At 41.6% G+C, this 221431-nt stretch overlaps 6 protein-coding genes across 20 annotated transcripts; 3 read left to right on the top strand and 3 right to left on the bottom strand.

The window, feature by feature from the left end:
* The first annotated feature begins 2105 nt into the window (after positions 1-2105).
* NDE1 (nudE neurodevelopment protein 1) lies at positions 2106-19418 on the top strand. Of its 2 annotated transcripts, none has more exons than XM_080383999.1 (9): positions 2106-2308; positions 7089-7218; positions 8250-8403; positions 12699-12847; positions 13196-13332; positions 14385-14564; positions 15653-15744; positions 16778-16914; positions 18000-19418. In XM_080383999.1, exons 2-9 carry the CDS (start codon positions 7133-7135, stop codon positions 18091-18093), a joined length of 1029 nt encoding a protein of 342 aa, XP_080240125.1. In that variant the 5' UTR covers positions 2106-2308; positions 7089-7132; the 3' UTR covers positions 18094-19418. The 2 variants fall into 2 exon arrangements, with proteins under 2 accessions (XP_080240125.1, XP_080240126.1); XM_080384000.1 differs by having other exon boundaries at positions 2166-2184.
* A 2010-nt stretch (positions 19419-21428) lies between these two features.
* MYH11 (myosin heavy chain 11) lies at positions 21429-83317 on the bottom strand. Of its 4 annotated transcripts, XM_080383983.1 has the most exons (43): positions 83204-83302; positions 76464-76825; positions 71595-71751; positions 63252-63279; positions 55317-55419; positions 53555-53575; positions 51059-51151; positions 50072-50135; positions 47875-47973; positions 46708-46851; positions 43938-44033; positions 43434-43552; positions 43111-43263; positions 42499-42672; positions 42125-42298; positions 41532-41646; positions 40417-40610; positions 40123-40244; positions 39938-40007; positions 39633-39793; positions 38684-38792; positions 37606-37737; positions 37108-37314; positions 36588-36725; positions 35807-35930; positions 35197-35368; positions 34431-34643; positions 34142-34286; positions 33847-34053; positions 32857-32961; positions 32602-32754; positions 31845-32093; positions 31379-31591; positions 30470-30682; positions 29664-29825; positions 28810-28938; positions 28191-28279; positions 27830-27953; positions 27480-27688; positions 26816-26924; positions 26163-26335; positions 25029-25060; positions 21992-22129 (listed from the first exon to the last, which is right to left on the bottom strand). In XM_080383983.1, the coding sequence occupies exons 2-42, from the start codon at positions 76803-76805 to the stop codon at positions 25033-25035; spliced, it is 5832 nt and encodes a 1943-aa protein (XP_080240109.1). In that variant the 5' UTR covers positions 76806-76825; positions 83204-83302; the 3' UTR covers positions 21992-22129; positions 25029-25032. The 4 variants fall into 4 exon arrangements, with proteins under 4 accessions (XP_080240106.1, XP_080240107.1, XP_080240108.1 ...); XM_080383980.1 differs by lacking the exon at positions 25029-25060 and having other exon boundaries at positions 21429-22129; positions 83204-83317; XM_080383981.1 differs by lacking the exon at positions 25029-25060 and having other exon boundaries at positions 21429-22129; positions 76464-76822.
* Positions 76891-154539, top strand: LOC308062458 (multidrug resistance-associated protein 1). 5 transcript variants are annotated; one of them, XM_080383987.1, is made up of 32 exons: positions 76891-81244; positions 87380-87488; positions 111400-111576; positions 112342-112464; positions 113848-113985; positions 115121-115246; positions 118259-118320; positions 119178-119309; positions 120345-120572; positions 121213-121390; positions 122117-122278; positions 123046-123138; positions 124527-124730; positions 127284-127430; positions 127803-127890; positions 129358-129427; positions 130295-130421; positions 131571-131747; positions 132817-132984; positions 133365-133542; positions 140735-140819; positions 142065-142203; positions 143127-143334; positions 144224-144534; positions 145367-145566; positions 146247-146373; positions 146757-146858; positions 147932-148078; positions 149291-149449; positions 150937-151103; positions 151758-151952; positions 153237-154539. In XM_080383987.1, the coding sequence occupies exons 1-32, from the start codon at positions 81219-81221 to the stop codon at positions 153343-153345; spliced, it is 4662 nt and encodes a 1553-aa protein (XP_080240113.1). In that variant the 5' UTR covers positions 76891-81218; the 3' UTR covers positions 153346-154539. The 5 variants fall into 5 exon arrangements, with proteins under 5 accessions (XP_080240113.1, XP_080240114.1, XP_080240117.1 ...); XM_080383988.1 differs by lacking the exons at positions 76891-81244; positions 153237-154539 and adding exons at positions 84922-85359; positions 152579-152737; XM_080383991.1 differs by lacking the exons at positions 76891-81244; positions 87380-87488; positions 153237-154539 and adding exons at positions 95323-97234; positions 152579-152737.
* On the bottom strand, positions 88641-94829 carry CEP20 (centrosomal protein 20). 3 transcript variants are annotated; one of them, XM_080384003.1, is made up of 5 exons: positions 94686-94829; positions 94038-94235; positions 92855-92939; positions 91815-91957; positions 88641-89567 (listed from the first exon to the last, which is right to left on the bottom strand). In XM_080384003.1, exons 1-5 carry the CDS (start codon positions 94711-94713, stop codon positions 89491-89493), a joined length of 531 nt encoding a protein of 176 aa, XP_080240129.1. In that variant the 5' UTR covers positions 94714-94829; the 3' UTR covers positions 88641-89490. The 3 variants fall into 3 exon arrangements, with proteins under 3 accessions (XP_080240129.1, XP_080240127.1, XP_080240128.1); XM_080384001.1 differs by lacking the exon at positions 94686-94829 and adding an exon at positions 94355-94660; XM_080384002.1 differs by lacking the exon at positions 94686-94829 and adding an exon at positions 94355-94657 and having other exon boundaries at positions 91815-91954.
* Positions 154540-159900: 5361 nt separating the features above from the next.
* ABCC6 (ATP binding cassette subfamily C member 6) lies at positions 159901-187136 on the bottom strand (the record flags this gene model as incomplete). Of its 4 annotated transcripts, none has more annotated exons than XM_080383992.1 (31): positions 159901-161333; positions 161868-162062; positions 162521-162687; positions 162927-163085; positions 163581-163727; positions 164915-165016; positions 165622-165748; positions 166436-166635; positions 167386-167696; positions 168770-168977; positions 170093-170213; positions 170731-170794; positions 171283-171466; positions 172963-173130; positions 173558-173734; positions 174217-174343; positions 175061-175130; positions 175427-175514; positions 176236-176382; positions 176999-177202; positions 177606-177698; positions 179279-179440; positions 179884-180061; positions 180942-181154; positions 181724-181855; positions 182654-182715; positions 183288-183413; positions 184480-184617; positions 185269-185394; positions 185744-185920; positions 187004-187136. In XM_080383992.1, the coding sequence occupies 31 exons, from the start codon at positions 187055-187057 to the stop codon at positions 161225-161227; spliced, it is 4536 nt and encodes a 1511-aa protein (XP_080240118.1). In that variant the 3' UTR covers positions 159901-161224. The 4 variants fall into 4 exon arrangements, with proteins under 4 accessions (XP_080240118.1, XP_080240119.1, XP_080240120.1 ...); XM_080383993.1 differs by having other exon boundaries at positions 168926-168977; XM_080383994.1 differs by lacking the exons at positions 161868-162062; positions 162521-162687.
* A 289-nt stretch (positions 187137-187425) lies between these two features.
* On the top strand, positions 187426-216037 carry LOC308062460 (BOS complex subunit NOMO1). 2 transcript variants are annotated; one of them, XM_080383996.1, is made up of 32 exons: positions 187426-187558; positions 187809-187898; positions 189126-189171; positions 189609-189709; positions 189834-189940; positions 190132-190204; positions 190736-190888; positions 191904-192041; positions 192802-192891; positions 193461-193566; positions 193963-194113; positions 195258-195435; positions 196197-196338; positions 197268-197399; positions 198139-198275; positions 198548-198635; positions 199514-199577; positions 200664-200759; positions 203181-203390; positions 203679-203761; positions 204758-204917; positions 205039-205165; positions 205778-205891; positions 206568-206695; positions 207297-207438; positions 208315-208398; positions 209854-209964; positions 211827-211928; positions 212149-212268; positions 213197-213289; positions 214222-214354; positions 214626-216037. In XM_080383996.1, exons 1-31 carry the CDS (start codon positions 187433-187435, stop codon positions 214351-214353), a joined length of 3624 nt encoding a protein of 1207 aa, XP_080240122.1. In that variant the 5' UTR covers positions 187426-187432; the 3' UTR covers position 214354; positions 214626-216037. The 2 variants fall into 2 exon arrangements, with proteins under 2 accessions (XP_080240122.1, XP_080240123.1); XM_080383997.1 differs by lacking the exons at positions 187426-187558; positions 187809-187898; positions 189126-189171; positions 189609-189709; positions 189834-189940 and having other exon boundaries at positions 190800-190888; positions 214222-216037.
* The last annotated feature ends 5394 nt before the right edge of the window (positions 216038-221431 follow it).

Here is a 221431-nt window from a genome sequence, read left to right as displayed (position 1 = left end):
TAAGCATTTCCTGTTCTGTTCATAGAGGGGGTGGTTCTGTGGCGAGTTATTTAATTCTTGCAGCAAAGCGAATCTTTTTTCACATAAGAAGCTTATTAAGATAAGGTGTTGCAATCTTAGCAGAACATGAAGTCTACACGTTTTTGGCCACTTAGCTTTCATGAAAGAATCAGTGTGGCATTCTCATTAAAGTAACCAGCACCACAAAATCTGCCGTTTATTAATTATTCATCAGCAAAGTAAAAATAAATACATAATATAATTTCTTATTCTCCTCTGCTAATTTTAAAACAGACAAGTATTCCCATTCTTGCAAACAAGGCAGTGATAGTAATTATAGTAAAGTTTTTTTTAGTATTTATTGTTTGTGTACAGTAGTGCTTCTGTTAGTGCCTCTGAGCCTCTGGCATTTGTTAGGGTGCTGTTACACTGTTTCAGAATCAGATGAGAAACTAAGAGCTTCCTCTGAGATCTGAGGATTTTTTGTATGTTTTACAAGTATTTTAAGAGAACTACTAAAAATACTCACGTGTACCTTTGATATCATCTGTGTAGTCACACTATCCTCAAAGATTTGTTTGAAGTGTGGAAATAATGTCCTTTGTCCAAAACTTGCAAACAATGTGTAATTTTTTTTAATTACTGGGGACATACTACAATAGTATGTGGTTTATTCTCTGTAACTTATCCGACAATTAAAACATTCCTGAGTAATGACAGAACTGCAAACTGCTATTAACCCAATTTTTTAAATACCTAATTTAGGTTTCTATTCATAAGTTGTTTAATAGCTTGTCTTCATTACTTCTGCTAAACATCTGACCTTAAAATAATATTTTGCAGAACAGCTGACCTGAAAGCATAATTGTTTTGCTTACCCTTTTCAGTTAAAGTTACCTTACCTATGGACAGATTTCATCTAGTGGAATATTTTTACAGAAAAGCATCCATCCTCTTTGTTACAGTCCCAGGCTCGTTCTCCCAAGACTTTGGGAGAGGCACATTCCCAATTTAGACAGTGAAGTCTTTTCAGGATCAGACTCTGCTCCAAGCAGGTATTGCATCACAGGAGTAAATGGAACTGGGATCGGGGGCCCTGCGTGTGGGTGCTTGTCATCCAGCAGTTTGTAAAATATAGTGCAGAGGTGTGAAGTGATACTTGGTGACATATGGCCATATGTATGTGGGCTGGAGTGTATCTCTACATATGTGATAATTTGCGTTTTTGTTTTGACTCAGGAAACAAATGCCAGACACGCCTAATGACCAAGTGTTTGTGTGCACTGTCGGTAGGAACACACCTAGGGCACTTGAGAAAGCCTCCGCATGCCTCAGTCGCCCTTCATATTGATCCTGCCTGGTGAGAGCATGGGAATTTGTTGGCTGCAGTGAGCTGCAGCTCTGTCCCGGGGAGCTCATTTCACCTGCGGATGCTTGCGGCTCCTTTTCTGGCATGATGACATCATGCCGAGAGGTAGATGACCGCAAGTGACTAATATTTCATGGACTGCTTTGTCCTTGCAACACGGGCCTCAGTGACATGGAAGCCTATTCCTTGGTTCTGAAAAGGGGACTCTAGTCTCAAAATGTTGCACTGACATTAAATAGAATCGTAGTTAGTCACTGCCTCACAGCTTGCTTTTTCAGAAGAGGCCTTTGAAATAATAATAAAAAAAATCATATTTGATTTAAAGATTTTCCTCTTTTGGAACATTTCAAGGGAAAACATGTATTTAAAATTATAGGATGGTGGCAAATACTGATTTATACCGTTAACATCTTGGAAGATGTGGGGGTTTTTTTGTTTGTTTTTTGCCCGCTGTAGCTCATAGAGCTGGTGGAAAGGTTTAGCGTGGCTGGCGCGTGCCAGCGCTGAGCGTGAGCACGCAGCCGAGGACGGGTCGTCGCTCCCCACTTTGGGGGCTGGAGCCGGAGCCGGGGCCGGCAGCGGAGTGACCGGGACAGGCCGGGGTCCCCCGGCCGCCAGCCCCGCCCCCAGGCGCCGTTTGAAAGTAACGAAAGTTTCCAAACCTTCCAGTAGGGTGTTCTGGCGGTGCTGATTGGTGGAGCCCCTCGCCGCACGTGACCGGCAGCCAATGGGGCGGTCGTGTCGGGCCGGGCCGAGCCGGGCCGAGCGGCGAGCGCCGGTGCGGCGCGATCCCGCGGCGGCCGTGAGGGAGCGGGGTGAGGGAGCGGGCAGCGCTCCGGGGCTTCCCCCGCTGGCGGAGCGCTCTTTGCCGCCTGTAGAGGAGGCAAGAGCGGTTTACGGCGCGGCGCACCCCCTCCTGGTGTCCCTCGCTCTGCGGTGGTAATTGGGGCAGAATCGGGGAGCAAGGGGAGGCGGAGTGGGGGCCCCGCCGGTCTGTGGCCCCCCGCGCTTTCCCGCAGCCTCACTGGCGGGCCCGGGTCTCTCCGTGCTGCCGGGGCTGCTCTGGCGGTGGCTGGCGGCGGGGGGAAGCGTGGGAGCCGTGCCCGCTGCCTCAGCTCGTCTCCCTCCTGGCTCCGTGCTCCGCATGGGAACGGGAAGCCCCGGCGCGCTGCCTGGCTGACCTGTGGGCGTGCAGCTGGGGGCGTCACGGTCGGGCCTTTCAGGAGAGAAAACTTGGCGGAGTCGCCTTAGGAATCACCGGGAACTCGGAAGCGTTGGGGCTGGAGCGGTGTCCGAAAAGCTGAGGGCTTTGCTGGAGTTAGAGAAGACCCTGAGAAGATGATGACTCAATTCAGTGCTGGCGGTGGGATTGTGCAGTCATGCTGGCACTCCCATGACCTTTTCCTTTTCTTTCCGTTTTGCGGTGATCTTCTTTTGTGTTGCTCAAACAAAAGAAAATAGGCACTTATGTTAGAGGAAGACCCTTGCACGGGGGGGACTATTTTAAGAAAATTAAATTTTCATAGGATGGGAAAGGCACTTTTCATGATCGAAGAGGGGTTTTGTTTTGGTTTATGGTTAGGAAAAATTATCTAATAGGAGATTTATCATCTCTGCCATGAATAATTAGCAGTATTTATGCTGTTTTACTTTTTTGTTATAATATGGATTTATCTTGATTCAGACCATCAGGCATTGCTACAAAGATAGGCCAACATTGTTCACTAAGCTAAAATGTTCTTTTGTTTTGGTTTGTTTGTTGTTGGTTGTTTGTTTTTTTTTTTAATTCGGTATGCAGGGTTGTTTCGAGCCCTTTATTCTACGACTGAAACAGAATCTAAGTTTAGGTATTCATGAATTTGGTGAACTCTGATTCTCAAATTGAAGTTCTTTCCATAATTTTGGCTTTTCTTATGTTTTCTTAATGTTTTTTCTCTTCAGAACTTTGCAGTTCTGCTCTCACTTGTATGAAATGGTTTCCTGCAACATTTATGCTGAGGTATTTTTCTCCTTGCAGAAGTCTGTTCCCCACCCATGAACACGTCCACTTCCTGTATGATGTAGAGGTTTTGTAATGTCTGTGACCAGCACTTGTGCTGCTTGCATGCAGGAAGTCTGGCCAGATGGCTCTTCTGGCTTCATGTGTGCAAAAACAAAGAAGGTGCAGCCAGTGTTTGCCTGCCACAGACTGACTGACTTTCTTGTTTTTCCACATTTGCCGGTGTCTAACAAAACATTGCTAAAACATCCTTCACCCTCCTTGACTGCCCCTTTTGTTGTGAGTCTATACAATGAGGAGTTCCAAATTGGTTTAATTAATTACTCTCCAGGCAGTTTGCATGCTGTCTCCAAGCTATTAAAATCAAGGTGAGAAGGCAGCAGGGGGAAAAATAAGAAGTCAAAGCCCTATCCTTTCTACAGGCAGTTGAGATTTTTGTGACTGTGGTGGGTTTTTGTTAAATTTCAGAAAGATAAAAAAAAGCATTAATACTTTGTCTAAAACTTGGAAGTTTTCTTTTAAGTTGGTATCTTGCATCTTTGGTTAGTTTGAAAATTCCTGTGAGCCAAGATGTAGTGCATATGTACAGGGAACCTAATAGGTCTTCTTTGTGTGTTGTGGACAAAAAATGTCTGGCATTGCACAGTAGTGAAACAATCTCTGCCATGTTGTGTCATCTCTGGGGAATAAGTATAGGTCCACGTCCTGCCATGTATTTGCAACTTAACAATAAATTTTTAATTGTAAGTACTATTTAGTAATGGTAACCGTGAAGCATAGTGTACTCTTAATGGATAACATCCTCAGTGGATCCATAATTTGTCATGTTTCACAGTTTACAAAGACATGCTTAGTAACTGAAGGGAAAAGCATCTTTATGCTTCTATGAAAGTTATCAAGGTCCTGTGGAACTTTCCCTAAACCAAGGCATAATATTTAGAAAAGTTCTTTTATATGTGACCATGCAATCTGAAAAAAATGCTAACTAGTATATTCTTTTAGTCCTTCCAAAGTGCAGTATAAAACCACAAGTGAGAGCCAGATAAGAGCATATTCAAGCTTTTGAGGCCAATGGGAGCTCTGTCTTTTGCTTCCAGGGTTTTTTTGAAAGCTTTCAGGAACAAGATGTCTTGCACTCCATCTTGTATCTTTTCTGACTTCTTTTTGTTTACTGTCTGAACACAGGTATGGGGTTTACTGTAACGCTTGTGTCAGAAGAATTCCTCTTTGGAGACTTCTGAAATATATTCAATTTGTGTAGCAAAACCAGGCATGCCCTGGGTGGAATCTGTTCTTGAAGAAATACGAAAACTTCCTGTTGTCTGAGTGGTGGGAAATAACCATTTAAAGGAAACTGGCTTGCTGTTCTCTTGAATGGTTTGACCACAGTAATGGATGCGCGGCCTTCTTGGTTTCTCATTGCACCTGCATCACTTCTTTGTGTCTGACCCTCCCTCCCTGTTCCTCATCTATGAAAGAAAATTTTTTTATTCACGAGTGTGCTGCAAGGATTGGTGTGTGTACATGCAGTGCCTTGAGCATAAGACCATGCTCATTAACATCAAAGGCACTTTCAGTTCGCTTAAAAATAATAGAGTGCATGTGTTGTAAACTGTCCTAAGTCAAGAATGCTAATTATGCTTGTTCGTGATTTTCTTTTTAATGGGCAAGCATACTATTTGGAAAATCACTCCTCCTTACTCACACTCCTTTTCTTCTCCTTTTTTTCCCCAGTGCATACTTCTATAAATACATACAAGATTTGCAGCCTTGAGACTTCTTGCTGGAAGTGTGTCAATACATCACACGGTGGTTTTATTTGTTAGAAGGAAAACTTAATTAACCTGTCTTAATCTAATTAACATTTTGTGTCAAGAAACTGAATTATAAACACTAATGCTTAGTAACTTTTCCCCTTACCTTCCAGCTCCCCTTCTAAGTAATAGTGTAATTTCTGTGAGTGTGCAGCTGATATTGTGCATTGAGATGTGTGGGCACAGCCCGCTTAGCTGTGACAGCTACTTTTTGTTCAGTAATCTGAAAATTGCCTGGGCTGTGAAAAGGATTTGTGCTTTGTAGATTGCTTCGGTATGTATGAATTGAGTGTTAAATCATCAGACTAGCTTTGAGTACTTGATACTGTTGACTGTGGTAGAGGTAAAAACTACTTTGTCTCAATAGCATTATTAGATAGATGGCTGTTAATCCTGTTTAAACCAGCTGGTTTTCTGAAGATGAAAGTCTCAACACAGGTGATGAGTAATTTTTTCCATTGGGTTTGATAGATGTTCAGTAGATGCACATTTTCTTTAGCTATGACATGCTGCTTGGAAGGTCTATTCCAGCATGTCCCAAGTATCATAATTAAGAAGAGTAGAAGGCAGGGATAATCTTTATATATTGATATATAGGTATATATCAATATATATCTCAATATAAATCTTTGGCTATTTTCCCCCCCTTTATTCCACCAAGATTACCTCTAGGAAATGTTTTGCTCAGTAGATCTGGAGCTGAAACTTGGTAGAACTGTGTTTCCTCAGTCATTAAATTTCAGCAATACAGTTTTCTGACAACTGCCATTGTCATGAATTGTTCAACTCCACCTTAGTTTACTGTTCGTGATCGATTTGGGTTTCTATTAAATTGATAATGTTTGTGTGGAATCTTTGCTTCGCCCAGGGTTGGACCATGGGCAGGTTGTCCAGAGCATTAGATTTGATATTTCTCCATTCTCAAGATTAATTAATATAAAATATTTGCTAGTGACCTGTTTATTAGAGGGCATCATGCACATCAGAGGGCATTTATTTAATTGTGGTGTCAAGATACTTAAGTCTTCAGGTGGGAGTGACCAACCTAAGGTTCTTGATTCCCCTGTGGCTTTCATGTGTCATTCCCATTTGGGACTGTGTCCTCTTCCTGGGTTTATGCTGGCACAGGGGAGCTGGATGGTGCGCATTGCTCACTGTGTTGCTGCAATCTGCATACCTAGTCCAACCAGGTGGTATCTTGCAACCTCTGTGGAGCTTTTATACCTCAATTCCCCGGGAATTTCTGGAGCTCTCTTCTCCCATGGCTCTCTGAGGTATCCAGATACGTTGTGGCTCTCAGCCATACATGGATTGTGATATTTCAGGTTTAAAGTTGGGTAGCTTTGTTTATGTTGACCTAGGGAGAAGTTTTTCTTGTGTCCAGCAGTTATGTCCATAAAAAAGCTTAGGTGTTTCTGGAAATGTTAACACAGGAAATTAGTATCTTGAGTACCTTATTGGTGTCTCCAAAGTTTCTCTTTAATTTCATAGCAAGTGTATTTGGGGTTGTTGGAATCAACTTCAATAGCACTGTCTTTGGAGCTGAAATTGTGCCTGAGTTGTCTTCTCTTTCACTTGTGTTCCGTGTGCATTGGCACAGCTGCAGTTAAAATTTGAGGTTTGGTGCTCAGTGCTTCGTAGTCAAAGGGTGGGGAAGGTGCTTACTGCTAGGGATGTGGAGTAAGCATGCAGCAGCCGTGGGAGGACTGAGGAAGAGGACCTGTTTACTCAGTAGTGATTCTTTCACATTTACAGTATCGCCAACAGAGCCCTGTCACGGCTGGTCTTTAGTTTGGTCTCCAGGTGTGCAGTAACTTCCTGGGAAGAGGCGTGCTCTGTTTTGCAGCAAAAAGTAGTGAGGTAGCTCACTGCATTAGTTCTTATGCTTGATCCTTTAATTTTCCAGAGGGGGGGAAATGAAACGGGAGTTTTAAACTTCAAGGACTCATCATGGAAGACTCAGAAGGACCTCACTTCAGCTCATTGGAAGAGGAAACCAGATACTGGAAGGAGCTGGCTACGAAATACAAGCAGTGGTAAGGCGGGGGCTTCATTCCTCTAAGTTGTTCGATAGGGTGCATATCACTGCATGCAAAAACATACATAGCACCACATAAGGCAGTAAATTCAGGGTGGTTCAGCTATCTTGAGTGGTAGCATTAGCAATGCTTCTGCATAAACTACAGCAGCCCAGAGTCCTTTAAGTCTGAGCAGTGAATCTGTGCTGCTGTGGCACTGCTGGTTTTAGTCCCTGCTCTGGTCTGAGTAGGACTGTGTGTGCTGAAGTTGTGCCTCTGCCTACAGTCTGTGGGCAGCATGGGTAAATGTAACTCACTTGCAGAGTCTTGTTGGGGGCAGATGATTTGGGTCATTGCAGAAAGAGGGATGCTGCTGTTCACTCTTTATATCTCAGTGTGGATCAAGAATGGTTTGACAGCATGTAGCTGAGGAGAATCCCTGGCTGAGAACGGACACGCTTTGCTCTTCCCTTGAGCTCAGTATATTGCTCTAAATGCAGTAAAGGGTAAAACAAAAATCCATCCAGACTTTTTATATGCTGATATTGATGGGTCCTTTCTTAGACCAGGTGTTCAGACCTTTCAGTGCTTCTTGTTTAGCTTGCTGGATAGTTATTTCAATATAATTGTTTAAGAATATAAGAACATCTTTCCTGCCATCTTTCTCTTTTTCTCACTTTTTTGCTAATCAAAAATGGCATTGTTCATATTTCCAAATAACTGAATTGAATAACAAATGAAATATGCAGATGGAAGTGGACAATGTATAAGCTAGAGATTCCACATGTCCCTAACACCTATAGTATGAAGACAGAATTTTAGATTTGGGCTTTTTTTTTTTTTGTTGGTTTACCAGTTTGCTATGGGGTGGCTTTTCATGCTTGATGGGAATACATTTGCATGTGGTCCTCTCTTCCTGTTGAGTATGTGTGTTGGAGAAGGGTATAGAGCTTTTTATTTTAAAGGACAGTTTTGTGGTTTTTTTTACTTTGAGAGATATTTTATCTTTGTTAGTTACGATGAGTTCTGTTACTGGAATTGCTCTCTAGTGCTGAGAATACACAGGAGGAATTGCGTGAATTCCAAGAAGGGAGTAGAGAGTATGAAGCTGAACTGGAGACTCAGCTGCAGCAAACAGAATCCAGAAACAGAGACCTTCTGTCAGAAAACAATCGTCTGCGGGTGGAGCTTGAGTCAGTTAAGGTAAGAGCCAGATGACGCATACAGTATATGTACATCCTAAGTGCAAAGGTGAATGTGACAGGCATGTGCAGATTCAGCTTGCCTTGTGGAGAGCAACCTTAAGCATTACAAAGAAATTGGACAGAAAACTGCAAAAAAGAAAGTCTTGAAAAATTATCATGTCTGCTTTGAGGGTGCTGGATATCTTGGTAATGTTCCTGAACCATTCTTTGCAGGTTGTGGCTATGTCAGCATAGATTTGAGATGGGAGAAAATTGTTTGCAGTAGAGACTAAACATAAACATGATAGAGCTGCTGTTCTGTTCCTCCTTCCATCTACTTAGTGCTTTTGTTCACAATGTTCTGGCTGTTTGCATTGTGCAGACACAGATAATATTCAGAACAATAAAAATACAAACATTCTAGCAGTGTTCTTGCATCACGTAAATACACAGCTCACTGGATTTTTTTATTATCTGGCATTCCACTTAAGCTGGGAAGCAGCAGAAAGCAGGTAATATATTGAACCGAAAGGCATAGAACAGTTTCAGTCCTGGTTTTGTTACTGAATCTGTCTGTACTTGGGGAGAAATAATTTATCCTCTCTATGGTTGGTTAGCCTTCTGTGAAACTAAGAACCAGCTGAAAAGTATTAACTTCTATAATTATAAAACATAAGGGATATGAACTTCTCACCAGAGTGACTTAAGAAGTAATGAAGTGATCTAGAATATAGAGAGTGATGAGTCTGCTTCATATCAGTCTCACTAAAGATGCTGCTAGTCCCCTGTGCTTGTTGACAGGTTTAGGAAATAATGTTAAGTTTTCTAAAAAAAGGAAAATAATTTTGCTGCAATTTGTGTGCCTTTTTCAAGTTTGATCTTGTTGGCCTTTTACTTAAAGTTGAGGTATAGTCACCCAAGAAACACTACACTGCGTTTTGTAGGATTAGGTCAATACCTGTGGAAGCAGAGATGAATGTAAATAACACTTACTCTACTCAATTGGATGCAATAATGAGCTAATGGGAGTGAAGTTATTTGTATAAGTGATTGATTAAAAGTGATTAATCACTGGATTAATCCAGGTGTGCATTGCCTTTTGTCTAAACTGTTGTTCAAATTACTGTCTTAAGGAAATAATTCTGTTCCAGGCAAATTTCCTGTCCCCCTAACAGCAATTTAGTAATCCCTCCCAGCTTTTTTATAGCAAAACCTCCAAGGCTTGTTTCATTGTATTTGTCATGTTTCACTGATCTTTGTTCTTGCTGTATTAGTGCCTTAGCAGTATTAAATGCTCTGCATGTTGTATGGAGTATTGGTCTACTGTTCCATGTAGTCACACAAATCTGTGGAAGCTGATGGATTTTGGGAGAAAAAAATAAAACCAGCAGTTCATTTCACTGAGGAGGGTGTGAACTATTTTCTTTCTCCAGAGGAGCTGGGGTGAGAGGAGTTGATAATTAATCAACCAAAGCAGTTATAAATGAAAACAGTAGGAAACAACATAACTTCAAAAAGTGGAAGGTAACTTAAGATTCTCTCAAATACGCTTATTTACTGTGAAGAATAATTTAATACATATTCTGCTTGAAGCAAAGCTTTTAACAATTGGCTATTCATGCAGCCTGAAAACTGCATCACTACACTGAAAGCCTGCAGTGAAGGAACAGAGACACCATTGATGGCCAGGTCAGCTGATAGTTTATTACAATTGGCTAAAAACAAAGACTCAAACCTTGCAGTTCTGGTCTTTTATGTGAATCAATTCAAGAGCAAAGCATTAAACTCGGGAGGCTATTGAACAGCAATGTTAACTGAGCCCATCAAGGGTTGATGTCTGCATGTAGGTCAACACTAGTGAACTTTGCACGGCCCACACAGCTTGTGGCTCTGAGCTTACCAGCCTAGTGTGTGCCTGCCTCAGAAACCAGAGTTCATGCTACCTATAAATAAAAGGAAATAATGGAAATGGAAATAATTGGGAGGATTTGTTTAGAGAGTCCTGAAAAGCTAGTTGAAAGTAATCTGCCCTTTTGGGCTTGAAAGCTCTTAAATTCAACATGTAACTATGCTCCAGAGATCTGGAATCAAATGAGAATGTCTTAATTCAGAATGAGTTATCTCTTTCCCTCCTCCTTGTCTACGCATTTCTTGTGCTAAAATAGTTGTCTTCAAATTATCAGTCAAGCTAGACTACACGCCATGGGTTTCAAATTCCAGTGCGTGGATTTGTTTTCAGTGACTTTGTGTGCTGTACTTAAATTCTGGATGGAGACAGCACTTCAGGAATGCTCCTTATACAGCAATCTTGGAGTTTCAAAAAAATCTCTGGCATGTTGAAGTGATCTTGTCACCGAAATCGGGAATCAAACCTCTTTAACACCAATGTGGTATTAAGAAGCAGGCACTCCTTTATTGTAGTGCTGGCTCTTCAGTGGCATCTCCACAAATCAAGCACACCTATGCAGATTTCACTGTTGCATTTATACACAAAAATCACAAGGTTGTACACTTCCAGTTACAATGTTTGGTTTGTAATTTACATGTAACAGTAACTGCTGTGTCATCCTCTTCTGTTACTACGCTTGTATAGGGGAAGGGTCTTCACCTGGGCAAGGCTTTTCTTCACCGGTGGGTGTGTTTTTTAGTGTTATAATGAAGGTAGTTCACTTCAGGACACCTTAAAAGTTAGTTTTGTTGCCAGGTTGGATGGCTAGATGTCTGCCTTGCCAAGTTGTCCAACAACTCATCCTATACACAATAGAACCCAGGTGCTCTGGTTATGGTCTAGAGAGTAAGGTTATTATGGTCTATAGCATAGGGACTTCAAGTAACAGTCTTGGATAACAAGCAGCACAGCAACTCATACATCATTGGTTAATAAGTGCTAACATAATGCTAACATGGAGGTTAACTCTTTAATATCAAGATGCTCTTATAGCTAACTGTTTCACAAACAAACACAAAATTCAGAAAGATTCAGTAAAACTTTAAGACAGTCTGCAACAATCTGATAACAAGGTGGTGCAATGTCAAGTGTTGCAGCAGACAGTGTGCTGTGAAGATTTTCCTGTCATATGGTGTGGAGCTAATTCTATATATAGCAGCAATAGCAGGAGAGAGAGATTTAATGGAGAAGCAAAGTGTTTCTCTCTGCCTATGCCCCTATTAAATGTACCCTTGTGCACTTGCTGTAAAGTGAGATGGTTTGTTTTAGGTTCACATCCAAAGTACGTTGCGTAACTGCACCAGAAATGTTTTATGATCTAGAACTCTGAACCTCCTTTGGGCTAATAAAACCACAGGGGCAATGGAGAATCCTGCCGGTTCCACAGCACTATGTAATTGCAATATCAAATGATTAATAAAATTGAACATATTGTTAGTAGCTTGGCTTTAAGAGAATTAGAACAAATGATTTTCTAAGGGTTAATTCAAGCTATAAGCATTTTGTATGTCCTGCTGAGTGTTAAGCCTTGGCAAATTCTTTTGTTTAGAAAAGGAACTTCACAAGCACCTCCACAAGGTAGATGAGCTGATAGGTAGCTTATCACTAGCAATGAGCTCAGCAAAAATATTGGGAAGGGAGTGCCCACAGGGGAAGATTGTGACCACTGACTCAAAGTTGAGATTGAGCATGCGGACTAATTAACATAAGTGAGAGAATTGCTTAACAAACAGGAAACTGAGTACTAGGTAATGAAAAAGTTGTGTAATTTTTAATCATTGAAGCCTGGTATCTTTGTTGATACACATAAATAGTACAAAGGTTTGACAACTGGGGAGCTAGGCCTTTGTGGGTTACAATCTAGCTCCCTACTTTGTGCAAACTAGAATAAAGAAATAAGGAATACCTTGACTCAGTGTGTAAATTGGTGCAGTACACCAGGTAACGAACCTGCCTACAGGACACTTGGATGGTGGTGGGTTTTTTTTTCTTATTTAGGCTCCTAAGTACTGCTTGACTTTTTATTTGAGTTGAAAACAAGGGCTTCTCTTGCATTCTGCTTTGTGTGTTGCTAAAGCTCTTGCAGCTCAGAAATTATGCTGAGTCTCTCTGGGAGAGCAAGGAATGGCCCTGTGCTGTGGAGGTCGGGAACCATTGCACCATTGTTTGATAAGGAGTATCAGGAAGAACTCTTGTCTGCTGCCCAGAAGTATGTGAGCAATTGGCTTTTTTGGCGTTTTACCATATGTAAGGTGATGTTTCTCAAAAAACTTCGCAGCATCTGCCTTAAAAGAAACTCAGGGTCACAGAAGAAAAAACCTGCATTGCTAAGTACCTGATAGGCTGTTTGATTTGCCTTTGATTAGGAAAAGATTGAAATGCAGCATTCGGAGGGATACAGGCAAATCTCTGCGCTGGAAGATGACTTGGCCCAGACAAAAGCTATTAAAGATCAACTTCAGAAATACATTCGAGAACTCGAGCAAGCAAATGATGACTTGGAAAGAGCAAAGAGGTGACCTACCTTCTGTGTTTTCTTTTTCCACATCTGTTCTGTCCTGTGAGTGTAGTGTCACTGAGCTGTTTGTGATGCTGTGCTTGTTAGCACTGCCATTCTAAACTAATCACTTGAGTGATGGTTTAAGACATTTGTGGCAGATGGGAAATGTGATAATTTTTTTTCCTTTCCACTTCCACCCTACCCTGCACTCTTTTCATATCTTACAAGCTAAAATATAAAATAGTAAGAATACAAAGCAAACCAAACAAAGAATGAATGTGATGTTATCCCTTTTCTTGTGAGAGAGAGTTCCTCTATGTGCTTGAAGGATCTGGTAGTGACATCTTGTGCACTCTTTTTCAGAGCTACTATAATATCTCTGGAAGATTTTGAACAGCGTTTAAACCAGGCTATCGAAAGGAATGCTTTTCTGGAAAGTGAACTGGATGAGAAAGAAAACCTTCTGGAGTCTGTGCAGCGCCTGAAAGATGAAGCTAGAGGTTAGATAGAAATTGTATCTTTCCCCCTCTCTCCCCTCCTGGCTTGTAGCTGTTCAGTCCTCTCCATATATCTTAGAGCTTGACTTTTAAGTCTGCATCTTTTAAATCTGCTCTCTGAAAAGCAGAAGCAAATGAGGAAGCTTTGAGACTGTTCCCCCTTACTCCTTCAACTGCTGACCTTATTCTAGAGCAGCTCGCAGAAGCAGCAGTGTGTTCCAGCCTCCTAATCTGTGGTGATGCTTCAGGGCCTTGAGGGGTTAAGAAGAGCCAGTCCAGCTGGGGCATGTGCTAGGCTGGCTTCCTGTAACCCATGAAGGTCAGCTTTAATAACCATTAACCTCATTGTTTCCTAGCCTGGGAAAAGTGGAGTCAATGAAATACTAATGGGGCAGTGAAACAGGAGGACTGTGACTGACTTCTGGTTACCTTTGAATAGTCTCATGTGCTAGGCTTTTGATATTTATTGATAAGGCTGGGTGAGAAGAGACCATGGAGCTGGAAGAACACCTTATTTTCAGATCTGCTCAGATTCTTTGCCCTCAAGTGGTTTTCATAAGCTACAGCCAGGCTGTGGGACTGAAGTGCTCTGTCCCTTGGTAAGATAATGATGTGGCTTCCACTTCACCTCAGCTCATGTGGAAACTAGGGTAGAAGAGAAAAGGGTACAATGGGTAGGTTCACAACCTGGCAGGGAGCTGGAATGTAGCCAAGGTGTGCCATGTTGCCTAGCCTTGATACGCCTCTGCCTAACCAGCCTGTAGTAACATTTGGAAAGGAGTTTTCCTGCCTCGAAGGGAGCCTTGTGGAAGGGAACAAAAATTAAAGCCTGGTAATAGCAACTGAACTAATGCTAGAAAAACATCTTGAGCCACAATCCTGGAAAAGCCTTTAGTGATGGTTCAGATTTTGGACATATGCCTGGAGTAATCTTTACAAGGATAAGTGACTTCACCTCCACAAGGGGAAAAATATTTTGAGCAAAACCTTCTCACCCGTTTTTATCTTGGTGGATACATACTCTAAAGGCTTGCTTTGTGTTGCTTCCTTCACAGATCTACGACAAGAGCTTGCAGTGCAGCAGAAACAGGAGAAACCCAAAACACCGATGCGAGCTACCCTGGAAACAGAAAGGACAGACACTGCAGTTCAAGCATCCTTATCTGTGCCTTCAACTCCCTTGCTGCACCGGGCACCCAACATCCACATACCCACCCCTGCAACATTTAGAAGAGGTGAGCAACAGGGAACCAGCAAAGAAATACTATTTGATGCTCTTGTTTTTACAATTTTCTGGCTAAAGGAGGAGTGAGAAGAAGGGAGCAGAGTTGAGTCTTTCAGTTAAATACACGTAAATCAAGGCACTGTGATCTCAGTATTCATAGACTGTGACTTTTGGGGTTTATTCATAGGCTGTTAATTTCCATTTGACTTGAACTGTCTAGTAATAATTGTGAGGACAAGGTGTACTATTGGGACTTTACTGTTAGTTTGCAACTGTCCCAGAGATGTTGGCCAACTTAGAGGAAAGATTTTTAAAAACTTCAGCGTGATCTTTAATGTCACACTCATGTTACTTGAATTGGCCTCTCTGTGTAAGTAGGTGCTCTTTGAGAGAGGCTTTCTTTTTATTCTGGAACAACAGGACACTGGCTAGTCATCCTAGCTGTACTAAACGACTGTATCTCTGCTTTCACGTCAGTAATATCTGTTGCCTATTTTTTGTGAGCACTGATTATTTCAATATTGCAAACCTCTAACACTGACTCTCCCATCTTGCTTAAAAAGCCATAAATTTGTGTAACTGTGTTGGTGTATGTGTAAATGCAGGGGATTGTACTGTCACATTCTGATGATTTGATATTATAGCTCTGAGCACTAACCAAGTTTGATTGTGGGCTTCACTATGCTTAACCTAAAATTATGTGGTTTGTGTGGAGGAATTAATGCTTCTGTGAAAGTGAGAGGATTTGGAGATTTGTAGTAAAATGAGATGATGATTCTCTCTGAGGACACATCCCTCTGGTCTCACTGCAGAAAGAGAGATGCAGAGTAATAGAGCAGATCTCTAGAAACCCAAGCCACAGCACATCTAGAGACTTTAGCTTAGGACAGTGTAACTTGAGGTATCTCAGGGAGACAGTGTTTCATATTCCTAATGGATATGAAAGAACTGGAGGTGAGATACAAGAAGGTGAAGATACTGATGTTTCATCTGCTCTGTATGTCAGGCTGTCTTCACACTAGTGTCAAAGCTTTTATTTTTAATATTATTTTTTTTTATTTTTTGGAGTAATGTATCATTATCTAACCTGCCCTGCAGGTCTTGAAGACAGTTTTGGTGCAACCCCTCTCACACCTGCTGCAAGAATATCTGCACTTAACATTGTGGGAGACTTGCTGCGAAAAGTGGGGGTGAGTGATTACCTGCTAGCCCATGCTCTTGGAAGGGTATTGGTGTCTGAAACTTCAGCCAACACTATTTGTGCTGCTGCTCAGGTGAGACTGGAAAGAGTGTCTTGTCCTGAGGTTCGCTGAGCGTGGCCTTAAAATTTGTTCTGGGCTCTTTACATTTCTGACCAACCCTCAAATAAAGATAGACCCTGCTTTGCTTTTCCAAGGGATAAGATCTTCCTCTACACATTTCTGAAAGTGCATGTGCAGAAAGAATAAATTGGCATAAGCAAATTAGGAAGGGATCTGCTCCTGTGAAAGGCAGAGAGGAAAGAAGCTGGTGCCTGTTGCCCAAAGGGCTCTGGTGAAATTTGCCTGAAGAGTCCAGCAGTCTTTTGAGCAAGGCCTAATGTCATGTTAAGCTGTAGTTTGACATTTTAAAGTAGTGCTTATGTTGGAAGAATTATCCCATGACTGACTTCTGTTTTTTCACTTATGCCCGAGTGCTGTGTTGGCACAAGCATTTGTATGACTTCTTGGTGGGCTGAGCTGCAGGACTGATAGAACTGAAGAGTAATCCAGCAACTAAGGTGGAGTGATCTAGGATGGGAGCATGTGGTGGAGAATAGGGTATCTGTGGCTCAGTTTCCTCAGGTGTACCACCTAGTACATACAACCTAATATGTGTCTAGGGAAGCAGTTAGCTCAAATGAACATTTAGTTATCTAAAAAGTGATGCCTCTAAGATAGATATCAGTCTCTCTTGAGGAAGCTGAAGATTTTGTATTCCTCCTGGTGAACAGCATCAACTCCTTCACATCCTCTACAGAAAGAGAGATTCAGCTTTAGAGAGACATCTGGCATTATCTCTTCAAAAATTCAGAATTCATGTGGCACAGGGTCTATCAGGTTCCTTTACTTATACAACTTACTGTAAAAGAAACAAAAAACCCCAACCCCCAAGCACTCCTAATGCTGTTTTGGTGTGCCACAATGCCATCTTGTAAATGAGAAGGGTGATATTTGACACTTGCCTCATCTGTGTTTACATTAGGCTTTGGAGTCCAAACTTGCATCTTGCCGAAACTTTGTGTATGACCAGTCTCCAAACAGAACCACGGTGTCCATGTGCATGAACACAGATGTCCTTGAAACACGCCTGAGTCCTCATCAGCCTCTGTGTGATACAGGGTGAGGGCTGTTCTCTGCTGTTGTGTCTTAGTAAGAACAAACACTTTGTGTTGGTGTTAGAACTTGGTGGCTGTACTGTTACATAGTGTTAAATCTTTGTTTTGGTAGAGACAGATTAATTTTCGAAAGATAGGGGATTTTGTTATTCAGGATTATGGTTTTCATGTTTCACATTGGTTTAAAATTTGGAATCACTAGCTGTTGAAATTCGAAGACTAGCTAGAATCAAGTTCTGAAAACCACAAATTCAAAGTGTGTGTTAATATATGTATTTTATTAGGAACCTGGTGTTTAACTGGGACAAAGTACGGCAGAGGAACTCTTGCTTATTGGCTTGATTTGTTTTATGCTTTATGTTCTTGTACAAGTGATGTTTCAGGAACATTATGGCATGTAGGGACTTCCCTTATCATAGTTAAGATTCTCACTTATGGGAGAACTGGAAAAAAGGAAAGTAATGGGTTTCTTCAGGCAGAATGCTTTATGGTTGCTAAGATGTGTTTCTATGAGGCAGCTGACAGGAAGTTACCTGAGATAAACTTACAAATTTGTCTGAATGCTTGAATTGGTTGTCTTACTTAAACTCTGCTAGTCCTGTACTGAATATTCTTTAGATTATCTGTCAATTAAGTGCCTATAGTACATTTTGTTTCAGACTTAATATTCAGCTAGACCCTTGTGCTGGGAATACTGGTTTGTCCAGTGCCCAAAGTTGTCATGTGGGAGTGCTCCATACTGTACTTTCTATCCCAGCCTGGAGAGTAACATCATGAAAGCTCCTACAAGAAAGCCTCAAGGGCTGTACATTTACATGTTCATGCAGGTGATTATACATCTACTGCTGTAATGCTAGAACTGAAATTCCAACACCTGTAAAAGATAGCCTGTCACTACTCAGGGGGATGAAGAGCTCAGTGTTACAGTAGAAACTCAGCCCAGTTAAGTAACAGGCTCACTTAGTCCTTGGAGTGATATTCCTTTATCTGTTGATTTGTTAAGCTGAGTGTTATACTCCAAGTGACCAGTTACTCTGAAGATGGTAACACTGAGCAAGAAACGCACTAACTTCTACTTTGTCTTTGCAGGTTAGTGAAACGCCTGGAATTTGGAACACGGCCTTCAAACATTCCAGGACCAATGAGCCATCCCTCACAAAGTGTTGTCAAGATGCTGCTATGAAAATACTGGCTGGCTTTGGAAAAGGAAAAAAATAAATATATATTTTAAATGTCAGTTTTAAAGAGAATATCAATGAGCAATCAGGCAGCAGTCTCAGGGTAGGTGAGAACTCAAGAATCTGCAACTGGCAACGGCCTCCCGTGGCCATGCCCAGTCTGGTGCTTCAGCCAAGTTCTGTGGTTAGTATGATAAAGCAGTGCTGCCTAGCAAAGCAGGACTTGAATTGCTTCCTACATCAGCTGCTGTAAATAACTCCTTGAAAGTTGCTTCTTCTGACACTACCAGTCAAAGCCATTTTCCCTCTACCTGCAACAGCAACAGCATTCCCTATGCAACTCCTCAGGGTTTGGCTTTCGGTGTTAATTATAGCACCATGGTGTTCTGGCTTAAAAGTTGGTTGTGGTGGTTGTCTATGATGGGTGCTGTACGCTGTAATCACCTGAATTACAGAAGTGGTTTTATGTGGAGAAAGGTGTATTTCTGCAGGGAAGCTGCTCAGGTCTTTGTGGAATGTTTGCTGGTCAGAATCTTCCTATACAAAACCCTGTCTCTATAGTGGTAATATAGTTTTGTAAGCAATGATTGGCCATTAAGAATGAACCATGCTTAAAGATGAGGAATGCTTAGTGCTTAGAGTACTCGGAAGGTCCCAGAGTTAACAGCAAGGTAGGAGACTTTGGACTGGCTTATCATGTAGACCTCTTTTTTTTTTTTTTTTTTTTTTCCTCTCCATATTGTCAGCCATACATCCTGGCTATTGTAGGAAGCAAGAGACCTGACTAAGTTCCTAGTTCTAACATCTTAATAGGTGGGCTTTACTGCTTTCCAAATCTTCCTTTATTAATGTGCCTTGGGTGTTACTGATTTTTGTCTTGTTTTATTTTCTATGAAAATATAGCTTTCAGCTGTTACTAATTTAGAAATTGTTTTTTAACCTGAAAAGTCCTTTATGCTAGACAAGTGTATATAAGTAGAAAAATATTTATAAATCCGTTTTTCCCTATAGCATACGACTGCATTTTGGTTTGTTTTTTAAACTGAGTAGGTTCACTCACAGTATTAATATACCTTATGGAAGCCTGTATTTGCAGAAATAATCATGACTGAACAATTTTTATGGTTTGTTTGTGGGGGTGGGGAGAGCTTACTTGAAAAAAGAATGCATTGTTGGGTTTGTTTTTTTGGTTTAGGAAAATGCTGTGAAAATGGCCACTGATGCATCTATTTCTCTGGAACAGGAAATAACCACAGATCATTCCCATTATTCAGGCCATATACAAAGTTGGCTTAACTGGGGAGCAGAATAAAGCTTATTTTGAATGCTGGTTGTTGAATGATTTTGATTTTTTTTGCAAGTTGTCACTGTGGTTTATGCACAGGTGTTTGCTACCAGTGTTTCATCTGTTTCTGATCGATGAAACTGGAAGAGACATTGTTTTGCTGAATCGTATGCAAAGATTTTCCTACATCTCTCTCTTCTCATGGTTTCCTGCCCTAAGGAATATAAATATTACTATAGCTAAAGATGCCTTTAGGATTTACAGTGGTTAGTATTGGCATTGCTCGATCTGAAAATCTTGAACTGTGACTGTTTTAACATGATTTTTGTCTGCTCACACAGGCAGTTGACACTTTTCTTACGGGTGAGGAGCAGAAGCACATGGGCTATGGTTCAGTGGACTGTGTAGTCTGGAGGGATCTGTCAAGAGACAAGTTTTGTATTCCTTATCTTGCTAGAATTTGCCTGCTGGGTGAGCAAGTTGGCTTGCAGTTAAGAGACACAGCGTTGAGATAAGGTAGAAAGTTGGAAAATCATGGCTGTGCTAGTATTATATATTTTACAGATATATTATTAATGTGACTACAGATATAATCAGACAGAGTAGGAGTGGATATGCTATTGAGAATTGTCAAAATTTAGTCCAGAACAGTCACCTCTTTAATGGTATAGAGAGGAAAGTTGTTTTGGGAGAGAAACTTTTGTTCAGCCACTATTGCAGAAGGATACTTTCTGCGGTGTTACTAAAGAAACTCTGGCTCCCTGTTTAGTCACAAGCTTTGCAGAACAGGGACTGGAGCCTGAGTTTGTCAAGTGATAGGGCAATGCTCTAACCATTGGACCAACCTCTACTATTATGTATGTGAATTTTCTAGATTAATTCCTTTTAGAAGGGCTTTGTGTTCAGTTTTCTGGTTCTGCTCCAAGCTTTGGTGTTTAAGACCATCCTATATGAGGTCTGACTTCCTTGGTTTTGTTCCCACACATGCAGGCTCACAAGCTGTGTAACAGCCAGCTGTTGAGCATGTTTGCAGAGCTAGGCTCCATGACTGATGAAAAGGTCTTAGCTGATAGCTCCTAATCCCCTTCTGCTGCAGCTTGTCTTGATCACTCCAAATGGATTCTTTCTTTTCCTTTACTTTTTCATGAGCAGAGAGAATTCGTTGGGCTCTGATTCTGCTGGCTATAAATCATGCCTGGTCTGAATCTCTAGTTCATAATCTCTGTGCCTTCTGGAACAATACTTAGATTTCGAAGGTGATTGCATTAGCTGTCAAGGTGGGTGTTTTTGCATGACTTGTTTGCCCTGTAGTCATGCTACTTAAGGTTCCCTTGCTGTACAGTCTTGGGACACCGAGTAAGTGCTCCGTACTCATTTGGTGCAATACTCCTAGCTTTGCTGTGCGTGGCTCTTTACTGCCCCAGTGTGACCACAAAGCTAGCTGCTCTTTGGAAGTGTTAGAGCTGAATGGATTTGTGGTAGGTCCTGATAGTTCCCAGAGGTGGGCTGCGGTCCCCTTGGAGTACTCCAAAACCAAATAGTAACTGCATGCTCATCCCTTAATGCAGAATAGCTTGGCCTCACTGCATGCAGTGTGGGCTGCTGTTTCTGTTTTCAGCCTGCTTTAGTTGGAAATACACCCTACACATACAGACTTCAAGGGTGGGTTCAGTTGCCTAAGACAGTTGCTTAGGGCCCTGCCTGCTTTCCAGGTGGGTGCTGCACCAGAATGCTGCAAGTCTCTTGCAGGTCCTGTGTCGTGTCTGTCAGCCCTTGGATACAGCCCAGGGCACCTCAGTCACCACCATGATTCCATGAGGTAATCAAACCTATCCCAAGTACTTCATGTCATTTTACATTCAGTTCAGTGTAATACTTTTTTTTTATTCCTTCAAAAGCAATTGCTTAGGAGAAAAATCAGGTTTTTGTTCTAATGATTACAGATTACCTCCTCTAAAAAGTGTTTGAGTTGTAAAGTTTTTCTACTGCATCCCCCATTCCCCTTGAACATGCTGTATTGCACCCAAGTGACACCTGTACACAAGAATACTGGAGTAGTTTTTATAGCCTTTTATTAGTGTGTAAGCACATCCATGGTGCATATGAAACTGTAACAGTTGACTTAATTTGAACAAATGATATTTTATTTTTCAGTAAGTGATTAAAAAGGCACTTCCACCTTGTGAATAGTGCATCAGGGATGGAGTAACCAGGAGAAAACCCTATATTGATCAAATACTCAAGACAAAATGAAAGTTTAAGAAAAGATTAACTGACCAATGTATTTCCACCCCCCACCCCCCACAACAGTCTCACAAATCCCAGCCTCACTATAGTTCACTGGGATTTAAATCCTCTGAGCTGCTAGAATTCACTTTTTGGAAGATTCTCGAAGTGAATTACTCTGTTTAAAAAAACCCCACCTTTTCAAATACACTTCATGGTAAAATAAGTTTTGGAGTACTTTTAATGTCAATCTATACATTGGGGACAAGGCAGTTGTGCTTTTATCATTGCCAGAGGAGTGGGTGTATGTGACCTTGACACTAAGAGTAGACTTATACAGTGCTAAATATCATCCTCCCTCCCCTTGCTGCAGTGCAATTTTTAAGCGTGTTTATTCACTGGCTTTTGTTCCATTGAAATCTCCATCTCTTGCATCCATTTCTTCATCACCTCCTTCTGTTGCGTTCTCAATTACTCTTCTGCCTCCAGATCTACGGGGTGGGGCAAAAGATGCTGGCTCATTTCCCCTCCTGCAATAAGAGGAAAAAAAACCCCAAACAATCAGGTGTTAAGTCATTTGCAGTTCTCACAATTAAGCACGGAGCTTTGTAACAGTATCTGTGGGGCTGGTGTTTTTAAGCTCAGAACAGCCAAGAGCTGTGGGCCTCTGATAAAACTTCCTGTTCTGTAGTGTGTAAGAGTGATTTATGGACAGGCTGAGACTCCCAGTTGCTTGGAACTGTGATGGGATTCTTGTTCTTGTGCTTAAAAGTTCTCATCTAAATAGTCTCATCTGTCGTGTTATGTATGTCCCCCACCTTCATTTCACTGTTTTCCCCTGTGTTGACTGTAACTGGTTGTGCTTGGAAGGAAGGGGTAGGGGGGCTGCCTGTGCCCACAACAGCAAGGGGGTGTCCTTCCTGTCTCTTTGTAAAAGTAAGGAGAGAGCTTGTGCTGAATTCCTGACCTGCAGACTGAATAAGCCCACCAGTTACTGAAGGCCCATGAGACCTGGGACTGAAGCGGTACTGTGGGTGTCAGCGGGCATTTTTGAGCCCACGGTCCCTCTCTGCAAAGGCTGTGTTCGTCCGAGCACCACAAGTGCCTGGACATGTGTGGAATCTCAGGTTGTCACTAGCTCTGATCTCTTCCCCAATGGAGAGAGAGGGAACACTTGCTGCTTTGGAACTGTGTTGTAATTCGGGTGCTGACACTTAACAGGGCAAGTGTCTTGCAGACGAGCTTAAAGAAAATGCTTTCTCCCATCTTACGCCCTTTTCCTCTCCCATCTCCCTCCCAACCCCATATAGCCACAGCCCAAGGCAGGGACACTTTGGTCCTCAGTGTTAATTTTTGGGGGAGGTGTGAGCAAGTGAGACAGAAGATGGGTTTGTCTCTTGGCCTCCGTTGCTACTGTGCTACAAAACACTTCAGTTTTGTAACATGGCCTCTTACTTGCCCCTCATTAAGCAAACCTTTGTAAAGGCTTGAGACCACAGACATAAGTAATAAAATAAATTCAGGATCACTGAATGTCGTGCCAAAATTACTAATTTGGTGTTAAATACATCTGACTGCACTTTGGGTACAGTAATCATGCATAAATATTTAAAGGCTTGTCTTGTCCTTGCAAAAGACTAAGCCAGTCTTGTCCTTTCTGAAGTGGCTATTTAAGTTCAAGTTCAGTCATGCAAGGGAAGGGGGTAGGAACTCTGGCTGGACTACTTGATTTCAGAGGCACAAGTCTGTGTTTTCAAGGTGGAAATGTGACATGTAGTCTGTTTTCCACGATTCTTCTCTTAAACTCCAGTGTAAGCAAGCAATTAGCTGGATGCTAAAGCTTCTTTTAAGCTCTGCTGTTAGTTAACCATAGTTGCCCTGGTGCTCATGGTGTGCATTGGACACAAGGGTATGTCATTTCTACTCTTGACATATGCTTGATGAAGTCTAACAGCACTGTCTACTGTTTTATGATAGCAGATATTTGTTGTCACTGTTTAATGAAGATCTAGTTAGGTCAGTAAATTCATTAATTCTTGTTAATAAAGGAAGAGCCCTTTATCCCCTTGGACTCCTGCTATCTGGACTTAATTACTCACAAGTCATTTGTAAGATAACTCTCTTCACGCTGCAGTAATTCACTGAAGTGCTATAAGAGAGCATGGGACTGGTGTGGAGTAACAGCAAGAGTCTAATCAAATTGTGCAGTACAGTTTTGGCTCCAAAGAAGTAAATTCAGTATCTCACAGTAACCACTTCTTAACATAAACTGTTGCAGTATGCATAAATGTTATACTACTTTAAACTGGTATTGGCTTTGTGGGTAAAATTTTGTTTATATCTGTTCCTCTTAAACAGGTTTATGGGTTTGATAATACTCGTGGTCATTTGCATTAGTACCTTTCAAATAATGTGTGTAGTTGAGAGAAGCCTTAAGCATTACTGTTTGCTTAGCATCTCTGTGTTTAATCTACCTTTGAACAAGTGGTACTGGAGTAGTGCTTGAATAGCTGTCTGACTGGAAATATTAGGCTAAAAGGCACATGCAAGGACAAGACATCATCTTTAAATATTTGTGTATTCAGACCAAAATCCAGCATATGTAAAATAGAAGATATACAAATATTACAAGGCAGTAGCTCTCTTAATTTTTGTGACAGCAGGTATTATTCCTAACTCCAGAGAATGTGATAAAGGGAAATCTAATACTGTGCTATGTTACAATGTCAAGGTTAATTTCTGTGTCTGTGCTTTTATGTTTTAGTAACAGTAGACAAGCACATAATGTCTGCAAAATGGTGCTAAATGCCTAAGTAATAGCTATTTGTAAGCAATGCAGGCACGGAGTGCTATGTAACGGAAGGCAAGACTTTCTCTTTTGTTTGTGATTGTGTGGTGTAAGTGTGATAAATCACATGCAAGTATGATATCTTCCCAAATCTCAGGTGAGTTAGATGGGATCTTACCTTAGAATCAGCATTACAATATGTATAAGAAATACCGTGAAATTCTAATGACATGCTGTGACACTTCATATCCATTAGTCCTTTTAATCCATTTTACTAATTGATGGTGTATTTGATTTGCAAAATTTTAATCTTTGTGATTATGCTCAAAGGTGAGGTGCAAATCAGACTGTTTTCATGCAGAAGTCAGAGTACTTTAATAGGTACCCTGTTGGTAGAGCTTGTGAGAATGCAACGTTGGTAAGTCTACATCAGTACGTAACCTACTTGTAAGAAAGATGTATCATTGATACAGCTGATGGTAGCTAGATTATTGTAATATTTGTCTTTTTTGATAAAACAGATTAATGCCAAGATATCCAAGCCTTCACAGTTTGCAGAAACCTCACATAATTTTTGCTTGGGCCAAAGAAAATGGAAATTTGTATAACACAAGCTAGCTGCAAAGTTGAAGGCATGGTACCTGCTTAGTCATGCGAAGGTTCCTGTGTCCCTCTGAAACAGAGATAAAGAGTCCTGGGCAGTTATACTAAGCACATGGTCATGATCAGAGGTAGGTATATTACTTTAAAATAATTAAACAGAGTACATAACAGCCAATTATATTACATTTAGATAAAACAAAGATGAGCCTTATGCCATTCTATGTAAAAAGGGCTGGATACAGCCACTGCTTTGTAAAGCAGCCAGGAGCATGTACCACCCAAGGCAGTGCTAACAGAAAAGGCTGCCATGTCCCAAATCTTCATTTTGAAGTAAATCCACATGAGAAGGTTCATGCATGCTACTAGTAAACACACTGGCAAACTGCTTCAAGAACACAACTAGGCAGGTGCTTTACTTTCATCTGAAATACTGTTGGGTTTAGGTAAACGCAAAGTTTTACAGTGGAATGATACAGATGGAGCAATTTTCTTAATAATTCCAGTCAGCCTTTTTACTTCATCAAGTTGGTGTTTTGAAATGCAGTGAGTGCAGAACTCAGGTAGGTAGCTGACTGGTCACAGTTTTATCTTTTTCCCCATCAGTTTTAACAAAAAAATGCAAAGGGACATTTTGATTTTTCCTTGGTTTGAATACACAATCCCTTTGTGATGAGGTCCAGAGAGATTTGGATAAGAGTTGTATAATGTGCTTTGCCTTTTGCCACCTGTGATGTTGTCTAAGACTGTTTATAGTCATTGTGTGTAAGTTGTGCCTGTGTGAAAAGCAAAAGCATTTCTACCCTTTTGTGGCGGCTGTTGTACAAATAGATACAGCAGTTATATAAGCCTTTTTTTTTTTTTCAAAAGCAACCAAGCCTAATTCTGTTCCTATTTAAGCCAACAGGATGTTTGATAAGATAGCACAGGCCTTACTCTTTCTAGTCATAGTTGTTCATCTCACAGCTGAAATCCTGAGACTGCTGTGGTGTCTATGAAAGGCACTTCATCTTCCGACTTTGGCCTTTTCTTGTATCAGCCAAGCTAATACAAGGAGTAAATAACTTTGCAGGATTATTGGTGCCTGTTCAGGGTTTTTTTCACTCTCTAGTTTAGTTCTAAATTTCAAGGCTGTCAGTGAGTGGGGACAGTTATCCCAAACAAGAGCACTCTACCTGAGCTTGCTCTTCAGTGCTGCAACCTCGCGGCCCAGGGCTTCATTACTCTCAGTAGCTTCATCCAGCTCTCTTTGCAGCTTCCTGCGGTTTGCGTTGATACGCTGAGACTCTTCCTCAGCCTCCTCCAGCTGCCTTTTCAGTTGCTTGAGTCGTGTGCTGCCCTTCTCAGCCTAAAGGGAAGTTTTAGAGTAATGCTTTAATTCAAAAACAGATCTAATAGCTTTATGTCCCTCATTTTAATTTCATACTTCTCCTGAGAGTTTTACTGAGAAATGGGCTGAATCAAAGGTAGAAGCTTAGAATCTAAAAATTATAAAAATAACTTTGCTTTGTGGGAGTTCTTTTTTTCAATGTGGTCATAATCTCCATTCATATACCAATAAGGATGTTGTGCACGGTCTTGTTTATCACCGTGCAGTCAGACTCTTGCAGCTAGCGGACTGCGAGGGACTTGTGCTTCGGTGCTTGACTCTGCATGGAAGAGGAAGTACATTGTCCTGTCTTTCAGCAAGGGGCTGTACAGCACAGAGAATCTAAACAGTCTGCTTTCTGGAGAGATTTCTTTGAGGCAGGACATGGAACCTTCCTTTCTTAGGGTAAAACCTGAAAGTCCCTGTGCCCAGATTAAAAGCCTCGTGGCAGTCTGATACCTGATCTTTGTACTGCTCTGCTTGCTTTCTCTCATCCTCCACCTGCAGCAATGCATCCTTCAGCTTTTTGTCCTTCTGGCGCAATGTCTTGGCTGCAGCCTGCTTCTCTCTGCAAATGACAGTGCAACATTTGGTGATGAGGAAGGTCTGGAGTCTTCAGCTGTGTCAGGCATGTTGCTCATGAAACTGGCACGAAGGACCCCTATGTTAAAAGCTTCACTGAATTTAACAGATCAATTCTAAACAAAACATTAGGGTCATGTTCTTCTGATCAAAACAAATATGTGTCTTTGTTGTATGCGAGAGGTGCTCCAGGAGATCTGTTCTAAAACACAAGGTGATTTTCTCAAAAAATAATCTTATAGATGGTACAATCTATTATGGCAATTAACCTGGCAGGGTCATAGAGCAGTTAGTCTAAAATGCAGAGGAGCAGATCCTTGCCTTTGATACCAGTAGAACTTTTCAGCAATAAAATGGTTCTTAATCAGAACCTGTAACAACTCGCGTTACTGGTCATATTCTAAGAAATGTTAAGCAGTAGAAAGACTTTACCAAGCCTTAGTGGTACTGAGAGACTGATGACACAAATCTTGTACACCTTTGTTTACTTTGTGTAACTGGAACAATAAATGGACAGTTGTGCCCTCTGGGAGACCAGTACCTGGCTTCCTGCTCCAGTTGCTCTTCAAGAGAAGCAATTTTGGCTTCCAGAGCAGCAATTGTAGCTTTGAATTTGGACTTCACAGCTCCCTCCATCTCCTGCAGCTTACTCTTCAGCTCTTTGTTCTGCCTCTCCAGTTGCTGCCGAGCATTTTCATTCTTCTGTGCAGCTGAGCGCTCTGTTGCCAGCTCATTGTTCAGCTGCTCTGCCTGAAGGGTGAGAATGAATGCTGTCAGAAGTGTTGCATGCTTTCAGAGAAATGACAGGTGGCAATTCTCCAAATAACTTATTCAGAAACACAAATAGCTTTTGCTGGAGTGCAGAGTGACACATGCTGAAAGGAGCTCTACCTGCTGCACTGCTTTCCTCATCCGATCACCCATTGCCTCTATGTTGCTTTGCTCCTCCTCTAGCTCTTCCTCCAGCTGGGCAATTCTTGCTTCCAGGCGCCGTTTCTCATCCTGAAGGCTTGTCCTGTAAGTTTAATAAGTGTGTAGTTGTGGTGCTGACAGGTTTCATGTGTCTGAAACTGTTATGAACTGCCAATAATTCATGAAGAAAGGAGAGCTAGGTATTTCAATGAACTAGTCATATGTGTGCATGTGCGTCAAAACCAGATGGCTGCTGGGAGAGGAACGTAACTTCTCTTAGCAGCCATGCAACATTCAGCAGCATGTTTACAGCCTTTTAAGTAATCCAATCTATTCCTACCTTGCAGAAGTAGCACTTGCGAGTTCCTCTGCCATCTCTTCTTTCTCCAGATCTGCTTGTTTGCGAGCTCGCTCTGCAGCAGCCAGATCCTAGGAGAAAAGGAAAAGGCAGCATAGTAAAGAAATGAACAAGTAAATGTTCAGACAAACAGTTATAGTGTGATACACAGGACTGTAAACTTTCTAAAACTGGTATAAGATGGGTTGTTTTGGTAACAGAATAAATTCTTGTCATATCATAAATCCTAGGGAAGTACAATGAAATACACTTCATCCAGCCTGTCAGCTGGTTTCTGTTTCATTGGTTTTAGTCACAAGATTGCCGTTTAATACATGTAGGAATAATAGCACTAATGAGACTTGAGAGATTTACAGCTATTGAAAGCAATTAGTTCATACAGTTCATTTCCTCCAAGGTGTTTTTTTTCAGCTTAACCTGGCTACGCTCAGATGTACATCCAACAACTTCAGTGGAGTGCACGGAGCATGTAGAACTTGTAACAAGTGCTGCTTATAGTTTTCCGTCCCCAGTAGCTATTATATTATTTCATTGCAGTTCTGTTTTGCTACTGAAGGTCATGTGTAGTCAGCTTCATGCAGCTCTAAGTTTCCCACTTTACCTCTTGAAGCTGGATGAGTTCTGCTTCCAGGCCCTTTGCTTTCTTCTCATTTTCTCTGGCTGTAGCAAATATTTCTTCTCTGGCAGCCCGTGCATCATCCAGCTCTCGTTGGTAGTCCTTCATCTGAGCCTTGTTGAAAAGAATAACAGAGATTTATTTTTGTCTGGCTTTATTACAATTTCAGTAGAAAGAAATTTGGACAGAGTAGAACACATACACATTTACATAGTCATAATGCCTGTTTTCTGGAGAGATCAGCTAGTACATGTTGGAAAAGTCTGAAATGCTATTCCAAGAAGAGTGATGCTACCACTTGCACACTGCAGCTTTTATAATGCCTTTTGTCCATATTTCCTCTGAATTTTTGAGTGCATGTGCAGTCAGTCTTTCTCATACACCCCTTGGTTGTTTCGCTGTCAGCAGATGACAAAAAGTTGAACTTGCAGTATAAATGGGAAGATGCTAAATCAGAGACAATGTGATTTCTGAACAGTTGTTTATGCTTTTGATTCAACTGTTAGAACCAGGATTGAAGCTCTGTAATATATTTTATACTGTTGCCCTTTCTCTACATGGGAATCTATGTTTTTCTTCATGTGGGTAAGTGAATGGCAGATGAATGTTGGACAGAGAATTTTGGAAGCTCTCTGTAGTGGTGAAATTTAAGATTTTTACTGTTTGCCATTCAGACTGAGTATTACAGTGTAGATACTTGAATCTGGGAGTCTAGTTAAAACTCCCCTTCTAATCAGTCATCTGTAATAGGCATCAAGTTCACAAATGTCACCAAACTTCCATGTTGTCACTGTACAAAAGACAGTGGTGGGAGAAACGATATTTGTGGGATCACATACCTGTAATTTGCGAAGTTGTTTGATGGCTTCTTCCCGAGCTTTATTAGCAGAATCAGCTTGACTTTCTAGATCTTTAACATCAATCTCTAGCTTCTTTTTGGCTGCAGCTGCCAGGGCACGTTGCTTTCGCTCATCTTCCAGTTCCGTTTCATATTCATGGAGCTGATAATTAAATAAAACAAGTTTAGGAAACTCCTTGAGCCCTCTTAAACACACTGTATGTCTAAGTAATGTATACAGCCCCTATCTTTCTATTTATTGTGATTTCCCTGGCAGTTAAAATAGATTTCCATTTTATCCAAAAATGAAAGATTCTTGAAAGGAGTCAGCAATTTGGGTTCTGTATTCATGGAAATATGCATATTACAAGATGATGATGACAGCAGTTGCCCTTGCTGTCACAACACTAGGCTGTGTCCTGTCTGTTTTAATTCCCAGTGCCTTTGTGTGTATTCAGCGTACCTTGGGAAGGCAGATACATTAGAAGCTGTCATTTTTCACTTGCACTGAGAATATAGGGAAGGTCCTTCTGACTGTGTCAGAAATAATTTATGTGCTTTATACTGTATTGGTTGTATTGTTGAATCACTACATCTGTCTGCTACTCAAACAGGAAAAAACTGTTATGTGGTTTTATGCCTTTTTCAGTACAGTAATTTATATTTTCATTTTTTCTATTTGCCAAGCACAAGGTGATACAATGTTTTTTTATAGTTACAGTAAGGTGCTTTTAATAATGGCATGAGGCTTAGGACTTTCACCTGGCTTGGTTAGATATTTACAAAGGCAGTAAAAGGTAATGGTACCTGTTTAAGGAGTTGTCGTCTTTTCTCCTCATTCTGTTCATCTCTGGCTTGTAAATCTCTTTCAAACTGGCCTTTCAGGGCCTGCATGTTGACCTCCAACCTGAGTTTGGCATCTTCAGCAGCCTGTAGCTCATCCTCTAGCTCTTCTAATTGTGTCTTCATCTCTTCTACTTGTTGTTCAAGGGTCCGTTTAGATTTCTCCAATTCATGGACCTTTCAAGCAATAAGAATTTAATAGACTAGTTAGAAGAAATAAAAATAATTCTGGTTAAGCAGTCTACCAGCAGTGTAAGCCACATTTTAAAGTATCTGCTGTGGACAATGCATGAACTAATTTGCACTGAAAATGGTAAATCAGCATTTTGTGTACACTTGCAAATCTAGCTTAAAATAACCTGAGATTCTCTTTATCCCAAACTTTCATTTTTGATCAAGTATCATAATTGAATTAATGGAGTATTAGAAGTAATATTATCATATCACTGTAATAGAAGAAGGGATTGGCAGTGCATTAGTAGAAATTTGCTGCAGCTACACAAGTATACATTAGGCTGGTGGCAATGTCAAATATAACTAATAAAATCAGGTTTGCAGAGTTTACCACTTCAAAGCTGCTTAATAAACTAGCTAATTATTTAGAATCCCTTTAATGTTTTTTCAGTCCTAGAAATCAATAAGAATCTTTTTCATGCTTGGAGTCACATTAAAAATAAAGAGTTACAGTTACTTCACAAGTCTCTTGAAAGTTTGGGCACAAATGGAATAACCTTTGAATTCTGTATGAAATATCTGATTTTGCTGAATGGATTTGTGTGCTATAGAGAATTTTCCACACTGAAAACAATGATCTGTTTGTTCGCTGCTATTTTGAGTTATTGTTGTGGAAACTGTTCTTAGCCCAAAACTTACATTCTTGCCAACATCATCTTTGGAGCTAACAAGATCTTCCATTTCAGCTTTCAACATTTTGTTCGTTCTCTCCAGTTCTTCTTTGGCTTCCAAAGCCTCTTCAAGTGCTCGGGCCAGTGACAAAGCCTTTGTTTCTTTTTCTCTAGCTTCAGCTTCTGCTCTGTCCCTTTCCTCTGCGTATTTTGAAGAGATGTTTTTCTCTTCAGCTAGCATCTGTAAAAAGGTAGTGTTAATACAGGAAGTCATTATGAATAGGGTTTTTCTCTTGCAACTGTCTTGTCAGTTGTTAGTGACAGAGAGAAAAATGTCTACTTTTTGATACAGGTATAGAAATACAGAATTAACCAGTGTATGTGTAATCAAATTTTAGTAGTCCCTGCTTTATCTTCCACTAAATCAGTGGAGTCTCTTTGAGTTCCAGAGAAGTTAGGTGATAACACAGCAAAGGAGAATCTTAAGTCCATACCTGATCAAACTTCTTCTGTTTCTTCTCCAGGTTGGACACCAGCTGACGCTGGTTGTCCAAGTCCACCACCAGGTCATCCAGCTCCTGCTGGAGTCTGTTCTTGGTTTTCTCCAGTTTGTCGTAAGAAGCAGCCTTTTCCTCAAACTGTTGTGTGAGACTTTCAATTTCCTTCTGAAATTTCTTTTTGCCTTCTTCCATGGTTTCTATTGTGCTGGAATATTCCTGCAGCTTCTTCTTGGAGTCAGAGAGCTGAAATTTTAATTCGGAGGACAAATCTTGTTAGCAGATTTTAACAAAGCTTGGCAGAGAAGATGGCCAGGAGACAACCAAGACCCAGAAATCTTACCTAATTTGACCCATGTGAAGCCAGTGACCAATTAGCCATCAGCCAGCCTTCATAAAACGAGGCAGGCCACATACCTAGTGTGTACATACAGACCTAGTGTGTACATACAGGCCTAGTGTGTACATACAGGCCTAGTGTGTACATACAGGCCTAGCGTGCACATACAGGCCTAGCGTGCACGACTGTCTTGGGAGCTATGCTGCATTCGTACCTGTCCTAGAGATCACACTTTAAAGAAGAGGGAGACTGCTAGCTCCACTGTAGAGCTTTACAGATGCCATCTGGACTAACAGCACTAGTTCCCTGAAGGTCTATGTGCTGTGCCAGGATAATTCTACAGATCTGAAACCTCTGGAGTTACTGGCAATACTCTGAGTGATGAAGCTAGTGATTTAGCTATGGCACTGATACCTGTATTGTCAGTGTTGAGATATGTCTCTCCAGATTTTGTTTTGCTTCTAGTTCTTCATCCAACTGCTCTTGCAAGCTGTTCTTCTCATCTTCCAACTGACGAAGCCTGGTAGACACATTTAGCTTCTGCCGTGTTTCTTCCTGAAGCAGCTCCTACAGTCATCACATCAATTGGCAACACGGTCGTTAGTTTAGGTTTTTTATAATGCATTTTATAAACATTGTAGGTGAGCTGTTAACTGGATGCAGATTTACCTGTGTGTCTTGTAGCTGAGATCCTAAGGTTGCAACATCTTTGGTCAATTTGATTGTCTTGCTTTCTGCTTCATTAAGCAAACCAGTAACATTTTCAACCTCAACCTGTGAGAAGTCAGGGTGAATAAATTCAGTTATTTTGCACAACTTAAATCTTCCTCCAAACTTTTGTTTGCTCTACATTGAAATCTTAACTTCAAAGAATGTCTGCATGTGTCATCTTTGTGACCTGTGTATTAAGTCCTGCAAGGTCTAATGCCACTTTTATCTGGTTTACCTTTGTATTTTATTACTATATCCTAGTCATATTCACAAGGCAATGCTAGTATGTTCCTTTCAATGAACGGCAAATGGGAATGGGAATTTTTGTGGATTTTCCTTCCTCTTCCCAAGTTTGACAGAAGTTTTGATTATATCTTATTTACACACTAATTTAATAAAGAAAAGCTTACTGCTGCTATGAATGAAGTTATAACTTAATTAGCATTGCTGGATGAACATCTACCAAAGAACCATTTAAAATTATCTTTAGTTATGTCTTATTAGACACTAAATTATAGATAAGCAAGCATTCTCCTTTCATTGTTGTCTTTTTTTTTTTTTTTAGCACATCTTACATCTTTAATAGCTGTCTAATCCATTTCCAGAAGCCACATTCTTGTCTGTGGTCCCCACCACCCAAAGTGAATGAACAGAATGAAACTCTGTAAAACATGCAGCACAGTCACTGAAGCAGTCAGTGGTGGCTTTACAGACTGCAACATGTACAGAGGGATGGTGAGACTAGAAGCTCTTGCTTCCATGAGATAGACTGGCTGTAATTGTTCAACTGCGTGATAACTGAGGTGGAGTTCAAGATAGGAACCCTACAGATGACAAAAAAATGCTCATTTTGGCTGAAGTCAACAGGACCAGGATTGCTCCAGACACAGTGTAGACTGGTCTTCTCAAGCCCAGGGTACTACAGCAAAAGGTCAGACTCCTTCCTACCTGTAACTTATGAACTTTTTCATTGAGTTCTGTCCGAACGCGCTCTCCATCAGTGTATTTGGACTGTAACTCTTGCAGCTGTACTTCCAGCTTCTTCTTTTTGTGTTCCACATCTTGTTTGGCCTGATTCAGGCTCCTGACTTCATTAGCCAGATCAGCATTGTCTTTCTCCAGTGTCTGTTTGGTCTTATCCAAGTTTGCTTTAGCCTACAAGCATGAAGTGAAGAAAGGTGATCTATAAAAGGAAGTCATGTTATCTAGTGGGTAGTTTTAAATAAGATGGATTTCTTTTTACCCGTTTAAATTGTTCCAGCTGCTCTGTTAGTTCTTCCACAGCTTGAGTGTGCTTTTGCCTCATCTCCTGGACCTGGGCTTCATGGGTTCGAGTCTCCTCCTCCAGAGCTCTCTTCAGCACTGTGACCTCCTGTTCACGTTTTGCTCTGGAAGTTAACACACATAAATGGAGCAGCAGTAGCAAAAAGTGTTCCAGTCACTGGGAAGATACTGCTGCTGCACAGTTAATAGACAGTGTTGCACTGAGCTTGCTGACATTTGTTTTTGGCCCATGTGCTACATCTCCATACCTGAGCTCTTGCTGGGTGGCTGTTGTATCCAAAGTATCCTCAAGCTCTGTCTTAAGAGCCTCCAGCTCTTCACCTAGGTCTCTCTTCTGTTTTTCTGCTTTGTTTCTTGCAGCTCTCTCAGACTCCAAGTCTTCCTGGAGATCAGAGATAAGAGACTCCAATTCACGGATCTTCTTGAGGGCATTGTTCTTCTGACTAGTTTCATCTTCAAGCCTGAAAAGAGTATTTCATTTTATATATTAGAAAACAATACAATTTTCACTTTGGGGAAATCAGTAGACAGAGATTAAAGGTTTATAGATTCAGTGCAAGAAAGTACCAAAGAAAGAGGGGGAACTAACACAAAAAGGATCTGGCACAACGCCTGGAGGTGCTTATCAGCCAAACTCAGCAAAAGTTTTAGTTTCATTGCCCCTCTTAAATTTATACAGAAAATCCACTGAGATGCTGGAAAGGAACAAAGTTTCTTAAGTAATTTCTGCCTCTTGCCTATGAAGTATGTTGTTGCATTTCATTTTTTACTTGACAGCACTGCCAGTGCCATTGGCAAGAGGAGTTTTCATTGATATCAGGGGGTAAGATTATGAGTCTGTGGGCAAACAATAGTATTTTTTGCAAAAGGAAATTTGGAAAATGGGGAAAGCATGCAGGGAGGATGTAACTGAGAGATGAGATTCATGACTGCAGCATCTTAGTGTCTGGGAAGGGGAGAGACATATGTTCCAGCCTGGGTTTTCAACCTGTATGGAGATTTGGGTGTGAATACCTGGCTAGAGCAGCCTGCAGTTCTTCCTCCTTCTTGGCTAGTTGTGCCTTCAGCTCAGCAATTTGTGCCTGGAGCTCTGCAATTTGCTCATGTAGATCACTTGACTCCCCTTCCAGCTTCCTCTTAACTTTCTCCAGTTCTTGTCTGCTCTTCTCTTCTTTCTTCAGTCGCACTGAAAAAGTAAGGATTTTGATCATGGGAATGCGTTAGTACAAGGAGTCCTTAATCCAGTCTTGAACTTGGGCAAAAAAATGTTCTGGCCTCTAATGAGGCTGTACATTTAACTACAAGTCACTGCGTTGCTGAAGCAATATGCAATACCTTACTGTCACCACTTATTTCTAGCCACCCCAAAGACTCATTTATTTTTCTCCAGAAGAACCATTATTTTTTTCTCAATTTTCTCTCCTTTACCCTTTTGTATGTAAAAAAAAAAAAAACAAAACAAAACCAAAAAAGGCACAAAATGGCTTCAGCATCAGAAATTTGGAAAACACACCACAGATTTTTTATAAGTTCTCTCCAGATTGTGTTTATGTTTTATTGGGGTTGTTTTTGTTGTGTGCCAGGGCAAAAAAAAACCCAAACAGAACACTTCCATTCATGTTACCTTCAAGTTCTGAAATCATAGACTCATGTTTGGTTTTGAGCTTTGTAAGATTTTTGGCTTTTTCTTCTTCTTCAGCAAGATTTGTTGTTAGATCGCTTATTCTTTCCTCAAGGAGTTTTCTTTCCTTAAGAAAAATAAAATACTTCTGTTAAAAGTGTCTGTCATTGGTGATCACGAAGCAGCTCTTTGCCAAGTATAAATATCCAAGATCCTGTCTTTTTATGCTGTATTACTTGAGATTGTAGTGATACATTTCAATTTCTCAATTACAGAGGAGCTGAGGAGTGGTGTCTATGACTTCCATATTCTCTAATCTGCTGCTGTTAGAATCCTATATTCACTCTAATGGCTGGTAGGTACCTACCCCAGTTCAGAGAATCATTCCCTTTCAAAAATTACTGGAATACATACTTACTTCCAGTTTTAATCATGAAGTTTGGTTGAAATTAGTTGAAAACAAAGAGAATTACTTAGTCTCCTTGGGGGCCAAGAAGCATGTTTTCCACTGATTGTGCTTGACTGCTGTGGGTATTTTGCATGGAGATATTATTACCATAGCAGACCTCAAAACCAGTAGTTCTGCACAATTTTGAATTGTTTAAACAAGTATGGAAAAATGACCAGAAACTTTCTCGATAGAGGCTGGATTGTTGGTCTGGTTAATCTGTACACCCATGAGACTATATAGTGGAGAGCATTCCTGTTGTTCTAGTGGAAGAGAAGGTTTTCTCTCATCTTGCACTATTTTCACAAAGTAAGAAAACGGACCCACAGTGCTTACCTTGGTTAGCTTGTTATTCTGATCTTCCATTATAAGAATATCATCTTCCATTTTCTTTATCTTGCCATCTGCTGTTACTTTTTCAAGTTGCAGTTTCTGTCTTGCAGCTTCTTCTTCTTCCAGCTGTTCCTCAAGGTCCTTTGATGGGAAAAAGAAACCCAACCAAATATGAATTCTGGAAATAAAATACGGCTTAGGTTATAGGAAATGCTTCTTGTTTGTCGCTGTATGTGGGATATGTTGTAGACTTTTTTGTTAAGAACTAGACAATCTGTAATGCTTGGTGATTTAGAATGATTTGTGAAAATTTTTTAGAGAAAATATTATTTAAAATTGGGACAGGCAAGAGAAGGGGTCCAGAGGAAAGAGCATGAATTAATTTTTCTTACTTCAGTGGCACAGGCACATACTCTACAGGGGGCTGCATAACAAGTGCTTTCATAGGATCTGATGTTTGCCAGTCTCCATTTTTCTCTCTGAGATACAAGTTATTGTCTGGTTGTCGCTTACAACTCCTTACCAGCATTTGTTGTTGCATCTTTTTCTTTTCTGCTTGCAACTGCTGACTGCGCTCTTCCTCTTCCTCAATTCTGGCTTCCATCTCATGCAGGATCTCTTCCAGCTCTTGCTTCTTAGCAGCTAAACGGACTCTCATCTCTTCAGCTTCGGCATACAGTTCAGTTTCTGCTTGAAGCTGCTCCTGAAGGAGGTTCTTCTCTTCACAAAGCTACGCAAATAAAATGGATAGGAAGTTAAGACTTTAATTGTGAATTACCCCACAGTGTCTATTTACTGGATAGCCCTAATTTACAGGCAGGCAGCTCTACCGCAGGTTCTTATGTGTTAGGTTCTTGGGATGTTAGATCTCTACTGAAGGAACTGGGAGTTTGTCTGCACTGACCTTTTGTTCTGGACCATCACTGTGAGCACAAAGAAAAAGGACACCTTTATTTTAATAGCTTCTAGAAATGGTGAAAGAACAACTAGCGTTTCCCAGAAGCAGAGCACTGTAAATCACCTGTGAGTGTTTCAGTTCCAGCTCCTTCAATTCACTCTCTGCTTTTTGTTGTCTTTCCTTAGTTTTTTGTAGTTCTTCATCCTTGGCTTGCATTTCTTCCTCTTGGCGGGTGACTTGCAGCAGTGGTTTCACCTGAAAATGAAAAGTTTTGTTAAGAATGTTTCCTGTCAGTATTTATGTTACTGAGCATGGTACTTAAAGGTGCCAGCCTGACTGGCACTACTGGTACGTAGCACTGTCTGTTGTTGCTCAAGTAGTGAACAAATTCTGTCCAGCCAAGCTTGATATAGGCATCTTTAAACCAGCAAGCCTCAGCAGTGTTGCTCTTTGTTGTCTCTGTGTTAATTCTTGGAGCCTTGTTGAGCACCTTTGCCTCCAATAGTGTCACTTTTTGAATGGCTCCAAGCCTGTTTTCATTCACTGATAATGTACAAAAGCTACATTTTCTGCATAAAAGGCAACATGTGCGTGCAGGTGTGTGTTATTGCCTATTTCTGGCTGTAGAGGAGGTTGCTATCAAGGCAAGTAGGAACAGTTTTCTGGATCCAAAGTGAAGACCAGTCTCAAAAAATCCCAAACAAACAAAACCCCAAAAAAACTCCAACAAAAACCAGAAACCCAGGCCACTTCAATAGCAAAATAGGCTTAATTTGCTTGAGTGTCAAGCAGGACAATGCTTAGTGTCCCAGTTAGGGAACTCCTGAGCTACTGAGTCCCCCATAGATACGTAACTGTGCATGTTCACAAAATCTTTTATTCTGTCTTCTCATCATCCACCCCTGTGAAACTATGTCATTTTTAGCAATTAGAAGTTAAGTCCCCAAACACACAAAATCTTTTCTGATTCTCTGCTGAACTAGTTTTTCTACTCAAACCAGAACTAATTTTAATATTAATGGCATTATATAGGTATTCAGAGCATCTCTAACCCAAAATTTTGTGAGGCTACTGAGGCTTTTGCCATCAGCTGCCATGGCCTTTGGAAGAAAGGGTGTGCCTGACATGATATACCTTGCTATCTTGTGCATTTAATTCCTTTTGGAAAGCTGAGAAGAGATAACCGATAGCAGTCACTCACTTTAGTGAACAGTCTCCACCATTGCCAATTCCTCAGCTTCAGGTAAGCAGCACAGTTTCTTTGGATAACCTTCATTGCAGTCAGCTGTTGCTGTCTCTTGGCAAAGGCTCTGTGATTAAAAACATAAAGCAAATTCATTCTGTCTGAGAATACAAGGTGCTTGCAAGATACATTAAGCAAAGAAATTCTAGCATCAGAGTCTGCTGGTTAGCCACATGGTTTGAGAAGTCTGGCACAAATTCTTTTGTCACTTAAAAAGAGTCCTTGTGCTTTCTTGAGGAGAGGTGATAACTCTGTTTAGCATTCTGGTATTCTATTTAGTCTTCTGGGTTTTGGCTGTTTGCGCTCCATAGATAGGCACAAACCACAAAGTATACATCTAGTTCTGGATGTGAACATCTTTCCAGAGTAAACGGGCACTCAGAACTTGCATTGATCATCATTCTTGCAATCTATTATATTTAGATTTCTTTGCATAGCAATTTGGTAGCGTGCAGGAAAAGGGCATTGTTTTTAATCGTTTTGTGATGTACATTAATTGAGATCATGCTAGATTAACAGTGCTTCATGCCCAAGCTATGTAAGAAATTGTTTTACAAATGCCAGTGGTGCTACTACTTGTAATAGTATATAAAACTCCAGTCATAGGCTAGGATGCTCCTCCTGCTTGTACAGACACATATTTAAATGATGGGTCATTGCCTCAGAGCTTACTGTGCAGAGGTTGTAAGGAGCCTCACAATGTAATTGCTTCCCTGTAATTATACTAATAAAATTCTTCTGGGCAGAAAGTGAAGCCTTCATTGGACACAAGTTGAGTTCTAATGCAATACAAGTAACACACCATAATAAAATGTCTTAACATCTTCAGTTTTTTATAGAGAGACCTAAAGGTCACCGTAGATACTCTGCTGCGGAAGACATTGTTTTTGTTAGTACATAGTCTTACTTTCTTGCTAGGTAGCCTCGGCACTGAGCCTGGAAGGCGATTATAACATCTGTAATCTTCAGGTCTCTCTCTTCTTCCAGGTGAGCCAGAACGCCAGTTCTGAAGAAGATTTTACTCTGACCAATCCTGTACAAGTTGGGATCAAGTTCTAGTGCTTTGATCTGGAGGAAAACAGGGATATTTTTTAACTCCAGTGTTGAGGTTTAGGGTATTAAAACTCAATTCTCATTTCTGTTCAATCTCAACAGCTTTTATATAAGAAGTATAGACCTGATTATCAACAGGATCAAAAATGCTTTCTTTACCATCAGTATACAAGCCTGCTTCCCATCCATGAATCCTTTAGGAATAGCATTTGCAGCAAGAATTTCATATCTGCCAAAAGATGTTGATGTTAGGGAGATTGACACATATCAGATTATTTTGTACAGACAAACATGTAATATACCACTATTAAACCCAGAGTTAGGACCAAGTGAGGGATTCCTACCGCTGACGGAACTCCTGGAAGACAATCCTGTTGGGGAATCCCTGCCGGCAAATACGAATACCTTCCAAGACACCATTGCAGCGCAACTGCTCCAGCACTAAATGGGCATCAAGTTTGCCAGCCTGAAAGGGGAACAGAAAGTACTCGTAGCACAGTAGAAAATTGCAGAAATGTTACTAGCTGTGTATCTATGTTTGAAGACATTATTCAGCTCTGAGATGTACTGGTACAGTGAGCAGCAGCTCAACATGAATAATGTACCAGGAGTCTGAAAACTAAACATTTGAAATTTACCCTTTTTTCATGATTTGGAATGATGCAGCGGACAAAGTTGGGATTGGTATTCCTTAAGGTGGTCATCAGTTTGGTCAGCTGCTCCTTATAGAGTTGCCCAACAGTACGGAACATGCCTTTCTTGGTTTTTGAAGCACTAGGGAGTGAGCTTTCGGTCATCTTGGCCATCTGGTCCAGCCCCACTATACGGTCCACTGAAATATAAAAGCAAGCATGAATGGAACTGCTTATATGAACTGTCCTCTCCTCACATTGCATCTGTCGCTGGCATTGGTAAACTGCAACTTCCCCAAGAGGTTTGATATATTTTTGATGCAGTAGAAGCGTACTAACAAAAGTACTAGAAGAACCTTCTAGGTAAACAGCCTACTTTTGTCAAGCATGAAAATGAGGATCTTTGTTAACTAGTGACAGAATGGAGCAGTTTAATATACAGAACTTATTTTATCTTTGCTCTAAAAAGAACATTCCTTCTGCAAAATAACCAGTTGGTAGGTTGGTGTCAGAACCAGGAACAACATCTCTTGACTCCCGTCTGTTGCCCAGTGGTTCTCAAAATTTAGCTAATGTCTCTCTGAGGTATTTGGTAACTCAGAGCCACCTTGCTGGTGTTTGAATGCACATTTATGTCCATGCATTAAATACACTGTAGCATATGTGTTACAGATCCATATAAATTTTTAAAAAACAAGTGTTTTACATGCATACAGATATTCTTCTGATTGAGTTTAGTTGAAATTGTACATCACTGGACAGAACAGTGCAGGACTGCTGGGAGAGGAGTGTGTAAGGGAAGTCATTTATAAAACCCAACAAAACCTGTATTAAATGAGATCTACAATAACATATATTCAGGAACATTATAACAGTGTAATGAATAATTTTTATTCTGTTGCTGAATGAGTAAGGAAATGTTTTGATAGTTCTTAAAACTATCTCATGATGTTTTTCATAAATGTGTCCTTAGAACACTTTATTCTTGCTTCTTAGTTCAGTCTCTTCTATGTTTATTATTTCCATACTTGTGTCCTGCCAGCAAGGAATAACTGTCAAAAAGTTCTGTTAGAAGTTTCTCCCTTTAAACCACATTACTGATTTAGAGTTGCGATTCATACCATCTTTCCAAAGATCTGCTACAAATTTGTCTGAAGACTGGTTAAGCAGAGAAGTCACATTGTCATTTAGTGGGTCCATGTTTTTTGTTAGCCAGGCAGTTGCATTGTAGGTAACCTGCCGGAAACAGTGATATGTCAAAAATCTGTTCTTGATAAAGAGATCTGGAATGTCTAAAACCACAAGGCACTGTATTAACACAAAATCATACAAATAATAATGTGAAAAGCTTTCTATGGTTGAAAGCTGAGCAGTTGTTCTTATATGTACTAGCATCTGAAAAGCATTTTGCAGTTGTACCCATGGCAGGACATCTGCTGTGGCTTTAAAAAATCTGCTTGCTGGAAAGGAGTCCGAGTTACTCAGCTTCACAGTAACCCTGGTGCTGGTTATTTTTGCTTTGATGTAAGCTTAGCACAACCATGAAAGTTTTGTAAATCTTACTTTATGTTATGTAATTAAAGCACTTAATGTATACATTATATAACTAAAGCCATCTTTTATCCCCACAGGTACTAGACTGTTTCTTTTTTACCATTTTGGGTAGCAAAGAATGAAAGTTCTCTAAGTGACGATAGCTTGATCTGTCCGGTACCTTTCCTGCGTAGTGCATTATACAGAACTCGGTTTTATCCTTAAGTTGCTTGGGCTTCTGGAATTTGGGATGGTTGCCTTGCTCTTGACATAGTTTCTCCACAAAGGATGTGTCAGTAGCTTTGGGGAACCAGCACTCTTCATCCAGCAGAGCAAGGACACCTGGAGGGTTGGTCTGTAATGTGAGCAATATCAGATCAGTATTATCACTGGCAGAGGCAATGAAAGAGTAGCACCTTCTTTATCCCTTATGTTACAAATCCTCCCAGGCAGCAAAGGATCTGGAACACCTTAACCGGCTCTCTTACTGCACTGACATATAACTGACCCTGATGCAACCTGTGTAGTATCCCACCTACAGAGATACAATCTTACTGGTCTTTCAATCAGCTCAATGCAAGGTTGCAGGTCAAGGCCAAAATCAATGAAATTCCATTCGATGCCCTCTCGCTGGTATTCTTCTTGCTCCAATATAAACATTGTGTGGTTGAAGAGCTGCTGAAGTTTCTCATTAGTGTAATTGATGCACAGCTGCTCAAAGGAATTGATCTGTGAAGAGGAAAAAAGTGAATTCCTAATGTTAGCAAATTTGTCTCTTTCTATCTGCTATTTTTTTCTACATACTACAATAATTCAAGTATAAGGATCTATATTTTCCTAATATAATGTCTTGGAAATTTACAGTAAGTTCTCAAGTGGTAAATCTTTGTACTGGGACCCGTTCGTAAGACGCAGACCCTGGCTCTATGCACTGAGTGCTGCAGAAGCCCAGCAGGAGGATGCTGCTAGCCCCCAGCCCTTCGTGCCCAAGGGAAAGACAAGCAGCCAGGTGTAGCAGGCCTGTAAGTCATGTTGGCCACAGGCTGCTAACCAGCTTGAAAGAAGCAAATTGGTTTTGGGACTCTGAACTTAGATTTTTGTTATCTTATACCCAAACCACTGCGTGACAATAAGGAGTTTAGTCAGCTTGTGTCCCACAGCGCATACCTCAAAAATCTCAAATCCAGCGATGTCAAGGATCCCCAAGAAGGAAGCGCCTTGTCTTTTTGTTTTATCGAGAGCTTTGTTTACACGAGCTAGAATCCAACGGAAAAGACGTTCAAATTGTGCCTTGGCCAAAGCCTCTATGGCAAAGTCCGCCTGAAAAAAAAAAGAAGAGCAAACTGCAAGTGAAAGAAGAAACCCAGTTAGCTGCTAATTTCTGTGGAGATGAGACAGAAAACTGATACTTCCTTTCAGACAAGATGTAAGAAAAAAAGGAGAAATTAGAATAGTTTCAGGAGAGCTGAGCAGACTGCAAGTAGGTATACCTGCTCTTTGGTCTGAGCTTTCTGAACAACATCTCGTCCTACTTTGATCCTTGGAGTTAGAATAGATCTTGTGAAATCTGTCACGTTAATCCCCATCAGGTGACACACTTTTTGTGCAGCTAGGATAAAAGAGTATGATTTTATTTCAGATTGAATTTTTTCTTAGCAGGTCAGTAAGTGTGAATACAAGCAGCTCTGCAAGTATGTGACGTTATTTATCTTCCTTAAAAGCTCCTCTGTTGTACGTGCAAGAGATGCCACTTGCTATAGAAGTATTATTCATGATCCAAGCAGCAAAATCATGGTTCATCAATTTATGGATTCAAGATTACCAGAAAAGGTAATGATAATTGAGCTGATTTTAAGTATAGGATCTTTTTTAAAGCCTGTGAAGTATGTATGTAATAACAATTAAATAAAAAATACTGATAGGAGTGCTCACTCAGCTGCTATTTTATTAATTTTTTTAATGTTAACTGATCTTTTTAAAATGGTAAATCATACCAGTATTGTCTGGCATAGAAGCTTGATCGGTGTTTCTCTCCTTCTTGAAGACAATATTACCCAACTGTAGGACAGATGAAACAACTCTCAGTATAGCTGCAAGAGAAACAGATAATATAAATGAGAACCAGAACAGACACATTTTGAAATGTGCCATCTATTGTCTGTGAAAACAAAGATTCATTCTATTGCCTATGGTAGTCTGAACCTCTATGGGAAGAGCTAGGTTTGTTTTAAAAGACTGTGCCATAAACTGCAGCAGTCTGAGAGCTGACTGAGCGACTATCTCAACAATCTGTGCGGTGGAGTGAACAGGCCAGTCTGGGAATACCAGCACCTCCAAGCTAAGTTGTGCTGGCTCCCCAGGTCGCAGGAATTCATCTCCCACTCACAGTGGCCTGTACCGTCTTCCTTATTCAGTCACTTGACAATCTATAGTTCTGTCTTCAAAATAAATTTTAAAAATCTATGAATTACCAGCAGCTTCAAAAACGTGGCACTTCTGAAGCTCCAGTTATGCAGGAACATGTGGCTATTTAGTTGTGCCACTGAAACCAAATGTATACAAATCTTTGAAGGATTAGTTTCCAAGTACAGAAAAGTAATTGGTTGATGTTTGATTACTAACATGTATAAATGTGATGTCACCTAACTTCAGTTAACTCAGTAAAGTCTACTGAGATTGTATGAATCTAGGGGGTTCTATTTGTTTATTTGGTAAACTGGAATACTGTCCTAATGGGCTTATATTTTAGAACATGAAATCAAAGGACTTCAGACAGTAACAGAATGACTCCTGTTGTTGTAATAGAGAATGCTGCTGTCAGTACCAACACACATGTCCTGGCAAGACAACGAACCAGTCTTCATCAGTAACATCATCTGAATTTACCAAGGCACCAAGGCTGGGATTTGCAATACTGTCCTGCAAGGCAAGGCAAGGCATTTTTTTCTCACCATCTGTCAGTCACTGCTGCAGGGATGGGATGTGACAGATCTCTGTTCCTTGCTGCCACAGCTGGTCCAAGAATCAAGTGATGAGGTGACCCTGTTTGTGCCACCAGGTGTCACGGGGCGTGGCAGTGTGCATCCATGGGCAATACACACTGGCATGCACCAGCTGAAGCCCTGCTTGCTCCCAGGAACAGTGAGAGGTAAAAGCTACACAGAGATGTCTCTGGCAGGCCCATGTTCTCAAGATAGTTTAGTTGTTTCACGCTCTTTGTTTTTATTTGTCTTTTTTCTGAGTCAGTGAATACAAATATGAGCTATTTAAGCCTGTTTAATTTCTTCCAAAATTAGAATATTTTGCAACTTTTTCATGCTAGTTGTTGGAAAGTTCTGAAAAAGTGGCTTCAAATGGTTGTTACTGTTGTTAGAGCTGACTTGAATTCAGTAGTCTGTTTTGGGTACATATGGAATTCTTGTGAGAAATCTTCCCTTTCACACAAACCACCTCTCGAAACCCTATGTGCTATAGTACTTTTGCATGCTGACAACCCCACTGATGCTGTGGAATTCAAATGAGTCAGGAGTGCATCTCACATTCCTCTTACAAGCAGGCCTCCAGAATTTATAAGACTTATAAGAAAAAGCCTTGCAGCTCTTTATTCAGATGGACAGCAAAATATTGTGACAATTATTTTCTTTGTTCCATGTTTAAATTACTGGGTAGAGCTGCCCTGTGCATTATCAGTTGTTCTGTTCATCACAGAGATAATTTCTTTTTGATGATATGAACTCTCTTTTCCAATATAGGTGGTGATTTTTCAATATTTCTTTCACTGTGCTTCCAGCAAGGGCTGCCAGTTTAAACCTTTGAGGTGGTTTGCAAGGAGTTTTCATTATTGGCTTCAGCTGCTCCCACCGGTACCCACTGGAGCAATGGGAGAAGGTAGGCCACTGTAGTAATTATTTAATTAGAACTTTTCTAACAGCAACCTAAAATGGTTAGATGGTAATTACATCTCTTTGCAAGGCAAGAACAGTCACCCTAATACAAGACTTCCTGAAGCATCACCCTGTTTGACACAAGGGTGGCAATGATTCCAAGGAGGCTGGTAGTGTTTTGTGTTGTGGATCTACAACAGCAGTTTCAGTGTCTTCACTGCCAGTGTATTCTCAGCCCCTGCTATCCTCCCCTCAGATCCCTGCTGCTGGTTTATGTTGTCCTCAGGCACTGTACCGCTACCAGTTCAGTTGCTTGTTATTACTGGCTCTGACGATGCTTGTGTGACATGACCTTCATCCTGTGTTTAGATCCTGCCTTGATCTTGTGTCTCTCCTGGTCACACAGAACTGAGTTCCCATATGATTCCCGACGTGAAGCAGAAACAAACCTGTGCCTGAGAAGTTTTACTTTATAAATAGAGAACCTTAATTCACTTTCCATGAGACATCTATGGTTTAATTAATCTAATACCTCCTGAGGAGGAGGGAAGTCTATGGGCACTAATTCACAGTGCACTTAGTAGCTAGGTAATGGTTGGTAATAGTTTTACACAGAGGCGATAAGAGGCAACCAGGTTAAGTAACATAGGTACATTTGGAATCCTCCAGTTGGTAGTTCATACAAGATCACACTTCTCCAGAGAAACACAGATGTAAAATCTGAATAATCTTAGTTTTCTTATGAATGTAGAATCTTACTTCATGTGCGTGTTTTGCAAAGCAATTATTCTGGACAGAATTAACCTCCGTACATTTGCATCTCTCTATAGCATCACTTGCAGATGTATACCTGGAATACAATCTTGCTAACGATTCTCACCTGTCTGTTCCTCCTCAGTAAAGCCCATAATTGTCATAGCTTCCAAGGTCTCCTGGAACATCTCATCATCTTGTTGAGCAGGAATAGGCACATGGCCATTGGATAGAAAGGTATAATTGCCAAAGCCTTCCAGCAAGAGATCATCTAAAAAGCAAGGAAGAAAAGCTTTACTTAAGTGCGTCAACTTAATGTTCTTTGTTCTTAAGTTTTCCTGGTGAACAACAGGAAAAAAAACCCAGTGTTTTCACCAAGGGAAGACTCTGCTTTTAGGAGTTTAGGGTTTTGTGGTGCACAAATATTTTCAGAATAACTCTTCATTTAGCAAGCTTCATTGTTTCCAGTTTTCATTAGTAACTGGGGATATCTCTGCCCCTCAGTGGAATTTTGCACCCTATGGACTCAAACCGAGCCATTCTGCCCAAATGTCTTTTATTTTATGCCATGTGTAACCTACTCAGAATTACACCTCTCCCTGTGGGGATTTATATCAGGTAATAAGAATGGTACCAGGTAGCAACCATAGTGGGCCAGACTGAAAGGCTCTTCAGCTCTATGCTGTGGCAAACAAAAGATTCTTAGGTAAGGAGCATAAAAAACAGGAAAAATACAGTTATCCATTGCTTTATATGTTCTTTGGCAACCAGTGATTATGACATCTTTCCCAAAATCACTGGAACCGTGATGTTCCTATACATATAATATCTTATCCTTCTTTTCGGATCCACTTACACTTTTCACCTTCTGAACATTCTGAAGCTATGGTTTTCACAGTGTAATAATGTGCTATCGGAAAAACATTATCTTAATTTATTTTAAAACCACAAACCAGTATTTTTATGGGGAACCCCAGTCTCCTGTGTAAGAAAATAATTAATATTTCTTCCCTAATCATCTTCTCAATATCATTCAAGATGGGATCTGAATGGGTTTACATTTCCTGTGAGTTGAAACGTTCTGTAAACTACAGGCAACCTGGCTTAAACAGGTTAATGTGAATTGAAGCTTTCTTATAATTCACTTGAGAGAGTTATTTTCTATTGCTAACAAGCTGTTTATTTATAGAAAGGATTGAATAAAATACAATTAAAGAAGTTAAGATAAATTACCATAAATAGCCATTGCTCAGACTTTCCAATGAGATTTAAGAGTTATTAGCAAGTAACTTACTTCTCATTTGCTCGGAAGCTCCAGCAATCAAATAGTAAAAGATATGAAATGTTCGCTCATCTTTAGCCTGACGAATAGCGCGGGATTTTTCAAGCAAATCTGTTTGTCAAGTGTGTTAAAAAAAATCAGTAACATATTTCAGTCCTTCCTTAATTGTGCCATCAGCCTCAGTAGCATCAATAGCATTGTTGAAATATTTGCCACAAGCTTGTCTAACATGAACATGCATCCAATTCTGTGTTCTGGTATTGCTATAACTCTCACCGCAATGATTAGATCATTTTCCTACCTCCTATTGTATGGTAAATGCTGGTAATCGTGGTAATAAGTACCACAATAGACATAAATGCTTCTAAAACCAGATATATAAGAATAGTAGTCACAATATGATTCACACCACTGTTAAAATGAAGTACCAATACGATTCTTTCAACATAAGGTGGGGCTGCTAGAAAAAAAAGCTCTTGAAGCCAGCATTGTAAGTATAAAAGCAACTTTATTTATGGTCTGTTTTTGTGACTATAAACTACTAAAAATAAAGTGGGCAATAGTGTTAAGTATTTCAACACCAGTCAGTGATTCACTCTTGAAAAGCTGTACTGCTACAGATAAAACTTCAGTTAAGACCAAAAAAATTAAACCCTTATTTTTGCTAAAGATTGCTTGTCAAAGTAAGAGCAGAAAGATGAACTGTTTGCTGTTTGATGCTACACCCTGTAGTTAAGGTCCTTCTTTATAGCTGCATCTTTATTTCTTATGTATTGGAGCAAACAGCTCCTTTTCTATGCAAAGATGAGCCATGCAGCACTGAGGAATCTAGGTACATACCAATTTGTTCATTAAAACACGCTACCTCATAAACATAACCAAGGGAAGAGGCAACAGTACTTGGCAAGCAAAGCCAGGCTAAGATGAATTTATCTGAAATGGCTGTATTTTTCTTGAAAAAATACGTTGAGGTTATTGCTACAGAGCTCACTGCTCTGGGTGTGCCATTTGAGACAGCAGGACAGTATTTAATGTCCAGAGCAGTCAAGTCCTTTGGACATTTCTAGCACTTGATGCTATCTGGGGCATCAGCACCAGCAAAATATTTGCTTCCCTTCAGTTGACTGACAGTTTCCAGAACATGTTATTTCTGACCATGGCAGTTTAACAAAATGTGCAGACATCAAGTCAGGTTCAGGATAAATTGTCCCTGGGTATGACAAAGGGAAAGGATCTGTAAGGGCTCTGAGACAGCTCTTCTGACTGCACCATGTTCTTTGGCTTTTCCTGTGTCTTCTGTTTTTATTAATACGAAGTCTTCAGAGGGGTGGAAGGGGAAGGTATATTACTTTTATTAAAATGATGCTTTGATCCTCCAGACATTAACTAGAAAGCTGCCATACTAGATACTGCATAGACATCTACCTTAACGGGTTACTCTCAGTGCTTTATCTTGGAACGCCTCTGTCCCAGTACAACATATATGGCCTTTGCTATACCTAAACAGCAGGGCACGTACAGCTTGATCAAGCCTGATCATTCAGTCTGCAAGGCTCAGAACCCTTCCCTTACAGAAGCCCGGGTGCACAGGGCTGAGGGTGAGATCATACTGAGCATCTGGTCTTCATCCCAGCACGCAGCCAGGACCGGGACAAAGTGCCAAAGCTGGACTTGAAAACTGGGAAGCACTCTCCAAATTCCTGGGCAAACTAGTGATAATACCGAGCATTCGGTGTTTTTTCAAAGTGCCTGTCACAGCACCAGTAAGAAACAGTAAAATGTGAAAACTTTTTATGCAGCTGGAAATGTAGCCCCCAGGGAACCAGAGTGACCCATGCAGGATCACATTGATACAAAACAAAATGACCACACGTAGCTCTCAAGATCACATGCAATCTCCACCACAGAACAATCTTTTCCCTTAAAGTGCCCTGCTGTTGCCTTAGGTACGATGCCTCCACTTTCTGCAGCTGTATATTGGGGAATAGCACACTTTCCTATAGCTGAGAAAACAGACCCAAAAATGTAAACATGAGAGTAAGACGAACTGAGAAGCTGATATCAGCATAAATGGAGCTACTTCCCTCCATCTTTGTTTATACCAGCCTCAGCAATATTTGCCTTTCTTAGACATGCAGTGGAGCTTGTTTATCCTACTTCCTTCTGCTCCCCTTGCTCAGCTCCCAGTGCAGCTCACTGAAAAGGATACAAGTCTCTATGTTTGCTCCGACAATGTAGCCTGTCACATCAAAGTTGATGCGGATGAATTTGCCCTGTAAATGAAAAGAAGATCTAGATTTAACTGTTCTTTCAGGTTAGGCCAGATTTCCCAGGATTAGTATTTAGCCTGTTTAATAAGACGTGTGCATCCTCTTAAGAATAACATGCTCGATGCCCTCCTGCCGGGACAACCCATGGAAAAGCCTGCAGGGAAGTGAACTTCTCTGATATTCCCTGTGCAGAGATTTGCTCCCACATTTGTTCAGGCACTTAGAGGTAAAGGAATCCTCTCTACTGGACCAGGCTTTGGAAGCTGGGGATATGACAACATCTATTTTTTACTTTGATTTCCATAAGGTCAATAAGGGAATAGTGTTGGATCTGCATAATTCCCACTGCTAAGGTTCATCTGCATAGATCTCTGAATTTTGCAGGGAGAGAACAGAGGTGGGAGGGTAGGGTCTGCAGGGAAGACAAGCATCTGCCAGCACCCCTAGAAAAAAGCATCATCAAATAGTGACAGCCCTCAGCTCACATCATTCTAACTTGAATCTGTATAACTGTTTTATCTTTTTCTCTTGTAAGTTTTTAATTTAATACATTAACCACTTATGCTAAGTGACAATCCCACCTTATGAGTTATATGCTCAACAGTGGTGCAAAGAACAAGAGAGTACAGATTTTGTTTGCAAATATTCTGAAGGTGGCTATATCCTGGACCAGGAATTCACTCTGGAAGGTCACACATAGACTGCTAAATTGTGAGATGACAATGGTACTGTCAAGTTGGAGCTTGATCTTTAATCTTCTATAAGGCCAAATTCCTATTTCAGAGAGGAGTTCTGAAATGATTTTAAGGGATTAGTTTTATGATACTCTTTAAAGTGAAGCACTCATGAGGGCCACTGTCTGTACATTGTGTTTTAAAAGATGTACCTCCCCCCCACATAGACCAAACTGGATTTCTCCTACTTACAAATCTGGAGGAGTTGTCATTCTTCACAGTTTTGGCATTTCCAAAAGCTTCAAGAATAGGGTTTGCCTGTAGAAGCTGTTTTTCCAGCTCACCCTAAAATTAATTCAGAAGCAGTTAACCCTAAACTTCATAATTACTTAATTAAAGCCAACACATGTACACTGGAGAAAAATGTGAAAGATAATTTAAGCGTCTAACTTTTTTTTTTCCTGAATACTGCACGTCATGTGGATTTGTTTTAATTCTCTGTTAATCTGTGTTTATATATTTGTGCATTGACTGCTGTGCTGTATACATGACCCTTTTCCAGCCCTGTTGCCTGTGACAGATCAAAGTCTATTAATCTGTCCAGCATCATAACTGGCCTTTCTTTTAAAAAAAGGGTCATTCAATGTCAAATAATTTTTTTCTCAGTTTAATATCATTTTTGGAAAGGATATTCCTAAGAAAACCTCTAGCATGTCTTTTTCAAGTTAGTTTATTGAGATCCTTTGCTAGCAAATGACGATGTAATTAGAATAACTTGCCAAGAATCATTTTAATGTAATGCAGCACAAAGCTACAAAGCAGATTTCATCAAGTCTATTAATAATGATCCATGCAAGGCTAAAGGTTAAATACGGAAATGCATTGGTTTGTTTCAAACTAGGATAATGGATTCTCATGCAAACACACAAACTTTGTATTATATTGTTAATTGTGATTGGTAATGCTAATGAAACAAATCATGCAATGAAATAAGCATGCATTTAATACTTCTATTTCTAAACAAAAGAATGAAGTTGAAAATCCTTTGCTTATGAATACAGCTTTTCTGAACTTTTCATTCAGCTCTGTCCTATGAAGTCACTCAGTTTCACATTTGCTTCTTGTCATCCTGTTCTTTGAGTACAGCTCTGCAGTAACATGCATTATTTGAAATAACTCACCCTGAAATGGAAAAAGTCCTTGGTAGAGAATGCGATATCATTTGAATCATTTTAATTAGAAAATAAGGCAATATTTAGGTTGAATCTAGGGAAAATAATTTGGAAAATGAAAGTCCTTCCCAATTAGTGTGTAAAACTGATAACCTTTTTTTAAATGCTGTTCCTGAATGTTTTGTAACTTCTGTGGCAATGATGAGAGCTGCCTCAAAAATATCGTTAAAAAGGAACAGATTGTTAACAAATGGCTAAAATAATCTGCATGGTCCCAAGACGGGAGAACGAATACTTTCCTGACAGCACAGATCTTTTGAGAGGTAAGGCATGTATCAAGACTGCGCTTCAAAAAAAAGAAAATAAAAACCCCACCAAAAATCTCCCAAAACTTACTACCTAAGAGTTGGAGGAACAGGGAAAGGAGATTTCCAAACAGGCTAATACAGGAGTCCTGGAATAAGTGATGAATTCCTAAAAGTACCTTAAGTTTCTCTGTACTGAGCAACTCTTCCCAATTACACTCTGTAGACTTCAAAACTCCACTCTAAGTGTAGGGCGTTGCTGAAATCAGATGGTGACGTCTGAGATAGAGCCTTGTCTGCTATACTGAAGCAGATACCACCTGCTTCTAGTGAGAACTGAGCTATGCCATAAACTTGGGATAGAAAACTGTGGCTCCAAATTAGCTGCACTGTATGCATCTTTAAGTTCACTGAGCCCCGCAGCTGCCTATGCCAACAACGAATGAGTTTTTTTGCAGAGAGCTTGTCAAATGGAGTACTAAATTAACTAAGGGGCAACACACTTTGTCATAGCCAAAGTCTGAGAGGCAGCAGTCAGAATGGGGAAAAAAAAAAGACCCCATTAAGAAAAATAATCCCATTTGCCTGGTACAGAAACAGAAAGAATATGCCAGCAAACCTCCTCTATTCCCAAAGCATTGGTGTGCTGGTGCCACAGTACAGGGGGGTCATGAGGTCCTGTAAGAAACTGCTGTAACACACCTGCAGACACACGCTGCGGTGGAAATGGCTCTGTTACACATCATAGCAGCAAGCTAAGAGCATGCTAACTTTTGTGGACGTGAACAATTTGCAACATTTACATGAAAATGTAAAATTGAAAGCAATATCAAATGGAAAGCATGCAGCTAAAGGAATCGATCAAACACTGTGAGGTTTAGAAATTATTTCACAACAGTCCTAAAAAGTTCAACCTGAAGCACGGGAAGCGTTTGGGTATTTTCATTCAGAAATCACATTGCTCAATTTCAGGCTGAGTGGCTCTTTCAGGATCGTGGGAAATTTCATTCAAACTATGGCAACTTGAACACACACATAGAGAAGAGAGTGATATTTGAAAGATGGCCCTGCCTGTGTCAGACCTCATTCTTTACCATGGAGCCTGACACAGTTAGGGTTGATTTGTGAGAGCATTTGGCGCTATTGTTGCTTTTTATCATATCATACAACATATTTCAACAAAATCTCTCTTAAATTTTCGAGGTGCAACAATAGCATGCAGATCTACACTCAGTGCCTTAAACACACATCAAACAGTCTAAGTTACTCACGTAAGAAAAAGATGGACCTTGCTGTATTGAATAACATGGTATAAAACAAGTGTCAGTATCATTTCCATTACAGACATTTTTACTGTTTTTCCTGTATTAAAATAACCAACACACAGTTTCCATGCAAATAAACCAGGGATACAAATACAAACAATCTATTGCAGACATACCAAGAGTACAAATAGCGTTAACATATATAGAGCATCTTAACTGAAGAAAAAAAACAAACCCTGAAGCAAAAGGATGGGATTTGGATTCAGTCCCAGATTAGTCTCCCAGGACCAGGCAAGGACAGATATTTTTATGGTAAATCCACAGTTCTACTCCTGTGCAACTGAGGCATTTTGCTATTCATTATTTTTTAATGACTGCAATTGTAGCGTCAGTAGTCTCAGTCACCGGATTACTATTTGTCAGCACGTTATAGTACAACTTAGACTTTCTCTCAGCTCCTATCTGGTGGAATTTGCCTTCAGGTCTGTCTTGGGGCCAATTTGATCCTGAGCCTCATGCAGTTTCCCAGAGGAGTCAGCAGCGACTGCAGTTACATGCCCATTTGGGATGGCCTTGAAACCACAAGTTCATTTCCCCTAGCCACTGAGCAGGGACCCAGTAGGAAGAAATAAGTTTTTTGGATAAACATTCAACAAAGGAAAATGATGCCTTTAGTCTTGGACCATTTCCACTACATTTAATCACAGATTTCTAGAAAAATACTACCCTAAGGGACATCTACTCCCTTCCCTGCCCCAAAGCAGAATCTGCTGTACATAAACAACAATTATTTATGGTGGAAGAGGCCAGGCTGCACAGCGTGTGCTCTGGAGTCCTCTATCCATCAGCATACAGGGTAGGCAAGGGCAGCTGCAAGACCCAGCATAGGTGTGGTCATAAGATTTTTATTTCCCACTGCACTACTAATTACTTATTTTGGACCCAGTCTTGCATTTGGGATGCGCTGAAATGTCTTCCTGAATTAAGCCTGTTTTGTCATGAAAGTGAATTGCTGCGTTTTTGGGTTGGGTTTTTTTTTTGGCAGAAGTTTGAGCAACATTCAAAAGGCTGGAAATTATGTGGGACCTGGAGTTGTGTCATTGGAAACAGCAAAGATAGTTGAGAGTCTCAGCTGCACTAATGATCACCAGGAACTGGGCAGATACAAGCTCATATTATGGTTCAGAGCAAGAAAACTAACTTTAGTCACTAAGGTAAGACTATTACAAATTTTGAAAGAACAAAGTACTTTAAAAAAAGTGTGCCTTTCAAAATTGTTCTCTCTGACAGAGGAGTAAAAAGAAAAGACAAGTTTTGCACTGACACTCTTTACTAGTTGGTGAGAAAACTCACTTGCTGATGTAGCCAGTCAAAACTTTGGAACTTTAAATGCTACTATACATTATTGTGATGCATTTGGACAGCGTATTAGTTAAAGGCTTTCCCAAACTTCTAAGTTGCCATGGGCCAAAGGTAAAATAAGGACCCGAGCCCTTGCAGACAGGCCTTCATGCTAGGATATAAATAGGTGCTATGCATATGGAAAGCTATGAATATTTCTCTTCCAGCAAAATACATTCTGATTTGATGCCTAAGCGGGTGTCAAACAAAAGGTTTTTTCCATAAACATGGAGCTGTGACATAACTGTGTACTCTTAATATGTCGACTGTTTGGCAAGCCACAGATGTCGACTTGCTGTTGGCGCAGCCAGCTCGGTACAGCCCTACCAGGCTCAAAGCAGGGTTGAATACGGAAGAGCTCACTTACAGTGATGGTGGTGTCCTTTTTGCCCTTATGTGATGAAGCAACAACAGCCAAGTACTGAATGACCTTTTTGGTATTTTCTGTCTTGCCAGCACCAGATTCACCTCTGAGGGGAAAGAAAATAACACAAAACAAGGTAGGTAACTAGTGGACTCCTTCTACTGTGTGGTGTATTTAGTGTATAAAAACAGGACTTGAAACTGTCCAGCTCAGTATTTACCCCAGAACACCATCTCTCCAAATCCACCTGACTTCAGCATGCAAAGAATGCGTTATCAGAGCTATATCTCTGTCCCATTAGTATTTTGACTGGACATTGGGCCATTTAAGGCAATTCTAAAACATGATGCATTTTTGAACAGCAGTTCATCTTGCTTTGGCAGCATCTGCGCATTTATGAGAAGTGGAGCTGGCAGGCAATCTGCTTGTATTTTAAGACCAAAAAATACAACATTAACTATGATGTGGTACAGCAGTGAGAAAAAACATCAGCAGTAATACAATAGTTTTCTTTTCTGAAACTGCAGCATTAAAGTAGACTAACAGCTTGTTAGTCTGGAGTGCTGAAGAATAAGCAACTGATGCTGCTCATCTGAACTCCGTGTTCAAACGCTCCTTGAATACAGTGGGACCAGAGCTGGGACGACTCGAGGTGTCCCTGCTAACTGGGTAGTAAGAGACATCTTGTGTGGAGACATGTCTGACCAGCAGAATGGCCATCCCAGCTGTACTCCATGCAGTGTCCCTTGGGAAGCAGGAGGGCAGTGGTAACTTTTCACGTCCTGGAGGACTTCCAGGATTAACTTTATTTACAACTCTTAAGACCTTTCTTAAAGTAAAGTATTGGTTTTCGAAGTACAGGAACAAGGGCCAGATTTACACAGTCTTTTCTAAGATTTCCAGCCTGCTTTTCCCTCTCTGTGTCATAATTACATTGTCTCATGTCTTCTAGATACCTTTGGCTCTGATATTTACATACACAAATATGGTTTTATACTCTCCTGTCTCAGCAATCAAAGAGCATTAAAGTGGGTGGAGATGTAATAAACTAATTCTTTCAACTCTACCAAGTTAGTGCTGTGAAGAGGGCAACAGTCTAAATGTAAGCTGGATCTCTTTTTCTTTGGTTTTAAACTAAAATGGATTTAAAAATAAAAAGAAAAATACATTCAAAAATCCCATGGATATTTGTCAACTATTTAGCTGGATCCATTGCAGTTCTGCTTCTTTTCCTAATTAGGAAATACAGGAGTTAATTTTCCCTACCAAGGAACCAGTGATAAATAGACATAAAAGATATGGGTAAGTGCTGGGCAGAACTTTCAAGACAGAATGATATTGATGTAAACCTTGGGAAACCAGAAACAATTCCTGCCTGAGGTACAACACGATGAAAAGTGTGTCTTCTGGTTTTAAGAGTTTTAACTAGAAATAATTGAGCTGAATATGTTCCTTTTCACAAGACCTGGGTTAATTTGCACAGTTTAGAGGTTGGATTCATCTCTGCCTGGGCTTCAGTGCTAAAACATTTCCATGTTTTATTGATAAAAATTAAGTGTCCTGGGAACAATTCCAAGCCAAGCACACCAATTTGAAGACATATGCATACAAGGTTTTCAAATAAATCTACCTTACAACTTTGTTTTTTTGGAAAAAACAAATTCAAACAAACCCTGGGCTTTGAACTATTCCATTTTATTAAAGGTTATTTGTAGTTCATCACTACATGAATTGCATTTCCTTTCTCCCAGGGCAACAGTGCCCATCATTTGGCTTTCCCCTGAATCCCTGTGAGTATTACCATATATGGCATCTTTTTACTTGTAATTATCCTACCATACTGTAATGCTTAAGTTACTTAACATTTTGTTCTGTGCTTTCATCCTTAACTCTTTGCCCCTGCACAGGCTGAGGGGTTTCCTATTTTCTGCAGACAGACTTTGAGTCTTTAACTTCCTTTTGAAATGGACAATAAAAAAGTTCAACGTGACATGGAAGTGCTTCAACATGAAATGAAAACCAGGCAGGATCTCAACAGCTACAAGTAGGAAAAAATCTTTAAGGTCCCTAAATAATGAAGAATAATGTCCATAGCTGATGAATACATCTAATTTTTCAACACATCAGATAATTTTTAAATGTCCATGACAATAGATGGGTCTGATTGATAAACAAATATCCATTAAACAACGTTAGTAGCTGTTATACTATGAAGGATGCATGACAGCTATATGACAACATCTAGATTTTATCTCAGCAGTAAAATACCATGTGTTTGAAAACTAACTAATGAGGAGGAATGGCTAGATCAGGCTCAATGCCTCTAAACATCAAGAAGCTTACAAGGGGAAGGACCCAGGAGGAGGAGAGCATGTGAATCTCTTAGTTCACTTCACAGGTGGATGAAATTCTTCCTGGAATGACTGAGCTGCAACAGAACTGGTCATGCTGGTTTTTTTCTCTGCATCTACCTTGAAATACTGTCATTTCTGGGGTGGCAGAAACAACTTTCATGTGAGGTGGTATGAGGAATCCCACCTGTTTTAAGATCTGCATGAGCTTAATGACCAAATTTTTGAAGATGGGTCTTTTTCTTGCAAGCATCTTTCAGGGATTTTGGCATGGACCATACACAACGGTGTTCCTCCTAGAAGCATCTGCTCTTCTCTTCTGAGTGCCCATTTTCCTTCTAAGTTATGTTCCAAAGTGGCTATTCACCATATAAATTCTGTTAGCGCTGTCCTAATCATGATCTTTTGGGAGTAGGCGGGTCCTTTGTTTAATTGAAGCATCTCTCCCATCATTCATGTTGCCTGCCACACATAGAGGCAGCACATTTACTGCCAGTGCTGTTCTTTGCACCCAGCTCAGGTGGGCAACACAAATAAACAGATCAAAAGCAGGTCCCATTGCACAGTTCCCACCAGCCCAACAGCAGTACTTTTATCTACTTCCCATACATGTTTTCCTCCTAAGAAACTCCTTAGCTTTCCCAGACAGAGTAAAAGGGTCCACTAAGCTTACAGGTTTGCTCTGTTAAAAACACCACTCTCCCATTGTGTGACATAATTTAAATTTTTAAAAATTTTCCTTATCTCCTGCAAGGCATTGTTTTAGGAACTCAAAAAAGGATTTAAAGCACACAAGCTCACATATATAGTACTCAGCTATAATAGAGTTTTTGTACCATGTGAGCTACTAAATCCTCCGTGACTGCATTACCTTCACCTTATACGAAAATTATCCCAGTTAGAATTGGTTTCTAAATTAGGGCAAGGTGACACTAGCAAGTTGCCCCCGCTGTTGTAGCATGAGCTGGTGGTGTAGCTGGGACACTTGTATGTTGGGGTATAATTGGGAAAAATCAGTTTTAAAAGTGTGGGTTTTTTGTTGAAAATTTGAAAGTTTTCTATATTATAATTATGATAGAAGACTTAGCTTAATTCCACTTTTGGCAACATCTAAAATGTAACAGCAGAATTTATTTTCAGCATTTGTTTCAGTGAGCAATGAACCACAAAAATTGCCTGTTGACACGTCTCTTGCTCTGGCTCTGCTGGCACTGCAGGAAGCCTCAGTGCACAGAGCAGTCAATGAGGTGCTCTAAATCACATTAGGGCTTGGCAGGCTTCATCCTGCAGTATCAGATGTGCAAAGATGATGAAAATCTTTGTCCTAGACCAGCTGTACCCTGCTAGAGACCCATCTCAGAAGCCAGCCCACTGATCCTACTAGTTGACTTTATAAAAAATTCCCAGAAGAGACCAAGCTGGTTCAGCACCAAGCTCCACCCCAGGTCTAAAGCTGCACAAGATATCTGTATGGGAGGAGAGCCAGGCAGCAATCCTTGCCAGCTCCAGCCTTTGAGATTTAGTGAGTTGGGAAAGAAAAGAGTTTAGCTCTCTCATGGGGGAGTCTTTTGACTAATGGGACTTTGCAGTTTGGAGGTTGTTCTGGATGACTCTGCTGCTTGACTCGTGTCAGGGGAGAAAGGGGGCTGAAGTCCCGTGGCTGGGTGAGGCTCTGGAGAGTTTGCCCAAAAAGAGAGAGGAGAGGAAGGGGAAAAGGGCAGGATGGTCACTGCCTCACCTAATGTTTTGTCTGTTACTGTATCAAATTAAGTGGAAATAGCACCCAGCTACAATATGTTTTTATAGGAGCTATTAAAACTAAATGCATATATAAAAAAAGTAAAAGGTAGTGAAAAAGTATTTGATTATATGTACAACACAAGTGTTCAACAAGCATTTGTTTTCACAGGCTTCACGTTAACCCAAACATTCAGAAATTTTGATCAGATTTTTTTCTCATTCATTTAAGGTGGGTTTTTGTTCAACTGAACCTTGTGCACAGTCCTTTTAACCACATCTGCTTTCTAGAAAATATTCTACCCACTCTTTTCAGGAAGTGGCTGAAATATGATGACCCCAAGACCAGACAGGTTTAACAGGAGAACTTTAAAACACTCGCGTGCTTAGCTATGCAGATAAGCACCTGTGGAATTTTTAGTCAACAACCTTTCGAAAGCTCCAGGAGAATCCACTTGTATCTTTAGAAATCAAACAACTTAAAGGCCAGAAGTCTCCTCTGAGGGCTGGTGCTTCTACTTACATGGCAAGAAGCTTGAAAAGTCACAGGCCTGTTCACTGGCCATTGCTTAGTCTGATTCACACTTGATTGCTGGTGCACTGAGGTTGCTCAGGTCTCTGAGTAACTGGACAGATTTCTCGGGATTTTTCCTTCAGCAATATCTAATGTGCTGGTCAACACAGACCAGCAACGTCTTTGCACGAGTGAATACAGAATACCCCATGGCCAACCCAGGTGTCAAAGAAGAGAGACTGCAGTGGGGGAGGCCCAGGTGCAGGCAGGAATTTCAGGGAATCCCAACAGCCAGGCAGAGCAGTGAAGGCTGCCAGAGCAGTACAGGGACCAAAACACAAGGATGGAAAAGCCCTAACTGCCTTAATTTGTGGACACATAATGAGATTTCCTACCCTTAGTGCACTATTATATATTGTATATTTATGACATATGTTATGTTGTAATAATGCAGCCGCAGATATATTAGTAAGCAGAGGTATGGTATAAGGTTGTGTGCACTGAGGAGAGTAGATCAAAGGCAGTATGTGTAGTTATTAATAAATGTAGAGCAAATAATAAAATCTAGGAAAGACAGGGAATTCTGAAGAAGCATTAGGACCCATGAGCATTAAAGACAGATGGAGCATTGTAAACATAACACAGTTAATCATGCAAAGGGTAGGGATCGAAAAAGAATGCAAACAATACTTAGCCACATGAGAGCAGGTGCAATGAGCTGAGGGTGAAAGCCTGAGAGTGGGTGTATTTATACTCGGAAACACGGAATCACACCTGATTCTCAGATCTATGCCCCTGCCTATATCCCAGCAGCATTTCAGGTGAGTCCCAGGTACTCAGCATCCCAGCAGGCTTTTGCTTTCCAGGTGAATTCTACTAACGATGGAATAACTTCGCAGAAATAGAACAAAGCACACAACACAGGGTACTTAAAAATAAAGTGCACAATTTCTGCTTGCATTTTGACACCACTATTTGGCTATCCTGCTGAATTCCCATAAGGTAAAGAGCAAAAAGTTATTTGTGGGAGATGGGTAGCAATAAGTGGAAGAGTACAAGAGTCCAAACTGCAGCATCACTAAACATAAGCGAGATTTCGGCAGCATCCACAACTACTTATATATGAATCCTTACAGCTACGTTTTTTACAATTTAGGGACCAGACCTTGGAAAGTTTCAGTCTGTAGCTGTTTAAAGAAAAGGTCACAGTTGATCAATGCCATGAAGTCTTCAGTTATTGCTACATATTTTAGGCAAAAAGATAATTTCTTATAAGTTTTAGCAATTCTGTAAAATAATGCAAACTGCTTCTGTTTGACAGCTGCCCTGCTGACAGCCAAGTGGACTTTCTTCTTTTTGGACAGCCAAATAAAGCCAACCAGGATGATAAACCAGCACTGATTAAAGCTGTGTGCATTGGTTTTAGCCTGACTCATCTTTTTGGTTGCAAAGACATTTGGGAGGGCTGTTCTAAGCTATGGGTCATAATGCCCATCCAAAATACAGCAGTTATTCTAAACATCTTGATGAATCGCTTACTGTGGCTGTTTTCAAAATGGGAAGGACATTTCATTCTCTCCGTTTTAAGTGTTACTGGTGTGAAACACCTTACATTTCCAGCTTAGCTGACCAGGTTAAAAAAAAAAAAGATATTTTCAATATATGGTAGCTGTCAGACATGGATCCTTTAATGGATTTTCATTAACAAAAAGGCATAGGTTTTCCAAAGTTAAAAGAAGATCTGAAGATTTACTAATAGAAAAATAAACTGAAGTACAGGAATAGAAGGAGGAAATACATATTGTAAATTAGTCATCATTACTATGATGTTTCATCCCGGGTAGAATGTGACCGTCAATTTTTATTTCATCAATGCAGCAATTTTAGATTTCTTTTTTATATTAATGCATTTTTGGACAGATTCTTGATTGATATACCTCCATGTAATGAAATCTTGTTGCAACAGAGGTTAGAGCTATGCTAGCCCTTATGGTACCAGATAGAGTATATAATTTTTACTTTTTCTTAGGTGATAATTTTTTTCCAGTCAGCAGTGGCACTCACAAGTAAGTGTATGGCTGGTGATTGGCAGCACTGCTTTTTAAAAGCTGCAGTGTAAATATATATTCAGTAAGTAGTCACATTTTCACAGGTAACCTAAAACCTGTTCAGTCTGGGACTATGTGTATTTACAGTACTTAACAGACTACAGCATCACTGCATGAACCTGCTGTAAATACTACACATGCCATCTTCTGCAAAAAATAATTAATATTTACACAGAATCAGATCCTACCTTTGATGAGAAAACCTGGAAGATGCCTAATACAACAAACATGAAATCATGTCAAAAGCATCCTCGATGGCATTCAAGTAAATAAACCCAACTAACTAGCAACAGAAGAAAGGAGAAATGGTCAAATCTGAAAGTCAAATAGGAGATCCCTGTCCAATTCAACAGTATGAGTGTTTTGCAGAGTAGGGAGGAATGATAAACCAGTGGGATTTTGTGGAGTACTAAGTTGTGCGCAGCAAAGCTTATTGCAATAAAATCACTGCCTGACCATGATGCAAGAGCTGACCCCTGCCCCACGAATGCTGTCTGAGCATGGGCTTAAGGAGCTCAGGAACTCAAGGAGCAGGCCTTCAGCAAGCTGGGACACAGAAAATCAGAGTTCCAAACAGGGCTGGCTTAGCTGGTATGGCACTATTGCCTAAACCAATTTTGTAGAGGCTGCAGAAAGGTCCCGCCGGCGTGGTGCTACGGAGTCCCCTTGGCCAGCACAGCCTGCCCCATGCTCAGGCTGCGGGGTGGCCGCTGCCGCAGCGGGTACCAAGTCTCCCCTGTTCTCGCTGCAGTAATTGCAAACAGCACAGAACTGCAGGAACAGGAACGATCACACTTTTATGCAATGACAACCGAAGTAGGACATTGTGGTGAGCCACCAAGAGCTAACAACAAGCAGTTAATGTCTGGGATGCTCCGAGTTCCTCAGTTTTCTCAGTTCCTCAGCTTCCTCTAGGAACCTGTTAAAATCCCTTGTTCTCTACACACAGTTTTACAGCCAGACTCCCCAGTTGTTCATTGTAAACTCTTAAATCTCTAAACAGAAAGTCAATTCAAAGAAATAGGTTTGTGCATGAAAGATTTCCTGTGACACTGATCCCTGTTTTTTATTTTGTCAGCAGGTTTATCTACTGGACTAGATTTAGGACTGGAGTTCAAGCTTACTGAAGGTGATGAAAATATGTCCGTTCTATCAGAATTTGAATCAATTTTGAATAAAGAAAGACATTGTAATATTGAGATATATTTAAACAGATTAGTTTACTTACGTGCACAGAATAGACTGGTCTTCTCGATCTGTGAATAAAACAAAAAAATCCATCAATTAGGGAAAATGGCTGTCATGACAGAAGCACTTACGTTTGTAAGGATTTACACTGAACAGCCTAGACTCCCCAAATATGGCCATCCATGATTAGTCAAAAGCACGGGGTTCACATCTTATTTAATTTGCCCTTGAATTTAAATAACCATCTCTAATGGAAATATTTTGTACAAAAAACGAACAAAAGGTTAAAAGTTCAAAAATATTTTTTGTAAATTCCATTAGAGATGAACTGTAATGAGGACAGCAAAAATATCAGGCTCTCTCTAAGAAGATTATAACTGAAAATTTCTAACCTGAAACTCAAGATTTTCTACGCTTATGAAGTATGGCTAGCAGCCCACTTGAGACAAAGTCTGGCAGATAAGGTATCAAAGACTAAAATGTTTTAAGCTGGTCATGCAAAGCTGTGCATTTTGAAAGCAGAGCAGTTCAAATACCTGAATAATGTAGGCTTTATTTCATTTCAGACTGAGAGACAACTTTTATCAAGCGGACAAGTAATTGCTTTGAGATGTCCTCCAAAGAATAAGATAAAACAAGATACTTCACATATTTTACAAGAGCATGTCAACAAGTGTGTAAGTTCTTCAGGGTTTTTACTGTGAACAGGATCATCAAACATATTTTGGATCAAGATTTACAAAAATGTGGGCCAAAAGCTCCATTTCTACTATGTGAGGCATGTAAGAGGTTTCTGCGTAGCGGAGTGCAGTATGCTGCAGGGAGGTTTAGGATTCCATCCTAGCTCCATAACGGGCTCCTGCAGCGTTCCTCCCTGCTTATGCTTCTGGACTTGGAGTGTATTTTACCTTCAGAACTTTAACACAGGATTTTCTACCAAAAGACTGATCTCAGGCTAAGATCTCTAGGCTGTGAAGGATAATAGACACCCATTGAGGTTTCAGAATGTGCTCCACAATACTAAACTGTTTTGTAGAGCTTCATTGAAGCAAGACTTCCTGAAAAGTCTGTGGTAATGGGAGCTTTACAATTTACCCTCTATGTAAAGATGCATTACTAGCATGTTTGCTGTGATCAGTTCAGAAGTAGGACAGGTTTTTTCACTGTGGCAATGGTTGGACATTGGTACAGGTTGCCCAGACAGGTGTGGTATCTCCACCTTTGGAGCTATTTGGAAGTGGACTTGAACAAGGCTCTGAGCAACCTGCCCTGACATTGAAGCTGGCCCTTCTGTGAGCGTGTCACAGGCTGCCTTGTAGAGACTGTAGAAAAATCTTCCGACTTAGGAAAGTACATTCCCAGGCAGATCAAATACATTTTTGAAAGTGTGCAGAGTTTACAAATCCGAGACTCGAGGCAGAAAACCAAGGCAGAAGCAAGTGTTCCCGTGTACGTTGGCATTATTTATCGAACGCAGAGATAGTGTTAGCCCAGTGGAGCCTCTGGTCAGAGGTTAAGGCATGAACTCCTTCCTCCTTTTACTCAGTGTGTGTGGCTACCTATCTGACTGCTTGCCCCCGTCGCTGACCCTCTGTGTAATAAATACTGTGAGATAAACAAGCTTTCTGTACTGTGTAAACATAATGGAGATAAATTCAACCTATTAAGCTTGCAAGTTGTAACTGCTGCCTGGACCAGAGCCAGTCTAGGAAAAGCAGGAGAGGATTCCTCTATGGCTTGGACTGATATTAAACAACTGTTTTATTCCCAGTTCCTCAATAGCTATAACATTCATTGCTTTATTGATTACTCACACGGCAAATGGTGCCACTTAACTGCTTTATTTGGTAAATCGGTGCAAAATGACTCATTACATTTCTATTGGAGATATTTCTCAGCTATCAGCACAGCAGGACTCTTCCACATAAACATTTGGGAGGAGAGCAGCTGTGAGCCATGCTTATTTCTCACTGCAGGATATGAGCTAGGCTTTCTTTTAAGTTAAAAAAGTGAGAACACGGTAGAATTCTTGCTAAAAATACACTGTTGTGTAAATAGAAACCATGGGCGTATATTGATATTGCATCACAAACCCATAAATACCATAAAGAAAATAAAAGTGACTCCTTGATACAGAGTTGCCAGTGGAATTTCTGAGCTCAGGGAACATTAGAAAAAGTTGGTCTCCTCCAAGCCAAGTATTTTCTCACTACTCCTTGCTGCCCATTGCTGCCCTTCTTTTGCTCCCCAGTAAGTGAAAACCCCCTCCTGCAGGTATCTGATAAACTGGCCCACCACAGGGCCTGGCATGAGGGTGTGTGCGTGGGCAGCTTTCTTGGGATGTAAGAGCACAAGAATGATTGGGGAGGTCAGAAGGTGCACCAAGCTCCCTCTGGGACAGAGAACAGGCTGTGTTACTGAATTTCTTCGGACTTTCTTTGATTGGTCCAGCTGATCAAGTACCCTGATGCAGGTACAGGGAACAAATCCTGCTGAAATGGGAAAAAGAGGGGAAAGGAGGGAACAGTGGGTCTTTGGTCCTGTAAAGACTCCAATGGAAAGCAGGGTCAGGCTGCTGGGTGGTTGCTGGCAATGTAAGGATGCCTTAGGGTGGAGCAGCTCTTTGTGACTGACTGACAGCAACCTGCTTGAGGGCTATTGGGGGTTCTTGGAGGGAAAATCAAAATTATTTGCTTTCAGCTTTCTCATGTAGTCGGAAAGGCTTCCAGGTTTGGACCTATGTGGTTTTCCTGTTCTCTGTCAGTGAACAGACATAGCATTCTTGCAAGCTCCTCTCTTGGTCACTGGACTTATCTCCTAACTCCCCTTGTGTTTGGCAGCCATATGGAGTCTCAAAGCTTTCAGCCCTGCACTGCTGAACTGCACAGCCTGCCCTCTCAAACCTCATGCTGACAAACTGTCCTGTGCACATTCATGGAGGGAAAATTCCAGACGTTACTCTGTTTCCTTCAGCAGTTCTAACGAATTGCAACGCTAAGGATGAAAGGTGTCAGGAAGTCTAAGCCTATCCTGTTACGACTTGGGCTGCAGGTACTGATCCCATTTACTTTCAAGGGCTCTCCTGTTCGATTACTCTGATTTCTGTTCTGGAATATTTTATTCTATGTAGCAAGGACTGTGCCCTGTTTTGGGAGTGTGCAACTTTATGTGGGTAGATCTATTAGAAGAGGATGACTTGCATGAATAAAACGCCTTAAACATAATTCCTGAGGCTTAAGAAGTAAAAAAATATGTCTTCTGGATTTTAGTGTCTTTTTGGCTAATGCCTTTTCAAAAAATCTGACAGAACTTGGAAGACTGTCATATCGACCCCCTGTACGTCTATATGAGATGGTTTAGACATTTTTTTATTTTCTCCTCAATTTTTAATAGCATAGAAATATGCATTTACATTCTAAACCCCACCAGCTTTCCTAAGCATGCTGTTGACTCTTTTTTTTTTTTTTTTTTTTTTTTCCCTCTCTGGAATCTGCTTAGCTTTTACACCAAACACCTCCAGATTGCTTTTAGAATCATATGTCCCCCTGTTCTTGATAGACCAGCTAGCTCTGCTTAATCACAAACAAAATCAGATGGTTTATCACAATGAAGCAGCAAGTTGGCAGCTTTACCATAAAAGGGAAAAAACCAGACTGAAACCATGTTCCAACACTCACTTAGTGCTTCTTTACATTTGTTAATAACTACACTGCCTAAAGGGGACATTTCTGTACAGTCCTGCTAAGGACACAGTAAACAGATGGCTTTTCAAAGCAGTCTCCTTTTCTAAGATCTTGGGAATTGTGTTGCCCTCCCATACCTCCCAGTAACTACCAGGTTGTTTGTTTTTCCATCTTTAACTCAAGCTTGCATAAAAATGGCTTTGCAGAAAATAGATAACCTTGAATCTGCATAAACTGTCTTCTCTAATGGGTCTTCTCCACAGCGATTTATTGCCAGAGAACTTCATAACAGCCTAATCATCCACGGGAAAACTTTGTATCTATTATTGCTGCTACATAACGTGGCTTTCCACATTTGTATGTTTATCACTTACTTGCTGTTTGCTGCATGCAGGGAAGATGGCAGAAGGCAGCAGAGTTACTCATCCTTACTGGGCCAGTGTCTCAGCTCCATCATCACTGGAAGCTGGCAGTGCTGCAGGAAGAAGTCATCTACCCACCTCCAGCTCCTCTCCCCTGGCCTGCACTGTCCTCTCCTTGCTGCTGTGGCCAGCATTCGTGCAGCCACACTGTGCACCGGGATGACTCACCTTAAAACTAATTCAGCAAAAAGCAAGGGATGGTTTTCACTTGGAGCAGTTTTGTGTTATGACTGCATGAAGACTACTGCTGGCAGTGCCAGAGTTGGAACGGGGGTCCTTTGTATGGCAGTTGTGCTCCTGGGGAGCTACTTCCTCCGAAACACAGGAGAGAGAGGTGGGTGCAGAAGTAAAGGGTGAGTTTTTATGATCGCAGTCTCTAAGTGTAGTAGTGGTCAGCTAGCTTGTCTGTAAAGACAGCCAGTGGGGGCCCAGTTCAGTGTGGAAGCTCCTGGGGACAGACAGACACACAAAATGCTCTCGTGGAACGCTATATTCACGTAATCTTTTAGAGTAAAGAAAAGTAAACTGGATAAAGTTTACTCTGGTTCTGGCTGGAAACGAGCATCAGTGACTGTGCCTGGGCAACCATCATTAGTTGCATTAGTGACGTGGTAATCCGTAGGTTCAACAAGATATCCAGCATGCCAGCTTAAGCATGAGACAGCATGACTGTGATTTGTAAAAGGGTTTTAGGTGCTCAGAACAACTTGAGTCAAATAGAAATTTTATCTCTCCCCAGCCAACATCTTTGTTAATTCCTGTGAGATGTCAGCTTTTCTGCATATTTGGAAGAAAGTTCAATTATCTGATTTCTGTTAACCATGGCTAAGTGTTATTAACCGAACAAGTTTGAAGGGACTTAAACATCATCCCTGATGAATACATCAACCAAGTCAGTCTCTGAAGCGGAGGAATGCAGTGTGCATGGCTCATGGGGTTTGCTGGGTGTTTGTGCTGACAAAGGAGAGGGTGGGAATGCGAAGGGCTGTGATTTCCTGATGATGAGCCTGCAACAGGACCAGTGATGGAAAGATAAAGGTTCCCTGAGGTAGCTGAACAAGCTGATTGCTCTTGGCCAAGTGGCCCTGGTCATGAAGTACCAGAATGTATTTCTTCAGTCTCGTGAATCTAGGATATATTTTACTTTGGCAAGAAGAAACTATGCAAGATTCCCAGATAATAAGCAATACTGAAATTTCACAAGGAAAACATTCAGTGCCCTGATCCATGTTTATGAGTAAGAATTTTTGTTTATATTCCATTTGCAAAATGCTTACCAAAAACTATGAAGCTCTCTGTGTCTATACGTGCTGCGTGCATGCACACACAATCATGTTGACACCCATTTTCACCACGCCAATGTGAATATAATTTGGCTGAATAAATAGAGTTATTTTGAGGTTTGGTTTAGTTTTATACAGAAAACACGAGTATGTTCTTACAAACAAAAGCACAGCTCTAAAACCAGCTGGGGCCCTCTACAGAGATGGAGAGACTCCAAAATGGCATGTGCAAATAAATAAGCAAGTAAAGCGTGGGTGTCCTGGGCTTGTGATGCAAGCTCTTGTGGGACGGCTCCCTGGCTGCCGTGCCAGCTGTGGGTGGTTAGGATGGGAGGCAGTGGAAGAGAATTCTCTTAAAGGTTCAACTGATGATCTGTTCCCTCCTCTTTTCTTTCTACTTGTGCTCCACCTCCTCTCTGCTGTCAAGAAGAATTCCTTGCAAAGGGGGACATGAATAATGAGGTGTAAAAGCTTCCCAAGAGTTGGTGGGGCCAGGAAATGATTATGAGCACCCAAAAAGTGAATAGAAAGAAGCACACACTATTGCTGCCTCCTCCTCCCAGCACCCAGCCTGGGACTCACAGCTGAACCCAGGCTGCTCTGGGTGCAGTGACCACAGTGGAGGGCACACCAGCTCCAGCGGTGCTTGGGAGAGCACGCTAGGAAGGACAGGAGAAGGTCAGAGAGAGGAAGAGTGAAAGAGGTCCTTGTGCTGCTGAGATCAGGCCGATCTATGCTGATGCTAGTTTCATGTTAAGCTGAAAACTCCTGTACTGTCAGGCCAAAACAATCCTCCTGTTTCAGCACAGGCTGTAGTATTATGGGTTTTTTCTCTTTCCTGCAGATAGCCCTTTCCTAGCTGTTTTTCCCCATGCCGTTTTAGGGAGAAGCAGCTGTATTCTGCACAGCTGAACGAGAGCTCTGCTAAAGGCCTGCAGGAGCCAGAAGCTCCTTGCAGCGCTCCCCTGCAAGGCTTGCTGCTTCAATAAAGGGTCTGAGGAAAGAAGACTGCTCTGACCGCAGGGCCTGCTTGGAGCTCTGGCAGGGCTAGGTGCAGAGCACAGAGCTCAAGAGGTGGTCTGGAAGACAGATAAATGATTGCAGCTTAGTGGGATGAGCTTGTGCCAGGTAAGTTTCTTATAACCGCAGTTACATAAAAATTATATTTACTGAATCATATTATTCTGAAAGCACCTGCCCCCTCGGTCCTAAGCATGCTTTATATGCCTGCCTTTGTGAATAGCTCTGCTGCTACAGTACCGAGGAAGGTCTGGTTTCAGAATGTCTTTTATTGTTGCTTTATTGTCCCTCCTCTACTGCGCTCTACCTCTGCCTTCTGGGATGCACTCAAGTGAATGAACTAAAAGAGCTCCAGAAAAGAAATGTCACATAAGCTACAGGAAGGAGAAAAAAAAGGTTGATATTGTATAGCAGATACCTAGATCTCTGGGTTTAGAGTTGAACTGTTGAATTTCGAACAGTCATATCTGAAAACATAAGATTCTAAAGTCAGAAGCCTAAGTCATAATCAGGTAACCAATTTAATAATCCTCAGGGATTTAATCTTCAGAAGCTCTAAGGATTTTGTTAGCGTTACAATTGGTATGTATGAGTACTCAGGACTTTTAGGGGAGAAGACCTGTTTTGATGCCTTTGATGTCAATCACCACTGGTGTGTGTGTGTATTTATGTATATTGCTTATATACATATAATATATGTATATTGTTTGTACCAAAATGACAGGGTTATGGTTGGTATTTTCCGTGGGCAGATCTCTGCCTGAGGCTGGGCAGTTACACTTCTGTGGATTCAATGACCTGGCACAAACATATAAGATAACTTTTTTTATTGTTTTTCATTGTGAGGAGGGACTTTGTCTAGTGTACATATTGGTTTAGAAAATAGCAATTAACTATGATATACCAAACTAACTACTTGTAAATTCATCAGGTTCATAGTTCAAGTAGGACAAGTACAGGAGTACCGCAGTCCTTGTGAGTGTGATGCGCTGTATGCCTGGAGAAACACTGTGTGATAGCCGGTGCACGGTGGGTTTGCAATCACTGTTCTGTGTCTGTATGCAACTATTACAAAGAAATCAATACCGGGTACTAATCTAGTTGCTCAACTGAAATTTTGAGATGCCATTTATTGCTTTTACTAGTCTGATTTAAACCCCAGAAGCCTTAAATCCTTAAGCTCCAAACTGGGAAGCCCTAAACTTTAGGGCTAAGCCTGTGTAACTTCCTGAGCCGTAGTTACCAGGCAGAATTTTTGTAGGATCAGGCTCCTAATGAGGGTATTTAAATTTCAAAGTTCTTATAATCTTTGTTCCCCAGAGCACCCAAGGTTGCTGCGAGATGGCAACCAGTCGCATTCCTGTAGTCTGTAGGTGTTGCAGCCTCACACATTCATCACTATGGCTTTTCATCCCTAAATTGTGATTTTTCCGTAGCAACTGCAGGGGAGAGCACTTTCGAAGGTTTTGTTCACACCATTTGGGGCCTGACTGCTTTTCCATTGCTGCTTGTTGCCATTGTGGTTAGAAAACAGGGCTCCAACTCATTAGACCGATGAAAGTAGCCCTGAAACAATATTTGAATTTGCTTGCTGGGGGGAGCAGACGGAGAGAGGAGCGACACCGACAGACCCAGCAGTGCTAGAAGCTAACTTTGGAATAGTCTCCACTGTTGGAGAGGGAGCATTTTCCATGCCCGTATTTGCCAAAACTATTTGCTTGACTTTGAAACCTTCCCACATGCCTCGACACAGATGGGTAAAAGGATTGTTTTTCCTTTTTGAGTCACAGTGTTTGTGGACTGCCGTTCCTGCCAAAGAATTCCTCTGAAACTTCTAGAAAGCCCGTGTCACCCTCCGTAACAGATCTTTTCTGGCTGTACTTCTTGCAGGAGCACATGTGGAGTTATTATAAGGTGTTTTCTCCCCTTTTAGAGGGCAGCAATTTCTAAGAACTGCAGCACTGAGCTGGCCTACCTTGCAGCATGCTCCTGTAGGCTGTGTCCGCGATAGCGTAGATGTGGGGTGGCATCTCGTGCCTCTTCTTTCCCTTGTACATGTCAATAATCTTCTCTGAATAAATGGGCAGCTGTTTGTATGGGTTTATCACAACGCAGAAGAGACCTGAATAAGTCTGCAAGGGAATTCAAATAAAAACCGGAATTAATATCGTGTGCCGTGTCTAGCCTGGGAAACGCAGGCATCTGCTGCATTGAGCTAACAGGATTTTAGCAAATAACACTCTTTTTTATTCTGCCTAGTGTGACAAATGATGCAGTGATTTCCAAATGCAGGTGCATGTATGGGTGGTTTCCAAGTGCACAAATAATTATTTCTAATAAGCAACTTGCTAGAAAGTATGTGAATTTAGCAATCTGTAGAAACACCATGATCTGATGTTAGTTTCTTGACTTCAGTTATTTTCAGTACATGGTGAATCACCCTTATCTGTGGTTATGTAATAACTGTAATAATTCATAATATTGCTTTGTATGTGTATTTTCATACCAGAGTATGTCCTCTGCTCAGGTAGGTGTCAAATTCTGTACACTGAAATCCTAGGTAAGAAGCTTGGATTGATGTGAGAATAATTAAAAAGAAAAAAAATTATATGAACAGCATATCACAATAAAGATTGATGAGTGTACTTTAAAAAAATTACTCAAGTTCCAAGTAGCTGTCTTAACAGAATAATCATGCCTTTTCTACATGACTATTTCTGTAAGAAAGGGAAAAATGTGGTGTCTGTTTACAGTTTAATGAAGATATATACATAAACAAGCAAGAACATTGGCTACCATCTGATAGCTGTTCATCCAGGTTTTGTTAGTTGTTTTTTATAATTTTACTTTATTTGGAATGCACCAGTTATTGAACTGAAGCATAAATAATAGCATATGATAATAGATGGTGAGCCATATTTCACAAAGTTACCAAAAGTAAGCAATTTTCAAGTGTTTTTCACATTAAAATAAATAAATATTCTAAACACCCCACACACCTGAAAAACCCCCAAACAATTAGGAACTTATGAGATTATTATTGCAGCAGCTTTGTGATATCTAAGCTGGCCTATGGCTGTTAGGTTTAAACTCATGCCAGTTTAAAAAAAATGAAATAATGAAATGATGCTCTGTTTGACTTGGGCATAAGTAGTTTTGGATTTTTTTAAAAAAAATCTTTTTAATTGCCATGCTGGGTGAATGAGTACTTTGTGGCATGCAGCTGCTGCTGTTCCTTGGTTTCAGGGCTGTGTCCAAGGATGGGTCAAGCTGCTTTGGTTCTCCCGCAGGAAGCACGGCAGTGCAGGACTGTGAAATGGCATCTGGGAAGCTTGGCTCTGGGCACAGGGATTTCCCTTTCCTGACCATAATAGGGAACGGCACAACACAGTCTCAGCACAGCCTGAGCGCTTTATATGGAATTCAGCACACATGGCCAGAGCATCCATCAGCCTCCAGCAGTCAGGAGCAGGTTGGATGCTCTGTGCTGGGCAGGAGAACATCTGGGGTGCTCTGGGCGGTGATGAGGACCTCCCCTACTATTTCAGTTTGCGCCTGTGCCACCACAGTCTCAAATCAGATAATGAGAAAATCAGGCTCAAGATCTTCACCAGTTCTCAACATCCCCAAGCTAAACCCCTTGGTGTGGAAGGTAGGCAATTACTGTGCTGGATTTTCATTGATGCTGGAGTTCAGAATGAAACTGCTAATTGTGTCAAAATGAACTTTAGTGCTGCCAGGACAATACACTTGGAAAAAATGACAGTTTTTTTTTTTTTATCCTGGAATGACCACCAAGGCCCTTAAGGAACGGATAGCAAGGCTTTTTTCTCAGTAGAAATACATTTACTTTATGTACTCGACTAATCATTCCCAACCAAGCCAATTAATAGGAGAGAAAATTTCCAATTCAGGCCAAATGTAGGCCATCCTTCCCTGAGATGTCTAGGCATGTGCCTGACATGCCACAGGTGGGCTGTAACACCCGGGCACACAGTAACACACCTCTGGGGCACGAGAAGTGGGTTACTAAGGCAGGGCAAAAGCTTGAGCTGGTGAAATTCAGGAATCCCCATTTCAAACTGGACTGTGACTGATCCCATCTCTCACCTTGGGAAAGTTGACCAAGACCTCTTGGTTTCACTGGTTGTAGTTCTAGGCATCTGCTTTGCAAAAATTTGGGGAAACCAGACATGGTATGCGATGTTTTGAAGGTCAGCAAGGCAGTTGGCTAAGCAAGGGGTTGGGAGGGGGGTTGAGGTTGCTGTGCCTTAAGTCATTCTCCTTGGGGCACAGACCCTCCAGGCAGGGGGACCCCCAGCCGTATCCCTTCCTAGAGGGTCTGGTGGCAGAACACGATTTGGCGTATCTTAAGGATGGTGTCCGTAGGAGTGCTGAGCTTGTGTATCCCTAGGACAGCCGCTGCTGATGGGTGTTTAAGAGAGACTGGCACAGATATACACACCTGCGTTGTAAGTGCCTGAGTTTGAGCAGAAGGATCCCACTTCTGGTTCCAATATGCATGTAGTTTTCTGTATTTAGGAAAGCATTTTGCACTCTTAGGCACAGACTGAATTAGTAGTGCCAATGAATACAGGCACAAGAAGTTTGATTCTGCTCTCAGATCCACCGAAGCAGCCTTGCTGCTTTATTGGTGTTTGTACAATCATTTTTGGTCTAATTTGTGTGTGGAGAAGGTGGATTTTGTTTGCTCTGAGCAATGTGAAACATGAAGTAGTGGCAACACACTGCTTACCCTTCTTTCTTAATTATCTGTGATGAAAGAAAAGGCCAGGGTGTTTTTCCAGTGTACAGTCACTCTGAATTTTCACACTGAATCTTTTTATTTAATATAAATGCAAAGGGCAGGTGATTTGGGTTTGTTTTTTTTTTTTTTTTTTTCAGATGCATTGACTTTTTTTTCCTGTAGTAAAATAGGGAATCCCCATTTGCATGAGTGATGCTCTAAAGGGGGAAATGTTAAGGTCACATTTGCTTTGTATGTGTGGGACTCCAAGGAAGGCAACATAGGCATTGCATGGCAAAGCCAGGAGATGGCTTTTTGCAGTTAGTTTTGCAAGTGTATGAGATTTAAATTCTGTTTAATAACCCTCTATTTTTTTAGAAAGCTATTAGAGTATCTAGTAGGACAGCATGGTGTAAGGCCGGGAAGTTTTAAGCAGATTTTAGTTACTGAAAATAACTAACAACTTCTTGCAATACAAGTAAAAATAATTTCTTTATAACTGTTACTTTATGATAATCTTAAAATCTAGCCTCTTGAGAAAGAATAATTTCAGATATGCTTCCATTTTTTTCTCCATGAAAAATTCTTTCATTTCTGATTGTGTTTTGGAAATTAATTTTCTTTTCCTGTAGAAAGTGAAAAATTGACAAAAACATTGGAAATCCTGGAACACCTGTGCAGTGTTGCTGAGAACAGCAACAAAGAAATAAACCCCACACATTTTATCCCACTATTCTTCTACTAATTCTTTTTAGATCTTGCAACAATGCAGAATGCTTTCAGAAAAACTTTATTTTAGTAATTGATGCTGCATATTCTGATATAATAGCATATAGGTCCATATGTTCACCCGCAAACTTAAAATCCAATAAACTCAAATACTGAAGAGGTGGAAAGTCTAGCTTCTTTCAGGAATCTTGATGGTGTGCTTTTTAGTACATTCCTGGAAGATAGATCTTGAGTGTAGCTATTTGAAGTTCTGCATAACAATTAAATAATTCCTTTGTTGTACTATATATATATATAACTATATGCTTCATTTCCTACTTTCCAATTTAGCACTCCTTGTGTTAATAATGAGAGCTTTACACCTGCTTCTAACACTTTCTTAAGCTCTGTACTTTCTTTCACTCATCAGTGGTCTGTCACGCAAGTAAAATTGTCATAGATTGAAACTGTACGTTGCTTTTCCACAGCACAGCATAGGGATCCTCTGTGTGAAATCCAAGAGAACAATTGAGTTCCATGGAAACTTTCTGGGCTTGCTTGCTGTGCTGTTTGCTAATCCGTTGATGCAGATAGATTACAGGGTTATTAATCTCAAAATACACTTGTGTTAATGTACTTGTGTGGACAGGAAGGCAGAATAATCTTGGCCCTAATTCATATGAACATAGAGAAGATTGTCATTTTTCCAGGCTTGTCTGATCTGTAAATTGACCGACAAGGGGAGGGCCGGGGCGGGGGGGGTGGGGGGGGTGGGGGGGGCTTTAGTGGATGCATGACTTCAATTCAGTAACCCACTGGTGCATATGAGTACTTTCACTTGAATTCCAGTGCATTTATTCATTTATTCAAACATAAGGTTTTACTCAAAAGCACCCACCAAACCAGAACTTGTCAGCTGCCTTCAGTGGGAGTTTTGAACAGAAAAGACTGCATGGTTTGGCTTTTCCATATGTTCTTTTTGCAGGTTACTGGAAGCTTGTTCAGGTTTACATTGAAGTCATTCAAAAGCCCCTATTGATTGTTTTGTGGGTTTGGGGTTTTTAGTTGGATTTTTTTTTTCCCCTCCCTTCCCCCAAACAGCAGCACTGAGGTGTTGTTCAGCCATCAGGGAGTACTTTCCAGGCCAACAATATCCTTTTCAGAATGAGTAAGTTCTGGGGAAGAAACCTTCATGTGTTTTTAAAGAAGCAGGAGAGTCATGAGGAATAAAGTGACCTAAATACATTTTTGGTTTAGGTTGCCATCACTGAGGGGTTACTACCTGCATGGCAGTGTTACACACCGTATCCCTGACAGTGGGTGGGATCCACCTTGTTTGTGATGGACCATGGCAGCATGCAGTAGGAAATGTGTTTTGATTCTACTTACATAAATTAAACCTGAGAAGTATCTCTCCCTTAGGTTGTGCAGCACTGAAGCTTCATTGAGGCAAGTCAGCTCTGCCATGTCCTCCACTTTGGAGAACTTTGGAGGGTTCATCTTCTGGATGTCATCCTTGCTCAGTGTCACTTTCTTTCCATTTTCTGCCAGTTCAACTGTCACCTCATCCCCTTTCTCTTCCTTGATACTTGCTGCTTCAAATCCATGTTTCTCTGATGGAATCCAAACCAGTCTCTTCGCTGACCAGTCAGCTTGGGCAAGTGGGTTGTTAATGAAGTTTTTGTCCACAAAGAGGAATTTCTCATCATCGCTGAGAGCTTTTTGAGACATTTTGACTCAGTAGACACCTGCTGAAGAAGCAAAATATTCTGTTTTAAAGGGAGGCAAATGTGGAGATGTTCCAGGCAAAAGACATTTGTCAAATCTGCCACGCGGTAGATCCAAAGCACTATAGGTCCTGTGTCACATGCAGATACTTTTGGGTGCCAGCTCAGGTACCTTAGAGCATCAGTGTTTGCATTCCCGTTCCTTTGTTACTGTGTCTGAGATCACCTAAATCAAAAGCTTCGTGGCACTAAACCAAATGAGGACACCTGGGCTTATCAGTTTATTTTGTTTATGTTGTATCGAAGATCAGGTAGACGAGTAAGGCAGGACTGATGCCTGTGCAGTGAGGGCTGCACCAAGGCTACCAGCTGAACGCCCTCCTGCAGCCTCATCTCTTGCCCGTCACAAAGTTAGCTCAATTCAGATACATAGAAAATGTCTCATCACCCAAAGACTGTTGGGCGCATACTGAAATACCAGTGCAATAATGCAATAATTAGGAGAAGAACAGTTCCCAGGCTGTGTTCCAGAAAGGACAGAAATGAACTTTTCTTTCTTGCAAAGGACTATTTCCAGTCACTCTAATACCATTTCATTTGGAGCAGAATAAGATTAAGAAAGGGTCAAAAGAAAAAATGGAAAAAAAATTATCAGTACTGCTGGTGAAGGAGAAGTAATTTAGTTATCCCCTTTCCATCGTTCAGACAGAGGGAGCTGATCATTTATGAAGGGTAAACCACATGAGAGAGAGAGAAGCAGGAAAACAAGCCTGGAAATGGCATCAGCTGTTGGATACTCTGAACCATAATGCTCGAATTGGAAGGACGATGCATCTTTGTCATGCAATTGCACACAGATAAAACAGCATCGTGCATCACACTTGGATATGTATGTGTTCCATAGGTGAGAGCAGGGGAGGGGTTTGGCTGCTTCTTCCCTGCTCTGGCCATTGGAAGCTCGGATTTAGATGCAAGACCGATGCTGATAATGCTGGTGCTTCCTTAAGTGTTCTGATCTGTCCTGTGGGGGACAGAGCTTTAAGTGGGGGAAGGAGTAAGCAGGGGACTGCTTGTGGTTTGCTGTAGGGCAGGAGAAGAGTGGTGGGCGATCAGGGAAACCTGCCATGCAGTGGAGCAGGCGGGGAACTGGGGAGGAGCCACGGGGAAGAGCGTGTGCCCAAGAAAAACATCTCTAGGAGACAGAGGCTGTTTCATTTCCTTATTGAGAATGAATTTAATATTTAAAGCATTCAAACAAACATGAATCTTGAGGGACTGTTAAAGATGTCAGCAATCAACCCGTAAGCACAATGATATTTGTAAAGACCAAGCTCGGTGGTATGTAGCCAAACGGACGCCCTGTGCTCTGGGAGTATCAGAGATTGGTTTCCAAATATTTGTTCCTGAAGCCTTCCCACAGATTAATGGGTTTTTGCGAGGCCAAACTGTGTGAGGGGTCTGAGAGAGAAGCATGGATCATACAGAAGGTGACATAAAGCTTAAAAACAAAACTGGGATTTGAGAGGTGCCTAAGAGCGTTAGATGATATCCCACTTTCAGTGGAAATTAGATGCCCCAGCTCCTTAAACTCCAGTCTTAAATAACAGTTCTCTTGTCTAAAAAAAAAAATAAAATTAAAAAAATAGCTTTCCTCTAAATGTGCTTGTTCTAGAGCCACCAGCCTTGCCTGGGAATCCCCAACAGGCACGTTCACCCAGATCATCCATGCATACACGATGCGCATGGTGGTGCAGGTGGATGGGAGACTCCGACAGCCTGGTCCCAGGCATCGCCGCCGGCCCGTGCTGTGCCCCTCCACCGGGGCTCCGCCGGCGAGCGGGGTAGGATGTGGCCCTTCGCTCACTCCCGGGGGATTCTCGGAAGAGAGCTGCAAGAGGAAACTATTTGACCTCTGTGTGGATTAAGGCAGAAAATGTTCCCTCGCTGCCAAGAGGGCTGGTAGAGCCGCGCAGTTCCAATAATGGAGATGGTATTCTTTCCAGCTGAGCTTTCCAGCTGGCGGCCGCAGGGTGAAGGTGGCCGGCCGGGGGAGCGAAGGGAGCACTGCCCCATCGCCAGGGCCAGGGCCTGGGGGCCAGGGGAGCGAAGGGAGCACTGCCCCACTGCTGGGGCTGCAGCTCGGGGGGCAGCAGGAGCCCGCTATGGCATCGCTCCCCCAGCTGCAGTAGCACCGGACAAGGCAGGCTCTGCCCCACCGCCTCAGCAGCGTGGGAGGAACTGCTGCGGCAATGGAGCAGGAGGATTTCAGTCCACCCGAGGCCCAGAAAAGAGAGCTGTATGGTCATCCTGAAACTTCAGAAAGGTTGGATCATGCTGCCCGTGGCTGAGTGCCAAGTGGCAGAACATTCACATCCATAGGAGTTTCATATTGCTGTCAGAAACACCAAAAATTAGACCAAACTGCAGAGCTGAGTTTCACAGGGTCAGCTCCTGCTGCGTTGATGCCGTCCATGAACAATGACTGAGAAAATCAAACTGCAGAATTGTCCTGACCATCTACCTCAAAAACCCAACCACAGACAAAACTCTTGGCCTGCTACAAAGCATGTCAGCAGCAGGTGACCCAGACGTTCTTTGCTGTTGTGTCGCCCAATGACCAAGGGAAAATTCCTTTCCCTGTTACATCCTAAGTCAAAAACATCCTCCACAGATCACAGCATGAAACGGAGAGCTGCTCTGTCTGTGCTCTATATTCTCCTACTTCCTGCATGTAAAACTTTCTGCACCTTGTTATTTAAACACAGTTTTTTTGAAAGCAGGATGAGGTTGGAAGGTATGAGAGATGGCATGAACTTCAGAGCTTGGCCATGCAGGTTTTTACCCCCTAGATCTAAGCACTACACTTGACTAGTTTCAACATGGCCCCCTACAAGAAGCAGGGAATAGACAGCCTGAGCTGGATCTCATAACTCCTCTGAAACACAGGGAGAGGAAACCGTGGATTTGTGTAAAAAGAACTTTTTATTACTGATCCTCTGGAAGCTGAGGATTAAGTTTGTGTGGCAGCTGAGTACCACTGTAGTAAAAAAGGAAATGCAGTTATGAAGTGTGGATTAATAAATATTAATAGTCTAATCGATTAATGAATATTAATTAATGCAGAATAATAATAAAGTCAGGTTTCTGAATAGAAGAGGTGGAAGACGAGCTCCACAAACTGGACTAGATTTGTCGTGGTGAGGTGCTGTGCACTGAACTAATGAGCTGCTGAAGCTTTCTGGTTAATAATGGGCAGTGAACCTTCTGGTCCATCTCTGAGGCTGAACTGCACTGGTCCAGCATACAATTGATACTGGGGAAATGGGCCAAGGGGAAAAGATTCATTACAACCTGTTGAGAACATTCCTTGAGAAGGCAAAATTTACCCTGTAGCCAGTTCCTGGGTTTCATCTGTAGGTCTGGCTGAGAGAAACGGAGACCGGTAGCCTGTGTACACAAGAGGTAGTGAGAGGTTCTTATCCACTCTTTTAGGTGGCCGATAACCCAAATCACGTACCTACAAGAGTGAATACTTGTATACTTGGAGGTGAGCTAGCCTGGGAAGGGAGGGAGAAAAAGCAATGACAAAAATACTACTGATATACAGTTTCTTGCCTTAGAAATGTGCCAGATTACCCTGAACTGGATCCCTCTGTTATCCTTGTCTAAACCTTGCAAGTGCACGTACGCATGGGCACGCACACTGCCACAGCTTGCTTTCTGTTCCTCCTCCTGCTGCCCCATTGCAGACATATCCAGCTAATCTGCACTGTCTTTTCCCTTATCGTGCCAGCGACAGAAGTTGAATGCTGTCTTTGCAATCAGTACATCCAGAGTGTGTTATTCCAAGGACAAAGTATAAATATCCCCAGGAAGTGCACTTTAATTAAAAGGTTATTGGCCAAGCAGAATTGCCTCCTGGGTCAGAGCTTAGAGGGACAGCCTTTCTCCTAATGAGAAGATAAAGGACACTTCTCCTTTCCTCTGCAGGATGTGCATGTCAGTATAAAAGGTTATCACAGCCACACAGGGAGTAATTACTGGAACAGAGGTACATATAACCAAGTATGTGAATTATTTTCGGAAATGAAGTCCTGCTCTCATAAGTGGTTTCTGATGAAAGAGCGTAGCAGTAACCTGCTGCCTGACTCAAACTGCGTTTCTTGGGCTGCAGTAGTTCTTGACTCTGTTCTTACCAGGTTGCTTATTGTTTACTTTTCCAGCACTTAATTATTCAAATGAGCATTGCTCGAAAAAAAAAGAAAATCTAGGGGTGAATCCTAATCTTGTGGTCTTCATTTGGGAACTGGTTCCCCAGCACAGTTAGCTTTGTCACAAGCTCTGCTGCCGACCTCTCCTGGCCTGTTGCCTCTCCCCACGAGTCACTGGGACCACCCCTCAAATAATTGCTCTCACCATGGACATTTCCATCTGGACACTGAGGTATCATAGTACTAGTTTTTGGTTGTTCTCTCTTAAAATACAGACTTCCCCTTTTCCATGGTTGAATATTTGCAGGAATTTCGCAGGGCTGGTTTGTTGTTTTGTGGGGTTTTTTTTGTTGTTGTTGGGTGTTTTGTTTTTAAAATGCATTCTCCATATAGTCTAATCAAATTTCAAGTGCTTTAGTCTCCTACCAGGTATTCTCACCTCTGCTTATCCAAGTTACTACATAACTCTGATTAAACACTTGAAATATCTTTAAATTACTTAGGCCATTTCTTTGGAGTATTAATTAGCTGTGTTATAAACTGCAAAAATTACAAAAGAAGGAAGAAAAGACTTGAATTGCATCATGTGGGATAGATTCCCTTAATCTAGAAAACACAGCTATTTCAGATACCCCCAAATGTTATTCTATTAAGTAAATCAGACTCTGCATGTTCATTAGAATTCATAAATAATCCATACTTTAACTGGACTTTGCACAAGTTGGCAAGCTATCTCTGGCTCTTGGCTTCTTCCAAAGTTATACTTAAAAGTCAACAGATTTGCAACTAATAAGTCTCAGTGAATTATAAAGCCGGGATCCTCCGCATACATCCATGCACGCTACCATATATGGCCATGTTCTCCTCAATCCCAGCTGTTACACAAAAATGTAATGATAACAAATGCAAAACAAATACCTTTTAGGGACTCGCGTGTCAATTGCAAATGAGATAATAAAAATCGGTGTTTACATCTAAGCGAAGGCAGCCAGAGGAGCGTTATAGCCTAAACTGAAGGGCGTCCTCATGCAGGGCGCTGGGGACTTGGGGCACAGCGGGTCTTGTCCTGTGTCACATCACCAGCTGCCTGCCGGGGCAAAGCTTTGAGGGAAACGGAAGGTGGGCTTGGTTTTAAACCAGAAAAGGTTTTACTGAGACGTGTGTATTTAATACTAATGGCAAACCTTCTGATTTCCCTTGTATTCTATTATATATTCCCTTATACTTCTTAATTACGCATACACGTATGCCTCTCACATACATATCAACACTTACATAGGTGTACACACGTACACACACACAGATATATATGTGTGTGCATGTCTGACAGGAGCCAGTGAATTTCTGTGATGACACTGAAGCTGCTTTCTATGCTGCCATCTACTGTCCTCTTAATTTACTCACGGTATTTTGCTAAAGTTAAAAGTTTGCTGCTTTATTTTCCCTTTAAAAAAAAAAAAAAGGCACGTCACATTTGAAATTACTCGAATTAGTGTACCTCAGTGAATTATCAGATTAGTTTTGCTTAAAATTTATTCCCAGCATATGAAAAATATGCATGTGTAATGCTAAGGCATTTTTGTAAAAAAGTTCCCATTTCTTCTCCCAACTTTTAAGCATTTTTCCTGTTTAAAGAACAAGTGACTAACTAACCAATTACTTTTATTTGTTTATACTTTCTTTTAACAACATGGGAAGTGCACTAAGTTCCTTTAATAGGACTGACAAAGTAGAAATACTTCCAGATCAGCAGCTAAGGCTACCAGGTTTTTTCATTACTGAATGCTCATGTGATGGTTAATTGCAGTGGGTACCTGCTGCCATCCCAGCAATTGCAGGCTTTGCTGCTGATGGCTTGGAGCGCAACCGGTGCTCTGCAGCCAGCATCTTTTAAGGCTCGATCCAGCAGCAGCAGTGTTAGAAGTGAGTAACAGGCTTCTGAACATCTGTGCATGCTTCCAAACGTGCGTGGTTTCTAATGCATTTTAAGCAGAATGCAATCAGTAATACATCAGGATAAACGTTGGAGTATGTCTGATAACGGGTCTGTTCCCATTTCCAGTTCATACAGGTTAATTCACTGACTCTGTCTGCAAAGTAGCATAATATCTTGCCAAACTGCTCCATCCCAAAGCATGGCAAGCCCCCAGCCCCAGCCCCAGCAGGGACCCCCGGCCCCTGCGGTACTTACAAGCGTCCGATTAGGGGAGCAGAGAGTGAATTGGAGAGTCGGGAACCTGTACAGCCACCAGCCGGGACAGTCCAAGTCCTCTCCGCCTTTGCAGCCTCCCTATATAGAGGAGGAGAATCTTGTCAATGGGGAGGGGCTCTGGAAACTGCGTCCTGCTGGAAAATCCTCTCGGTACCTGGGTTAAAAAAGACAGCCTGAACCAAGGACCTCATTCTGGCAGGGCCTAACCCTGGGCTGCTGCCCCTGCCTCCAGCCGCTTTTTAGGGAAGCAGGCTGGCTCTGGCTTTCAGAGAAGCATGAAAGGGGTGTCCCTAACCCAGAACGGGTGCCCCTAACTCACAACTTCAGAGATTTAGCTTTTTACTAGCCTGAAACTGTTTGGCTGAGCAAATGGACCTTTAACTCCTTCCTGCCTCGATAGCATCCTTGCTCCTTGTGGTCCCTTGCCTAGAAGGACCAAGGTTAGGTTGTGGTCCTGTGTGGCACGGAAAGCTTCCTACCCACCATCAGCGTGTTGTCTCAGAGCTAAGATAAGTCCCTGAATTCAGGGGTTGCTTGGGAGAGGAGGGTTATTCCTAACACAGTGGGGATGCGTGGGTGGAGGTTATTCTGTGTGTTTATGTGACATCTGGAGCCTGGGGCTGGTTTAAGCCTCCTCGGCCCCTGGGGACAAGAGGCTTGTTTCCCACCTCCCCAGCGAATTTGTCGAAGTTTGTTTTGCAATCAGGTGTGCAGTTCCTGAGAAAGAACTGTAAATACTTTTTCATATATAAGAAATACCTCCCTCGGTCCATAAAAGGAAGAAGAGAGGCGATAAATAGTTGAGGGGGAATGGTCCTGAGGATGCGGTGGAAAGAACAAGTGGCCAGGCACCGTGTGCTGTGGGGGAGAGGAGGACAGGGCATGGGAAGCCAGCTCTGCAGGGTTAGGGAGAGATCTGGTCCTCGTCAACCCTTCCTCACACCCCCAAACCTTCAGTACCCGGCTGTCCCTCCTCATTGCCCTGCTAGTAGCCAACAGCCTTGTGCAGTGGACCTGTGGATGGAGACATCCCAAAAAGGGAAAGCTAGGATCCTCGAGGAATTCCCATCAACGTGCCAAATACAAAATACCGAAACAACCCCCTCTCAGCAACAGACTAAATATGGTGTATACCCAAAGGATCAGAGCATAGTCCTGGGTGAAATAATTTCTCTTGACATCAGCAGCCCTATCTTCTCTGGAAAATAAACCCTCCTGGGGAAAATGGATGAGGGTTACATTGGTCTTGGCATCTCAAAAGGATACCTATGGGGGGAGGCTGGGCTGAAAACCTCTGCTGTCGCTTAGTCGAAGTACCAGCACTTGCAGGTGGGATGGAGCTGTAGCCCCTTCTGCCAGCTCTGACCATGGGTGCAACAGTTGGCAAAGAGGAGAGAGGGGGAGAGCATTGCGGTTTCTTCCCTGCAACATTTCAGAAATATCTGGTACAGACTCAGGTTCAGCCCTTAGCTGGAGGAGACCAGATTTGCCCACAGAGTTACACGGTCCCGGTGGCTGCAGCCTGCACTTCCATCGGAGGGTCGGTGTCCACCGAGGTGCAGGGCTGCTGTGCAGCCACGCAGAGCCCTCACAGGACCCACAAGGCAGCAGCGGTGTCATATCAGCATCGTGCACGTGTGACTGTGTGGGAGCAGAGCCAGGGGAAAGGATCATGAGGACGTAAATCCAAGAAACTTGCCCTTGTTATCAGAAAGTTCCTCACATGGTAGTTCACCCTACTTTTTTTTTTGTTGTGTTTTCTCAGTTGCAAACTTAGCTTCTAAATAGGAATATAATGAATATAAAATGATGAAGTGCAAAGGACATCCTCTGAAAAGCAGGATCGTTTTAACAGTCATCAAAGTTACCCTAAGAAGTTCCTTTCAAACCCATGCAGCTGTTTTACAAAACCAGATACGTTTTAATAGTAGCTTAAAAAGGAGTGGAAATTATTCCGGCTGGTCTGCAAAGTGCTGCATGTGCACATGCAGGCTTGCTGCCTGAGGAGCATGTTTAACAGAGGCAGTGGTGGAGAGTGATATATGATGTGACATTAAATGGAGCTGGAAAGCCTAAAAAGTATTCCTGCTGGGACTGAAACAGTTGCACTCTCAAGCTATGTGGGACAGGAACTGGTAAGTGTAAGCGTGGCTTCCAACCTTCACTTAGAAATTAACAGAAGAATATACTGATATAACAGCCTGGCTGGAGTTTCCTAAATGTTGTGATATTTTTTTAAGCCAAAAGTTGCCTCAAAATGAAAGCTGTAGATTCCCAGTGGACAGTGCCTTTGTGACAACAAAATAAGCTTTATTTAAAAGCCCCTAATTTGTTTATTTGTTTTAATAACTTTTCTAGAAAAAAAATAAAGTATTATGCAGCCTACCGTTAAATATCTCCTTGCTGAATTTGCACTGTAAATATTGTACTTGGAAAAAAGAAGGGGCCTTGAGGAGGAAAGGGACTTTCAGCTGCCACAGTGTAACCTGAATATGACAGAGGGGAAAAAAGAACATGGATGGTGATGCTAGTTTGTTAAATAATGTGTGTCAGGTTAGCAATTTTTTTTTGTTTAAAAATGTTTTTACATAAGTTTACGAGCCACATTTATCTAAGCTGACATAGGTATTTGGAGCTAAGAAGCGTACAGGTGGGTTAACCCGTGTTGAGCTACACTGTTGCAACAGGAGGGGCAGTCTGCACCCCAGCTAGAACAATTAATCATGAGAGCAGTCTGATGAGGTAAAATAGTCACCAAGCGCTTAATGTTAAGCACATGCTTTGTGCTTAATGCTGGCGACATGTCACGTGAAGTATGTGGAGCACACAGGTCAGTCCTGAATCAGACACCGGCTGCTACTGAAAGGGTGTCTTTGCAAGTGTGAACAAATATTTTGGGGTTTCTTTTCCTAAACGTTATCACACAATAATAATCACTCCTCCGGAAAACTGATCAACTGGCACCAAGATTTGGTTTGATACAAAGGGCACTCAGGAAGGAAAGCGTAACCGACTCCTTGGGGCGTGTTGATAAAGCTTAGAAAAAAATTTCCCCTGTGCATGACAGAAACTAATACCTCTGAAACAGCAGCGATGCTGTGCAGTCTATAAATGTAGCGGCCTCTGATTCTACGGAAGAACAAAAATTTGGTTTTAAAGATTTTTTTTATTTACAAAAAAAACACCAACCAACCAACCAAAACTTGTGGGTTAAGTTATTCCAAAGTTCTTTCCAGATCTGATATCCACACTAAACTTCACAGGCTCCTTGTCACCTTCACTTGTGATATCATGCTTAGACACTGAACAGCCTCTTTTAATCTAATTCCCTCCTTAACAGTCTGTTACAGTGTTCTATCTCCAATAAAATTCAGAAATGCATTTTGCTTAAGCTCCCAAACTTCTACATGCCTATATCTTTTTTTTTTTTTTTTAATTTTCTGATGTCAGTAGAAACAATAAGGGCAGTTAATGCAAGAATCACAGTCAGTAATTAAGCTAGATAGAGCTTCTTAAATGATTTGAGGAAATAACCTTTTGTGCATGCATACCTAGGTAGCCATTTCAACTAAAACCTGAACCTGTGACTCTAGGATTGTGAATTATTTTCGTCTAAACACTGACCTGGCTTAGCTTAAACTTTTAAGGAATGATTTTTTTTGGCAAATGCAGCCATATTGTGCAATTCCTCTTCATCCATTAACAAGTAAGGCAGTCTGACGTTCATAGGACTCACTACAGATCTGCATCTTGAAGGACTCTCTCACTTCATGTGCGGTCAATAAATGCTAGACCATTAATAATGTGATGGAACTAGTATGTATTTCACAGCTTTGTTGTACAAGTAAGTATCACTGGAAATACACTTTAATTTGATTTTGCTTGTGCAATGATTATACTTTGAAACAAGAAATTGTTCCAAAACCCCAAATCTGTACTGTGGGGGTATCAGAGAATTGGGCGAAATGCATGTTGCACTGAGAGCAAACACACCAGCTTCCACCCACCTGGCAATGGGCTGAAGCTGAAGCTGCAATCCTCCTCACCCCACCCACCACCACCCCCCAAAAAAAAAAAAAAAAAAAAAAAAAAAAAAAAAAAAAAAGGAGTCCTGAGATTCCCTCTGTCTTAAACAAATTTCTTCTCCGATTTCAGATACACACCTCTGCCTCCATGCCCAGTGAAGGACATCCTGGAAACAGCCTCTGCTTTCATGGCTGCGGAGACCATACAACAGCCTGCTGAGCTGCATGCTTGGGAAAGGGCAAGTACCCAACATCCCTTTGCCTTCTTCAACCACAACAAAAATAGTATTTCATTTTTCCCACTAAAAATCCATTTCCCGGGGAGCTCCATGGCACCTGGGCAGCTTTTATGTGATCTAAGGTGGGAAGACAGAAAGCAGATGTGATGGCTTTGGTTATGCTGAAAGATTCAGTTCGCATAGGTTAGAGCGTCTGTGTTTCCCAGAGCCTTTTTCCCTTGCCCTTGAAAAGAAAATTCAGGTTCCAAATATGCATAACAACTTGAGCCACTGGTTTATGGAGAAACAGGAGTCTAGCATTTAACCTCTGGAAAACCAAAGTTAAAAATTCAGGGATTTCTGTGGCCAGAGCAATCATACCTGCATTGTTCAGAAGTTTATTTTCGCAACTTTCCATAGAGGCACTTTCAGCTCAGTCCAAAATGAAGGTAATTTGCAAGTAACACCTTAGAAGACCATTTTTCTACTACAGTTTTAGGCAGAGAAATGAAGTGAGAGATCAGTGATTGTGAATATGTGCATTAATATGGCAGGACAGACCCTAGCACCGAGGCAGAATCCCACGGTGGTTTTTACATGTATGGCTCTTCAGCCAAGTAGTTGTGCCCGATGGTGGCATTAGCACTGAGCAAACACTGAGGGCAAAGATAAATTCATGTGCTTGACCCAGTTGTCAATTATAATTGATGCCAAGCTACAGAAGACTTAAAGGATTTGACTGGGGTGTATTTGGAAACATGTACCTTCCCCTCCTGGAAACAGTCCTGAGATACTTAAGAAATCAGCACATGGGGAGCTGGCAGCATTGCCAGTCACACGAAGCGGATGAGCTCACTGCTGGGGCTTCAAACAGATAAAATGAAACTTTTCCTTGCAACCTGTAACTCTACTCTAATGCAAAATTGCAGAGGACAGGCTAGGCTGCTGATCAAAATAATAAAAAAAGATACCTATAATGCTAACTGGGTCAAATCAAGATAAAGGCAAAACTTCATAGTCTGTACAGCTCGGGATCCTTTCATGTATATTCACAAGCTCCATGTTCTCTTCTTCTTTTGTTTTCCCCCCACTTACTGTACCACTTATCTAACAATTAAGATTTTAAAGAACACAACCCTAAAAATGTTTTTATACGATTTGAGTACCACTGGAAATGTCTGCATTTATGTTTTGTTAAAATGAGTAAAGAAAAATAGCTAACCTGTTATTTTTGATGTACCCCTGTAAGTTTGGCTTTTAAAATAAAATACCATTTCAAAACATGTAAATACCTCAGCTAAAAACAGTTCTGGGAATCAGTAATCTATTAGCAACTTTATTTTTAGCTTTGCCTGACTTTTGAGTTTCATGTAATTTGGGAAAAAAACAGAAGTTCCTCCCCCTCCCATATACTCAGTGTTACACCGTACAATTTATAGCAACTCCAGATGGAAAAGACTTACCCTCTCTTGTTTGCTGGCATGAAGATAAATATAGTCCTTGTTTCCGGAGAATTAAAAACAACTATTCCTCTAAAGCACTTTAATTGTCTATTCAGATTTTATTTTCCCATACTTATCTGCAAGTAGCAGCTTCTTCTTTTTAAAGAATGATTAAAATGTTTAGTTTTAATGCTTTCAAAATACCACACAGAACAAAACTGGGAAGTTTTATTCAGAAACAGACAACACACAAAGACTAACATAATAAGGAAAGTGCAGAAATTACGTTATCTTATTAATTTTTATAAAGTAAAACCAATATTTTTAGGTCCCATTCTAGACACAGGCTTCACTAATCTGTCTGCCTATACAGTTTTCCTTTGATTAGCGCTGGAGGAAGAGAGCCTTTGCTACCATTTTTTTTTCATTGACAGTAAGTATGACCCTGTCACCCTGTCTCATGGGTAGACCTAACATGCTGAAATGGTCCCACTGGACATATCAGGGAAGTTTATGCAAAGAAGAATTTCTTAAATTAACTCTTACAGAACTTTACATGAGAAATTAACATATAAAAGATACTATCTGTTCGTATTTTGTAAAACAAGGGGCTCTTCGATGCTAATGCCAGCCATCCTTCCAGGTTCTGGAATTCTATCTGAAAATGAAACACAGACATAAATACTTTCAGGCATGTGGAGATGCAAAGTTATAACTCTTATTTTCTACTATTATCAACTTTGATAAAGAGTATCATCATAGGAAACTTGGGCAATTTTACGAACAAATTTTTCCATGCAACTGTATGAGGTAAGAGCTTTACATCACTGAAGACTGCATTTCAGACAGCTTCCACCTTGGCTATAGTGAATGAACTAACAGAAACACCAGATTCCATGTGTCTTATCAGGATCCCCAGTCTGCTGGAACATTCGTTCAACTAAATAAGCAAGATAATTTCTAATATGAAAAGTTAGATGTTAAACATGAGACTTTGAGGGCTGAGTTAATGGACAGACTTGATGACCAGAATATGCACCCTAATTAAAACAGCTAGAGAATTAGTATTTTAAACCCACTGCCTTTTGGTCTCCACTGACATATTCCATATACACATGCAGGCAGTAATTTCAGGCTACTGTTACTTAGAAGTTAAAAGCCTTAAAGCTGTTATGTTTTTGTTTAGGTCAAAAAGCAATGTGCTGTCATGTCTTATGATTAATCCTGAGTTTTGTAATGAACTCTAAACAATTAAATCCCCATGTGAAATTATACTGGAGCCAACAGGGCAAAGTGACCCTGCACAGAACCAATTTCAGAGCTGACGTACAAAGTTATACTTTAAAACAATTCTTCCATACACTGAGTTTGTTTTAAAAAATTGAGACATTTCTGATAGGAATAATTATTTTCTAACAAAGAGATAATTTATCAGTTTTGGTATTGAAAATTTATTTCTTCAGCCCCCTCTTCTGGCAGAAGGGAAACAACATTGCCTCAATGAATTAGCTGTTCAGAAAAGGTGTTTTAGTACTTCTCTCGCACTTTTTAGATGTCAGTAGTATCTCAGGCCTCATATTTTTCCAAATTTTGGATACAAAATAAATAGTTGAGAGTACTAACACAATAGTCCTAAATTCTCACAGTAGAAAGCGAAATAATACACTAAGTAGACACATTGAAGGAAAAAACTGGACGCTTTCATTCTGTAGCTTAGGCCGTATTAATTGTAAATCAAAAAGCAGACCAGAAAGGGAAATTAAGATTTAGCAGTGTTCTGCTACAGAGCAATGAATCAGAGCTAAAGCTTCTGCAGTCAATGGGATGTGAATTATGCCCTCAGAAAAGATTTATGCCCATATACAGAACTGACAGCTAAAGAGTTAAGAACTTTCTATGGAAATTAGAACAGATGAGAAACAGGGAGATACGCCCACTATTTTTCACTGAGAATTCAGGTTAAATTCTTGTATTAAATTGCCAATGTAATAAGAGTGTCTTTAGCTGACCCATTCCAGATTTGTAATGGCCTAAGGGAGTACAATTTGGCCAGTTTAACTTTTAGGGAACTGGTAAAGCAATTTGGTGGATGAACTTTCTGATACTGAGAGTTGGGATATTAATATTTTCTGCTCTTTACCAGTAACTGGAGAGCAGTAAGCCTGTTTCTAAAACTATAAATTGCATAACAGATACTCTACAATCTGCAAACTGGAATAGCAAAATTGTCCAATTTAAATGAGTTTTCTGGTTGTAACAGTCCAAAAATCTTAATAGACTAAAGCCAAGCAATTTGTTTTTTCCCCTTGCACCTAGTAACTAACAAGTAGCTACAGCTACCACAGGGTAACAGGAGCATCACAGTGCCTTGCAGTGTTGAAAAATTATAAAAATTTGGCTGTCTGGATTATTTTAAAATGTCTACTTTATAAATAAAATACATTCTTGTATAAGAGAGAAGGTTCTACTGCTGACACCTTTCAAGACCAGTCAAGCACTTCTGAGGGCAGTCGGATTTGTATGCCATATATGCTGTCGCATCAGCATACCGGCAGAGAGAAGCAGGCCTAAGTGTTGGTGTAAGTTGGTCACTTACTTAAAGAAAGGCACATACACAGGTAGTGTTAGAAATCATGGGTGGTTCTTTCTTGAGTTGGGTATAGCAGGACCTTTCCTAAACAAATACATGAGCAATAGGTACGGTCAGGTCACACAGCTTAACGGTATTTTTGAGGTATACACACTGCTCCGCTGAAGAATTTTTCTTACAAAGGTGTCAGTTCAAAGTATTCCTTGCACAGAGGAGGTACACTGTGTCCATCTGCATGTTTATGCTGTTGTAGGCATATGTACCGTATAGAAAATCTAGTCACAAATAAAACTAATGAAATGACACCACACCCACCTTTTTGATTTCTCTCCGTAGGTGGTTTGCCAAAGTTCTGCTTTGGATAATTCCGCAAAGACACTTTTGGAAGGGTATTCTGGGTACTTTCTTCTTTACCACCATGTAAGAAATGAGAGAGAATTCCATACAAGAGAGGTCTGCTTAAGAAAGAAATGAGAAGAACAACCTAAGTCCATAAAATATTGAGCATTAGAAAAACACCCTTTCCTCAGAACTTCTGAGATCTTAATGTTTACTTCTAGAGTATGTACAGATGTCTTTAATTATTTAAAATATTATGATTCTTGGCATAATATAGATCTCGTTATTAAATACATTGATGATATATATCATTATATAAATAATCACAGACCTAAGCCCACCCTGAACACCAACACTCTCTTAAAAAGCTCGCACTAGGAGACACTCAACTAAGCTCCAGATCCCCTGTAGGTGAAGAACTGGAACATGCTTAGCACAAGAACATAGATCCACATTCCCACTCACACAGTACAAAGGATCAGACATTGGCAGGCTATAGCCCAGTCCATCACTGCACATCCCAAACTTGATTCTTCCTAAGCACTTGATGGATTCTGACAGTACAAGCTACAAAGAATGCCAAACATGTTTAAACCTGCTTCAGTACCCTAACCCATTAATGCAGTCGTGACAGTGTGTTGTGAACTTTTATCTAATCTCAGAGTACAATAACCTCGCTCTTGCTCTACAAAGCAACTCACTGATAGGCAAACAGCGTATCTGTTTTCTACTTCTGACTGCAGGGAAGACTGTACTGGTAAGAAATTTGTGTTTTGCTGTGCAAATACGCTGTCTGGAGAATGCTGCAGAGTTGGCAGAATGAAATGTTAGTTTGGAGTACGTTTGAAAATGGCCCCATGTTTGACATTGTGAATCTGAATCCAGCACGTTAGAGCAGGCACGTGATCTATTCACATTTCAACTCATGAGAACATTTCTACGTGATTAATAATAACACCAAAGAGAAAAATACATGCAGAACAGAATATATTGCGCATTCCAAAATCACTCCTTACACTGATTTTGCATTTGTGTCTTCAACTATATTCAGCTCTTTAGCAAGAAACTGTCTATCCAAGGGCACTTCAGGCTGGCCGGATTCTGGAAAAGAGATTTTCCCAAAATTCTTAACACTGGTAAGAAAAACATCACCAATTAACAGCAGACTTCAAAAGACATGAGAGTACACACCTCCCTTGTAGACTACTCATATCTAGCAGTATGTTGTAATTCCAGGGAACTCACTTAAAAATTGTAATATGCTATTTTAAATTACATGAGTATGAAGCGCTAATGTTTTATCTTCACTTTAAAGGAATCTAAGAAAAACATTAAAGAAGTCTTGCATTACAAAGATACACCAATCAGGCAACTCTTTTTCTCTAAAGAAGTACTGTTACCAAGCAGATTCCATACATTAACTACTATATACACTGTCTCCATTCCCTCTTCTCAAGGGGGAGTAAAATACATCAAATTATTAAATAGCAAATGTATTACTGTATCTAAGTACAACTACAGAACAGCAGATTACATATAAATTACAGCTACTCTCTCACATATTGGTATTTTAGCACAGCCAGTAACAGTAATGCTTAAATGCAGTTGTTAAAAAATATGGATCTTATTCATATTCCTTTTTCTGTTATTTAAGCTGAGGAGATCTAACCTCGTTTCTGACACAGTATATATGTATGAATTGCCAAAACTGCTAGAATTCAGACTATTAACTACTTTATGTACATACAACTTTAAAATTACTCATTCCTCAAAGAAATTTTGTTCCTTTGTAGTCTTTCTGGTTGTTTTATTTTACCTAAATGCCAATGAGATAAAAAATGTAATATATGCTTTACAAATATTGTTAGTGATTTTCCAAACAAAAGCAGACATTTCAAGATAGATATTTTGACTTTGCAGGCTGCTAGGAAGTTTTCTTGCTCTTTCATCAGCTACTCTATCAAAGCATTCAACTCAAGGATAAGGAACAAAGAGTAAGTTTTCTTGAAAACTAATGGTACGATTTGACTTAATACTGCAAGTAAAGCTGTGGAGAGAGCATTCTTATGTTATTTCCAAGGGAAGACAAGATTGTGCAGCTTGGTCCTGCTTATTAATTTCATAGTATCAGTGGAATTGCTCAACCGAACAGTAACTGTCTATTAATACAGTGATGGCAACAAAAATCAGCCCCAGTACCTGCAGTTAAAACAGATGCTGCATATTTGTACTTGTTATATTCCAGGTATTCACGAATTAATTCATTGATTAAGAAATTTTCACGGGACAGTGGTGGCCGTGGTTCACTTTGGTCATCCAGTGCATTAAAAACTTCAGCTCTGATCCTTGCTTTTATTTGTCCAAGAGCACCTCTTTTTTCCAGTGTGTCCTTTAAAACTATTACCATAAAAAGATCTGTTAATATAAAGCCAAACACCTCCAAGCAGCAGTTATCATCCACAATATAAACATAATTTCGGCATATTCACAGGGAAATAAAGATAAGATATTCACACCTGCATGCGTGCCAGCGGGTAACAACAGCAGGAACATTACAGATAAAAGTTAAGCCTTCAAAGAAATCAGAATAGTATTTCTTTGGTAGTAAACACCCGTTCTAGCAATTTCAGAGTTAAGATGCTACTGGACCAAGATATTTTATAGGAGTGAAAACGAGAGCAAAATAAATGCCAAGGGCAGCGAGCTCGTGTGGGGGCTTGGCAGTGTGAGGGCCAGGAGCGCCGGGCCCTAGGGTACCTAAGCGGAGCCCGGGTGTTGAACTAAAGGCCAGCTGCCCACCCTTTCGGCACCCGAAGCTCGCCGCCGCCACCCCTCCGCCCTCACAACCTGCTTTCAGCTCCGCCACCGTCGCCATGGCCCCGCGGCTGCGCCGAGGACCCGGATGTGGCAGCCCGGCGGCGGGCACTGCGCATGCGCCGCGCTGGGAGAGGGAGGGGGGCGGGCGGCCGCCGGCCCCGCCTCGCTGCGCGCATCAGCCAATCGGAGAGCGCCGGCGGGGCGGGGCGTGCGGTTCGAGCGGGGACGGCGCGCTACCCGCGGCTGCCTGAGGCGGGGCCGAGCTGCCTGAGGCGGCGGGCGGGCACCGGGCCTGTTCCCTGCGGCGAGCTGCCCCCTGGCCTGGGGGGGATCCCCTGTGTTGCCAGGGGATAATAATGATTAAAAAAAAAAAGATAAAATAACGAGCGTTGCCTGGGTGGTGTGCATGGAGGTGCCGCTCGGCACCCTGCCAGCGCCTGCCCGTGGTTCGGCCCTGTCAGGTGGGGCGGGGGCACCGGGCTGCCGTCAGGGTTGCTGTGCTGTCTTCTCTCCAATTTCAAAGCTTGTCAGTGTGATTTATTTGGGGGGGGAACATGGAAAATGAGCCCGTTGCTCCCTGATGTGTAGCAAAGTTTTGTACTGAATCCCTGAAAGACAAACTAAATCCCTGAAAGACAAATTAAAAGGACTCGCCAAAAATAAGCTTTTAATTAAAAGGCCTTGCCAAAAGGTAACTGTATGGTGGGTGTTTGGGAGCCTGAGGAGCCCTGCTGCGGCTGGAGGCCTGCGTGTGTGCTTCATGTGGCCGGGATGAGTCAACAGTGTTTACTTATGGATGGATTGAGTATTTTCCAAAGGAAATGCACCCAGTGTGGAAGAACAAACTGCATTAGTCATGGCTTAGATGGAGCAGCCTGTTTGGGCTTGAAGGAAGATGTGAGTCGTCCTTAGGAAACTGTTTAGGGCCTTGAAGTGTGGTGTGAGGGGTTTTGTTGGATTTTTTTTGTTTGGTTGTTTTTTTTTACATTTTCTCTCAAAGCAAATATTTATATTATGAGCTTCCAAAGAGTCTCTGTCAGGGGAGAGCAAATAATATGCAGGAGAAAAGGAGTTCTTTAGAAGTAATGGTGAAGTTAATCCATTCCTTTAACATAGCAGTAACTTCCCATGAGTCAGCAGCAGAAAGTGCCTCATTCTGTCCCAAGTCTGCTGCCGGGATCTCCAGTGCAACTCTGGTGATGAGCAAACTTTAACATGTGTGTTTTCACAGTCAAAACATTTTGCTCTGCGTCCTTCCAAATTTCTCCATGCTATTCTGGGTCAGTGTTCTATTACGCCTCATTTCCAGTTGATAAGTTGTTACCATTTTCCCCCCTGTGTTTCCTATCCAGCTTTCATTTGTATCCTACAAAGCAAAGTTTGGAGATCAAAATAGAATTTTAGGGTTTTGGGTTTTCCCCCTGATTGCAAGGAAATGCCTTTCTAAGTAAGATTGCAGTTTCTATTGTATGTATTAAACTGTGTTTTAAAAGATGCTGTTATAACAAGGGTTTGTGAAATCTAGATTCAGTGACTTTCTGGTACTCTGAGATCTTGGTTCTGTATCTCTTTGGAGGTTTGGGCTTATGTCAGTTCTATTTTTTTTCCTCCACAACAAATAATTTGAGTCTGTTGCATTTTGCTTCTGAACTCCTCAGCTTCCCTTCATATTAATTATTTACTCTGTATTTTGACTGCACTTTGGTTTACATCTTTGTTGGTGTTGCTGTTGCTTAGAGTTTCTAAGGGAAGGAGATGGAATTGATTGGAACGGTACTAATTAGAGGTGCAGATCCAAGTATCTTTACTCGATGAGAAACATCATTAATATGGTGCATGACCATTGATATAGGGACAGTTTGAGGCTGAAAAATATTATTACACTGATGTAATTGGAAAGTCTGAATCCTGAAAGTGTAACTTAAGTTTTGTTAGTCTTTTAGCATGCAATAGTATCTGGAGAAAAACATGTGTGGGTAAAAATTTTTCTTGACCCTCCTTCCTTCATGCTTATTTACCATCTTGTTTGGAACAATCCCTGCATATGATCTCTATATCCTAAACAATTTTCTGATGTATCATTTCAACTATAATTTTATATTCTGTTTTTGGACAGAGTAGGTGTAAAGGTATAAGTTCTTAGAGGCTTTATTTTTTCTGGTTTACTAGTTTATTAATAGTGCTATTAAAAAAGCTAAGTTCTTAACTATGGGATAGTTTATATTATATGTTGCACAAAGTAGTGTATTCATTACAGCTGAGGGGTGGTAGGATAACAGATGCTGGAAACTGTGATGTAACTTTTTCAACAGGAGACATAGTGAGCACTGAGATATCAAAAAAAATTCCACTAAGGTATTTAATATGATTTTAAGATAAATGTAGAGTGTGCACAAAACAGGACAGAAATATGAATAAAAGTTTTTTTTAATTGAGGTTCTTTACTTAACTTGTGTGATTAAAGCTTTCAGATGTTACTGTAGGGTAGTATGTAACCACCCTGCTCTTTCCTGCAGCATATGATGCCCTTCCTACATAGGCGCCATCTGTCCTCCAGCTGGCCTGTGCTAGTAGGTTAGGTAAGTCAGCTGCGCGTCGATGCTGTCCATGGGTTTAACCAATGCATTTTAAATAGGACGTGAAGAGCGCGGCAAGGCGCGACCATGTGCAACCACAGGGGCTGCAGTTATTGCAACTTGTACCTGTTTCTGTGAGGACTTGGTTGCGGATGAGGCTGTTTTGGCTCAGCTCATGCTAGCCAACTTGAACTAGTTCAGGGCTTTGAAACCAGTTTAACTGGCAGTTCACGTTGCAAAGCCGAGTGTTCAAGCGTGAGCCCAGGCTTTTCCTGTGGCCTTCCCGGAGCAGGGTGCCGTGGCTCTGTCCCGCGGGGCCCGGGTGCCGGCAGGGTACCGCGGTGCCTCTCCACGGGGGATGCGTGGGGTACCTGTCCCCAGGGGCTAGAGCAGCGCCGCGGGGAGGGGGATGCCGTGGCGCCTGCCGGGCAGGTGCGGTCCGCGGCCGGCGAAGCGGGACCCGGCGGGCGGCGGGGGGCGAGTCTCCCGCCGTGGTCACACTACCAGGGACGCGCTGGGCTCCGGCCGGGATCGCAGCCTGCCGGGCCCGTCCCCCGGCGGCTGCGCGGGGGCGACGGGCAGCCACACGGCCGGCGAGGCGGCGCGGGGTACGCAGCGCCTCCCTGCCCACCCCCCCCCCGAGGCGGGGCCGCGCAGCGCGGGCGGCGGCGCCGCCGGGGCTCGGCATCCCCGTGACCACGGAGCCAATCAGGGCGCGGCGCTGGCGCTGCCGGCACGTCCCCGCCCGCCGCCGCCCGGGCACGGAGAGGTGCGGAGGGGAAGCGCAGCGCTGCCGCGGAGCCCGCGGCCGCCTCGCCGCGCCCCATGGGGATCGAGAGCTTCTGCAGCGCGGACACCTACGAGCCCTTCTGGGTGAGCGGCGGGATGGGGCGGCGGGGGCCCGGCGTGGCGGTGGCGCGGAGGGATGGCGGGCAGCCGGGTGGGACGCGGATGGTGGCGGGCTGCCGGCCCGGGCGGAGCCCCAGGGGGCCGTGCCAGGCGGCGGGGGAGCGGCAGCCGCCCGTGCCGGCGCTCACCTTGAGCGGAGCGGCGCGTCCCGGCCGTGCCGGCAGCCCCGGTGGCCGCGGGCGGGAGCGGCGGCGCGAGGCGGCCGCGGGCCGGGTGGGGGGCCGGGGCTTGCTGGTCTCCGGCTGGGCGCCGTGGCCCCCGCGGGCGAGTGGCGGAGCGGGAGTCGGCGCCCCTCGTGTGCGGGGTTTCTGGCAGGGAAATGCTGGGGGAGAGGGAACGACTGGTGAGGGCTTGCCCGGGGGCTGGAAGCCAGCTCCGCGGTGACCGGAGCAGCCTCTGCAGACCGCGTTTGGCGGCTGTCTGCGTTCCTCGGGGCTGTGTGGGTAATTACAGTAACGGTGACCGGCTGCTGCCGTCGCACCGAAGGGTGGTGTGCAGTCCTGTGAAGGAGGCCAAAGATACGGTCTGTGCAGGCCCGCGTTTGCATGGCAATATTTTCTCCTTTCTTTAATAAAGAACGGTGAGCGCAGCCTGCTCTGGGTGAAGTCAAAACCAGTTACGCAAAAGTGAGTAATGTGGAAACGGGGCAGTGTGGGTCTTGCTCAGCTGAGACTCAGAGTTCCTCTGCAGAGCACACAGCTGCTGGCAGCAGCGAGAACCGGGCCCTGCCAGGGCAGGACGGTAGTGAAAATCCTTCCAAGGAGGAAACAGGTTGCATGGAGTAGGAGGTTGTGTGGAGGGAGGAGAGAGACCTTGGAGTTCAAAAAGAGAAAAGAAAAAGAAGGGGTGAGAGCCACTGAAGGCATTGTAGGAGGTAAGAGGAAAACATGCATCTTCTGAGACTGTTCAAAGAAACGCTGACATGTGCATCTGATAGTCAAATAGTATCGAGCTAATGAGCCGCCTTACTAGTAAAAAAAAATAATTAATGTCTCAACAAATGCATTGTATTTGTTTCAAGAACCATTAAGATCTTATTCAGAAGATACTTTAAAAATCATTATAACTTTAAGATATTTAGCTTTCCAACTGATTAAAAGTGACTCTGTTAAACTACTTTTGTATTGCTTATGTTCCTATCTTCCTTCAGCTCGGGTTTCTTAGAAATGGCTCAATTATGAGTTGTTATCAAACTTATTTTTTCCCTATCCTGGAATGAGACATTTTATTTGAAGAGCTTCAGAGAATACATGCTTCAGAATTCAGTTTATGGAAAAACTGACTTGAGAGAGTAGTAGTTTTGTGAAAAAGAGCTGCCAGTTCTTTGAACTGTGGACTTGAAACATCAGATAGAAGCAAGAACAACACTTAGGATGTTGGAAACTACTAGTTATTTAGTATTTCTGACGACAGATTCTTTAATTATAAACCTGCTTACAATTCCTTTATATACTACAGCCATTTCTGATATTTGTGGTGTGTCATAACTAACTCATACATTTTTTTTTCACTTGTTGCATTGGTTCATAAGAATATAGATGGTTTTGTGATTTGTCATCCTTCTCTAAATCACTTGTGGTCTGCCTTTCATTTTTTCCAGCTAAAGATCCTGTGGGTGTGGTTGTTTGATTTCTGGAGGCTTCTAATCCTGCAAAATAACAATTGTGCATTCCGGTTGGTCTAAGATGTGTCTGGAAAAATACTCCTTGCTCAACTTGTCCTTGTAAACAAGACACTATCCACTTTGTTGTTGCGTTGTTCATAGTAGCGGGGAGGGTAGCAGTGCTAGTTGTGGTGCTGCTTATAGATACTCTGGCTGCTTCATTTTCTGGTATTTCCATTGCTGATACTGTCTGAAGCTGAGGTTGTAATGGATTTTCGGAAAATACCTACGTATATGCAGTGTTTCACTGGGCTTCTAGATATCGCCTGTTTGCTGTCCTTCCTGTCTTGTGGACTGCACTCTTCTGCTTTTCAGAGCTGGGTGATGGGTAGATACCTGGTAGCATGTGTTACTGCTTTCTTGCGGTGAACTGTGGCATCAGCTGTTTTGCTTGGTGCTGAGGCCCTGATAGTGGAGCAGCGGGATTTCCTAGCACCGGCAAACTCTACTTCAAGGAAGAGATGTGTTTTCTGTGCGAGGGTGGTGCTCAGTTTGGGGCAACTCAGTTTTAAATTGTGGGGGAGACTGCAGGTTGAAAGGACCTAATTGACCCTTAAAGACCGTATGCTAATCTTCTTAAGCTTTGCTGGCCAGGATTTTTCTTGTTTGCACACTCAAGGAATGTTATTGTTGAAAGTTCTTGTCTGAGAATTAAACAGATTGGTTTTATTTAATACTCACTGTGAAAGGTCAACAGCCCAAGCAAGTTTGCCATCTTCTTCCCTCTGGCCCCGTTTAACCTACCTCTGTGCCCCCACTCACCATATTAACTTCACTGCAATCGGATTTGCTTACAGAACTTCGCTGTTTCTTGCTTTCTTTGAACCAGACTCCCTTTTTGGAAGGGTCCTGTTTCATATTTGCTTTCTCTAGCATCACTCAGTATCTCAGAATGACTATCCCATCCATCATATAAAGAAAGGTACAGCTGTGTAAGATAAAGTTATTATTTTACTAATAGCTGTTGATGACAACAAAAGCTTTAAAAAAACCTAGTGGGCTGGGAGTAACATTTTGCACTGCTTGCATTTGGGTTCAGTGACTTTAAGGGCCTGTTTAAACTGGGAAGCTTTTTTTGTGACCTGACATGCTGTGATAGCTTTGTCTAGAGTATCATTTGTCTGGTGTATGAGTGCAGTATACCTTGCTTCAATACCAGTGTGCCAAAAAAAAATAATGAGGTGGGGATCTCTGTCATTCTAGGTAAACAGGGTAAGTGTCAAGACAGCTGTAGAACTTACTGTACACTTTGGCCTGCTGGCCTAGCAATCTGTGTATGTGCACACGCGCACGATGGTGGTCTCAGTGCAGTTACATTTTGAAAGTCTGCTGTTTTCCCCTTCTTTTGAATAAAATTTTGGAGTAGTTTCAGTTTTTCAGAGCTTGTAAACTATGCAGTATCACATTTAGGGAAGTCTTTTCATGTTTGAAATTGCCAAAGGAAGGAGAGGTTGAGTTTTTGTGACATTTTTTGAGTTTTCAAGGCTAATCCTCAGTAGAGCTTTTCTGAAAAAGGAATAGCAGATGTGAAATAAAAAGTGAATTCACGCTAAACAGTTCCTTACAGTCCCTCTCAAAAGTGCTCTGCTAGGTTTTACAGGAAGTCTCAGTTATTAATTCATTAGAAGATGCTTGTAAGTCAAATAAAATCTGAAACTTTTGAGGTTCTTGTTTATACTTAAGGGAATGTGAAATAAATTACTTGCACTTATATAAGCTCCTATCATGTCCTTTACAAGAAAATAAATTATGTTTTTTTTAATTAATTTAGATAGAAATTAACTCCTAGTTCATCTCGGTGGGAACTTAGTGGAAATTTTTTTCCACATTTTTCTGGTTGGGTGTTTGGTTGTTGAGGAAGGGTTGAAAGCAAGTAATTCCATTCACTTCTAGGAGAAAAGCAAGTTTTCATCTCCTGTTTTGTTTTGAAAACTAGAGTCCTGTAATGATTCAAGCAATGTCTACTTGTGTAAACCCGAGCCTGTTTTGTTCCTGTTGGTGCAGAAAGCTTTTGTGGAGCCTCTTCTCTGTTAGTAAAGACATTACATCCACACAATGTTCTAGGTTTAGCACTTCTTCATATGGAACCAAACTGCAGGAGATAAACAAAATTAATGAGGAAAGGCGAGGCAGAGCCTTGCACACAAAATCCAGGGACCAGCTTGGTGGGATTGGGGTCTGCTTCCCTTGTTGTTGTGTAGAGTTCTGTCTGAGGCTTTTGGGTATGTTTGTCTGCCTTAATAAGTGTATTTTCTCCAGTGTTTGTTGAAAGACATTATGTTTTGTATTTGAGTTGACATTGTTGTAGCTAGGTGAGATCCACCAGCCTCAGCTCCTTACAGACATGTTAGGATCTTCTAAGGCTATAATGTGGCTTGATGGGATTTTTATTAAGAAAATAAAATTATTATTCTTTAATTCATTATGATGATTAGCTGACGTTGTGAAGTGATACTGTATGACATAAACAGCTGCTATGCTTACATTGTTTATGAGGACACTGGGACACTGATAGTTTTCCTGAAATAGACTTCTGAAGGAAAACTGGTCTTCTTATGTAAGGAGTAATTTCGTGTTCAGAAGTTCTGTGGCTTGTGCTTTCATGCATTAGATAAGCAGTAAATTAGCCCGTGTCTTGGAACTGGAGCTTTTTGCACTGTAAGATATGTCTTTAGTGCTTTTTCAGTGTGTTTGTGGCAGAGCTAGGGAGGAGGGAGTTTGAGGTGCTGCGAGAGTGGTGCTGAGTGAGCTTGATAAAAGTTACAAGTTTAGACTCTTCCTTTAGTTGGAAAGGTATCAATTTATGAATGCATTTGTGACCAGAGTTTTAAAGAGTATGCAGATCAGAAAACCACTTATATTTGCTGACATAGAAAGGTCATATGTGGACAGCATTTGGAACAGAGGAGAAGGAGCAGCAGCAGCAGTAGCAGTGTTAAACAAAAAAAAAAACTTTACACATGTTGGTGCCTTTATTATAATTAACAGCTGATATACTGATTCTTGTGGCTTGGTTGTCATTGGGTTTTTTAGCAATGAAAGCCAGAAACTTACTTGTCAGCTTTTTCTTGTTTAAACCTGTAAAATGTTTTTGTTGGTCATGTAAACAGGGGTCTAAATTTCATAGAAGTTAAACTTTCCTCTCTTGATCCAGAATAGATTGGTTTAAGGGAAGTACAGGAAAATGATGCCTGATACTCTGTTGCTGATGGGGTTTTCCTTAGCAGATAACCTGTCATTCTGCAGCTGTCAGTTCAAGGTTGCTCAGAAAAGTTAAATGAGGAAAAAACCCCAGCAAAATGCCTGAGTAACTAATGCTGTTTCATGAAATTACAATGCAGTTTACATTGAAACACTGTGCTAAACTGGGACTAAGTGAAGGTTAACCCAGGTTGCACATAAGTCATTCTGGGTCACACCTCTAAAAAGCCTGCTGCCGGGTACTGACCTTTTGCTTACTTTTAATAGAGTCAGAATTCCATGCGTTACTGTTTTCTCACTGTTTGCATCTGTGGTAGCTTTGGATACAGTTTATCCTAACTTAAGCTGTTATCTTAGTCCTTCTGTAAAATTATTTCCCAGGTGTGTTTGAACTTCTCAGTGATTTGAACTCTATTTTACAGGCTGTTGCATTATTAAGAAAAAGTCTTGGTTTTGGTGCAGAAAGAATATGAAAGCGGGAATATTTTTCCTGTATGCTTTTAAGTAACAGTGATTTCAGTGGAAAACTTTACAGCAGGGTAAACCCCATCCTTTTGATTCTGAAACTGTGAATGGCATTTGTTGTCACGTGGCCAGATGTTGTCTCATGGTATTTGCAGGCATGGCAGTGTACAGCAATGCTACGCCTGTAGAAAGAGGCTAAACTTTTTAATTTTGTAAGTGCCGATGTAATCTGTCATTCGTTTCCCTGACACAAAAACATAGCCGTAGTTCAGTGACTTTTAGCTTCTTGGATTACAAACATCAGCTCTTGTAAATTCCACAGCTGCAGGTGCTTTGTTCTCTGGCAACTCCTTAGCACCAGCTTCTTGTTTTAGGCTAAAGGGGAACAAAGGCAAAGCATGCTTTTTTCTTGTCATTTTACACACTGTTTCAGCTGGTGCAGTGCTGCCTGTAACAAAGGATTTTTAAACATGAGGTAATACTGATGTTTGGTTTCTGAACAAGGAGGTGCAGACAACTGATTGAAGTTCGGGACCAGGTACTGAAAGGTAGAGGGTTTTTCTTGGCTGTGTTAACAAGTCAAATCTGCATTATGTAAGTCGCCAATGTTGAGAACTTAGTCTTGATAAAATCATTTCTAATCGAAAACGTTATGAGAACTCAAGGGTATTTCCCCATCACTAGAAACACTTACTGGTATTTTCCCCCTAAATCATCTTTATATAAATGATTCAAAAATGTTTAGGACCCCTATTTATTATTTTTGAATCATGTTCCTCGCCTTGTTCTAACAATCTTGTCTGGTGACAATGTTAAGAGACTATAAGAATAAAGCTTAGATTTCAGAATTACTTCGAAACAAAGGAAGAAGGGGCACAGTCTCTTCCTGCATCTGAGATCTGATTACCACGATCTGAACGTGGTGTTTTGGGAGGCTGCACTAGAAGGCTTGCTTGTGAATAATTTAAGGCTTTTTATTCAGACACAGGACTTAAATGTCAAAATCTTAATTGGAGACCTGTATTTTTCAAACTTTTGCCAAAATATTATTTGCTCCTTGTTTCTCTGATCACTACTAGTGTTTTAACCAATGAACTAAATATTTACTAGCAGTAATATTGATAAATTAATGGTTTTATGAGGATAAATGTTTTCTGTTCTCACTGTTTTTTGAACACCCCCTGCCCAAGACTAGAATCAAGTAAGAGGCGAAGATCCTCAGTTCCATGGTAGGTTTAGTTCTGTAGTAATAAAAAAAAAATCCCCCTCAAACTGTGCTTTTTCTGTGGGTGAATCTGATCTCCATGAGAGCTGGAGATTGAATCTAATTCTTACACCCCAATGCAGTAATTACCGTTAATGTTTCTTATTTCACCTTTGTGGCAGCAGAAAAACAGAAAAGCAGAGACTTATTGATCTAATTGGGCTGTTACTGGTCTGAAGAAATGCCTGAGAGCTTTGTGGGGCTATAAGCATCTATCTTCAGATGTGACAATGAAAGGAAGTCCTGAAGTCACTTCCCAGATCAGTAGTCTGGCACACTTTATGTTCATTTGTTGCACTGCTTGTGGTAAGTGGTGTAGTGCTGTGCAGGAGCATAATTCTATCATTTTTCCTTGCAGAAGTAATGCTTAGAGTCTGTGGAGGTCTAAGAATGAGATCAAGTGTGGTTGTGTGGCTTTTTAGTAGAATCCTGGGTTTGTGTTCTAAAAATAAAAAAATCACTCCTGGCTGTCTTTCATTAAGCATAGGAAGTCGCTGTTGGAAAGATATTGCAAAATCTGTACGGGTATTTTAAATTTTTGTTTGCTGACTATATCCTTAAATGGTATAATAAACCAGTAAACCATTGATTTCATGTAGCTAGTAGAGGTCTTCAAAGGAATTGGTGGTGTATTGAAAGCATTTATTTAAATGCAGCATGAGTTAATTTGGGGTGCATAACAGCAAAGGTACCATTTTCCTTGTACATTTTGCACTAACTTTAATTGCAAGAACTACTGCATTGTGTCACAGGAGAGATCTGTGCATTTTGGGTAACTTCTTGTTTATTATGAAAAAAAAAAGCTAGAGGAAATAAATGTCAACGAAGGTGGAAAGGTATGTTTGTCCTTGTTTATTATGTTGCTTCATCTGGAATTGATTCTAGAGCCATTGGATCCTGTAATGCAGGTAGTACTTTTCCCAAAATAATTTTAATCTAATATGCATAGTATTTTTAAAGGACTTGTAAACATGCAAATAGGAAGTTTGTGATGGTTGCTTGTGGTGTCATTTAGTGCCTTGTTTGCCACTGTTGGGTATATTGTTATTGTCTGCTGCTTATTTCTGTAAATATCGGGGGATAGAATGGAGAGGTGCAGGTGTGGGTGTTTCTGCTGCTCTTTGTGGGAGTTCTGGAGTATTTTTCTTGGATGAATATCTGTTGCTGGTTTTATTAACCTGCCACCTCTTGTGATTTAGCCTGAACAGTAAAGCACAACAGGGTAGATCTGCTGCTGAAGACTCTGTATGATTGTGCTTGTTGGTAGGCTCTATTCTAAATGTGCTCTTGGAGAAATGATGAGCTTCAGCACGTGTTTCATGATCAGCTTCCAAAATGTGAATAACAGAATCCAGATGCTATATTTAGTGTTTCGAGAACATAAATTCGGTCTTTTTTTCAAAATCTCTAAAAATAAATTGAATAAAACTTACTTGGCAAACTGCATAACTTTGAAGAGCTCTTTTAATTTCATCACCTGAAAACAGACCTCCTTCTAACCTATTACAAAATTTGGATCACTCTGTAGGTCATTGGTTACCTTAATTCTCAGTGTGGTCAACAGTGCCACTGTTTTCACTGTTGGTTTTGATGGAGAATGGTGGTATCAGGGACTTGTTAAAGCAAAGCCAGAGTTCTTCTAAAGCAGCCTTAAAGGGAGAGGTCCTTTTCTGCACCCCCACCCCCCGTTGTCCACTGATGCTAGTAGCTCTTCTGAGGCTGTAGGCTCAGCCAGATGAGGCAAGCAGGAAACTTGCTGTCCTAGACAGTATAGGCTATAGGTCAGTGGCCTTGTGGCATCTGAGGGAGAATGGTTGAGTCAGCTCGTGGGTTTATAGATGCTAGCCTGGGGAACTTTTTAATATGATATCTAGAGGTGCCAGATTGTGCTACTTCCTATTTCAATGAGAAAGTGATGATGTTATAATGAAAGTTGTCAGGTGCAATTACAGTGTTTGTGCCCCAGAGACCTAATTACTTGCATTCCACTAAATGTAAGCATTGCATTAAATGAAAAATGTTTTTTACTGTTAGGAAAGTAAGATAGAGAAACCATATCTTGGTAGTACAAAGGAGGTGATTTTTCTGTGGGTGATATCAAAGTCATGGGTATACACTGATGCCAGTGTCAAACTCCATTTGAAGGCGTGTTGACTGTGATAATAAGATTGTGATGTGGTTTTGTGATTTCATTTTCTACATAGGTGTGTGGTAATGTTTAAGTCATTTTTCAGTCACAGCTGGTTCACGCAGGTGGATTTAACGGTGCGGTTGGCAGCCCCCATCTCTAGCACACTTGTGCACAGCAGGTATGAAACAGATTTTTGTCTCAATTTCTGCTAGTGAGAATTTCAAAATGTGTTGTGGGTCAAGTAGGATTATTGATGTGAGAACAGGCGGCCACTGGCTGCTTACTTAACATTATCAGCCTTTCCTGGCTGCCAGGAGAGAGGCAGCCAGCCACAAGGTCCCATCCAGTGTCAAATCCTGTTACTCCTCAGATTAGGCACACTTAGGGCATACAGCTTCCCTGTAGGCTTCCTTCCCTCGGCAGAGCCAGAATAACTGATCTTTTGTGTTGCATTTTCATCTTACAGTCCTACTGCCAATGTTTTTATCTTGCCTGTTCCTGAAATTTTAGACAGGAATTAATATAGTTCTTTATTTTCCTAGAGTTTATGCGCTAAGTAAGTGGTTTACCTGTGAATAGGTCCACGTGATTCTGGGGAATGCCAAACATTTTTTGTGCTCCTCTTGTAGATAGAGGGTTTCACTTCAAATGTGATAGGAAGCTTTTCTGTGGCATAAGAGAAAACATGCTATCAGGCATAAAACCTGCGGACTGGTATTTTCTTCAGCCACAGTGCTGGTGATGGAAATGGAAACTGAGAAATAGGTTAGATGAAATTTAAAAGTACCCATTTACTATTATGGGAAACTTGACAATTATCCAGGGATTTTAAAAGGGTAAAAAACACCAACCATCTGAGGTGTGGTTCTTCTGGAGTAGTCTAAACTGAAGCCAACAGCACATCTCTTTCTCTCTCAACCTCTGCCAAGAAAGGAACAAGGATCACACTGATTTGTCTCCTGTGGGTTCTTGTAGCTATAGCTTAAACTGAAGGCTTCCAGATTATGCAGTCTGATAGCTAAGACCTAACACCTTTTTTCCTCCTCCTCCTTCATGTCAGGAGGCTGCTGGTTTGTGTAGGCTTTTGAATGGATACTTGGATCTCTGTCATTTGATGTGCTCTTGCAAAGTAAAAGGGTTAGTTGATCAGTCAGTGAAAATTGTTATTAATCTTTGCGATGTGAAAATGGGGCAACTTAGTGTCTTAATAGAACTTGCTAAAATAGCGTTTTTAAAACTTGAGTCAGGTAACGTCATTAATTTGCCAATTAATGTCTGTTAAATACAAAGGTCTGCTTCAGTGAATGCTTTTGCATTGATTTGTGAAGAATTTTGGTTTGTGCTAGAAAAAAAACCACATCTGAAACTGGGTTTATATAAAGCAAAGGAAAAGCATGTACTTTAAACTGGCAGAGCTAGTCTAGACTTGTGTAACTGAACATTGTCATTTGAATACGTATACGTGTTGGTTTCATGATGAGAGTGACGTTTTCCAGCCACAGCTGAACCTCATGAAGCTGTGGTATCCTCCATGCAGAACTTAGGGTCTGCCTCCCTTTTGTAACAGACTGAGTTCCTCCTGACTTTGCCCACTGAGGTCATTAGCATCTCAGTTCAGACCGGGAGCCTGCTTCTGGTGTGACCTCCTGACAGTTCCCTGTCCTGCTGTTGGCTCAGTCGAGGGTGGCCTGAGCACCTTTTGGAGAGGCGTTGACTGGGAAACATGCTCCAGTGGCTGTGAGGACGTTGGGTGCTCAGTAGTGAGTGTTGGGTGTCTACAACTCTGTTGCTGTCTGCGCTGCTGCTTTGTGTACGTGTAGCCTGAGAGAACTGCACCTAGGGAATCGGCAGGAAAAAATGCCACCATGTCTGTCTCTTCATGCATGTTTTCCTCACCTTTTGTCACCTGAAATGAATGGAAAATGGAAGGGGTTTCTGCATCTCATCTGTGTGTAGCCATTTCTCTGGTTACAGAGAAGAATAGTGTATTTGAACTAAGCAAACATATTCTTTATCAACAGCCTCTGGATCAAATCCTGGAAAAATGTGAAAGAAGATACACTGATGTTGCTGTAGCTGTTAAGTTCTAGCAGTAATCTTATCCCAAACTGCCCATTTGTCCTGACTTTCTGTTCTTAACTCTGAAGTACCATTTTGTTGTACCCTCCTGCCTTTCATGCAGAAACACCTCCAGATAACTTGCAAATATGAAAATCAAATGAAAGATTGCACGTGTTTTTAGGATATCTTCCAGCAAATATGCATATCACTCATGTATACAGCACTTTTTTCTTTTTTTAGCTGTGTGGCAGTGACGTGTGTATTACCTGCTCTGTTCTTTCTGGTAATTGCCTGATTCATTTTACAGCAAGCACTTAAAAACACTGGAAAGGGGGCTTAGTAACTTTCTGAAGCAGTGTGTAGATCTCCAAAAATTTACTCGATAAAATTATGTCAGTGCTCTTGTTTGTTGTAAAGCTGATTACATCCTGTCAGTTAATTATCTGAATTTATTAATTGTACACTGTTCTGCAGTCATAAGACTTTTTCTTGGCTGTTGTGCTGGGGCAAAGCAGCTGGGACTTACAAAGCCAAAAATGTTTGTGTGGTGGCTAAATGTAAGGATGACTCAGCTGAAATTTCTGATGATGTTATGCAGTCAGGGAACTTAATAAGCATGTGGGTTGCCCACAGCATCTCACAGCTGCTGCCTTGTCATGAACAACTTACGTGACCCCTATGCAGATACACTAAAACATAACCAGGCATTTTTACGCTCTATCAGTGTTAATTTCCTTGAATTGGCAGTATTAAGTTTGGAGATTTATTTTTTTCTTAAACTGTGAGATAAAAATTGTATGACACGAAGAATTTTTAGAACGCTTTGGAATTAGAGGAGAAAAATAACAGCAATGTGTCCTGTGGATACTGTCTGTTGTATCTAACTGTGGGAAGTGGGGAAAGAAAGTATCTTTGTTAATACATTTTCAAAAGGAGGTTGGTTATTTTTGGTTTGTGGTGTCGGTTTTTTTTTTAAAGCAACAAAACGTCTTAATATGGAATGGGCAGATTTAAGGAGAAACCTGTGCTATGATAAAGTAATGTCTGGTTAGCCTCAAGCTGAAATTTTTTCCAGGTATAACTTCCATCTCTTTTTAGATCTGTTTTCCTTTCTTTGTAATTGTGTTTGCAGCTGTTTATGATCAGTGGAAGATGGGGACAAATAAAGATGGAAGTGTGGCAATTCTGAGCAGTGGCATCTGTTTCCAGCTCTGATGTTGGAACAGGGGGGGCAGGCACTACAGCTCTTTTTGGTTCTGTTTCCTCATCTATAAATTGTGGATAATGGCACTTTATTTCTCTGACCAGCTTAGGTTTTTATGGAGGAGAAAGATTACTGACTGTCATTATGTCCCAGTAGTGGTACTGGTATTCTGTACAGTTATAAGCTGTACAACCATCTGAAAAAATGCTTTGCAACTGAAAATTATATAGTTAAGAAGCCTTTGGGCATGGGACTGCTCCTCTTGGCTGTGTGGCTTTTAAACAGAAACCTGTGAGCTGTGCTTCAGCTGTTGCATGTTGCAGTCCATATGCAGCAGCAGTATCTCTGTGTTGCGTCAATCTGTTGGAGAGTCAGAAATCTACAGCACTTGGGGAGGAAATGTCCCTTGTGACAATTTTACAGCAAAGTCAGCAATTTTAAGTTAAAACTTCCTGCAAGAGATTTCCCTCACTTAAGCCAGTCTTAAATATGATGTGGAAGTTAATTTTACTAAATAGCTTGTCATTGTAAATAGTTGTGTACCAATAATGGAAATGGTGATCACGTTTTTACTACTGTGTCAGTTTTGGTTTGATTCTATGACAGTTTATCTTGTTTTTGAAAATTGTTTTGAGAGAAGTAGGAAAACATTGAATTCTATCATTGAGTGGGAAATGAGCTGCATGGGTGAGCCTTTTACTTGGTTCTATGCCCTGTTACTATGAATTTCCAGAAAGTCTTAACTGGTTTTGCTGCATACAGCTTGGGAGCTATGAGACTACTTTACAAGTAGTGAACTGATGTTGGCTTGTGCTGTTCACTTCTACTGTGTGCCAGATAATGTTTCCACACTGAAATTTGGGCATGTGGTGTATCTGAGTGTTTATACATACATGCACAGTGGTTATAAAGGGAGGTAGCTGGCATTGACATGTTATTTTTCTGCAACGATAATGTAAAAATCCTTCATTAATACTGTTAAAGATCCCAGTGTTACATTGGAGTGAGTTGTGTGTTATGATAACTGTGTATAACCAACAAAAGTGACACTAATGTAATCTTGTGAAGGTTTAAAACCACAAAAAATGCAATAAAATTAGATACGGAGACAAGATATGGAGACAAGCTCATAGAATGGTGCTAGTTTAATATGAGTGGGAATAAATACACAAGAAGAAATACAGAATAAGGCAGATGGGGTATTTATTTTTTTAAATACTGAATATCTGTATTTGCTTTTACTGTAACTCGATCAGTTTTCTCTCCCCAGGACTGGAATCTGACATGGCACACAGAAAATCCAGACTTCACCCAGTGCTTTCAGAACACAGTCCTGGTCTGTATTCCTTGCATCTACCTGTGGGTCTGCTTCCCAGTGTACTTCCTATACCTTCGTTGTCATGACAGAGGATACATACAAATGTCAAACCTCAACAAAGCCAAAACAGTACGTGACTCTTTAAAATCAGAACTTATTAAGCTTATCTGGAAGTCTTGAGTCTATTTCAGCAATGTTTTAGCACACTATTTTTATTGAGCACTGATCTTGATCTGTGTGCACACTTCAGCTGTAACTTGTTCTGTTGGTGTTTGATTTCCAAATTTTATGTGTTTCCATTGCCCTTTTATTAGTAGGCTTTCTGAAATTTACTCTGACATAGCAAAAAAGTATGCAAATCTTTTGTAAGACCTGTTGGAGGAAGGCTGTTTTAGGTCAACTGAAATCTCGAGGCCTTTTTCTCAGTAATAAAAAGAATTTATTATCTTGTCAGCTGCTTGAGGTATATTGCATAGTTTTCTAGAACTGCTGCAGGTGTTCAGTTCCACTCCTGTTGTGAAATAGATACTTAATATTTCTTTACTACTTCCCCCCCCTGTGGAATAAATGAAAAATTTTAAGGAGGGCTGTAATAGCATGGTGTATTACAGAGTTTTTGTCTCTGCAATCTGTTATTCAGGGTTGAGACTCGTCAGCTTTCTGCTTCATAATAAACTGAATTATATGGTACTAAAAACTAATAAACTTTTTTCTTCCAGTGTGAATCCAATAGGTAAAGCCAAATTACTCCTTTGTGCATGTTGTAGAATTGCCCAAAAGTGATGGTCTGATTATGACTCCTCTTCTACTAACACATAACATCTAGTGTTCATGTATATATTATGCTGCCTAATCTGTGTGGGCTGATGGATGAAATACACTTTTGTATTACAGGCTTTGGGCTTAATACTGTGGATAGTCTGCTGGGCAGACCTTTTCTACTCTTTCTGGGAAAGAAAAAATATTTTTCGACCTCCATTTTTTCTCGTTACGCCTACAGTGTTGGGTATAACAATGGTAAGTTCTTCTGTTATGGCCTGTGTTCATGCAAAGCCTTAAGCAATAACCCGTGTCTTAGTATTATTCACAGTGTTGTAATTCTTTAAGCTACAGTCTTTACATACAGAATTAATCTGCCGTTGAACTGTGAAATATTGACTCTGAAATGTCTGTTTGTTTTTATTTAAAAAAATTGGAACGCACCCAGTTGTGCTCAGTGTGTTGCATATCAGCGCACAAGCCAGTGCTGGTTGTCTTGCCTTACTCTGGCAGGCTTGAGCTACCGTTCATTTAATAGCTTCACTCAAGCATGGGGTGGAGGAGTCGAGAGAACTGATTAAGCCTAGATAACACAAATCACATTGAACTTGGTAAAAGACTGTGAAAGGCATTGCATTGTTAAATATTGTATTAAAAACTGTCCTGCATCTAACGTTTTTTAGTACACATTTTCTTTGTTTTATTTGATGGCATGATGGAAAGTCTTAAGTGCCACAGGAGGCAAGTAAGTGTCCCCAGCTAACACTCTTCCTAGGTGATCGAGTATTGTCTATTTTCACACCAGTATCTCTGCAGCCTGCATTTCAAGGAAAATGTCTTGCTATTCATTCATTGTCGGTTGCTTTACATTTATGCCAGACTTGGAATGATAGTGATCAAGCATGATGCTCAAGGAGTGGACAGGACAGGACGCAACCACCCCAACAGCAATAACAACAACAACAGAAAAGAAAAATAAACAAAAAAACCCCAAGAGCCCTGACAACATACTGACCAAATGAAAAAGCTCCGACATACTGACAGATGCAAAAGCTGTTAAATATTTTGTGGTCTCTTAATAATGCAGTTGTCAAGCTTTTGTCAGGCGGATTGAAAGTGCATGTTGCAGTGGCCAAGTGAGATTACTAAATTGTACCGGCTTCCTAAAGGACTCTGAAAGCACACAAAATACAGGAACAGAATATTTGGTCAGTGTTTGTTTGGTGTTGTGGCTTATATGGAAATAAATCTTTTTATTTTAAAAAGAATTAGCCAGGAAATACTTGAAATGATTCAGTGTCACTATAATTGCTTGTTGATTCGTGATGTAGAACCAGAAAAGTAAAGAGTTAAAGATTGGCAGCTTTTGACAGTGCTTTTGTGTATGTGGTTGCTTACTTCTATGTAGTACATATTACTTTTCCCTTTTTTTGTCTACTTCTTAACCTTTACTGTTCCAGAGAATTTCCTATTTAAACATATTTTTGAATTACACTTAAAATCTCTGGGTGTTAGAATGTCTGGGAGGTACTGGATTTAAAATATTAAATAAGCACTCTTCAATGTAGTGCTTTTTGTATGTGTATAACGTATTTTAAAACTTAAAGCTTGTGAATATATTTTTATCTTATTTGTCCACAGTTGCTTGCCACATTTTTAATACAATATGAAAGAATAAAAGGAGTCCAGTCTTCAGGTGTAATGACTATTTTCTGGCTCATCTCATTGTCATGTGCCACAGTGGTGTTTAGATCCAAAATAAAACATGCCTTAAATACGGTAAGTGATTGCTAGCCTCATTTCATTGAAAATAATCCCAAATGCTGCAGTAATAGAGTAGTTGCTTGCTAATTATGCCAGTCAAGTCGGTGAATGATCCATTCAGTGTACCTTCATTCCTTAGGTTATAAAAACAAAACAAGCAAGACTTAATGGCTGTTGTTTTGAAATGCTAGTGAAATTCATAGTGATCTTAACTGTAGCAACAGTTGCCAAGAAAATTCTGCTAGCTGTTCCAGAAAGGGGATGTGTCTGCATGAGTACAATGCAAGCATATAATCTTTGATATGAAACTGTTCTGGGAGTTTGTCGTCTTCCTGTTGATTATACAGTGGATTTCCTGAAACACTTGGTTTGATGGTAATGTGGTCTCATCTGCTGAGACAAAACGAAAGCACACAAGTGAAACATTTTGCATCAGTCTGCTTTATAGTAAGGCCAACTCAAATATCAGATAAACTGTGGAGCTTAAATGTGCTTTAAAATGGCAAATCACTTTTATTTCTTGAAACCTTTAAGCCATATTGTGAATTTTGAGAACTTTTAGCCAATTTTTGTCTTCAGCTGTTGTTAGTGGGATTTTACTGTTGATGTGTGTGTCCCCGTCCATCTGTCCCTGTGTGTTGATTTCTGTGGATTATGCTTTATGTATCAGTCCCAGTCTAAAAAATAGAAGAACCTCTGGAATTTAAGCATGGTGCAGCAAAATGTAACCCAAGTTCTGCTCCTCTAATTCTTCTTTTCTGTGTGCGTACTTACTAATCAACAAATTTGCTTTGAAAACTCCTTACTACCCAGTGCATAAATGCTTTGTTCCTGTAAAGAATACCTTGACTTCAATTTGGGGCATGCTGTGTCGGTACAGTGTCTTAAAGAGAACTTCTTCACAGAAGTCCATGCTTGTGTGTTTATGGCAGGACTAATTAAAAAGAAATGGTATCTTTCATCTCCTTCCCCTGTCTTTTTATCTTCCCTTTACTAAAATAGACATTGACTTTTATTTGCATGGGGCGGGTAGTGTAACATTTATGTAGTTGCAGAATTTACAGTAAAGAGATGTTTTATGTTTAATATTAACATGTCTTAAAAAAAAATTCCTCAAGTCTTCTAATTGGAACACTACCTTCTTTTGTAGGGTGCTGAAGTGGATGCGTTTCGTTATGTCACCTTCTGCATCTACTTCATCCTGTTACTTGTACAGCTCATCTTGTGTTGTTTACCAGAACGACCACCTTTGTTTTCTGAAACAGTAAATGATCCTGTAAGTGTTCAGTCTGTACTGAGTGCTCAGTATTATATGTGTGATATTCTGTACAATGAGTTACAGTGCCATAGTCTCCCAGATGCCAAAAAATTCAAATCATGTTGACTTGTTCGCAATAGAGTATTCTTTCTATCCTTTAGTTGGTGACACAGAAGATGAAGCCCATAATATGCAAAACAGTGGGCTGTATTTAAGAGAGCAAAAATACTGTTTCAGTCATTCCTGAAGGTTAAGTCACATGTATTTACACTCAGTAGTGTTTCTGGCAGTTGGTGGGGAATACTGATTTGAAATGTTGTCGTGCTAGTCATCTGATACCATTCAGCAGGCAGTAGCTCATAAGGATGTGCATTCCCTTCTTCATGAAGGTGGGGAAGATTCTATACCTGGAAAACTTGTGAATATGGATAGATGCATTTGATTTCTGTATTGGACTCTCTTGTGTGAAGTAAGAATTTAACCAGTTCAATTGCAAGAGCAGTTAGTGTTAGAGGGTGGTCTGGATGTTGAAATTTACTTTTACCTAGACATGATTTTTTTGGCATGTATTCTTAATCATATGTGCTAGCTGTGTGGCATGGATCTAAAGTGACCTGAGGGATGCTGGATCGTTACACTGCTTGCTTAGTCTGGGTTAGACCTCGTGAGTCACAGTGGAGTGACACCTGTCACTGCCTAGAGTTCAGATGTGCCAAGTTTAGAAATCGCAGTCCTGTATTTATTTATATGGTGTAATTCTGGTTTGATGGATGTTAGGTGGCACTAACTGATGAAGGGAGGTGTGAAATGTGTGAGGGGCAGAAATAAGTTGTCTGTAGCTGTGGAAAAGGTCCATAACCAGTTTCAGTTAAGGAATTCCACAGTTAACCTTCTCCGTCCCTATCCAGTGTGCGGGTGATGCTCTGCGTTGCCACTGGCAGACGGTCTGCACGTGTATGCCTGGAGGGGAGAGTGTACTGCTGAGTCTTGGGATTCTCTTCGTCTCTGGGTTCTTTTAATCTCATTCAGGGATGAAATGTATCTGACAGGATACTGTGGATTTATGGAAACCTCCTTTTCTGCTTTGATCGTGGTTACAATACTTACAAGGTGCTATGAGATCACAGTGGGGTTGGTTTTGTGTGTTCTGAGTATTTCTAGGAGTGTCTCTAGGAAATAGAGCAGACATCAAATTTTAACCCCTTTTTTCCTGAGTGGTGTGTGTGTTGAATGTTATAATGGGGAAAAGAACAAAGCAAGTCATGTTAGTCAGTCTTAAATTCTGCTTTATTCCCTTCTTCAGAGTATTTCCAAACCAGAAATGTTTGTAAGTCTTGATTAAAATCTTATTATATTTTTATTTATGCCAAAAAAACTACAGTGAATTTTCTAAGATGTAGAAGCTGATGTATATAGAAGTCAAACAATGTGTTTTGTTTGTTTTTGCTTTGTTTACATAAGTCCAGACTTGTTACAACTTGTTTTCATTCTATCTGGCAGGAACGTCAGTAGGATTAATAGTTCTTTGTGAGATAACCATTTAAGTTTATAAAAAATATTATTATTTTAATAGTAATCTAGTATGTTTTAAACTTTGCTTTATGCAAATAAAGGCCAGTTTTAGGTGGTAGAAGATCTAGCGGACTCTTGAATTTAGACTTTCCACCTGCAAGTAGATTTAAAAAAAGTATAAAGGAAAAAAGTAATATACAGCCTTTTAGTAAAAGTTCAGAAAATTTTGGAGTTTTGTTGAGGTTGAAAGTGTTCCCTGTATTTGCTGAAATACAAATCTGTCTGTCAGGAATGGTGGCTGAAAGTACTGCTGGCATACACCCCACCACCACCCCACTTTTTTTTTAACTTCCCCGAGTTTAAAAACTTTCATTTATTCATTAGGCAATGGTGTTGGATTTGCTTGCAAACATTTTTTTGCAAGTGTTTAAATATTTTGGAAATGTGGACCTCTTATCCCCTGTCAAAAAAAGCATTTGTTTGATGCATGCTGTTATTGTACCCTGCCAAACTGCAAAAAACATTGTGCGAAGAGGAAATGCTGGAGTCTTTCGTGTAGCTTGATTACAGCACAGCTCAGTATAGCTTAGCGAAGTTGAAAACTGCAATTCTTGGAAATGCTTGGCTCTGGTTTTTTAATTGCAGTACTCTAATGATGGTTGGTGACTTCTGTAGATTGAAATAACTGAGTTGCTCCAATTATAGTTGATGGTAATAACCTAGTGGTTTGCGCGCAAAGGAGTAGCTGGTTTACAGGCATTATTTAGATGCTGTTCAACACAGTGGAAGAGGGAAGAGAGAAATCTGCAGTGGAATTCTGCAAGTAAATCATCTTTTGTGCCTTTGAAATTCTTCCAGCCTTCCCTTTCTGCTGTTTTAATTCAACCAGGTTAGGAGAGAGTAGTTAAAATGGCCAGCCATTGCACTGGGTGTAGAATACGAGCTAGCTGTGTACCTTTATGGATACTTAAGGTTCCCATGCTTATTGATCAATGAGATCAAGGGTTTTTAAGGGATGTTTTGGGAGTCGTCTCTGGAGTTTACAAATGATTTTTTTTTTTGTTTGTTTCATTTGTGCATGTGTTTTGATGGAGTCACAGTACTTAACTGCTAGAACAGTAGAACTGAATTCTTCATTTATGACTAACTCTACCTAATTAACAGATTTACTCATATATGATAGCATACCTTGCAGTGATACAGGTGGTAACTGATCATGACGCCTTGAGAGATTGTCTGGCCTGCACTGTCTTATAAAATTCCCTCAACTATAAATTGCGTTGTTGTTACAGAGCACTGCTGTTCCTGTGTCCCAGTGGTCTAGTCTGCTGAACAGCCCTGAAGCTGTGCTCGTGTTTTCTGAACAAGCTCTCAACACATAAACGACAAGTTTAGTAATGTGAAAAAAATAATATGAACAAAGGACATTTAAAAAATACCTCTTCTGCTTGTTTTTTTTCCTTTTGGCCATGTGCCAGTCATTTTGTGTGTGAATTGATTTCTTTTTCTCTCCTTCAGAATCCATGTCCAGAGTCCAGTGCTTCTTTTCTCTCCAGAATCACATTCTGGTGGATCACTGGGTAAGATCAAGATGATGCATAAAGCATTAGTTAAAGTTAGATGGCATTTTAGGATTCTGCTTTCAGAGTTAAATTAGCAATTATTCATTCAATAATAACTTTGGTTGTTTTGCAGATAGATTAAATTGATTATTTTTTTCCGCAAATTTGATTAATCTGTTTTACTTCCTTTGTAGGGTCTCTGTAATTTTAAATGGTCTGGTACATATTTAGTACGTTTGCTGAAGGAATATAATAATAAAATTTTCTTTGGGAAATGTAAAAAGGTAGAAAATAACTGCTATATTTAGAAATGTAGGCATTCAGAACTGTTAGTTCTTTTTGTCCGGTAGGTTCTTTTTTTTTTTCTCCTCGTTAACTTTGCTTTAGTTGTGCTGTATGATTTGATCATAACACATGTTCTTGTGAATTAAAACACAAAACCATGTGAAGTAATACTGGTGTGTAGTTGTGGTTGGTACTTGGCCGGAGTTCCAACAGAAAGCTAGATGAAAGGAATTGCATTGTAAAATTGAAGGCTAATAATGATTTAGAAACTTGGTAGGCAAGGGAATATTAATTGCCTGTCTGATTTTAAAATGAGATCACATCATCCTTTCTTTTATTTTCCGTGAAAGTTGAATTCAGTGGCATATCCTGGTTCCTTAGATATTTTGGTGTCTAATTCTTACAGTTAAGACAGGAGGATATATGTTTTAGCATCTGGACCTGTGTTGCTGCTTTAGTTCTTGCATGCGTTTTTGTGAAGAGCCGACTCTGTTTTGGGGCTGCGTGTAAGGACCACTGTCTTATGTCATATATATACACACACATCTTTATTGTTCTTAAATATATAGTGCTGATTCTTTCTGATGCAGGTTGATGGTTCAGGGTTATCGGAGACCTTTGGAAGCCAAGGATTTGTGGTCATTAAATAAAGAGGACAAATCGGAGGAGATCGTGCCAGGTTTGGCTAGAAACTGGGCGAAAGAGTGGGCAAAGACCAAGAGGTAAGTTCGGTTTTCCTGGCAGGCTGTTCTTCCAAGAGGTTCAAAAGCTCAAGTTACTCAGCCTCTACTTAGAGGTGTTTGTCATCTATTATCAAAGCCTGCTTTTGTAAGGCCCAAGTGGCAGCTCTGTATTTGTCCTTCAGTGTGTACAGAAACAGAAACCAAGTAGGGTGTTGCGTGTTGTCTTTATGAAGAACTGCATCAGGTTTTCCCTTAGTCTGTCATGATCTGAAGCTGATTATTGTTAGTTTCGATGTGTGTGTGTTTTCTTGGGGGGGGTTATGTTCCCACACAGTGAAACTTCAGCCACACAATTGAGGAGCTTGGGCTCCCTCTGTAGTTGGTGAAGCCTCAGGAGGACAGTTCGAGGTGCAAAAGTGAGAAGCTTATTTCTTTCCTTTTGACTATATAGGGAGGCCGGGCATCTAAGCCAGATGACTAAAATTAGAAAGACTGCATGCCTGCAGTTTCCAGCATACTTTTATCATCCTTTACTGTGGCAAATAGAAATACCTTTTCATTGAAGGAAAATTGCTTGCTTGCTTACATACTGTATTTTTACATACAGCTTGTCCTCAGACAAGCCATATGTAGTTTGGCATAAGCCAGATGTATGAAATGAATGTGTTCAGTCCATTGACCATGACTTGGCATAAATCTGACTGCAAACTTTTAATTCTGTGATACAGTGAGGCCTTGATTTTGATGAAAGTTCAGCACACTGGGTTCTAGATTAATGATGTCCTTTGCTCTTTAAGTTTAACACAGGTTATGGCCCTGTTCCTCATTCCTCAGGGCAGACCTATGGGAGAGATTACAGGAATGTTAACTCTCCCTACAAAGAAGAACATTTCTGAATGGCTGGTTCATTTAGCTATGGTTGTATGATTAAAAAGATCTTTGATTGACAGTAAAACACAGTTGAACTATTGAGAAGGGCAACAGCTCCTAAGCATCTCATTTGTATACTGTGCATTTTTCCAGTTAGCTTTATGCTTGAATAAAGGCTACATTATGTACTTACTCTTATTTCAGGCAACCATTAAATATGTTATACTCACCCAAAAAGCAGCAAAAATCAAGTGACTCAAATGGTGATGTAACAGAAGAGGCTGAAGCTTTGATTATAAAACCATCTCAGAAGAGCTCTGAAGCATCTTTATTCAAGGTGTTATATAAAACCTTTGGACCATATTTTCTCATGAGCTTCCTGTTTAAAGCTGCACATGATCTCTTGATGTTTGCAGGCCCAGAAATTCTGAAGTAAGACCTATATACTTTGTTACTGTATTAAAAGTATGCAGGCAGAATTTAAAATGCACTGGTATTTCACTTGCCAAGGTGTTTTGCCTTTGGCTGGCTCAATGGGGAAGAGCTGTCATGCAAGTTAGAGACCAATCACACAATGGTTTCGGTTCATTGGTGGTAAATGTTTGACTTTGTGCGTTCCTTTCCAACACTAGGAACGCCAGGCAAGAACATAATCAACAGTAGCAGGAGAGTTTATTTAATTCTAAGCTGTATTGATTGTACGTGAAGCAGGAGAGAGCTAAGAGTGTAGGAGCAGTTGTATTGCTTGAAGGTGAGAAGAAGTAAAACAACTGTAAGCAGTTGTATTTTAGCTGGAGGAGTGTGATACTTTTTAGTGTACCTCCAAGGGAATGCTGTACGTGTAAGGTATATGATACTTTTTGTTTTAAAGTAGTACACAGGAGAAGGGGGTGATGTGTGGTAGTATAAAATGATCTCCAATTTCTAAGAAGTTTGCTTAAGTGTTTTATCCTAGTTTGGTACTTTGGGTTCTTGCATGACCCATCTAATGTTTAGAATAATCTTAAGATTGTAACCCTGATGTTTCATTTTGATTTGTGTTTACCAAGAGAGCTAATTCTTCTCTCCACAGATTGCTCATCAACTTTGTAAATAACAAAGCTGCTCCAAACTGGCAAGGCTATTTCTATACAGGGCTGCTGTTTTTTTGTGCCTGTCTTCAGACGCTGATTCTTCACCAGTATTTTCATATTTGCTTTGTAACTGGAATGAGGCTCAAAACTGCTATTGTTGGTGTAATTTATCGAAAGGTAGGTGTTTCTTTAAATGTATGACAATACCTCTCAGTGACTGTGCAAATGCTTTGCTTAAGTCTGAATAATTAAAGTAGTTAGGAGACTCTGGTAGGCTGATTCCTAACTCTTAATAGAAATAAGAGTGTATCTAACTTATAAATGAAAGCCTTTAAGACAGAGCAGTTTTCTAATTTACTAGTTAAAGTTCAGGCATCATCTTTTTCCCCGCTGCCAAACAAGAAGCCTTGTCTCATTTAGGCTGGAGGTGTGAAACTGCTTCAGTTTGTGCAGAAATTAAGATGCCTCTACATTTACAGCTTCTTTTGGGATTTAGCAGCAGTGCCACATCATCTTGGAATAAGCTGGAACATTTTAGAAAGCTGTGGACTAATTGCTCTGTGTGAGAAAAACGTGGGATGAAAAGTGAAGATTGTGCTTCTTAAACTAAAAAACAAAACATGCAAACGCCTCCAAGCAATAAAACCACCAACCAACCCTAACCCCAAAGACTGCTTGTTGTCTTTAACTCTTAGTTTAAATCCAGCTGCTTGCTTCAAGCTATACAACTTGCATTTTGTAAGTTGTGCAGAGTAAACAGAATATGAAGTAGGAAAGGGGTTGCTTGTAATTTTAAAGATGAAGCTTTGTAAAGCGTTTGAATTCTGTGGAGAAAATGCAAATGAGTAGGTCTTCCTTCATGTTGCCTTCATTTTTTTAATTTTGTTTTTATTCTACACTTAGGCACTTGTTATCACAAATTCTGCTAGAAAGACTTCTACTGTGGGTGAGATAGTGAATCTAATGTCTGTGGACGCTCAGAGATTCATGGACTTGGCTACCTATATAAACATGATTTGGTCTGCACCTCTCCAGGTGATATTAGCACTGTACTTACTGTGGCAGGTGAGTATTGTGTCTTGTTCCCTGTTTTGGCTTTGGCATTGTGCTGCTTCCTATGGTCCTAAGTACAGACAGCTGTTCAGACCACTAGAGGGTTTAAGCAGTGTGGAGAAAATGCTGTTTGTGTAGAAGCCGTTCAGAGCTGCTTTTGTCACTGCTGTCAAAAGGAAGGCAGGAGGTTCTTAATTTGTGTATCTGAGTGGGTGTGGGGAGGATGCAGATGGGAGCTACTATCTTTTGGGGGACTGCAGCACCTAGAGTATCTCACTTTGTCACTTGATTTAAATGAAAGTGGTCTTGGTTCTGCGCTCTGAGAGTCGCCATATGAGATGCTTGCTGTTTATAATCCAGACAGTCAGTAGACTGACTCTTCCCAGTTCTCACTGTCCATCAGAAAGGTGATGAAATTCCCCAAGAAGTTGGTCACGCCCTTGCATGGGTCTCTAGTTCAGAAGAATAGACAAACCAGCAAAAAATGGAAAACATTAGAAGATCTCTGTATGTGTGTATAAATAAATATAAACAGAGCAGTATATGTAGCTATTGATCTGTCTATATGGGGGCTATATGTGTATGTTTGTTTCAAAAATAAAAAAAAAGGTCAAACCAAGCCCATGCTTGATCCTCCTCTTCCCCCAAGCTGTTCTTGAAAAGGGAAGAAGAGGTGGAAAAGTTATTTCAGAATGCTTTTCCGTAGCATATGCAGTGGTTTGACCCAAGATTTTAAAAAAATGAGTTTGAGTAAATGTTTACAACTAAGTGCTTTTCAGAATTTAGGTCCTTCAGTCCTGGCAGGTGTGGCTGTCATGATCCTTCTGGTTCCGATAAATGCTGTGATGGCAATGAAGACAAAAACCTATCAGGTTAGAATCTTTATATATGCGGCAGTGTGTTTTTAAGAATCATGTTCTGTTCTTTGACTTGTTCCTGAGGTTTGTCCTTTTAAATTTTTTTCCCTTCCTCTATTTATCCCATAAAAAAAGGGGAGGGAAAGAAAGGTCACAGCTCTTGTGTATGTGGACTAAACAAACTCGTGTATATTTTGGCCTTTCAGCTTATCTGTATATAATGGTCTGAAAATTTTGCAGTAGTTAAGACCAAGGTAGCAGCTTAGCCAGCTTCATTAAATGCCCAGTGATCGGTTTGGAATTAGTGGTTATTAACTTACTGCCTAAGAACTGAAGTGCAGATGTAAACTACTGTCTGCCTAGTGAACTGTAATGAGTGAAATAATCACGCTTCGAGGATGGTGGTTGCAGCGTTGTTGGTTTGTTATGGTTTTTTTTTGGTTTGGTGGTGTGGGTTGGGTTTTTTTTTTTTTTCCCCTTGAAGGGATGAGGAAGAAGAATTCTTAGTTGTTTCCTGTTCTTGGTCCCTAGTGGATTTTGATTTTATTCAGAGGGGATCAGTTTGTTACAGAGAGCGCCCAGAAGTAAATGTAGACTCAAACTCTCGTTTTTTACTGCAAGAACTACTTCCAGCAGCCTCACCATGGTACAGACTTCACTACGAACTGAATTTACCGAATGTCAGAAAAGATTGATCTATGTAAATGAAAATTTTTAGCTTTAGATGCTCATCAAAATATACCACAGTATTTTTTTCCTCCATGGGAGAAGCAGGGGTGTTCTAGCCTGTCACAGCCACACTGCCGTTGGTAACAGCTGTCTGGGATAGCTGTACTGGTGCAGTCTACTGACTCTGCCTAGTGCTGAGTCAGAACATTGTTTCAAAATTGCACTGCCCTCATTTAAATACTTTATGAAGATGGAAATTTTTGAAGAACCAGCTTTCTTATGGCTGAGTAGAAAGCTTTTTGCTTCTACTTACGCTTTCTAGTGCTGAAAATGATGAAAACCCACATTTGGTCTAAGGTTAGATGCAAACTGCACATCACTGAAGCTTGATTCTAGTGGCTTGGGTTTTTTTATCTGCATATTGTACCTAAGAGGAACCTGAGTTCCAGGGCTCCCTGATGCAGGGTTAATCCCACTTAAACCAGTGTCACAATTGCTTTGATCATGGTTTGGATTTTTAGTTGCATGAAGCATTCTTTCAATTGGTTTAAAACATCTTATTAATTCTGCATATTTGTTTGTTCAGATAGCATCTCAGATTTCCTGCTTGGGAAGCTAGTAAGCTTTTGATGATAATGAGGTAAATTTTGCTATTGCAAAATACAAAGCTTAGAACTTTGTGGTTCTGCCAAGCATTGTGCTCTGCTAATTATTTTTTGCAATGTTGTTTTTAGGTGGCTCAAATGAAGAGCAAAGACAACAGAATTAAGCTGATGAATGAAATTCTCAATGGGATTAAAGTTCTGAAACTCTATGCTTGGGAATTAGCCTTCAGAGAGAAGGTATTAGAGATCAGACAAAAAGAACTCAAAGTCCTAAAAAAATCTGCTTACCTTGCTGCAATGGCAACCTTCACTTGGGTTTGTGCTCCTTTTTTGGTAAGTGAAACGAATGTAAAAGTCTGCTCTCCTTTCTGGGACCATGATTTCCAAGCCAATGCATGGGAACTTGTTTTGGTTTTATTTTTTAATGAGCGGAAGAGTCAGAATGCCCTCTGCAGAGGTGGGAAATTGAACACATGTCTTCTGCTTCTCTATGAAGAGGCACTACTGGGTTCTTTGAAACTTAGTAACATCCAGTTGGATGTATTCTAGAAGGTATTGGCCAAAGTATTTAAAAATAAAAACTTTCTCTGCATCCTTCTCTGTTTTTGGTAGTGTACTTGAAGAACCTAAGATTTCAATGTACTGTCAGATTTAGAAGAGGCTACTAATGAGCACAGTACCCTCCAGGTGGTAGCTGTGGCTGACAAGTAAAACTTCCTTTCTTTTTCAGCATCTTTCTGATAGCAGCAGGTCCTTAGATAAGAGTCCTTGAGTGGGACATTGTGCACCAAGTGTACCTCTGGCTTGGGTTCTCTCAGCATCTGTTTAAGAAACATGTGGAGAGGTAAAGCCATTGCATACCCTGGGATTGCTTCAGATCATATTTTTTTAAAAATAATTCTTGATATTTGAAAACATCCCCACTGTTTGTGGTTAGCTTACATTTAAACTAATAAAACGGAGAGAAGGGTGAGATCATATCAAAATTGCTTCAGATCCTATCAGAACAAGGGGCCATTGCTTTTGTGTACAGAAGCAAATAAAAGCCTTGACTACATTAGGATAAAATATGTGTTGTTCCAGTTGAAGGTGTTTAAGTGTACTTTCCAGTCTCAGATTCCTTTCCCACAAACATTTTTAGTGTTTATATTATGTTTTGGGCATGATGAAAGGCAGAAGCAGCAGTGCCCTGGGTAGGAAATATCAGCTGCATTCTTAAGCAAATGCTTTTCTAAAAGGAGTCTGAGCTAGTTTTAATGTAAATATATTATTAAATGAAGTTTCTAAATAAAAATCTGCAGGTGGACTCCTTGATGCTGTTCTGTAGAGTCTGAGAAGACAATTTGCCTAGCCAGTAGCTCTGTTTCAGCACACATCGTGAATGTGTTGGCAATGGTCCTTGTCTCGGGGTGGGGGGGAGTGCGGGGTGGGAGGGGATGGGGAGGTGATGCCTCTGGGGCAGAAACAGTACAGCCTGAAGTGTAAGGCTGCTGTTTAACATCCCATTTTATGGATATATGTTCTTCTGAACATCTGATTAAAGAATTGTTGCAAGTGCCTACCTGAAAGCACTTCAGACATGGAAAACTTATTTCCTCTGCTCCTTCTCGTGTTTCCGTGGCCAGGGCTCTTTAAAACATTGTTTAATGATGGTGTCAGGAGACTATTCAATTTGTGGTACCTCCCCTACTGCTGTGTGTGCTGATAAGGGTGTATTTCAGACTAATTGCTGGTAACACAAGATTGCAGACATGCTGCTTGTGAGGTTATTCTTTGGACCTGGCCTTGTTTTTGGTCTCTGTGGGAGGGCTTTCTTCCTGGCATAGGGTTGTCCAAACTAAGGACTGTACAAACAAGCTACTTTACCAGGCACAGCTGAGTCAGCTGCTGTTCAAAGAACAATACATGTCTCCACAGCAGTCAGATTTTTAACAGAAATACTAATGTTTTCAATGGATGCTGTGCTTAGATGAGACTGTTACTTGGGCATTTGAGCACATTGTTTCAAGTCTTGTGGGAGAGGGAATGCTGAAGGTCAGCCTACCTTGATTTCTTGTTTTTTAAGTGGCAGTCTGTGGGAAAATGTTGCTGGATCTTGTGATATACCAAGGTGTTAGTGGTGTTACCATGGAAGAAAAATTAAGAAGGGAATATATCCCAAAGTGACATTTTGTTTAGTTTAATTTTACTACAATTTAATCAACACATTTTAGAAAAAAATTAAATCGGTGTATGGATTTTTTGAAATATTTTTATAGCTTATGATTGATGATAACAGTGGTTCAACGTCATTTTCTTGTTCAGCATGGATCTTATGTTTTTCTGACAGTTGAAGCTTATGAACTCTTTAGGTACTATAAGGCTTTGTCTTTGTAATGCACTAACATTTCCAGTTTCTTGGAAAAGAATCTGTCCATGATAGTGGGCTGCACTTGGAGATGTAGGGTTGTGGTAGTCTTTACAAAATGTAAAATGGGTTAGCATTGGGGGTGTTTCTATGTATGTTACTGATCCAGTATCTGGTACCATGGGGCATACCTTAAAACTGAAAGAGAGCAGCAAGAAAGACAAGTGATCGTTTCTCTCCTTCCCTTTTCCTGCAATGTGACCACAAATAGTCTGGGACATTTGTGGTTTTATCCTAACTGTATGAAGAAAGTGAGCACTAGACACTGTTCCAAGAGGAGCCATCAACAACTTTTTACAACAATAGATTTACATCAAATGTTTGTTTTGCAGAAAGTGTTACCAGGAACAAGGAAGTTACCTGAACGTTACTCTCTTTGATTTGTAGACCTCTGATTCCATCTGTCAGACTGTGGGACTCCTGAGTTAGTGACTTTAAAAAAACGTTGCCCTAACTGTAACCACTGCACTTTGTTTCAGGTTGCCTTGTCCACGTTTGCTGTGTACGTCACGATAGACAAGAACAACATCTTGGATGCTCAGAAGGCATTTGTTTCCCTAGCGTTATTCAACATCCTCAGGTTTCCATTGAACATGCTTCCTGTGGTTATCAGCAGCATAGTAGAAGTAAGTCTTCAATCATTAACAGGTGTTTCTGCACAGAAGTAGCCACTGGGTGGAAGGATTACATTCCTGTGCTTAGAGAATGTCCGCTGGTGAAATTCAGCCGCCTCAGAAGGGGAGCTTTGGATTTCCTGTGTGTTAAGTGCTGTGCAAGCAAAATTGTCAATCCTGGTTACGGCGAATGGGCATTCCTGAAATCAACTCTTTCCTGTGGTTTGGGAAGTGCGAGTTTGACTATCCAAGCAACTATGCAGTGGATTTAAGGAGGGATTAGGAGTGCATAATAATGAAGTAATGTATATGTGGTGCAAAACAACAACCTCTTGAGTATAATGAGCAGAGTGTAAGAAAGTTTTGCATCCCTTTCCCATGCAGGCCAGTGTCTCCTTGAAGCGCCTTAGGGTGTTCCTGTCTCATGAAGAGTTAGATCCAGACAGCATAATCAGGGGTCCCGTCACAGAGGGTGAGTTTCTTTTCCTATTGAAAAACAGTGTGTGCAGGTTTTGGGTGTCTTCACAGTGTTTCTTTTGCTTTCTTTGACAAAATTACTCCCTTTTGGTGGATTTCACTGATAAAATTTAGCCAGAAAGCAGAAAAGTGAGTTTGCAAAATGGAAATTATATAAAGTTGTTGCCACCTTCTCAGGTAGTTTTTTTCCTGTCCCTGACTCCTGTGTCCAAACTACAGAATGGTTGCATCCAGACACAGATGGTCACTTCAAAAATTACTTGTTACACTGTTTTAAATGTAGCCATTTGAAATTTGTAGGCAGTTAAGAAAATGATAATTAATGCTGTGCCAAACGCCGGCATTTTTGAGACAAACAATCGTGTAACACTTCAGTATCTTTGAAGAAAAAGGATAAGTCCCGGTTTAGGCAGATGCCTCTACATTCTGTTTTGTGGAAAGTGTGTTACACCCCGTGTTTCTCCCACTGTATCCAGTGTTGCTGCTTTGGGTATAAAGAGCCGTTTAGGAGATAAGTGTGAAGGCAGATTTACTGAAAAACTAATGCAAAACAAAACTTGACTGTAACTACGTCAGTAATTTCTAAATGTTTTTTCTTCCTTTTTACAAAGATAGTGAAATCCCCATCGCTCCCTGTCATGTGGTTAGTTAAGCTCTATCATTTTAGTCACTTGGCTTTTGGCTGAGCAGTCATCTGCTGTAGTTCTTTTATTTTCTGATTTTTTTTTTCCTTTTCATCTTCCTTTTGGGAATATCTCCTCCCTTTCTTAGCTGATAACCATGAATACATTGCTCACAAATCTTTACTGTGGTTTTATTTTGGGAATTTTTTTGTTTGTTTGGGTTTTTTTTTTTGTCCATAATGTGTTTTACTTGCATACTAATGTAAATATATACCTAGGTTAATTATTTATTGCATACTTGGTTGAATTGGGAGTGGTATATTTTGAGCTGTTTGCTGTAAAAATCTACAGGTGCCAGTACCATACAATGTTTCACTGAACAGTGTTTTTGGTCGAAGTTACTTTATTTGGTGGTTTGACTGACTTTGCCCTATCATTGTAGTAACTTGGCTTCACACATGGAATTGGCAGCTTAGCTGATGCTTTCATTGAAGAACAAGTCAGATTGAGGCTGCTAGTTACTTGAACAGAGTTTGCAGTGCTGCAGTAGAGCTGCTGGATAAAGGAGGATGCAGCTGAGTAGGTCAGGGTCTTTGTATGGTTGACATTCATGTACCTCCTGGTTACTAAGTGGAACCTCAGAACCTCTGCTGGTGATATATTCAGTAAAAGCAGAACAAGAGCTTTTGGTGAGGAGTGGATGGTGGTTCTGCTGGAAAAGTAGCTTTTATACCTTTGCATGGATGTGCGTAGATTGAATTCTGTGGCATGAATCCAGAGCATACAATTTAGCTGTTTGCACTGGCACTTCTATAAATATGATTTTTTCTATTTTTCAGCTGAAGGATGCATTGTTGTAAAGAATGCAACGTTTAGCTGGTCCAAAAATGATCCTCCTTCACTGAACTGGTAAGAATTAATACCCTTCGTTCTGCTCCGTAATCTTGCTGCATCATAAATGATCTGTATTTGAATTATAAGATCTGTATGCAGAAGAGTTTGTGGCTTTAAAGGAACAGAACAAGTTACATCTGTTCTATACCTTTGTTTTTATACCAGGGGCTTCACGAGCTAGAGGGGTTTACAAAGTATGTAGTATGTATGGCATGCGTAAAGAGGAGTAGGGAGAGGTGTACTGGGAGGAGAGGAAGGCTCAGATCCCGTCTAGCTGTGCGCTGTAGGTGGGATAGCGCCATCTAGAGGATGCGGCCGGATTAGCCCCTCACGTTTGCACTAGGTCCTCAGAGTCTTCCTTTTAAAATCGTCTTCTCACTAACTGTTGCCATCATTGATTCCCGTGCTGCGGAAAGCCAGTGAAAAACCTTGCACATGGTATGACTAACAAAGTAACCGGGGTGATGCATCTACGAGCCGTGTCTTCCCTGTGCCCTGTCCCTTCCCTTAAATTTGGCTGTTCTTTCTTGGGCCTTAAATTGCATTGTCTTTGTGACGTTTGTGCTGTTTGGGAAGCATCCATTGGTATTTACATTTGTGTTCACAGAGTGTTTGAGGGAAATATTGGACAGGTTGTGTCACAGTGGGTTTTTTCTTTCTTCCCCTTTTCACTAATTACATATTACAATGCTATGTCCTACATATGAAGAGAGCTGGGTGCTTTCTGAATGAGAGATTTGCATTTTCAAGCATTTCTGTGCTGTGTCAGCATTTGCAGTGAGCGTTCCCATTGCATCTGGCTTTATATGGGCTGTTCAGTTGACTGTTTAACTACTGGGATGTGCCAGCAAGCAAGGCTGAATTATGTGCACTTTATTTCAGCATTAATTTCACTGTTCCTGAAGGCTCCTTGGTAGCTGTTGTTGGTCAAGTTGGCTGTGGAAAGTCTTCATTGCTGTCTGCATTACTGGGGGAGATGGAAAAAAAGGAAGGCTACGTTGTTGTCAAGGTGGGATGTCTGAAGAATTGTTCAGCAATTTGTGGGTATCGCCGGAGGGATTCTAGACTTCCAAGTGGCATGAAGAAGGGAAGAGACAGTTTTTCAAAGGAATGTGTTTTTTATCATGATTTCCTAGCAATACCTTAGCTTGCGCTCTGTGTAGTTGCCTGTTAAGCCTCAACCTGACAACATTCTGTTGGTTTCAGATTTAGCCAAATAGAGAGAACGATAGAGGTCTCAAAGATAAGTATTCTGGGGAGTCTTGTTAGTAGCTGGGTATGAGGTGGGGAGCCTATTATACATGCTCCAGCCTGGGGAAGAGCAGTATTGGTTCATACCTTCTCAGATGTCAGAGAATTACAAGGAGAGAGGGTACACCCAGATACCTAAACATGCGAAAAGCTGCTCCTGTAGTTTGTACTTTCTTAGACATCAGAGTTGCACAGAGCTCACAGAGGACAAATGAACTGAAAGTAAATAAGTAAAAAATCCTTGTTTTGGATTTTGCTGCTGTTGTAATATATGGAAAGAGGATTATTTTAAGAGTAAAACAAATATGTTGCATTTGAAAGAATGCACATTTGATCATCTCCAAAATTGTTCTGGAAAAATAAAGTAGGCGAGGTCTGAATCAATGATTATTTGTGCAGAAAGAAGGCAGAACTCATCTTCAAAGCAGAATACTTTGCAGTAGCTCAATCTCTTCCTTTGAACTGACTTTCATATGAAAATGACGTCCCCTACTTTCTGCAGAAATCTCTCGGCGGGGATGCATTTGATAAACACTTGCATTCCAAGTTAAATCGTTTTATGCAGAACATAATTTATAACTATATGAAGGAACTAATGACTTTTGACATTCAGTAATTGTGCATATTCTCTAAACAAATGTTTCCTCCAAGTTTAAGTTAGAGAATGATACTTTGTTTGAATTCCTTTGTATGCTACCAACACCCTTTGTTACCTCACTTGGAGGGTGGATTAGAAAAATAACATTTTGGAGGCAGGTGTAGCCCAAGAACTACTTTGTGCAGTTTTGAAATGACCATATGCAGCTCGTGAGGTGATTAGCACTGCCTGCCTCACAGAACCCTGCTGTGCTTTGACTTTGTGTGGAGACTTTTAAGTACTGAATAAGGAACTTCATTTTTCTTGCAGGGCTCAGTAGCCTACGTTCCTCAGCAAGCCTGGGTCCAAAATGCAACTCTGGAAGATAACATTCTCTTTGGAAGGGAGAAGAATGAGAGCCGGTACAAACGTGTGATTGAGGCTTGTGCACTGCTGCCTGATATAGAGATTCTTCCTACAGGGGACAAAACAGAAATAGGAGAAAAGGTACTTTAAATGCCCACTCTACCGTAACAGTGCTATTGCTTGTAGTTAAGGCCATATGACTTTTTTTCTACTTTATCTTAATGTTGTATTGAATTTGAAACACTGAGAGTAGCAACCCTCTACAATAAGAGGCAAACCTGGACAGTATGTTTTTCTTGTCTTGAAGCCTCAAAGAGGAGGAAACCTGTCCTCAATTACAAATGAAAAAGCATTTTGCAATGACAGTTTTTAATTGTCTCTAAGTTGCCATGGTCATAGAGCAGAAAAATGTATGGAAGCAGGAAGAGAAGAATCTTCTGAACACTTAGCTTCCTTTAAAACGAGCAAACAACACCCCACCCCCCAAAAAAAACCCAACCACAAAGCCAACCACCACTCTAAACTGGCCCTTGGCTGCAAAAATATGGGTGGTGTGAGATTTAGAAGCTTGCATAGATGTTGTAGTGCTCTGCTATGGGAGTAGGACCAAGTGTCCCCTGACCACCTGGCCAGCAGGGTATGTAATCTGCTCTCCATTCTGCTAAGCTGATGTTGGTCAGAAAACAGACAGGTGCTTTGCAAGCTGACTGCTTACAGGTGCGGTGCAGTGGCCAGCTGACAGTCCTGTATTCAGTAAAGGGTGCAGCTTTATCCTGCTTCTTGATCAGCAGGCCAGCCAAACTGCGGAGTGTGAACTGAGTTTGTTTATTAAGTCAGAGGCAGCGCTGCAGAAATACAGCTGAAAAGAAAAGTAGCCTCTGAATGTGCACTCTAGGTAGGTCTGTCTGGGTGAATTGCTTTACAAGACTAGTAAATGGTGGGGTTTTTTGTTGTGTTTTTTTGTTGTTGTTGTTTTTAACTAGCTCTCAGTGGTAGTGAGAAAACTTAATAGATAAACTTCCTTCCGGGGGATTTTGACTGTGCATATGCTGTTGTGGTAGTGAAATTATTTGTGATGGAGATCTATTTCATACAATGCTGAAATTTCTCTAATTTGCATAAACCACGTATGACTTGTGTCTTTCACAAACTGCAGTAAGACATCTCTTTTCAGCTCTAAATAAAGGATCATATTTTCTTGTTTCCCCAGGGTGTGAATTTGTCTGGAGGACAGAAACAGCGAGTCAGTCTTGCTCGGGCGGTTTACTGTAATGCAGATGTCTATTTATGTGACGATCCCTTATCAGCTGTTGATGCTCATGTTGGGAAACATATTTTTGAAAAAGTTATTGGACCAAAAGGAATCCTGAAAAATAAAGTATGTCATAATGAGATACTTGTCTCTAGAGAATGGTTTGTTTTTCTTTGCTGAGTTCAAATGATTCAGAGTTTGTCAAGTTGCATATTCAGATTTTTGTTTCAAACATCTGAAAAATGAAAGGATCCTTCTGAGATTATTAGAGGATTTTTATAAAACAGAGTGTTTATAATGAAATATGGTCTGGTGTCTGTAATTCAGAATTCTTTGATGGAAAAATCTGTTTTTCAGTAGTTTTTCTTAAAAATGCTGCATGCCTGTCCATAGTTATTACTGTATTATACACAGAAGTCAAGCAGCAGGAGTAGTAGTTGAACCTTTGTCTTTACTATTTTGAGACGTTAGAAAAATATTTTTTTTTTTTTTTTTTTTTTTGACAGACACGGGTTTTGGTAACCCATGCTATCAACTATCTGCCTCAAATGGATACAATTCTGGTGATGTCTGATGGAGAAATCTCTGAAATGGGCTCCTACCAGGAGCTGCTGAAGCAAGATGGGGCTTTTGCTGAGTTTCTTCGTACATATGCTAATGCTGAACAAAGCATGGAGAACAGTGGTAAGTTTACAAATAAATTCTCTTGGAATAAGCTGATGTGTGCCTGTTAAAGGAAAAATATTAGTAGTTGAAGGAAAGTACAAAGAAATTACTGTTTCTTGTGATAAACCTATAGAGATACTTATTTCTTGGGGGTATTGAAGATTATGAGATTAAATACACATACGTTCTTATAACTTAGGAAAATGCGGAGCAGATCTGTAGTAAAATTCTTCTCACTTAAAGCAAAAATCAGGTGGCTGTGAGATCAAGTAAAGGCCAGCTGGGGTTTAAATACACTTCCTGTGCTTATTAGGATGTGGCATCTCTAAGCAGATAATTCTGCTGGAGATGAAGAGGAGGAAGCAACAGCTCATTTCTCTAGCTGATGTCCCTGACATCTGCTTCTGCTTTACAGAATAGCTGTAGAGCTCCACTGATATAGGAGTATACTTAAGAATATTTTTTTTGTTACCTGTGGACACTTGCAGTATTGGATTTTAACAGGGGAACTTAGCCTCTTGCCTCTAGCCTGTTTTCTTCAGCGCCTTGCCTGTGGTGATTTCCTGACACTCCTCCATATGCTGATGACTAAAAGTATGAGGAGTGCTTGCACTGCGCTGACCAGTGAAGTTGTTGGCTTTGCACTTGAGGCCTGTTTGGTAGCAGATGCCTGCTGCTGAGTGCTGCAGAGCAGGCTCTCCAGAACAAGGAAGGGATCGAGGCCGCTTCTCCCTTCCCACCCATTCCCTAGAGGGAAAGCAGAGACATGTTTTAGTCTTCTACTGGCATGCCTGTTACAGGCAAAACTGAAACGGTGCCACAGCTGGTTGCACTGATGAAGCTGTGAAGCCTTAAAGAGGTGTTGAAAGGTGCCTTTGGCAGGGGGCTGCTCCTGATCTTCACTTGGAAGTTCTTTGCCAGGGGCTGTGACGGTCTGCCTTATTCTCTGAAGCTGCCCTCTACTATCCAGGCTGGCAACACAGACTGCCCTTGGAGGCTGTGAACAAGCAGTTTGTTTGCTGGATGTGGAAGGTGGCATCTTCTCCTGGCTCCATCTTATGCATCCAGCTATCCCTGATGGGGACTTGGATTTGGGTGTGATATATGGAGCTGAGGATCAAGGGCAGGATGTCCCGCTGTAGGCTAGCTCTCCTCTTGGAAAGGTCGCTTGATATGTCACAGTTGTCACTTTGCAGACTGGGATGCTGGTTTGGGTGGATGCTGGGTGTAAACAGGGAGTGCTTTATGGGTGGGATCTCCCACTGAGAAAAGCACTGTGGGAAGAGATTTTATGGAAGCAGAATCAGGCTAACTTCTGTGTATTTTCTGTAGGTGCTCCTATAGCTTCTTTGGGCACAGTCAGACTTGTTGCAGTCTTCAGTGTACAAGATTTCTGGAGACAAATAAATTCTCTGCACTTCCCTAGGAAGTTAATAAGTTGACTTGTACAAAATTTGCCTCCTTTAATAGCCATGTTCTTCTCCCCTTTCCAAGTACATGGTAGGTTTTGAAGTCCTTTACATTAAACTAAGTTACTTTACTTTTCTGTTCAAATAGTGAATCTTCTTTTGGAAGGTGGGTCAGCACTTTATAATTTGCGATGCTTCTCTGCAGTTGTCTAATAAAAGGCACTTTTAACTTCAGTATGACCCTGGTGATTCAGAGAGGATTGCTGTATCACAGGATTGGCCTCTTTTGCAGCAGATCTGTTTCTGGGTTTTGGTCAAGTGATCTTCTGCCAACAGTAAAAAGCGAAAAATAGAGGCATTGTTTGTCTGATTCACAGGGATGATATTAATATTTATCAGATATGTAAAAGATCACTAAATATAATTAAAACTCGCAGGTTCTTGGATAAACAGAGTTATCTGTGATGGGAGTCAGTCTGAGCTAGCTGGAGAGCATCTGCACACGCACTTTAAAAGGGAGGCTCTTATGTCTGAAGCTACATGTTGGCAGCCTGAAAACACTTAAGGTGGAGCAAAATAGAAAACTGTGGTTTGGTGCTTTCTGGCTGGAATACATCCTGCTTCTGCAAGGATGAGAAGGCCTCTCTTCCTGCCCAGCCTCTGAGGTTTGGCTGCAAGCCTGCTCCCCATTGCCTCCCAGCCCTTCTCTCCCGTTGTGATTCCTGAGGGTTACCTGCGGTGTGCTCGCTGTACTGCTGCCTTCCTCATCCACAGCCTCACAGTGTTTCTGCTGGGTGTGGGTGTCGTGGTTTAACCCAGCCAGCAACCCAGCACCACACTACTGCTCGCTCACACCCCCCTCGCCCAGAGGGATGGGGGAAAGGAATGTAAAACTCGAGGGTTGAGATAAGAACAATTTAATAGGTAAAGCAAAAGCTGCACATGCAAGCAAAGCAAAACAAGGAATTTATTCACCACTTCCCATGGGCAGGCAGGTGTTCAGCCATCCCCAGGAAAGCAGGGATCCATCACACATAACAGTTACTTGGGAAGACAAGCGCCACAGTGCTGGATGTCCCCTCCTCCTTCCCCCGTTCCATAGGGTGTGGAATACCTCTTTGGCTAGTTTGTGTCACCTTGTCCTGTCTGTGTCCCCTCCCAATTTCTTGTGCCCCTCCAGCCCTCTGGCTGGCAAGGCCCAAAAACCCCCAAAGTCCTTGGCTTAGTATACACATCACCCAGCAACAACTGAAAACACCAGTGCGTTATCAACATTGTTCTCACATAAGAGCCAGTACAGCACTGTACTAGCTACTAAGTAGAAAGTTAACTCCATCCCAGTCAAAACCAGGACAGTGGGAAAATTCCCCACTCCAGAAAGCTGCTCCTGTGTGAGTCGGAGGGGAGGTGTGAGCTCCCCCTGCCCCAGGGGTCCTACTTGATGCAGAAGGCAGCTACAAGGGTGGCAACAGTAGCTGCTCAGCCACAGAGAGTGCCCGTTCAGCGCTGCTGCTCTCAGCTGTGGGTACACGAAATGGAGGCCTTACTGTTGCTATGGTGGTAATCTTCTCTGAAGTAACTTGGAACTACATGCAAAATAACCTACCAGGCTGTATAAAAAGCATCCAGATTCTTCTTGCTTTTAGAAGTTGTTTCTTTCTCTGGCGTTTAGTGTGGCTGATTTGCTGATGCCAGTACTACTTCTGCCTATGCAGACTGGTCTGGAGTCATTAGATGTGCCCTTGACCCCTGGGAGTGTGTTTCTTTTTTGGTGTTGAGTGTTGTCTTCCTCCCCTGCCCTGACTTGTAGCTGTTGCTGCAATACCTCTTGCTGTAGAGATAGTAAATAGCTTAAGATTAGCTTTTTTATGACTGTTTTCCCTTGTCTCCCATACAAACTAATATAGTAGATGTTAATTTTTATTTTAACGTGTGTGAGGGTTGAGTTTTTGTTGTTTTTTTCCAAATGGCTTCAGCATAAACTTTCGATTGTCTGTGAAAAGTCTGGAGATATTTTTAGTGTTTGTAGGGAGTAAAAGTGGCTCCACAGAAGTACAGCTGCGCCATAAGGTTGAAATATTTTTCACCTGTCTGGTTCATCTTTAGTCTTGACTGCAGTACCTGAAAGATACAGATCTACAGTACAACTAGTAATTCTAAATCTGGCCTACATTGTGTGGGCTGTGCTTCAGATGGCTGTCTCCCCATTTGTCTGACTTTGTAGTCGGATAAAATGTTGAAATACCTTTCAATGGCTACTCAGTTAATTTTTTATATGAGAATTGTCAGCACAACAGGCTTACTAGGTTTTAGTCTGGAGGGAAAGAGGAGTGAAAGTACTCTGAGAACTAAGGGTCTGGACTGTGGGGTTTAGTTCAACAATCTGCTTATCTTGAAAGGAAGTGCCTTGATCTGTCACTTGTAGCTGTTCGATTTGAATGTCTTTGAATGGTTTTAGTGTTGTAGACTCAATTCCCCACATTCCAGCTGCTGTCCTCTACAAAGTAGAAATGTGCTCTTTGGAAAAGGAGTAAGATTTGAAGAGCCTTACTTGCTTGGCCTCTGTATAAATTGCTTCCCAATTGTAGCAGCAAGAAAAAAAACCCCTGGATTTATTTTTAAAGTGCTGAATTTGAAAGGAAGAAAGCTTTCTTGCTGAATAGCTTTGTATTATACACTAGGTAGTAGTGTGTATTTCACAATAAAAATTAATTTTGCGTTATAGGTTGGGTTTTCATACCTGCAAGGGAAGAGCATTGTGCTTTCCACAATCAACACTGCCCCCAGTGAAGCCCAGCACACCTGTATGTTGTGGCTGTGCTTCTTTCTGACATGAAGCTGAACTGAGCTTAGTAGCAGTGTCGGATAGTCAAGATAGCTTGTGTGATGCCTGTAGCCATGGTTGAGCGTGTTTGCCTTCTAAGGAGTCAGAAAGAACAGGAGTTAAGTATCGAGACGCGTTGGCTCTTTTCCAAATGTTGTGGAGTCCGGACTAGAGTGGTAATACAGGAAACACCTGTCTGCATCAGGTAATAATCTGACTTCCTCCTAAATTCATTTTACTTTTAGCAAAATTCAACCCTTTGCTTTCTCCCTCCTAAAGCAAGAGCTGTTTGCAGCCTCTGCCCCAATAGCAGAAGCAAATACTGATTCAAGATGAGTGCTCTTAGGGTATCAAGATGCTTGCAAGGGTGAAGTATCTCACTCTTTCTTACTAATCTGTCTATGCAGGATGATGACTGGGGACTACACAGTAGATGGAACTAAGTAAGCCTGTGCTACCACAGCTCTCCTTCCTCTCATTGCAGTTGCACAACTAAAGCAAGGCAGGATAGCAGAGCTGTGGGAGGAGACGCTTAGCCTTGTGGACAAAAGTTGCCACTCTGAAAACACTATGCTTTACATCTTTAATGTTAAGGTCAGGGTCTGTCTTAAGATTCTTGAATGAAGTCTCTTCCCCACCACTGGGGAAAATGCATATGGAGTTCCCTGCACATAGTGAGTTTTTTTCTGTCATTGTCAATACCGGGCCACTTTAGAGTCTGCTTTTTCAGTTCTCTCTTCGTTAGTGCGTATCTTGAAAGAAAGGAAGTTTCTTGGTTGTTCACAGCCATCTGATTTGGATTTTTTTTTTTGTTTTGCCTCAAGGTTGTCTCTTTTTGACTGTGTATGAGGCTTGGGATTAAAAAGAAGTCCGTTTCAGCAAATTTGATCCTGCCTCAGGCATTTATGGTTTTGTGGTTTAAGTTGTGCTAGTTGGATGAGTTTGTGTTTGTAAGGATTGAAAATGTTGGAGTGTGTTCTGGAAAATGTTAATTATATATACTTTTAGACTCAGATCCTTTATTAGAAGGAACGATTCAACCTCTGGAAACAGGTAACTGCTTTTTTGCCATGTGGCTTTATATTAGCGCTTATGTTGGAGTAATATAAGTAGCTGCTGTTCACTTACAAGGGAGTGAGTTGTTATTAGAGTAATTTTGGCTGCACAGTAGAAGGTGTCTGCTTGGTTTGCATGGTACTTGCTTGCGACTGCCACAACAGTTGGTCAGCTTACAGGTAACTCGTCATCAGCAATTCTTTATCTCAAACAGTTCCATGAGGAAGCTTTAAATAAACTAAAGATGCACCCTGGGCTTAGGGGTGTACCCAGAGAGGCATCATTCAGGATTAAGCCCCTGAAGGTTGGTTGGTTTAATTTTTTTTTTCCTCATGTTTGTAATTCAGTACTTCTGTATTCAGCAGCAGTTCCCTTTTATGATTTTTGGATGCGTTTTTCAACAGAGCCCTCATTATACCCTAGGTGCACGTGCCAGATTAACTATGGCAGTCTTGAGCATTTTTTGTTCTCAAGAGGTAAATGCAGTATAATCAGGAAATCTTTGTAGCTTACAACATGAAATCAAATTTAAGAGCTATTAGGGGAGGATGGTTTATTTGTAGTTTTGTTTTGTTCATGTGGGTTTAGAACTTCAGCGATGCTGTAAAGCAGTATGATGCTGGAATGCTTGCTGGTTTTCATATGGGGTCCTTTCAAAAGAAATGTTGTCAAGTGCTTAGAACAATCAGCAGTCCCATATTGGTTTGCTGTCATTCATGTCAATAAAAGTAAGAACCAAATCTTTGAAACTTTTAACGTTTCATATTTTCTGCTTTTTTCTGCTTATAGACCACACTGAACAGTTTAGCTTTGGGTTTTTAGAGTAATGAACCAGTGTTTAGTTTGCAGACACAGGGGAGAACAGTTTTTTATATTCAGGCAGTCCACAGTGTATTGATGAACTGGTTTATGCATATATTTTGCTTTAGTATAAAAACATTAAAATATCAGACTCTGGATCTACACAAATCTTCCTGCGTATCTTTTGAATAGATGGAGGTGTACTTTTTTGTTTGCATAAACTATGCATAGCCGATTTAAAATGCAGAATTATTTTTGTTACAAGTTCTGAATTAACTTTAATGCATAAAAACAGAGTTCCGTTTACTTGACAGTTAACTTCTTAGGAGTCAGTCATTTGGTTTGTGTTAGGAAAATTGTCATAACTTGAACCTGGAAGTTTTACTCATGGCACTGTATTATACTGAAATAAGTTGCTCAGAGAAAGCTTGATATTTCAAGCTGACAGGTTCTATGAAGTGTTTTAGACAGTTGTCTTGTGTGTGCTGCATCGTGTTACAAATGGGATGGTGTGGGATAATGAGGTTTTTTTCTATGAGAAGTGACATTCATAGAAAGATGTCTTGCTTAAATTAATCTGATTACTATGGTTGCCTAAAAGCATCAGGTTTTGCATGTTGCTTCCTGCTTAATTTTGCAGGAAGACTCAAAGTTAAGAGCACGTCTGCCATTCTTAGCAGCTTCATTCCATCATCTACTAGAATGTCTTCTCCTTGTGTTCTAAAATTAAAATAATTTATTTATAGTTAGCTGTGTAAAAGATGTGGTTTGGAAAGGTGTGGGTGGAGTGTTTTTTTTGCCCCACAGAGTAAGTCATAGTGTGACTTGGTATTGCATGCTTTTAACATAAAGTATGGCCTTATATTGTATCATTATTAGTGACCTGCCTTTGGTAGAAAACTAGAAAAATAAGTGTTCCATGTCTTTGCAACTAATCCTGTTGGGGTGGAACTAAACTGATTTGTTTACCTTGTCAATTATCTATTAGTACCTGTAAATATTTACTTGGGTTCCCTGCTGTGTTTGAACATTAGAACTGCACCCTGGCATTGAGGAGTGAAATGAAACCTTTCTCTGCCTTCGCCTTACCATTTTCATGTTTACTTTTTCACTCCCTCAGACACAAATAGTCCATCTGGAAAGGAAGGGAAGCCTACCGAAAATGGAGTCCTTGTGAATGAAGCCCCTGGAAAACTGATGCAAAGGTGTGCGGTCTCTTCTTCTCCCCGGCTCTGTAACTTGGTTGTGAACAAATAATAATTTGGTGTTTATGGTATTAGAGGAAAATGTGTCATGCTGGATTCAGCACCCTGAGAGGGGCAAGGCTGCTGCTGCTCCATGGCTTCGGCTCCAACAGTAGGGAGGCTGAAGATGTATTCCCAGCAAACGTGCTGGAGTATAAATACACACCACATATATACGTGGCCAGTCAAAAAGATCACAGGCACTTAGAGCGCCCGCACAAACACAGCACCAAATGGCCTCATCCTGTTCCTATCTCTGGCTGAAAAGGATGGAGGTTCACTAGTGAGAATATATTATATTTGCATGTACAAAGTGGACATCTCCAGTAGCTGGGCTTAGACACTTGGTCTGCCTATTAGCTGCCCCTGGATCCCAGTCTTCCCAGTTGCTAGCACCTGGGCATATGAACTTCTGAGGCTGCAGCCCCACTCTGGCTACTGGTGCAGACTGTTGGCGCATTCGTGTCTGCTCACACAGAACTCTCATGCTGTTCTTTCCATGTGAAGAAATTACTGTGTTGTAGCAAGATACTGTGAGTTTGGCTTGCGTAAAAGGGAGAGTATTGTATTGGCTAGTCCAGCTTTCATGTGCTTTCCCAAAGCTTCTGCATCTGTCTGCTGTCGGATGGGATGAAGCGCCAAGAGCACCTTTACTATGACCTAATGCAGCTGCAGTTGTGCTTCAGAAAGGCCAAAGGCAATCGCTGATTATACCTTCCCCAAATCATCTCATAATCTATGCCTTATTCTTATGGCGCTCTAGAGAATACTGTACTTCTGGAAGCTAATGGGTGCCTAGGAGTAAAATTGCCCGTTTTGATGCCAGTGCAGGTACCTTTTTTGCACTTCAGTAGCTGCAGTGTATATGATGATAGAGTTTGTAAAGGCTGATGTTGGTGATGGCCAAATGTTTTTCTTTTTGGTGTTTGATTACCCAACCAAGACTTCTTTGGCGGGCTAGCCTGTTACTTTTATCTGATGGGTACTTGGGAACTGAAAGTCATCAGGGAGGATTAGGAGTGCACTGTGAGGGGAGAAGGGAAACACTAGTAACTACTGTTACAAGCCTGACGATGACTGGTTAGGAGATGGTTTATCACCATAGTAATGTAAGTCACTAACTTGAAGCTGTGAACTGTTGAAGTCTTTGAAGTAAACACCTGGCCTGTATCATGCTGAGACTGAAAGACAGATGTCTTCAAACAGGCAACTCAGTAACTCTTCAACATACAGCAGAGATGCTGGGAAGTCACAGCACCGGAGCAGCACAGCAGAGCTGCAGAAGCCACTTGCTGAAAAGAATTCCTGGAAACTGACAGAGGCTGACACAGCAAAGACTGGAAGGGTAAGGTCTCCCGTTCCTGCTTCCTGTGCCCGCTTTCAGTTTCAGAAAAGTCCAGTGTTCCCAAGAAAATAGCTTTTGAAGGCTGTGCAGCTGGCGTGAGAAAGGGCTGAGTGTATTCTTGGGCTTGCTGCTTGTTGTGTAGTGTTTCATGGAAGTGTTGTTGTGCCCTCTGCTCCCACTGCTGAGCCCCAGGTTTGCCTGCGGAAAGACTGCTGACATCAAAACTTTTGTTTAAGATGATGGGCCTGACCACATCAAAGTATAAAAGAAGAAACTAAAACATTGCAGCTTTTTCTTGGAGGGAGATTATGACAAATTAGGTGACCTAGTGAAATCTGCCCTTCAGTGTAAAGAGCTGGAATTGACTCAGATGAATTTAAGCCAAGTTTCCACTGCAGACACAAGTATCTAATCCCAGGATACCCAGGGCTTTCTGAGAAACCTGAGAGTGAGGTTCCTGGGAAAATGGCAGTTACACCTCCTAGCAGTGTTGCTTGAATCCTCTGGTTAAAGATAGATCATAGGATACAAGCCATGTGGGTTTAATTAAGGGCTGTTTAATCTTGTGGTAAAAAGAGCACGCCAAAACCTGGAACTCCTCGGTGAAGTTTTTGGCTTTGCCACTGGTGCTTTGTGTTACTTTAGGCAGCTCTCTCCCTACTGTTCCCTTCCCTTGGAAGACAACAGAAAGATGATGTGTGCCTGCCCTGGAGGGATGTTGGGTTTGGCACATCTCCATAGAACACTTTGCAGCTTGTGTTCCCAAGCAGTGGCTCTCTAGAGCGCAGCTGTTGTGGTTTTTTATGGCCTGATGCAAAGATAGTGACTTTAAATAGGCATTGGAGAAGGGGGAATTGCTGGTTTTGAAACTTGATCTGCAAAATGAATATTCCTTTTTGTTTTCCCCCCCTTTCTGTCTTCAGGTAAAGGCAACAGTGTACTGGGACTACATGAAAGCAATTGGACTCTTTATCTCTTTCTTGAGCATTTTCCTCTTTATGTGTAATCATATAGCTTCCCTGACTTCCAACTACTGGCTAAGTTTATGGACAGATGATCCTGTTATCAATGGGACACAGCAATACACAAATGTCAGACTGGGAGTGTATGGAGCACTGGGAATTTCTCAAGGTTTGCTTGGTCTTACCTATTTTAAGATTAGCTGGTTCAGAATGTTTCTAATGCTCTTGGTGACCTTGTAACCCCAGAACTGCAGCAGCAGTTTGTGAAAGATTTGAATGTGGATTTTGACAGAAAGCTTAAAACTTGAATTAAAGAAAAAAAAAAAAAAAAAAGGCAAGCAAACCAGCCTATAAAATGACTCAGTTAATGAATATTGTTTGCTTTCATGTGTTGAAAATGAGAACAAACTTTATTTGCGGGGGCTGATGAGCGAGCAGTTGGTGGCAAAACGTCTGACCCAAAAAATTGCTCCTTGGCCTGTCAACAGACTGTGCTAGCCTGGTCTGCCGGGTGGTTTGTCACAGGAGGCTGTGGCTTTGCTGCCACCCTTGCAGCCACAACCCGCCTGAGCTGTTTGGGATGGCGTTTCCTCCAACTGCTTGAGGGACCATCCAAGGGTGCCGCAGGGAGGCCAGCTCAGCGGCTTTTTGTTACGTGTCCTCTTTGTGGTCAAAGTTTTTTTGCCATGAAACCTAAAACCCTGTGTACCTCGCTTCAGAATTGCCGGAAAAATCCTAAAATCCTTTAATAAACACTAAATGTCACATTAAAATTCCATGGTCTTTACTCAGTGGAAGTGCTGAAATATTACACAAAATTCTGTAATGGAGGAACAACTTATTCCATGAGAGAAACACGATGTTTTCGCTAATGTTTTTTTTTTTATTTTTTTAAAATTTTATTTTTTTAAATACTTGATGTATTTGCCGAGTCTATCTGTAGCGAACGCCAGTTCTCAGAATTATTGTAGTAGAGATGTGGTAGTGCTACATGAGGACAAAATGAAGAAAATCTATGTGAGAAGTGAAATCAGTTAAAAACAAGTCTTCTTTTCTAGGTATTGCTGTGTTTGGCTACTCAATGGTTGTGTCAATAGGGGGAATATTTGCCTCACGACACCTGCACCTTAACCTGCTGCACAGTGTCCTCAGGTCTCCGATGAGTTTCTTTGAACGTACACCCAGTGGAAATCTGGTGAATCGTTTCTCTAAGGAGATAGATACTATTGACTCCACCATTCCACCAATCATCAAGATGTTCATGGGCTCAACATTTAACGTGATTGGGGCTTGTATCATCATTCTGCTGGCCACACCTATAGCTGCTGTCATTATTCCACCTCTGGGACTTGTCTACTTGTTTGTGCAGGTAAGGGGTGTTACCTGGGGGCACTGGGACCAGCAGTCACTCATCCTCTGTTATTTAACATAGTTCTTACTCTGCACTAGGATGGATTTTAATGTGTTTGACACAACTTATGCTTGACTGACTATGCTTTGCATGGTTTATTGGGTAGCTGATGTTAGCACAGCATTTCCTTCAGTTGTCAGGTGTAGAATGACTTCTGTGCAGAAGGTAATCCTGTAATACCTAAGCAGACTTTATAAAACACCGTCAGATTTTGAGATGAATTTTGTATAGCTTGTTGCTCAGAGCCCAAATGTGGAAAACATATGGGCTTTTCTTTAAAACTGCCTTCCAAACAAGAGTAGCCTTTAGAGGGTTACGTGTGCATTGCTCATGTGCCTGTTTTGTCAGAATATTGTTTCTAGAGCAAGAGAAATGATAGCAGCCTTGCGCTCCTGTCTTGTGTAGGCCGGGTATGGTTGCCTCACTCTTGCTTTACTCTTAGAAATCTAGTACAGCCAGTACAGATCAAAAAGAAGCTGGGTTTTGACCTTGACTCTTGAATTAGTGAACTTGAAAGGTGGTGATGTGTGTGTTTTATACTGTTGAACTAAGCGTGCAGAGAAGAGAAAAGAGAAAATGGCTGTCACGTGAGAGTGATTGGTGGCGGCTATTTAAAGACAGCAGAGTGTATGTAATGGTCTTTCTAGGGGTTGTAGAAGGTGTGTATTCCTGCATGTAAGTTGAATCCCTATAATGAACATCTCAAATGGCAGGGAACTGTCTTATGATTCCCTTTGTCTTTTCATACGCAGTCTGGATGTAACCATAATTCTCATACTCTGATTTGCAGAGATTTTACGTGGCCACTTCTCGCCAGCTCAAACGCCTTGAGTCTGTCAGTCGTTCTCCTGTGTATTCTCACTTCAATGAGACCCTCCTGGGAGTCAGTGTCATTCGAGCCTTTGAGGAGCAGAAGCGTTTCATAAAGCAGAACGACATGAAAGTGGATGAAAATCAGAAAGCTTATTATCCAAGCATTGTTGCAAACAGGTAACAGTGGGGCTGAAATATTGAAAGGCAGTTACAGGAAGGACATGGTTCTGCTGCCTGTGATCCTTATCAGTCGCAGCTCTTGGCATACTTGTCTAGGGTAGGGAAGCCTGTGTGGATATGTCTGTTTCACAGGCGTTTTGCTTAAACTTCTGTAATGGAATTAAGATTACTTCTGAATTTCTTTTCCTTCTGAGAGTTTCTGCCTTACCTCTGGGCAGTATGTTTTTTAAAAGTTTTGATTCATCTATTCCAATGTTAACCACAACTGTTTTCTGAACTAAGACCAGAATTTATGTACCTGAAAGGTTTATTAATTTTGGATGCCGCTAGGTTTGCATGTTCCTGGAGCAGAACCTCAAATATCTTGCAGTTCCAGTGTCACTGGCAGTATGCAGATGTCATATTACTAATCTTTTAAAAAACAAGATGTGTGACCAAACATTGGTTGCCCACATTCCTAATTCTCCATAGGTGAATAACTGGAAAGATTATAGAATAGTTTGGGTTGGCGGGGACCCATCTAGTTCTAAAATCCCCTGCCAGGGGCAGGGACACCTCCCCCCAGCCCAGGCTGCTCCCAGCCCCATCCAGCCTGGCCTTGGGCACTGCCAGAGGTGGGGCACCCACAGCTGCTCTGGGCAGCCTGTTCCAGCGCATTACTTTTTTCTGTCTTGCAGGTGGCTGGCTGTCCGTCTGGAGTACGTGGGGAACTGTATTGTCCTCTTTGCAGCATTGTTCGCAGTGATTGCACGCAACAAACTCAGTGCAGGGCTGGTTGGCCTCTCGGTGTCCTATTCACTGCAGGTAATTTTACCTTTTTCTCTTAAAAAAACCCATCAACACCCCAAAACCCTTCTGATTTGTAAGACTGCGTCAGAAAGTCAGAACCTTGCTATGGCTTTGGAGGGAAAACTAAGGAACATAGGAAGGACTAAGGAACATTTGCAAAGATGCTGGGGTAGTTCTTCCTGTGACCCACCTGTGTGTGGGGATGTGGCTAAGATGACTCATCCCCTGCATATTAAAAGGCATCTGGACTTTTCTCCAGTCCAGCACTGATTAGCCAAGATCTTGTCTGTGTTTATGCATTCCATGAACCTGCAGTGGTTTGGTGGTTTTGTATTTTTTATTTATTGCAGGTAACAAATTTAGTATAAACTGCTTTTAGATTTCTTTTCTTCTTGTAGATCACAGCATACTTGAACTGGCTAGTTCGCATGTCATCTGAGCTGGAAACCAACATTGTTGCTGTGGAAAGAGTCAAAGAATATGCCGAAATGGAGAAGGAGGTACATTTGAGTTGTCTACCGCAGCTGTAGAAGTCAGTGCCCTGTTCTGAGGTCTCGCCCATTACCTGGCTGAATGGGTTGGAGAGTGCCGCTGGGCATGTCCTAGGAGCTGAGGGTGGGACGGAGCAGAGTGCTGGCCATGCCCTCCCTCTAGGCACAGGCTGTACCTTGGTGTGTTCCTCTGGGTGCTTTTGAGGGACATCCACCAACACGGTGTTACTGAGGGAGTGTGCTGTTCCACCCTCGGCTGAGCAGTGGAGCTGTACAAGTATTTTCGTTTCCTAAATGCTTAAACATTCTCTTTCTTACTTTATTGTCTTTCTCTTTTTACTCTTAGTGTGGGAAATAAAGAGGTTTTACATTTTTGTTTTGATTCAAATCGCCTAACAACTCATTTCATTTGTCATTGTGCCCCTTTTCGCTACAGAACGGAGTTTTCTGTGGCTTCTCTTTGCCATGCCTGTCACTTGAACCTGACCTGAATAACTATTTTGGCAGCCAAACATTATGAGAACCCTTCCTAAATTTTTTTTCTCGGGTTCTGGTAGCAGACTGGTGTGTGTTTATGTAGATAAAAGCCGTTGTGTTGTGTGGTTTTTTTTTTTGGTTTTTTTTTGGCACTGGCAGTGCATGCAGTGGTGTTTGTTCTTCCATCTCCCACCTCTGTGGGAGGCTGAGGCAGCAGCTGTTTACTTTACCAGCTTGTTAATCTTTTAGTGCTTATGCCTCAGTTAAACTGCTTCTAGTTGCATGTCTAGCTTCCCCAGCGGTTTCTTTACTGTGGTGTGGGTGTACAGGCAGGTTATCTGAACATGTTCTGCTGGTATGATTCTGCCATTTGTAAGGTGAAAGCTTATCCAGCAAGTGGGACTTGTGATAGAAGAGCCCTTGGCTACATACACCACTTCATCTGCCTTGGGTAGGCACTTTCCCTCTTCGCCCATCATCGTTACAGTTCCTTTTGCAAATTGCACACTAACAAGGATTGTTCTTAATTGCTTTCCGTGAGGCCTCTGAGCCCATGTCTGGTTGAAGAAGCAACTGATTAGATGTGTTCCGTGTGGTTCTTTCAGGCTGAATGGAGTATTGAACAAACTGCCCCAGCCAGTACCTGGCCCGAGGAAGGGAAGATTGAGTTTCGAGGCTATGGTTTACGTTACCGGGAAGACTTGGATTTGGTTCTGAAAAACATAAACGTTACCATAAATGGGGGCGAGAAGGTAATGAATCTACATTTGTAGTAGGGTGTTACAGTTCATAAGACTGCATGTGTAAGCCAGAGAGGTTGAACCCTGTTCTGTAACGTGTCTGGGGTCCTTAAGAACTCAAAGAGCCTCTGTAGAATCAGTCTTACTGTAACTGGCAGGCGTAGTGGGCTCTTAGGCTTTTCAAGGTGTGTGCTGCATCATGGGATAAAGATACACTGTTACGTGGGCTTGTGAAGTGTCTTTTGGTCTGATTTCATAAGGAAGTGAGGTTTATGTTGTCTTTTCTCCCCTTCCCAGGAAATTTTGCTGATTTGCTGTGAGCAAAGAGGTGCACAGGTTGCAGAGAGATTAAGTTAATCACAGTCTCAAGAAAATGAGCTATTAAGTAGAGGGGCAAAGTCCTGATCTAGTGAGGTAGAAGTTGCAAGGTGAGACCGCAGGGAAAAAACGGGACTTCAGAGTAGATTCTCTGGATCTGGCCAAACTGACAGTGATAGGTGTGTGTTTCTCCTACTGCTTCCTTGCACGTGAGCTCACATGCATCCTGCCCCAGTCCTCTGTGGATTCTCTGATGTCCAGTAATAGTGTGATCTTTCACAACGGCATAAAAGGTAGCTGCAAGGCAGGCCTACTGGCTTCCTGATTTGTGGTATCCAACTAGGCATTTGCTTTTTTCCTGAATGTGTGCATTCTACTGACAAATATGGGCAGAATACTACTTCAAGAGGGGTTAGAAAGGGCAGGTGGCAAGAGAGATATCAACAAACCACAGAGGCAATTTTTTATGTTTATTTTTTAAAAGGCAAAGAATTAGTGAAGACCTCAGTCTAACTGGGAAGCAAAACATTTGTGCTTATCAAGATAAATGTTAAGTTAGCAATTGTTACTGTGAAGTATGAACTAGGGATACCTTGGTCTGCTCTACCCAATTCCATCTGCCTTTCTAGAAAAACTGAAAATTTCTATGACTGGATTGCAAATTTTGAGACTGCTTTTTGTGGTGTGTGTGTGTGGGGGGTTTTTGGTTGTGGGTTTTTTTTTTTTTTCATATCCAGTGATTTTTTTCTTCCCCTTTGATTAGCCTCAGTTTGTTGTGCTGTTTTGGGGTGTTGGTAGCCCAGCAAATATGACAACCTTCTGGTAGTGTGTCAGTTTCAGGTAGATACTTGGAAATGCTTTAATTTTTCCCTGGACTGAAGTGGTTCCTGTATTTCTTCCCAACAGATTGGAATAGTTGGAAGAACGGGAGCTGGAAAATCCTCACTAACTTTAGGTTTGTTTCGGATTAATGAAGCAGCTGAAGGAGAAATTATTATTGATGGAATTAATATTGCAAAGATAGGGCTCCATGACTTGCGGTTCAAGATCACCATCATCCCTCAGGTACATGCAAAATCCTGCCATTACTGGAACTTGTTTTGTAACAGTGCTGTTTCTGTGATGTGCTGGGGGGGAATGTATTTATTCCTCTTCTGATCTATAGCTATGAAATTGAGTCATTTTAGCATGGTTTTTCATGGACTTGAAACCAAGCTTTTTTCCTAGACTGGCTTTGATTTTCTTGTGCTGTGTAACAGGCAGGAGCTTGGCTATGGCCGAGTTGTGATTTGGAAGCAAAACCTTGGCCTCTGGACTCATGGGCTTTGTCAGCACCCCACGCTGATCGCTTCAGTGCTTATAGACAGCTAAGGCTGAGTGGGGAGGTCTTACCCCAGCTGAACACCTGATTGGGGTCCAGGGTCCCTTAATTAACTGGGACCATTGCTCTTTTGGCCAGTAGAGGAGAAGTGAAGTCTGAGTATTTCCATTGGTGGAGAGCCCTCAGGGGAGTTTCTCTAGAAATGAATTTCCACTTTCACTTTAGATAGTTCCATTCTTTTTAGAAACAGAACAAAGGTACTGTGTAGCTAGTTGTGAGGGACAGGGATTTTGCGTTGCTCCTTCAGGCTCAGTATGCACTCTTTGGGCCTGTGCACAAAGCAGTCTGGCTTCGGCACGATCTCGTGATGCGGTACTGTTCAGTCACAGAAGCCTGTACATAACCATCCCAGTCGACCCCAGCAACTATGGGTTTGATAGTCCAAATGGGTTGGAAATATGGCTTTACAAGCACTGGATGCACAGTCTCAAATCATCTTGTTGTTATTGCGTAGCCTTTATTGCCTGCCCATTCTGATTCAAAGTAAGACCATAAAATGCAGTTATATAAATCACTGTTGCAGCATGCTGGCAAAAACAAGTGAGCACACTGTAAAAGGTTTTCTGCACCACTTCTTTTGGAAATCCTGGGGGGACTTTGTTTTCTCCATTTGATCACTTTGCATTGGTCTGACACTACTAGGTTGAAAGTATTTCTAAAGTAGTGTTTCTCCATGTCCAAGAAAAAAATCAATTAATTCAAATAATACAGCAGCTGAAGACTTTTGAAATATTTACAGATGGTATAATTCTCTGAGAAGTGGAAAGTTGACCTAATAGTCCCTGCTGACAGAAGTTTGGGCAGGGAGTGCCTGTTCTTTAACTTAGTAGCCCAGTAAAAAGAAAGTTGGCTGCTGAGGTTTTTTTGGGGGTTGGGTTTTATTTGTTTGTTTGGTTTGTTGTTTTTTTTCTGGATTCATGAGTCACTGACTTACGGAAAGGTCTGGAGTGCCAGTCTGCAGAGGTCAGGCCCCCGAGAGGCATAAGGAGTAAGGGTGAGGGAGAATAAGTTGCTCTTACTGGAAAAAATGAGGTCTCGCTCCCAAATTCGGTAGATTAACTTGCTTGCATTTGGACCTGGACGTGTTGTTTTACTTTTGCTACCTAAGAAATATTTTTGGACCACTTGCCATGTTCTGTGTACATTGTCAATTACATCTTTCTGTGACTAGGATCCAATATTGTTTTCTGGCTCTCTGCGTATGAATCTTGATCCTTTTGATCAACACTCTGATGAAGATGTTTGGAGGTCTTTGGAATTGGCTCACCTGAAAACCTTTGTATCATCCCTTCCTGATAAACTTAATCACGAGTGTGCTGAAGGTGGCGAGAACCTCAGGTACGTCAAAGAACCGTGTTTGTGAAAATTGCCTGAAGAACTAAATGAGAACTGAGGGGGGTGTGTGCACCCTCCCATCTGCAACTAGACTTTCTGTTCCCAGAAACCTCACTCCCAAGCTCACTTGGGACAGTATGTAGCTAGATCCTAGCAATAGCAATGCTCCCTGACCCCGCCTGGTGTGAGAATTTGCAGAGGGAGTTGGGGAATTCTTAATGCATCACCAGGCAATCAACCAACTAGGTTTTATTCAACATGTTTTAAACTCTCAGGTTAGGGAATTTGAAGTAATTTAAGCAATACTCAGGATGCTGTGATGTTTGACAGCTTAGTCTTGGAAAGGATTTCAGCAGAAGCAGCCTGCAACTTGTAGTGGATGCTCTGAACTTACTATAGCTGTTGCCCAGCAGATGCAGTTTTTCTAAGGAAGCTGTTAGCTTGCTTTTTGTGCTGTAGCAGGGATACGTTTGGTCTGCAGAAACCATTTAAAATCCAGTCCTCAACACTGCATTGATTGGGTGCATCAGCCTGATGCAGTTATGCTGAAACCATTTGTAATGTATTCTCTTGCAAGGAATTGCTAGGCTTCAAAATTAATACTGCAAACTTGTTCTGACTTTTTCCTCCCCCCCGCTCCCATCCCACCCGCTGTAGTGTGGGACAGCGCCAGCTGGTGTGCCTGGCACGAGCTCTGCTCAGGAAGTCCAAAATCCTGGTTCTAGATGAAGCCACAGCTGCTGTTGATCTTGAAACCGATAAGCTTATACAGTCAACAATAAAGTCTCAATTTGAAGAATGTACTGTATTAACTATAGCACATCGTCTGAACACAATCATGGACTACACAAGGTAAAGTAATACTGCTTTTGTTTGAAGAACGTGGCATGCGTGACCTGCATTGTGCTCTACTTAAATAAGCATTTTTGTGTTAAATTTGTTTACTGGCACATTTTAGCTACCTCTCTGTGGTGGAGCTGCTGGAATTCCTGTTTTTATGGATGTAGGTTGTGTGTTCTGGCTTGCGCTGGTTGTGCTTGGCCTGGGGAGCTCCTCTGACCCCTCTGTCGCACTGCTGTTGTGCTGTTCCTGCCCCGGCCAACCTGGAAGTGGAGAGAGGCAAGGACAGGAGTCTGTTCCTGGGTCTTGTCCTAGTTTAGGCAGAGCTGGAAGAGACGTCAAAGCTTCAGGGAGCTCATACTCTAAACTAGGCACAGACAGCATAAGGAATCAAAAAGGCAGGTCCTCCACTTCCCTGAAGTTTGACATTTCTCTTTACATCACTTTTGCTTATAGTTCATATAACCTCCCTCATCCTCAGCTGCCTTGCTAAGGTGTGGTTGAGGGCAGAGTTGTTGTCTTATAATTTCAGTTTTAAGCTCTCTTGTCCTTTTTATCACGGAACGGCAGAGAGCAGAGTGAGCAGTGATAAAATTTTTGGGGTGTACTTTTGTGACCTTTCTTTGTGCTGTCAATAGCAAAAGGCAAGAGACAGGAGCATTGCCTGTGCCAGGCCCAGCACCAGCGGTACCGTCACCAGATGAGCGCCCAGTGCAGTCAAGGCAGCGGGTACCACCATGCAGCAGCACCCGTGAAGGGCTTAGTGAGCATCTCCGCAATGTCTGCTGTTAGTGGAGGTAGCTGAAGGCGGTGTTTTAACTGTGAGCGGACTTTAGTGACTGTGGTAACTTGCTTTGTAAAATTCCTAATTCCAGTTCACGTTTGTTTTGGATAAACTGCCTGTGCTTTATTTTGTCAGCAGAAGTTGATGTGGTACAGTATTATAGATAGAAAGGTTATCCTAGATCCTGAAAGGTCTTAGGGGCCCTGACTCACCTTGACAAGAAGTGCTGTCACCTAGTTTCTGAGTGGCTCAGAGCGCAATCCAAAGTCTCATGGTTGCCTGCAAATGACTGGATAAACATGTGCTGCATAAAACATAGACCAGACAGAGTCTCTGCAGTGAGGATGGGCAGAGTTGAGAGTCTCTGTCCATTCATACGGTCTGGACTGTGTTCGCTTGCATGTAACGGCCGTGCTACAGTCAGTTTGTGCCTGTACGTATACATCTGTGTTCGTTGGCTTTCTGCATTATCTTGTGACTTTTTGTTTCTTTTTCTCTCCCCTGTTTTACAGAGTTTTAGTCCTGGACAGAGGAGAAGTGGTGGAGTGTGGTAGTCCAGACCACCTACTTCAGGAAAAAGGCATTTTCTATAGCATGGCCAAAGATTCAGGCTTGGTGTAGCATTTGAACTTGGTTAGTTCCTGTGGGGGAGAGGGAGGTGATGTGTTCAGAGAACTGTAACTTCCCCTGAGCCGGTATGAACCGTACAGTTCAGTTTCAGACCTAGTGAAGTTAACCAGAGCACGGTGATGGAAGTAACGTAAAAATGCAATTTTTTTCTTTTTTTTTAACTCTCCTTACTATTGATTTTAGCCAGCTTTAGGAGAAGCACATATACTGTGCAAAACACTTTGGAGACTTTTAATTTTTGCCTGAAATCTGTCATTACATGCTCAAATGTAAGGCAGAGTGACTGGTCGGAGAAGTTCAGAAAAGTTTTTTCTTTTCATCTGCTCTTATGTTCTGAAGTTCCCCCCCTTTTTTTTTTTTTTTTTTTTTTAAGAAACATTTTTGCAAATGCTAGTTATTTGCTTGTTTGCTGATTCCTCATTTGATGAGCCATCTATTGTGGGGTGCACTTGGAATATTTTGTGGCATATAGTACTATAGTCCAAAGATTTTTCTTCTTGTGAAACGTGTGCCAGACTTTCTCATTATGGCATTTACTGTACATGGTTAATGCTTCTATGCATTGTCCTAAAGGTTTCATGTGTTTACAGTGTATAGCAGCAAGTTCACTATAATGCGTCAGTAGTGCTGATGTGAAAAATGAAAAAGCACAGTCAACTTCCAAGCAGTATTTTAGCATGTCTGGAGTGACAATCACCTCAAAATCAAATTTGTGCAGCAGTTGGTGTGTTGCAGTGCGCAGTACCTGTTCTTACACCCAGTTCACTCAGGAATTCAGACTTGGGTGGCGAATCCTGGTTATGCCTGTGGGGACTAGGTTAGTGAGGATTTGCCTGAGCGGAGGCTGCAGGCTTGGTATGACATTGATTGTAATACCCTTGGCTTTGGCAGTTCTGTGCTTTAATAGAAGCTCTGCCACATCAAGGACCATTAGCCTTATACCGAAGAAACATGCCCTTCATGCTGCTGCTGTTGACTCTCAAATTTCGTGGGGAAACTGTTCTGTTACAGTAGTTTAAAAAAAAAAAAAAAGGTGTTACTGTTTTTAAAGTTGTGTGTCAGAAGGGTCTAACAATTCAATTAGAATGGAGTCTGGTTTCAAAATCTGTGTTGAATGTTCAGTTTTCTGTGGGAAGAAAAAAGTTACTTTTCTCATGTCCTGATTAGTCTTATTTTAAAGGAAAATGCTGGAAGAAGGCAAACCAAGTCAGACAGACCCAAATACTCGGCGCTCTGAAAATGTGGACTTCTGTGAATGATATTGCTGACCTTAATACTAGACAGTTGTCTTCTTTAGAGTAAAGCTATTTATTTTTTTGTAAATTATGACTCTCTGAAATGGGATAGACTGAAATTTTCTTTGGTATTTTTTTGTAATGACTATAAAAATATTTGCAAAGAACTTGCAGTAAAAAAAAAATTTGAAACATACTGTGATGTGTCATTTCATGCTTTGTATTTGACAAAGGTTTGCTTTGTCAGTTCAGGCCTTGAAAGTAGAAATTATATAATAAAAATGATAGACTAGGGCTGCTAGGCCTGATGTCTGGGGGGTGTTGGGGTGGGTAAGAAACCTTCGGTGCAGATAAGTGTGCTGTGGTTAAGTCTAGATCACCTCTCATCGTTTTGCTTGTAATTCGAGTGCTGTGGTTCCCTGAGCAGACCAGGTAATGATGGATCGGTAGAGGACTGAGCGGTGCTGTGGACCTTTGTCATACCCATGGTGTCCATGGCCTGTGTCTGCCACATTTCCCGGGCAGCTGGGTGTTAACTGCCTCTGTGGAAAGGGAATGAGGAAAGGGTGATTTAGCAGTTTGGGGAGAAGTGCTGGGTTTTGGTTTTTCAAATCACCTGAGGCTTATGCAGCATGGACAGAAGGGTGGAAAGACGAGTAAATAATAAGTAACAGAATATAGAGCAGAGAAATGAGCTTGCCAGGTAGGCTGTGTGGCTGGTATTGTTTTACTCGGCTGCATTAAAATGGAGGCAGATCTAACTGCAGAGGAGACCCAGAGGAGGAACTGTGAATACCACTGTGAGACTGGTCCCGCTTGGGGCAGTCACCTTCCAGGAACACTTGGTGATCCTTCCCCTTCCACCCTCCTGGGAGAGCCCTGGGAAGGAAGAGCTGGCTGGTTAGATGGGTGGTGGTGGTGGGGGGGTGTTGTCCCCCTTGACCTCAGCAAGGCTTGTAACACTGTCTCCCGTAACACCCTTGCAGGTCAGCTCAGGAGGCCTGGGTTAGGTGAGTGGATGGATGGTGAGGCGGGCTGAGCACTGGCTGAATGGCAGAGCTCAGGGGGCTGCGGTCAGCGGCACGGGGTCTGGCTGGAGGCCTGTAGCTCGTGGAGTTCCCCCGGGGTCAGTGCTGGGCCCTGTCCTGTTCAGCTTATTCCTCAGTGGCCTGGATGAAGGACTGAGCGTACCCTCAGCAAGTTGCTGATGTCACCTAACCGGGAGGAGTGGCTGATACACCAAAGGCTGCGCTGCCATTTGGTGAGAGCCGGGCAGGCTGGAGAGCTGGGTGGAGAGGGACCTGGTGAAGTTCAGCAAAGGCCAGCGTAGGGTCCTGCACCTGGGGAGGAACAACCCCACGCCCCAGTGCAGGCTGGGGCTGAGCTGCTGGGGGCAGCTCTGCGGAGAAGGGCCTGGCAGTGCTGGTGGGCAGCACGTTGCCCATGGGCCAGCAGCGTGCCCGTGTGGCCCAGAAGGCCAGTGGTGTCCCGGGGTGCACGAGGAGGAGCATGGCCAGCAGGACGGGGGAGGGGATCCCCCCCTCTGCTCTGCCCTGGTGAGGCTGTGTCTGGAGTGCGGTGCCCGGTGCTGGGCTCCCCAGGTCAGGAGAGACAGGGAGCTGCTGGAGAGGGGCCAGCGGGGGCTGTGGAGGTGATGGGGGGCCCGGAGCATCTCCCCTGTGAGGGGAGGCTGAGGGAGCTGGGCCTGTTCAGCCCGGAGCAGGGAAGGCTGAGGGGAGCTTCTCAAGGTCTACAAACACCTTAAGGGCAGGTGCCAGGAGGACGGGGCCGGGCTCTTTTCGGTGGTGCCCAGCGGCAGGACAAGGGCAACGGGCACAAGGTGCGGCACTGGAAGCTCCACCTGAACACGAGGCAGAACTCCTTTCCCTGGAGGGTGCCGGAGCACGGGCACAGGCTGCCCGCAGAGGCTGCGCTGTCTCCTCCTCTGGAGACGTTCAGAACCCGCCTGGATGTGGCTCTGTGTGACCTGCCCCAGGCGACCCTGCTTTAGACCTGTGAGCCTGTGATTTACACTGCATTTGCAATCTTAACTGGGTACACTGGACGGTGTCACTAGATGTTCTCTGTCCTATTCATGAGCTGTTTGTGACCATCTGGGGAACTGTGTGTCCAAAATGCTGTGCTTTGCAGGGTAGCCTTCTAAATAGTGCAGCAAGGGGTCAGAGCACTGCTCCTGGTGTGTGCTTCAGTCTTGTTCTTTTTCACGGGTGTGGTTGTTAATATGCATCACTGTGTTCTCTCAGTTTTATGTATTTATACACTTGCTAGCACAAACTGTTCTGCCCCGGCTCTGGAATAGATAATCTTTTCTGTTTGCCCTAAATACCTGTCAGTGCTTTATGTTGTTGCTGCATTGATTCATGATCCTGATTCCAAATGTCTGTCCTCGTAAAAATGATGAATATCTTGTCTGGATGTAACTTGAACAGAATTGTATTATGCATGATGAGGATCAATCTGAACTAATCTTTACTGCACGCAGAGCTGGCTGAACAAACGCGGCTTGCTTTCCACAGGACCAATGTGTAAGAGCAGTGTCATATATGAGGTAAGAGCAGTATAGCTGTGAACTCCTGTTTCAGCTAGGAAAGAGGGCACTGTATACTGATGGCTGCATGCAGTGTTACTGGGACCAGTTGCAGAAAATTATAGAGCTGGCTGCAAGGTAAGGCATTAGAATCTGGCATTAAAACCAGTAGATTTTCCTTATTTGATCTGTTTTCATTTTTGTGCGTGTTGTCTGGGGCTAATGCTTCCGTAGTACTTGGGGCACTTTCACTGCTTCTGGGTAAGTGAAAGCTGGCCTGACTGTCCCTGAGCTCCAGTACAGGAGTGGTGCCATCCAGCAGGGATCAGTACTACTGCAGCCCAGGGCGGTTATAAACGTGTTAATCTTTATAAAAGAGTCAAAGGAAGTCGTTGAATTTACTGTGTTGGATTTCAGTGCCCGTTGCTGTATCCTGGCTGACATCGCTGGCTGCATCATGGCAGGTACCTCATACCTGGAAGAGCTGATTCTGCTGAAAAAAACAGCTCAGGGTTTTCAGGAGACCTGCAAACGAAGAACCCGAGTTCTTCATGTATGTGAATGCAGCTAGTTCTGAAAACCGTTCCCAGTCTTGAGACATCTGTGAGGCCACCTTTTAGTGGTTCAGCCGCAGTGTAGGATGGAAACTGTTGTGCTTGGGGTCATTGATGCCTCTTAACATTCTGGCTTTGCTGTGCATCTTGTGCATCTGGGGAACTAGGAGTGCAACCTACAAGCTACGTTTTTGGCACGGACTTGGTGTAAATCAATGCACGACACCTTCATTCTTATTTTCTAGCTTTAGCAATTTCAGTATTACCTTATATTCTTGATCATTGATTCCAAGGGGTTTTTAAGGTCATTTTTCTCTCTTACATATGCAGTGTTTTTACGTTGAGAGAGCTTTAAATAAGGAAGAAAAATGAAAGGGAAGAAAGAAAGTAAAATAACTTGGAATTGAAAGCCCTAACCCTTGATGTCCAGCTTGGACTGACAACTGGAACAGGGCAAGTACTAATTAAGCTTCTGGCCTCGTTTTGTACAATTGCATGGGGGTCCTGCCCTGGCTTAACGGGCAGAGCGGGCAGCCTGTGCGGCACAGGCAGCTTCGTGAGAATGACGTGCTGCCAGGGTGGGTGCTCTGCTGGGACCGGGCTGGGCTGTCTCCCAGGGGTTGCGCAGCAGTGATGCTCGCTGTGTCCCAACCCCCTGCCCTGGGTTCTGCCTCTGTCCGCTGGCCTGGCCTGGCCATCCAGCCGCAGCCCGCCCGGGGGAGTGCAGCGGACCTGCCTGGCCCGGGGTGGTGGGGAGCATGGGATCTCCCACAGAAAGGCAGTGCCACCGTTTGGTCTTGCTGTGGTTTAAGTCAATACTTGTTTTTTCTCTAGAGTTCCTACTGGACCTAGAGTGAAAGACTTGGTTTTGCTCCGAAGAGGAAAACAGAGTTGGAAAATCACTGGAATGTCAAGAAATGGTGTTTAGATCAGCCGATGTTTTTGGGACTTGGAGCGGGGTGGTGACCATGGGGCTAAACACAGCTGCGCTGCGTATGTTGCACGTACCCTGCACAATAGTTACTACAAAGTAATGCTGCAAAAGTGGAGACGGGGTGAGTCCAGGTGCTTCTCTTGATCAGCTGTAGACATTCAGATTACAGGTGGTGGTGGACAGACTATTATTTCTTAATCTTTAAAATTTCTTCAAAGCAACTTACAAAACAGGCTGTTAGCATAGTTCTGAGCCTGCTGTAGTTACCTCCTGTGCTAACTGCATAGTTCAGTCAAATAGTCTCATCTAGGAGGAATTACCTTTGCAAAGACCCAGCAGACCCGTCCTTTTAAACACCACTTTCTGTTCCTTAAACCAGATTTTCAAGAGAGGATGGTATCTCCAGGCATTAATTCCTTCGTTCATTTTGCTTTAACCAACATGCAGATCCCTTCCTTGCAATGACTGTTACCTTTTTTTGTGAGACCTGAGCTACTGATCTGTCACTCACGGTACCGCTTGGATGTAAACGGGGACTTTGGCTTATCTGAAACACAGGGTTTTTTGTCATATGTCATTTTGAGAATCCCTTTTCTTTTGCCCTTTCAGCACAGCTGAAGCACGTGAAAGCTGACAGTGTTTTTGCTTGCTCTTGCTTTGTGCAAGCCAACAGCAAAACTGTGCCCTTTCAAAGATTACCAGTGTGAAAGTCTGTTTTGATTATTTTCTCCTTCTGTTGCCTTCTTCATTACCAACTTAGGAACGGAAAGCGAGCATTTAAAAGATGTTTATATCAGCGATTATGGTATGCTAAAAGATGGCTGTTTCAGAATTACCCAGCAACATGGGTACTTCTGTTTCTCTTTGACCTCAGTTAAAAGGAAAAAATACCTAGCTTATATCTCACTAGTTCTAAATGCTCCTGGTTTTGAGATGCACTGATAAACCTTTAGAGTGCTCATACCTTGCATCTGTTATTTGAATTTTTTTGTCTGCCTTTAAGGTTTGGAGAAAGTAGAGGGACAAATAAATTGCCTCTTTCGTGGTATTAGAGCACCAGTATGGCAGCAGGCATTGGACTTTGGCATCTTGGGCACTTGTGCAGCAGAAACTGTTCACTGCTCTTACTGTGGGCAAAGAAGCTCCTAACAGTTTCTTCTCCAACAGCTGTTGTGTTGTGCTGGTCTGGGCTGACTGTTGCCACTTTGAACATTACCATTCCTTCCCCCATTACTTCTTTTTATGAAGTTTACTTTAGCTTACTGAAGAGACCCATTTCAATACTTGATTCTATTTTTATTTCAGCTTTCTAGAAAATTAAGTGTTTTGATAGAAGGCACAGTAAACAGTATTTCACAGTGTGATTTGTTTGTCACGTTGTCTTGTGATTCCTGAGCAGAGACTTGGGGACAACTCTGACGGCTCCTCCTTTGTGCTGCGGGAAGCCCAGGAAGGCTTTGCTGTCAGCTGCTGTTCTGGTTTGTTAAAGTAACACCTGAAAGGTGACCATGCTAGAGGCTCTGTGGCACGTGCAGAAGGTAAACTTGTGCTCAAGAATAAAACCCGGAATGAACCGCCGGATCGACAGGTGAGTTCCTGCTGATTTCCTCAGCTGCCAGATTGCTACCCTGCAGGGATCAGAGGAGGATGCTTTCCACCGTGCAAAATCCTTCTGGCCAAATTCAGTTTGGAAATGTTGGTGTTTGGACATGCTCCTCTGTGACCAACTGGCATTTGGCAGGAGGGCTGCTCCAAGCCTTCAAGCAGAAGGAATGATGCTCTGCTGCCTGCTCCAGGCAAGTCACTCTCCTGCATCAGCGAGCTGGTGTCTAAGCTGGCTCTGTCCCTCTAGGCAGCCTGGCAGCCCCTGCACAGTGTGATCGCTAGGTGCTCCTCCAAGGAAGGAGATGGGAAGAGTGGCTCTGATCTGCAGCTGTGACAACAGGCAGCCCACAGGCAGCTGAATGCTCTTGTGCTTAGTGGCATCCTGCTTTCTTTTCCCTATCTCCCCAGTGTTTGTGCATTTGGGTGACTAGATCCAGCTGCTGCCTTGGAGTCCATATCTGTGTGAGAACAGTGCCCAGGTGAGCAGTCCTTAAGACACTGGCAAAAAGACTAAATTTGTTCAGCCTGGAACTTGGACAAGCTGTAAACAGTTAAGTTGTCTTGCTACCAGTTAAATTCTTGCTTGCTGTCCATAAAAACTTGTTGGCTTTTACAAATAATCTGTGTCATCTTTAAGTATGGCAGTATATTTTGGCTCAATTTATAGTACAAGTCAGAAATGTGCTTGTCTTTTTTCTTTTGGCTTGTTTGCTTTTATGCCGTAAAAGCAACAAGGCATTTAAGTTCCGACTGGCTCATTTTTAACAGAACAGTGAGGGTTTTGGTATCTGGAGATGTAATGAGAATGAAATTGCTCAGTTTCCTATGGGAATAACATGTATCCCAAGTCATCCCTTTTAATCTGCTCACCTCGCTTAAAGCTCAAACAAGATTTGGTTGAGTGTCAGGCATTTAAGAGTGAAACCAAGCTAACTCAATTACGAGACCAATTATTCCTGATGGTGGTGGCATTATGGTATACTCCACGAGTGAGTCATGCGAGGCCTGATTCTTCCATCAGGCTGTAGAACAGTCCCTTCTGAGCTATTAGGTGTTCCAGAGTATCAAATTCAGCTATCCGGCCATCTTCCAAAACCAAAATCCTGTGAACATTAAAACAGAAGTATAAACTTGGGGATATACCAACAGCTGTAATAAAACTTCGTTTTTTCTACTTTTTTTCTAAAATAAATTTCAGTACTTGCTTGTTATTCAACCAAGCTTTCCAGCTGCAAACAACTGTGCAATAGAAATAGTTTTCTGATGAGTGACTGTTCAAGTACTGAGTTTGTGGGAGGAGAGTTTTTGGCAGCTGGGACTGGAGTAAGATTTGTGAACCTGTATTTTAGCTTCATGATTGTAAGATGACCCAGAGAGCTGCAGCTATGGTTTTGCTGTTGGTGGGGGAGAAAAGGGGGTGTGACACAGCATGAAATGCATCAGGTGGAAATGTGATTAACCTGTTGGTGCGCAGTTGTTTTAAGATGGCTCCTGCAATTGCTAAAGCAAAGCTTGGAGGGTTAAACAAGAAGAGGACAGACGTGGAATTGCTGTTCACTAACATTGGGTGGTTTGTGTATTCCACACAGGTTGCTTGTGTCTTTCCTCCTCCTCAGGAAAGTGGCTGAAGGTATTACCTGTCACAGTCCATGATGGTGTTTATCCGGTGGGCTATCATTAACACTGTGCTGTCTTTGAACTGAGTCCTCAGGGTGGACTGAATCTGAAGATCAGTTTCTAAGTCTATTGCTGCTGTGGCCTCATCTAGGATGAGGATTTTGGCTTTCCGAAGCACTGCTCTGGCCAGACAAACCAGCTGTTTCTGACCAGTGCTGCAAGTAGGAAGAGAGATGGTAAACTGAGAGCGGGCGTCACTTTGCCCTGGGTTCAGAATATGTGATTAATTTGAAAATAGTAATGAAAATATGATTGTTCCTTTCCCCTGAAAGGGTGATTGAGGCCAGTGACACTGCAGGTAACAGCATGAAACAACCTAAGGAAATGGAGTGTATTGCTACAGCACCCAGGAGATCTGCACTTGGAACAGGATTGCAGTGTTTTATGTACTGCACAAGCCGCCACAGTGGTTAAGTCTCAAATGTCTTCCATTTGGTGTCTTACGATTTGATTTCATGCTGCGAAACAGGACAATAATGCAGTGGTTTGCTGGCTGGGCACTATTTTTTTACATTTTTTTTTTTTAAGTTAGACACCTTGTCCCACTAGCTTTAAGTTCTCCTAGCCGGCGGGTTGGCACTGCTCTGCCGCTGTCATTCTGCAGGTCAGGTACCTTAGGTTTTCCCCTTGGTCAGCGCACTGGTATTCCAACTGGTCTGGCAAATCTGCAACAAAGCTCTTGAGCTGAGTCAGTTCCAAAGCTGTCCAGATGTCTGCGTCGGTGTATTGGTTTAACGGGTCGAGATTCATTCTTAGAGAGCCAGAAAACAAAACTGGATCCTGAGCCGAGAGACAGTACAAACAACTCCTGAAATTAATTATAAGCGAGCTCTCTGGTTTTCCCTGCTGGGTGCAAATTTGTGGCTAATGTTATATGGAATGGGAAAATAGTGTGGCACAGAGGTTATTTCCAACTCTGAAATTTCTGAATGTCCCTCCTCTCACAGAATCTTTATAAACCTTTCCTAGGCGTTAAGACTTACAACGCTGCTGAAGCATTTTGGAAGTTCATTTCATACCTGGGGAATGACGGTTATCTTGGTTCTAAGGTCATGGAGGCCTAGCTGAGCGATATCTAGTCCATCAATTAGGATGGCTCCTTCCGCAGCTTCCACTAATCGCAGCAATCCCACAGCAAGAGTAGATTTCCCAGCTCCTGTTCTTCCAGTTATGCCGATCTGTAAAGTGCAATGGAAAGCTTTTGGTTTTGATGTTGATAGTTTTCCACAGTTGGACACACCTGTCACGTAGTTCTTAGCCTTTTGAAGAGAGACAGCTTTGTGTGGATCAAATCTTCAGGGCTGTTCAAGATTCACATAGTCTAGCAATACATTCTTAAAGGGAATAATTTATAATTTGTAAGTGTTCTGTATGAAAAGGAATCTTGAGGGCTTTGATGTGGCACTAGATTTAAAATTGAATTCCTTTGCTGTAACCGCTAACCTTCTGTGAAATGAAATTTCACTCAGAAGAATGTCTAGTGTATACAGCAGTGCTGGGAACGCTGCTTTGTGCTGGAAGAGGGGTGCAGTGTTGGTAGAAGCTTTACTGCAGCTTTCACACTTACAAGTTACAATACCTTGGTGTTGGGCAGGGACTGTATCTGCCCAGATGTGATCACTGCAAAGCACTGCTCACTTTGTAGCTCTTCTGAAACGAGTGGCTTTGCTTACCTTCTCTTGCCCGTTGATGGTTAGATTGATGTGCTTCAGTGCTAACTCCAGATTTGGCCTGTATCGCAAACTATAGTTTCTGAATTCAATTCTTCCTTCAGTGAGCCAAACTTGATCTTGAAGTTTGCCATTCTGAGTCCAGGGGGCCTAAATAGATGAAAACAAATGGCAATCATGGAATCATTTAGGTTGAAAAAGACCTTTGAGATCATCAAGTCCAACTGTTAACCCAGGACTGCCAAGGCCATCACTAAGCCATGTCCCTAAGCATTGCATCTACGCATTTATTTAATACCTTCAGGGATGGTGACTCAACCACCTCCCTCAGCAGCCTGTTCCAATGCTTGACTACCTTTTCAGGGAATAAATTTTTCCTAATATCCAGTCTAAACCACCTCTGGTGCAACTTGAGGATGTTTTCTCTTGTCCTGTCACTTGTTATCTGGGAGAAGAGACCGACCCCCACCTGCCTACAGCCCCTGTCAGGCACCTGCACAGAACAGTAGGGTCCCCCCTGATTCTCCTCTTCTCCAGGTTAAACACCCCCAGTTCCCTCAGCCACTCATACGACTGGTTTTCTAGACCCTTCACCAGCTCTGTTGCCCTTCTCCAGCAATGTATAAAGCTGATTTAAATTACTAAATCAAGTGGCCATACTGAAACAGGAAGCTTACGAAGACACCTGTGCCAAATTCCCCTGATCTATTTACTGTTTCCAAAGGAGAAAAAGGCATCTAACTTTCATATTGCAAATGTTGACTTTTTACTTTATGCAAAGATGCCAGTTGTCTTAACTGAAAATGGGGAAAAACATTTGTTTGCACATCAGAGTAATGACTTTATAAGTGGTTCAAATAAAAAAAGATTTATATGCCCCTGTGAAGAGGACTGTGAAAGCCTCCTTTAGCAGTATCTCAGGGCAGCATATGGAGAAATAATTTTAATGATTACAGAACAAACATGATTGCATGGGAGACTTAGTGGCTAAAAGGCTATCTAGCAGCCATCAGTTATCAGAGAGTTGCATCTGAACTTGCACAATAAATACGTACTCCAAATACGGGCAGAAAATACAGCACATTCCATGGGTGTTACCAAGTGAAGCTATTTTAATGGCAATCTCATGCTTAACTGTCTTAAGGAAACGATCAGAGGTTATAAAACAAGTCTACTCAGCTGGATAAAAACCAAGTGCTGCAGTTCTTTAAAGGAAACATAACTGACCTTTTAGAAGGGGAAACCTAGGAGGTTTGTCGAGGTGGAACAGAAAAGTGACTGATTTAGTTTTGAGAGATGTTCACCTCTGCTAGTAAGGTCAATAGTTAGTTAGCTACCTCCTTAGGAGTCCTCCAGTACTCTCTCACTCTCTCCACAGAAACAATGTTGTTCTCTATTTCTGTCCAGGAGCGTACCATCCAGTTCAGAACACCAGTTATCTAGCGGGAAGAAACAGAAGCATTATGGCAGATAAAGTACGTCTTGACCTCTGCTTGCGAGGTACCTGGTACTTTGTTTTACTGTGTCTTTATGAAGACCTCCTCATCAGCTAATTACTTCAGAAATTACCCCTTAAAACGCTAAAAGCTAACCATGGATCCTGGTGAAAGTTGGTAAAGCTGTGTTTAAAGAAGCTAGCCAGATCCCCCCCTAGCTGCTTCTCAGCAAGTTTACAGAGAATGAAATGCTGCTGGCTGGGATGCTAAAAGATAGTGTAGCTTTAGGCTGCTGTGTAACTAGCATATAAGCAGATAAGACACACACTGAAGACCTTGCTTCAGTTGCTCAGAGCATGCCGTGACTGAAGTATGAGTTCAGGTGCAGGAGGGAAAAGATGGCTAGTGCACGTATTCATGAGGTTCATTCCCTAAGGGGCTGTGTGCCCCAGATGCTCTGGGTTTCAGCAATGACATCAGGGTTTAGTAGAAGGCATCTAGGAAGCCACAGAATAGATCATGATTTCTTAGAAATTAAAATGATAGCAGAAATGAAAATGCAGGTTGTTTCTGATATAAGGCAAGCATGGTATTCAACGCTGAGTTACCTGAAGAGCATATGAAATGGAGAAGCCAGCAGTTCCTGGACTGAGATGTGTTCTGCCCATTGCTACAAATAGTGCTGCAAACAATACAATGCCATTGCCTAGGAACTCCAGGTTTGTAGCAAGCCACCTGCAAGAGGAGGAGAGTACAGGGGTGTTGCTGGGTGCCCTCTTCCTTCCTCCCAACAGAATCTGCAATTACTTTGCAAAGCATTTGTGGAACTGCTGGAGTACAGGATGCTCAGCAAAGCTCTTGTCATTCCCTGGTTGCTCTTATCCAGCCACCCTGGAGCTCATGCAAGGCTCCAGTCTGTCTGAACTGGCTGGCTTATAGTCTCTGTTAGGATTTTCTCCAAGGCCTGTTGGATGAGAGCAGGATGAGAGAGTTCTAGGATGAGTTGGTCTAGCACCTCTCACTCCTTCTACTCTTGCCTTGTTTCATGACTTGTGGCTGATGGCTCTGTTATCTGATGGGTCCTGCATATACCACAGGGCTCGTGCATCTGCCATGCGATGATGGGCCTCACCAGGCATCTACTGGAGCTTCCTGAGTTTTGGACATGAAGTGATAGACCTAGTGGGGTGTCAGCATGTGTGCGCCTAGCCACACAACAGGGTGGGAGCGCACTGCCTGTACGAGGGGCACGGTGCCAGAGGGGTGCAGTGTGAGGGGCAATGGAAGAGGCTACCCTACCTGCAAAACACTGTGCACTGTCTCATCATCTGTGTGCCTCCACCCAAGCCCCAAGAGCAGCTGTCTCCACTCCCCAAGGCTGCAAGAGGGAACTGCCATTGTTTTTACACTGCAGATTTGTACCTGTCGGCAACTGCTCCAGGGAAGCATATTCGTTGATTCTGATCCACTAAAAAATTGTTCTTCGAAATAAACCTCTCCTGGTCCTTGTAAGCACGGATCACGCTGCTCCCTTGGAAAGTTTCGGCAATGTGGGAGTAGATGGGTGACCTGCTGGCAGCCTCTACGCGTCTCAGCTGGCAGGAGGTGCTGACGTAGAAGTGCTGGGACCAAGGGACATGGAAGTGATTAGAGGGCTTATGCCTCCATGGAGGCGCTCCGTGGAAAATTTGGGAAGGCCTCAACAAGTGCAATAGTACATGCTATCCTAGTGTTATAAAACCGAACGTGTGGGTAGGATATGCCCTGTAAAAGGTGAGGCGGTGCCTCTGCCTGTGTTCTCTCCTCTCTCCATTAACAATAACTCTGTGGTTAGTTAATGCAAAGAAGCCAGGGTAGCCTGAACTCGCAAAACCTCTAAACTGACATTTACTTTCTCCTGTAGACTAGCTCTTTGCTTGATGGAGCACAGAGGTGTACCTGCACCCTTAGTTGCCCTTCCCTCTTGTTCAGTCTTGGCTGGCAAAGCATTTGAGCTGTCAGAGCCCACACAGAGCGCTGCATGGCATACACAGATATATTAAAAAGCAATGTAGGAATTCTGGAGGAAATGAAAAATGCTTTTGGTGTCAATATGATTCCATTTACACTAATGGAGACAAGGAACATAGCTCTAGGGAGGATTTGATCTGGACATCAGAAAAGCACAGGCTTCTCGGAAGTCTGTGGGATGCTTTGGAAGGCTGAAGTGATGTGGGAAGAGCCACTGACATTACTCTTGTTCAGATACAATTTGGGATGATTCAACTAGTTTCTGCATGTCTCTGCTCCTAAGAAATGGAAGGAGGCTTTCTGCAGGGCCATGGCCATGCTGCTTCAGCCTCTCCTGTCTGTGTATCTCTATAAGCTCCTACCTGGAATGCAGCATAAAGAACAGTCAAGGGCACTATGGCCATTGCTGCCTTTGGTGTAGCCACTATAATCACAATGTAGATCTCCAGCAAGTTGAACAAGAATCCCAGCAAGGACTTCAGCTTGTCAGGGATGACAGAATCAATGGCATCCATTTCTTTGGAGAAGCGGTTCAGCAAGTTTCCAATGGGTGTTTGCTCAAAGAAGACCATTGGGGATCTAGCAATATTCCTCAGCAACTGCAGAAACAGCTTGTGTGATGCTAATACGCCACCTAGGAGGACTGCTGCTGTGGAGACAAATCTGCCAAGGGCTGTAATATAAAAAATAATTATTATGGTATAATAAATACTAAAAGAATAATAATTACTAGGTTTGAACAAAACCACCTTCTCCTTTTGCAAGATCATGGTTTTCATGAGTACTGTGAATGCTATACTATTGAAAGGAGCTGACTTTCTCTTTGGCAGCAATTAAGCCGAGCCTCAGAGCTGCAGGGTCTGGAGGGTAGTTATGGGGTGGGGGAGGGGGCCTGAGCAAGCTTGATGGGGGCTGTGGATTCAGCAACTTAAACACACAGGGCAAATAATTCATTCTTCACAAAATGAGCTTGACTGGAATTACTTTGAATCACTTAGTCTTAGGTTTTGTGCCTACAGCCTCACTGTCGGCACAGACAGGTACCCAGCCCTTCCCACTCTTTTCAACTTGTTCAAAGCTTTCTCAATGGTTTTTTATTTGGGCTGAGATTTTTCTAGATTTTAACCCCGGTCCTAAAACAAGATTATTTAATTTTTTTGAGTGACCAAAAGAATAGTGGCCATTTTTTAAGAGAAAGATTTAAGGAAATACAGAATTCTGCACGTTCCTCTTTTAGTTTCTCTATACACTTATATGACCTAAATCAGGATTTAATTCAGCATGGAGAAGCACCACCGCTTGCACTTTGATATGATTAATTTATATTGGAGGAATGGAAAGAGATGAGAGGAAGAAAGATATGCAGAAGATGTTGGATACAAGAGGACAGGATGGAAAAATAAGGATCTTGTAGTTCTTCCATTGCTGAATGTTTTCTAGGGACTCAGGTTTCCAGCAGGAAATACAGAGGAAGACACTATTCATCATGGTCTGCTGAAAGGCACGGGAGAAAGCTTCTGGCATACCATGAAGTAGAATTTCAGGCAGTAACACTGGAAATATTGTTCAGATCCCTTAGAAATCCTCTCTGTGCGTCAGAACCTGTAGCTTTAGGTCCCATGCCAAAGCTTTCGGGCTGCTGCTAAAAGCCCGTGGGTATGCACTTGTTTATATTCTTAGAAAACATCTTGGGTATGGGAAAGGGAGATGGTAATACAGAGGATTAGGTGAGCAAGTTAAACAAACCTTGAACAACTCCTAGTGCACCGAAGACTCCAACTCTCAGCTCTGAGTGTTGTTGTGTCCCGTTGTAAACAGGGTCATCTGTCCACACGCTGAGCCAGTACCCACGAGAAAATGACACAGCTTGCTGACACGTGAACAACAGAATGATGTACGCACACAGCGGTAAGCCTGTTGCCTTCAGGTAGGCTGCATAAATCGAAGTATTAACCTAGAGTGAAACAATGGGGAAAAAACAGGAGGAGAGGCTGGGAGGACCAAGCTTGTTTGCAAGGAAAGCAGCTCCAAACCTACAAATGGTTTATTATGGCATATCTACTAGGTTATGTGTCACGGGCCATAGCAACCATGTTAAAACTTTTTGGTTTCCTCATGGATGAAAAATGAAGCCATACTTAAATAAATCCATGGTGTTAATGAGTGATTATTATCAACTGATGAGTGTTACTGCAATAGGCTCGTGTTACTACTGGAATGCACGTAAGTTTTCCTTATGCCAGGCAGTAGTTTTCATTTGTTCTTGGTGTGAGTGAGAACTGTTGTGTATCGCACTGACAGTTTGTGTGAGTAACTGCTGATCAGCAGAGGTGAGATCCCAGTCTGGGTAATGGGTGCTTCCCTAGGGCAGCAGCTGCCTCCTTCGGGGTGTCTGACTTGTTACCCTCACTTCTCAGTACCAGCATGTAGCCTCAGCTGTTTGTTTCCTCCCCACATTTTACTGCTGCTACACTGTGCCCTGAATACAGACCTCATCCATGCCGGACTCCTACTAGCTGGAACCCCACGTCTGCTTCTTCCCTTTCACAGGACCCTCCTTGTCTCAGCCTTTTGCAGTGTTTCCCTTGGGCAAGATGAGAATAGCGATAAGCTGCTTTGCCTCTTCCCACCAGCCTCAAGAGTCTGTGGACAGACTCAGGGTTACAAGTCCCTTGTAATCTATACTCTTTCCGCTACCACCACCTCACCCTGATTGCCTCTGGATGCTTTCCCCCTTCAGATCAACCCTCGAATCGGGATCTCTCTCCTCAAGCAGTCATAAATTATTCCCCAGCCGTGCCCCTTCCGCAGTGTGCGTGCATTATTCCTGTTCTGAAGCCAGTGCTTGGATCAAGGGCATCCAGGGAGAACAGTTTGCATAGAAGGTGCTATGTAAGATAATGCTGAAGTTACTCTGTCTCAGTTATAGGGTAAACTTGTATGGCTCGGCTGGCCTCCCTGGAGCCACAGGGTTTAACTGGGGCAGTGAGCTGACCTGCCTGCCATGACCAGGTCAGTAATAAACCCCTGGTGTGTGTCTTTGCCTCTGTGGGAAGGTGCTGTGCTTACCCTGCCGTGCTGAGTTCTCTCTCCCTCGGTTAATCGTCCCTTGCTGGCTGCAGCAGTGGTACAGTCTTGACTTACAGTAATGGTGTCCCTTCCCATAGCAGAAGACTTGACTGAATTGTCGCTTCATAAAGAAAACAAAAATTCTTTCAATTTTTTTTAGTCAAGGCAATGAGTATTTTAACACTGGATCTCCTTACTCATCCACTCCTATATTCGTCCCTATTTTGAGGGCTGCATTTTCGGGGTCCTCCAGCGTGACCCTGACCACTGTCCGTATTTGTCATGGGGACTGGGCTCTGTCAGACTAACAGAAGCTTTAAGTGTTCACTACCTGTGGCTGGACTGAAAGGAGTCAGACCTTAGAGCCCCACTGGGAAGTGAACAGCAAGCAAGTGTATCAGTGTGCCTTGTACGTGAGCTCTAGAACAAATGCTGGCTCCTTGTGAAATACAGAGAAAATATTAGTAGGCGTCCACATTCAAGAGCAGTTTCTCACCTATTCTTGAGTTTTGCATGTTTGCTCTTACTAATTCATAAATAAATCCCCAACCTGCATCGTACTCAGTAAGAGCCTCCGTGGAGGTTTGTAGGGGCTTTTGGAGCACATTCTTCAGCGTCTGAGACAGCCTTAAGCTTACCTAAAGAGCTGCTCCTGTGGTGGACCATTTCTAGAGATGATGGTGCCTTTGGTGTCTCCCATAGCTGCGAAATAAACACATTTTTTTCTAAATGCTTTAGAATCCCATTTTGTCCTGTATAGCCTTTGAGAGACCAGTAATGAGGAGGAAAGCTTCGTTACAAAGAATTCTTAATAAGGGTAGAAATATTAAGGTGAGGCTTAAAGAATAGCACATATAGTGGGTAATTCTGTTTGCTGCGTGATTGTTGTCTACTAAAATAGAACTGTTTATTCAAGAATCAGTTTTGAGGTGATGAGTCAGCTAACTTGACAGACACATTTCTCCCCATAGAAAGCAACAGCTTACTGTGATTGGATCTTGGCTTTAAATGTCCATAATGATGCAAATGTAAGACTGCCTTTTCCAGTTTTATTCTCTTTTCCTTCTTCCCAAATGTGAACAGCAGCAGACAGACAGACAGACACACACAGTTCTTTAACATTAAACATAATATTAAGGAAACAATTGACTGATAGACTAGGGAGAATTATTCCGACTCATTTGGGTTACCTGGAAGACCAGTGCCTGCCTTCTCTTCTGCAGCAACATGCGAATGAAGAAATTCTGCAAAGGCCTCATTTTTCTGTAGAAGCTTTTCATAGGAACCAGTTTCTGAGATCATTCCATCCACCAGAAAAACAATGTTGTCCACTTGAGGCAAAATGTTAATTGTGTGAGTCACCAGTACACGAGTCTGCTCGAATAAAGAGGGAACAGTTACAGTTGTTCTGGTGTCTCCCTGCTCACTTGAGCCATTGCAGTCAGCTGTCTTCGGAAGAAAGACACGTAGTCAGTGTGATCTATGAGTTTTACTAACTTGGAGATTTTTTTTTTTATTATTTTTTCCTACCACTTCTGACCGTGTCTGATGAAGTTGACCTTTGCAGCACAGCTTTGTGCCCCTTTTGAAAGCGCAGAACTTGGGAGCGGAGGAGTGATCAGATTGCTTTGTGTCACGCATAGCATAAAGGAGTGAGGATGGGAACTGAAGCTTGAAGTCCCAGGCTACCATCCCGTGTGTAGGACCTTTTGCTTTGCTCACTGACCAGTTTCTTGTTGATTCCCCTCAGACTGAAGCTCTTAAGTAGAATGATGTTAATTGGAGAGTGTGTCACATTTATTGTCACTGATACCATTATTTCAGAATCAGATTTGTGCCTGAAAAGTTCATCAACCTGAGTGGAGTTACAGTACAGCTCCTTTCCATTTAAATTTCTGAGTATATTTGCTCAGATAATTGCGTGTAGGAAAGGATATAAGAAAAGTAAATTTTCCCTAGATAGCAAATCGGCATGTTCTATATTTCTAACGTACAGTCAAGCCCTCTGAGTACTGCTTAAATCTGATATCTTCTTTCTTTCCTAGTTTTTCTATTTCCATACAATAATTACATTCTGATACTTGCAGCCAATCCACATGAAGAGAAAGGTATTTGTAGTCAAACATATCTGTTTTAATTGGACTTCCTAATGAAAGAAATTACCTATTTTCCTTTTCCAATGTGTAATTGAATCAAGTATTTGTAGGCAATTTGTACCATGAAACAAATAGGGCTGCCCTGGCATCCCTTTGCATGTAACCAGATTTATTATCCAGACTGCTTTCAGCAGGGAAATGCCAAGGAATAACAAAATGCAACCAATGCAAAAAAACATGGAGGAAAAGTGTTTAAGATGGATTTTAAGACTGAAATTTAAGTGATGAACATTTGGGTGATGAGAACTGTAAAGGTGCCACTGAACTATTCAAAAGTGATGGGATTAGACATTGTGATAAGATACGACAAGCTGGGAGAGATCAGACACCGCTTCCAAACTACACCAGAAGTAAATCTCAAAAAGAGAGAAGGATAATGCCCACGGAAAACCAAAAAACTATGAACTTGCTGTAGAAGTAAGACTGGAACGAGGCATGTGGTTTGCATAAGGATAAAGACAGTCTTTCAGGAGAACCTAACTTTTCAGTTTTCTTTCTCCTAGGTGAGATTCACTGCAGAACTTCCATGTGCTGTGTGGAATGCAGAGGTTACCTATTCCACTGCCGCTAACAGTAGTACCTGCTGCCACTAGTGGAAAAAAGAATTTGGGAGCCTTTGATAAAGTGAGTAACCTACCTTACTGGAAATGTTTTAGGGGCCCTGATAATTAGATACATTTTGCACTCTTTTACAGATCAGGATTTATAACGCACCTTGTCCTTCAGTAAGCCGTTGGGTCCAAGAACATGTTCAAAAATGTGCTGTCCAACATGTGCATCAACAGCTGAGAGGGGGTCATCGAGCAGGTAAATTGAAGCCTTCTGGTACACGGCACGAGCAAGGTTCACTCTTTGCTTCTGCCCTCCCGATATATTTATTCCCTGTGGAAATGTATTGACGCTGTTTATTCCAAAACTACAGCACATTTAGCAACTGTTGACTCCATTTTACACTGAGTTTTTTTATGACTTCCTTATTTTTAAATCAGTACATCTCCCTCCGTTCCTCCAAATAGGGCTCTTGAGATGCTGAGACAGATTCTGTTGAGCAACTCTGCTTTCCGGTGAAAGGGGACCCAAGAATAACTTGGATTTGTTGATTTTTGTCTTAAGCGTCTCCCATAATTCTGGTTAGGTTAACTATCAGGAAGTGGGCTTCAGACCCCATTAAATCATGGCCTGACTTCTCGGAAATTACTGAGCACCTGCCTCCTGCAACTTTTGTCCTTTTGCAGGTGTTTTAAGCAAGCCACCCAAAGTTGTAGCTACTCATGGAAAAGCTGGCCAAAATATAAACCTAAGCCAGTACCTTCTCTCCTATTTCACTTTTCTGCCCTGCAGGGAAGCTCTCCAAATCAGGTTGCAGTGCACAAGCATCTATCACTCTGTTGAACCATGTTTCATCCATCTCTTTCCCAAAGAGGATATTATCTTCCACTGAAGCATTCTGTATCCAAGCTTGCTGGGGGACATAAGCTGCAGTGTCCTATAAAAATGGAAGTAGAAGAATGTTAACAGTCTTTTCCATATGTTCAACTTGATGTTCTGGGAACCTGTCTTTTGAATAAAAACTCTCCTGATTAGATTTATAGAAACCTGGAATGATCGTCACCATTGACAGGTCTCAGAGGTCTTCACAAAATAGGAGTCTGCGTTCTTATGATCTTACAGAGGAGGAAACAGGTGCAAGTACGTGACACAGCTTACCAGGATGCCACTTCAGATCACTGTCAGAGTGGGAACTGGAACTGGATCTTTGGAGTCCTGTTCCAGTTCCCATTCTGAAGGGCCAGGCTCATCTGAAAGAGGTCTTAAGGTCTTCAGATAATTAAACGTGGGCTGCTACATACAGCCTTTGTTAAAATTCAGCAATAAATGGGTTTTCATCAAGTACCTGATGCCTTGGTAAATGCCTTACTGTTCCTGAAGACAGCCTGATTAGAAGCAAATGCTCAGGGGAAAATTTACCCTCATGGTCATGCAGCCGTCGGTCTTCTCCAGCTCACCGAGTAATGCTGACAGCAAGGAGGACTTTCCAGCACCCACCTGGCCAACTACAGCAAGCAAGGAGCCTTGGGGCACAGTAAGATCTATGCTATAGAGAAATAATTAGTCTCTTATCACCTTCTAGATACGCTTTCTGAAAAGACAATGACAAAAATTCTTGCTATTGTTTTGTAGCAATAAATATATACCAATTAACCCCCCTAATTTCTTACTTGAGCCCTCAGTTGCACAGGGTTACGCTTCCCATCTTGCTAACTTTTTGCAACAGAACAGGAGTCATCCTTTCAAAGACACCTCCAACCAGAAAGTCTTCATCTACATCCCCATCTGAGTTTTAAAACCAGATCCAAGACCCAGATCCCCACTCCGGAGATAAGCTAGCCCAAAACATTGGATATAAACCATTCCTGAACATCAGCACTTTTCAACACTGTTTCTTCTCTAAAACTGCAATGCCTTTTGAAATTAAGCATGTAGTGATGTCCAGTATAATATCTTGTGTACCATCAATTCTGCTTTATTGACTGAAACTACTGTAATTTCATATCTGGACAAGGAGATTGTGTAAAGAAAGCAGGCTCCGTATATTAAGGCAACATCCAGGTACAGGCACCTTCCCATCTGTGTGCTCGCAAGCATAAAAGCAAGATTACATTTTGTCTGACTATATTTTTTAGAATTCCACACTAAATATGAAGCAAACTCAGAAGCCTCTACATACTCAACACTGGTTTCACTTAGGCCCTGAGGAATTCAGAATCTACCCTGACCTACAGAATTGAGATGACTAAGGGTAAGTCTGTACCTTCTAAGACAGGGAGAAGTTTCTTTGCTCCAGCAAAAAGTCCCATTTCTTATGGTGATACTTGCCTGCACTAAAATATGAGCAGAAATAGAACACTTGTAAATGCAAAGGTAGGTTCAGAAACATCCCTGTTTATGTGACTTTGTTTCAGTATGTATTATATTACAGAAGATGAGCCTTAAGTATGAAAAGAAGGGGTTAATTACTAGATTACATTTCATTGTTAGGAATAAATAGGCCTGAGAGATAAAGTGACAGGAAGGGACAAACATTTTTCTCTTGACTATGGTAGGCACCCTAAGAATGGAAGCTGAACAATGGAAGCTACTCCTCTTACAAGACAAGAATGCTAACACAAAAGCTCACCACAGTCAGAAGTGTTTCTGCTTGAGCTCTCAGGATTCAGTTCTTTCAGATTCAGAAAAGCTGCTAAGCGGTTTAAAGAAACTTTGGCCTGAAATGAAGCAGCACACAAAAGAATAAGATTTAGAATTGAAAGGGAGCCAAAACTAAAAGTGAAGACTCAGAAGACTCACTTAGAACGTTGACTAGGTGCTACGGTGCAGTTGCTGTAGGCTTAGATGAACGAATGCAGCTCTTCCTTATGTTAACTGCTTTTATTTCCACTTAGCTTAGAAAACCCCCGTATTCTTTCCTGTGTTTTCTCTTCTGTTCACACAGTGAAACTGGTGTTTTGTCTCTAATTCATCCTGCCATCTTTCTAGGGATTGCTTCTGTACATGAAGAGCTGTGACAGTCCTCTTGGGGTGCCAGAGAAAAATGAATTTCCTGATTTCTTACTTGACAGTGACTTGCTTTGCTCTCTGGCCTGGGCCAGCAGGGTTTCCACTGATCTCCTGTGGAGATTTTGCTCTGTTCTGATTTCTGTGATGAAAAACAATTGGAAGCACCTCTGAGATCTGATGGTGCTTGTGATTGGCTCCAAAAGACTTAAGAGTTGTTCTTGGTGACTATAGTGTCAATATATGGAGCCGTTCTGAAAAACAATACTACAAAGTACCTGTAGCTGCAAGTCCTTGCTCTTCACTGTTTCACAATAGCAACTAAATAGCTGATATTCAAAGCCCTAAGAAATTCCTACCTTTACCTGTTAATGGTGATATGTAAAAAACCTACTTATGGCCAAAGAAAAAGGAATGTAGCCTGCAATTAACCTGGACAGCAGCATTTATGGAGAAGGGCAGGAAGGAGTGCGCAGTGTTGAGAATGTTGATCAGTGTTAAAGATACAAAGGCCTTCTGAGCATCCAGGACATGGGTGTTATCCACGAGGGTGTAGACAGCAAACATGACAAATGCAATCTGAAAGGGAGCAAAGGAAAAGCAAACCATTTGCTTCAGACAGGGAAGAGAATGGTTCAGGGGTGACAGGCCCCTGGCTAAAGACTCTGGAACTCAATTAAATCTGTACAGGCTATTGCCCATGCACATGGTACCCATCCTGCAAATATCATAGACAAAGGTCTTGCATGTTGGTGACAAAACCAAGTCTGATTGTTAGATTTTTGTTCTGCTTTAAGGAAGTTTTGGTGCTGCAACCACAGCAAGGTAAAAGCACAGCCATTTCCCATTGAAAACACACATGGTTGAGCTGCACCAGCAAGTACAGTAGTGGCTTGTGCAGCTACTGACTGTGTCATGAATGCTGGTGAGCTTGGAGCTCCAGGTGGTTCTTGCAAAGCAGGCTTAGTCTGCCTGGAGCACATTGTCAGACCAGGTGACTTGTCTGTGGAACCATTAGGACAGTGTAAGTGTCTGTATGGCTGATTCCACTGGGGCTCAGCAACTCCTGTGAGACCACTAACTCCTCTGGACAGATACTATCTTTAGCTGTCTCACAGGAAAAATCTGTCCAGACAGGAGTACAAAGAGAAATGGAAGTAACAGCATGTCTTATGTAGGAAGGTGAGACACTCACCAGGAAAGTTGATGAATGGAAAGAAGCCAGAGATGCTGAGAAGAGAATCTGAGACTTTTTTAGGGCCTGAAGTTCTTGCTTCCGGATACCAATCACTTTCTCCATGAAGGTTTTCTCCCAGCCATGCAGTTTAATTACTTTAATGTTGCTGAGAACAGCATTGATGAGTTTGGCGCGCTCATCTTTATGTGTCATCTGGGTCTCCTGCAATAAATGTTTGAGTTTTATAATTTAATAGGTTGAATGTTTAACAGTGCAGTTATTCTGAAAAAAACACCTTATTCCTGCCTATGAATCCTGAATAAATTTCCCTGCAGGTAAGCAGTGTATATTGTTTTGCTTATGAATCTTCCAGGCTGGGAAGTATTTTGCTTTATATCTTCAGAGCTTTATTTTTACTGGCAATCCATAGAAACATACAGAAAAGGTGGGCAAACAAGGTAAAAGAGTGATCACGCAAGAGCTTACTCTAAACTTCAAGAAACTCTCTAGGCTTTGAATCCTCCTAGGTTCCTTCAGACAGCCATGGTAAGCATGAATAACAAATACTAAGCCATCACCTAATTGAAGTCAGTAAAGCACTTCATTTTTATGAAGCAAAACATACCTGAAACTGACTCCTCTTCTTGGTGATCACAAAATTCAGAGGTAAAAGAAAAAGGAATACAGCAATTGAAGCCAAGGCAGATGGCCCAAGAAGCTGCCAGGAGAGAAAAGGAAAGAAAGAATTTCTGGTGATTACAAAAAAAGACTCTTTTCCATTCCCCTTGCTCACCTTTCCTCTTCCTTGAACCTACCTATGCCTGACTATGGCTTTAACCTTGCCCTTGCCTTTCCTGCGCACTGTGCTCCCTAAGCTCTGTGGGTTGGATTGCTGCCTCCCCGGGCAGAGTAACTCCTGTCATCCTGCTCTGCTGAATTTATTTGCTTCCCTTTTAGGAACTGGATTAGTGCTGAAAGCTCTCCAGGAGCACGCTGGAAATGCGAGTAATTTCTGTTGCGTCTCGGACGTGTTAAGGTGGCCATCTCGTGGCTGGTACCAGTTAGTGACTCGAAACGAAACCAGGTTTTATTTAAAAAACTAACCCAAACCCTCAACCAGCTATTCTTGCAGCATAAAAAACCCAGCTTGTCTGAATTTACATCAACTATTGAGATGAAAGGGTAGCATTACGCTGTGCCATGTGCTTTTGGGACAGCTCCTGGATACCAGGGTCCCTAATGACTTCTGTATCAAAGCAAAGCAGAGAGCTTGTTTAGTTACATGTTAACTCTCATGGTTTAGTTACTTCTCTCTACAGACAGCTTACGCTTGCTAGACGTGGATGCTGGTATACATACAGAGATAAAAGTATTCTCTACACAAATGGTTTATGAACACGAACAGACAAAGTGTTAATTATGCTCCAACTACATGCAACCACATTCAGCTTGGCAACATCACTATAAAAGGGGTGATGATTTTTCAAGTCTACACTATGGCTCCCCGTTTTCCAGGGTCATACTATCCTGCCAGACACGAGGCACAGTCCATTCAGGTTAGCAAAAGAAGGCCTCTGGAAAGCTCACGGGAATCAGCTGTCTCTATAGTGCACATACTTCCATTTGGTGTGCTGCCAAAAACAGAGACTAAGAAATATGGATTTATCCTGCTGAGAAAATACCATAGGTTGAATTTGGTGTAAAGAAAAAAGGATCTTTTATATTATCATCCTTTATTTCTAATTCAGGTTTTCTGCTGTCCTTGCTAAACTCCTTGATACCTATGAAATTCAAAGTATCTTAGCCTTTTTTGAGTATCACGTAACTTTGCTTCAAACTGTTTCACTGATGCTGTGGTAATCAGGCTTCAGGATGAAGTACGTTAAGTTGCTGTTTCAGACCATTCCCCTCTGTTCTGTAACTATGCTAAGGAGCCAGAAATGGACTCTCAGCCTGCACTGGTCCACAATGTTTTGGTCAAAAAAAGGAGGCGATAGAGGAAAATCTGAGGCAGAAGTTTATCAGACAGCTCAGAATAACCACACTCACAATCTTTTCCCTAAAAGAGGCTGAATGCCACATACACAGGTGAGAAGATGAAGGATCAGGTAAGGATTTGATACTAATAAAAATATTTTCCAGAAAGAAAAGTGAATCCACCATGCTACAGAGCTAAGAAAAATATGGCAATTTCAGGCTGTTCAAACTGGCAAAGCTCTATGCAGAATTCTGAAAATCCCTTTTTCCTTTAACACCTAGAATAGAAAGGGATTGATAAGTACTTTCATTGTATTTTACCTGCCACAAGAAGACAAAGCAGATGATAATCCGAATAGGAGCGAGCCAGGTCCCATTAAAGTAGATAATCAGATCCATTAGCTTTTGGACATCAACAGATACCAGATTAACAATTTCACCTACTGTTGCTGTTCTCCTTGATGCATTGGACATAACTAGGATCTAGACAGGGTAGAGAAGACAGAAAAGGTGTCATCAAACAACAGCTTTGGTCCAAAAATCAAACAACTTTCTTTTCTTTATAAAGAAAGAAAGAAAAAAAGGGAGGAAAATGTCAGATCCTAGGTACTGAAAACATGCTGTTGCCTGGAATATGTGACTTCACTTTAAGATGAAGAATTTACTCCTTTCCCCAGCCATAATCTACAGCATAAGAAAGTTATTTTTTCCTCTTTCCTTCTCTTGGCTTTTCCTTCAGAGGTAAGATCTCAAAAAAAATAGTAAAATACCTCCCACATACTGTGCAGAGACGAATATAGCAGAGTTACATTGTAAAAGTAGTTTCGAATTATATCTCCCCTGATACTGTTAAGAACAATGTACCAGCGATGTTGTAACTGCTAATGTAGAAAAGAATGAAGCTGGAAAGGAAGCTACAGACTCACCTTCCTGTACACAAGCCCTGTTACTGCAGTTTTCAGTCTCAGCCCCAGAACAAGACACATGTACATGTATCGTTGTTCAAACAGAGTCTGGAGACAGGCCAAAAGGAACATAGCGAAGGCATAGAAATAACCATGCCAGCTCGGTGCTTCTTGATCTTCGATGAACTCCAGGAAAAGGCTGCAGGACAGGAGCAAAATGTTGATGAATGCATGTAGAACTGATGAAATATCAGACACACAAAAATGCAGAAATGGCAGACATTTTTCTGTATTCTGTCTGGCTGATGTTTATCAGTAAAGTAACAGAAAAGTTAGAAAAATTGCTGAGTATTCTGTCTTACAATGTCCTGATTTTTGACATTTAGCCAGTCTTGGTTTTGAAGCCATCTCTGATCGCAGCATTCTCAGGGGAGACCTCATTTCCAGTGTTAAGGATGGCTCCTGAATTTCATGAAAATGTCAGAAACGCAAATTGGGAGCCATAATCTAAGGAAGTCATTAACATTTGCAGAACTTCTCTTGATCTTAATGATTATGAAGTGATTTTTGCCCTTGAAAATATATCATAATGCAGGTTTGTGTTGTACCAACACAGTCCACAAAACATTATGTCAACTGACTAAAGCTATTTAAGATGTGTAGGATGCACAGCTGTGCTCTTTATACTTAGTTGGGGAACACGAAGCCTTAAGACTACAGCAAGTGGGTGACAGCCTGTGCAAATGATGTGATATGTAGAACCATCAAATTACTCACTCCTGTTCTAGTAAAGTTGTCAAAAGGCTTAGCACAGCCTGTCCTTTCCGCTGCTGGAATACAGCAGTGGGGAAAGTGTGCACAGCTTTAGACAGTGGTTTGTGTTTTTTTCTTTCCTGCTGAATTGACTGTGGGCTTAGCAGAAACGGTAATCCAGCTCTTTTCATCAGCATTAGGAGATTTCAAAAGGTAAGTGTTTGTGAGTCCACCTCTGTGGGTGCTGGTGAACACATCCCTGTGTGTGCTCATGCAGGCAGCAATCTTGTATGTATGATAGAAATATATTACAAATATGCACATACCTCAGTAACTTTGGGATGGAGAACAGAAAGACATCACAGATAACTAAGCAGACAGTGCTGAGAAGGAAATAGGTTCCAAACATGCTCCAAAATGCTTTCAGTAAGGGCCCACTTTGACTGTGCTCTGATTGCAGTAGAACCTCTGTCTCTTCAGCTTCTGCTGTGTCAGTTTTACTCTTCTGACCCTTTTTAAATGTAGCAGACTCCATTTTTCTAAAGAAAGAAACAGTAAGAAAGCTTGCCACAATTGTAGAAAGCATAGGAATCTTATGCATTCAAAAAAATCATTAAATATCTCACACTGGGTCTCATGCCACGTCCAGTATAATGCTCATCAAAAAATGATTCCTCTCACAAAAATCTTACAGTTCCGTACTTCCAGGAATGAAAGGATGTTCTCCAGCAGATTTCAACACTTAAAATCAGATTTTGCACAAAGGAATTTACTCACTGAGTGTTCACCCACTGAAGAGTCAAGACTCCCAAACCTTCACAGCAGAGTGGTACTTGGACTGTTTTATGTATGCTATCCTTTTCTTCTTGTTTAATAGACAAGTAATTCAGTGAGACTGGATCTTTCAGCTATTCTTCTGACTAGATAGGAAGCACGTAGCAAAGCTTACATTCAGAGCCTGAATATGCACTGTGGCAGTCTGCGGGGCATGGAGGGGATTGAAGCCTGCTCTGAGATGGCACGCCAGCACTGTGAGCATATTTGCTTATATCATTTAGAGGCACGAAAGCAACCGCCCAGCTGGCACACTGTGCTATCAGGTACTCACTGCTGGGTTCTGCTGCGACACTTCTTCCACTCTCTTTCAGCCCAGGCAACAATTTCTTCAGACGAGTCCTCTTTCCTCACTGACCACAAGTCATCCACCCCCAAGGTCTGCTGACAGCCTTTCCAGACCAGCCTGGGGAAGGAACACACAGACGGCTGTAAGGTGAGCACAGAAGGATTTGCGGTGCATGTAACATTTTCAAAACAGACAGGCTGTAAGTTAGTGCCCCACAGCGAGCACATAGGGACTTCCATAAAACACTGCTTGGGACTGTCCTGTCCCAGAATAAATATGGATGTTCAGAAACAGCAGTTTTGCTTCAAATCCCTATGCTACCTTCTGTCAACATCATGAGGATTTGCAAGTAAGCCCTTATTTCTAGAACATACTAAGAGTTGGATCTTGGGCAGTGGGCGACAAAGTTCAGTTTAACTTACCCTGTGGCTCAGTGAAACACAGATGAGGCCTTATCATAGCAGACGTTAGGCCCAAAGTGTGTAATCATTTTACTTCTGAATGCTAATGAGCAGGCTGGGCCAGTGTCCTCAGGCACTATTTTCTCCTTGCCCAGCATCTGTTACAGGAAGGTCTGGCAGGCAGGCAGGCAGGGCTGTGGCTGGTGTACAGTCACCTTTTGAGATTGCTGAAGTCTGTTTCAAGATTGGGAGGGCACTGGAAGAGTAGTTGGAAGGGGGAAGAGAATTACCTAGAATCACAGATTTGTGTTTTGAACTACTTTGAGAAGTAAGTGAAATTTTCATAATTTGATCTTGTGAGAATACCTCAAGTCCCCAGAGAGAAAATTTAAATTCTCACTGCATAAGCTAACTGAGGTATTTCATACTGGCTGTCATCTCCACCCTGTCTTATGCTGGGGTTTTTTTTCTGATGTTCTAGCAAAACCATGTCTTTTTTTGTGTGTTTTCTTACCCAGAGAACCACCAGTATGTGATTTTGGAAAGAAAAGAGCTGCTGGATTCTGGACACTGATTCTGATGGGAGAAAAAACATGGATTATATTTTTACATAGGTAAGGGCATGTGTCAGATAAACATAATCCCCTTCTGCACTTCCCCAAGAAAAGCAATCAAAAAGTTATGCCCATCCCATTCATTGACCCTGACAGTGTTGTGGAGGATCAGTGGGATCGGGAGACTTCGGAGAATTAGACTTTAAATAATGTATTTGATGGAGGAACAAGGAGTATTGTTCTTCATACCCAAAGACATTTGTTTTCTGAAGCACAGACATCTGCCATACCCACACCTCAAACAGAGTACTTCTGCACAGCAGAGCATGGGGAAGCAACAGGAGCCCTATCTACTGGTTTCAATGAAAATACACCAATGTGGATAGAAAAAGCTTTTAGTTTTTCAAAACATACATAGAGAGACAGAATATTGTTATCCCAAATTCTGCCGGTTACCTTTTCAAACTCTCAGCCTTTATACAGAACAATGCATCTTTCATCTCCCAGCTACTAATGTTCCTGTGCATCCCCATAAATTAAAATTCCTGTTTGAGCAATGAAGCAATGCATTATGAAAAGCTACGCTGTACTTACAGGATTGTTGACACCTTTAGAGAAGAAGGGAGGGTGATCAACGAAGCAGAATAACACAAGTTCTCCTAGCACCAGACTAGCATAAAGGTAAGTTGTAACATGGTGGAAATGGTCTTCCTGGAAGCCCTAAGAAACAGAATACTGTTGAGAATGAGGTAAGAACCTTCACTTGAAATCAGTGGAGAAAGAGAGCTGCTCATGTTCTACCAGCCATAAGCTCTGAGTTTTGGTCTGAAGCACAAGGTGCGTTTATTTAGACTGTAGTTATGTAGAACTACTTAAATAGGTAACTCCCCAAACTGGAATATCAGAAAATAATAAATAATGGACACCTTTATTATTTAAAGTGGTGGCTTTATCACGAGCCTTCACAGCAGTCTAGTTGAGTCAGATGTCCACATTGCATCGTTATTCGGGGAACTCTGGGTGCTGAGGAATAGAAGCTCCTTGCTCACCTAGCAGGATGAGTTGCTGATGTAATAAAGCACCTGACAGGTTTTATTATAAATGGTGTATCTAAGTGACTCTGTGAAGGGCACTCTAATTAATTTTGTGAATGAGAAAAAGAAAAACCAAGGAAAAAGTCTTAAGTATTATTGGAACTGTATTTTGGTAGTAAGAGGTGGCAGAGTGTTATTTCTACAAAAGACCTGGTGCCTGAGCATCATTCAACACAGCAGGAACAAGCAAGTTCCCAGATGTCTTTTGTTTAGTGGCTGTGAATTTTTCCCCTATTACTTGAACACACAGGTAACATAAACTTTTGTTTATTCCTTATTGTGAAGGAAAGGTACAACTGTTCACCTGAGCAAAATGGTCACTGACAGCAAGTCTCAGATGGGTAAACCCATCCAGCACTCCTCTACAAATAAACATTCACCACAAATACCCCAAAATAAAAATGTGTATCAACATATGTGTGCTGATACAAAATCTGGCATAAGGCCAGTTCATTTTGCTTTTATTCACATATGAAGTCTGCCAAGCTCTCAGAAAACAGTGTAGACACATTCTGTCTACACTGAAAGGAATAACATGGGTGGAGATGACCATGCGTCATCAAGTCATTTTTCTCAGCATGTATCTTAAGAGAGGAATCTGGTTCTCCACCTCACAATCTATGAGGCAAAAAAAGCCCTGTTGTTTAGAGACTTCATACCTCTGCACATTAAAGATATGTGGTTTCACTTACTCTTTCCAGGGCATGTTGGACTTTGGAACTAAACATCACAACTGCAGCCATGAATGAGAGCAGCCAGTAAATCAACATGACGCCTGAGGACTGGATGCCCATCATTCTTTCCACTTGGGTAAGGAACATGGCAAGGATCTGCAAGGAGGTACAAATTTGTCCAAATAAATGGCTGGTAGCAGAATGCCAAACACTTATTACCAAATTAATGGATACAATAGAGAAAAATCAGTTAGTTTCTTGCTCAAACATTTCAAGATGTTCAGAGCTGCAGTATTGTTCCTAAAAGGCTAAAACTGAAAAGCATGATGTGCAATTTTGCACTCAAGAATGTCTCTGCAGAAAAGGCAAGTAATAAAACTGCAAGTGGGACAACAGGCTGGAAGGATCTAGGCTATAAAGACACAATGACAGGAGGGGAGCACAGGCATTTAGGCTGAACGGAAATCCCATTTCATTCTAATTTATGCTAAATCACATACTGCAGTTACGAGAAACTAAATCTTGTCTTGTTGTTGTGAGACCTCTTTCTAAATGCTACTGCTGCCTCGGCTCTTGCAAGGTATCCTCTGCCCACAGGGCTCTGTATCATAGCGACAGACCCAGTGGTCTGCCCCAACTCCAACCCCTGCTGCGTCACACAGCAGAAAATCACAAAGCGCATCTCTGGCCTTCTACTCCCCATCAGCTATCTCTGTGCCCAAAGATCCTGAGAAACATGGGAAATACAAGGTCTTCCTCAGGAGGGCTGAGCTGGGCCACACACAAACAAAACAAAGGAAGAATTACCATTGTGATTCCCACCACGGCAGGGCTGATGAAGAATGCTGGAGCCCGTGGGATTCCTTGGCTTATCTCCCACAGTACGAAGAAGACATTAGAAAAACACAGTATTACTAAGATGAATCCAAGGACCTAGGGCAGAGACAGCAAACATGTATTGGAATGGACTGAAATGATGGTGGGACAACCTACCGAACCGAATGCTCCCAGCAGCCTGGGCAGTAGGACTGGAGAGCTGGAAGGGCAGATTTGGGATGGAGCACATTACGGGAAGTAGTGGGGGAACCAAATGGAAACACAGGGGAGACATTATGACAGTTCTTCCTATAACTTGATTTATACTGACCTGACTTTACCTGAGTCGGCAAATGTCAAAACAAACACAGAGACAGATCATCAGAACAGTTAACGATTTAGAAAAATTAAGTTCTGCATCGAAATTGTGATAATGTTAGGGTCAAACCCCATCCTCTGCCCTTACCATTTTGGTTTTGAAGATGTGAGACATCCTGATATAACCTTTGTTTTTGTATCGCAGATACAAGTAGTAGAAAGGAAAACAGATCCAAAGGTAGGCACAAGGGATCCAAGCAATGACTGTACTCTCAAAGCACCAGGTAAATCTTGGGGTGTTTGTATACCATGTCTGATTCCAGTCCTGTCACAGAATCAACACAGAAGTGAAACAGTAAAGCTAATGTATGCAGAATTTCACCAGCTAATGCAAGTTGCTAGTGCTACAGCTGAGATCTACTATAATGTCTGAGGAATTCGATTTAGTGTTTCAAATGTAAAAAATATTTGGCAACAGACGGGCTGCTAGAGAACAGTAAGGTGTTGGGGAGGGAGGGAGGGAGGACTCAGCAGTAGCGTTTTGGAGGGAATGGAAGTAGAAAGGTTGGGGGGGAGAGGTTGGAAAAGTGAAAGATGCCGAAGGACATCACGTATCACAACTGGAGAGAAAAAAACCCACCAAAAGACAAGAGGAGATTCAGATTATTGAATGGGCAATGAGAAAAAGTAATTTGGGAATGAAGATTATCAGCATGTAGGACCCATCAGAACAGTCGGTAGGGAATGGTGGGTGAAATGAAGATTAGGAGGAAAGAAGTGCCCTAGCGCATAGACTGCATCTGAAGCGCGTTTCCTCAGCTGAATTTGTCATAGTTTTGTAATTTTTTGACCGAGTAAGTCAAGACTGAGGAAGATCTCATCTGCTAACACAGTAATACTAGAAATACAGCCAGCTGGAGATGAACAGGCCGGGGTGTTTCCCCCGCAGCTGGCATTCAGGCGCGGCGCGGTGCAGAGCGCGGCTCGGGGAGAGAGCCCGGTGCCGGTGCCGGGGCACTCGGTACTGCAGGAGTTTCCCAGGCCCGAGGATGGGGACCCAGGAGCGTGGGCTGCTCAGCACCAGGCCCTCCGAGGGTACCGGGTGCGTTATGAAGGCGGTGGCGGGACCCATCTCGGTGCCCGCGCAACCCTGACCAGACCTGCCGTAGCTGGAAGTGGGCTGGGGCTGTCCCCGGGTGACAGCTCGTCCCGGGGGCAGGGTCCGCAGCCAGCCCCTCGGGGGGTGCCCCCGTCCCGACCGCAGGGCGCCAGCCGCCCCGCTGAGGCACGGCTGCGGGGCGGGGGGGCCGGGGCGGCTCGGCTCCCCCGCTGGCACGGCGGGCCCCGGGCAGGGCCTCTAGAGGGGCGGCCCGGTGCGTCGGCGCTCGCTCGCTCTGTCCTCACTCACCCAGAGCCCGGCGGAGCCCTCCGCGGAGCCGCACAGCGCGCTGCCCGCCGCCATGCCGCCCGCACTGGAGGCAGCCGGGGCGTCGCGGCCGGGCTCGGTCCCCCCCAGCGGCCCCGCACCCGCCGCTCGGTGCCCCCGGGCGGGCCCTTCCTCACTGGGCCGCGGCCGAGCGCCCCGTTCCCACCGGGCGTGAGGGGAGCGCCCCGGGGCCGCCTCTCGGCTTGGGCAGGCCGGTAGCGGGGGGGCGGCGGGTACGGCCTGGGGGCTGCCCCCGGGGAGGGTGCGCGGCACCGGGCAGGGCTGGGACGGGACAGCCCGCGGCGGGGACGGGACAGCCCGCCGGGCCGGCAGGGGGCAGCACCGCGGGACCGGCCCGGACCGGCCCTTCCGGCGGCGCGGCGGGCGGCGCTGAGTCAGAGAGGCGGCGGGATGCGGGCGGCGGCGGTGCTGGTGTCCGCGCTGTGCTGCGCCCTGGCGCGGGGCTCCGAGGACATCGTCGTGGGCTGCGGCGGCTTCGTCAAGTCTGACGTGGAGATCAACTACTCCCTGATAGAGGTGGGCGCCGGCCCCCGGCCCTGCCCGCAGCGCGCCGCGGCCGGGGGAGGGCGGCGGGCGGCCCGCGCTGCCCGTGCGGTGCCGGCTGCGGGGCTCGGCCCGGGCGCCGGGCGGGCTGCGGGTTTCTCGCTATTCCCTGGGGACGTGCGGGTGCTGCAGTGTAAAAGCTCTTGGCTAGAGAATGCCAGGTTCCAGCTTTGCTGGCGGCTTTTAACGTAGCTTGTTTGTCTTTCCTGCGTGTTTCCTTCAGGTGAAGTTGTACACCAAGCACGGCACCCTGAAGTACCAGACGGACTGTGCCCCTAACAACGGGTACTTCATGATTCCCCTCTACGACAAGGTGAGGGACCGAGCAGGAGCTGCCCCTGTGCCCCGGCAGCCTCAGGACACCACCCACCCGCGAAACCTTGGTGCTGGGACGTGATTTGTTTTGGTTTAGACCAAACTTTAAACTGTGTCTTTTCGTACTGTGACACTTATGTCTCGGTGCCAAGTGTTATCATAAGAAAAAGCCAAGTAACTTCAGCTGTGGTGTTGCACTGGTGCTGTTGGTCTGAAGTTGCCCGAGTTGCTGCCAGCAAACCCTGTGCTAGCAGCTGTGCGAACTGCCCAGAAAGTATGGGCTCCTACAGTGTACACATAAAGCTTTCAGTTATCTACTATAGAAATCAAAGTAAATCGGCATGGGAATGTGTTTTGATATGGCTGAATCAATAATGAATGACTTAATTGCAGAGAATAAAGATATCTTAAGAAAATAACAGTGCAGGAAGCTCAGAATGTGTCAGAAGTTTACATTCAAATTAAATACAAGCTGCCTTCAGATGGTGTAAGTCTTTTGCTCTTTTAAAGGGCTAGTTAACTTAGGGATCAGAAACAGAATCATAGAATGGTTTGGGTTGGAAGGAGGTTTTAAAGATCATCCGGTCCAGCTACCAAATAAACCCTTCCCTTCCCAACCTGAGAACATAAGATACTTTCTGATCTCAATGATTTCGTTCTTAGACCTTTGAGCCTTTCCGTGGATGAACTGTAGAACCTATGTGGCAGAACATGTGTGGTGCCCGCAGATTTAAAGAGGATCTCTGTGTAGATTAATACTCTTCTGGTGCAGAGTTTTTAATAGGGTTGAAATTTTGCTATCCTGTTTGGGCAGAATGGTTGAGTGGGACGTCCTAGTGGAAATACTAATGGCTAATTTAGAGCACATCTGTTGGGGCAGGTAGAGATAGATCTGAACAGTTTCTAACACTGAGCTGCCTGAACATGAGCCAGGTTTGGTCTGGAAGCAGTATAAATATGATGATACATAATTTTTGCTCTTAGCTGGCTGCACGTGAGCCCAGCATCCCAGCCTGTCTGGGCAGATATTGTTGCTTCTTTGAACAAAGCATCATAGGTAGGAGGAAAGGAGAATGGGATACTTGAGTCTGGTGTTACTCTCTGTGGCATGATGCTTGTGTTCTGACTTTTTTTTTTCCTTTCATTTCTCATCCTTTCAAGACATTTCAAACATTCCATCAAGACATTTCATCATTTAAGACAGTTATTGCTTTTTTATTTTTAGGGGGATTTCATTCTTAAAATTGAACCTCCCCTAGGGTGGAGTTTTGGTAAGTGCTTGTACATGTCTTCTTACATATCTTACGTATCTGCAGTGTGGGACTTAACTACCTCTAATTTGCAGTTGGCAGGGAAAATCAAGCACTTTTCAAGAGAGATAAGCCCTACTGTATGGTTTTAATAACTAAAATGTGCTTACTGTACAAAAAGAAAATAAAGCTTTAAGGTAGACACTGACAAAGTAACCCATGAACTGATTTGAAGGAATGTGGGGTTTTGATGGAAGTCGCTACAATAGGAGGGGGAAAAAGGGTTTTCAACATCAGGATTTGCAGGCGCTTTGACTTTGTTGAGGCAAGACTTGCAGAGCAAAACTTGTGGCTTTGAGTTACTGTATGTCTGTAGAAAGTTTTGTAAAGCTAAAGTAGGATTGCTTTGTGACTGCTGTCAGTAACTACCATGATGTTTCGTTGTTCTTCCCTTCCAGAACCAACCAGTGTAGACATCCATGTGGATGGCATTAATGACATTTGCACAAAGGGAGGTGATATTAACTTTGTGTTCACAGGGTTTTCTGTGAATGGAAAGGTTAGAGTCTTTTAACTTTATTTATTCCATCTTACGCTGATTCTACCCGAATAAAAAGCATTCTACTTCTGTTCTGCAAGTCATTTTAATCAATTTAAACTCTGGTTTCTTTTAATTTTGACAGGTTCTCAGCAAAGGTCAGACATTAGGTCCTGCTGGAGTCCAGGTTGTACTGAGAAATGCTGGCAGTGAAGTAAACTTACAAGCAACTGTTACACAACCTGGAGGAAAGTGAGTAGGGTGGTGCATACTTAATTCATCTGTTCATTTACACAAGGTTCATCAGTTCTGCCATATTGGCTGGGATTATAGTAGTTCTGAAATACTTTTTTTCTAACATGTACGTAGAACCTGAATTGTTTTTCTGTAAACAAAGTTTGTGACTGTTTCTGGAGAGCTGTAACCCCTTTCTTGCCTTACAGGTTTGCTTTCTTTAAAGTGCTTCCTGGTGAATATGAAATCTTTGCATCTCATCCTACCTGGATGTTGAAAGAGGTTAGAGCCTACAAAAGTTCTGGTTTACCTGTTTAGTGAGGGTGGACCTGCTAGTCTTGATCAACTGGTGTGAGGAAGGGGTTTTGTGACTGGACAAGGTTAATGGAGTTTTCATAAATTTAATTTAGGTAGTCAAGAAACTGCCTCGTGCAGGCCCAGTTTGGAGATAGTGGGCCAGCCAGGGAAGGACTGGCAAATGGGCTCTTGCTTTCTGTCTTCTAATCCTATACATTTTGCAGGAGCTTGAATATCGTAGCAGATACTCTGATCCTTCCCTTTCAGGTTGCTTGCTTTTTGAGGAGCTCTGGGATCCTGAGCAATTCTAAATAAGTAAAATAAGAAAAACACTCTTGTGAAGTATCTTTGCTTTAGCATCTTTGTGTTTTGAATAGCCTGTAGACCCTTTTTGAGTACTGCTGCTCTTGTCTCTGTTTCTCGTGTGGAATATACAGCTTCTGATTGTTACTTCAGTGCTCTAAATGAGGTCTAATGCCTACTCTTGATGGAAATGTATGTGTTTCTGTATTTCAGTCAAACACAGTGGTACGGGTGACAAGTTCTAATGCTTACGCTGCTAGCCCTCTGATTGTTGCAGGCTACAATGTTTCTGGGTCAGTGAGGAGTGATGGAGAACCAATGAAAGGGGTCATGTTTCTCCTTTTCTCTTCTTCGGTCACTAAAGAGGTAATGGCGTATCAGTACCTTTTCAGTATGAGTATGGACATAAATAAGAAGCAGCTAAATAGCTCCTAGATACATGTTGCCCTTATACTTATCTCTGTTCTTCATTGAGCTTGGCTTAGAGAAAACATAAACTGTACAACGCCTCAGGCTGTATTTTTTTTTTTAAGTTCCCCCCCCTGCCCCCAACAAGGCAAATACAACATTTGCATGCATGCTGAATTTTCACGTCTTCCGTGGAATTACTCAGATCAACAACAGCCATCTGTTTAAATGTTGGCAAACTTGAGGCTTAAGGTCTATGTGGTTTTTGGACAAAAGAACATAGAAAATTCTTTTTATTTCAACTCTTTTGAACTCCTCATTATTCTTTTCAAACAACAGGGTTCCTCAACAATCAGGCTGTTCAGGGGCATAGAAAACTTAATACCTCAACTGAAGCAGGCAACAAGTGCAAAATACAATACGGTTCACAGCATGTTACTGATCTGTATCTTCCATGTGGGTCAGGTTGAGGGCTACGGTTGGAAGACAATATTTTTTCAGTTATACCTTTTTGCATGTTAAATGTTGGTTAGTAATATGTTCCCTGGTGAGGATGACACTTCTCCATGGCAAAAGACCAGTTTCTGGAACAAGACACAAGATGTTGCCAGACAAATCTTGAAATTTACTGTACAGTAGCTGTTATGTGTCTTCAGCATGACTTCTTGATTGCTCTTTGCCTTCTTGATGTGAAGACAATGTTCAACAGCTGGTATTGCCACCTTGCAAGTGTGTTATGAAATGAGTGTGAAACATCTGGTCACGTACTGTGATTTGTTTTGTAGAGTAGAGCTCTGTTCTATAATGTTAAGCTTGTCCACAGAACTGAAGTCAGTTAATGTTAAGACATGCAGTGCAGTTCTGGGATTATATAGAATATTATATATTTTGAACTGTCCTACATCCTCCCCCACCCCCAAATTTTCTCTGTTCTCGCATGAGAAAAAAAGTTGTATTACATTTATTGCCACAGGATGTTGTGGGCTGCAATATTTCTCCTGTGGATGGATTCCAGTCAAGAGATGAGTCTCTCTCCTATTTGTGCAATGTTGTATCAAAAGAAGATGGATCTTTCAGCTTTCTTTCTCTGCCAAGTGGGATATACACTGTGGTAAGTAGCTACAAAGTTCATTGCTTGTCTATCCATTGGGTTGTTACCTTTCATTTTCTACACTAGATCATGCATAACTTTGTGGCTGCTAAAACAGAAAGAGTTGAAATATTTCTAAGTGGATGGAACCTTCAACCTAAAGTATATGACAGTGAAGTAAGTTGCTGTGGTAGGGCTCTGAGGTAGGACTTAGTTGCAAATCAGGCTCTGAATTACCTGAATACATTGGCCAGTCACAGAGCAACACCTAGAGGCTGCTGGGACACTGCAAGTTTCACTTGGCTACAGCCACTTCATGTCCTTTAAGCTCTCTGTTTTCTTTTTTGCCCATTCTCTTTATTATGTCCAGGCAGTGTGGGAGCATGGCTGTCTGCACGCTGCCTAGACTGATGGTCCTGCATTCTCAGTCTGCACACTCTGGAAGTGGGATTCAATGTGTTCTTTCATTCCTTTAATCCTTGTAGTGATCATGTAGTCTCCTATCTGCAAGCTTTTGCACATCACAGTACCTTTGCTGTATTCTGAGTAGAGCGTTACATTTCCGTCTCTTCAGATAATCTCATATGGTTTCCATCAGTTGATCTTGAAATACCACCTTTATTCTTGTCTCCACCCCTCTCAGTTATTTTTTCCGGAAAGTTTGCAGCCCATTGGCTTTTCATAGAGGTGTGTGATGATAATAAAACCATGGAAAATGGTAAAGGAAAACAGTTTTGTTGTCATAGCTTCTTAGGAGTCAAAGCGATGTGTCGTCTTTCAGATACCATTCTACAGGGGAGAGAGAATTACCTTTGATGTTGCACCATCTAGACTGGACTTCCTTGTAGAGCATGACAGTTTACAGATTGAGGTAAGGCATTCAGAGGAAATAATATTTTTGTGCTATTCATTCCTGTCAAAGTATAACTGATTTTAGCAGTAAGTAGGTATGTTTATAGAAAAACTTCTTTGTAAGAAATTTGAAGACGTCTGTTACACATACCCTCTTGCACAGCATGTAAAGACAGTCTCCAGCATCGTGCTGTATTTCTACACTTCAGTCCCTTTTACTAGGAAGAAAAAAAACAGGGAAAAGCTGTGTGCTATGCTTACTTTCATGTCCATGATGTGGACAGGCAGTGATCTTTCAGGTTGTTTGAGTTTCCTCATTCAGCGTGCCAAAGCTCTGGAGAAGGGCCTGTAGGTTGTTATGGTTTGCGGAGTGCCTGGTGTGATGGCATTATGATCTGTCATTTGGGTCTTCTGAACTGTAGTGATGCAGATAAACTGAGAATCTCTTCCTGTACATTTTTTTTCCTAAAGCTGGAAATAAATTCCCTTTATATGTATGTGTGTGTGAAAATAGTTACTGTTGATTGCTGTAGGTGTGTGTTTGCTTTTACTGAGTGAAGATTAATGTTAGCTTTTTTCCCATTTCAGCCTGTTTTCCATGTGATGGGTTTCTCTGTCACAGGCAGGGTGTTGAATGGTCCTGAAGGAGAAGGAGTTGCTGATGCCACTGTGACGCTGAACAATCAGATTAAAGGTGTGCACTGGTCTTGGTCTTTGTTGCTACAGAGAAGCCTTTATTAAGCTCAAGTACAGGACATAATACGCTACTTTTGTTGCAATTTATTTGAAATATTAAAGTGGTTTTCATGCAGCTGATTAATTTTACATGTTCTGGCTTAGAGGAGAGTATTAGATGTTCATTTGTTTTGCTGTTGAATACCTTATTTTCTTTCAACCATATGCCATATTGTGCTTTGAAATATGGAAATGAAGACTGATCTGGTAAAAAAGGCATAGTACTGTCTCTTTGTTGTGCAATGTAAATTAAAAATAGCCTACAGCAGTGCATGCCCTCTGGCTCTTTCGACCCATCAGGATAGACAGTCAACACATGCTCTGTTTTTTTAACTCTTCTTGTTATTTATTACAGTAAAAACAAAAGCTGATGGCTCTTTCCGCCTTGAGAACATAACAACAGGTACATACACAATTCATGCCAGGAAAGAGCATCTGTTCTTTGATACTATTACCGTGAAGATTGCACCAAATACACCTCAGCTAGCAAACATCATTGCAACAGGGTAGGTACTGGTGTCATGATTAAAATGTAATCTGATATGTAGACAAGGTCTTGAAAATGGGTGGTCCTTTCCCATATCATGCCCAGACTTGCATACTGTTGTCAGAAGCTAAGTGTTGCTTGAGAAATTCAAGTTAATAGCACAGCATGAGTGCAGGTTAATGTTTTGTCCAGAGTATTTTGCTCAGTACTAGTTAAGGTTTAGAGCACCCTCTTAATAACCTCTCCTGTGCAGGTGAAGATGCTAAGACATGGGTATATTGAACAATTTTAGAATGGTATGTGAACCAAGAAAGGAAAAGGGATCATGGTTGTCTGATATGAATTGTCTTTTTCTTGTTTGTCGTTCTTTGACTGCTGGGCATAAGCCTGTGTAATGGTGATGGGATGATTTTGGGGGTGTAAGGCTGCGCAGTGGTGGGAGATAGAGTGCAAGCTGAGGAAGACAAAAGGGGCATGGTTCTGTGTCCAGGAGCTTCTCCTAAGGAAGAAATAGTGGCACCCTTTCTGAGAAGTGAAGACTAGGAATTTACTGAGGCAAATGGCAACTAGTTCATACAGACTTAGCTAGCTAATCAGAAAAAATCCCCACGTGCTGTTAAATGATCAGTTACAGGTTTTTGCCATCACTAAATATGTTGTGCTGTTGAAGGTGAAAAGCAAAGTTTAACAGCTTCTAATTAATTTGTCATATTGTCTTCTGTATTCACAAATGTAGGTGTAGTAGGGTTGTGTTCCAGTGAATTGCCTATCATATTTGAGGTCTTTGACACAAAACATTTGAAACTATTTAAAAACAGAGAGATGGCAAGCCTAAGTCAATTGCCTGCCTAGCCAAAAAATAAAAAAAATAAAGGCTTGAAGTGATTGAGTTGATGTTAGAGAAGTGTGAAGCAAGTTGCTTGCAAATAAAACCATAACATCATGGTGACTTTGTTGTAAAAGAAAAGATCCCATTAATACATTTTGGACTTGTATCTAGTATCTCTTTGATATGAACGCTCTTTCAGAAATCCATTCCAATTCATGTGTTAGTACCTCAACATAGCGAGGTTTACTTTTTAAGGAAATTTTAAAACAAGTATTTTTTTATGAGCTTTGTCAAATCAAGATATTTATTCTGACGACTGGCTTGTATTTAACAGGTTCAGTGTGTGCGGCCAGATCTCAGTAACTCGTTTCCCTGACACAGTCAAACAGATTAGTAAATACAAGGTAACCATGATGCCTCAGGACAAGGACAAAGCATCACTGGTTACAACAGAAACTGACCCTCATGGAGCATTTTGTTTTAAGGCAAAATCGGGTGCATACAGTGTTCAGGTAAGAATAAGCTTCCATCTCTTCATTGTAGGACTATTGTGAGGTTTTAGAAGACTTTAAACATTTAATTTCTAAAACTTGAGAAGCTGAATTTAGATTTTCCTCTTTTTTTTCCTGTTTGCACTATTTAAACAATGACAGTTATTTCTTTTTTTTTTTTTCCTTAATAATCTGAGATTCGCATGCTTCTTGTCCATTATGCCTGTTAAAAGGAGGTCAGGAGATCAGCCCATTGGGGTTGGAAATTCTTATTTCTCTCCTCTTAGTTGTGATGCCTCTTAGACCACTCCTTATCGTAATGTATTGTCTTGTGAGTGAGACATGTAAGGTGTGCTTTACTCAGGTGCCTAAATGATTCCTGAGATTATAGATCACAGCAGAACCATCACAAATTTGCATTGTGGGAGGTAGTACAGACTGGAAGATGAGGAAGTGCATGGTTATAAGGCCTCTAACTGTCCTCATAGATAATGAAATAGCCTAATGTAAACGCAGGTATATGTGTCGGAAGTGAAATTCACTTAGACTTTTGAAACTGAGCTGTTTGGAGGATTTTGAGCTCAGTTTTATTGTAGTTCTTTGGAGGATTTTTAATATAGAATACTGAAAAGCATATTTGGGAGGCTGGTTTGCTTTGCCTGGGCTTTACAATAAATTTCTATTTTTTTTTATTGCTGAAAAGTGGATTGAACTCAGCAGAAGGGGTGTATTTGGTCTGGTATCTAAAAGCTGCTGATGTTTTCATGTCATGTACTCTACAGGTAATTATTCCAGAGGCTGAGACCAGAGCAGGATTGGCTTTGAAACCCAAAATGTTCCCTGTTACTGTTACAGACAGACCAGTGATGGATGTGACCTTCTCTCAGTTTTTGGCATCTGTCTCGGGGAAGATCTCTTGTTTAGGTAAGCCAGTTTTGAAAGTGAAGTGGAAATGCGAACAGAGCGGTTCAGCACTGCACATGTGAATGAGTACTGTTTAGATCAAGACACTTGCTGTGGTTAGCCCCATCAGTAGATAAGTAAAGTTAACTTCCAGCACATAGATAAAGCAGCTCTTTCTTTTGGGAGACGTTACAGCCTGGTAAGTTACCTTAATAAACTGTGGAGTAGAGTTGTCCACCTATTTTTAATACTTGCTAGGAATAAGCAAGCATTCCTTCCTCAGGGAGGAATTCTGACCTGTTTGCCTTCCTCAGAAGATGGGTAAGTACTGGAAGGAAATGCTCCTGGCGGACACTAGGGATACTGTATATCAATCAGAGAAGTACTGGAGGTACAAAAGACATTTTTAGGGAAAAAAAACCCCCAAGGTAGTGCATGTAAAAACAGTAGGATAGCTGTTGACAGAAGCTTGCAATCTCTGTTCTCTTTCATAAGCTTTTTGTCTTTATTTTAGTCTGAGGTTCCTCTCTTCTATTTTCCTTGGATTACCTACTGATTTCAGCGGGTGATGACTGGAGCTTGACTTTTGTGACTTTCTAGCCCTTCCTTTTTCCTCTCTGAATCCTCTCTGCACTTTGTGTTCTGTCTCTCAAGCGTTTAGTGGGCCCTGTAGTCTCTGCCAAGCGAGGTGAACTCTGGGATTTAATGGTGGCCTCTGGTTGTTACTTGCTGTTAGATAATAGGATTAACAGTTGCAAACTTCCTGGAGATTGCAAAAAAGCACTGGTAAACGTGCTTAAGAAATAAGAGTTTTAATTGGAATGATCTCTACTGGAAGAGTGTCATCATTTTAATGTTAGCACACAAGAAGCTTGCTTGGAGTGGAGGTTTGGGAGGCAAAGCTGGCAAGCTGGAATGCAGTCTCATTTTCTGCTGTCTTTTCTGCACAGATGTTTGTGGTGATCTGGTCGTGACGTTACAGTCTGTGAGCCGCCAGGGTGAAAAACGCAACCTGCAGCTTTCTGGAAGCATGGACTCAGTGGCCTTCACGTTTGAAAATGTGCTACCTGGCAAATACAAAGGTAGGGTTATGGAGAACAACTTGAAGTGTTACCTTAGTAGCTAAATTTGTGACTTAATCTGTATAGTTCTGTTATTATCGATACCATATGTCCAACATGGAACTAGTTCTGAAACTTGAGAGAATCTGCAAAAATACTATACAACACTGGATCAGGTTTTCTTAATCTTGTATGTCTAACCCTTTTGTTAGGTAACTGCTCCCCTGTTTTAAGGTCTTCATGGCTGGTGTGAGGGGAAGGGCTTTATCATGAACTGACTTGTCGCATGCCTAATGACGGGGGCACACCCTAGCCGTTCTGCTTCCAGAGTACCTCTCCTAAGAGCAATGTGTCTTTTGGCCAGCCTGCCTTGGCCTACTATGAAAATAAATTGTTTCCCAAGGAAAGGTGTAGGGAAGAGTATGTACAGATTGCTCTTCTTATACATGAGCCAGAACATCCTTTCGCCAGGTGAAACTGGAGTTAGGTTCTGATTCCCTCTAGGCTTCTTTGACTATCACAGTGGTAGTGCACACTGCAGAACTTTCAGGGTGACCAGACTTCATAATATTTTTTATAATAGCTTTTCTGTTCTGAGCTGTGCTGGATTTCTGGTGATGCCGCAGTGCTGAGAGCTAGGTCTGTTACTGTAGTCATTGTTGTATATCTGGCTTTGAAGATTGTTGTCAGGGAACTCACAGAACCTGTCCTTATTCACAGTTTTACGTTACTGAAATGCTTTGTGCGGTGTGTGTTCTAGTAAGCGTCGTACATGAAGACTGGTGCTGGAAGAATAAGTCTTTGGAGTTGGAAGTCATGGAAGAAGATGTTTCGGGAGTAGAATTCAGGCAGACTGGATATATGCTGCGCTGTTCTCTTTCTCATGCAATTACACTGGTATGTAGGTAACAAACGTCATTTTTTTAATGAACTTGTGTAGATAGGTTGCATTATACTTGGAATCAAGGCTTTCTCATGTCTCTAGGGAGTCATATAGCACAGCAACACTGACGGTTAGAGTGCTTTGAGATTTGTCTCTTAGTTCTAGTAAAATGGTGTTGTGTTGTTACCTGCTATAAAAGAGAAGCATTAATGTATCTTTAGACAAATACCATTTTCATTTTGTTGTTTGGTAGTTACTAATAGTGAATTGTGTTGTGGCTTCACAGGAATTTTATCAGGATGGAAATGGACCGGAGAATGTTGGTGTTTATAACCTGTCCAAAGGAGTTAATAGATTCTGTCTTTCAAAGCCAGGTAACAGCTCTAAAATGTTAGTTTTAAAAATGAAAAATAACCAGTCCACTAATACTACTGGGAATTAAAAAAAATAAAAATTTGTTGTTTCTGAGGGGCATTGTTTTATTTACAGCTGTATATAAATAAATGTCCCATTCTAAGTTTTTAGAATTCTGCTTCTATATAGTCCTTCACCTAAATACAGATTACAGAAGGAAAATAATTTTTTTTTTTTTACTTGGTGAAGGGCTTTGATCTCTTATGAATGAATAGCATGTTAAAATAATCTTGTTCATATGGTTTCTATTTGTCAGTCACGTTAGAATGTTTCATTTAAATACAGGGTTCTTGCGGGATAATCGTTGAAAGTATTGCAGGCTTATCTGTAATAGGAAAAAAGAATGTTTTAAGATTAGATATTTTTTTTTCTCCTTTCAGTGTCTTAGAGCTAATACTCTGTGTGGCCCCTTTGCTAAACAGTTAACAAATCTATTTGGTTTTGGTTCAGTTTTCAGCTTTGTACATTTCATCCTTAGAACCAGTGGTCTCATTCACAATACAGTAATACAGTGGTTCTGTAATCAGTCAAAAGGTATCAGTGGTGGGACGTTAATAGGTTACTTCTGAGCTTGTTTGGTTTGTTATGTTTGTAATTATGTAATGATACTTAATTGTGTTTTGTATTGATGTACATTAGAAACTCTGTGCAGCTTCCAGTAGTGATCTGTGGCTACACAGAGGTGAATTAATTTACAAGTGTCTATGTGAAAGGCAGTAGACACATAGTCAAATTCTGTAATTTTTCTATATCTCAGGTCACATGTGATCTGAGAATTCAGCCAACACAGTAAGCTTGACTTTTTTCAGTGGACCATTCTCTGACTTAACGTTTACAGGTGTATATGAAGTGACCCCACGTTCTTGCCACCAGTTTGAACATGAGTATTACACTTATGACACGTAAGAGCAACATCTGATTTTGATCTTAAAACTGTCAGTGTGCTTTCATAAAGCTTCCTCCTGCTGCAGCTGCTTGCTTTCAGCAATTCAGGATGTGTTGCTAGGACTGTCTCTAACCGATAGAGGGAAGCTTTAGCAAAGTGTATCAGATGTGTTCTCTTGGTGTTTCTAGTCTTAAAAAAAAAATGAAGTCAACTAATGGTAGGCATTAAAGATGCTTCTGCAACTTCAAATGCATAGTTTTGTCAGCCTTCTCTCCGTTGAATGTTGGTTTAGCTTTGTAACGAAGGAGAGAGATTTCAGTGGAAACACTTGATCACTTGTAAGAGCTGAAATGCAAAAGGTAGGATAGTAAGTTTACCAAGAAGCATATGCTACCGTTGTACGTCCCTAGTGCCATGACTCTGGCTTGATTCTGCTCACCTCAGTTTTTGCACCGGTAAGCAGTGCTGATCTTCCTGTCAGCCGTGTTTTATTAGTTAGTTAGAGGTTATGGTCTGTCAATGTGCTTAATGGCTCCTTGCTTCCAAAAAAGAGGTTTTCTGCTCCCAGACTACATCTAATTCATGAAAATGGCAGAAAACACATTCTGCATTAAAATCTGATTCTTTTCTGCTGTGTTATTGAATTCAAAGTACTTCAAAGAGAGATGTATGTTGAAGATGAGAGCCAGCAGTGGGTGAATGGATAGAAGCAGAAACCCTCTTTTGGCAGCAAAGCAACATTAGACTTGGGGCACCTTGGTGAACTATGTCAAATATGATGAAGTTTTGACTGTCCTTCTGCTGGGTGTAAAGGTATTGTGCATATGAAATCAATCAAATCAGCTTTAGCTTGAGACGAGGCACAGAGGAAGGAACTGATTTGGCCAATGTTGTGCAGTGCTTTGGGATTCAGAGCTGGAAAATGCTCCCTCTCTGACATGCTATCATCTCAGTGCTACAGCTTTGCTGTGTCATTTGTATATCATCTATTATAAAGTGCTTTAAACTTAGGGATGGGAGCACAAAATCTGCTAAATAAGATTTGGTTATTTTCTTTAGGAGGGGGATCTTGAATTCATCTCTTTGTTGCTTTGATTTACAGGTCCTCTCCTAGTATACTGACGCTCACCGCAGTTCGACACCATGTCCTTGGCACGATTATAACAGATAAACTGATGGATGTGACTATTACCATTAAGTAAGAACAAAGAAATCTTTGGGCTATAAAAAGTGGAAGAAAAAGACATCTCTCATAAAGTTTTACTCTGGTTTTAATACTTCTGTGGCTGCTTTTGAAGGGGATGGCATCCAACTAGACTTCGAGGTTTTTGTGCTAAGCTGTGCTTTGAGTTCTTTATAGGTAGATAAATAATTCACAGCCCTCATTTTGCACATTGTCACTTCATTTCAGTGTAGCCCCTTTCCACTTGTGTGTCATGGTAAAAAGGTACGATTTTCTGAGGTTTCAATACAGAATTCAGAGGGTATTGTTTTAGCTTAGGTCAGAGCTCTTTAGCACAGGCACCTATTTTTTTCCTTTTTGTTTCCTCAGAATGAGAATCCACTCCTTTAGAGCATTGTTACTGGTGTGAAGAGGGTTATAAAAGGAAAACCATGCAGAGTGATTACATACTAATGTGCCAATTTATGTTTAGCTGAACAGACAGCTCACTAGGGAGCACTGATTTGTGAACAGCTTTAATTGTATGAGGTGCCAGATCTGTCTGGAAGTGTCTGATAATGATGAGTGCTTTATTAATGCTCTGCTGATGTCTACTTGGTCTAGACTATGGGTTCTCAAACTTATATGAGTGTAGAAGACATCTTTTCAGAGAATAAATTATCTGCAGAGCACTGCCTTGAGTTCCCTGAGTTTAATGAACCTATAACTGCAACTACTGGGCAACTGCAGCAGCTGGAAAAGAAACATTGAGACAGCAGAGAGCTATTAGGATTTTAAAAACAACTTAGTGAGTAGGGGAATATTATACTGACCTAGGGTGGTTGGATTTTTGAGACTATTGGCAAGTACTTTTAAGGCAGCTCAGGCTGCTGCAGGTTGTCTCTGTTCAAGCCTGCCTGAAGCTTTTCAGCCAAAGTCCAATTTGTGAACTGTCATCAACATAAAAGAAACAGCTCTGGATTTAAAAGCAAGCCAGTTTTTTTACAAGTCTGTGTTTGTATACCAGATCCATGGCACTGACCTGTTAACTTTCAGTTAACCAAAAAAAACCCCAAACAACCCCAACCAAAAATGAAGCTGATATTTCACAATTTTTGATGATGGCTTGTTATGTTTGAAAAATGAGACAGTAATAATTTATTATGACTATTATGAGACTGGGTGTGTCTGTACAGGTTTTTAATAGGTTTTAAGACAATATGTTTTTTAAATACGTTTCTGTGTTGCCTCTGGACTGCAGAGAATGAGTTTAAAGCCTTGATGAAACTTAGTGTTAGAGCAACAATATCTGTTCCTCTTAAAAAAACCCAGAATATAGGTGAAGACTGAAGCAGGAGACAGAACTATCCTGCCTATCCTGATCGTCTAAAGTGTTTGCAGGAAAAGTAATAGTGATCATTTCAGTTCACTTCTCATAGAGAATTTTGCAATGTTCTGTGACAGTTTTTCAGACTGTTGTAGAAGAGGCAGAAGATAAGATAGAAAGGATGGTTGGAAACTAGAAGGAATTGGTAGAAAAAAAAGAGGGTGTAAGATCAGGGAAAATGAAATGAGATGCATTGTTCTGAGCTGATTTAAAGAATTTGATTAAACTTAATCTAGCAATCTGTTCGCTGGAGAGTAACAAGATAGCTGGATAGTTCAAGTGTATCGGGTAGATACGTTAGAGCTTTTCCTGGGAATTGCAAGCAATTGGTAGTACTTAGTTGTGATAGGAGTTACTTTCTCATTGTATACTCCTGAGAGGTAGTTCTGAGGGGAAGTTCCTAGTACTGAAAAAAACCACCTTACCAGTCTTTTTGTTGGTTTTGTATAACTCATCCTTTCTGTATTAAGCATGTTCGCCGGTTTGGAATTCCAGGCTTTTTCTTTTATTTGAGGGCTCTTGTAAAGGTACTGGTCCTTTGACTTAAAAATCTACCGCTGCTGCTGGCTTGCCTGTGGGAGGTTATTGCCCCCGCAGTAGAGCTGGTGCCTGGTAACTGGTACAAAATCAAGACTCAACCTAACCAAAACCTAAGCTAAGCTGAGATGTGCTGGACACTGCGAACTGGTTGATGTGTAGGCATGTGACTCTGGTTCTGCAGTGGGATGCTGAGGCATGGCAGAGGGGGAAAGGAAGCAAGGGGGCTGTAAATTTCTTGAAATGGTTTATAGTGTCATAGGGCAGGATTTATGAGAGTTGCAAGTAGGTCCTTTCCTGCTAGGCCGGGTAGGTTACCTGTAGTCCCTGTGAATGAGCCTTTCTACTGGTAACTGGTTGATATGGAGGCTAGAAGTTTTAGTTCTGCTTGGAATAAATAACAAAATTAAAAAGTAATGGATTTAAAAAAATATTCCTGGGACTTGCCTGCTGTGGTAGTAATTAACAGGTATTACAAACTCTTACCCCTCCATGTGAAAGGAGGTGATTTTGTTTTCTTCTCCATGTTTCAGGTCATCCATTGACAGTGAACCTGCCTTAGTTTTAGGGCCCCTGAAATCGGTACAGGAGTTACGCAGGGAGCAGCAGCTGGCAGAAATTGAGACCCGCCGACAGGAGAGAGAAAAGAAGGGTCAGGAGGAGGAAGGAACAAAGCCTCCAGTGCAAGAAATGGTGGAGGAACTCCAAGGACCATTCCTATATGAATTTTCATACTGGGCAAGGTAATACCAAGCTCCGATGGACAAGATGTATTCTTCGTACTATTGTCTGGTGTTTCCACCAGACAGAATAGTGACATGTTCCATATAGGAAAGAGCTGCTGTATGGGTACCTGTGCCTGTGTTGACTGTGAGCTAAATGGAAACTAGCACTACATTAATATGAATTTTGCTTAGGTTATTGTTGATGCTTTTTGCTTGGGTATTTAGATGGATTCTTGGGTCAATATACAGTACTGTGTTCTACATGAGAGCTACTAATTCCATTTTTTTCCAATTTGTGTTTTACAGATCTGGAGAGAAAATTACTGTGACACCATCATCAAAAGAGCTGCTTTTCTACCCGCCTTATGTGGAAACAGTTGTTAGTGGAGGTAAATATAAATAACATCTAGTTTGAAAGGAGTAGATTTTTAAGGCAGAAATGTGTCCTTATAGATGAACGTATGAATAGCTCTTCAAAGGTAACGTTAGGAAAGTTCCAGTTGCAACTGTTTCTTTCAGCTGATTTCACTTCGGAATTTGGAAGCATGGGTATCTGGTAGCGGGTGCAGGTACAGTTTTTATCAGCAGAATATGCTTCCAAGTGCTGAAAGACCACCTGACAGAAGAGGAGGAGCTAGATTTCTGGATATTATACCACATTTTCAGAATTGCTCATATTAGTCTTGTCTAGAAAAATAGTTGTGCAAAGCAGTGCTTGTATTTTGGGTTTGTTACTAAATTCCAGGTTCTGTTAAGTTTTCTTCATAGTAAGTTACAATAATAAAAGTATTCACAAAAAAAATTAAAATTCAAAATTGTTGGGGTTATCGTGAGTCAGTTGATGCTACATGTTAAGTCAGTGTCCGTCTTGCCCTCGGGTTTACCTCTTTTAAAATCACAAGAAAATGTTAGGTACCCCTAAGAGATGTGCCTCTTTGTTGTGCACATTCTAAATACACTGGGGGGGGGGTGGGAAATAAAAAAATGTACTTATGTTATTAAACATGGTATATGCTGACCTGAAATTGATCTCCAAAAATTTTGTCCAAGTTCAGTCTAGTATAAGTTAGAAGGGAGTATTTTGGAATCTTCTCCATGTGGCTGCAGTATATGTAACTTAATGAATCCTCAAAGTACTTAGCAAATCCATAATGTTTGTTTTGGAGATGTCCTTATAGTTTTGGATAGTTATTGATTTTTGGGAATGTTCAAATGTTTTAAGATGTGTTGAGAGACCATACAATCATGTGGGTTGATCTCTTGTTCTAAAGTAAAAGAACATCAGCTGAGCACTTTGGAAATAGTTAAACTCTTGCTGTAAGACAGAACAGTGAGTGTATTTTCGACTTACTTGTTTGTCTTAAATCCTCTTTGCAACGACCAAGAGAGTTGTCCTGGAAAGCTGATAGAGATTCATGGAAAAGCAGGCTTGTTTCTGGAAGGGCGAATTCATCCTGAATTGGAAGGTGTTGAGATTGTCATTGGTGAAAAGGGAGCAACTTCCCCGCTCATCACAGTTTTCACTGATGACAAAGGGGCTTACAGGTAATCAATGGATTTATTTTGATCTGGATTCTGTAGTTAAAGTGCAATGGTGACTTGACAAGGTGTATGTGATATCAAAGTGCTTTTTTAAAAAAAACTTATTCTTTCCTTTTATTTGAAGTGTTGGGCCACTCCACAGTGACTTGGAATACACAGTTACTGCTCAGAAAGAAGGATTTGTTTTGACTGCAGTGGAAGGAACAATTGGGGACTTCAAAGCTTTTGCTCTTGCTGGGGTGACGTTTGAGGTAATGTTCTAAACACTTTGGGTTCTGAATGAATAGTGTTTGCAGTTATAGCTAGACAGGCAAAATCATAACTCACGTCTCCCAGTCAAACACAAGTAGGTGTGGGATTTGGGGATAATATTGTCCTGGGGAAACATCTCAGTGGATGAGCCTGATTGTAGACCATGACTTGCCGTGCAGAAGATATTTTGGAAGATTGGAAAGTTAGAGCCTGCAGTCCAAAAGACAGGTTTTATTTGCTTTTGTAGGGTTGGACCACCTTATCTTAGTGAGTTTTATCCATCCAGGTGATTTTTTCATGTACAGTCTGGTCCAACTAGTGCCTGGTTCTAGTCTTTGGTATACTTAAGATGTGCAGGGGGCTACAACAATGAAATGATAGAGGATGACTGTTCTGGTGACACATGCTATGTGTGGTTGTGACTGCCTAGGTGTTGAGAGCATGAGCTTCTGTAGCCCTGTAGTCTTGCAGAAGAGGTTACATTGCAGATGTGGCTGGTTTTTTCTGCTTACAGCTGAGTGCTCAGAGCCAGAGCAAGGGGCTTCTGGATTGAACCCTTCTTTGTAAAGCAACCCTCACTTCCATTTAAAACTACTGCTTTTTCAAAACAGATCAAATCAGAGGATGACCAGGCTCTTGCTGGAGTTCTCCTGTCTCTCAGTGGAGGGGTATTTCGGTCCAACCTCCTTACGCAGGATAATGGCATGCTGACTTTTTCCAATCTGGTAAGTTGAATTGGAATCTTCTGAATGTGGCTGCACGTGCGATGCTGTGTTACTTTTCCCTCCAAAAAAGGGATGCTGTTGGCTCTCTTCAGTGGCAGGGGGATGCATGGTCTCCCTTGAAATTGTAACCCACAATTGAGAGTTGTAGGTCCCTTGGAGTGGACAGCACTTAAAATCTTAGCAAGTGAAAGATGTGAAATCTAACCTGGCAAGAGATTTCTCCCCAGCGTAGTAGATTATGTTGATTGATCTCAGTTCCTAATTTGCACTCTGTAAACATGAAACAAGCCAATTTCTTGATGATCATTTGAGACTCTTTAGAGGAAAGAAATCTAATTAGATTATTGATCTGTATATGTGTGTAGACATGCCTAAATAGTTTCCTTGAGGACATCCTTCTCTCCTGGTCACCTTCCTGTCCTTGAGGTCTTGTGGGAAGGTTTTAGGGCCATAGTTTCCTTTCCCTCTTCAGGCTTTATCACCTGGTGGAGTTCCATTGATGTATTGTCCAATGTGCTCCCGGTTTTTCAGCTCTCACTTTTTCCGGCCAGTTTAACCTACGGTTGGGACAAAGAACTTTAGCTCTTCAGGGAGCTCTTGCAGAAACATAATTGTTTGGAGTTTGTGAATTTTTGTGTCGCTGTCAGTAAACAGCTTGTTTTATGCCTGTTTGCAGAGCCCAGGGCAGTATTATTTTAAACCTATGATGAAAGAGTTTCGCTTTGAACCATCATCACAGATGATTGAAGTGCAGGAAGGACAAAATCTTAAAATTCGGATAACTGGTTACAGAACAGCTTACAGGTCAGTAAGAGCTGAAATGCCGTGCAAAATGCTGCATACTGTATCAGGATGCGTTATGCAAAATACGTATTTTCTCCTGATACACCTCCGTCCTGGAGGTTTGGAAGGTACTTTTGAAGGCGCAATTCAACTATTATAGTGTGTTTAAGTACTTTTTGTATCCTTTTCTCATGTCTGTGGGTGTATAGCGAAGCCCAGATGGCAGGACTGTAAGGAGAAACATTGCTATGAAAGCACTGTGTTAGTGGCACTGGAAGTTGCTTGTGCTATGTCCAGTGGGAGAGGAGAGGACTATTCTAGGGATGGTAGAGCAATTCAGGTGTCTGATTTCAAGATCCATACTTTCCTTGCCCTCAGGGGTAAGTGCTGCTGTTCATGGAGGTCAAGGAACTTGGATTCCTGAAGTTGTGCTCTGAACTGCAGCGAATTCTAATGCTTGAATAAGTTTTACATATACATTATAAATTCCTGTTTCCTTCTCCATGCTACGATAATATATTAGGTACTTTTTCTGTCAGTTACGATAATAAAATGTCTTTTAAAATGTCCATTAAAACAGCATCTGCACATCTGTAGCAATTGGTTCTCTTTCTACCTTTAGCTGTTACGGCACAGTTTCTTCTTTAAATGGAGAGCCTGAGCAGGGAGTCTCCGTAGAAGCTGTGGGGCAGAAGGATTGTAGCATCTATGGAGAAGACACAATAACTGATGAAGAGGGCAAGTTCAGGCTACGTGGCCTTCTGGTAAGGATTAGGATGCTCTTTGTCATTTACTTTGATGTTAGTATGATAGTGGAGCAATAAAATGTGTTTTATTAATTAGCTACCGATTTCTGTTTTCCCATCACATTTGCTAGCTCGGATTCCCTTGAGTCTCTCTGTGTTAGGAAACACTGTCATTTAATGAACATTCATTCTAGCAAAAGCGGGGGAAAAACTCATTAGTATAAACCCGTGGAACTTGGTGCCAGCGTACTGTTATGGCCTCCCACAAACACTGAGCAGTTTGCATGACATGACATGGGCCCCCGATCGATGTACCGAATGTGTCTGACAGCTGTTCAGCAGCGCTCAGGTGCTATAGTGGGGAATTTTCTTAGGCAAAAGAATTTGGGGAAGCATTTAGTTTCTTCTGTGAAAACACTGTGACAGTGCATTTTTAGCAGGATATTGGGTGGATGTATGATGTTGATTGTACAGCATGTATGTGAAGTAAGCTGTTCTGAAGGAAATGTGGAGGCTGAATTTATGGCATCAGTATGTATGGAGTAAGCAATTTGCTGTAGCAGAAAGCAGTGTTTGATCAGGTTTTATTCTTGTTATATGCATTTTCTTTCAAGCTAAAACACTTCACAGCAGATGATTTCTTTTAATACTGTAATGTAATAAGCTGGTGAAATTTCTATGATAACCCTTTTGTAATTTCTAGCAGTAAACACCCTTAATAGTGTTAGTGAGCTGGATTTTCTATTTGGGATAAGGAAAACTTTAACTGGATAGAGTTAGATCTGTTTGGGTGCTGTATCTTAAATGGAATGTTAGAAAATTCTCTTACAGTTTTCTAAAATTCAAGTATGTATTATTCAGTGTTGGGATTTATCATCTGACTGTTGCTTTTAGCCTGGTTGTGTGTATCATGTCCAACTTAAAGCTGAAGGCAATGATCACATTGAAAGAGCTTTACCACAGCATCGGGCAATTGAGGTAATTTTTTCTTTTTTTTGTAGTATCACTTAAATGCGAAATGCATCTGTCTAGGCATTATGTCTGTTCTATCAGCAGCAATGTAGTTGAATGCATTTTGTTCAGACAAGTGGCTCTCAGCAAGTTAGCTCCCTAAATATAGGCCCTGTATTGCATGCCAGCATCATAGTTTAAAACAGAAGTAAAATAAAGCCCAAGTAATAAACAAGTCAAAAGAATTCTTTCACAGTCACAAAAACTATACATCAGGAAACAAGAGAATAAATGTATAAATACTTTTCAGCATTTCTTTATGACATGGAACAAAGCAGTAGTGACTTGAGGATGCCATAAATTCTCATATTGTTCTCTCTTCGTATTTATGGATTGATAGATAGCTCTTGTTATGCTTTATTTGGTCCAAATCCCACAGTCTTGATGTAGGTGAAATTGTCATTCAGACTAGCAAATCTTTATAGGATGTAATAACAACTCTGAATTGAAAACTAATGAAATCTTGTTCAATATTCCTCTATCCTTACAGATTCAGATTAGCTGTCTTGCTTTTATCTCTTGACATCCAGCAAAGGTTAATTAGCCTTTGTTACCTGTCTGGAACTTTTCAGTGGGAGGTGTGGTTGTTTGACCAGGGTTTCCTCATTTGAAGCAAAACGGAAGGGCAGAAATCTTTCAAGACCTTAGTGTCTTCCTGCGGCTGGTTAGGAAGGGGAAGGGAGTGGCAACCCAAATGCCAGAAAATCATATGAAGGTTATGTACTGCAAGTGACAGCTGTACACAGTAACTTGTACTACTAGGATCCTGGCTAGCCTGCCATTTTCTCAGCAGAGAGAAGTGTTTGAAAGCCACCTGCAGGAAAGATGTCCAGCCTCTGTGGTGCCAGACTGTTGATGTGGCATCTGGCCTAACCCTAACCTGTCTGTTACTACAGTTATTATTTGAGTAAATGTCTTTTCTTACTCTGATCAGAATTCAGATTGGGAAACACAAACATTTCTTATTTTAAACCATTTTGAAGAATATAAAGTTACAGATTTTTGTAGGTTATATTATGATATGAGGATATTCCTCATTAATCAACTGTATAAACATTGTAGCATAGTAATCTGCATCTCTCAGCACTAATGCAAAATACTGAGGCCGGTGTTCAGGTATCAGTCAGTCTTGTGTATGTAACTCATCCTCTTCCAAAATAATGTATGATTTTGATACTTCTTCAATTTTTAGTTTTAACTAAATGCCATCAGGATTCTGCTGGTAATGCACAGGTCTGTAATTGTGAGCTGTGCACTCTGGAGGAAAAGTACTTGCAACTGGAAAACCTTCAAGTTTCCCTGTGGTTAGCATAGAACAAAATTCACTTTTTGTTAAAAATTATGAGCACTGTTTGTGTTGTGCTAACTGTCCTCTGTTAACTGCTCCTCTGGGTAAAAACACGGCTGTGTTTTATGTTGCAGGTTGGGAACAGTGACATTGAAGATGTTAACATTATAGCGTTCCGGCAGATTAACCAATTTGATTTAAGTGGAAATGTAATTACATCTTCTGAATATCTCTCCACATTATGTGTAAGTTCAAGTCTTTCATCTTTGTCAAGTGTATTTGCCATTGGTTTCTCAATTATTTTTTTTTTTGCAGCGTCACTGGAAGTTGTTCAGTAGCCAGAGCACACCTTTAATTCAAATACTTTAATGGAGGTGAATTTGAATTCCAGATAGAATTAAGATTCCAGTGTTCCTAACTGTTTAGCTTTAATATTTCCATTTTTCACGTGAATATGTTTAAGAAGTACTTTCTTAGGTTGGCCTGTATGTTTCTGGCTCTTCTTCCTTGATTAGGGATGCCCTGTCCATAGGGAGAGCAAGACACCAGGGGTGAAATGAGTCCTCTCCATCAGAGATCTGCATTCCTGAAATACCTGGAATTTTTGACATGTGACTGCAACAGTACCATAAGGCACATGAATTTAAAAGTACAGTTATAAGAGAGAATATGAGGCAAACAGTAAAACTGAAACTTTCAAAATTCAGAAGACTGTGCTGTGATCTGAAAAAAACTGCTAAACATCTGTGATCCTTTTGGCTTAGGGTGCAAATGCTGGAAGTATCTGCAAGAAGTGTTAGCATGGTGGGAGTTATAGCACTATTTCTCAGGCTTAAAACCTTCTTGAAATGTTACCTGCAAATATAAATGCAATGCCTGGATTTCTTTCGGGCTCGTCTGTTATTCACTTTACCTGCCAAGATCTCATTGCTAAGCTGTTGATTCTTTTGCAAGACATCCAAAGGATCCAACCCTCAGAGCAGGTGTGAAGGGAAAATATATCACCTTACTGAAGAGCACCTGGGAACGCTTCCCATCTTTCTGGGGAAATTTAGACCCTTGCAGTTCAGCCTGAGCAAATAGGAATTGATGTCAAAATTTGATTATGTGAAAGTTATCCAAGCCTGTACCTGTTTCTTATTAGGTTGGGTCTTGCGTTGCATGTAATGCACATGTGCTGTTGGTGGGTGCAATCATCACCCTTGCTTTTGAGGCAGAAATTTTTGTCTTTGTATCAAATCTTAGCAGATCTTCCAGAGACAAGTGAGCAGTTTTGTAACCTCAGTCTGGGCCCTTCTGGTTGTGTAGACTCGATGAAACGACAGGAAATACTCCGGTGAGCTGTGATTTGAGCTGCAACAGTGGTAGCACTGGGCAGAATCAATGAGAATTCATTTGGGCTGTGTTTGTAAGGAGAGCTGAGCCTTGGCAAATATCTGATCCAGAGGTATAGAAACAATGGTGTAGGTGCTAGAAGGCTGCTGCAGAGTGGTCCACAAAAAACATCTCTTTGCTTACCGTGTCCTCTGGAGGAGGCACAGCGGCTGATAAACGTTTGTGTGTACAGGCAGCCTCAGGTAAGGAGATGCTGCTGTCCTTACCAGCCTTATTTGACTGTGATACGACCCTCTAATAATTATGCTGGTTTCTGAGCAAACTATTCGCTGGGGACTTCAGGCCTATTCTGTAACTTGAGGATCTATAGCTTGTTAAGTAAGTGTAGAGAAATTGAAATCAAGAAAAATGAGCCTATCTGAGAAATAGAAACAATCCCCAGCTGCAAATTCCTGTGAAACTGCTGGGATTATTGAAAGAATTACTCAGTTTTGGTTGGTGCACAGCACAGACTACTTTTAATGCACTAGATACATGAAGATGTCAGACATCAGTTGTTCCTAAGTTACTTCAAGTTCTGTACAAAGACTGTTTCTGTGACTTTTCACATCCCAGGTTGGACCAATTCCAGGTGTTCTTACTTGGCAACTTTCTGTTTATAAAACACATGATGAATTTTGAAATGCTTTTATCCCTTAAGATGTGGGATGTCTGAAATACCTGTTGTGGTACAGGGTCGAATCCCAGGTTTGTGCTTTCTTCTTTCCCTCAGGTGAAGCTCTATAAAAGTGAAAATCTTGACAACCCAATTCATACAGTCAACTTGGGCCTATCCCTGTTTTTCCATTTCCCACCACTGCTCCGAGATGGAGAGGTAAGAATATTGCTGAATAATTAGCTTAAGTCACTTTAATGTTTTTTTTCCCCTAAGGACTCAGAAGTGTTATTTGTGGTGTGCCTGCAGTATTGTATTCGTGCTGGAGTGACCAGTGTCCCAGAAGCTTTGAAACCTGTTAAACTGACTTTTGCATTTAACTCTGATTTTGTCTCAGACTGTTACTGCTGCTGTAGACTGATACAGTTTTTACCCACAGAATTACGTGGTGCTCCTGGATTCTACATTGTCTAAATCACAGTATGACTACACTCTGCCTCAAGTTTTGTTCACTGCTATTGGATATCATAAACACATTACTCTGGTCTTCAGTCCCACTGTAAGTACAAAATATTTACAAAATAGTGTTCAAGTGTCCACCTTGAGAGTGATGTCTGGTAGTACAGCCTGCGTGTATTTTGTCGTTTTGGCCAAACTTTCGATTAATGTAAATGTAAAGGCGTTTTATGAGAAGCTTTAAAGTGACAGTGAATTTGGATTTGGCCACATTTAAGGCATCGGGCAGAGATGTAATAACCTGGTACGTTGTGGGAGGCAGCTAAGGAGTTCAGGAAGGGGTTGTAGCTGTGACTAACTGAAAGGCTGCAGTAACTGGGGGCTGAAGGAAAAAGGTAGGATTGTTGTCAGAATTCCTTTAAAGACTTCTGCGTATATGACAGAAGTATCACCAGGCCAAAAGAGAGCTTTAGTTATTGGAGCTGAAGCAGACGGTAAAGCAGAGGGGTTTCAAACTAGCATCAGGGGAAAACTTCTCCCTTGGGAGAGAGAAGTGTATTGTTGCACTTCCAAACGGTGCAGTCAATTTAGTGAAGTGTTTGCTCTGTAATACTTAAATGATCTATTTCTGTTCTGCATCACTGCATGCTCAGGTGCCAGTGAAACATGAGGGAAACATGAAATGGCAGTTACAAATGAAGGAGGCAGATGTGCCTGAAAGACTTAGTGCTGGCATGGTTGCTGTAATATTATCATTGGGATCATAAAGGTTTGGGCAGCATGTGACAGGTAAACCAAAGCACGCCAGGGTGACTGTAAAGTGGAGGCTGACCGTCACTGAATTAGCTTTAAAAAACAGCAAACCTCAGCAATAAGGTAACAAGGTGAATGAATTTGATGAAGGGGACTTCTTTGAAGTTGAAGGCAAAGTTAGAGCAGCACAGGATGGGAAGAGCTGGACATGCCAAATGATCCTATTGCTGACGTTGCTTAAAGCTGAGGGATAAATCCATGGTCCCCACTCTTTTCAGAGAAAGCTGCCTGAACAAGATATTGCCCAAGGATCTTACATTGCATTACCACTGACGCTGCTTCTGTTGTTGGCTGGTTACAACCATGATAAGGTAGGTCATGGGATTTTTTTGTCTTACCCAAGTATTATTGTCTGTCAATGAATACTTCATACTGTTTTAAGCGAGGGCTTGTTGAGGTGACTATCCAGACAGATGCACTCAGTGGTTACCTTATGTTTTAAGAAAACATTTTAAGAAAAGCCAGTGTAGCCAAGTTTTTGGACAGTTACCGTCCTTCAAAAAAACTTGGTGTGAAGCTGAGTTCCTGGGCTGCTTCTGAATTTTGTCTTCTCATTTGGTGGCTGTGGAAAGAAAACCAGCAACACAGCATCATTCAAATTCAGATAACCAGACTCAGTGGTAATAGGAATGAAAATTATTATTTTATTGACTTCAGGAACAATCAGACTGGAAAAAAATCTTGCAAGTCATTGAGTCTGGTTTCTTTAGCTTTACACCCTCCCTAGTGAAATGCTCTCAAGAGGAATATAGCTACCTGCTATATAACCCCCTCTGTCATTCTTAACAAGCCATGCTCTTCCAGTCTTCTCTGATATATCTGGATTTCTGTTTTGCTGATAAAAGAAACTTGTATGTGCAGTTTGATTTCATCATAGACATGGGTAAGACAGCACCAAACATGGGGATCTCCAGGATTTTCTACAGTGTCATTGAAAGTGCTTCTGCTGAAAACAGCGGTCATTTTCTAGACTCAGGACTCAAGCTGCTGTTGTTCTTGGGTAGATGGCCGCAGGAAGAAATGTTACTGACAATCATATTAGTTTTTTATTACTAGAAATTCCCAGAAGTTTGGTTTGATTCTTTCCCAAGACGAGCTGCCATTTTCTGATATCTTTGTAGATGTGACATTTTACACTATGGCTTCTGTTTGTTTGGGGATGTAGAGGTCTAAAGAACATTATCATTCAGACCTTATCTACCATTGCAATAACAAGCTGCTTCCCCTTTGTTTTTTTGCCCAGCTTATTCCCTTATTGCTACAGCTGACAACTCGACTGCAAGGAGTACGTGCTCTTGGACAGACAGGTTCTGACACAGGTGGCTCAGAAGATGCAAAGAGACAAACAAAAAAACAGAAGACAAGACGGACATGAGGTAAAAGGAATGATCACATGAAGTGGTGCTCCGTCAGACTGGAGCCTGAGGAAGCGAAGCCACTGAAATACGTTCTTGTTGAATTAGCGAACTTTACATTTTCGTTGTTGCTACATGAGCACCATTTGTCACTAGCTCCATTTTGGTTGTAAATTTTCTGTGGAGTCTGTAGATCTCTGTTGTAAAGCAATGAAACAAATGCCTCTGTTGTCACTGTGAGTGCATCTCCCATACTTGAAGACAATTAATGATTTTTTTTTTTTCTCTTCAGTGGAACAGGTCATGCTGTCTTCGTGAATGATTTGTAAAAGCAGTGGTAATAAACTGCTTGACTTCACTTTTGGTCTCTAGATTTTGGGATCATTATTCCTTACCTTTTGAAATACCTATCTCATGGAAGCAGCACATATGGATTTTACTATAACAGTAGTGCTTGAAGCAAAGTTTTGGGGGACATACTTGAACTGGTGAATTATGTCTTTGGCACTTCCAGTTCAGCAGTTTGATGGAAGAGTCTGTCATCTGCACAGCTATGACTTCAGTTTTTATCCAATGATTATGTTACCTTTGATTAAAATCAAGTTTTTGCCCAATGAAGATAAATTGTTAATGTCAGGTAAGGCTGGTTGTTAATGTCAGGTAAGTTCTGATGATCCTACTGCAAAGGTGGTGTTTAAATTTCAGTTTCATATACAATATGATCTCCTTAGACCTCCAGTATTCCTGAAGCGACTCCAGCTGGTTGTACTGTTCTTTACAAAGCCGTACTGCGGTGACAGTGATACCCGTTCAGCTGAGTGGCTGTCACATCTCTTGCTCAGGCCACGTGTAGCCTTTTTGCCGACTGATGATTGATTTTGTTTGTTTGTTTTAACTTTTAAGAAATGTGAGCTTTTTGAAATCTCCAATGTGTACAGTCCCAATAATGTAGTCTGCAATAAATAACTGGGTTTTACAGGGTATCTTTTGATTCTTGTTTGAAGTAGACATACACAGTTTAAATGTTAATGGGACTTTTTATTGACAAATAGTATAAAGGTTAATAGAGCTTTTGAAAGATGCACATAAATGCCTACAAATATTGCAAAGACGTTGGTACAGCCAGTAAGTGGCAATGTTTCTCTTTTACAGTACTTGAAATAAAGTCCCTTTACATTTAAATATTTAAACTTACAAAACCTACCATTCTTAGAAATTTGGATGCTAAAGATTTTATGCTGGTTTTGTTGGTATTTTGCATTAGTTTGGGTCTAAATAATTAAAACTTCATTCAGTGATCGTTCTAATCTCTCTGAGGGAAATTCTATCAAGATCGTACTAAAAACAAAGAATGTTGAAAAAGCATGTATGTATAGAGTTTGAGATGAAGCTCTAATAAATTATCATGCTCTTTACTTAATGATCTTGAATTTTATATTGCTGTGATGAAATATATGGAGAAAAAACCAATGTGTTGTAAGACCTACGATAAATTGTACATTTTCAGTACATCTTTATTTTAAGCTGGTGAATGTTAGAAAGGTATTGCTACTTTGGGGGAATGTATTGGGAAAAAATGCACATGTCCATGTGCTTTGAGGGAGTACCAGATATTCCGACCTCTGGACTGTGCAACGGATGTTTAACGTTGGAAATGCTGGTAATAAAAAGAAAAAGGTTTTAATGCTTGTTTCTAAACCTGGGGTTTGCCCAATGTCTCTTCTCAGAATTTTCTTTTTTTTGCCTTCTGCAGCACAGTGGTGGCCTACTTGCTTCCAGCCCTGTGTTTCGGGGTTTATTCTGCTTTTGAAGTGTTTATTCCTAGCAAAAATATAGCTTGCCATTTCTCACCTGGCAGAGAAGTCATGGTGCTTTTTGAGAACATGGGGAAAACCAACGCATGAGCTAAATTTCTAAAGCAGAACTAAATGCCAAGAAATCGGTATCTCCAATTATATTTAGAAACCAATAATCAGATACACAGACCCAAGCAGAAAAATCAGCGATGTGGTCTCTCACATCTGCAGGGCCACGTGCATGCAGTGAGGCTCGACTGAGGTCTGTGCACACTCGCCATCAGCAGTCTGACGGGGGCACCGGGAGGGAATAGTTGTATGCACGGTGGGCTGGATGGGCAAACTCCTCCTGCCTCCGGCTGCTCGGCCCAGGTACCCAGGTGGCACCTGGTATCTGCAGTCTTCACAGCCCTTCACCCATCCTTCACTCCCACCTAGGGTGGGAATAGCTCTGCCTTGTTGGTCTCGTAGAGCGTGTAGCTCTAGAGGATCTCCTTTATAACCATGACTGCGTTACCAGTGCTTTTCTGTGCAGAAACGGTGGATTCCATTTAGGATCACCTTCTGTACTCTTCTGAGCTGACTATTTAGCATAGCTAAGGTTTGCAATTGATTTTGTGCTCTTAAAACCAAGACTTCAGTACCAGTTGGACTGGCCTTTTCAGTATTTCCTATTGAAAATGTCAGTTAAAGGAGCTCGTTGCATCTTTGATGTATGTTAATACAGAGAATAAATGCAGAATGGGACTAACATTCAAATGTTGACTTCTACTAGAAAACTTTCAAGGCTCAGCGTTTGCTCTTCTTTTCTGCAGGCACAATAGTGAAAGAATGATAATTAATTCACTTGGTGAGCTCAATATGGGCAAGTGGCTGAATTTGGTTGGAAATGAGACTAAGGCCCTCTGGATAAAGATGGCATTGCATGTTACTTGATTTTTCTATCAAAAGCAACAATGGATATTACATATAGTTGGTTGGCTTATCAGTGATACACAGAATTCTGTTTTTAAGAATGAAGTGGGTCATTAATATTGAATTTCACAGTTTATAGATGGTTCAGCTTAGTTTCTAAAGCATCATCTTTCTTAGATGGTTGTCAGATTGTAAGAACAAGTGTTTTTGATACATAAGCAACAATGTTAAATACAGATACAGCAATTTAAAAAACAAATGTGCTTAAAAGCAGGAAAGCAAATACTTAGAAAATGAGCATTCTCAGCAAGGGTGGAGAAGCATAGGTTTCTTCATAGTTAATAGTCCTGCATTTTTTTTTTAAAACCTCTATGTCAGTATTTGCTGAGTTGTGCTCTTTAATGTAATACATGGTTGTATGGATCTGATTCTTGGGGCTAAGTGTTTATCTTTTTTTCTTAATGAAGGTGATGTAGGAGGAAAATGATAATGTAGTGTGAGATGGACTCTGTAGATCTCTTTGGGGCCAAACGAGGGGTGAAGTGCCCAACATGCCAGCCAGCTCAGTGCTTCCCTTCTTACAGAGGATAGTTTTTCGGGAGGAAATCTCTAAAATGAATGTTACTGCTTTATGTGCTGATATACTGACTGCGGCTCCCCACCCCACCAAAAACCCCTCACATGTTTTTGCTGTATATCAGCAAATTTGTCCGTACTGTGAAAATAAGGTAGCAATGCTGTGGGCCTTCAGCATCACCCATCTGAGACTGCAACTTGATTCCTGCTGTTCTTTGTGTGAATTTTATTCTTCAGATATTGAAAGAGCAACCGTAGAATTCGCAGTTTTACTAAGTAAAGGGTACTCTTCTCAGCCCTGTGCTAGGAAACATGGATTAAGTGCTGAGGCTTTTGAAGGTTAAGATGGCTTTGAAAATCCTATGGACATCTAAGTAACTGGCTTGTCCAGAAAAGCTGAGGCTGAATGTGGAATTGAAACCTGAGCTGATTGGTGTCTGATTTTCCTCCTCTTCACTATTCCCTGCTTTGTATGGGATCTGTATTTCTATTTTTTTCAGTCTGAAATAATTTAAATTGGGCTTCTTGCAAAGGTAGATGCGATGAAGTGAGTAGTGTAGAAAAGGCCTGAAAGGTAGGAAATATCCTGAGCTGAGCACAACAACACTGGCTCAAATCACACGTAGTGGTGGGTTCATGTGATGTGTGGTAAGTCATGTTTTCCTTGCAGATAGATAGATGGCTTTAGGAAATCTCTGAAAGTGTATGAAAATCTAGTAAATCCGTTTCTGATGCATTATTGACTGATGCCAGAACTCTCTTGAATTTTTTTTACTTTTGAAAGAACACTGATGGGTTTATTCTCTGTCATTCAGTCATTTATTTAAACCTGGAACAGGCCCATATGTCCTTGTACAAATGAAGAGCAGCTCTATGCTAATTAGCATTCCCTGAGCCTTCATGGATTATTATTAGCAAGTGCAACTTTTTCCCCTTGAATCTTTTACAGAGCTTTTGTGAGCTTTTCACATTAGCTAGCTTGTCCTTTCAGTTTTCTATTATACTTTTTGTAATTGCTTTCTATCTATATTTGATATGTTGTTGCTTTACTCCAGTAAATTCCATTATCACTTTTAACTATTTGCTAGTACTGGGATCAATGTGATTGCATTATTTACTGTTTGCTTTAAATACAACTTTTTCCTTGTTCTCCCCCCTCCTCTCCCACCATCTTTCTGGGAATATTTGAGCTTAGCAACGTGATGCTGTCTGAAGTGTTATTTGTTACCTTTATAGCCTAAGACCACAATTACTTTAAGCACAATGATACATTATCATAAGGCTCTAAACACCCACCAGCCCATTACTGAACATGTCATATCCAGAAGCTCAATAAACAGTGAAAGATAAACCTGTTTTTTACTGCCTTTGGAAGTCAGCAAGTAGATTCCTCCTTTAATTCTCATTTTTGTCAATACTAGAATAATTAAATCCCCATCATAAAGACTAATTTCTTCACAGGTCTCTTACCACACTGAATTGAGCTACTTTTTTTTTTTTTTTTTTTTTTTTTTAACCGTAGGGTTGTGGTAAGCCATCAACAAATTCCCACTCCAAGCCTTCCTACTCTTAGGCACAGAAGAAACTAATAGGGGCTTAAGTAAAAGGAACTGTGTTGTTTCTGGGGTATTTAGTGTTTGCCTACACTGAAGTATTTTTCTATAGCAGTCATTAGCAAGCACCTTATGTGCTCCATTCTGTACCATAGGGCTTGCTCCTCTGAAGATGGGATGCTGTCCAGGCCCTCCTCTCCCTTTTCCAAAGTACGTGTGTTGTGTGACAGCCATGGATGATTTCTCTTAGCTGACAAACTCAGGAATTCGATAAGTTGTTTTGGGTGGTTTGTTTTTTGCTATGCAGATGGGCCTGACAGAGTTTAACCAGCACCTGTGCTTCCCAGCCCCTCTGAAACAGCCCTTTCTGTCACTACAGCAGCAAAGCCCTTTATGTGTAGAGAGAAAAAAGATTTTGTTTTAACAGGCATGGAAATTAGATGCAAATTTGCTTATGCATTTAAAATCAGAAATGGTGTTTCCCTTCTATTCTGCACTCCAGTGGTACGTACTGTTATCCCTGGGGTGGCTTGGTGCAACTGCAGAGTACAGGTACACGGAACTCTGTGATTCTTTCTGGTGTAAGGGAAGGAAAGATCAGCTTTAACTACTGTCAGCTCTGAAACAAGCTCTGTAAGGACTGTAACCTTGTATTAATAAGGATTCATGCACCTATGTGTGCTCATACAGAGCTCAGTCCAGCAGTGATATCTCGAGTCATGGTGAGCAGATGTAGAATTGATGATACACCATAAAGTCAGAAGTTCACAAAGTAAACAATTTTTTAAAAAACATATTAGCATGTTGCTTTTCATGTTTATAGCTGTATAAATCTTACCTGTGAATGAGTTTATATTTTTGCTTTTCTCCTCAGTAAATTTTTTTATTGCCTGTCGTTGGCCCAAATGTGAGACTGGAGTAAGTGATGCTGTGGCAGTTCTGAGCAGTGAGCACTGATGGAAGGATGAGAAATAACGCTGTGAATTTAACTTTTTATAGTAGGGGTAGACTTTGTGAAATAACAGTTTTGCTTTCTGTGCTTTTTAATTTCTGGTGAGCACCAAGGTAGAAGATGACCAAAAAGAGATGTTGGTCCTTTGGGAATTAACTTTTGGTGGTCTGTGTGTAATTTCCAGATCTATGAGCCAGCACTTTGGTTCATGGAAATTCAGATCCTGGGCTGAGACCCCTGTGTATGGAGCAGTGCAGGTATTGTGGAAAAGGCAAAACAAATCTCTCCCTTTCCACATGGTACATTATGAAACTGCAGCACTGCAGGAGGCAGAAACAGCAAGAAACGGAGACATACTACTGCTTAATAACTACATGAAATGACAACAGATACCCGTAGGTCTTGGGGGAAGGTGACGTGATTAATATCATCAATACTGGATCTGATCTGCATGTACATGACAAAACCCTAAATACAAACACAAAAGATTTATCCTGTACTTCATTAAACATTCAATAAATGTAATGACTTAATCTTGAATACAGGCATTTATCCTTACTGGTAGCTGAATTAGGCACCTAGCTTTTCCTTATGTGCTCACTTTTTTTCTTCTCATGATAAGGGAATAAGGGGCTTCTAGGTCATGGGTAGCCCGGTGGTGATCATCACCTTAGCTGGATGCTCTGCTGCCTCAGGCTGACATTTTCCTAATCTTCCTTAAAATACGAGCAGGCTGCTGTCTTTTTCTGTAACTCGGCTTCCTGGAGCACTGGAGGCCAATGTTCAGAGGTATTTCAGTGCTTTAGGAGATGGAATTTCTAAAAGAATTTAGGCAAGCAAGGCCATTATTTCACAGGGTTTTAATAAAAATTACAGTATTGCATACTTCAATAAACACCTATTTGAATTTCAGGTACTTAAATAAATCTCATGACGCTTTAGTCCTGTGACCCCGGAACTGTGGTCTCCCAGTGCTCTTTATGATAATTCTCTTTGCCGAAATCAGGGAATTTTTGCCATGTTTTACAGTACGAGAGCTGGCTGTTTCAGTGTTCCTGATTGACAGCTCACAAAGCAAGGTGGAAGTTATCGTAAAGGCCCTCTGAGGGACTGGGATGCTGAGGGAAGATGTTCCAGCAACACTCACAGATGCTTCAGCAGCGAGTCAGGTCATCTGCCTCCTAATCCTGCCAGAGCCGCTTCTCATAGTGGGAGCAGGGGGAATCTAGGCTTTGAAAATCAAGCAGTAGCATTTACAATAAGAATATAATATTCATTATAAAATTAAAACCTCTAATTTTGGTCC

This window comes from Falco punctatus, assembly GCF_963210335.1.
Source record: "Falco punctatus genome assembly, chromosome: 4".
In the NCBI taxonomy this organism is placed as follows: Eukaryota; Metazoa; Chordata; class Aves; order Falconiformes; family Falconidae; genus Falco; species Falco punctatus.
Note: the sequence above shows the minus strand (reverse complement) of the source record. Positions and strands in the feature narration are given on the sequence as shown.

Excerpts from the sequence above, each read along its gene's own strand:
- CEP20 (XM_080384001.1), bottom strand. The coding sequence starts at position 94,391 with ATGTTCCTGCTGTTGTTACCCGCTGGCACGCATGCAG. Across the intron at positions 94,236-94,354 it reads ACCCGCTGGCACGCATGCAG|TTTTAAAGGACACACTGGAA; the intron begins GTGTGAATATCT and ends TTATGGTAATAG. Across the intron at positions 89,568-91,814 it reads TACGGAGAGAAATCAAAAAG|ATAGAATTCCAGAACCTGGA; the intron begins GTGGGTGTGGTG and ends TTTCATTTTCAG.
- LOC308062458 (XM_080383987.1), top strand. The coding sequence starts at position 81,219 with ATGGACATTTCCATCTGGACACTGAG. Across the intron at positions 127,431-127,802 it reads TTATCAGCAGCATAGTAGAA|GCCAGTGTCTCCTTGAAGCG; the intron begins GTAAGTCTTCAA and ends TTTCCCATGCAG. Across the intron at positions 151,104-151,757 it reads GAAGGTGGCGAGAACCTCAG|TGTGGGACAGCGCCAGCTGG; the intron begins GTACGTCAAAGA and ends CACCCGCTGTAG.
- LOC308062460 (XM_080383996.1), top strand. The coding sequence starts at position 187,433 with ATGCGGGCGGCGGCGGTGCTGGTGTCCGCGCTGTGCTGCGCCCTGGCG. Across the intron at positions 207,439-208,314 it reads TCAGGCTACGTGGCCTTCTG|CCTGGTTGTGTGTATCATGT; the intron begins GTAAGGATTAGG and ends TGTTGCTTTTAG. Across the intron at positions 211,929-212,148 it reads CACTGCTCCGAGATGGAGAG|AATTACGTGGTGCTCCTGGA; the intron begins GTAAGAATATTG and ends TTTTACCCACAG.
- NDE1 (XM_080383999.1), top strand. The coding sequence starts at position 7,133 with ATGGAAGACTCAGAAGGACCTCACTTCAGCTCATTGGAAGAGGAAACC. Across the intron at positions 8,404-12,698 it reads TGGAGCTTGAGTCAGTTAAG|GAAAAGATTGAAATGCAGCA; the intron begins GTAAGAGCCAGA and ends GCCTTTGATTAG. Across the intron at positions 16,915-17,999 it reads CAGCCTCTGTGTGATACAGG|GTTAGTGAAACGCCTGGAAT; the intron begins GTGAGGGCTGTT and ends TTGTCTTTGCAG.
- MYH11 (XM_080383980.1), bottom strand. The coding sequence starts at position 76,805 with ATGTCTCAAAAAGCTCTCAGCGATGATGAGAAATTCCTCTTTGTGGAC. Across the intron at positions 44,034-46,707 it reads TACTGAGGAGGAACAGACAG|CTATACTGAGAGTTGTTTCA; the intron begins GTGAGAATCGTT and ends TTTCTCTTGCAG. Across the intron at positions 37,315-37,605 it reads TGGAACTGAAACACTCACAG|CTTTGTGAAGAGAAGAACCT; the intron begins GTGATTTACAGT and ends TTATTTGCGTAG.